Below are 284,706 nucleotides of genomic sequence, written 5' to 3' on the forward strand. Positions count from 1 at the left end.
CTTCAAGAAGAAAAAAAGTAACATTTGTAACATTTTGCAATGCATGTCATGAGATCGTCGTGAAAATTCAATAGGTGTGCAGGAAGGACATTTATAATCCCTTTCAGACGGGTGGTGGTATCTCTCCACCTACTCAGATGACCCAGATTACCTAGGAGTGTGTTGGCGGTGAAACAGGACCTGCCCAGAGCCTCCAGGTTTCCGTCTTTCCTCTCTTCTTCATAAACCGGCCCGTCGTTCCACATCAGTTCAAAGCCACCCACCCTCTTCTCCTTGCCCGTCAGCCTATTGAGACAGACCACAGCCAATTAGAACACAGGTGAGCTGTGGCCCAATTCCCTTTAACCCTGTAAAGCCCTCGGTTGCAAAATTACAGCATCGGTTTTAGCTATTTAAAAAAAAGTCTGTAAATGTTTTTTGTGAAATTTTTAAGCACATTTACATAGTCAATGGGTCCTGTCGTTCAGCCTCAGAATGCTATTGGATAGTAAATGTGTTTATAGGTCCCACCCTCTGGCCTCTGAAGTTGCTAATGTCTATTATTTGGGCTTCACAGGAGGCAACGGGTCATATGTGACGGGATTACAATAATCTGATTACAAAACACTTGGTGATTGATTGATTGATTGATTGATTGATTGATTGATTGATTGATTGATTGATTGATTGAACACTTTAATTAACAGATTGCAGAATGGGTACAGTACAGTGCAGCTCAATACACACAATTGTTAAGGGGATGCAGACCAGAGAAAGACTTTCGTCTTGTTTACATCAGGGTCCCCCATTTTCAATTCATAATGAATCCACTCATTACTGTCACCAACACAGTTCTAAAATGACATACTTGGGGAGAAAAAAATCAAGACTACTTTTTGAACGACTCAAAAGCACACAAGGAGATCAAAATTAATACACAATAAATTTAAATTAAAAAATCACAATGAAAAACACGAACACTCCATGGCAAGCAGGTGTCCAATTCGTTCTTTAAAATGATCAATTTCAATGAGGGAATCTATAGCTTTAAATATTTTTGTAATATGTTCCAGGATAATGGAGCAGCATAGCTGAAAGCATGTTTCCCAAATGCAGTTCCCACAGTGATATTAAACGGTAAATGGTGCATTTATATAATGCTTTTATCCAAAGCGCTTTACAATTTGTTCCTCACATTTTACCCATTCACTCCCACATTCACCCACCGACGGCAGAGGCAACCATGCAAGGTGCCAACCTGCTCATCAGGGGCAGTTAGGGGTCTTGCTCAAGGACACTTCGACACGCTGCCCAGGAGGAGCGGGAATCGAACCGGGAACCTCCGGATTACCAGACGGCTGCTCTACTTTCCGAGGCACTGTTGCCCCGATATGAGATATAATTAGTCTGCCAATTGGAATAAATCTTTCCTTCAACTGCAGGATTATATGGATTTGGGGTTCAAAGTGATCCTAAAGTAACTAACGGTTGTCAGTACATTACCAACTTTGATTATTCCATTGGAATTGATAGCAATCCTTTCTGAACTACAACCTATTTTAGAATGTATAACAGTTACATGTTATTCCTGTGGTCTAAGACAATAAAAGAATATCAGGAAAAGAACAAGTCTCCTAAATCCAAAGCTTAGAGTGCTAAAACTATAATTAATAAATTCCGGTATACCTTCTGGAACTGCTCCATAGACAGTGAATTGGAAAAGATGGTCAAGACCCCAGGGCAATGTTCTGACTGAGTATACACGTACGTTTTCTCTTTCAGAACGGAGAACACTACCATAGAGTCAAGCTCTTTGTCAATGGAGCAGCCCCAGACCTTATATCACACGTTTGGAGTCTTATCCTCTGGTTCCTGGCTTTGGGAGAGAGTGGCCATGGACATGACCTGTTGGAATTCTTCATTCGGGTTGTGTTCCCCTTTAAACCTCGTGTTGCTTCTCACCTGCCCTCCATGTCCACAACGTGCAGGGTGTCCTCCAGCAGACGACACTTCAGCTCAGAGTCCTCTTGACTACTGGCTGTGAGTGATGGAGAGTGGTTCACCTCAATTAGCCACCTACGGAGACATACAGTACAAAGGACATGAATGATGAAATTTACCTAATATTTACCTGGCCTTTTATCCGACATGAGGACGTTCAGGGGTGCAACAATTCAAACAACCAACAATTCGATTTGATTCCAGATTTAGGGAAAGAATGGTAAATTTTTAGCCAGGTTCAGTTCATTAAATTAAATGAACATTACCAAGTGCAATAGCTAGAAATAATATTGTCACAGGACTGATTCAGTTAGCTGTAATCAAATATATGTGATTCAAGTTAAAGTATTAGTTCACAGCATTATGTTGATTGATAATTAAGTGAACATTCATTATGATTATTTCTTATTCTCAATTTGACAGATTCATTTTATAATTAACAAGTTGGATTGCCACATTCATTATTCATGATGCATGAAGCCTTATTATTCTACAGCCCTAAAACCACTCCACGAGTAATGGCTGTCTGTTGAGTAAATACACTGTGCTGTAACACTGAAGTGAATGAACCTGCATGCCCACTGAATCCGCAAGGACATATTCTGACGCTGACAATTAATAATACAGTTGTTCTTATTCATGGCTTGATCATTGCATGCCCACTATATTTTCCAATACGCTGTGCTGATTTATGTAGCAATTGAAAGTCAACAGTGTATACTAGAGCCAGACACAGGCCGATTCACCACTGTGTGCACCTCTCAGGAATGCAACGCCATAAGAGGGTGTGGACATACACTAGAGGTTGTGTGGGTGTGTGTGTGTGTGTGTGTGTTAAAGGGGCAATTCACCAAAAAAACATTGCCAATTTATTTAGCACGTAATCTCACACACCCGAAAACAGTTTTGCACACATTCATTTAGTTTGATAGTTATTGAGAGTAAATTAATTTGAATAATTCCCACCAGTGATGTCATCAAGGACATTGAATCCTTGTGTCGTGTTAAGCTTGTTAAAATCATAAGGTAGCGGCCACTATCTATAAGACACAGTATTGCAAATCTTTCATCTTACATCATTTCATGGAGCTGTAATTAACACAACACAAGGATTCAACATTCCAGATGAATATGGAACTATTTTACTCTCAATAACTGTCAAACAAAATACATGTGTGCAGAACTCTTTCGAGTTTTTGGATGTGTGTGAGATAAAATAAATAATTACATCAATAATGCAAAATAAATCAGCATTGTTTTTTGGTGAAGTGCCCCTTTAAGAAAGCCCATAGCATCATCAATGACATGTCTCAGCAGCACACAGGTCTTCCTCCTGTCATCAGGCAGGAGGTATCGTAGTAGAAAGACCACACGTTTCAAGGACAGTTTTTCCCCCCAGGCCATTAGCTAGTTATACATGTCAAACAAATAATCATTAATTCCTTGCTTACTTACTAGCACTTTATTTATTCTATGGTCATCGTTTGTTGTATGCGCCTTATAGTGCTGTGACAAACTGTCAAAAAGGGCTTTAGTTTTTGAGATACCCCTACCGGAGGTGAATATCTTTATGCATGTAGGAAATATATACCTATGTACACATACTTAAAATAAGCGGAAATGTAAAAAAATGAATATCTATGCAGAATGTTCTCATTTACTTTGTACCTCTGCCATGGATTGTCATAGAAACACAGACGAGGGCTTTTCGGAAAGGTGTGGTTGTGCTGAATCCAGCAATACCACATGTGTAAATATAGCATGCATGGTCAGGGAGTTACATCAGTAAATGTATGAGGTGTCCTAAATTAAAGAAAATGAAACATTGACATAATGAAGTCTTCAGTCCAAAGCCCATTATCAGTGGTGAGAAGCATGTTGACAAATTCAATGTTACTGCTATGTCCAGACCAGCAGAGGGCAGTAGAGCCTGCACTGCTTACAGTTTATTACAGTTGTGGTGTGGTCAACAATTGGCTACTGTTAGGCTACCAGTTGGATCCTGCTGTAGCTAGCTGCATCATTTTCTTCATGGATACTTCATAACTTGACAGGTAAATCATTGCAAATATTATGTGATGTGAAAATGCTGAGACTAACTTTCCTAATCTAAGTAGCTAAATAGCCTAGCTTAACTAGAAAGTAGTTAAGTAGTAGTAGTTAAGTTGAGTAGGCTATGATTAGCACAATTCTTACGGCTAATAATACCATAACGTTAGGTTACATGTGTAATTCAACTTTTTATTACATGTGTGTGAAAATACTAATTCTGAAATGTATATTTTTCCTTTTTACTAGTCTCTTGAAACAATGGAGAATGTCTTACAGACATTGGATCCAAATCTGTGTATCATCTGTGGGAAACATTTGGAAAAAGGCAAGAAAAAATATCCCTACATCCAAAGGCTCACAGTAGAAGGCCTTCAACGCATAGGCCTACTTACTGTTGCTCAGCAGAGATGATGATGTTCATAAAACCCTGGCTCCATATACAGATGACATACTTTCCTCCAAAATAAATTTATCATATCATGTATCATGTAGAGCAAAATACTCCAGTAAGACCAACATCAGTGAGCATCAAGTTGTAAATGTTGAGAGTGAGAGCCTACCTGCACCAGTGTCATCAAGAAGACTGAGTAGGGTTGATACAACATCATTTAACATACGAAGAGATTGTTTCATTTGTGGGAAGGCCAGTACTAGACCAGAACCTCTGACAGCCATTATAACTGGTACAGGCAAGAGTACCAGAGACAAGGTCCTTCATGCAGCATCTGAAAGGCTTGATGAAGATGTACATCTTCGGCTACTTTCATACCCAGATCTCTTTGCGTATGATGACAAATATCATAGAAGCTGCCTTGCACACTACATATCTGAACGAAATATAGCAGCTGCCAGGCGAAGACAAGAATAAAAAAAGCAGACCAATATCTATGACAAAGCCTTTATTAAGCTCACTGAAGACATTGATAAAACAGTATTGTCTGAAGATATGAAAGTGATGACTCTAATCTCTTTGACTGATAGTTATGATGACATACTGAAGACCCTTTCTGAGGAAGAAGATGAGACCACGGTCCAACACAAGAAATATAGATCCTGGAAACTGAAGGAAAGGTTTATACAGCATTACAAGGATAGGCTGGTATTTGTCGCACGTGCCGGAAAGTCAGATCTGGTGTGCTCTGAGAGTATGCTCGTTGGTTATGCAATGAGGGAAGCTGCCCAACTCACAGAAAAGACAGAAGACTGTGAGACAACACTTCCACAGACAAGTCAGAGTCTCTCTGAAACCCAAATATTACACAGGGCTGCAGACATATTGAGGAAAAGCATGGAGCAGGTTGAACATGACTGTAAATCATATGTCAGCAGTGATCGGCTATCGTGTCTCCAATGCAGCAAGTATGTACCCAACATCCTGTATGACTTTGTGAACTGGTGTGTTGATTCACACACCCACAGACATTACCAAACATGTGATGAGGAACCAGCTTTGAAGGACAATCTGTGTGTGATTGCAATCTGCCATGATCTCATTGCACAGTGCTGTCACATCAAGACGCCAATCACACGGGGACTTGCCATTTTGATTCATCATGAGTTTGGTAGTAAGACACTCATCGATGAGCTCAGTGCAATGGGGCACTGTGTTTCCTATACAGAGGTTAGGCACTTCCTCACATCTGTGGCAGCAGACCAGATATCAAGGACAGAGAGTGGTGTCTACATCCCAACTGGCCTCACTGGAGTCTCTGAACACGGAATTGTTGATGCAGCCATCGACAACTTTGATCAAAATGAGGACACTCTGGATGGGAAGCATACAACCCATGCTATGGCTTCTGTTGTGTACCGAAGAGGCCATGTCTCCACAGCAGATAAATGCCTGGCACGGGTCCCAGAGAGGTCTCTCACCACCTTAAACACATTTGACTTGAATGGAGATAAACTTCACAGGTACATTTTGTGTATTTCTTTTTTTATCTGAAATCTGTTTATGGTATGTATTTTCTCAGTCACATGAAATACAAACAATTTATGGGGGGGGGGTCAGTATTCTGATTTGATATTTAATGCATATGATCACAAGCTTATCTTCTCATTTCAATTTTGATTACAGATACATCAAATCTCCAAAGCGGCCAGAACCACCTGAACTTCCCAAACTTGAGATACTGCACACAAACACAGCAGTCTATAAAGCAGCTGAAGATAGAGATCTGGTATGGAAGCTGGCCCGAAACATAAGTGAGAATCAGCAGCATGTCCCTGCATGGTCTGCATTCAATGCCTTCACGTCAGACAGTAGCCAGTGTACTCTACATGCCCTTCATAAGAGAATCACCCACAGAATTGTCCACCATCTACACATCTATGATATGACTTGTACAGCTTGCTGCAGAACTGGGACAACACCATATTCTTGTGACTGCAGACCTAGCTATTTATAGTAAAGCGCAACAGATCTTGTGGAGAAAACCACCACCCTTACAAGGAAAGATCACAATGAGACTGGGAGGTATGCATATTATGATGGTTTACCTTGCAAGCATCAGAAAGCTCTATGGTGATGGCGGACTCTTTGACATACTAACTGAGTCAGATGTGTATGCAGAGGGAACAGCTCGACAATTTCTTCAAGGGAAACAGTTGGCAAGAGGAGTAAGGAGCTAGCCTCTGAGGCCCTGTTCCGGCTCTTCTGGAAAGCCATGCAATCATGGCTTGAAAAGCAAGGCCAATGTGCAATGACTGGAGCACAAGAGCAACTCCTACGACAAGTACAGCATGCATTTCATGATAATGACAAGGCCACTGCTCAACAGCTCATCGGTGAGGTGGAAACTGAACTTCCTGAGATCCAGAACAGTATCCAGATGTTCACAAATGAGGGAGTTAAGCAATCAGCAACCTTTGGATACTGGTTAACGTTCCTAAAGGGTGCTGATCTGTTGCTAAGGATGCTTCGTTCCGAGCGTGAAGCTGACTTTCAACTTCACCTGAATTGCATGTGAGAAGTTATGCCTTGGTTCAGAGCTGCTGGAAGGACCAATTATGCCAAGTACATGCCCGTCTATGTTGCCGAAATGAAAGCCCTTGCACATGAACAACCAGAAGCATACACATTCATGCAACAAGGTGGATTTGTTGTTCACCGGTCGGAGGATCGAAACTTCAACTGTGTTGCTACTGATCAGGCACTGGAGCAAACCATCAACGAGAAGACAAGAGTAAGGGTGGAGTTGTTGGCTTCACATTACGAAAGGGAGCTCTCACAAGATGGTTGATGACAAGACATGTGACCACAGCATATGTGGATGCCATGAAAGAGCTTTGTGACACTGATGCAAAGTGCCCGAAAGCACACGAGGAGCATGGAGCATCTAGGATGGACAGAGATGAGAGACATACAGAAGATAATGGAAGCAGTCGAGCAGAAGCAGAACCCGTTTGATCTCGATAGCATTCCTGAGGAACTGATCAACATTGCAAGTGGTCAGGTTGCATCTGAGAAAGTTGCAAAAGAGCTCTCAAGCTTCCTCCAAGACGGTGCAGAGCAGAATGCCATCTTTATTGAACAACGCCTGGAAAAATCCAAAATAACTAAGAGCTTCTGGGAGCCAGAGAAAAGAAAACAGTGTGCAACCTTCAAAGACATGAAAACATCAGTTGGAGTCAGTGTACTCAGAAAGGTTCACATGGACTCAGATGTGCTCTTTCGAAGGTTACTTGCTGTCTCCAAGCAAAGAGGTGTCCATGGAGACTGTGATGTCTCATGAACTCGCTGCTGTCCCCCCCTCTTTGTTTTTGTGATGATGGAAGCATGAGGAAGACAACAAAAGCTGACCTTGCTAAGAAACTGAAGTCTGTAGTTGAAGAGATACAGCAGCTGCCTAATGTTGCAGAACCATCAGCATACATCATAGATGGCATGGCTCTTCTACAGAGTCTCCATGACTCAGGCTTTCAGACATACAATGATCTGGGTGAGTGTCTGGAAAAGGATCGCAACAATAATGGGAAAGGAAGGCATCAACTGCGTTGTTATAGTGTTTGACAGATATGACCATCAACACTCAATCAAAGACCTTGAAAGGCAAAGAAGAGGCACCATCCAAACCAGCAGACGAACACATATTATCACAGGACAATCAAGTGTTCCTAACTACAGGAAATACCTGAGGATCAGTGGGAACAAGGCTGCTCTATGTAGCTTTGTCAGCAACTACATAACCAATACAGGGCCACAGAGAATCTCTTCAGAGAACAGTCATCTTGGCAGGTGGTTTTGAAAATGGTGAGGAGGTTAAGACGGTTAGCAAGTCAGGCGTTGACAGCTTGACAGATCTTTATAGTGACCAGGAGGAGGCTGACACAAGATTGGTGTTACATGTAATACACCTTGCACAGTCACATTCTCGTCTCATTGTCAAATGTGATGATACAGATGTACTGGTTTTGCTTGTGTACTATTCAAGCAAATGGATGTTTGGATCCTCAACAGTGTTCATGCACTCTGGTCATGGCCCAAAGGAAAGATTTGTCCCAGTCTGTTCCATCACTCAGAAGCTTGGAGCAGCACTTTGCCACGCCCTCACAGGTTGCGATACCACAAGCAGCTTGTACAGAATTGGGAAGACCACTGCCTTCACAAGACTGAAGACCCATCTGAGTGAGTTAAAAGAAATTGCCAATTTTGGACTGTCTGAAAGCCTAGAGGAGGCTTTTCCTGTGGCAAGAAAGTATGCCCTCCTCCAGTATGGCAAAAAGAAAATTGAGAATGGACGTCCTTGCACCAACCTGGATGAGCTGAGGTACACACTAGCATCTACCACAGATTCATCAGCTGCAAATCTACCCCCAACAGAAGATGCCTTCCAGCAACATGTGTTGAGAGCCTTATACCAAACAGCAGTGTGGCGTCATAGCCATCTGGCCAAGCCTCTTCTCTGGAACCCAGTTGGTAGAGGGTGGAGGCTCAGAGAAGATGAGTCCATTGAACCTGTGATGTTCCAGAAAGCACCGGCACCTAAGGAAGTTTGAGACATCACCCACCTGTACTGTAAAGATGGAAACTGCAATGATGCCAGCAAATGCCAATGTCTTTCAGTGGGCTTGACTTGCACTGAGTTTTGCTCTTGCTCTTTCCTTGCCCAAATATGATCCATTTTGTCACTGATGATAATGTGGATGAGTGACAGTGATGTGTTGCTGTAGATTGAAATAAAGGTGTTCTATTTAAATTTCAACCTGATTTAATTGGATCTTTGTTTCCATATGAAGTATCATAAAATGTATCATATGAAATGTATAATTTATTAAATGTATTATAAATATATTAACATAGACCAGAACATTACCTCAGGTGACTTTACTTTGCAGTAACATTGAATTTGTCAACATGCTTCTCACCACTGATAATGGGCTTTGGACTGAAGACTTCATTATGTCAATGTTTAATTTTTCTTTAATTTAGGACACCTCATACATTTACTGATGTAACTCCCTGACCATGCATGCTATATTTACTGGATTTGCTGGATTCAGCACAACCACACCTTTCCGAAAAGCCCTCATCTGTGTTTCTATGACAATCCATGGCAGAGGTACTACAAAGTAAATGAGAACATTCTGCATAGATATTCATTTTTTACATTTCCGCTTATTTTAAGTATGTGTACCAGTGGAGGCTGCTGACAAAATTTTTAGGTGAAGCACAAATTATTATATTATATTATATTATATATTAAATTATATTTTTTAAACATCCCCAACGCTGCAACACCCCCATTCCTCCCAGGTGTCAGGCTGCTCATTCGCTTCCATTAATTTTGGGGACCATGTTTAAATATCATACTTCTGAAGTATAAACGAACTATACTGCTGTGACGATTTCAATAAAACAGACCATTCTGAGTCAATGGTATGCAAAACTGTACATTGGAATATCTAACATGTATTTAAATTACCACCTTCTTCTGCACGAGGCCACAGATGGGTTTTATGTAACACAAGGACAATGAATGAATGAATGAATGAATGAATGAATGAATGAATGAATGAATGAATGAATGAAAACTTTATTTAACAGATTGCAGAATGGGTACAATACAGTATGGCTCAATACACACAATTGTTAAGGGGATGCAGACCAGAGAAAGACTTTCGGCTTGTTTACATCAGGGTCCCCCATTTTCAATTCATCATAACATGACATACAGATAGACAGTACTGCTACATCTATATATGACATACAGAGATATAGACAGTACTGCTACATCCAGACATTTATGACATACCAGATCTACAAATATACATTACTGTTTAAGAGTACAACGCCTGTCATATAGACCTATAGCGTTGGAAACGTTAGGTTATGGCTATAACCAAGTTCTGTTAGTTAGGGGCGACGCTTGGCATCACCTTACTGCACTATCTCGCATATGTGCACGCGCACTGAATAAAGACCACAATGTACCTTTAATCCCAATATTCGTCTGACCACACCCCTCATCAGCTTACCTTCATAAGCAGGTGTGTGGTCACCTGCTCTCCTCCTTCCCAAGCTTTCACCACAAGGTGAGGTCAAGGGCTGCAGCGGCCGTCTGATGCCAAGCGTCGCCCCTAACTAACAGAACTTGGTTATAGCCATAACCTAACGTTCTGTTTCGTTAAGGGGCTCAGCTTGGCATCACCTTACTGCACAAGGGGAGGCCAAGCGGAGCCGCTGGCTGACAAATACACCCCGCTGACAGCCCCCCAAATCCATCAGAACAGGGAGGGCCGAGCCCCCCCGACCCCCCCTAATGGAGGGTATCCCCCCTATTAGGGGCTTCACGGGAAGGCGACGGACCCGACCGTGCGAAGAGGCACTCAAGCAACTCAACGCACAGGGTGAGCAGACCGTGGCTTGACCCCACGACTACACACACGCACAACCCGCATGCCACCCGGGAACGAACGGAGGAACAACCTCGTTACTGCCCCCAGAATCACGGGGTCAAGGGCAAACCCAACCCCGTGGCAAGGCCGTAGCAGCGGAGCACGAAGGAAGACCCAGACCCACCAAAAGGACTGGACTCCCTAGAATGGGGGCCCGGAGAAGTCCATGATGCCAGCATCAAGACCCTACCAGGTGGGCACGTAGTGCCCCGCCCCCCACATCGCCAGCGTATTCGGACAAAGGCCCCTCAGTTACTGCACCTGGTATTCCCAGGCGGAATCCCATCCAAGTACTAACCAGGCCAGAACCTGCTTAGCTTCCGAGATCGGACGAGATCGGGCGTGTTCAGGTTGGTATGGCCGTAAGCCGAGCGGGCCCTGTCCCCCCAATAGTACACCGCCTGGCACACTGACCCTGCAGAACAGGCAGTCAGCATGGCCGTAAGCACACAAAAAAGGTTAACCAACGGAAGCAGGCAGCGCACCGGGGAAAAACCAGGCAACAGGCTATTAACCCTAGCCTGGAGACTGCGGACGAGACAGGCGCCAGAGGGGACAGCTGAACACAGCCGCACCGGCGGAAGGAGCGTAAGCTGGCGGTGTTGCATGACCAAGCCTCCATTTAAAAACCCCCACCCAGAGGGGTCGAGGCAGAGAAGGCTGACACGATTGGCAGACGTCATGAACGTGCAGGGGCACCCTCAACCGGTGAACCCGGGAGTTGACACTGCTCCAACACACCAGGGAATCAACCACCTCGGTGTTACCCAATGCGGTGGTTGTTCCTATAACCCCTCAAGAAAAAACTCCAAAACACACCTGCGGGTATACACCGGCTATACCGCAGTACAAGTGTTTCAGTTTTCAAAAAAGGTTAACCCAGGCCTACGGGTCGACGAAACATTACTTCGGACCAGGCCTGGCGGTACGGGAAGCACAGGGTCACCAGAGGAGGTCAAAAAACCACCCCCACAGGCCCCTCATCGCCATGCGTGAGAGAGGAGCGAAAAAGAATGGAGAACCAGCCCCTAAGCACACCGTACTTGGTATTCCCAGGCGGTCTCCCAACCAAGTACTAACCAGGACCAACCTGTGTAGCGGCCGAGATCCGACGAGATCGAGCGTGTACAGAATGGCATGGCTGTAAGCCATTACGACAGTGCTGAGTAAAAACGTACCCAACCAGGGTCTCCATAGCGCTTAACCCTGTGACACCCAGACCGACCTGGCATTTTTCCCCCTGAAAAAAGCCCAAGTCCCTCAGGGTACCAGAACAGCAGATCTGCATCCCCGGCGGACAACGGGTTCAACTGATCTGGACCAGCGTGACCAGAACCAGTCCCGTGCCCTAACCACGCCGACATGCCTACTCCAGGAGAAGGGCAGATATGCGTGTTGATCTTAACATGAAAAGAAGGCGCCACCCAGACGTTCGGGCGAACCGCGCCTGGTGGCCCACCCCAAGGGCGTGAGACCCCTCTACATATGTTCAGATCCATTCCGTCATCATCCCCCAGACATGAACGAGAATCCGTCGAAAAACCAACCCAGGTCATGGGATCTGGTCGTCGGAAGAGGAAAAACCCCCATCTCAGTTGCTTTATAAAAACGCTGTTTCAACCACAAGCAACCAAGGCGTGCCAGTCAATCGCCTGTTTACAGCGAGCTAGCACTATACGTGCGTCGGGACACACCCCCATCAATGAACAGGCTATTTAGACCTGTCATTGAATCCCCAAGGCGCCCAGGGGAACGACAAGAGGGGTGTGACACTCCCTAACTCCAACACTTCTGGAATAGAAAAGAAGGAAGCATCAACAGTATGTATCCCAGTCTACACAGCCGGGGTAAAAAATGTTCACATTTTTACATCCCACCACCCTCCCATAGGAAGGAGACGGGGATCCCCAGAGAGACTTCCCACGCGAGCTGTACAGATTGAAAAGAATATATTGCACCTTGAGCCATGTAAAAAATTGGTTTTAGGGCTCTCCGGGGAAGAGGCACTGAACCCATACACACTCAATAAACGAATTGAATCGAATACATATACAATAGAATAGGACCCTTCTAGAGGGTCCACTCACTTTGACAATCTGAGGAGGAAGGCTCTGTACTCTGATGGAGGCTCCCTCACATGGAAGAAGGAGTCCGAACTCACAGAAGGCCCGAATAGGCGCTTGGTGAGGAGGAGCCCTGACCACCCCCCTGAAACAGATCCATCACATGGACCTGAACAGCACACGGAAGTCCTACCAACAGAGACGCGCACGGTGACGTACTCTATGGCGGGGGAATTCCTGCGGTGCACACGCCCAATATACCAGGCCGTGGGACCAGGAATATGACACAGTCATAGTCAGCTCTATGAAGCGTTTGACAGCTCCACACAGCGCATGAGCTAATCTGATTTTTACTAAGGAAAAACACAGAATAGAGAAGGCTCTAAGAGCCCCGGTCCAACATACACATGTGCTTCTGTGGCCAGTCCAACCCAGTTGTAGGTCACATGACACACACAACCCATCATCACCTACAAAAAATGGCAAAAAACACTCAACAGAGGAACGCCGTTTTTTCACAATGAGAGAATACATCATTCTCGATTAGTATCGGCCACAGGCCTTGCTAAGCACACATGACAGCGACCAAACCATTTTCTCTTTTAGGAAAATAAAGTTTCTCCAGCAGATTTAGCACAACCTCAGCAATCAAGCTAAGAGTTACATCGCATCCCTACCACACAAAAGACACAATTAGTGCACAACATGTCTGATAGGAGGATGAAAAAGTCCCCAGGGAACCGGGGGGAAACACAATCCTCCTATTTTACCCTCAATACGGCCAGTTAAAACAGGAAAACCTGTTAATATGTGAACACACTGTTCATTGTCATCACAGTCTGAGAAAGAACATTCTTTTACTCACTTGTCACCAAGCATAGCTTCATAGGTTAGTTACCTTAGTTGTGAGTACACAGTACATATAAACACCATGATGTTTCTCACACAACAACCAGATCATTACATCCCGATTTGCACGGAGAAGCTAACTGCCAGTGACAAAAACAGCTCACACATAACCCGCAACGTATCCTAAATGCATTGCAGCAACACACGTTTTGGGAAAAACATCGTTATTCACAATACATTTAGAAAAGTAAAACCAGAAGACGTGTTATAAGGTCTGGTCAAACCCGTTCCTACCCGGAACGCAGATCAGCGAAGCGCAGTCACAGACACCGTAGGAACACAGCCGCTCCTGTGTTGTCCGAACTGGGCAGCGTCACCGCTCCAACCCGCACTACAGTCCTCTGTTGATGCAACCTTGCCGTCCTGGCTCAGGGCAGGGTCGACGAAACATCCCCTGTCAAGGATGACGTCGTAGTCAAGAGTGTAAAACATGTTAAAATCAAAGCACGTTCAACAGAATAGCATCAAGCTAACGGCCGCTCCAACCGTTCGGGTGCTACTGCTTCTGCTCGCGAGACGCCGAGCTAACGACGCACGCGATCAGAAGCGAGCTCACGGCGGTGCGCAAGAAGCTAAGCTACCCCGCGCCAGGCCATGGCCTATAGCAGCAAGCCAACGTTACCTAGCGATCACGACATGCTAGCCCCGCAGCTAACAGCTGACTGGCTAACAGTAGGCCCAACCTGAGCGATCCCAGCAGGCTAACGCAGCAGTTAACAGCTGACTGGCTAACCGTAAGCTAAGCAGCTATCAACTGAACCTGTAACAATGACATAACACTCACCCAGACAGGCCGCCGTTCTGAACCTCTCCTCACTTTTTAAGAGAAAAGAGAAAACAAGATGTCAACACCGCTTCACAACGGTGATTTTACCAACACCCGACGGAATCAGCACAATACCAACTGGCCTGTGTAGCTGACTTTGAACATGAATCTGCCGCTATCGCACATTCATGCACATATCCCCTCGTGAAGGAATACTCTCATTTGGATATGAAAGATGGGGCCTTAACACGGTGACAGAGAGAATCCACTCGTCCAAAACACACAGGGATCACCAGTGTTAATGGTCGCGGCCCACTAGTTAAACTATAATGGTCTTCAGACCAAGGCCTTCTGTCGCCTAGGTGGCTGAACAAAGGACCCTAGCCTGGAGCCGGTTTCCATAAACATTGTCAAGTAGCCCCCATAGCACTAACAGACAAGTGGAGCCTGCCAGCAAAACACTACTCACCCAACCTGGAACGCACCGCTTCTCACAACAGCGGCATGTCCGACAGTTCAGCTGTGGCCTGACAGGTTTCACCCCAACAAACACAGCAAGGAACTGCAGTTGAGAAGCATGCAGCGGCGTGCTCCCAATACGAAAACCGGTGGAGGATTTTTAGAATGATCAACATCTTCCAGACACTCCAGTACGAAGACAATATCGCCGTATTTTCTCGAAAATAGTGAGAGAGAAAATAAAGATATGATGTCAACGTATCCTTGTTTCCCAAAGCTGTTCCTAATCTAACTTCTTCCATCATGGTGTCAAGTGTGGGGATCTACCGAGGCACTTATTCCTTGTGGTGAAAGCGAGAAGGAGGAGAGCAGGTGACCACACACCTGCTTATGAAGGTAAGCTGATGAGGGGTGTGGTCAGACGAATATTGGGATTAAAGGTACATTGTGGTCTTTATTCAGTGCGCGTGCACATATGCGAGATAGTGCAGTAAGGTGATGCCAAGCTGAGCCCCTTAACGAAACAGAACTCTGATTAAGGAGAGGAGAGGAGAGGGAGAGGAGAGGGAGAGGAGAGGAGGAGGAGGAGGAGAGAGGAGAGGAGGAGGAGGAGGAGAGAGGAGAGGGAGAGGAGAGGAGGAGAGGAGGGGGAGAGGAGTAGGAGGAGAGGAGGGGAGAGGAGGAGGAGGAGGGGAGGAGAGAGAGGAAGAGGAGGAGGAGGGAGGGAGGGCCACGGCGGACCAAAATAAATCGCTCGTTACCCACAGAAAGGCAGAACGCATACCAACGCACGCAGTAAAATACAGCCAATTAAATCATAATCAACACAGACCCGCGCCACACAGCTACTAAATATTAAAAAAAAATTCACTCACCATTGACGACGTTACTTCTTAGGAGGAAATATAGTGTCCCTGTCGCTCCTTGTAAATGAAATCCATCCTTCGCTCTTTTCTGATGAAACGTTCAATGACCTCCTCTGCAGTTGCAAATCCAGCAATGCAACAAACAGCAGTCTTTTGTGATCTAATCGATTCTTCATTTGCGTGAGGATGCTGTCGAAATCCACTAAACATTGTTCTGTTGATGCGTGACACACGTTCCATCTTCGGGACTCCGACTCCGACAGGTGGTCACTCAGACAGTCACCCAAGCGATTGCCAAAGCAGTGCATTCACCAAAGCTGTGGGCTCACCTATCCCATCTTCCTCTTCTTCTTCTTCTTCTTCTTCTTCTTCTTCTTCTGGGTGAACGTTTCGATGACTTAGCTATTAGCTCACGTTAGCTACAACAAGTTAGCTTACACAGTCCAAGCCGGCAATCACGTCAATTACACTACTAAAAATATATATATATCATCAAACGATGCACAATAAGTTCATGAACAATAACAAAACACTCCACCCTGGGCCTGGTAGCTGCGGTGGTAGCCCTTTAGCTACGTTAGCTCCAACAAGTTAGCTTCTTAAACTGAGATAAAAATTATTTTGTAAACAAAGCTGCTGCAGAGCCGCAGGCCACAGAAGAGAAACCATTCTCTGATTGGATCTCAAGGCTGCCAATCATTCAACCTCCGTCCAGCTGCAGAGCAGCAGAGTTGCCACATTCTCTGATTGGATGTCAAGGCTGTCAATCATTCAATCCCCCATTCAATGTAGGCTGGTAAAGCTATGCCTCCTAAAGTGTGAATCGGAAATACAGAAATACCGGCTACAGGCTTTCCGTTTCCGGGCACCCCCAGTTCTGTTTATAGTCCCCAGCGAAACAAAACAAGCAGACGCTCGTAAATCTCGAAAACAAGACAATGGAGTTATCAGCGGACATGATTTTCAACACAACTGCTAGAGTCTTCACTGTATGCTTGTATGCCGTGACAAATAAACGAGTGTCTAAATGGACAGTCTCCTAAATCTCCCAGCCTTTTGTACATGTAGTATCGTGAGGCGGCAATAACGAGCTTGTTTCTGGGGGGAGTGCATTTTCATGAGCACCTTGTCGTGAATTGGTCCGTTCGGAGGCAGCTTTCAGGGGCGGGACATTCTACCCGATTCACACTTTCGGCCGTAGTGCTTTACCAGGCTTTATCTCTCGAGATAAAGCTGGGAACGAGGTTACATTCAATGGCAAGAGTTGAAATGCACGGACCGTGCTTAGATGACGTTAATAGCCTATTTTGATTGGCTATTATTTATTATTTATTTAAACCTGGGTCAACCTGTGCAGCCATCTGCACGAATATTCACTGCAGTCATTACTGCAGTGCAGGCCTGATCAGAGCTGTCAATTTTGGCCATTTTTGAAGAAAAAACAATTCACTGGCATTTTTTTACAGGGGAAAACATTTCTAATAAAAAAAAATAATAATTAAAACAAATATATATATATATATGTAAATTAATAATAATTATGAATTATGAGTGAATTTGTGTTTCACATGTTGTCATAGAGAAACCTCCACTGATGTGTACATAGGTATATATTTCCTACATGCATAAAGATATTCACATCCAGGGTTTTCTATTAGGTTAAGCAACTGTCTGACTGCTAGCATGTCAAGTTTGAAAGCTCTTGGCGCTTGTATTATTAATCTACATGAGTTTATATGTCTCAACTCCCATACGGCCAGGCTATATTTTTGTTCTTTTTTCCTTTGAGGGTGTATAACAATATCTATCAATTTACCTATTTTTGCGGTAAAATATTTTTATACAAGAATCCATTTCACATATGGGAGACGTTAGAGATGAGGAAAAACAATGTTGTGTTTTGTTCTACCTCCGGTAGGGGTATCTCAACATTTTGGGGGCATTGTCACTAGGCTATTATACACTATGACTAATATGATGCTGCGCAGGGGCGTAACTATGGGGGGAGACACATAGGACATGTCCCCTGCATGTTTTCAGAATGCAGTTATTGTCCCCTGCACGATAATAAACGGTGACGCGACGTGATAGGACCACACGGAAAACGGCTGCTTGTCCATCTCTGAGCCATTGTTTGTTACTGTACAGTATGTGTTTGATGTGTTGGTGGAAGGAAGGCTTGTGAATATTAATTTCAACATTGGAAACATGTTTATAATATACGACAACTAGAGTAGACATGCTATATCCCCGAAACGACCCAAATCCGCAATCCATCTTTTGACACCCAAATCCGGTCAAAAGGTTTGGCCTATCAATTGCCTATATATATAAAAAAAATAATGGTAGGAGGAGGAGACAAACGGTGGTCCTATAGTTTTGCATCTCACAGTCACAACACATTTCAAATCATCATGAATGATTAGTTTTTAGTAGTTAATGTTTTTCAGTTTTATGAGAATAGCGCCACCATGACAGATGACTCAGAACTTTGCAGGCCTCCTTGCTATTAGAAGGCGAATACATGTGTCAAGCTTGGTGGAAATCGGACAGTGCGTTCACAAGTAACAAATCACTTCCCCAAATCCCCTTTACCATGCGTCTTTCAGAAGTTTGATTGGATCCGTCATGTGGTTTGGCCTGTCAATTATCCAAATTACACATTTAAAGATGTTAGTCCCCAGATTCCACACAGCATGTTTGATGAGAATCAGGTGAATGGGCTAGGGCAGGCCTGGACTGGCCATCTGGCATACCGGGCATTTGCCCGGTGGGCCGACGCATATTTGGGCCGTTATGATTTGATAAAAAAAAGTATTTAAAAGAAGAAAAAAAAGAAAATCTTTAATTTTTTTTAACTTTTTTTTATTTTTTTTTATTTGGTCAACGACCGGCCCACTACTAGGCTGGGACAGCGGCCCATTGGTACTGACTGACACTGGGCTGGCCCAATCACATATCTTACTAAGCACCCCCCCGCCAGTCGTGCAGGTACATGACTCAGAGGGGGGCTGGTACATGACTGAGAGGGGGGCTGGTACATGACTGAGAGGGGGCTGGTACATGACTGAGAGGAGGCTGGTACATGACTGAGAGGGGGCTGGTACATGGCTGAGAGGGGGCTGGTATACAGGACTGAGAGGGGGGCTGGTATACATGACTGAGAGGGAGCTGGCTGGTACATGACTGAGAGGGGGCTGGCTGGTACATGACTGAGAGGGGGCTGGCTGGTACATGACTGAGAGGGGGCTGGCTGGTACATGACTGAGAGGGGGCTGGTACATGATTGAGAGGGGGCTGGTACCATGTATTGGTACTGACTAACACTGGGCTGGCCCAATCACATCTCTTACTAAGCACCCCCCCGCCAGTCATGTTGACTGAGAGGGGGGCTGGTACATGACTGAGATGGGGCTGTGGTACATGACTGAGAGGGGGCTGTGGTACATGACTGAGAGGGGGCTGTGGTATATGACTGAGATGGGGCTGTGGTACATGACTGAGAGGGGGCTGTGGTACATGACTGAGATGGGGCTGTGGTACATGACTGAGAGGGGGCTGTGGTACATGACTGAGAGGGGGCTGAGGTACATGACTGAGAGGGGGCTGAGGTACATGACTGAGATGGGGCTGTGGTACATGACTGAGAGGGGGCTGGTACATGACTGAGAGGGGTGCTGGTACATGACTGAGAGGGGGCTGGTATACATGACTGAGAGGGGGCTGGTAGATGACTGAGAGGGGGCTGGTATACAGGACTGAGAGGGGGCTGGTACATGACTCAGGGGGCTGGTACATGACTGAAAGGGGACTGGTATACAGGACTGAGAGGGGGCTGGTACATGACTGAGAGGGGGCTGGCTGGTACATGACTGAGAGGGGGCTGGCTGGTACATGACTGAGAGGGGGCTGGTACCATGTATTGTGCATCATTGTAGGTCAAACCATTAAAAAGTTAATTTCCACAGCAGCCATTTTGGATTTTGGTCACTCACAAATTTCCCCCGCCTTTTTTTAAAATACACCCTGGCTAAATTTGTTTATTAACCCTCCTAGATGACAAATCCATTGAGAAACGAAGTGCCACAGATGACCCAACTACTAGGTCCATTTCGTATCATCATAATATTATTTAAAAAATCATTAGGATAAGGGTTCCCTTGATAAAGATGCATGAAAAGGCTGTATAATATATAACACCTGTAGCTCAACTGCAAAAACTGCTTTTTTTATTTGATTTGTATTTGGAAATTAAAAACACATCATAAAAACAAATTATCTTGACCAATTTGTATTCCCGAGGATATCACCTAAAAGCATTAATTAAAACACTTATTTCCAATGTGGTCCTCGATGGAAGCACATATAGCCTACTCAACTGCTAATTTTTGCTCAACTGCAAAAATGTATGCCTAATTATGTATTAGCCTACAGGGAAAAACACATTCACAACAGGCAGCAAAGTTTATCTTCAGCCAAGTATGGTAATAAGGTAACTATTAGGATATATATGGTATGGATTACTTACTCTTATAACTTATTACTATCTGTGGTAGCTCTAGTCTCCACCTACAGTACACAAATTGTTTTTGTGCTGTCCATTGATCATGCACCTTCACATGGTAGGCACATTAACTGTAGTGTAGGTCAAACTCCCCAAACAAACAAGCACACCATTGATTTAATTGCCATATAAATCACATACAAAGATCTAACTATTACTCCTCTCTGAACATGAATATAAAACAAGAAGGTGATCTATTAACTGTGTAAACCTTATGCAATATTCATCATTGATATTTGAATACTTGAAATCTGTATGAACTGAGTAGTTAGTATCAAATGAAATAAGATGGAACAGCTCCATGCATTCATTGAATAAACAACTATTTGCTCATTACCAGTATGGTATTGTTTAAATTGTAGTTTTTTGCACATCTTTATCAGGGAATTCCAACAATTCTGGACCTGAATGTGCCAGTTAATTGTAATCATCTCTCTCTCCTTATGTCTAGTCAAGCCAGGTTGTGGAGGAGAGACAGGGATGAACAGGCTATAGACTACTTTGCCCATCCTGAGCCTGCTATGATGCAGATGTTTTTACATCACCACCCAAAACAATATTCAGCCAAGAGTGAGTGAGTACACTGGTCCATGGCACTTACTACTCAGCTTTGTAGTGGTTTGGGGGAATAGTACAGTAGGTACGCATATTTAAGGGGACCGCAAGGATGGTGTACTGCTGATGGAGACTCAGTGTTCAGGGTAACAGAGCATGTTCACATACGACTAGTACGACTATGTACGACTATGCTTGCACCTCATGGTACCAAAGCACCTCAAAGGCGCTAAAAACAAAATTACAAACATCTCAAAACAAACTGGTCAGACTACTGCTTGACCTTACTCCTAGAACCCACCTCACCCCTGCCCACTTCGACAACCTAGGATGGCTTAGAGTAGACGACAGAGTACAACAACTTGCAATGGGCCTGGTCTACAAGATACACTACACGACCAAGGTACCCATGTACATGTCAAAATACTTCCCAAAGGTCAGTGAATACCACGATCACAACACCAGAGGGAGCTCCACAAATCATGTTAAACCCAGATTCGGCTCAAATAAGGGACTAAACACGTTTCGCAATTATGCCACATCAATGTGGAACGCCCTACCCAAAGCTGTAAAGGAATGTGGATCACTACCCACTTTCAAAACCTCTCTCAAGGGACACCTACGGGAGACTGCAATTCAACACTGGCCCCTGTAAATATCCTAACCCAACCCCCTCCAATGTACAGTCATTTACCTAGTATGGTTTTGTCAATAGTTCAATGTACAATTGTGTTTGTTTGTACAGTGTCTCCTCCCCCCCCCCCCCTCAATGTACAGTGTTACTTGTTTATACAGTGTGCCCCCCGCCCCCCCCCCCCCAACCACCTCCAATGTAAATTACCCAGTATGGTTGTCAATATCCCAATGTACCCAACCCCCCCCACCCAACCTCCTCCAATGTACAGTTTCTACGTCAAATGTATATACTCCCTTTTCTTGACTCCTTCTGTATCACAAACAGTACTGTATTTGCAAATCTGGTATGTCATAAATGTATAGATGTAGCAGTACTGACTATCTGTATGTCATGTATGTCATATATGTCTATATGAATTGAAAATGGGGGACCCTGATGGAAACAAGACAAACGTCTTTCTCAGGTCTGCATCCCCTTAACAATTGTATGTATTGAGCCGTACTGTATTGTACCCATTCTGCAATCTGTTAAATAAAGTTTTCATTCATTCATTCATTCACACATAAAAAAAGTGAATATCAGGAAGGCAGCAGGACCGGACGGCATCCCCGGCCGCGTCCTAAAAGTCTGTGCCGACCAACTGGCCCCGGTATTCACTGACATCTTTAACCTGTCCTTAGAACAGGCTGTCATCCCCACCTGTCTAAAGAAGTCCACCATCATCCCTGTACCCAAAAAATCTACGCCCGCTTGCCTCAACGACTACCGCCCTGTAGCTCTCACCTCCATAGCCATGAAGTGCTTTGAGAAGCTAGTGAAGGGCTACATCTGTTCCTCCCTCCCCATCAACCTGGACCCCCTGCAATTTGCATACCGCCCTAACAGGTCCACGGAGGACGCCATAGCCCATGTGCTGCACACAGCAGCATCACACCTGGACAAGAGGCAGGGGAACTATGTGAGAATGCTGTTCATCGACTACAGCTCAGCATTCAATACCATAGTCCCCTCCAAACTCATAGCCAAGCTCAGGGACCTGGGCTTGAACTATGACCTCTGCCAGTGGGTCTTGGACTTCCTGACGGGCAGACCCCAGGTGGTAAGAGCAGGCAACTGCACCTCCTCCTCCATCACGCTCAACATAGGGGCCCCCCAGGGCTGTGTTCTGAGCCCCCTCCTCTACTCCCTGTACACACATGACTGCGTGGCACAGCGGAACAACAACACAATCATCAAATTTGCTGATGACACAGTAGTGGTGGGCCTGATCTCTGCCAACGACGAGAGGGCCTACCTGGAAGAGGTAGAGAATCTGTCACAGTGGTGTCAGGAGAACTGCCTCTCCCTGAACGTCAGCAAAACAAAAGAGATGATTGTGGACTTCAGGAGGTCGGGGGTCAAGGACTACAGCCCCCTCAGCATCGACGGGGCACCGGTTGAGAGAGTGAACAGTTTCAAGTACCTCGGAGCCCACATATCCGAGGACTTGACATGGACCACACACATTGACAGTGTTGTGAAGAAGGCACGACAACGCCTCTACTTCCTCAGGCGCCTAAGGAAGTCAGTCAGAAGATCCTTAAGAACTTCTACTCATGTACAATAGAGAGCATCCTGACTGGCAACATCACCTCCTGGTTTGGGAATAGCACTGCACAAGACCGTAGCAGACTACAAAGAGTGACACGTTCAGCCGAACGCACAATTGGAGGGGGGCTTCCCACCCTCCAGAACATTTACAACAAGCGGTGCAGGGGTAAGGCTAAGAGAATCATCAAGGACTCCAGCCACCCGAACAACTGCCTCTTTGAACTGCTGCGGTCAGGCAAGCGATACCGGAGTCTTAAGGCGAGCACAGAAAGACTCAGAAGAAGCTTCTATCCCCAGGCCATCAGGCTGCTCAATGAACAATAAACACTATGCAACAACCATCAAATGCACACAGCACACACACCCACACGCACACACTCACTTAAACAAACAACACACTTTTACTTCTATTTTACATGCTATACTATTTTATTTCATACTATCTTGTCTAGCACAGTCTCTGGAGCGTAACAGTAAGAAACATTTTGTATAAAAGTATTCTGTACTTCTGTATGACAACTATTAAAGAAACTTGAAACTTGGTGGGTGGTGTCCGACCGATTATGGTGGGCCGGTCTGGGCCAAAAATGCCAGGGCCGATTTTTGGTCCCAGTCCAGCCCTGGGCTAGGGGGAGTAGGGATAAAAGTGTTCATGAAAAAATTAAGTTTATAAAATACGACAGAACGTTCATAAAATACCCCAAATGTTCATAAAATACCACAGAGAATGCCCTTGAAATCAGAATAGAAGAAATTATGTGGTCAGTCTCTCCACCTATTGTATATACTGTAGAAGAGTATCCTAATTTTCCAAAATATTATATTTCAATGTTCATATATATTTATATATTAGTGCTGTCAGGCGATTAAAAAAAATAATCTAATTAATTACAGGATTTGTAATTAATTAATCTAATTAATCGCATTTTAATCGCATAACCATTTTATGGCTGATATTCTATATTCTATAATCATATTTCAAATTGCATGTGTCCGGATGGCAGAATTCAGTACTGTATCTACAAAACCTTCTGTTTAATCATCTTCCATCTATTAATTTGCTTAGATTTTTCAGGTCTGGTCAATTTGAGCATGGTGTTATTCACAGTCAAAGATTAGCCTACAATTTACTCAAAATAAAATTTTCATTCAATCACCACGCATTTCCATTCACACCTGGGAGCTGCCCAGTACAACCACAGTTGACACCATTGGCCACTGAGCAACTCCACTGGAGCAGTTGATTCAAGCCATGTCACATAGTTCAAGTTTGAAATTATTCTTTCTGTTTTGCTCCTGAGAGTGTGCTAGATACTGTACTGTACTGGTAATATTATTTATTTGTGTTAACTTCTGAATAAAACAACTTATTAAACACAAGTACATCTTATTGAACATTATTTTGATATTTCATTACCAATTATTATAGCAAAACAGCTTTTTCAAACAGTCTGTAATGCATTTTGGAAACGGGAGATGGGCTCATGGTGTAATGGGCCACCTGGCCTGAGAAACATAAGGAGGAAAGAAAAAGTAAGGACTTACTTCTGGTCATTATTTGGGTAGAACACACATATTTTGAATGCCTTCGGCAGGTTTTATTTTTAATTTTTTTTTAGCCATTTTAATCTAGATTAATCTAGATTAAATCCAGGATTGCAGATAGATTAATCTAGATAAAAAAAAATGATCTATGCCGACCTCTAATATATATATACAGGGCCTCCGCTAGGGGGGGGCCTCAAAAAAATTTATTTTATTTGTTTTACTTTTTTTTAATAAAAATAAAAATAAATAGAATGTTAACAATAGTAGTAGTTTAGTAGTAGTAGTTTATTTTTTTTCAGTCATCATCACACACAGTACAATATACATCATCATTTATCAATATTTGATTTATTTACAGTATATTTCACATTAGACATGTTTGTAGAATAGTGTTCCGGGCTCTGCGGGTCTGAAGATATACTATTGGTTTCATTCAATGACCCATTTACTTTTGTGCAAAGCATTGTGGGAGGACTAACACTAGGGGGAGCTGGTTGGCGTCAGTGTGGTAGTCGGTAGAGAGATGTGAAGAAGACCGGTATTATCCACGAGGGGAGGGGGTACAGGTACAGGGTCTATTTGGCGCTATCCACGGGAGCGAGTGGATGTCTTGGCCAAGAGCATCCTACTTTTGAAAACCAAATGTGCAGCATCGGAGCAGAAGAAATAACGCTGCGTGCCGTAAGCTTATCAATACCAAGTATAGTGATTAGGTTATGCCAAGACGAAGAGGACGTTCGGCAGATGGACTGAAGATGAAAGTTGTTGCGTGTTAGAACGTTCAGTCAGGCTAGCCATGTCGGCTAGTAGCTTAGCTAAAGGCAGGGACAGCTAACTAGCGTTAGCTAATGCTAGCTAACTAGCTAGTTAGCTACTTTATCGAGTGCTAACGTGTGGCAGATAAACTAGGAACAGACTCCCAAGTTCATCCCAACGGGGGGGACAATATCATGGGACTGGTGAACTTTGTCATCTCCACGGTCGTCTCCTTCCTCTTGGACCTGATTCTGCGTTAGGGTGAGTTTTTAATGCAATCTATTCTGTTCCCGCCGTGGATCTCTGTCTCTCTCTCTCTCTCTCTCTCTCTCTCTCTCTCTCTCTGTCTCTCTCTCTCTCTCGCGCTCTCTCTCTTGCTCTCTCTCTTGCTCTCTCTCTCGCTCTCTCGCTCTCTCTCTCTTGCTCTCTCTCTCTCGCTCTCTCGCGCTCTCTCTCTCTCTCTCTCTCGCTCTCTCTCTCTCTCTCTCGGTGTGTTGCATCGTGCAGTTTGTGACGTGTGTACTAAGCTTATAGAGTTCGATTCAAATAAGGCAAAACTGCAAATCTGCATGTCGTGCTTGAAAAATTAACCTGGCTTTAAGCTTGTTTATCAGGTTCCAGGGGTGTTTTATGCATTTTCCCTGTTACTGCCAGGTGTATGACTGTACAGGTGCATTGCCACTAAGCCTCGGGCAGCGCTATTATTTAAGAATACGTTGACTGTATGCCCAGCCTCGGGCAGCGCTATTATTTATTATATTACATTTTTTTATTTTTATTTGTTTAACCTTTAGGGGGGGACCTCGCGTTTAAATCTCGCACAGGGCCTCGCATTTCTCCCAGACGGCACTGTATATATATATATATATATTAGGGTTGTCAGTTTATCGCGTTAATTAGATTAATTAATTACACAGCAAATTATCGCGTTATGAAAATTAACTCAAAATATATATATATTTTTTTTATTTATATAAATTTTTTTTTTTTTAAATCTCATTCATTCCAAAACAACGTAGAATACACATTTACAGATTTTTTTTTTAATATGGTTTATTTGCATGTTCTTGGTATCTGATTCTAGGGACATCTATAGATCTCAGGGAATGTATTCCCAGTGTCAGAAATACTGTGGGCTAGATCTACAAAGAATGGATTGCACGGTGCAAGTTGCACCCTTAGTTACAATTCATTATGAATTGAAAATGGGGGACCCTGATGTAAACAAGACGAAAGTCTTTCTCTGGTCTGCATCCCCTTAACAATTGTGTGTATTGAGCCATACTGTATTGTACCCATTCTGCAATCTGTTAATACATTTTCATTCAATCAATCAATCAAGTGATTGAATGAACATTTAATTTTGAGTCAATTGTAGGCTAATCTTTGACTGTGAATAACACCATGCTCAAATTGACCAGACCTGAAAAATCTAAGCAAATTAATAGATGGAAGATGATTAAACAGAAGGTTTTGTAGATACAGTACTGAATTCTGCCATCCGGACACATGCAATTTGAAATATGATTATAGAATATCAGGCATAAAATGGTTATGCGATTAAAATGTGATTAATTAGATTAATTAATTACAAATCCTGTAATTAATTAGATACAAAATTTGAATCGCCTGACATAATACATAATACATTAGAAACAAGAAGGTGAAGGTTAGCAAACCCGGAGAGCAAGATAATTTCCTGCCTCACTGGTGTGAGTCAGTGTGTGTGTATATTGTGTGTACTGGTATGAGGTCTTACGGCTTGAGGTTGTGGTCCAGCAGAATGTCATATCCGTACAGTTCAAAGCAGTGCTTGTCCTGGATGATGATCTTTTGAACACTCTGCAGGCTGCGGACGAAGATATTGTCGATGTCCTTAAACAGGGTGTCTACTGTCTCGTCACCGTGTTTGGCCGTCAGGTACCTCCGCAGGTTTTGCATCTGCCACTTACACCCCTATTGAGAGATGGACAGTGGGATGACAGAGGGGAAGAGGGTATAGGTTAGGGTTGTGTGATACCTTACTACTTGGTGTAAAAAAGACTGTATAATCAATATTGATTTAGAAACTATTCTGTGAACTAGGGCTGGAAAATGTATCAAAATTGCAATATGGCCTAGTAGTGTAATATCTCAATCGCAGGAGGCTGCAATGTCTGGAAAATGGTGAAATACCATTCTAATGAAGTATTGTAATGCTGAGCCGCCCTGTAGAGATGCTCTGGCCCACAAATCATTCAGATTGTTCACTATCTAGGTTATTCTACAGACAAAGGAAACATCTTTGTTTAGAACAGGCCCCCCACAGATATATCAACGAAAATGAAAATAAGGATGCAATAAATACCACACCCTCTAATATTGTGATCTGTGAATCACATCACAATTGCAACTAGTGATGCACGATATATCGGCCGCCGATATAATATCGGCCGATATGGTAAATCTTTTACACATCGGTATCGGTCCGATATCAAGATAGGGCCGATATGAAAAAAAATATATATATATATATATATATTTCTTTTATTTTTGTATTTAATTTTTTTTATCTTTTTTTTTCATGTTTTGGTCTTAAATATAAGTCATTTCTATTTTTCTTTTTCTTTTTTGTAAATGTTTTTATTTTCACTTTTTCAAAACATACATAGAACAAGACATCACAATACAATAGATTTACGGTAATAATAATAGAGACACTAACAACGATAACACTAACAATAATAACAACAGAAATGATAGTAAAAATAATAAAGACATAATATAAACTATAAAAGTACATTATCAGACATGACAAAAGACAAACAACAAAGACATGGCTCAAATATTCACATGTTGTACACTGTATATACAGCAGAAGTGGCGGTTAGGGAGTCAACTCCTGGTCCACGATAGCACCCAGTGTACTGATAAACTGTGTGTGGAGTGTACGTTTATTTTGTATATGTGTTTTATATGTGCGTTAGTATGGATGTGTTTTATGTGTGCATGTTTTATATGTGTGAGTGCACGTGTTTCGTGTGTGTGTGTGTGTGCGAACAGGCATGTACTTCTAAGTACATTATGATACCCTCTGCAACGACCCAAAGCATCTACACACAAGACATTAGTGATCTCTAGGGAGGCTAAGAGTAATGGGGAAAATCTGGCGAGTACAGTGGTGGATAGCGCAGGTCCAATATGAGATAGATATGGGTCCCATATTTCATAAAAAGTGTCCAACTTGGAGTGCAGCATACACGTGATGTATTCATAAGGAATACAGTCCATAATAATGTTGTGCCATGACCTTTTTGATGGGACCTCGTCCTTGATCCAGAACAACAGATTGTTTTTCCTAGCAGCAAATGTCAACAAATTGAAGTCTCTTATGTTTGAAATTGGCAATATGAATATCTGGGAAGCCTAGTAAGAGGCAGAGGGGATCCAGTTCGATGGGGGTCTGGAATATATCAGATAATTCCTCTACGATGTCGAACCAATAGCTCTGGAGCTTTACACGGGACCAAAAGCAGTGGACGTGGTTTCCAATCTCTATCTTGCATTTAAAGCAGAGTGGGGATGCATTGGGATCCATTTTACTCTTAAGGGCAGGGGTAATATGAATGCGGTGTAAGATTCTAACTTGGATAGACTTGGTGCGGTTGCAAACAGATTTTTTTTGCGTAGGTCCATGCATCCTGCCAGTCCTCGTCCGTGATCTCTATGTCCAAGTCTTTTTCCCAGGACTGTTTAGTGACAAGGGAAGATAAAGATGAATTAAGGTTTAGAGTACTATAGAAGATATATTTGTTTTTTAGGAATCTGCAAGGAGAGGGCTTTCTCCACCTGCGAGGTGGAACTGTTAATTAACAGTGAGGTGTCCTTGGTGATACATTTCTGGTCCGAATTAAGTAGGGCTATATTAGGGCCTATAGGAGGTGTACTTTTCAGGGCATTTACCCTTTTTAAGGAGAAGGCAAATATTAGCCTCCCGTAGGGACTGGGGTAATATCCCAACCTCAGAGGAATGATTAAGCATTGCCAGCAGGGGATCCAAGAGAATATCCTTATAGAATTTGCATCCGAAACCATCTGGGCCCCGAGCCTTACCAGATGGCATACCCTTAAGGGCGCACAGCTTCTTCCTTCGTAATTGGGGCATTAAGAAGCAAGTTCTGATCTTTCGATACCTTAGGGAGGTGCAAGTCAGCGAAAAAAGCGTGCATGTCAGAGAGAGCACGATCGGGTCGTTCAGTCCTATAGAGTTGGGCAAAGAAAGAGGCAAACTCTTTATTAATAGTTTTGGTGTCAAAGGACCTGACCCCGTTTGAGTCCGAGATTGAGGCTATTACTTGGGTGTCAGCCCTCTTTTTTGCCAAGTTAGCTAGGCACCTGCCAGGCTTGTCACCATGTTCGTACATTCTCTGTCTGGCAAATTTAAGAGAGTATTCGGCGTCCTGGATCAGAAGAGTGTTTAACGCAGTTCTGGTGGCCATAAGCTCTATAAGCACAGCCGGGGCTGGGTTTGAAACATGTTGATTCTCAAGGTCGGCTAGTTTGGATTCAAGACGTTTGCATTGTTCATTTTTCTTGCGTTTCTTGGATGATACGTAAGACATAATCAGTCCGCGAGAAAAGACGTTGGATGTTTCCCAGAGCAGAGACGGGTTATCCGTAGAATGTGAGTTAATTAAGTAGAACATTTTAAATTCCGATTCGAAATAGGAGACAAACCTATCATCCTTGAGGAGGTATGGGTTAAGACACCAACGTCTCGAGAGCGCCCTCTCCTCTGACAAGGAGTAGACCAGATATATAGGGGCGTGATCCGATAAAACAATACTTCCGATTGTGCAGGACGATACTAGAAAGAGCTTAGAGGAAGGGATGAAGAAATAGTCTATTCTACTGTTGCTCTTATGTGGGCCGCTAAAAAAGGTGAACTTCAGTTCGGATGGGCAAAGGGTTCTCCAGACATCTGAGAATCCGATGTCTGTACATAGGGAGAGCATCTTTGCTTGCCTAGAGGGGGAGCCAAACTGGGTGGGAGTTTGTCAAGAGACGGTATAAGGTGACAGTTAAAGTCTCCGCCCACAAAAGCATTCTCAGAGGCCAGGCCATTAAATTCAGTAAATACTTTGGATAGAAAGTCAGGGGAGTAGCCTGGGGGACAGTATACATTCATAAATGTAATTTCTTTACCCTTAAGAACCCCTTTGATAATCACATAGCGACCTTGGCTATCTAAAGAGGAAGTTATGAGTCTAAAGGGGAGATTTTTATTGATCAGTATGGCCACTCCCCTACTAAATGTAGAATAGTTTGTGGCGAAGACCTGTCCCACCCAACTCTTTTGGAGTTTAGCGGTGCCGTTGGGTCCCATATGGGTTTCTTGTAATAAAGCAATAGAAACATTCTCCTTCTTTAAAAAGGTCAGAATCGCCTTCCTTTTCGCTAGTTTCTGAAGACCTCGAACATTCCAGGAGCAGAGCTTAAAGCTCTCAGAGTTAGCCGTAGCCATATAATATTAGGGGGTGTGTAGACAGGGCAGACCTAAAAAGGCCTGTGGGCACACCAAATTCACCTATTTTAACCACTAAGCATATGTACCTAGAGCCATACATAAAACACATATTTTCAGTAGCAGACATGTGTCCTGAGCCATACATAAAACATACATAAAAAACATATAAAGGTGCGGGACCGGTGGGCCTTTTCCCAACAACACAGGGACCATAGGGCCTAAAACCCTCAAACCTACCATAAGTAGATTACTCTATCAGTGGCTGCTTGCCACACTCCCAAACATAAACAAAAAAAAGAAAAAGCCTCAAAACGTAGAGTAAATGGAAAAGTTCACATTAAACCTTATAAAAACATGGCTAGATTTAAACAAGAAACCTAGAACAGGAACCATAGCAAGAGAAAAAAAGGGGGAGGGGGGGGTAAATAACCTGTGTACTGCCTGATAAACGTGTGCAGTACGTCCACCAGGCCGGAAGAGGGCGATACTCTGCTGACAGGTCCGTTGTTTCCTATGGTTCACACAGAGTATAGCTTGCTGCCTTGTCATAGCGCAATTAGGCTGCCGTGTCAGGAGGGCGCTGTGCAAAAGTTCGTCTGACATTTTAGGAGCCTAGCAGGTCAACAGCAGATGATGACGCCTCTGGCCGCAAACGCGACCATTTGCCATGTGTGTGGCTAGCAGAACGTAGCTGGAAGAGCGTGGCTGATGGATCCATGAGACCCCAGTCCGAAAAAATATGTACATGTAACCGGCCTCGTATTGCTCTGCGTTGTGTTTCAAATTCCGATTCGACGGAACTGTGGATAGACCGCGGTACCTCCGTTACACTCACCCCCCTAAACTCACTCCACCCAGGGCATCCGGGTCACGGCACCACTGTAACCGGTCTCGTATTGCTCTGCGTTGTGTTTCAAATTCCGATTCGACCCCTGTTAAGGGATTGCCCTGAGTGGGAGTTGAACCCCGGTCTCCCGCACCGGGGCCGACATCACAAACCGCTGCGCCAAGGATATCCCCCCTAAGCGCTCAGTTTGGATGCCTCTGGGGAGTGAGTTTACTTGCAGTACCGCTTAACATCCACAGCCACCGAACTACTTGTACCACGTGACTGTGGATAGGCCGCGGTACCTCCGTTACATACACACAACAAAAGTCGTGACGAGGCGTAAGTGACACGCATAGAAGTCCTAGGTAATTTAAACAAAGCTGGCGCTTAGCTCCCCGGCATATAGTGGATGTAAAAAACTAAAAATAAAGTGGCATTATGTAATAGTTATACAAAACAGACCAGGCCAACCTTAAGTCAGACGCAGAGAAAAAAAAAGCATCCAGGCGACACCCAACGTCACACAGTCAACCATATTTATAAGAACGAAAAAATATAGTGATATGACGCTCGGCGCGTTAGCCATAGCGAGGTGCTAACGGCCCAAAATCAAGCTACTACCGCATTTGGTACTGGTGAGGCCGGTGTCGAGGCCTCTCTACGCCGGGTCTTCAAGAAGTCCACGGCGTTCTCAGGCGATGAAAGATGTTTTCTCGCCCCGTCCTCGGTTGTGATGATAAGTCTCACAGGGAATTGAAGATACGTCTTGAGTCCCAGCTTGTAGAGGGGGGCCATGACGTCTTTGTAGCGGGAAACGCTGCTCCACGACTTCGGGACAGTAGTCTTCAAAGATTAGGACTGGTTTCCCTCTGTATTCCAGCGTTCCCCTCCTCTTCCGTGCCTCCTAGATAATCCTCTCTTTTATTCGATAGTGGTGCAGGCGAGAAATAACCGCTCTAGGCCTGGAGCCGGGTGCTGGTTCGGCAGTAAGGGCCCTGTGACACCGGTCCAGCTCGGGTGGCGTAGGGAGGACCTCCTTCCCCAGAATTTCAACCAGTACCTCCGCAAAAAAGTCGCTGGGCCGGTTGCTATGAACGGACTCATCCAGTCCTAATATGCGAATATTAGACCGGCGACTCCGGGACTCGACGTTGGTTAGCTTAGCCTTTAGCTTTTCATTGCTCTCTTCTAGCGCCGTACACCTGGCCTCTAGCTCGTCCAGCCTGCCAGTCCAAGTATTCAAGCCGTCTTCCACGGAGGTCAGTCAGACGCTCGGCATGGTCGTTAACCGACGTCCAGAGGCTGTCGAGTTTGGTTTCGAGCGAGGCAGCGGACGCTCTGATTTCGTTGGTTAACACATTCCCTGCCATTGGTTATACCCATCAATATACCTAGTCTGCCACCACTGTAAGCCTATGGAGATGTTCACCTTCTTTGCAGGGCTATAACTTTTTTAATTGTATTGCTAAATTGACATTACTATGGCCCATTCAACATCGGTTATCTATCGTTCAGGATGTAGGAACTTTATACTTTTTCATTCATACAAAAATACCTTCTAGAATATAAGTATGTTTTTATCGTTTTCTGCAGTAATTCCTAGAACGTGAGTTATAGGCCTAAACGTATATATAGATTATCGATTGCCCATGTCCATCCCATCGCCGTTGTGTCCTTGGGCAAGACACTTAACCTACTTGCCTCGTATGAATGTGTATGCATGTGAATGAATGTTGGTGGTGGTCGGAGGGGCCGTAGGCGATGATTATTCGCCACGCTTCCGTGAGTCTGCCTCAGGGCAGCTCTGGCTGCAATTGTAGCTTACCACCACCGGTATGACTGTGTATGAACAAATAATGGACTCTGTGAAGCGCTCTGGGTGCCATGAAGAGCGCTATATAAATCCAAGCCATTATTATTATTATATTAAAAAATGCAACTGTATATGATCGTATACGTTATGCTTCATCATGCATGGAGGAAAGGGGGGGGGGGGGTCGTTTATAATTCCCCGATCTGTGAGGGATGTGTATGTGTGTGTGTGGGTCATGAGCTGATAACAGGAACTCTTAAAGTTATCCGTGACACGGACAACCACTAGACTGCTTACGCAGATATTTTAGGAGAGGGGAAAAATTAAACAACAGAAAACAACCTTTACAGGTGGAAATCTAAAAGTGAGTAATTAAGAAAATAAATCAAGTCCCAAAAAACAGGACTACTCTCAATAAAGAGGTATAGTATAAAAGTAAATAAGCCACAAGGATACCTCCTAATAAAGGAGTTTATATTTGAAAAAGTAAAACAATAAACCTCCACTAAGGGAGTTTATGTGTAGAATCACGTGAGTAGCCTAAAATAAGAATGACTACCATAAAGCTCAATTCAAGTTCAAGTTCTTTAATAGTTGTCATACAGAAGTACAGAATACTTTCATACAAAATGCTTCTTACTGTTACGCTCCAGAGACTGTGCTAGACAAGATAGTATCAAATAACATAATATAGCATGTAATTTAGAAGAAGAAAAATGAGGTCACAGTGTTCGGTATAGACATATGTACAATGTTCTGAGTTACCATATAATATACAATACTATGCAGTGTACTAATGTACAGTACTATCTAGTGCAAAGCAGAAATGGGATGAGGTACAATTTTAGGTACAATTTACAGTAAGGTGTACGAGTTGTAGTGCAATCCTTCATCAATAAATATAAAGTGTGGGGAGTGGGTGCTACAGTGTGTTTGTTTAAAGTGGGTGTGTGCTATAAAGTGTGTGGAGTGGGTGCTACAGTGTGTTTGTTTAAAGTGAGTGTGTGCGTGTGGATGTGTGTGCTATGTGCGTTTGGTGGTTGTTGTTGTGTAGTGTTCATTCATTGTTCGTTTAGCAGCCTGATGGCCTGGGGATAGAAGCTTCTTCTGAGTCTTTCTGTGCTCGCCTTGAGACTCCGGTATCGCTTGCCTGACCGCAGCAGTTCAAAGAGGCAGTTGTTCGGGTGACTGGAGTCTTTAATGATTCTCTTAGCCTTGCCCTTGCAACGCTTGTTGTAAATGTTCTGGAGGGTGGGGAGCCCCCCTCCAATTGTGCGTTCGGCTGAACGTGTCACTCTTTGTAGTCTGCTTCGGTCTTGTGCAGTGCTATTCCCAAACCAGGAGGTGATGTTGCCGGTCAAGATGCTCTCTATTGTACATGAGTAGAAGTTCTTAAGGATCTTCTGACTGACTTGGAACTTCCTTAGGCGCCTGAGGAAGTAGAGGCGTTGTCGTGCCTTCTTCACAACACTGTCAATGTGTGTGGTCCATGTCAAGTCCTCGGATATGTAGGCTCCGAGGTACTTAAAGCTGTTGACTCTCTCAACCGGTGCCCCGTCGATGCTGAGGGGGCTGTAGTCCTTGACCCCCGACCTCCTGAAGTCCACAATCATCTCCTTTGTTTTGCTGACGTTCAGGGAGAGGCTGTTTTCCTGGCACCATCCCGCCAGGACCTTGACCTCTTCCAGGTAGGCCCTCTCGTCGTTGGCAGAGATCAGGCCCACCACCACTGTGTCGTCAGCAAATTTGATGATTGTATTGCTACTCCGCTGAGCCACACAGTCGTGTGTGTACAGGGAGTAGAGGAGGGGACTCAGAACACAGCCCTGGGGGGCCCCTATGTTGAGGGTGATGGATGAGGAGGTGCAGTTGCCTGCTCTCACCACCTGGGGTCTGCCAGTCAGGAAGTCCAAGACCCACTGGCAGAGGTCATAGCCCAAGCCCAGGTCCCTGAGCTTGGCTATGAGTATGGAGGGGACTATGGTATTGAATGCCGAGCTGTAGTCGATGAATAGCATTCTCACATAGTTCCCCTGCCTCTTGTCCAGGTGTGATGCTGCTGTGTGCAGCACATGGGCTATGGCGTCCTCCGTGGACCTGTTGGGGCGGTATGCAAATTGCAGGGGGTCCATGTTGATGGGGAGGGAGGAGCAGATGTAGCCCTTTACTAGCTTCTCAAAGCACTTCATGGCTATGGAGGTGAGAGCTACAGGGCGGTAGTCGTTGAGGCAAGCAGGCTTGGATTTTTTGGGTACAGGGATAATAGTGGACTTCTTCAGGCAGGTGGGGATGACAGCCTGTTCTAAGGACAGGTTAAATATGTCAGTGAATACTGGGGCCAGTTGGTCGGCACAGACTTTTAGGACGCGGCCGGGGATGCCGTCCGGACCTGCTGCCTTCCTGATATTCACTTTTTTAAAGGTCCGCCTCACCTCATGCTCTGTTACCCTGAACACTGCGCCTCCATCAGCAGCCGACCCCCCCCCCCCCATTGCCGTGGCTTGTGAGCTGGTGTTGTTATTACCAGCATCAAACCTCGCATAGAAGGTATTGAGGTCATTTGCTAAGGAGATGTCACTGTTCAGTTTGAGGGAGGCGCCTTTGTAGTCTGTCATCGTTTTGAGCCCCTGCCACATAGCTCTAGAGTCAGCTTGTTCAAACTGGAGTTCAATTTTATCCCTGTAGCGCCGTTTGGCCTCTGACACTGTCCTCCTTACGTTGTATCGCGCCACCTTGTGGTCATTCATGTTGCCTGCCACTAGGCCGTCGTTGTATGCTTTGGTGCGCTCTCTCAGAGCTTCACGGACGGATTTGTCTACCCAGGGTTTTTGATTTGGGTAAACTCTCATTTTGGTAGTGGGGATTGTTTTCTCCACCCTAGTACAAACATAGTCCAGCACTGTCTCCGTGTAGACATTAATGTTATCTGTGTCGCGGAACACATTCCAGTCTGTGCAGTGAAACACAGACCGGAGCGTCTCCTCTGACGTCAAATCCCATTTCTGCACCTCTCGCGAGACTACAGGAGTACTTTTAATTCTCTGTTTGTACTTTGGTGAAAGAAAGATTGACGCGTGATCTGATTTACCAAAGCCACTATCAGAATGAGCCTTGTAGCCACCTTTAAATTGCGTGTAACAGTGATCTAGGATGTTACCGCCTCTGGTGTTGCAAGTCACATGCCGATAGAAGTCAGGTAATACCTTTTTCAGATTGGCGCTGTTGAAATCGCCCAGCACCAAAATGGCGGCGTTAACGTTCGTCGCTTGTATTCTATTTACCTCGTCGTGGAGTCTGGTGAGCGCGGCGTTGTTGCTGGCTTGCGGTGGAATATACACTCCGATCAGGATGATCGCCGTTAACTCCCTCGGGAGGAAGAAAGGACGACACTTGATGGTTATATATTCCAGGTCTGGGGAGCAGTGGTTGGATAATTCCTTCACGTTAGTTGGATCGCTCCAATTTTTGTTAAACATGAAGGCAATACCTCCTCCACGTTGTTTACCGGACTCTGATGTCCGATCCTTGCGATGGATAAAGAAGTGATCGGCTGGTTGAATTGCGTGGTCTGGAACCTCCGGCGTGAGCCACGTTTCAGTGAAGCAGAGAACGTTGCAGTCCCTAACGTCTCTTTGGTATTGAATCCTTGCTCGGATGTCATCCAGTTTATTGTCAATTGATTGTACATTGGCTAGCAATATACTGGGTAGTGGTGTCCTGTGCCGCCTGGTTCTCAGCCTGTTACGGACTCCAGCTCTCTTTCCTCGCCGTCTGGGTCCTCTGTTCCTGGGATCAAGGAACAAAGGATCTGGTCCTAATCTCCGGAGAATTTCTTCAGGCCATTGTTGCGGTTCGGAAAGCTGGTCCAGTGAGTAATCCAGTTGGTAAGTTTCCCGTAATCCAATGTCTATGAGTGACTGACGGTCATACACATTAAATGCACCAACAGTTGGTACAAACAAAACTCTAAAAACTATAAATATTAACAAAAGTAAGCACAGTCTCGACGGAGCGCACAGACAGGCAGCCGTTCGTTGCGGCGCCATCTCAGAATCAGAGATCAGACTACACTTCAATATAATGAGCGTGACCAAAAGGACAACCAACACTAGGAAATGAAAAAGCAGTTGACACTGCGATCTCCAAACTTAAATAGACTCCACATGGCCATAGGCACAGCTGGACTGCATCAGGTGCAATCAAGCCCACACACCTGCCGACCCATGAGGCAATTAATCACAGGGAACAGGGATTGACAGCTATCCCTCACAGAGAGGTGAAATAAAGCAAAAATAGACAGCTGTCCCTCACAGAAAGGTGAAATAAGGCAAAAACCATGACAGGACCCCCCCTCTAGGGGACGGCTCCAGATGGACCCTCTGAGACACGTCTCCGAAACTCCCGAACAAGCTCAGGGTCCAAGATGTCCCTGGCCGGAACCCACGTGCACTCCTCTGGCCCATAACCCTGCCAGTCCACCAGGTACTGTATACCCCTAACAACCCGCCTACTGGACAGGATACGCCGTACAGTATACACAGGTTGGCCATCAACGAATCGAGGGGGAGGTGGAGGTCTCTCTGCAGGAACCAACCTGCTCCTCCGAACCGGCTTAAGGCGGGATACGTGAAACGTAGGGTGTACCCTCATCGACGAGGGTAACCGAAGATGCATCGTGACTGGGTTTATCTTGCGAACAATAGTGAAAGGGCCCACAAAACGGGGAGCGAGTTTGCGCGACTCCACCCGTAACGGAAGGTTGCGTGTGGAAAGCCACACCTGTTGGCCCACACGGTAGGAAGGTGCAGGGCGACATGAAATAAGGCAAAAACCATGACACGATCATCAGTAACGGCTTTATGTAGTATGGGTGATATATTGATCAGATGGTTTGCAGTGAAATTAATAAACAATTGGGCTGAAAATAACGTTAGTGTCCTCTTACCGTGCGTCAAAGAGACTGGCGGTGAAATATCCCAAGTATAGGACGTCGATCGCCTAGGTCCATTTCCGGTTTGTATGTCGCAATAAACGCCGAAATCATATCGATTATTACATTTATAAAGCGATCCATTATGTACATTGTGTCTGTCGGGAGCCTTGCGACAATATCTGACGGCCGGATGAATTTAATTGACGCACATCGGCCACTTCCTGTTGTTCCGAGTGTAACTCGCCCAACCATTCACCAGGCGGCAGTATTGAGCCGTCGTTGTATTGAGCCGTAGGGTCCAGGTGCAGCGTCGGAGGTGTATATATCAATTATGAATGCCATGGCGAATAAATTAAATATTGATCTCAATAACGCTGTACAGCGAGATCTGGCGGTCAAAGCATGGCGGGCAATAACGCTTTAAAGCGTGGATGGCGGTGGATGTGTTAAGGACTGCCTGAGCTCTTCAATTAGCCCAGCAATGGCGGTTATATCAGCGGGAGCGTCGTCCTTCTTGGATTCATTTCTCAGTTGTCTCGTCGCCATTATGGTTTTTGCAGCCAAAATAAATAGGTAGAAACATAAAGGGGGTATATACAAAAAGGTTTAACCGAGTTGAAAATATAAAAAGAGGCTTTTAGGACTAAATATAAAAATACGGGAGTCACATCGTGGCAATGAGCGACTACTCCATCCTCGACCCGGAACCGGAACCAAATATCAGTCATTTCTGAAAATAAGTTACAAAAGTTAAAAAAAATAAAAATGCGTTTTGGAAAATAGGTCTTTATTTGATTATCATAAAAAAGTGTTTTCTATACAGAGATATCGACATCGGTAAATATCGGTATCGGCCAGAACAGCAATATTAATATCGGTTATCGGTATCGGCCACAATTTTCACATCGGTGCATCACTAATTGCAACATCTCTCACCTTTAGGCCGGCCTCCACACGGCCGCAGAGCCAGCTCACCCCCAATAGATGATATTTCTAATCTGTCAACTGTTCTATATTGCCCAAAAAACTGTCTAAATCCCATATTTTTCTGGAACTTTACATATAGAAGGAAAGTTGTTGAAATTTTTTGTTCTTGTTGATTGAAAGATTACTCAAAAGATTTGCTGTGACATATGAAGAATAATAACAATAATCATACACATATTTTATATCATTGGAAATCCCTAGTTGTTATCTTCAATATGGTACCATGTATATGAGGTACTTTGACATACACACTAACTAATAATCCATCACAAACCCATGACGTTCAAGTTCAGGAAGGTTCAGATTTGGGACACAGGCAAAAGAGGGTTACCTCATACTTGAAGTTGAAAGTAGCTTGTGTTAATCAAGTAATTTTCTGTATGTGCTGTATTTCTGTCTTGTAGTAATTCTTGTGATAATGTGACTCTAGGTCTGGTAGGGCATCATAGGTAAAATGACCTAAAATGACCTGAAAAAACACTGATAGAAAACGATAGGTTATGTAGATAACCTAGTTATATTAGTATAGGCTAAGCTCCCGCTCTGAGCCTTACGAGATACTCTATATCGCCTGTGATACCTAATGTATCTCCCACGAACAAAAACACATGCACCCCACCTGTATGGGGCCCCGCCCCTTATGGTGGTACCACCCATATAATCATGACTCTGGTCATGACACACCCTTCCTCGCCAAAAACCCGTCCCAGGAAAAGATCCCTCAAGAGGGAACTCAGGGCGCGCAGAGCGGGAGCTTAGCCTATACTAATATAACTAGGTTATCTACATGTTATATTTCGTATGGCATCGCTCCCGCTCTGAGCCTTACGAGATAATGGGGAAGAGCGGGTGCGAGACCCGACAGATGTACCCCCTGAGGACCCGTAAGCCCACATCAAGGGGTGCGGGGAGCCCTGTCACCCCATCCTTCCTAACGAAGGGGGGGCGCAGTCAACTCCACCTGAATGCGAACAAGAGGGAGCCAGAACCCCTTGAACACACCGTACAGGCGGAACCACGTGTGACTCAACACACTGCGGCCCATACCCATACACTCCCGCTACCCGACCAAAGGACGGGAAGCAGGAAAGGCCACAGACCCCAGAACCGCCTGGGAGACAGAACCCCCGGTCATGTCCATGAGGTAAAACCTTACAAAGGGGCCCGGTGAGGACCATGAAGCTGCAGCACAGATGTCCTCCACCGAGGCCCCACCCAGGAGAGCGGCAGAGGCAGCCACCCCACGAGTGGAGTGCGCCCTGACGCCCCCAGGGGGATCCTGCCCAGCCAACGTGTAGCAGAGGGCAATACCCTCGCACAACCAATGGGACAGGCGCTGCTTCGACAGTGCCTTACCAGCACGAGCCCCACCGTAACAGACAAAAAGCTGATCGGTAACCCTGAAGTCCTGAGTACGGCTGAGGTAAAACCCCAAAGCACGGACTGGACATGACAGGTGAAGGCCCGCATCTAACTCACTAGTGTGAGGAGGAGGACGAAAAGCCTGAACCACAATATCCCGGGAGCGGAAGGAACTCCGGATATTCTTAGGCACGAAAGCAGGATTAGGTCGCAGAGTGGCACCGCAATCGGTCCGAAAAGACAGGCACTCTGGACGTACCGAGAGAGCACAGAGCTCACCCACGCGTTTAGCGGAAGTGACAGCCAGTAGGAACGCGGTCTTGAAAGACAGCCGTCCCAACGGCGCCTGCTCGAGCGGCTCAAACGGGGCCAAGGACAACCGACCGAGGACCAATTGAAGATCCCAAGTCGGAGCCAAGGAGCGTTGCACCGGCTTAACGCGTCGAGCGCCAAGCAGGAAACGCTTCACAAGAGGGTGGCTGAACAAGACATTCCCCTCAAATCCCTCATGATAGGAGGATATAGCTGCTGCATATACCCTCACTGTCGAAGCCGACAGACTATCAAGGAGAGACTGGAGATAACCCAGAGCAGCATCCAGGGGGCAGGAGACTGGGTCCCAGCCCCCCCCCCTTACACCATTCTTGGAACGCACGCCACCTGCCCGCGTAAACCGCGACAGTGGAGGGAGCATGCGCACACCGGATGGTATCAACCACTGCGGGATCCATCCTCTCCAGACTCACCCTCCCACCAGCCACACCACCAGGCGTTGACCCAACACCGGAGGCTGGACAAGCACTCCGTTGTGCTGCGAGAGGGCCGTCGCTGACCACGGAATGACCCAAGGAGGAGCGACCAGAAGCTGGATTAAGACCGGGAACCACACTGACGTGCCCCGGTCCGGCGCGACCAGGATCACCGTCCTGCGCTCCCTCCGTATCCGCTCCAACAGCTGACTCAACAGCTGTACAGGAGGGAAGGCGTACAGAAGACCGGGCGGCCACGGAAAGGTCGAGAAGGCATCCACCCCCAAGGGGGGATGATCCGCTCGACTGAGCGAGAACCACAAGGGGCACTTGTGAGAACGTCGGCACGCAAACAGATCTACCGAGGCCTCCCCGAACCGATCCCAGATCTGTCTGACTATGTCGGGGCGGAGTTCCCACTCGTCGTGACGAGGACCGCCCCGAGACATTATATCCGCCGCCACATTTTCCGTACCAGGAACGTGGAGCGCCCGCAGACTGCGCAGCCTGCGGGATGCCCATAGCAACAGTTCGCGCGCCACCCGGAGCAGGCGGGCGGAACGAGTCCCACCCTGCCTGTTGATATACGCCGCCGCCGTCACATTGTCCGTCCTGATCAAAACATGCTGGCCTACCACCAGGTGGCCGAGCCGTTTGAGGACCAGGAGGACCGCCTTCAACTCCAACACATTGATATGCAGGACAGCTGGGTCGGCATGACCCGTCCAGCTGCCCCCCACTGCGTGGGTCCGAAACGCCCCTCCCCAACCTGTGAGAGAGGCGTCGGTGAAAACCGTGACGTGGGAGCCTCTGCTGCCCATGGGGACCCCAGCGGAGAGGATACCCAGCCTCCCCCAGTGGGCGAGATCCCCCCATATCGACAAAGGAACCGTCAACCGTCTCCCTTTGCCCCACACCGGATCTATTCTCAAAGAGAGAAACCACCTCTGTATCCGCCTCATAAAGAGGAGGCCAAGAGGAACCACCGTGTGGGCCGCCGACATAAGGCCCAGCAGACGCATCACCTGCAGCGCCGTAACCGTCCCTCCCAGACGGAAACCCCCGAGCGCGTGACGGAGATCCCCCCGACGCTGCTCCGAGAGGGTCGCAAGCATGGGCTTCGACCTCAATGTCAAGCCCAAGTACTCCACCTGTTGACTGGGAAGAGGGGTACTCTTCTTCCAATTCACAGCAAAACCCAGGCTGGTGAGGAATTCCACCACCAGTCGAGTATGAGACCTGGCAACCTCCTCTGAACGGCTGAGGAGCAGAATGTCGTCGAGATAGAACAAAACTCGTATCCCCCGACGACGTAAAGGCCCCAGAGCAGCCGCCACGCACTTGGTGAATGTGCGGGGAGCCAGAGAATAACCGAACGGCATTCTGTGGTACTCGTACGCTACGCCCTGAAACAGGAACCGTAGGAACTTCCTGTGAGGAGGGAAAATGGGTATGTGAAAATACGCATCCTTCAGGTCTATGGAGGTGAACCAGTCCCCCCTCCTGACAGCAAGCAGAAGGAGTCGGACGGTCAACATCCTGAATGGTCTCACTACAATCAACCGATTGAACATGGACAGATTCAGTATAGGTCTGACCCCCCCAGTTTTCTTGGGCACCAGAAAATAACGGGAGTAGACGCCTGACATTGCGTCCTCTCTCGGGACCACAACGACGGCCTGCTTCGCCAACAGAGATTGAATCTCGTCGGCCAGGGCTGTCACCGCGCCCGACCCTAACAATAGGGTCGGCACCAAACCTGAGAACGGAGGATGGGGCCGCGCAAACTGCAAAACCAGCCCCGCCTCTAACGTTCTCCTCATCCACCGATTCAAGGGACATTCCCGTCGCCATATGTGAATATAATCCCACAGCGCCCCCGCCGTCAACTGACGCTGGGCCGCAAGGAACAGCAGATAATTGGCCCGGTCCCCCCCGTCGTGCAAAGCACCCAAGGGGGGACCCCGACAGAAAGGGCCGGTTTGATACGGGAGGAGCGGTCATCAAACTTGTGGACACACACTCACCCCCTGAACACCCCTCCAGCACACGCTGAGGAGCCGTTCCGCAGCCAGACACGCAAGGCCTGAGGACCCCATGGGCTCCTACACGCCGAAGCCCTGCAGTGATATTGCTACCACTCAAATCACGCCAGCCTCTCCTTTGCAGACCACTGCCGGTTTGACGGGAGTGGGAGGCAACAGCGCGATACCCCGCCTGGCGAGGGCGAAGCCGGGGTAACCCCTGCTGAGCATTCAACAGAAGAGGCACGAGTCCCCCTGCTGACCACTGAAGCTAGTGGCAGCTGCAACACCAGGTTCCACCCACCCACAACCTGCGGTGTAGGAACCACGCGACGACGGAACATTCTCACGGACAGACCCAGGCTCAGCCATCAACTGGGTGTCAGCCCCTGTCTCCATGAGAAGTGAAGAATGGGGCCGCATACGCTTCAAAGAAGGTTCGCGGCCCGCAGCCAAAGGAGAACGCTCAAAGCCCCGCTTCTGGGGATACCAGAGAGAGGACCGAACGGGGAGCGGGCTGCTCGCGGCAAAATGACGACGGGGTGGTTTACCAACCCCGAAATCACCAAAAATGGCCGATCCCTCGGCCGCCAAGACTGTCGGCCTTGCGAAACCCTGTCGATTCTCCAACCAGGGCACCACTGGCGGGGGAAACATGGCCGCCTGTCGAGGATCTCGCCACAGTCGTTGACGAGACCGTGCTCCCACCCCTGGCTGCACAGCGTGAGGCGGTGTAGGACCCGAATCAAAAACCGCCTGCGCCTCCACAGAACGCCCAAAAAGACTATCTGTGGAAAAAGGAGTCGTGAGGAGAGAAAACCTATCCTCTTCCCCAAGAGGAGACTGCTCCAACCAAAGATGCCTAACAACCAAAGTCGATAGCATCCGAATCCTCCCCGCAGTTATAGCTTGCGACTGAGTCAAGATCTCTATAACACCACAAACATGAATCACGTTCATAGTGTCGGTTGGACTCAAAGACCTACAACCCGACGCCATCTTGGATAGGAAAGTAGCCAGCTGAGCCACAACACTGGCCGCCGCTAAATGCCATCCTGCAGCAGTATACCACTCATTCGTCCATACTGCCACCCTCCGAGCCGACATGCTATCAAGCAACGGCCGGGCGGAACGTCGTTCATCCCCGCCTGGGCACAACAAAGAAGCTACCTGGCTACTTAGCCAAGGTACCCCCGGGCTGCACCCCGTCGTCAGCCCCTTCACCCGCAAAAAAGGTAAATAGAGCTCAGCGATCGCCAAGACATCGCCCACTACAGTGGAACGATCGCCAAGCCGCCCCGGCCCTGGTGCCGAAACATACTCCACAGCACGACCAACACCGACATCGACGCCTACTGACACAGACCTCACCTTTGTACAAGCCGACCCGATAGCCAAACCTTGCACGCTGCCCCTCGGTCCGTCGCCGTCAGCCGAGGAACCACCAGCATAGGTCTGCGTCGTCGAAACAAGCTCCGGAGAATCCAGGGAAACACAATCCTCCGGTAAGCCCTCAACATTATTAATCTTCCTTAATCTTTTCATTCCGCTAGCTCGCATGGTGCATAGCATCCAGTACGCTGGGACGAAAATAGAGGAAGGGTGTGTCATGACCAGAGTCATGATTATATGGGTGGTACCACCATAAGGGGCGGGGCCCCATACAGGTGGGGTGCATGTGTTTTTGTTCGTGGGAGATACATTAGGTATCACAGGCGATATAGAGTATCTCGTAAGGCTCAGAGCGGGAGCGATGCCATACGAAATATAACTGGTATAAATCTACCTATGACATAATGTCTGAGGGTCTTTGAGGTACACACATTGATAGCCCGTATGGATTCAGAACTAACAGATCCACATCAATGGCTCTCATGCAGGTAGCAGAAGAGTTAACAAATTCAAATCGATAATAAACAGTATGCAGTTGGAGTTTTTATTGATCTGAAAAAAGCTTTCGATACCATTGATCATGACATCTTACTCAGGAAACTTGAAAAGTATGGAATTAGAGGGGTAGGGCTCAGTTGGATAACAAGTTACATAGAAAATAGGAAACAATGTGTGTAGAACGGGGAGACCAGATCATCCTGCAAAGTGATAACATGTGGGGTACCGCAAGGATCCATTTTAGGCCCGAGATTATTCATATTGTATATCAATGATATCATTGCTGTTTCTGATAAACTTAAATTTGTCATTTTTGCAGATGATACTAAAATTTTTTATTCAGGTGCAGACCTTCAACAGTGGCTAACAAATATTACAGGTGAACTGGGGAAGCTGACATGTTGGCTTGATACTAACAAACTCTCCTTAAATATAAGCAAGTCTAAATTTATTTTGTTTGGTAATAAAAAAATACATCCGGATACTCGAGTAGAGATATGCATAGACAATGTTCATCTTGAAAGAGTAAATTAATATACTTTTTTGGGTGTCGTGATAGACCAAAACCTCAGCTGGAAAACTCATATTAACTATGTAAAGAAAAAAACAGCGCGTAGCTTAGGCATCTTAACTGACACAGACATACTTTTAAGTGTGGTTCGAGCTCTAGGCTGTTTGAAATTGAGTGCTCTTCTTAAATTAAATTATCTTTAAACAAAATGTGTAAGTTGCTTGGCAGTTTTAAAACTAAAAACTATCTCTGCTGTTTTAAGGTCAACTAAATCAATGAACTTTAATGCCCCTAGTTAAAAAAAACAGTGTGTTTGTAGGATGGAGATAACTAACATTGTTCACAACCCTTATTGCCTTTTTCTGTAAGATAATAATAGGATTCAGATTAGTTTTGTATGTGTTTCCCCAAGTTTCTATACAGTAAGTTAGATAATAAAAGAGTACAATAAATTGTGTATAATGATCTCAAATTTAATATGTGTCTGATTTTTCTTAAAGGAGTGAAACTCTGGAACAATCTATCGGATGAAATAAAAAACAGCAGGAGTATTTTTAAGTTTAAAAATATGTTTAAAAACAGGGTTCTAGAATCCTATAGTCAAATTTAACCTACATGTAGAATCTGTTTTTTCTACCATGAAGTATTGATTTTCCTATGTTGGCTTATGTTCTTTTCGGGAACGTTTTTAGTTGATTGTTGATCTTTTTGTTTGTTTGTTTGTTTTATCTTGCAAACTTAAACTTTTTTTGTTCTTTTCGGGATCGTTTTTTGTTGATTGTTGATTTTTTGTTTGTTCGTTTTATTTTTGCAAACTTTAACTTATTTGAATTTGTTTTTGAATTAGGGGTAGGTTGCTCTATAAGCCTTTTGTGCTTCAAACCTATCCTTTTCGCGTGTTTATTTGTAAACATTTCGGAAAAAAAATTGTTTTATTGTTTATTATTTGTAAACATTCTAAATATAATAGTTCATTCATTCATTCACACCTTTTCAGGATCGTAGTCTGGTGCTGTCTTTTGAACAGCCACATTGGTGAGGTGCACGTCTGAATAGAGGCATTAAGGATATAAAATATCCAGAATGTGATCAAGCATCTAAAATCTAAATCCTACCATACAACAAAAATCTTCTCACATGCGGGTCCCTGAAGAAAACAAATCTTTCCAGATGGAGTCCAAAGAATTGGGAACTCCTAATCTACAGTACCATACAGGTATCATCACCTTCTTAAAATAATGGCCTAATAATGTAATTTCTTCATGATGCTGGCCACCTCTGGTAAAATTGCCTACACCCTTAATTGAAAAGATCATGCTGTTCCAACCCAGTTGTGACATGTTTAATACATATCATGTATAGGGAGGTGTAGTGGTTACATCATTGCTGTTTTTCGTGTTCCACACTATGTCCAATGCAATGTATTTCCCCATTGCCCATTTCTAAATTGTCTTGTTTAAAACAAATAAAGCATTAACATTGGCATGGTGTACCTTTCTGTGTTTATTCATCCACAATCTATCAACATGAAAATATTCGCAATTAATCATAAAAAAGAAATCGCCAACTTTTATTTCAACCAAAAATGTTTAAACAACTCGTTTTGTGCAAAAATGGAAAGCTTTTCAATTTCCATGTGGCTGAATTGTTACAATAGCCGATAATCCATTTTCCCAATGATAAAACCCTATACGGGTGGAACAACCATGCAGTGACGTCAGACAACACCTCCCTATTGTATATTTGGTTCAGTTTATTGTTATTCTCAAACCTTGAAAAAAGGTGTAATATATGTAAAATAATTTGAGTGAATGCCTTTTTCCACAACATGTACCGTATCTGTGATCTGATTACTGTGTCATTATAATGTAATTATAATGTAATTACAATTATGATTGTACAATTACAATTATGTAATTACTGTTATTACATGTGATCCGCTACTATCCCAACCCTGTGTGAGAAGGATACACTGGTCATCGATACTGTCGAGGGAGAAGCGCGTGCTGGAGAAGCGGGCGAAGCCGTCTCGATACAGCCAGGCCCTCAGAGGACTATACTGAAGGATCACACACACACACACACACACACACACACACACACACACACACACACACACACACACACACACACACACACACACACACACACACACACACACACACACACACACACACACACACACACACACACACACACACACACACACACACACACACAGACACACGCACACACACGCACACACACGCACACACACGCACACACACACACACACACACACACACACACACACACACAGTTATGATTAGTCACAAGGGGTGTCACAAGAGTACAAGTCATCATCATGGAAATGACACAGATGACATACTCACTGATGTCACCAGCACGTACACTCTCAGATCAAACTTTTTACCTGTGGGGAGGAGAAAACACTCAATTAAAGTTCTGTTAGCGGAGCAGCCGACTCAATTAAACATGTATTTCCTCCATAGAGGCAGGTGAGCCTTCCACAGGTAGGCCACATGAGAGAAGGCCGTGGCAGGGTCTATTCCCCGGGCAACAGGGCAACATGCGGTTCCAGAGGCAGGAGTACATGGTAAATGGTAAAATGGCTGCATTTTTATAGCGCTTTTATCCAAAGTGCTTTACAATTTATGCCTCACATTCACCCATTCACTCACACATTCACACACGCAACCATGCAAGGTGCCAACCTGCTCAACTGGAGCAGTTAGGGGTTAAGTATCTTGTTCAAGGACACATCGACAAGCTGTCCGGGGAGGAGCGAGAATCGAACAGGGAACCTTCCGATTACCAGACGACCGATCTACCTCCAGAGCTTACTGTCGGTCGTGGTCTTCAAAAACCATGAGACTTGTACTTCTCCAAAAGGGATAATCAGCTCACAGTATAATCAGATGTGTCTCTTCATATGTTTCACTGAGGAAATGGTTCCAAATCGTACATCGTATCAAATGTTATGAGTTTCACAGGCCAGTAACGCATGTAACTAGGTAACTTAGCACAAGGCCTATGAAACTCAGAACTTTTGATGCAATGTACAGTTTGATGCAACCATTCCCTCAGTAGAACATATGAAGACACATCTGATTATACTGTGAGACTCTCATTTTGGAAAAGGTTTTTGAAAGCTAAAAAACTTGGATAGGAGCCTGGTGATAGGATAAGTCTCTCTAAACTAAAGCGATCAGTGAGGTTATGGCCTGTACTAGTAGTCAACATCATGCCAGACAATGTTTAAATAGGGCCCGGGTTAAGAAAAATAAATAAAGTGAAGCCGCCCCTTTAACCACCCACCACACCATCTCAGCCTGCTTAATACAGTACATCTCTGAGGAGAACAGTTTGCTGTACCACCAATGAGGTAGGGGTTCTCTATGTAGCGCTGGGCAACATAGCTCTCCACTTCTCGTCTTTCTGCCTCGTCTTTCTGCTCCTCTGCACGGCTGTCCTGCGGAGACAGATATCGTGCAGCACGTGTGAATGTATCGGCTTTTGATCTTCCAAACGTCATAAACAGAGATCAGATCGGAGTAAAACTTTTCAGACGCACTTTCCAGCAAACAATCCAGTTGAGTCATAGATACAAATCAAACGCTCATGTTTATTGTGATCCCATCGAATTCCAAGCATTAGGATTCACAATTCCAAACAAATAACGAATGAACAAATCTACAAAACAAACTTTTACTGCGAGTAGGGATGTCCGATATTATCGGCCTACCGATATTATCGGCCGATATCGGCATTAAAATGTGATATCGGAAAATATCGGTATCGGTTTTCAAATTTTTTACATTCTATAACCTTTATTTACCCAGGCAAGCAAGTAAGAACAAATTCTGATTTTATTTATTGTCAAAAGTATGCATAATGTTGTGTTAATTCCACAACAAGAGATATGTAATGTTAATTACCTGAAATTATTAAATTTTTGGGGGGGGGGGAAACCCTGCATATATCGGTATCGGTTGATATCGGTATCGGAAATTAAGAGTTGGACAATATCGGTATATCGGTATCGGTAAAAAAGCCAATATCGAGCATCCCTAACTGCGAGTATTAAGTGTGTGGTTGAAAACTGTATGATCACCCCGTCTTTCCAAATCTAAACCGTCCTTGTTCCCGGTAGACACCCATTTTAACACCTGATAATGATAATCAATCAGCGAACCATTAGGCCTACCATTACCATACCATATCAACAGAGCGTCCTGTTTTTATTCATTCCAACTCCAGTGACTTGTCTGGGCTGACTGTCACAGAACATGAGGTGCGCAAGGTCCTGTCCAGTACTAAGGCTAGGAAAGCCACTGGCCCGGACGCGTCTATTCGAAACCCAAACGGTTCGTGCTTCCGCGTTCGCGTTTTCCGCTTTGATTGGCCACTGACCTACGCTAGTTTTGCCGACGCCGTATGAGCGTAGAAATAATGCGTGGAGAGCGAGCGGAGAGCGAGCTTCGCACACACGCACTTTGAAATGGGTATCACAGTAGTACGGCCTACTGTAGAACATGACATTATTAGCATGACATCTGATTTATTAATGCCAATACTAGGGACAAACGCAATTGGCACAAGTGTAAATCATGGATTAGTCACTCAGTTTTAACATCCGCCGACTTAGCTCACCTCGTTCGTCTGCTGGCTGTCGAGCCTATGGTCACACGTTAAAATCACTCTTGGTTAAAGTTTTTTTTTTTTTTTGCGTTTAATTAATTTATCCACTCTGGTTGGATGGTGTGTATGTATGTATTGTGCTGTATAATGACAATACATTCGAAGGTGTCTGACGCGCCACTGTCATGTCCATATAGGCAGCATAGCGATTTCAAAATGAGATTCGATTAAAATGTATTGTCATTATACAGCACAATACATACATATACATACTTTATTTATTGCATTCTGGTGTTTTTGCACTTTGTGATGGATTAAATTGACAGCTATTATAGAGCTCAATGCCACTGAAGGCCACACCAAAGCACACATTATGACAACAACCTTGTCTTTAAACATGACACTACCATCATCAATGTTAGGGTAACCAGGTCAAAATTCAGTCGCAGGACAGCAGAACTGCTTTTGCGGGACAATGCGGGACACGTAGGAGGGGGGGGGGAAATATATGATTTATTATTTAATTTATTATTTAAATGCCTTGATTTCATATTCGACGGTAGGCTATATATAGCACATTTTGTTATTAATCTGCTGTAAATTGTCAGTATGGAATGTTTATCTTATGTTTTTTTTTTTTTTTTTTATCTTTCTTCCCCTCCTTTTTCCCGATTTTTCTCCCATCCCACCCTTCCTGGTTGTTGCGTATTTTCCCCTACTGTTGGTCCGGGAGACCGGAGACTGTCACATGCTTTCCTCCGACGCATGTGCAGCCTGGGGCAGGCCAACCTGGCCGCGCAGGTTCTCACCGGGGAGAGTGTAGCGTGTGGGAGGCCACATTATCTCTCCTCAGTTCCAACCCTCGCTGAGCAAGCGCCCCGACCGAACTGTAGGGGTCGCTGTCCACAACGCCCAGGACCCACCCTTCAGCTTTCCCACCCCCTGATACAGCCAATTGTATCAGTGTGAGGCCAGCCAAGCTGATAGCAACGCCGGGAGCTGGATTCGAACAGGCGAATCCTAGTGTCTCCCGGTGTTGGTGACGAACGTAATCTCCGTGCATCTTATGTTATTTTAACAACATGAATGAAATATAATATCCAGTAGGCTTAAAAACGCATTTTATGCAAGAGAAAATGATGTAAACAGCTGGGGCCGAGTTTCGCTATTACCAGTAAGGATATGCTACTTTCAGGATACATTGTTGCATTTTTGTTGCTTTTATTAAAACAAGCTTGTAAATTAACTGTGTTCTGACCTGATTCAGTGCTGTTGCTTAAACTTGTATTTCCTGTTGGAACGGGCAGCATCTAGCAGGGCCTTCTCTTTTAGCACATGGGTGTAAAACTCCTGGCATGTGCAGCTGTAGTTCACCTTCACTTGTATTTCGCTTTTGATTAGCTCAGCGCTGCAGCGGTTCTTTTGATCGGTCCAGGCACCCACCATCAATGAAAACAGTCTCTCGACAAAAGCGTTGGTGACCGGGATGCTTAACACATTCAGCAGCAATCACGAGTATACTCTTTATTGGCCGCCAAGAGTTGAGCGCCAATAACGAGTAAACTCGTTTTTAGATCCTTTGATATTTTTCCTCTGATCCCCGTTCTAAATCATCATCCGGATCATTCTAGCCGTCCATGGCTCGTTTCTCTACGTTGGAATTGCAATGCCAATCGAATATCACCAGGTAGCAGTATTGCCTACCTTTGAACTGGAATGGCTTGGCGTTGATACACGTTTTCCTTCCACATTTCTTAAGGCCTCCTCCTGCTTGAACAGAGATTCACATTGATCGCCTCAAAATTCTGTTGCCGAGGCACATTTCCCATCGAAACGTGTATAGACATATACACTGGAATTATTCTTTTTGGAATACCTTCTGGCTAAGGTAAGGTTTCAAGTTTCAAGTTTCTTTAATAGTTGTCATACAGAAGTACAGAATACTTTTATACAAAATGCTTCTTACTGTTACGCTCCAGAGACTGTGCAAGACAAGATAAGTATGAAATAAAATAACATAGTATAGCATGTAAATTAGAAGTAAAAAAAATGAGGTCACAGTGTTCAGTATAGACATATGTACAATGTTCGATGCAGAGTAGACGTAACTGAGTTACCATATAATATACAATACTGTGTAGTGTACTAATATACAATACTATATAGTGCAAGGCAGAAATAGGATGAGGTGCAATTTAGGTACAATTTACAGTAGGTGTAAATAGGTATATTCTATGTCTATTTTACAGATTAAAACAACCCCCCCCCCCCCCCCCCCCCCTTGATGATTTTGTGAAGGTACATGTGTACATGGTATATACCTTTGATTTGGGAGTATTTGGGGGATCAACCAGGACGGTTTGGGCTTATTGCACATAACGCGTTTTATCTTGCGATCTATGGAAGAAAGGCTGGATTATCTTGGAAATGCGCGATGTTTAGCGTGTAATAAACCACAAACTACAGTGTGTAGAAACAAACTCTTTTTTCTATGTTGGACTACAAGTAGTGTCTGTCAAATGAGCCACACCATTGTCTCCACAGCTATAGTACAGAACACACACACAGCTCTGCAAACAGTGTGAAACACTGCATAAATGGCCATTTTAAGCTGGCCTTGAAGCGGCAGAGATGGCGCTGAAAGTGTTAATGCGAAGGATACCAAAGTAGTCATGTTTGGCGTAATTGCATGCTTGAGCAGCGCTGTCCACTTTGTTGTGAAAGGATCTCTCGCTGTGACTTCTCTCACCCGTGGCAACAGAACACAGAACCCATCGTAAAAAAAAAGAAAATCCATGTCCAGTTTGCTGCTCATGTTAAGAGCTTCAGCTGCTTCGCGAAGTTCTTGGAAGCTGAATTCTCTCGAGAGCCAAGCATGAAATTATGTTTTTTTTTTACATCTACTTTTTCTCCCCATTTTTCTATTTTTCTCCCATCCCAATTTCGTATTATCCAATTCTACCCTCCCCTGTCTCAAACATTGTTAGACCATGCACCTCCCACTGGTCGGCTGCAATGTGGACCAAGCCTTGCATCACGTGTACCCTCCGGTACTCGAGGAGGCAGCCGTCGCATCTTTTCACCTGCACAGCACGATCTCTCAGTGGCGGGGACGAACACGTGGGAGGCTCACGCTGCCCCCGATACTTCCTGATTCTGCTGTACAGGCGCACCAACAGACCTGTAGGAGTCGCTGTCCACAACGTCCGATCCCCACCCACCGGCTTTCCCACCCCCTAATACTGCCAATTGTATTAGTATGAACGACCAGCCAAGCCGGAAGCAACGCCGAGAGCTGGGCTCGAACCCAGCATCTCCTGCATTAGTGGCGAGCGCCTTGCCCACTGCGCCACTTAGCCGCCAAGCATGAAATTATGTTGACAGTCTGGTCTCCTCCATAGACTGGGGCTGAGGCATGCAGAGGGGAATCCCTCGCGTCACGGCACGTGCATATGCCCATATATGGAGAGGCTCAAAATGTCCGTTAGTGTCATCGGAATCAGACGGATAAAGCAATGGTTTTACCCTGATTATTTGATTATTGCCACTTCCACTAAATGCGGGACATTCTTCTGTTGATGCGGGATGCGGGACAAACGTTTCATTTTCGGGACTGTCTGATGGGTGGTCGGTCACCCAAGCGATTCAACACAACAGCATTGCCAAAGCACTCACTCACCAAAGCTGTGGGCTTTCTTGAAGAGGAAGGTCGCACAGCGGGTCTTCCTCTGGGCGAACCTTTTGATGACTTTGGGAAAAGATATTTAGAAAGACAGGACAGGAGCTTGCTAAGCTAGGAGCTTGCAAAGCAAGTAGCTAGCTACAACAACTAGCGTTAGCCTACAGTCTGCAACACAAGGCCCCGGTCAACTACACTAGCTAGATAAAAAAAATATATATATATATATAACAATGCACAATAAAGTTGAACAATAAAGATCTTAACAGATGAATTAATTATTATATTATAATTATTATATTAGGCTAATCTCTTTTTCTTTTCTCGCCTTCTCTCTCTTTCACCGCACTTTGAATACCAAAGGAATGATGAAGAATCGAGAACAATCTAGCATGCCAAGCATGGGATAGGACATGGTGTTCTCTGAATGGTTATCAATGGTGTCAATCATTCAAGCCTGATTCAAATGAATAGGTGAAACAGTAGGCGTGCATTAAAACAGTTACTGTCCAATCAACGACATATAAGGTACTATTTTGCTTGCAATGTAAGTAATTGCAAGCGAAATGTGTGTCACCTGAAAGGGGAGCTGTTTTTCCTGTTTTACCTGTTGTCTTATAGAAGCCTCCTCTGTTACAGATCTATTGCTCTAACCTCAGTTTTAATGAAATGTTTAGAGCGGCTAGTGCTGAATTATAGAAAAGGTCAGATTCCTACCTGGCTTGATCCCTGGCAGGTTGACTACAAGAAAAATAGATAATTTACATATAGTCATTTGATGCTGATGCTTTTATCCAAAGCGACTTACAAGTTCTGTATGACAAGTCATCAGGAAGGGCACAACTCTATCAGCTGAGTAACAATGTTCATCAAAGTGTTGAGTGCTACAGTGTAGGTTAGTATATTAGGACAAGTGCATGACAGTAAGGTTAGTTAGATTTATTTTTTTCAGTATATGATGCTATTTCCTTAGCTCTTAATTCTGTGTATGAACACTTACTTAGATAAGAGAAACTCCTATGTTAGAATGCTTTTGATCGATTATAGCTCTGCTTTTAATATGCTTATTCCATCTAGTCTGATCCACAAACTTCAGTGGCTGGGTCTATGTGACACTGTCTGTGAATGGATTCTTAGCTTTTTAATTTTGAGACCTCAAAGAGTCAGGATTGAAAACAATATGTCTGATGAAATTGTTTTAAGTACTGGTTCGCCACAAGGCTGTATTCTTAGCCCTTTACTGTTCTCTGTCTGCCTCATGACTGTATTGCTTCCTATGATAACAATCTGATAGTAAAGTATGAATAGAATAGAAAAGATCTTTATTTGTCATTGTTGGTACAACGGAAATTTGTTAGGAACATCACCACTGGCATACAGACATAAAATATAGCAATGTGCAAAATAATAATGTCAATAATAATAGTAATAAAGTAAAGTATCAATGTCCCAATGTCCTCAATAATAATAACATACCATCATTGTCCCAAGTGCATTTAGTGCTAGTGCAAATAAATAAATATAAATATTTCAGTGATTGTCCAGTGAGTTAATGGAAGGAGGGGGGGGGGGGGCGTTGACTTGCAATGGATGAAATAGTGTATAGTGCAGCAATGCAAGTCCGGTTCACAGTTATTGTTGTAATGTGGAAGTGGGAGTTATGTCACCGGGGGTTGGGGACGGGGGGTGCGGGGGGGGCAAGTTGATGTTGATAGTTGAGCAGCCTGACAGCCCGTGGATAGAGGCTGTTGGTCAGTCTGCTAGTTCCGGACTGGATGGATCTATACCTTCGACCAGAGGGCAGCAGTTGAAAAAGATGGTGTGCTGGGTGGTACTGGTCTTGTAAGATGTTATTTACACGACGTAGGCAGCGGGAGGTAAAGACTGTGGAGATATCTGGGAGGCTAGCTCCAGTGATCCTCCTTGCAGCCTTGACCACTCTGTGGAGGGCCTCCTTCTCTGCCCTGGTGCAGCTAGAAAACCACACCAGTAGTCCGTACGTGAGTACACTCTCTACTGCGCAGTGGTAGAAGTTGGCCATCAGTATGCTGATGATACTACTGTCATTGGGCGTATAAACTCAAATGACGAGTCACTTTACAGATCAGAGGTGCAGAACCTAGTTAGGTGGAGTGAGACCAATAACCTTACCCTGAATGCTTCCAAAACGAAGGAGCTAGTGTGGTATATTCTCAGTCTCAAACTGAGAGAAAGAAACCTGCAGTTAAAACCAAGAACGGCAAACGACACATGCCGTTCCTTATCAAACCCCAAAATTAGCCAGATGGACAAAGCCACTAAGATAACAAGCGTAACACGCCGGCTGCCAGTGCCAAGACGAATGTGGAGAGATCTAATTCTGTATTTTAATCTGTATTTAACCTTTATCTATTCGGTGAAGACCAGCTATTCTAATAAAATAATTTACATTATCTATCTGTCCCACTTTGTCCCACCAAAATCTGACTGTTGTCCCCCCCCCCCTCATCCATTAACTCAACTAAACTGTCACTGTACTATTTATTTGCACTAGCACTATTGCACTTGGGACATTGATATTATATTATTGATATTATTATTTTGTACATGCTATATTCAGTATGTTTGTATTCCAGTGGTGATGCTCTAAACTCAATTTCGATGTACCAACGATGACAATAAAGATTCTATTCTTTTGCACTCCTCTATACATTACGAAGTAAACGAAATACAATACAAAATGAACGGAATACTAAAGAAAATAGATCTTATGAGTTATGAACCGTATCTAACTTGTTCGAGAAATATAAAGCCGCTGAGAGATCAATACAGTTCTGAGATGATCAATACAGTAAACATTTATTTCTGATATAGGTGCTGATCAGCAGTAATGCAATGTCATGATTATTATTATTCTGAAGTTATTATTATTATTATTATTATTATTATTATTATTATTATTATTATTATTATTATTATTATTATTATTATTATTATTATTATTATTATTATTATTATTATTATTATTAAATAAAAAAGTCATTAATAATTAATTAACAAGAACTCCTCTCCTTCACTATAATCTAATTATGAAATCAGATATAGGCCAGGGCTTTACAACTTAAAGGGGAACTATTTTACTATTTCTTTCACTATTTGGGCACTTTTACACAATTCCTGTGAGTCTATGGAACACCTCTGTAATATATATATTTTTTTTATTCATTGTTTTGTATTTCTAATCAAGTCCTCAAAAACAGCATTTTTCTACCTCAAGATCTCAAGCTGTTTTGAGCCTGGGCTCCTAAACCACTGCGGAGCGTCGTGTTCGCCTGAACATTAACATGCAGCGGTGTCTCTCTGACATCACATATAGGCACATTTTCAAACGACTCAGTTCAGTGAGGGTGAATATTGTGAGAGGAGAATTGGAAGAATGCGCCAATATGAGAATTTTGAGACATAGATCATATTAATATAAGTTCACATAGCTAGGAAACAATGCTAAACACTCAAAAAGGCCATTTATAAGATAGTTCCCCTTTAATAAAGAGATTGAATATATATTAAATGGGATAGAAACTAAATTAAATGTATATACAATGAAAGAATATAGTGCTCTAATTATATTGTGCTATATTTAATTCTGTTTATATCCCATTTAATTGTATTCAATCTCTTTATTAAGTTGTAAAGCCCTGGCCTATATTGATTTCATAGTTGATTATAGTGAAGCAGAGTTCTTATTAATGAATTATAAAAAAAAAAAAAAAAAAAAAAAAAAAAACTTCAGAATAATAATAATCATGACATTGCATTACTGCTGATCAGCACCTATATCAGAAATAAATGTTTACTGTATTGATCATCTCAGAACCAAGCATTTGGAATGTCAGTGCTGTAGCCTTATTTCTAAATCACGCGTTGTGAAGGCTATTGGCACGCGGCTTTATATTTCTCGAACAAGTTAGATACTGTTCATAACTCATGAGATCTATTTTCTTTAGTATTCCGTTCATTTTGTATTGTATTTCGTTTACTTCGTAATGTATAGAGGAGTGCAAAAGAATAGAATTCAAATGATAGATCCTGCACTGCACTGTCTTTGTCCTGTGTCTTGTTATGTGAAAAGAAAATGTATGGGGAAATGCATACACTGTATCGCTGTGACAATTACCAATGGTTACACATTATGGCTTAATAAAGGAATCTGAATCTGAATAGAACCTGTATTTTGGTCGCATATCTTCATTGCATATATTTGTAATGTCCTATTCCAATTACATGTGTATAATTGTACTATATTCTATTTTGCTATATTTAATTTCGTTTATATCCCATTTAATTGTTAAAAAGGGGAACAGATGAAAATAACAGACACAACTTTCAAACTTAAAACAGGTTAGATCTATTTTCTGGTGTTCCACGAAATGTCAATGAACGAAATCCATCCATAGATTCTGGCTGTGGGGGTGCCATCGCGCCATATAGCGATATATGTCCGCATATGTGGCTTTATATTTGTAGAACAAATTAGATTCTGTTTATATACGAGTATAACGCCATGGCCCACAACGTTATATAACGATGTTTAAATAATGAGTACGATTGCATCAGGGAACGCTGCATGTGCTTGATTTGATATTGTCCTTCGAGATATTCGATAATATCTTTCACGGTCATGCCTGTCTGCATAATTACTGCTGCCATGATCACCTGTTTAGAGGCTCATTTACATAGAAATGGGACATGTTCCGCCCATATTACCTCATTTAAATATACGCCAATTGCACGGACGCAATGCCGACGTTACGCATGAGCAACCTCGTTTCACTCGTTTGAGAGCGAGATGCACTGGGCGTTGCTTCGGAAAAAGCCGTGCAAAACCTTTGTGGATTCCGCCCACAGTATTGCTCTGTACCTGTATTCCAATGTGGATTTCGTCCATACATTGCAAATAAAATCTCTCTCCGATAGGGGGAGCAATCATTCCAAATGACCAGAATAAATTATTTCTTCTTCATGATAAATATATACACAATTTAGAATATAGAATAAGTTTTAATCTAAATATCAAACACATGATGGTCAAAAAGAAAACATTTTACATAATAAGGAATATGGCTCCAACAGTAAGTGTGGGTGTCATCTTTTGATTATAGCCTAGAGAGTAACGTTTGTTAAACAAGCCGCTGGAATATTAATAGCTATACAGCAGACCATTTCACAGCTATATGCTGCAGAAGTGCTAGACATAGGATAGTTGTGGCTCTCATAGGCTCGACGGCTGGTCTCATCTAGAGCCATATGAAATCCGTTTTATTATTTTCCAAATTCCATTTTATTTTTTCCCAAATTCAATTTTTTCCGTTTTAATATTTCAGAATTCTGTATTTTGCCTTTTATGCTCATTTTACCATCAGAAATAGTGTCTAATAAGTGGGAATGAATAAATGTCCACAATTGAATAAGATATAACAGTCCATTTAATGTTTTTAAGTGCTGCAACTCAGAAATACAGTTCAATTTTACACAATATTTTTCAATTGATATTGTGACAAAATAAAAATACATATTTCAAGTGTAAACAATAGATACAGCTAGCTACTACTGACATTATCACAATGACAATGTCAGTAACCTAGCTATATCTATTATATTGTGATGAAATATAGTAATGCATAATTTACGCACCTTTAGTTTAGTTTATTTCGTTTATAAAGGACAGTGTATAATGGCAATCGTTTGCATTAAACAAATGGATGGGTGCACTAGATTTAGCAAGAAGCTATCATTTCCATCTATAGTCCTATGTACTGTAACGTTTCATAGCTATTTAAGTTTATTTAGATTATAAAGGGCAGTGTATATCGTTTGCATTAAACAAATGGATGGGTGCACCAGATTTTGCTAGAACTTCTAGAAGCTATCATTTCCATAGATAGTCCTATAACGTTACATAGCTATTTAAGTGTATTTCGTTTATAAAGGGCAGTGTATAATGACAATCGTTTGCATTAAACAAATGGATGGGTGCACTAGATTTAGCTAGAAGCTAAACGTCCTAACGTTATAGCTATTTAATCACAATAGTGTCGCAAGTGTTTTTGCGGGTCCAGTCCACGGAACGTTGACAGAATTAGCAAAACACCTTATCACTGGAGGCATAAAAGTTATTAGGATACTGTTCTGCTCTGAATTGAGGGCTTATTGTGGAATTGTTTAGCTTCTTGACGATGTTAACACTGAAGCAGCCAGACGCTTGAGCACCGCGGCTGTGTTGTGTGTAACACGCTGTAGAGTCCCCGCCTCCCCGGTCGCGTGTGCACCAAACGTTCCACCCAAAAACGAAATTTCAGTCCAGATTAGGCCAAATTCTGCAATATTCCACGTTTTGCAGTTGATTCCATTTTTATTGGTTAATTCCGCGATTCCGTCCGCGATTCCGTGAACGCGGATTTCATATGGCTCTAGTCTCATCATAGGAGAGTGTGTGTGTTTGTGTGCGTGAGAGAGAAGATGTTTTTCATTGCTCCTTCCATTCATAGGATCAAGGAAAATATTAGTTTACTGCATTTCAGGGTCTTTCTGAAACGCAACACCGTTGCACCTTTTTCCAGTCGTCGATGTCTTTCAGTTTCCTGAAGAGGAAAATCCCCTTCCCTTGAGAACTTGCCACCTAAACAAACACAAGGAGTTCATCATTAACAGCGTTTGTGGAAGCCTCTTTCATTCTCGTTATTTAATGCATTGGTGGTACTACTAGACCACTAATGTAATCAGGAAGAGGGACCTCTTTGAATCTTAGGTTTATTAGAGACCAAAACATATTGTGATGCCATAAATGTGCTTATACACCAAGCAATGCATTTCATACCAGCCCTCTCAACCGAAAGGCAGTGTTAATTTAGTCAACGAAAATTATGACTAAATATGGTTGTCAACAAAGCTTTTTCCCCTGATGACAACGAGACAAGACGTCACATTAATGTAGATCATGTAACACTAAAGTGACTAAATAATTAATGCAATGTCGTTGACTACAAACGACTAGGGCTGACCTTCGAATATTTTTTTGGCATTCGAAGCTTCGGGGCCGAGATTTTTAAATTCTAATAAAATGTTTTCGAAAAAAATATATTATATATATTTTATATATATTTTTTCTTATATTGATGGACTTGTACAGCACTTTGGTCAACTTTGTTGTTTTTAAATGTGCTCTATAAATAAAGTGGATTGGAATAATTAATTAAATTAATAATGAGTCGGGAGCTGCGCTGCCTGGGCGGCTGCTCTCCGTTACACAGCCAACAACATTACATTACATACTTATGTTGCAACCTTCGTCTATAAAGCAAACTATATAAATATTTATATGTAGTTAATAGAGACAAAGGCAGAATTAGACTAACAAACGGCATTGCTTGTTGTAGTTAACAAAGAGAGGCAGAGTTGATTTTGCAGGTAAAAAATAAATAAATACAAAAATAGATTTTTTTATTTTTTTTTATATATTTGAATTTTATTTTACCATTCAAATCCCATGCCATCGAACGAAGCTTTGAAGCTTCGAAGTATTTAAGACAGCCCTACAAACGACAACACAAAATGTAGTTTACAAAATAAAATCTTGCCAGAATCTCTCTTAATTTTAAGCCGAGACAAAATTATTACAACTTTTAGAATAATTCATGTTATTATTAGTGCAGCATTTCTGTTTCCGTTTCATTTCCTCACTCGCGTTATTTGTTCTTAGCCAGTATTCTAGATAGCAGTAACGAAGGTTATTCTATAACCCTAGTTATATGAGTATAGCGAGCGCTCTACTCTATTGGAACTATCCCTTTAATCATTCTATCAATGAAAAAACGTTCTCCACATGTACACAAACCCACTCACCTCTGCCTGGCCACACCCACATCTGCTCCTATATAAGCGGGGTCGTGGCCACACAATCAGCTCCTTCCCAAGTCTTTCACCACCAAAAGTGAAGACCGTGGGGTCCTCAGTGAGTCAGAGTAGAGCGCTCGCTATACTCATATAACTAGGGTTATAGAATAACCTTCGTTATAAATCGTATAGCTTTACGCTCTGCTCTATTGGAACACAGAAGCTGAGCAGAGCGAAACGCTTGACAGATGTACCCGCTGAGGCCCCCTACAACCATCAGAATACCGGGGAGGATCCGAGCCCCCGGCCCCCCCCTAGCGGACAACCCGAGGACTAGGACCCCTTGAAAAAGGGGCCTGGTGAGGCCAACGAGGCTGCGGCATCGAGACCCCACCAGACGTTCACTGGTGTCACCACCCCCCACATCGCCAGCGTATCGGACAGGGCCTAAATCAAGTGAAGGCCCTTCCCCCCTTGGCACGCCGCTCTGAAGCGCTCTTTTTCAAAGAGGCTACCCCCCCACACAATACTGTGGGGCCAGCCGGCGTGCTGGGGAGACAACCCTCCAAGGAGGTTGATCCCTCAATCCAGGCAACAGGTCCCAAGAGCAGAACTCAACCTGTGCCCGGAGCACTGCGGACTAGACAGGCGCCTAAGGGGTCTACTGTAAAAACAGTACCCCGCGGAAGGGGTGTTCGGTATGCTGTGCACCATGTCACAATCTCCACGAAACCCGACCCCACCAATTTATTAATCCAGCGGGGTCGAGGTTCAGAGAAGAGGCAGACACAATTGACAGACGTCATGAAAGATGCAGGGGCATACTCTCGGGCAGACGGGGTCAGGCCCGGCCTCAACCCGAGAGTCAACTCTGCTACCAACACACCGGGGAACCAACCACCCCCCTATGTTTAGTTTAACAGGAGGCGGTTGCTCCCTTAACCCACTAAGAAACCAGAGAAACATAACTGCGTGTATACACAGGCTATACAAGCAGTTCAAGCGTTTCAGGTTTCAAAAGGGTTAACCCAGGTGGGCGGCTAGGTGGTGCAGTGGGCAAGGCGCTCACCACCAATGCAGGAGACGCTGGGTTCGAGCCCAGCTCTCCGCATTGCATTCAGCTTTGCTGGTCGTTCATACTAATACATTTGGCAGTATTAGGGGGTGGGAAGCTGATGGGTGGGGATCGGACGTTGTGGACAGCGACTCCTACAGGTCGGTTGGTGCGCCTGCGAAGTAGAATCAGGAAGCGACGGGGGCGGCGTCCCTCCAAAGCGCAGACCCCCGACGCTGAAAGATCGCGCTGTGCAGGTGAAAAGATGCGACGGCTGCTCAGTGCTACCTCGAGTACCGGAGGGGACTCGTGCAATGTATGGCTTCGTCCACATTACAGCCTGCTTGTGGGAGGCATGGCCAAACAGCGTTCGAGACAGGGGAGGGTAGAATTGGACGATACGAAATTGGGATGGGAGAAAAATTTAAAATGGGAGAAAAAGTAGATTAAAAAAAAAAAGGGTTAACCCAGGCCAACAGGTTATCGAGGACGAGGCCCGACCTGGGCCTGGCGGACCGCGACCTACACAGGGATGCATAGAGGAGTTGACAGGCAACCTTCCCGACAGCCCCCTCCCATCCCCGGCTTAGCAGGGAGGGAGGGGTGAAACAAATGGAGAAGGACAGAATCCTTTAACATAGTGCAAGGTACAACACACAGTAAGGACCAAGCACGTCACTGTTAAAGCCCAACCTCCAGGTTAAACCCTACTGATCAATTATGGGTAGTTTACATCATTGGTATATAATTTCATTATTTATTTTTTTCCATTTGACACCGGAAATGCTACTCTGAAAGAGTTAAAAAGGTCCACGCACGAATAACATGCACGCGCGAATCAAAAAAGCTTATCAAACGCCGACGTCACTACAGGTGCATATTAATGAGCCGAATCTAAAAGCTTATCAGACGCTAGCACGGCCGTGACGTCACTTCAGGAAATGCCTTGCCCGTCCGGGTCATAGTACTAGATCATAGGTGTCAAACTCACGGCCCGCGGGCCAAATGCGTTCCGCCACGTCATTTGATGTGGTCCCCCAAGAGCTCTGGTAAAAAAAAAAAAAGAAAAAAAAAATGTTTTACATTAATCTTGGGTTAAAAAATAGCGGTGTTAAAATAATTGTGGGTTAATGCGTTAATAAAGCTTTGACAGCCTTAGTTATTACACATTCTTACACATACATGTGTGTTGAACATCTGAGGTATTGATGAAGTAACAAAGGAAAAAAGCCAAAAGCACTTACTCCTCAGACATTCTTTGACAATTTTACAGCCCAAAATACAAAAAAGATCCAGGCGGAATAGGTAACAAAGGGTTGAAGAAATATCGTCTGAACTGTCAGATGCAAGCTGGCTGTGTGACATAACCGAGTATCTCGCTCAATTGAATAAGAAGCTGTAGGGACGCAAACAAGTCCCACCCAAAACTTGACCAATATAGTTGTGAACTGAGACAACCCTTATTTTGTTATTTTTGAGTACAGTTACAGTTGTGTGTTCATGCAGACACATAATAGCAATTTCATTACGAATTGAAAATGGGGGACCCTGATGTAAACAAGTCGAAAGTCTTTCTCTGGTCTGCATCCCCTTAACAATTGTGTGTATTGAGCTGTACTGTACTGTACCCATTCGGCAATCTGTTAATTAATCTTCCATTAGTTGGATGTATGGCCTCGGCAAGGTTGTGTGCAGCCATTTGTTTTTGTAACATCTGCTACATCTGTCCCACATGTTCTTTGCAGCTCACAGGTGTTAGTTCTGCCCCTCTTGACTGTGACCAAAAGGTTTTGAACAAACTTAATGTCATAGCTTGTATTTGATGATATTCTTCTTTGTTATTTACTTGAATGGTTTGATCATTGATTGATGGAGTAATATGGGGTTCTGATAAACTAAAATTATTTGTTAAAATAACATAAGCTAACATATATTTTTACATCTATGCAAATGCTTATGCAATATGTATAACTTGAATAAGTAATACATACAGAAACAACATGTTTAACAATATGTAAATGAGTAGCTACATTTATTTTACATTACATTAACATGTATACCAGGGGCGGAGCTAGGGGGTGGCTACCTGGGCTCAAGCCCCGGATGTATTCTGAAAAGCCCTGAATCTAGTTAAAAAAAATTAAAAAAAATAAAAAAAAAATTCATTATTTTATTCTATTTGACTAACTATTTTATTGCACTGCACTATTTTACTTTGTATCAGTGAATCATAGACGCCTGGCCATAAGAGCATTCGGAGCATCTCTGCTCTCCCACTATTGAACTTGGGGGAGCAAAGGTATGATCTTGCTCCACCACTTTTTGATTATATGAAAAATATGATATATCCCCCCCCAATATATAAATCTAACCATAACTATGTTATGGTTAACTGAGTTTTATAGTGAAAAGAGCAGCTTTATTGGTCAAGATTGAAGGCTCTATATTGCAGGAAATTGCACGTACAGGTTCATTAAATTAAAAAAAAATCTGTCGTGGAGGGGGTTGTGCCGGACCCCCTCCAAACCACCCATTGCCTGCCCAAAAAAACAAAAAAAAAAAAAAAAAGGAAGGGGGGCCCATCTGGGCTAAGCCCCGGATCTCCTACAATCCTAAATCCGCCCCTGATGTATACGGTCTTTGGCCCTTTGAGGGCAACCATAATGCTGATGTGGCCCTCTGTGAAAATGAGTTTGACACCCCTGTACTAGATCATACGGCTCTGGATCAATGGTGGCCCACTCGGTGCATCACAGTTAGCCTATATAGCTCCGCCGTCCCTGCTACAGTCGGGACCACTACACTGACGTTAGCCTATGGTTCTCTCCTCTTTGTGTGCCCCCGTCCTCGCGGGTGTCCTGCGGAGGAGCTTGTGGACGCGACAACAGCGGCGGCCGTTGTTAGCTCATAGCTATCGTGTACCACTAGCCTTTACGGGCTTGAGCACCCTACAGGCTGCCACCATTGTCGCCGTTGTCGCGTCCATGGGCCCCCCGGCAGGGTACCCGTGGGGACGGGGTGTACAGAGAGGAGAGAACCATTTTGGGTCGGCCGTTCATGCCGGCCAGCGAGCCGGATGTCGGGATATGTTGTTAGCACAATAGCTACCAAGCTAAGCTATGTTAGCTACTAACGTTATAAACACAATATGTGTACAACGACACAATGATTTACATTATTACAAATATGGTAACGTGGTTGTGGCTTTAGAGATGGGTGGCTATAATCACGGAGCAATAGTGTTAGGTGAAACAGATACATTTTCATTCGGCTAGTAGTAGCAAGCATATATCTATGGTAGCAAGGCTCTCTGCCTGCAGTGCCTGCCACTAGCTGTGTGTGACTCTCAGCGCCCCCTGGTGAGCCCCCTGGTGCCCTGCACCTGTTGTGACGAGATCATTTCGATTACACACGCACGTTATGAACCATTGATTCAAATATCCACGTGCGTGGTGATTGTGTTGGGCAGACAAAATGTTTGATAAAAACGCTAAAACTGGGTCAATTTCAATACTTTTTTTTCCCTTCTTCATGAAACTCACCGTTGGCCTAGTCCACATTGTTTATTGAACAAAAATACAACGTGAATGTTGGCCTTTAAGGGCAACTCGTGGTGGCACGTTGCCACAAGTGCAATAAAACATTTGCAAGTATGGGTCGCAATACAAGCAATTTGTTAAAACATCTGTTGTCAAAACATAACATTAGTCTGCAGAAATGTGCCGTTTTCGACTGCTTTGCTCGCAGTGTTCCATCTCCATACACGTCCACTGCAGGTAAGCCAAGATAATACGGAGTTAGCTAGGCTAATAACGAATTATTACGAATAGGCTAATAAATAAAATATAATTGCTTAGCTACAAATATATTTGAAAGAAGACAACTTTTTATAGATCGCCATTCGTCAGGCTGACCATGTCCCAGCCCACTCCTCCTCCCTCTACACCACCGGTCCCAGCCAAGCCAAGTCCCTTCACCCTAGCAGCTAGGAAGGGTGACAGAGGATAGGGTGAACAGGGCTGTGACCCAGTTTGTTGTCAAAGGCCTGCACCCCTTCTGGAGTCCAAGGGCTTTAGGTAGTGTAACAACTAATCATTCAGTGTATATCGTTTTTTTTATCTTACATTTGTTGTTTATTATAAAAAGTCTATAATTCAGACACATTTAAAACATTGTTGCTGCTGTTGCTGAAGAAATAATATTTATTTATTATATTTATTTATAGTTTATTTATAAAGTTATATAAAAGAACATTGCTGCTGCTGTTGCTGAAGAAATTATATTTATTTATAAAGTTATAAATAATAAAGCAAATCCTAACTGTAACTGAGGGGTACAATTCCCTGACTGTATTGATAAGTATGGTATCATTAAACCACTACCGCTTTATGTACTTTAACTACTGGCCACACAGTACATGATATAGATATGATGAACACTTTCCCACCATGAAACCAAGTCCACACAAATGTATAAGTCGAATATTTAATATATAGCAAAGGGTATATACAACGTTCACTTAATGACATTTATGATTTGAATGCACTTGTAAGGCAAATGAGTATTCGTAGGCAAATCAACATTGAATGTCCAATCTCTGGTTACGCAGGAAGCAAGTATACAACCTGGTTCTTTAGGGAACTATAGCGATGGTACTTAATGATTATAGCTGGATATACTAAAGGGGGGTCCTGCTGGTTGTAAGTCAGTAGGGGGGGGGGGTTAGGAGAGCCGCCGGCGATATCCCATCTGGCCAACGATTTCTTGGGAGAATTCAGAGTGCTGAACACGGTGCCCACAGAACCTTGGTCCACAGATGAATACAGTTGGGCCCTCTTGTAGCTGCCGGTCCACAACGGAGAGACGTGAGGCGACCTCACTCGGGGTAGAGCGCCGTCTCACCTGGACTCCTCTCGGGGGGTAGTTCCAACACTCACCAGTGTTGGCTGTTATCCATGGCATAAATCAAAGCACCCAAAGCAAGTAGATAATCCAAGCCGTGTAGGGCTCGCCGTCGTCCGGGTAAGGTAATCCAATGTGCAGGTCCGCTCGTCCTAGCCCAGAACTCCTCGGATGAAAGCACCACACGTGGTCTGCCCAGCCTGGTTAAGACTCTAGATAACGCGAGGAAACGATGGGGGTACTACTCACTGTATAACTCTAACCGAACGGTGCACCATACATAATAGACTATTATTAACTTAATAGAAATACGTCCCACTCGACGGTATAGTGCCAAACTATGACAATTCAACTATTAATCCACACGATGTCTCAATGCCATTCTGAGGCCAAGTTGACCATACTGCACCACACGTGTATCGTGGGTGAGGCTTAACGTCTTGCCACTAGGTTGGAGGGTAAAGAACTAAGGGCTAAGGGACTAAAAGAAAGTTCTACTTTACTTGCGCCATATATATATGCGCTGTGAACAAATAGTACCATTCGTATTTCGCCAGACGTATTCCTACGCGGAACCGGGCTAGTAACGACATGTTTGTCGGCACGATTGAACTTGAACCAAGGGGCTTGGCTGCTGGCGCCAAGTTCTTGTCCAATGAGAGAATGAAACTATTATGGGCTGTTAGTAGACTAAAGGGATATTCAGTGTATATGTACAAGGAATATACAAGGGATATCAAACGATATACGAATACTATTAAATATATATCCATAAATAAATATATATATTCGGTTTAATCTGATCCTTCACAACAGCCGCCCCCTAATTAGTCCCACCTAATTAGCTAAGCAGAGACAGATTAACCGCACTGTCTACCACTCAAGGTCCGCTGTAAGGGTCAGTCAACTCACAAAGTCGTGGGGTCATGGTCGTCATCGATAGTGTCTGGGAGTCTGGGCAGTTCTATTAGCCTCGCCACGGGTCGTGTGTAAGTTCGCCCTTGGACGAGCACCTCAGCTGCTCGGACCTTGCCATCGGCACCGGTGATCACTTTGCTTACGCGGCCAGCCGGCCACATAGCTCTGGGTAGTGACTGGTCGATAATCATGACGACTGTTCCTTCTGTCAAATTGTCTCTCTCTTTTACCCACTTCTGGCGGGTCTGTAGAGACGGTAGGTAGTGGAGTAGAAAGCTGTTCCAAAACTTGTCAGCTAGTACTTGACTGTACCTCCACATTCTTCGGCCGTTCGCTTCTTCAGGCCTGTACATTGTCTGGGGTAGCGCGGGGTCCAGCCGCCCCATCAAGAGTGTGTTGGGGGTGACTGGGTCGACATCTGCTATATCACTGGAGACGTAGCCGAGGGGCTTGGAGTTCAATACTCCCTCGATCTCCGTGAGGACTGTCATTAGGACTTCTTCCGCCACAGTCTGGGCCCCAAGCACGGCGTACAGGGCTGTCTTTATAGAACGTACTTCTCGTTCCCAGGTTCCACCGAAGTGGGGTGCGTTCGGGGGATTAAACTGGAAGTCAATCTGGGATGGAGCGAGGTGGGTCTTAAGTTCTGGGCCCATAGCTTGGAAGCTCTCTCTCAGCTCTCTTTCTCCGCCTTTGAAGTTTGTCCCGTGATCAGACAACAATGTAGACGGTTTTCCTTTCCGTGATGTGAATCTTCGGAAGGCCATAAGGAATGAGTCTGTGCTCATGGTTGGAAGGAGTTCGATATGTATCGCTCTGGTGGTCATGCATTTGAATACAATACCCCACCGCTTCTCGGTTCCTCTTCCTTTCTTTATATACAACGGGCCAAAACAGTCCATGCCTGTGGAGTGGAATGGCTTGTCGCCGAGTCGGAGGCGACAGGGAGGTAGGTCAGCCATCCGGGGTATGCTGGGCTGCGCGCGCCACTTTCGGCAGTCTAGACAGGTTCGCTGGAAGCGTCGCACTGCTTCTCTCCCTTGAAGTATCCAATAGCGACGTCTGATCTCCGCGAAGACTCTCTCTGCTCCTGCGTGGTGCACATCCTCGTCGTATTTCTTTATGATCAGCTCTGTGACCTTGTGTCAGCTGTTCAAGACTATCGGGTACTTAACGTCATCCGGTAGATCGGGGGCTCTCCGCAGACGACCACCCACTCTGATGAGATTATGGGCGTCGCTCTCGGGTGCCAGGTGGAGCAATCTGCTGTCTGATGGGACGGGCTTTCCTCCCTGTAGACAGTCTAGCTCGTCGGGGAACGAGTCTCTCTGGGCTCGTTGTAGTAGAAGAAGTTCTGCTTCTTCGTAGTCAGCTGCTGAAATGTCGGCAGTGGGCTGAATCTCTGGGTGGTGCCACAGGAATGTCTTTAGCTGCGCACTCTGTAGGGTAATGCAATCATCTATGTTGGGGTCTGTGGAGGCGACTGTGCTCAGTCCACAGAACATAGGTTTCTTGTTCTCAGCCTCCTCTTTACTCGCTTCCCGTGGGGTGGGCGTAGGCCACTCTTCTTCCGGGAGCTTGAGGAACTCTGGTCCGTCACTGTAGATGTTGCGACGGGTGAGGTCATCTAGGGACATTCCCCGGGTGATGACGTCAGCTGGGTTGTGTTTGGTGTCCACATACCGCCAGCTCGCTGCTTCTGTTAACTCTTGAATCTCTGTGACTCTGACTCCCACGAAGACCTTGTATCTGCATGAATCAGACTTGATCCATGTGAGTACTGTCGTGGAGTCTGACCACAAGATTGTTCTGTGCACCGGAATGGTGAGTTCACGTTGGATTAACGTGGCTAGATGCGCTCCTGCTAGGGCTGCGCAGAGCTCTAGACGCGGGATAGATTGTTGCTTTCGTGGGGCTATTCTTGAGCGAGCCAGGATGAAAGCGGTGTGTATCTCTCCTCCCTTCTCTTGGGCACGCAAGTAGGCCACTGATCCATAGGCTACTTCGGAGGCGTCGCTGAAGACGTGTAGATCCATCTTGCATGTCTCTGGCCTCACTGTGGGTGGGAAGTAGCTGCGGCGTATATTGACACCTGGGAGTGAGCGGAGTTCCGTCTCCCACTCTCTCCATGTGGAGGCAAGGGGTGCGGGTATTGGGTCGTCCCAGCCCTGGTCCTTGTCCCATAGTGCTCGTACAATCATCTTTGCCCTGGTGGTGTAAGGTAGAATACATCCCAACGGGTCATATTGTCTGGCGAGTGTTCTGTACACACTCTGTCTGGTGGTCGGTATCGCCGTCGACCTTCCCTGCTCCGTGGTCAGGGGTTTGTGTCTATAGTGGAGCGAGTCTGTTTTGAAGCGCCAGACTAGTCCTAGTGTCATTTCTTGGGCTTCTCCTGGGATGGTCGCCATCCAGGTCTCGCTGCTGGCAGCCTTGTCCGCGGGGGAGAGGCTGCGCAATACGTGCGGGTCGCTGCTGGCCCACTGCCTGAGATCAAAGCCGCCTTTGATCAGGGAGGCGCGTAGCTTGAGTAGGAGAGCCTCGGCTTCTTCTTGAGTCGAAACGCTTTGTAAACAGTTGTCCACGTAGAAACTGTTCTTCACACTGTGTCGGACCTCTTCATCTGCTGCTGGGTCCTCTGCGACGTGTAATACTGGGGGGTCGCTGCTGGCCTGCTGCCGGAGATCAAAGCCGTCTTTGATCAGAGAGGCGCGGAGCAGCGCACGGCGTCGCCAGTCAATCTTCTTTACGTGTCCCGCTGTGATTAGCTTCTCAATCTCAGCGCGGTACACACTCTCTTGAGCGGGGTCTTTGGCTAGGCGCCGCTCTGTGTTCAATAGATACCGCTCCGTAGCTTCTTTCTTTGCGTGAAAGGTGGGCATTCCCTCTCGCCTCAGGAGTGGAGTTGCGTATCTCATCACTCCGCTGACTGTGACTCTCTTTGTCCCTTGCTCAAGGAGGTTTATGGCGTAAATGTCTTCTTTAGAACGAATGTCTTTCCTTTCGTTCTTAAAGGGCATTGTCTCTAGTGTCCATAGCCTCTCGACATGCTGCAGGAGAGTGGTGTCTTCTTCTGTCACTCTGGAGTGGAGGCAGCTAGTGGCTGCTGTTCGGTTGAGAGATTTAGCGAGGGGGCCTTGTAGTGTCCATCCTAGGCGGGTCTCGACTGCTGCAGGACAGCCTCTGGGTCCTGTATGGACCCGGTCTATCGGGACTATGAGGTCTGTATGGTCGGAGCCTATCAGCAGGGTCGGGGTGGCGCCGTCTATGAGCGGGATAGGTAGTTGACGCAGGTGCACATATTTATCCATCAGTTTGGCGATGGGGTAGGTGTACTGTGATAGTCCTATTTCTTGGCTGGTGAAAGCATTTGTAATCCTATACCGTCGCTCTGGCTGCCCGCTTGCTGCGATAGTGAAGGAGACATTCTCGCCTTTTATCGTCTTTAAATCTCTTCTTATTGTCCGAATCGTCATTTGGTTCTCGCTCCCCCGCAGTCCCAGCTGGGCCGCAGCGGACGCAAGCAGAAGGATCTTCTCTGACCCGTCATCAAGGACGGCGTAAGTGTCCATGACTTTATCTTGGTAGCTCAATGTTACACGGACTACCTTTAAGAGCACTTGGGCGCCGCTGCTGCTGGCGGGGTCAATGTACATGACACTTGCCTTGGTGCTGCTCGATGGTGCAGGTGCAGGCTTTCTTCTGTTACTGTCGTGTAGGACATCTAGGTGGGCTCCGTCACACCGACTGCACCTCTTCTTTAGGCGGCACTCGGCTGCCATGTGACTGCGCGCACATCGGTAACAGCGCCTGTTGGACCTTATCCATTGACTCACTTCTTCTGCATTCATCTTTGTGAACAGGTCACATTGTGACAGCCAGTGTTCCTTCTCGCAGTACGGGCACACCATCTTCCACTTCTCTTTCCTCGAGGGGGTACTGTGGTTCTTACTGCTCGGTACTGATTCTGATTGGTGCATGACAGTCACCGATCTTCTTCCATCGTTTATTCTCCTGGGTCCCTCTCTGGAGCTTGGTGTGCTCCGCACGAACGTATCCAGTCGTAAGCTGCTGACTTCTCTCGCCAGGAAGTCGGCTAGATCGAGGAGGGATGGTTCGGGACCGTTAGGATCACGGTGGTCTCTCTGCCGCCTGAAGCGCTCTTGTCTGGCGGGTGGCAGCTTCTCTAAAATCCTCTCGACGTTAGAGTTGGCGTATAGCTCGTGCATACCCTTTTCTCGTTGCGCTCCCAGCATCCCTACCAGGGACTGCACTTTTATAGACAGGTCGTCTAATGAGCGATTGTCTGTTGCTGGGGGTAGGCGGTCAATATGCCTTATCTCTTGGATTACGTAATCCCATATACGTCCATATCTCTGGTCCAGCGCTGCTAGAGCCGCGGTGTATGGGGTCGTAGAGGTGGCATAGGCTAGCGCTATATTGTGCGCTCGGGGTACTTTCAGGTGCTTCAGTAATATTGCATACTTGTGGCGTTCATCAGCGACATCCACCATCATTGTCTCTAAGCACATCCGGAGCTCCGTGTACTGTGCTCGATTCTCATAGGTGAAGTCTGGAAACGTCGGTGTGCCAATGTATGACGCCGTGGATGGCTGATACATCGGCGAGCGTTGGGGGAGAGGCCTCCTAGGCGAGTCTCCTCTTGCGCCTCTCTGTGGGCTGGTACCGGCAGGGTACCATGGCCCGCTGGTCCAGGTGCTATTCCTCGGGGCTGGTCGTGCGTCGTGCTCACCCGTGAATAGAGTCGGGGGTCTGTAGCGCAGCGCCGCGGGGGTATAGCCTGGGCTGTACTGGACCTCCTGGTCCGGTGGAGTACTGTGCTGTCGTCGGGCTTGGTTCTCCTCCTCTCCCTCTTCTTCTTCTATCAGGTCCTCTAGATCCTGTAGTCGTTTATTTAGCTTCTCCGCAGTGTATGCCGCTCCTTCCTTGTAGCTGGGTCTCGCTTGGACCGGTCGGGGAAGGGGGTCTGCGGGGGGTATAGGCTTGGTCTGTTGGTCAAGTTCAGGGTCGCTTGCTCGGTTAGGGGATGCTGCCCTTGACTGTTGTCTCGACGAGTTCCTTGAACCCCTGGCGGAGGGAGAGGGTGTTGCCTTGGTGATCAGCTGCTCCATTAGCTGCGCTTGTAACTTGTCGCGCTCGGCTTGTAGTCTGTCGCGCTCGCCCTGTAGTCTGTCGCGCTCGGTTTCGCGCTGGATGAGAGCGAGGTCGCGCTCTGTTTCGCGCTGGATGAGAGCGAGGTCGCGCCCTGTCTCTCTTTGGGCACCGGCAGCGGCACGCTGGGTGTCTGCTCGGTCTCTTGCCATATTCTCTTCCGTCTGAAGGCGTCTCATCTCCAGGCGTATGCGCTCTTCTTCGCTCCGTTGCTGTGTCTGGAGTCGATCGCGCTCACCCTGAAGTCGATCGCGTTCACCCTGGAGTCGATCGCGCTCGGCAGAGGCTGTCAGGCTGACGAGGAACGCCTGTGATAGCATCCTCTCCGCTTCGCTGGGGGAAGACGGTTGTAGAGGTGAGCCGCTCCTGGCGGTACTCGTTGGGGAGTCCTGGAGCTCTATTTCCTCGGCGCTCTCCTCCTCTTCTTCCGTGCAGAGTTCTCTCTCTGTAGGGTTGTCTTCCTCCCGGGGCTGGTCGGGGACTACTTCTTCGGTATTGGCGGGGGGTAAAGGCATGTCAGCTCCCTCCTGGTCCCCACCGTGAGCTTGGTCAGTTACATTAGAACCCACTAGGGCCTCTGTGGTCGGGGTAACCTGGTCGTTAAGGTCAGACATAATTTTACTTTCTACTTTTACCGCGTTTACCGTTTGTCGAAGGCTAGGTAGTTGACTGACAGCGTAATCCTCTAAGTACTGAGGTGTCTGTCGTCTGCGCCGCGGGCGTTCTACGTTAGGAGGACCGTTTCGTGGAGTGTTCATCATAGGCCATTTCAATATTAATAACACTATATTAATATTACACTAGTTACCATCCGGCTCGAAGGACCAATTGTAACTGAGGGGTACAATTCCCTGACTGTATTGATAAGTATGGTATCATTAAACCACTACCGCTTTATGTACTTTAACTACTGGCCACACAGTACATGATATAGATATGATGAACACTTTCCCACCATGAAACCAAGTCCACACAAATGTATAAATTGAATATTTAATATATAGCAAAGGGTATATACAACGTTCACTTAATGACATTTATGATTTGAATGCACTTGTAAGGCAAATGAGTATTCGTAGGCAAATCAACATTGAATGTCCAATCTCTGGTTACGCAGGAAGCAAGTATACAACCTAGTTCTTTAGGGAACTATAGCGATGGTACTTAAATGATTATAGCTGGATACACTAAAGGGGGTCCCGCTGGTTGTAAGTCAGTAGGGGGGGGGGGGTTAGGAGAGCCGCTGGCGATATCCCATCTGGCCAACGATTTCTTGGGAGAATTCAGAGTGCTGAACACGGTGCCCACAGAACCTTGGTCCACAGATGAATACAGTTGGGCCCTCTTGTAGACGGTAGCTGCCGGTCCACAACGAAGAGACGTGAGGCGACCTCACTCGGGGTAGAGCGCCGTCTCACCTGGACTCCTCTCGGGGGTTAGTTCCAACACTCACCAGTGTTGGCTGTTATCCATGGCATAATCAAAGCACCCAAAGCAAGTAGATAATCCAAGCCGTGTAGGGCTCGCCGTCGTCCGGGTAAGGTAATCCAATGTGCAGGTCCACTCGTCCTGGCCCAGAACTCCTCGGATGAAAGCACCACACGTGGTCTGCCCAGCCTGGTTAAGACTCTAGATAACGCGAGGAAACGATGGGGGTACTGCTCACTTTATAACTCTAACCGAACGATGCACCATACATAATAGACTATTATTAACTTAATAGAAATACGTCCCACTCGACGGTATAGTGCCAAACTATGACAATTCAACTATTAATCCACACGATGTCTCAATGCCATTCTGAGGCCAAGTTGACCATACTGCACCACACGTGTATCGTGGGTGAGGCTTAACGTCTTGCCACTAGGTTGGAGGGTAAAGAACTAAGGGCTAAGGGACTAAAAGAAAGTTCTACTTTACTTGCGCCATATATATATGCGCTGTGAACAAATAGTACCATTCGTATTTCGCCAGACGTATTCCTACGCGGAACCGGGGCTAGTAACGACATGTTCGTCGGCACGATTGAACTTGAACCAAGGGGCTTGGCTGCTGGCGCCAAGTTCTTGTCCAATGAGAGAATGAAACTATTATGGGCTGTTAGTAGACTAAAGGGATATTCAGTGTATATGTACAAGGAATATACAAGGGATATCAAACGATATACGAATACTATTAAATATATATCCATAAATAAATATATATATTCGGTTTAATCTGATCCTTCACAACAATTTGTAATCCTATACCGTCGCTCTGGCTGCCCGCTTGCTGCGATAGTGAAGGAGACATTCTCGCCTTTTATTGTCTTTAAATCTCTTCTTATTGTCCGAATCGTCATTTGGTTCTCGCTCCCCCGCAGTCCCAGCTGGGCCGCAGCGGACGCGAGCAGAAGGGTCTTCTCTGACCCATCATCAAGGACGGCGTAAGTGTCCATGACTTTATCTTGGTAGCTCAATGTTACACGGACTACCTTTAAGAGCACTTGGGCGCCGCTGCTGCTGGCGGGGTCAATGTACATGACACTTGCCTTTGTGCTGCTCGATGGTGCAGGTGCAGGCTTTCTTCTGTTACTGTCGTGTAGGACGTCTAGGTGGGCTCCGTCACACCGACTGCACCTCTTCTTTAGGCGGCACTCGGCTGCCATGTGACTGCGCGCACATCGGTAACAGCGCCTGTTGGACTTTATCCATTGACTCACTTCTTCTGCATTCATCTTTGTGAACAGGTCACATTGTGACAGCCAGTGTTCCTTCTCGCAGTACGGGCACACCATCTTCCACTTCTCTTTTCTCGAGGGGGTACTGTGGTTCTTACTGCTCGGTACTGATTCTGATTGGTGCATGACAGTCACCAATCTTCTTCCATCGTTTATTCTCCTGGGTCCCTCTCTGGAGCTTGGTGTGCTCCGCACGAACGTATCCAGTCGTAGGCTGCTGACTTCTCTCGCCAGGAAGTCGGCTAGATCGAGGAGGGATGGTTCGGGACCGTTAGGATCACGGTGGTCTCTCTGCCGCCTGAAGCGCTCTTGTGTGGCGGGTGGCAGCTTCTCTAAAATCCTCTCGACGTTAGAGTTGGCGTATAGCTCGTGCATACCCTTTTCTCGTTGCGCTCCCAGCATCCCTACCAGGGACTGCACTTTTATAGACAGGTCGTCTAATGAGCGATTGTCTGTTGCTGGGGGTAGGCGGTCAATATGCCTTATCTCTTGGATTACGTAATCCCATATACGTCCATATCTCTGGTCCAGCGCTGCTAGAGCCGCGGTGTATGGGGTCGTAGAGGTGGCATAGGCTAGCGCTATATTGTGCGCTCGGGGTACTTTCAGGTGCTTCAGTAATATTGCATACTTGTGGCATTCATCAGCGACATCCACCATCATTGTCTCTAAGCACATCCGGAGCTCCGTGTACTGTGCTCGATTCTCATAGGTGAAGTCTGGAAACGTCGGTGTGCCAATGTATGACGCCGTGGATGGCTGATACATCGGCGAGCGTTGGGGGAGAGGCCTCCTAGGCGAGTCTCCTCTTGCGCCTCTCTGTGGGCTGGTACCGGCAGGGTACCATGGCCCGCTGGTCCAGGTGCTATTCCTCGGGGCTGGTCGTGCGTCATGCTCACCCGTGAATAGAGTCGGGGGTCTGTAGCGCAGCGCCGCGGGGGTATAGCCTGGGCTGTACTGGACCTCCTGGTCCGGTGGAGTACTGTGCTGTCGTCGGGCTTGGTTCTCCTCCTCTCCCTCTTCTTCTTCTATCAGGTCCTCTAGATCCTGTAGTCGTTTATTTAGCTTCTCCGCAGTGTATGCCGCTCCTTCCTTGTAGCTGGGTCTCGCTTGGACCGGTCGGGGAAGGGGGTCTGCGGGGGGTATAGGCTTGGTCTGTTGGTCAAGTTCAGGGTCGCTTGCTCGGTTAGGGGATGCTGCCCTTGACTGTTGTCTCGACGAGTTCCTTGAACCCCTGGCGGAGGGAGAGGGTGTTGCCTTGGTGATCAGCTGCTCCATTAGCTGCGCTTGTAGTCTGTCGCGCTCGCCCTGTAGTCTGTCGCGCTCGGTTTCGCGCTGGATGAGAGCGAGGTCGCGCTCTGCCTCTCTTTGGGCACCGTCAGCGGCGCGCTGGGTGTCTGCTCGGTCTCTTGCCATATTCTCTTCCGTCTGAAGGCGTCTCATCTCCAGGCGTATGCGCTCTTCTTCGCTCCGTTGCTGCGTCTGGAGTCGATCGCGTTCACCCTGAAGTCGATCGCGTTCACCCTGGAGTCGATCGCGTTCGGTAGAGGCTGTCAGGCTGACGAGGAACGCCTGTGATAGCATCCTCTCCGCTTCGCTGGGGGAAGACGGTTGTAGAGGTGAGCCGCTCCTGGCTGTACTCGTTGGGGAGTCCTGGAGCTCTATCTCCTCGGCGCTCTCCTCATCTTGTTCCGTGCAGAGTTCTCTCTCTGTAGGGTTGTCTTCCTCCCGGGGCTGGTCGGGGACTACTTCTTCGGTATTGGCGGGGGGTAAAGGCATGTCAGCTCCCTCCTGGTCCCCACCGTGAGCTTGGTCAGTTACATTAGAACCCACTAGGGCCTCTGTGGTCGGGGTAACCTGGTCGTTAAGGTCAGACATAATTTTACTTTCTACTTTTACCGCGTTTACCATTTGTCGAAGGCTAGGTAGTTGACTGACAGCGTAATCCTCTAAGTACTGAGGTGTCTGTCGTCTGCGCCGCGGGCGTTCTACGTTAGGAGGACCGTTTCGTGGAGTGTTCATCATAGGCCATTTCAATATTAATAACACTATATTAATATTACACTAGTTACCATCCGGCTCGAAGGACCAATTGTAACTGAGGGGTACAATTCCCTGACTGTATTGATAAGTATGGTATCATTAAACCACTACCGCTTTATGTACTTTAACTACTGGCCACACAGTACATGATATAGATATGATGAACACTTTCCCACCATGAAACCAAGTCCACACAAATGTATAAGTCGAATATTTAATATATAGCAAAGGGTATATACAACGTTCACTTAATGACATTTATGATTTGAATGCACTTGTAAGGCAAATGAGTATTCGTAGGCAAATCAACATTGAATGTCCAATCTCTGGTTACGCAGGAAGCAAGTATACAACCTGGTTCTTTAGGGAACTATAGCGATGGTACTTAATGATTATAGCTGGATATACTAAAGGGGGGTCCTGCTGGTTGTAAGTCAGTAGGGGGGGGGGGTTAGGAGAGCCGCCGGCGATATCCCATCTGGCCAACGATTTCTTGGGAGAATTCAGAGTGCTGAACACGGTGCCCACAGAACCTTGGTCCACAGATGAATACAGTTGGGCCCTCTTGTAGACGGTAGCTGCCGGTCCACAACGAAGAGACGTGAGGCGACCTCACTCGGGGTAGAGCGCCGTCTCACCTGGACTCCTCTCGGGGGGTAGTTCCAACACTCACCAGTGTTGGCTGTTATCCATGGCATAAATCAAAGCACCCAAAGCAAGTAGATAATCCAAGCCGTGTAGGGCTTGCCGTCGTCCGGGTAAGGTAATCCAATGTGCAGGTCCACTCGTCCTAGCCCAGAACTCCTCGGATGAAAGCACCACACGTGGTCTGCCCAGCCTGGTTAAGACTCTAGATAACGCGAGGAAACGATGGGGGTACTACTCACTGTATAACTCTAACCGAACGGTGCACCATACATAATAGACTATTATTAACTTAATAGAAATACGTCCCACTCGACGGTATAGTGCCAAACTATGACAATTCAACTATTAATCCACACGATGTCTCAATGCCATTCTGAGGCCAAGTTGACCATACTGCACCACACGTGTATCGTGGGTGAGGCTTAACGTCTTGCCACTAGGTTGGAGGGTAAAGAACTAAGGGCTAAGGGACTAAAAGAAAGTTCTACTTTACTTGCGCCATATATATATGCGCTGTGAACAAATAGTACCATTCGTATTTCGCCAGACGTATTCCTACGCGGAACCGGGCTAGTAACGACATGTTCGTCGGCACGATTGAACTTGAACCAAGGGGCTTGGCTGCTGGCGCCAAGTTCTTGTCCAATGAGAGAATGAAACTATTATGGGCTGTTAGTAGACTAAAGGGATATTCAGTGTATATGTACAAGGAATATACAAGGGATATCAAACGATATACAAATACTATTAAATATATATCCATAAATAAATATATATATTCGGTTTAATCTGATCCTTCACAACACTAACGATACCCATCCCTAGGCAGAACACACATATTTTGAATGCCTTCGGCAGACTTCAAATAAGCCATTTTAATCTAGATTAATCTAGATTAACTCCAGGATTGCAGATAGATTAATCTAGATTAAAGAAAATTATCTATGCCCACCTCTAGTAATAATTGGACCAAGTGACCAACGGCCAAATACACACTTTTAATAGAGCAGAGCAGAAGACAAACAGTCTTTGAATGCATCGTATCATCCAACTTTGACAATGACAGCGGTCTGCAGCACAGACCCTGAAACTCACGGATATGTCTCATGGCCAATAGGAAAACGCGCCCAGTGACGTCTTCCATGGCCGGGGAAAACCTGTGACCCACCCATCCTAATATGGAGTGGAACCCAGGGAACCCAGGGAACCCCCCCCCCCCCCCCTCCCTGTGACGTGCTGACTCTCTCAGCCCGACAGGGAGACTGACAGGTAGGATGACCAACCTCCTGGCCAATCAGTGTCGTAAAGGATACAACAATATCCGAAAAGTGGGGGGGGGGTTTATTAGTCCACCCCTCATGACCCCTCACCCCCGATACGATGCAATAACAAAGCAGAGCCATGACACCAGTTGTAGCGCGCTACATGAAAGCGCATATACTTGTTAGGGTAATAGCTTCACATTCTGCACGCCAGCCACAGATGATAACTTCATTTGTGCAAAAAACTGGCTTTATACACGGCTCAGGCTTATGTGCGAAAACTTGCCACCCGAAATGTATATCTTTACCCTTAAGTAAAGAAATAATAACAGACCAAAGAGAGGGACCTCGGTTCAAGAGCTACTGTATATATGCACAACTTCTGTAGGCTAACACCCAACCCAGTTGTGGACTCAATGCCACGTTTACTTAACGTAAAACATGAACACACGCGGTGGCGGCCGGCCGATAGGGGCGCTAGAGCGCCGCCCTCCCTGGTTAAAAGAAGAAGAAGAATTTCTTTCTACACCTGTCCCCACCCCCCCTCGTCGGGCCTCTGTTCCCAGGTCCAGCCCCCCTCCCCGGGTCTCGGTGCCCACCCCCACCCCCCCTCGTCGGGCCTCTGTTCCCAGGTCCTGCCCCCCTCCCCGGGTCTCGGCGCCCGCCCCCACCCCCGTCGGGCCTCTGCTCCCAGCTCCGGCTTCCCTCTCCAGCTCCCTGTTTCTTTCCCCGCCTCCCCTCTCCGGGCCTCTGTTCCCGTCCCCACCCCCCCTCTTCGGGCATCTGCGCCCGTTTAACCCCCCTGGCTGCTCTGCCCCTCCTGGGTTTTTTCCTCTGCCTTCCGGCCCCAGTTCTCCGGGTCCTCGCCCTGGGTTTTTTCCGGGGTCCCGGCCTCCTGCGTCACCCGTGGGCGGACGATATTTTCGGGGGTCTGGAAGCCCCCCGTTCGGGGGGAGGTACTGTCACACGCCCAGGTCAGGCCAGACTTGGGAGGGTCAGCACCACAGACATGAGGTGAACAATGGTCTCCTACCACCCTCTGGTGGTCACCCGCAGACGGTGCGGCCCAGCACATTGGACATGCTGACGAATGTTCTAACATTAATTAATAGTGTGATTAATGTGGTGTCCTGGTGTGTGCTGTCGTTGACTTTCCCTTCCCTTGTGTGATGTGGTTCACTGTTTTGGTTTTGTGTTATTAGTTGCTTTAGTGTTTAGTTGTGTTGTTTCTATGTTTTAGACTGGGCTGCCAGGTGTTGTCTATGATAATTAGTAGGAGTATTTAAGTGTGTGTCTCCCTCTCCTCGTCGTGGCGACATACCTTCTGTTTCCCCCCGTTCCTGTCCACGTCATGTTGCGCTGTTATCATCCTTGTAAGTAGTTTAGTCTTTTGTTTTGTTGTTGCTTTATTTTCCGTGTTTTACAATTCAGTTATCTTTCTCTAGCGCCAGCTCGGCTGAGCCGTTTATGTTTTCTTTTGTATGTACAGTCGTGTTCAAGTAAAGTCTGTTTACACGTTATCCTGCCATCTCCGCCTCCTCCGTTCCCTCTCTGCAAACTGTGTTCTAACCAACCCCATCGTAACAGAATGTCGCCACCATTAACGAACGCAGCAGAAAGGGCAATCGGTACCATAAGGATCGTCCAGAGCTTGATGGCCCGTGACATGCAGCATTACTCACCGGCCAAGTGGGTGTTCCTGCTCCAGATGATCGACCAGGTCGCCACGGAGAATCCGACACTGGAGCCAGCGATGCGGGAGATGGCCGAACGTGTTGCTGCCCTCATGGAAGAGTATAAGCCGGAGGCTAAGGTAGCTAGCCTGCCGACTAGTCTCAGGGTCACGGTCAGCCTAGAGTCCCCCACCGCCATTGAGGCTGTTCAGATGTCCATCGCTGATCAGACGTCCACAGCTAACACAGATCCGCCCGTTAGCTCCGTTCCTATAGCTAACCGGCCATCCGCAGTTGAGCAGGTGAGCCTGGTACCTGAGACGGACCAGATGTCCCCAGCTAGCACAGTCCCCACTGCTAACTTAGGCTCCAGGTTCACGGTGAGCCTAGTACCTGAGACGGACCAAATGTCCCTAGCTAGCATTGTCCCTGCAGCTAGTCAGGTTTCTTCAGCTAGCAGGCCTAGGAGGGCTATCATGACAGGAGCTGCTAGGCTTTCCCCGACAGCTAGCTTAGCCTCTGCAGCTAACCAGGCATCTATAGCTAACCCAGACCCTACTGTTAGCTTAGCCTCAGCAGCTAGCCAGGCCCTCCCAGCTAGCATTGTTCCTGCAGCTAGCCAGGCCTCCCCAGCTAGCACAGTTCCCACAGTGAGTCCAGGCCCCACAGTTAGCCTAGCCCCCAAGGCTAGTATGGCTAACAAGGCCTCTACAGCTGGTCCAGCTTCCACGCCCAGTCCAGCCTTTACACTGGGTCCAGACTCCTCATCCCCGGATCCTACACCACGCCTCGCCGCCGAGACCGGTCCGGTCTCCGCGCCCTGCCCGGCCTCTACACCTGGTCCGGCTGCTGTGCCGGCTCCCGGCTCCTCGACTGATCCTGGCTCCCCGTCTGGTCCAGCTCTGCGCCGTGATCGGCGTCCTGGTCCTCGCCATGGTCTTCGCCGTGGTCTTCGCCGTGGTCTGCGTGGGATCCTGCTCCGGGGGTCGTCGCCGCCGCACCTCCGTTCCGGCTCTCCTGAACCGGTCCCTAGTCCGGCGGTGAACAATGGTCTCCTACCACCCTCTGGTGGTCACCTGCAGACGGTGCGGCCCAGCACATTGTACATGCTGACGAATGTTCTAACATTCATTTATAGTGTGATTAATGTGGTGTCCTGGTGGCCTGTACGTTAATGCCAAGCAAGCAGTGCAAAAATGCTTCCGCATTCGTCACCGCACGCTAGTGCGGTAAAGCGCCCTTCTTTTCAGACAAATGCTACCGTGCGTGCACCGGCGGCGGCGTGCTCGCTCAGGTGCGTGCGTGCGCCGGCGTGCTCGCGCGAGGTGCCCGCGCATGCGCATGAGATCCGACACGAGCGGAGCTCAATATATATAAGTCACCGCCCCTTACTCAGTATCTAGCAATAGCTCAATTGGCAAGGACACATGGCTGTGGATCCTATGGCTTGTTTGCTGGCGAGTTCGAATCCCATCGAAAATATTTTTTAACGTGATTTTTTTTTAACGTGTATTCTTTCGCCGGTTAAGGTTAGGCATGGTTAAGGTTAAGGTTAAGGTTAGGCATTGTTTCGGAGTTGGTTAAGGTTAGAACGGTTAAGTTTAGGCGCTGTTAAGGAGCTGGTTAAGGTTAGAGTTTGTCAAAGAGAATGGCAATATAATTTCTATGGTTAAGGTTAGGCATGGTTAAGGTTAAGGTTAAGGTTAGGCATTGTTTCGGAGTTGGTTAAGGTTAGAACGGTTAAGTTTAGGCGTTGTTAAGGAGCTGGTTAAGGTTAGAGTTTGTCAAAGAGAATGGCAATAGACAGCCTATTTCCGCGCGACCTGGGCGCTGGGCGGCGGAAAATGAAAGGCGCATTACTGCATGCCACTACGGTAAATTTTTGCACTGCTTGCTTGGCATAAAGCTACACGCGTCCTGGTGTGTGCTGTCGTTGACTTTCCCTTCCCTTGTGTGATGTGGTTCACTGTTTTGGTTTTGTGTTATTAGTTGCTTTAGTGTTTAGTTGTGTTGTTTGTTCCTATGTTTTAGACTGGGCTGCCAGGTGTTGTCTATGATAATTAGTAGGAGTATTTAAGTGTGTGTCTCCCTCTCCTCGTCGTGGCGACATACCTCCTGTTTCCCCCCCGTTCCTGTCCACGTCATGTTGCGCTGTTATCATCCTTGTAAGTAGTTTAGTCTTTTGTTTTGTTGTTGCTTTATTTTCCATGTTTTACAATTCAGTTATCTTTCTCTAGCGCCAGCTCGGCTGAGCCGTTTAAGTTTTCTTTTGTATGTACAGTCGTGTTCAAGTCTGTTTACACGTTATCCTGCCATCTCTGCCTCCTCCGTTCCCTCTCTGCAAACTGTGTTCTAACCAACCCCATCGTAACAGCATGGTGCGCCAGATGAAGCACATACTTACCTGTAGAGTAAAAGCTTTACATCATGCACGCCAGCCACAGCCGATAAACTCGTTTGTGTAAAAAAACGGGTTTCATCCACGGCTCTGGCTTATGTGTGAAAACTTGCCACCCGTTATTTTTATCATTACCCTTAAGTAAAGAAAAAACAACAAGCCAAGAGAGGGACTCAAGCCCTTGGTCATATGCCACAACGCTGTAGGTTAACACCCAGCCAGTTGTGGACTCAAGCCACGTTTCCTAAACGTTACATGAACACACACACAACTTCTCATCATACAATAAAAAGCAGTTTTTAAGTAGAGAGAAAGACATAAGCGTAGGCCAAATGCTAGAACTTACAACCTTGCTAAGCTATACAAATAGCAACCAACACAATTTTCAAAGAAAACTGTACAACACTCCAAGCAAGAAAAAGCAACCACAGCATTTGTAGCTGCGAGTTCACATAGCACACGTCGTATCTCCCAAATGCAGTGAAGTAACACATGTTTTGTTAAACAAAGACATCGTTATTAACCAAAACATTCGGGAGGGGGCGGAAGGAAGAGTGGGGCATAGTATAATGTCCTACGGACTCCTACCTGAACCCCCGTACGCAGGACGAAATGGCTGCAACAATAGGTTGGTCTTGGTCTACCACGTTGATGAGGCCTCTCGCTGGCGGGGCCAGAAGCGGCGACGGCTGGAGCCTTGCTCCGGCGCAACGCCCCCATCCTGCGGCCGGTTATGGTGCAGGCCCAATGACATCTTCTGCCAGAGATGACGCCATAGTCAGAGTGCTCAGGGTCCGCTACTCCCTCACGGCTAGCGCCAATGGTTTTAGCACAAGCTAACAGCTAACTCCAGGCTGACTGATAGCATCAAGCTAACGTTTCTAGCCTAACGTAGTAGCCAGCTAACGACTTAGCCTAACAGCTAACTGGTTAACAGTTAGCTTTTACCGGCTATCGGTAGCCACCAGCTAACACAGTAGCAAGCTAAAGCGACTACTACTGAAGCTGTGTAACGTGAGGAATAGCGATACAGGCCAAACACTTCAGACAGCCGCTGTCTCTCCCTTTCTTTTTATCCAAAAGAAAAAGGGAAAGGCAACACACGTCCCTCTCACAGAACGGTGTTTACCAGACACAGCGGCATCGGCAGTAAGCCCCGTTGTACGCAGGCTGCAGCCGTCCTGAGCTCGGAGATATTCTCATAATGAAACACCAAGCTCGCATCCTCCGTGCCGGGTGTTTTCGTCTTGAAAAGCGGGGCCAGCTTTTCAGAGACCCGGGGACTTGAACCGCAGACTCGGAATCACGGCCCCAGGAAAACAAGCTACGACCTCTCTGAGGAGCACTGTTTTATCGTGGGGCATCAAACTAGACCCCCCTCCATGCCGCTATGGAGAGGCAACAAAGGGATTCTAGCCTGGAGCCGACCTTACGCAAGCTGTGCAGCTGCCCCCTCACAACTGCACACCTGAGGCCCGCGTCACAAAACACCACCCGCCCAGAGAGACCGCCAGCTCTCACACAGCCGACCGCCTCTTGAGGCATAGTATCCAGCTGCAGAGCCAGAGACAATGCCGGCGGGGATTGCCCAGCGGCGCGCGCCCCAATGCGAAGCGCCGGTGGAGGCCAGAATGATCATCATCTTCTAGACTCCGGTGGTGAAGACATTATCGCTTTATTTTCTCGAAGATTTGCGAGAGAGAAAAAACAAAGATACAATGTCAACACAGCTCCTTTACCAACTAACTACTTTTAGCACTAAACTAAAGTGGTGATATACATGAACTTCACAGTGGTGAAAGTAGGGAAGGAGCTGATTGTGTGGCCACGACCCCGCTTATATAGGAGCAGATGTGGGTGTGGCCAGGCAGAGGTGAGTGGGTGTGTGTACATGTGGAGAAAGTTTTTTCATTGATAGAATGATTAAAGGGATAGTTCCAATAGAGCAGAGCGTAAAGCTATACGATTTATAACTGCACACAGCATGGGTTTAATAATAGAACAATGGCGGGGCAACAGGTTCTCGTGGTCTTGTACATGCAGTGGGCTTGGACTTGGCAGAATGTATTGTTGAAAGTGAAAGACGAGGAGGAGACTAGTTTGAAACTAACTGCTATGTTACTGTTAGCATTAGCAACTAGCTAGCTGTCAAATCATCTCTAATTCATTCTCGCATTCCCTTTACTTCTTACGCTGGACATTAATGCAGGAAACAATCCCACCACTGCCACCAATGTAACCGAGGAATAGTCCGCCTATACTTTCAAACTATAGTAAAATAAAATCACGGGAGAATTGATATCTGATCATCAACATAACGGTTGTCTTCCTCTTTCCACTCCACAACACAACAACAGACATCATACAATAAAAACGCAGTTTTTAAGTAGAGAGACCTGCAACTCCACCTAATAAAGTCAGTTAAATACATTAAATAGCTTACACAAGTCTAACCAGCTAGCACTAATATTAGCTTGTTTTTGTTTAGAAAAAGCTCACACCAATTTATGAGGCTGTAACTGAGTGGCGAGACTAAAAAGACTAAATCGAGACTAAACAAAAAAGGCTAAGCCTAAAATGCTCAGACCTGTAGTTGACTAAAACTTGACTAAACGAAAAATAGATAAAGGTGACTAAATGATGAAAACGAAAAAGAACATTTGACACATGACTAAGACTAAAACTAAAATTAAAAACAGTCTGCTCTCTCTCACCGGTTTCATGATCCATGTGCTGCCGGGGATTCTCTTAAACTCCTCCACGAAGAGGCGATACTCGCTGGGCAGTTCAAATGTCCGCGGGAAGAAGTCACATTTGGCGGCTTCCTTGTGACCAGATTCCCTTTCGAGGGTCTTGCGGTACCTCTTCAGGTTCCTCACCATGAAATTCTTACGGGTCAGCTACCATTATGGACAGGAGAGAAAGATTGCATTAGCTGCATTTGAATGATATAGTAACCCACATCATACTCTATATAAGTACATATTTGAGGTGCTTGTACTATATTCAGGTATTTCCAGGGGGGCGTATATATTTTTACTCCACTACATTTCAAAGCAAAAGATCTACTGTACATTTATCTGATACCTGCAGTTAGTAGTTACTTTGAAGACAAATATTTTGCATACAAAACATGCAATAGCTTTATGACAATGCTGCAGAATCTAAGTTCAAGCCTGACAACAAGAGGAAATAATCAGAGCTTGCATGACTGGACCACTGACCCCTTTAACCTCAAAGTCAATGCGTCAATCACTGACCACTCTCAACCACTGCATATAAGAGCCTTACACAGAAAGTGTACTTTTATTTTAGATACGCACAGGATGTGGATGTTGCCATTTTCAAGTTACAGTACTATTTCTCACTTGATGTTAGTTTGACCATCTGTTCACAGAATGTGAAATTAATCTGGCAGCATGGCAGCACATAACCAAGAGTAATAATTACAGTCAAGATCGTGGCTGGCGCTAATTACTGCATCTGCCCACTTGAGCGTTGTAGTCGGACGGACATTGGCTTCCCAAATCACTTCACCTGCCCAAATTTCATTTCAAACCTTTATTTATACTCGTGAAAGCACTGAGGTTTCCCTCATTTACAGTGATGACGAGTTAAAAATGGAGTGGCCCTGTCTGCACCAATAGAATATAAAGAATCTATGATCTAATAATGAAATATAGAATTGTATTCATAAACCATCCTCTCTGCCATTTTCACTGTCATGAAACATCACAACTCCATAGTGAAGGATGTCGGTGTTTTTCAATGTATGTAAGGTATATATTGGGGGAGATGACAGCATCTAACGGTGCCAGGTCAGAGGTGGATGTGCAGGGTGGTGGGGGCGGTGAGAGAGAATCACTGTATTTAGCAGCAGACTGAGATAGAGCTCAGGGCATGCTGCATTCCTCAGCACATAAACAACTAATAAGAAACAGTGGCAGGAGGTTTGGGTCAGAGCGATGGGGAGGTTTGACATTAATGAAACAGACGTTTTAATGTGTGTTAAAGGTTAAAAGTAGTTGCCATGACAGCGCGTCGCATGACAACCAGAAGAGGGGCGGGCCTGTCGTTGCTATGGCGAGAATATAGAAAAGTGAGTTTCTTCCGGGTGTAAGTCAGACTGAGAAACAATCCCACAGAAGAGAACCATCAGAGACTTGGAAGCGATTCCCCCTCCCCCTCCCCTCGCGGGGAAAAGGAGGGGAGGACTGACGTGGCACGACCACGACCACGATAATGAACTTTAGTGTTCCATCAGAGACTTTCGCAGGGACAACACAATCTGATAACATCTGATCTGAGGCTTTTGTTTATGTAATAAACCACGTTTTTCAAGAAAGGGACTACGCGGCCTAGTGTAAAATTCTTATGCTTGCGGATTGCATTAAAGGGGGTTGACAAAGATTGTACAGCCAGTTTGAGACGTCGGAGAGATAAAACACAACGCAGGGTCAACGGATAAAGAGACACTACACGACGACAACGATGCAGAGCTGATAACACAAGCCAAACCGACGAATAGGTGATACTGGCTGAACCATCAGAATCCAACAGTTGGTGCGCGTTTGCCGGATATTTGCAAAAGATAATAACAACGGAAAAAGACTTTTCAATAATGGGGCGACAGTGAACAACAGCCATCGTGTGGAAGAATCATGAAGCAAGGCCGGCCAGCCCTGGGAGAGAGTTGAGTCGAGCGGTCATAAGGCGCGAACCAGCGCTGGAGGAGAAAGATGTGAGTTCACTTGCACCTACGGTTGTTTGATCTTTAAGCCAAATAAAGAACAATATGTACATCCGTAAACATAATTAACACACACCTAGGCCAGCTGTAATGTGTTTTGAATACACAGAGGAAAAGCCAGAGGGGGGAAGTGTGTTTTGGGAGAGCGGCAGAGGTTTTATCTAGCTCAGAGAAAAGGAAAACAAAACAGCCACTGATAGAAGTGTTTTGGGACAGGCAGAGATGCAGAGTGTTGTTTTGAAAACCGAGAGGTTTATCTACAGAGAATGAAAACGAACGGGGCCGGTGCAGAATCGTATAGGAGATGAGAAGAGAGGCAAAGGGGCGACATCGTATTTAGTTGATTACTGTTCAAACACAGAAAGCGGGAAGCGGGACTGTGAGGTGAAGGGAGCAGTGAACAACGTTACGGGTGTGGTCGGTAGCAAGAAAGCTTTAAAGGGACAGTGCAAGGGGAAAAAATTTCCATTTTGTGTCTCCACGGTAATAGAGAGCCAGTGCGCTGAAGGTCAGCAGTTAGGCACAGAGACAAGATGGCCGCAAAGAGCCACGAGGAGGCTAACAGATAAGAACCAAGGAGAGACACGTCAGCTAAAGTACTCTAGACTGAGTTGGCCGCCATCTAGGGGTGGGAGTGGGAATGTCTCTGCATCCTTTAGTGGCGGAGGGGGGGTAGTGCAGGGAAGTTAACAGGAAATGATGACAGAGTAATTCCATAGGTCTCTACTACCATCTAGTGGCGGAGTGGGGGAGTGACTCCAGATTACTGGACCAAGTACAAAGGGTACTATTATTATAGTAATACTAGTGATTCCAGTTAGAAGAGTTTAATTTAATTAAAGAGTTTAATTTTATTTAAATTACCAACTGCTTGTGGGTATACACAGTGGTGTATGTTAGAACTTTGTAAAGGAACTCAAAGTGTTTAGAGCGACGCACAGCTCCAGGGCGAGGGAACTGCTCTGTGTTTAGGATAGAGCGACGCACAGCTCCAGGGCGACGGAACTGCTCTGTGTTTAGGATAGAGCGACGCACAGCTCCAGGGCGACGGAACTGCTCTGTGTTTAGGATAGAGCGACGCACAGCTCCAGGGCAACAGAACTGCTCTGTGTTTAGGGTAGAGCAACGGACAGCTCTGTTGTTGTTTAGAGCGATGAACTGCTCTGTTGTATGTTAGAGCGATGCTCTGTTGTATGTTATTAATATGATAATATTGATAGACAAGTTAATTAAATAGTTTAATTATACAATGGATTAAATAAAAACTTCACAGAGAGATGAGGTGCAGTTAATTAACAGGGTTAAGGTGGAAAATAACGAGGGAGTTTAATTTCCAGTTGCGCCTTCTCACACCTGATAGATAGGCAAGAGTTTTCAGACGACACAGTCACCAGAAAGAACTGGCGCGGGGTGGGGGTCAAGCTGGGACGAAGATAGAGTTGGGAAGTGGGTATCGGTAAGCTGCTGGTGTCACGATGGAAGACGACAAACAGGGAACCGCCCTGTAGGACAGAGATGGGTGTTGAGAAGGTGGTAGACTAATAGATAACGATAGCGCCATGGGCTGTATGACACTCACAATGTCAACACAGTCTGAAAGGGCGTGGCCATGGCAGTGGCTTGCAGAGAAAATATATATAGAGAACTGGAGAGGACAGTGGAATGAGCTGCAAGTCCAAAGCCATGGTATAATAGAAAACACAAGGGAAAGTCGAGTGTACAGAAGACTGCTGGTGTTGTTTTTCTGCTTTCAGAGTCTGGAGAGGACCGACAGCGAGCGAGGAGACCACCGACAGAGGTGGAGACGGCCGACAGGGCGGAGTCCAGCGGGCCCAGGGGAGAACAAGGCAGACATCGGAGGGGACTTTCCTGCGGAGCGGCTGTATCGAGGCGCGTTGAAACCTAGAGCGTGGCCGGGTTTATTGTTGAAACCTGAACAAAAACAGGGACTTCCTTCCAGAGACAAGAGACAGCATGAAGATGACAGCGTGAAGTCCTGTGTGTTTATTGATTATAATTTACAGAAGTAAGAGATGATTTATATATGGGTATATAAGATAGAGATATATAAGGTATATATATAGGGGGGGGGAATTTATGACAATTTCCTGTAGTATGTTTAATATAGTCCTCTCGGGACAGATAAACCATTCCTCTAGCAGGATCAAGGGAGGGGAAAGGTGGGTTTATCTCGGGACCACAAAGAAAAGAGGGTTTCCTATCTGATGAGAATAATTCCCAAAGGGGGAAAATGGACATTGCACGAGGGAGGGTGTTACGATTAGGTAGTAGGGGAGCGATGAGAACTCAGGTTGCGGACCGGAATGGAGGAGGCAGACGGCAGGATAACGTGTAAACAGACTTTACTTGATGACGACGGTACGTTACAAAAGGAAACATAAACGGCTCAGCCGAGCTGGCGCTAGAGACAGAGAACTGAATTGTAAACACGGAAAATAAAACAACAACAAAACAAAATACTAATCTACTTACAAACGCTCAATACAAACAGCAAGGCATGGGAGAAAACAGGAGACACGACGAGCAGGGTAACACCGAGGACTTGGAGGAAATGACACCACAAGGAAATGAGGACAGACAGACACCTAAATACCCAAACTAATTAACAATGAAGAACACTTGGCCAAACACAGAATCACAAACAGCGAAAGGACTGTGTTTCATTAGGGTTAGGGTTCATTCAGGACATTCATTGAGAAATCTACTGGATGGAGAATTTTGAATTTGACCAGAGTACCTTTTTCTAAGGGTATTTCAATTTTTACTTAAGTAGATAATTTGTGTACTTGACTGCCACTGTTGACGACCACTATGAATGTCCAATTGAGTGGTCACTTTGTATACATGCAGTGACATTCTCCAGGGTATAGGTGTACAACATGCATGAATGAGTAGCCTACCACCTGTTCCTCCTACCTCATAGGAGTTGTGAAAATGGCATATCCGCACATGTTCCTCCATGTAGGAATGATCGAAGTTCTTTCTCAGCCAGCCCACATCGCACCAGTTAAAGTCCCACTCTGCATCACTTACAAACAAGAAGAAGAAGAAGCAATGCGTGAATGGCTTGGGAGCGTATTGCTAAATTACCATTACAATTACAGATGTAAACATTTGGTGTATGACATACTTAATTCACCAAACACACAAGGAACTTATAACTATCTCCCACCCCCCTCAGACAACACACTCACTCTTTCACTTCATACCAGCCAGGTCTTTGGCGGAGAACGTCCTGGAGAGTTTTAGTTTGTGGAAAGCTGCATTTGTAACGCACACACATTTTTCCTTCCCTGGAGAAACATTTAATGACACCACATTTGTTATTTTTCTCCTGATGGCTTAACACTACCTGCCTACCTGTTATATTATATTATAATATATGAATTGTTGTTTAATAAACAGACTCACCGCTCCCCTCTCTTCTGTTGGCCATATCGACCCTTGTATCCAACTGTCTGCAAAAGAGGCAAAGACAATCTGTAATGGTCTGAACAGACAACTACAAGTCTACTGATGAGTGATCAGTTGCACAACCTTTGGCCTGGTGGTGGCCTCACCTCATGAATGTGCACAGCAGGTTTTATGAGTAGGGTGTATCTGCAGAACGGGGGCCACAGCTTGTTGGAGCGGGGCTTGAGGGGCCTACAGCTTGTTGGAGCGGGGTTTGAGGGGCCTACAGCTTGTTGGAGCGGGACTTGAGGGGCCTACAGCTTACCAAGCACTAGTGCGGATGTACCGAATTTGGGTTGCGAGAATTTAAGCAGACACTAGTTTGTATGAGTCTTTCTAGCTCTGGTTTATGTAACATTACTTGAAGCATTCATTCGGTTGAAGAACCAAATATGGCTTTCAGTGAAAAGGTAAGTACCTTAACACTTGCGCGGCCACTGGAATGAGTCTAATTAATCTCAAGAGGACCGGGGAATGTAAACAGACGTGGGGCTGTTTGTAGAGCTAAATCTCTACTTTATAGTATTGCTATCTGTCCATTCTCATTGTGAATTGAGACCATAAACCGTCCCTTCAAAATGGCTTAAAGAAAAAAATATTCATCAATACGTTCTCATTTTATAGCGCCGTGAATATAAGCTTTATACCGGATTTGGTCTAGTATATTTCCTGGAAGCCGAGATAATGGGCTAATAGCTAATAACGTTAAATCCAATGGCATTTCGGTTATAGATACGCTCCAGTTAAAACTCAAACTGCATATGATCGGCACGATCCTCACGCATGTATGCATGAAAGGGGGGGGGGGGGGGCGGGGGACGTCGTTTCTGATTATTGATTAGCAATAACCGTGTTAGCCTCATTAGCCTCATAGGCTGAACGCCTGGATGGCTATCAAAACAAGGCCCGATCGGGATGTACTTTACGTGAAAAAGATCTTACCGTGGTCCAGTGGGATCCCCCAGAGCATTTCCCCGTTATCGATCGCCATCTGGTAGATCGATATGTCCATTGGCTGATGATAAATGCCCTTATTGCATGGTGAAAAACGTAATCTAAGCTACAGGCTGCAGATCCAGAATCCTGCTAACTGAAATCTCCATTGAAAGTGAAAAAAAAAGAGTCCACCGTTCGGCCACAGGGAACACTGCATTATCGCGATAGCGCCCCTAAGAGGATCTGGCCGGTATTGCACTTTGTCGAATTCAAAGAATAGGGTACATCTGCAGTGCCGCTCGGCGACCTTGAATAGGTTATTAAAATGGAATAAAAGCATTAACAACTTGCCACGGATTTATCCATGCTTCTGTCCACAACGGGTGGAATCGAAACACGGATAAATACGTTGTTAGTCCCCATTGTGTTAAGGGGCACCTTCGCTATTTTGGACATTAGGGCCTATTTTCGGTCTGTCATTTGCTTTAGTGTTGAGCTAACATTTAGCTAACTTTAGCTAGCTTGTTAGCATGCTGCACTAGCTAGCTAACGCACGTTAGCTAATATTCCCTGTAAACACCCAACCCACCCAACTATGTGAATGTGAATTTGCCATCATTTTGGCCGCCAAGTTTTGAGGAAGACTACTTATAAATTTTTAACTAATGTTAAAGCTATGTTAAACACGAACCATTTTCACAAGGTGTTCAACTTCACGTTCTCTATTAATTATGTCCACCGCAATACACATTGTCAACGTCGTTGTAAATAACACATTGGAATTGGTTGCTTATTCAATCATAAAAGCCACCTTGAAAATATGTGTAATGCTAAAACGAATCCCGGTGCAGAGTGCACACAACTGCGTTTTATAAGCTTCAGCAACATTCCTCTATTTTTATTGCATTTATTTATTGCTTTTTTCATGATCAGACATTGTTATATTGACGAGGCTTATATAACATCCATTTATTGACTCGTTTGTATATCTGCATCCACGCATGCCACTTACGTATCTGTCACGTTACAACTCGCGTGTCGCCTTGCTGGTGCCACATCACAATAACTACGACAATCAAATAGGTTCAAACTCGAACCTAATACATCACATCCTTCTCTTTAACATATTCTCAAACAGAACTTAGTATTCTACCTTTGTTTAGCTTGAACTCTTGTTAACACGTCCTATTTCCCAAAACAAAGTTAACAAACATTTCCCAACTTAATTGTTTACTCAGAGCATCCACCTGCTGTAAATTAAATAAGAATGTTATTCACAGACAACTTTCACTTTAGAGGATTGTCGTATATTCTTAATGAATATCTAGGTCATTTGCAGTGCATACAGGCTGTTAACTGGAAGGAGGAAAAGGAGAGTGATATAAACATGGTCCTCACCTGACTTAGTCAGATGAGAAATAAACATGTAGTCCAGACAAAAGGAACTATATTTCAACCAAACTTATTTATTTGCCGAGCGGCCAAGAGTGGATAATGTTACATACAGGAATTATTCATCATAGACATGCTTGTACAAAAGGATTGATGAGGTTATATAATCAAATAGCCCTGACACGGTGGCTTATTCTCACATCAAGACAGTTTTGCACATAAATAGTATTCATGTTATGTATGAAATAGACCAATAGTACTCTTTGCCATCCACATGGTTAAACCTAGTTTTAAGATAGACATCTTACTCTAAGTTATCACAAACAGTGATTATTCCATATACAGTTTACTCACGTAGGGCAAAGTAGTGGAGAGGTGGAGGCGCAGCCATCAGACCCCCTGGGGATGGTCGTGGCGGGTCTGAGCTGGCCTGCTCGCTCGCTCACCAAATACATTGTTTTATACCCTGACTTCCCCCCTGCTTCCTTTGGTTCCATACATGGCGTTTCTCCTTAGATGACCTTGTGGGGAGGCTGGTCCGCCCCCCCCTGACTTCCTTGTTGGTGTCTCCTTGTGTGTCTTGTCTCACAGAGGCATATCCGCTTTTAGCCTCTTGTGCTGTTTTTCAACCGTCACACCCTAGACGGTGTTTGGTTCATGGGGGTTGAAATGGCTCTTGTAAATACAATTGGGTAAACAATCTTATCATGAGAAAGGTTTTGCTGCCTGAAAGTTCCTCAGGAATGTCACACAATACTGACGCTGTGCATCTTCCTTGTTTTATTACTCTGAGAGTCCCTGTAATGCTACAGTTCACTATTAAAGCATTATTTTGAATTAACTAGTATAACAGATATTTCCAGTTTCAGGGTTGATCTAACAGTCTGTTCAAGTCAAGTATACCATAATTGTATACTTGTAGTGTTAAAGAAATACAAACAAGACAGAGTATTTCTCCCCCTATAGCGGAACGATAATAGGTTCAGCCAGACCTCTCTCTGGCGCGCCGCTGGCACAGCGCTGACGTAGTGTGGCGAGAGGTATGGTTACGCGGCGAGACTGCCTGGCAGAGGTAAAAAAGTTGCCACCAAATACAAATTAGAGTGCTGTGACCCCCATGTTTGTTTAAATTTCTGACCAAAAAGCACACGAAAACGCAGAGAAAAAAGATAAATCTACCCGACATGCACATAGATGTGGCATAAGAACCCAATATATGCTGTAGCCGGTGTTCTGCAAAATTCTACTCTTCCTCGAATTCTGCTGCCAGCGCTCCTGCGCTTGACCCACAATCGTTCACTCTACAATATTCTGCCACCTTGCTGACGAACATCATGTTGAGTCTTGTTGATATATCTTAAACAATATCTTAAACATGTTTTTCATTGCACCTTTTGAACTGTATAAGCATGTAAATATTTGCATGCAATTGGCTTTGCAGCTGAATGTATTTGTAGATGATAACATGTCGGTACACCTGTTGGAGTTCGGAGTGAACTATAGGGTGACGTCACCCAGCTGTCAAAAGATATAGGCGATTCGCGCTACGGCAGCAGTTTTCGAGGAGGTAGTAGAATTCGGCAGAACACCGGTCAGTGATAAGAACCCCGATGTTCGACCTGAGGGTCTCATTTGCTTACCTTGCTCTTTGACATATCGGTTCGGGATGGTGGGCTGGCCTCTGGGATGCTGCAAAAAAAAAAAAAGCTCAGAGCGTTTTCCTGGGTCTCGCAACCATAGATCGCAACTGCCGCGGGTCGATGTTGATTAGTCGGTCGAAAATAGTTACCTTGATGAGCGCGCAAGAATAGCATGCATGTTGCATGCATATTACGAGTAGGGTATATCTGCAGTGCCGCAACCCCATAGATTTATGCTATTGTCTATTACGGTGAATTATTACGGCCTCACCTAAACGAACATAGTCTGGCAGCTGCTGCAGGAAAAGTTCTTTAAATGGAAAACATGGCCCATGGTCACCCAGCAGAGCTAACATGTGGTCCATCAGTTCAGAGGGCTTTGAGTCACCCAGTCCAGGTAGAGAGAAGCTGGCGAGCACGGTCAGATTCAGACAGACCGAAAGCCTCTTTAAGGTGTGTTTTTATAGTCACATATTTGTCATGTGTAGGTGGGTTTTCCAGCAAACTCACCACTCTCGCTGCCGTTGAGTTCGTAAGGGCTGCTACCACATAGTAGTACTTGGTGGCATCCGCGGTAATATCCCTGAGAGCGAATTGGGCTTCGGCTTGCGCAAACCAAGCATTGGCACTCTGCTCCCAAAACTCGGGCAGCCTGAGTGAAACTGCGTTCAAAGTTCTGCGATCTGCGTGCTGTTGTTCAGTTGACATGTTCGATATAATCTCCGAAATACGTCCGGAATGCAGTAATGATAGCATAGACGGAGTCGTGTTCCGATGCAAAAACACTAGTTTATTACGCACTCTACTGTCGCACAAACAACACTTCCATTCATCTTTCACTCATCTCTCTTTAACTACGTCATCCCCCGCTAAGGGTCATGGGAGATGTAGTAAACACCACAAAAGGCTAGAATGCCGTGAATTATGTCCCAGTAGCCACTACACGCAAATCATTAATCATACATCAAAATAGCCTAATTTTATTATTATAGACGATGATGACGATACAGAAAATTACAGAAAAATTTGAAATGCATGGCAAAAATAGCATTTATTGTCAGTATTTTAGAGACCCCCCAAAAATTCACAAATCATGTTTTCAGGGGAGCTGATGTCTGATCTAGGGGAGCCAATGGCTCACCGAGCTGCCCCATGGTTCACACCCTGATCACAGTAGAGTTTCCTGCTGTGACGCGGCTGGTTTCATGCGAGTGAAAGGAAATGAGAACAATGAGCGCTGGAAAACAAAGTCACGGTACCGGCATATAGGCAAGTTATACATTCAGAATCAGACAACGCGAAAAATTCAGCCAGCCATGAAGCCCATTCATTTTTATTTTGAGCAAAAGAGAGACGAGGAGAAAGAGGAATCCGGCGAGGCAGCTAATGTTACTGAGGCGGATAACGTTAGCAGAGTTAGCACACACACATACACGTACACTGTGGGCCAGCCAGTGACTTTGGTGGTGTGTGCTATTGCACAGATGTGTGTCCCGTTTGCACACGCACATACACACACACGCACATAGTAAGCCATCACTGGGAACGCTCTGAGGAAAAGGGGGCTGAGAATATCTGTGTCTATCTGTGTGTGTGTCTCGCTCTCTCTCCCACTCCCTCTCTACATCTCTCTCTCCTGAACCTATTTCATTCAAAAGGAAGACATTGATGGACAGTAGCTATACGTATAAATTATAGCTCAGTTGACATTACACACACTTCTGCAGTCCCTCCCACCGTCCCTCTCTCTCTCTCTCTCTCTCTCTCTCTCTCTCTCTCTCTCTCCCTCTCGCTCGTTCTCTGCCTGTGAAAACCTGTTTGAGGAAGTGTCGGGTTACACTGCACTACAACCATATGAGGGGCGTTACTGCAGATCAATGCTATGTCGACGTCACAGAAACCGTCAAATCAGAACAGTTTAGTTGAGTGAGGGAGGATCTCGTGAACTCGAGACTAGACTGATGAGTCAATATGGTAATTAGAGACACAGACCCATTGATACTAACCTGTATTACTATAAAACCATGCTAAACACAGAAAAAAGGCATTTATAATGCATGTCCCCTTTAAATCAACTTTCCAGCCCCCTGTCAACTGTCAAATGATGTCAACTGTCAACCTGAATTAACATTCAGTATTCAATATGGTCTGATATTAACATTCAGTATTCAAGTAGAACAGCTAGCTAGCCGTTGTGGACACTCACCTTTCCACAGCAAAACGGTCGGCAAGGCACCTTGGTTGAGAAATGTAGGCTTCAATGTATGTTGTTTAGTCTATCTGTTCAGTACTTACTGTTCAGTACTGTTTCAAGATGCACAATGAGATCTTCTGAGATAATTGTTGAATAGATACACAAATGTTCTATTATGACATCATACTGTGACATCACAAATGTTCTAGAATGTTTGATTATGACATCATACTGTGACGTCACAAATGTTCTAGAACGTTCTATTACGACATCATACTGTGACATCACAAATGTTCTAGAATGTGCTATTATGACATCATACTGTGACATCACAAATGTTCTAGAATGTCTATTACACTCAAAAAACTGGGATTGGGGTTAATTAATATTTATTAAATAATTATTAGTAACTTATACATAATAAAAAAGACTATGTGCCGTATGCAATCAAATTGGGCTGAATTCAACGGATTTGAACAATTTATGAATTGCATTTTACACAATTTTAGTTGAATAAAATTAGCTGTGATACATTGAGTCGAATTTAATTATATTTTATCAGCAATGTCAGAGATGCAGAAAATTGATAGATTAGGAGGTAGGAGGTCTTTGGTTTTAATCACCTGGCACTTTCGCCCAACTAATGGGACTTTATTTTGACACCACGTGGATGATGCGGCCAATCACATGCAAGGATCATGCTATTGCCATTATATCCAAAGACAGCGAGTGTGGTGCATGCAGGGGCCAGGTGGTACACGCACACGGACCCAGGTGAGTAATAATTACATTGAGTACATTTAATCTGTTGCCTGTTCTTAAGTTAATGCAGTACCACTATGTTTTTATTCATGTAACATGCTGCTAAAAGTAGCCTATTAAGTTTTACATTTCAGGAGAAAATGTTTTTCCGACTGTTGTAGGAGAGTGCATGCAATTCCGACTCCCCCTTCACTATCTTGGTTTGCTAATGCACTATAGCTAGCAAGCGAGCTACCACGCGTCTACATCATGGCTCGCATGCTTGCTATAGCTAGCCTATACTAGCCAACCAGTTCTTGCTAAAAAGACGCTCTGACATATCATCATATAACTCGAGAACCGAGGCACGGAATTGGTAGAGTGAGGTTGCATTAGAACGGCAAAAAAAGTATCTTTCGAACAGTATTTATATGTTGGGTGAAAAATGCAACCCGAGCCTCTAGACGCGCGCAAAGTGCCGCGACTTGTGTGTGTGTTCAGCGCACAGGCCCGACACGGTACCCCACCTGTTAAGATTAAAACAAGCAAGCCACCACGTGGCAACAGCCAGGCACCTGCTGTCGGCTCGCATGCTAGCTAGCTAGCCTATATTAGCCAACCAGTTCTTGCTAACTAGCTATCGTGCTAGCTAAGCTGTAACGTTATCAGCCACAACACGGTGTAATTTCCCTATTTTCTTTTTGTGAACATGCAAATATTTCTTGTAGAAGTGGCACAATCTTCCATTTACTTGGGTATGTAAATTAATTACTTTTTTCCTTATCTTAGGCTTGGACTATGAGGTGGAACTGTAAGATCTGCAAATCATTGTCTACTACAAGGAGGAATCTACTGAAGTATTACAGACTACAACACGCAACATTCGGTAGTGCACAACCCCAGCCATGTCTACATGACGGTTGTCCTTGCACATTCAAAACACAGGGTGCCCTTCGCACACATTTATCCAGATACCATGCAGCAGGAGAAAGTTCAAGGCCAGGAATTATTACTTTTACATTTACATTTACATTTAGTCATTTAGCTGACGCTTTTATCCAAAGCGACTTACAAGTTCTGTGCGACAAGACAGCAAGAAGGGTATAACTCTATCAGCTGAGTAACAATGTTCATCAAAGTGTTGCGTGTTACAGTGTAGGTTAGTTTATTAGGACAAGTGCATGACATTAAGGTTAGTCGGGGTTAGATTTTTTTTTTTCTTTTTTTTTATCATTTCAGATAATGGTTGAAGAAGTGAGTCTTTAGTCGACGGCGAAAGATTGGACGGGATTCGGCTGTCCTAACTGGGATGGGTAGTTCATTCCACCATTGTGGGGCAAGGACTGAGAATAGGCGGCTTCTCTTTGATGACCCTCCGGGAGCTTGGATAGGAGTAGATCTGAGGCGGCCAGAAGATGCAGAGCGTAGGGGTCTTGAGGGTGTGTAGTTAGAGACCATTGACCGGAGGTAGGCGGGAGCGGTTCCCTTTGCCGCACGGTATGCTAGGTCGAGGGCCTTGAAGCGGATACGTGCAGCAATGGGGAGCCAGTGCAGGTCCCTAAGAAGTGGGGTGACATGGGCCGACTTCGGTAGGTTTGAGATCAGGCGGGCCGCTGCATTTTGAATGAGTTGAAGAGGCTTGGTGGCAGTGGCCGGGAGGCCAGCTAGCAGTGCGTTGCAGTAGTCGAGGCGGGAGATGACTGTTGATTGGACGAGGAGTTGGGTGGCTTCTTTTGTCAGGAAGGGGCGTATCCTTCTGACGTTGCTCAGGAGGAATCTGCAGGTTCTGGTTGTCGCTGCGATGTGAGCAGAGAAGTTCAACTGGTCGTCGAGGACAACACCAAGGTTCTTGGCGGTCGGCGACGCGGTCACAGCTGCATTCTCGACTGTGATGGAGAGGTCGGTCAGGGGGGAGGATTTGGCCGGCAAAACCTGTTTTGCTTAGGTTCAGTTTGAGGTGGTTGGTCGTCATCCAGGCGGAGATGTCGGACAGACAGGCCGAGATCCGCTCAGAGACGTGGATATCTGAGGGAGGGAAGGAGAGGAAGAGTTGAGTATCATCGGCATAACAATGATATGAGAAGCCATGAGACGTGATAATGTTACCCAGTGATTTAGTGTAGAGGGAGAAGAGAATGGGTCCTAGGACCGAGCCGGAGGGGGCGGGTGGCCGACAGAGTCCCTCTCCATGACACTTGGTAGGAGCGGTCATTGAGGTATGATGTCAGCCATGTCAGCGCAGATCCAGCCACTCCCATTCCTGCGAGGGCCGCAAGGAGGATCTGATGGTTGACTGTGTCGAAGGCTGCAGATAGATCTAGGAGAATCAGGACAGAGGAGAGGCCTTTCGCTTTTGCTAAGTGAAGTGCCTCTGTGACCGCAATGAGGGCCGTTTCTGTGGAGTGGCCAGTCCGGAAGCCAGACTGATTGGGGTCTAGGAGGTCATTCTGTAAGAGATAAGCAGTAAGTTGGTTGGATACAGCACGTTCAAGTGTTTTAGAAAGGAAGGAGAGAAGAGAGACAGGGCGATAGTTGGCTATGATGGTGGGGTTCAGGGTTGGTTTTTTTATGAGGGGCGTGACTCTGGCTTGTTTTAGGGAGGTGGGGACCACCCCCGAGTTGAGTGAGGAGTTGATGGTTGCAGTTAGGAATGGGAGGATGTCCGGTGCTATGGTCTGGAGGAGTGGGGAGGGTAGCTGGTCCAGCTGGCATGTAGTCGGACGGTTCGACGTTACCAGTGTCAGGGTCTCGGCTTTAAGTGTTTAGTTTGCAGTCGCCATTGTCCTACAGTCAGGGCCGCCTCAGGGGGTGTGCCAGCAGTGCGGTCGCACAGGGCCTCGCGGGAAGGGGGGCCTCACACAATTTTTTTTTTTTTTTTTTTTTCGAGGCCCCCCTTCCCGCGAGGCCCTTTTTCATCACAGACCTAAAATCTAGTTTTTCTTATATGCTTATATATTTCACATTAGACACGTTTGTAGAATGTGTGTGACTTGTTCCTGGCTCTGCGGCTCTGCAGCAGACATACTCACTATTGGAGCTCTGGGGCTCTGCAGCAGACATACTATTGGTTTCAACGAAGGGAGGGGTTACATCATGTGTACGCCGGCGTGCGTCAGCTGCGTTTGACTATTTCGCGCGTGCAGCTTTGGAGGTTATGCTTAGTTATGCCAGCCAAGACGAAGAGGACGGTCATTCGGCAGATGGACTGAAGATGAAAGTTGTTGCATGTTAGACAGTTCAGTCAGGCTAGCCATGTCGGCTTAGCTAAAGGCAGGGACAGCTAGTCAGCTTTAGCTACGTTATAATATCGAGTGCTAACGTGTGGTTCAGTCGGGATAGCCATGATGATGTCGGCTAGTAGCTAGCTTAGCTAAAGGCTAACTAGCGTTAGCTAACCTAGAGAGAGCGCGTGCAGCATTGTTATGCCAAGATGAAGAGGACGGTCATTCGGCAGATGAACTTCGTCAACTCCACGCGGTTGTCTCCATCCTCTTGGACGTTTGGTGAGTTTTTAATGCACTCTATTCTATTCCCGCCGTGGATATATCTCTCTCTCTCTCTCTCTCGGGAGCCAAACGGGCCGGCTAGCTGTTGTAGCTAATGTTATATTGAGCCAAAGCGGGCCGGCTAGCTAACGTAGCTAACGTTATATTGAGACAAACGGGCCGGCTAGCTGTTGTAGTAGCTAACGGTGTGTGGCCTGGTGTCAGTACCTGGCTACTCTATTTGCAGTTAGCCTATTTAGCTGATGTCGGCCATTGGCTCCTTGCTACTTTGTTTTCTCTGGTATAGACCCTCTTCTCTTTGGATTTAAGTGTTGATCTTTGTCCTTTTGGATCTATGTATATTCATGTTGCCTTTGTGAAGTTATCTTTTCCTTCTGTTTTGTTCTTCCATTAAAAGTTGAATATCCTTTAGGGGCTCATCTTTGCTTATCTCTCTCATACATGATCTCTCTCTAACACACACACACAGGGGCGTAGCTGGGGGGGGGGGGTAGCTTAGGATGATTCCAAGGGCCCAGCACTGGGGGGGGGGGGGGCCCAAAAAAATATATATATAATTTTTTTACTAGACATCACTCAGGTGTATTATTGATGCTCTCATTGATACTATGTTTGTTTCTGAAGTGTGTGTGTGTGTGTGTGTGTGTGTGTGGGTGTGTGTGTGTGTGTGTGTGTGTGTGTGTGTGTGTGTGTATGTGTGAGATATATAGAGAGAGAGGGGGGGCTTTGGTAGACTATTGCATTGGTCCATTCATTGAAGATGAACGCAATGCGACATCCTTTACTAGGCTCACCCACCAACAGTGCAGGTGCTGAACTGCTGATCCGAATGTATAGGTAAAAACCATATTATGCGTTTTCATCAATAAAAAAATGGGCAAAAAAAATTACGCGCGCTCGCATTCACTGGGGGCCTACAAATACATTCTTTCATGGGGCCCAGAATCTGGAGCTACACCCCTGCACACACACACAGACATGCTCTCTCTCTCTAACACACAAACACACATGCTCGCTCTCTCTCTCTTTCTTTCTAACACACACAGACATGCTCTATATCTCTCTCTAACACACAAAATGACATGCTCTCTCTCTCTATATTTCTCTCTCTTTCTAACACACATATACATGCTCTCTCTCTAACACACACACACAAACAGACATGCTCTCTCTCTATCTCTCTCTTTCTAACACACACAGACATGCTCTATCTATCTCTCTCTCTTCAATTCAAATGGGCTTTATTTCACATTCTTGTATTTCTCCCAGTAGGTATGGGAGTTTTGAGTTATTGTCCATGTTTTCAAAGTCTCTTTGGGTGTTTGCAATTTGTGGGAAGTATGTCTTGGTATAGTGGGCAGGTTGTTAAGAAGTGGAGCTCGGTTTCCACCTCATCTTGTGTGCAGTGGGTCTGTCTTCGCTTGGGAGCCAGGTCAGCCTATGGCGGCCTTTCTCGATGGCTAGGCTGTGCTCGCTGAGTCTGTACCTAGTCAAGGATCTTCTTAGTATTGGGTCAGTCACAGTGCTCAGGTATTCTGCCACTGTGTACTCTCTGTTTAGAGCCAAATAGCATTTCAATTTGCTCTGGTTTTGGGTTGTTTCTTTCCAATGTGTCTCTCTCTCTCTCTCTCTGGCCTTGCTCTGGTGGAGGGTCAGGGGCATTGCCGGGTCTGTGCAGCGATAACACTGTATATTGACTGTAGAACGGGAGCTCTCTCTCGCTCGCTCTCTCTCTTGCTATATGTTGACTGTATCATGCCCAGCCTCGGGCAGCGCTATTATTTAAGAATATGTTGACTGTATAAAAAAATATATATATATATATTTTTCACCTTTTAGGAGGGGGGGGGGGGGGCTCGCGTTTAAATCTTGCACAGGGCCTCGCATTTCTCCCAGGCGGCCCTGCCTACAGTAAAGGACTACTTTCAGCATATTGGAAGGCATCTGAAGAGCCACGAAACTGTCTTTTGTGTATTTAAAGGTTGTGACTTTTGCACAAATATATACAATACATTTCTCAAAAACAGAAGCCATATAGGCTATTCTTTGAGTGATTTTAATCAAGACGTGTTTGCGAGTCACCATAATCAGACTGTTGACTATTCTGATTTAGGCCTACCAGAGGCCAGTGATGGTGAGGAGGATGGATTTTGTGTTTTTATTTATTTCATGGTTATACAGTTTTTAGAAATGTACCATTTGAGGCTTCAATGCTATGTTCCTTTTTGTCTTTCAGCTCCAGGATCAGTTTCAAAGAATCACAATGGTGCACCTTGAATCACAGTTCATGTCCAAGCTGGATGAATATACACCCAAGCTGTTGGCCCTAATCCAGTCCAAGGGTGGCGCCGTGGGGATGAGGTTGAAGGCTATCCTACTTGAGGTATTCTTCAATGACTTTTCTGTTTGCTAATATTTTCAGGGATGTTGTGGTCAAACTGCTGGAATATCATTTCTTATATGAATATACAGCAGGTATTGTTCGCTTGTCATTCTCTCTACAACAAAGAGTATGAAATAGTTGCAGACCTTTTAAATACACAGTTGGCGGCTGGTTAATGTGGGGCACCTGGTTGGAAAATAGTTTTCAAATTGTATTTGGTTAATTTCTGTTTATTTTGAGATGGACTCTTATTTGACCAGCTTATTGAGAACTCCACTGGTTTGGATTCATAACAAATTGCAAAGTTTTGGTGCTCGGAGTTCTAATAATAATTACTGGACCATGGAAGGTAATTACACACAACACACGTGTGTGCGTGAGGCGACAAAAAAAAACTCATTTCATAATTATGTACTCTGATAATATGTGAATGTCCCAGAGTTTGGTGACTAGTATGGGGGGTTATGGTGTTAAAAGCTGAACTAGTCAATGAACAGTAAGGAAGTAGGTAATGGCGTCCATAGGCCCACAGTTGATGCAGTTGCTCACATCCTCCACACTGCAATATACTGAAGAATATTGCCATTCGGGGCTTGGTGATGTACCTTGGGGAATCTACAGATCAGCTCTTAAAGGAGTATGATGTAAGTTGAAGCACATGTTAAAAGAGAGAAAAGGGTTGGGGGCAACTTTTAAGCCTGAGGATGTTTTGCCACGCCTCTTGTCTACAGTCAGCTCGGCCACCACTGGAGGTCGCTGGTTCTCCCGTTCCCAACAAACCTATTGACCTTTCAGCTGTTCCTCCAATTTATCATGATTTAGAGGCTGTTTTTAGTAAACAACAGGCTCTCTCCTTGCCACCTCATCGCCAGTATGACTGTGCTATTGATCTGCTCCCGGGAGCTATGCTCCCCGCTAGTCGCCTGTTTATCCTCTCACGCCCGCCATGGAGAGGGAGTCCATGGAGAAATAGGTCCACGAGTCCCTGGCCTCAGGCATTATTACCCCCTCCTCCTCTCCTGTCGGCGCTCCCTTCGCCCCTGTATTGATTACCGGGGTCTCAACAACATCACGATCAAAAACAAGTACCCCCTGCCATTGATTAACTCTGCTTTTGAACCCCTGCAAGGTGCCTCCCTTTTCACGAAGCTGGACCTCAGAAATGCCTATCACCTTGTCCGTGTCCGGGAGGGGGACGAGTGGAAGACGGCCTTTAAGACCCCGCTCGGTCACTTCACCTCCGCGCCCCATCCTCGTCCAGCCGGACACGTCCCACCAGTTCGTGGTGGAGGTGGACGTCTCAAGTACCGGAGTAGGGGCGGTCCTCCCCCAACGCTCCGCTCTCGACCAGAGACTGCACCCCTGCGCCTTCTTCTCTCGCCGCCTGACCCCATGAGGTCAACTACGATATTGGAAACCTGGAGCTCCTGGCGGTCAAGCTGGCCCTGGAGGAATGGAGGCACTGGCTGGAGGGATCCCCTTCCTGGTCTGGACGGACCACAAGAACCTCGCCTACGTCCAGACGGCCAAGCGCCTGAACTCCCGCCAGGCCTGCTGGGCGCTGTTCTTCGCCCGGTTCAATTTGACCCTGACCTACAGGCCAGGCTCCAAGAACATGCATGCACGCACGCACGCACGCACGCACGCACGCACGCACGCACGCGTCCTTTTGTGTCCTCTGATGCACTTTGGTCAGTGCATGTACAATGTTTTGCTTTACGAATAAATGAATGTAAAACACAGCAGCTTAATTGTATTTATTCATTTAGTCCCCCCCCCCCCCCAAGTATGGACAGCATTTCAGCTACATATCCATAATGAAAGTTTCATTATAATGAAAGTGTTCGTACTGTATAGATCAGTGATTTGAGCTCTCCTTGTTCTACACAGCTTTGCCATGTAATGGTTTTTTTTTACGTCAAATGTATATACTCTTTTCTGGACTCTTTTTGTATCACAAACAGTACTGTATTTTCAAATCTGGTATGTCATAAATGTATAGATGTAGCAGACAGTACTGTCTATCTGTATGTCATGATGTATGTCATATATGTCCTGATGAATTGAAAATGGGGGACCCTGATGTAAACAAGACGAAAGTCTTTCTCTGGTCTGCATCCCCTTAACAATTGTGTGTGAATGAATGAATGAATGAATGAATGAATGAATGAAAACTTTATTTAACAGATTGCAGAATGGGTACAATACAGTACGGCTCAATACACACAATTGTTAAGGGGATGCAGACCAGAGAAAGACGTTTGTCTTGTTTCCATCAGGGTCCCCCTCTTGTTTCCATCAGGGTGTATTGAGCTGTACTGTATTGTACCCATTCTGTAATCTGTTAATAAAGTTTTCAATCAATCAATCAAAGCTGGGAACGAGGTTAAGAGCGACGGGGAAGGGGTGGGGCATATTGATTTAGGGTTACATGATAGGCTCGCCGAAGGTAAAGCCGGCGAGTGTTGACTGGCTGCAGCGTCGGCGTGGGCGTGGCCGCTCCCTCAGGCAGGTATGTTACTGGCTGCAGCGTCGGCGTGGGTGTGGCCGCTCCCTCAGGCAGGTATGTTATGGTAAATCCGAGAGGCGGTGCGTCAACCGTAAACACAGTGGGCGAAGATGGCGTCTTCGGGAAAGAAGAGTACGAGCAGCAGTAGACATGAAAAAGCCGGTGTGAATAATGGAAGACGTTCGTCAAAACAAAACAAAGAGGGGCCAGTGGGTGAGTTACCGGCATTGGTTACATGATGATTTCGGTCTCAGGCCGTCTTCTTTAGCAGCGACAACAACACGCCTCGGCTCTGTTGTCCCCGGCTTGTCCACCCTGAGTGAGCTGTCAGCCGGTTAGCTAGCTAGGTATATAGTCCTAACGTTGGCAGTGAAAGAGAAGGCATTAATGAGTCGAAATGTACACCCTGGTGTGTTCCAAGGCCTCGTAGAAAGAACTTTATTGAAACAACTTGTTGTTGTTGTTTCTCTCATTTGTCCCACTGCCCTATATAATATAATGAGATCTGTCCCGACTGTTCCCCTGGCAGCTCCACACAAAGGATAGGCCCACTTTGATGTAGCCAATGCTGTAGTTGATTGATTGATTGAAAAGTTTATTAACAGATTGCAGAATGGGTACAGTACAGTACATCTCAATACATACAATTGTTAAGGGCATGCAGACCAGAGAAAGACTTTCGTCTTGTTTCCACCAGGGTCCCCCATTTTCAATTCATCATAACATATATGACATACATGACATACAGATAGACAGTACTGCTACATCTATACATTTATGACATATCAGATTTGCAAATACAGTACTGTTTGTGATACAAAAGTGTCCAGAAAAGGAGTGTATATACATTTGGCGTAGAGACTGTACATTGGAGGAGGTTGGTGGGGTGGGGTTGGGTGGGTTGGGTGAGGGCTGTACATTGGAGGTGGGGGGGGGGGGGGGTTGGGTAGGGGACACATGCACATTTTACACTGTACATTGGAATGTTGACAAAGCCTTACTTGGTCATTTACTGTACAACTAGGTTAGGACATTTGTAGGGGCCAGTTTCGAATTGCAGTCTCACGTAGGTGTTTTTTGAGTGTTTTTGAAGGTGGGTAGTGATTCACATTCCTTTACAGCTTTAGGCAGGGCGTTCCACATTGATGTGGCATAATTGCGAAACGTGTTTAGTCCCTTGTTTGAGCCGAATCTGGGTTTTACATGATTTGTGGAGCTCCCTCTGGTGTTGTGATCGTGGTATTCACTGACCTTTGGGAAGTATTTTGACATGTACATGGGTACCTTGGTCGCGTAGTGTATCTTGTAGACCAGGCCCATTGCAAGTTGCTGTACTCTGTCGTCTACTCTAAGCCATCCTAGGTTGTCAAAGTGGGCAGGGGTGAGGTGGGTTCTAGGAGTCAGGTCAAGTAGTAGTCTGACTAGCTTGTTTTGAGATGTTTGTAATTTGTTTTTTAGTGCCTTTGAGGTGCTTTGGTACCATGAGGTGCAAGCATAGTCGTAGTACCCTTGAATGAGTGCTCCTGCTAGAGTCTTCAGGGTATTCTTGTTTACCAGAGAGGAGATCCGGTACAAGAATCGCGTTCGTTGGTTGACTTTTTTTTATTACATTGGATGCCATTTTGTCACAGGAAAGATTAGCCTCTAGGATGGAACCCAGGTAGGTAATTTCATCTTTCCTTGTGACAATATTGTCACCCACTGTAACCCACTGTAGTTGTAGTAACATATTGTTGTAACACCCTGTAGTATATTATTATAACTGTTGTTATCTTGGTATCTGGCTGTAACAACTTTGATTCTCCCAGCCGGCTCTGTGTCCCTTGTCTTGGTCGCTGACACGGAGGACACAACCTTCCACCCGAACAGGTACTGAGGAGTGAGTTAGTTAGTCAGTTAGTTAGTTCACGAACCTGGTAGATATGTAGCTCAGGGCTTGTGCCCTTTTTCTATCCTTAAACAGATTTGAAGCCATGAGAGGCGGGGGGGGGGGGGGGGGGGGGGCTGGTGGCAACTGGCAGCATGGGATGAGATGACCTAGCTCATCATGAGACCGCCCTACCCAGCAGGGGGTAGGGGTGATGCAGGGAGGGTGGAGGTAGGAGGAGGACGGAGACAACTGTGGAGGGCAGCCCTGCCCACGGTGCTGCTGCAGCCATGTCATACGTGTGTGCTGCATCATATACGTTAGCAGTACTACTAGTGGCATTGGCCAAAGTGCCGTTCATCCCGGTCTCCTTGGCATGACGGGCACACTGGCACGGCGGAAAGGACCGTGCTTTAGAGGGTGCACTCTGCGGGCCCCATGAATATGCCATTGTGAGCTAGACAGACTCCCTACTATTAGCTCCATCCCCTTTAATTAGTCTGCTGCTCCACTCTCTTAACAACTGGGAACAATATACAGCCAGAAAGACTTCCAACAACTGCTTTTTTTTTTTTTTTTTTTTTTTTTTTATAAACAATCCCCCACATTTCCCATAGCCCTACTTATAAGCTACACCTTTTGGCCATACAACAACAACGTGGTTAAGCTGCAATAGCATCTTCAACTGCCTCTTGTGAATGGTTTGTTTTTAAACTCTGCCCTGGCCTATTATATCAAGACTGGAATACTTTGTGTTTGATTAGTTCTCAACCTGGTGATTGGGGGGGGGGGGGGCACAAGATTATTTTGGGGGGGTTGCAAAAGATAAAATACATCATGTTTATAATCTTTGGTACAGATCCTTGTTTTGGTGTAAATAATAATATTTGAACTTTTTTTTCGTATGAAATATGGATCACAATGAAGACATGATGCTCGGATCAACGCAAGATTGATAGCATATAGCCCTTACCTTGACTAGGATGTACTGCAAAAAGAATATTCCAATTATCTGATCGCCATTCCAAGTATTTTTTTTTGTATTTTATTTTTTTATTATTTTTTAAACAAACACATAAACAAACATGACAACACACGATAAGATATACAAGCATTAGTTGACAGTGTACATCCAATGAAATCACATTTTAGTTAATTGTCTTATATAGGATATACCCTTAATACCTGTTATCTAAAAACCTACACACATATGCTCCAGCTCGTACCCCCCCCCTTCCGGACCCCCCATTGGATAATCCATCCATTTTCCCTCGCTCCTAACCTGACATTACCATTATATGCTAGCTTTTATTTTCTCCACCACTTCTAACCACAATGTCATTTTGGATTCATTGAGACCCAAAATTCTTGCTGTAGATATTTCTTGATAGATCACATCGAGATATGTAATAATCCAGACCTTTCGGCAAATTTTTTCCGGTTGGAACCATCGTGATACCATTCCAAGTATTGATGTTGATCGTGATGCCAAGATAATCCACCAAAGCACATGAACCGGCGGTGCTCGAGTCTCCCCGATCCATGTGTTATAAACGTTACGTCTTTTAACTGGCACTCGTAAATATGACTACATCTCACAGATTTTATCCTCACTCCACTGGCTCCCTGTGCACTTAGGATTCATTTAAAAATTATTTTATTTGCTTTTAACACATTGACGGCCACAGGGATTAGACGGGCCCACTCTATAAAGCCAGTTTATCATAACATGGTTTAACTATGTGTGAGGGTGTTTGTAGAGCTAAATCTATATTTTAAATTATTGCTATGTGTGCATTCTCATTGTCAATTGACACTATAAACCTTCCCTTCAATATGCCTTAAAGAAATACTTTTTTCATCAATACGTTCCCATTTTATAGCGTGATGAATATGAGCGTTATATGGGATTGGTCTGGTATAAAGGCTAGTTACAAGGCGCTAAGCTAATAACGTTAAATCGATTGCCGTTTTCGGCCATACACAAGCTAGAGATAAAAATCGAAATGCATATGATCGGTATCATGTTCCACCATGAATGCATGAAAGGGGGGGGGGGGAACGTTGTTTCTGATTATTGATTACCAATAACGGCATTCGTTATTGTAGCCTCATTCACTGATCGGCTGGTTGGCTATGATAACAAGGCCTGATCAGCATGAAATCTACTTGAAATTGTTCTTACCTGTGGCCGGTTGGATCCCAAAAAGGATTTCCCAGTTATTGATCGCCATCTGGTAGATCGATATGTCCATTGGCTGATGCTATATTCCTTTACTGCAGTGCATACTGAATTCCACGTCGCAAAAAGTATTCCGGGCTACAGGCATAGCTTTAGGCTAACAAAAAAGTCCACCCATGATAAAAAAAAATAAAAATAAACACCGGTCTGTAACAGGGAACACTGCATTATCGAGACAGCGCCACTACCAGGATCTGGCCGGTAATGCACTGTTCCGAATCTCAAGAGTAGGGTATATCTGCAGTGCCGCTCCGTGACATTGAGTAGGTTATTAAAATGCAATAAAAGCTAAAACAAGTTTACCACGTGGTTGGCCCTTTGGATGCCACGTCCGAGATTTCTCGGGTTTACCCCCCGTGGGTTGAATGCCCATCATGAGAATACTCGGGTCTAAAAAAAAAAAATTATTCGCGATCTGAAATCATATTGCATCAAGCGAGCCTACCGTTGGAGATCCAGTCACCAGGCGCTCGGATGTGAAAAAAGCGCCCCTATCGTCTCCCAGATGGTAAATCACCCTTTTGGTTTGGACTCAATGAAAGTGAATGGGAGAAAGGATTTCTGACTCCACATTTTACTTCTCACTGATGCAGCCGGGGTCTACCAGAGTTCATTCTGGAGCCTTGGTGCCGCGGCGAATATGTGTTTTACTGTATACACGATGGATCAATCAAATGAATGATTTTTTTGAATGGCGATCGGAAATTGGAATAAACCATTTGGATACCATCTGATCTCAGGTAAGGAATCTATGTTATCAGTCTTAGGATAATCAGACTCGTTTTCACGGATATATAAGCGTTTCCCCTATATGTGATATGGCTGTTTTGACTGTAAAAGCCATCAGGAAATAAGGGCAGCGATTATCAGCGCGCGGCACGAGCGTGCGTGCGCACACATATACTATCGATTATCTAGCGTTTATTTGAAAACTATTCATAAATAGGCCGACAAATGACAACGTTCTAGAATATTCCAGTAAAAGACGATTATCATAGAATGTGTTGTTTTTTCCGTGAAAACGAGTGATTTTCAAAATGCTATCAAACTGAAATGAAGCGATAAAAAAACAATCTGCTTCGACAATGTTGACTGGAAAATGAGTCTTTGATAAGCGACGGGCAGATTAGACACATAGCCATAATTTAATACATAGATTAGGCGATATTAACGTTAACATTGGAGTGGATTTGGGCATTCAAGGGGGTAAAAAGGAAAACACGGCTGGCTCTCAAAGTGTTAAGCATGGTGCCGAATCACGTATATATATATATACGTGGTTGGCCATGAATGTGTTAAAGCTCTTCATGACCTTGCCCCACCCTACCTCCCTGAGCTGTTGTAGTTCTATACACCTTCTCGCTCTCTCAGGTCAGCTGACCAGCTGCTCCTAGTAGTGCCTACAACTAGGCATAAGTTCAGGGGGGACCGTGCCTTCTCCGTTGTCGCCTCCAAAATGTGGAACGAGCTGCCGCTGCAGATTAGGCAGGCCTCATCACTGCCCCATTTCAAAGGCCTCCTTAACACTTTGAGTGCCAGCAGGGGACGCACAATTTAGCGCTTGAGTGCCAGCGCTTAAGTCAATGAGAGGGCGAGCACATTTGCGAACGCATAAACTATATCTTAAATTATGGCTATGTGGCTAATACGCCCGTCACTTATCAATGACTTGCTTGCAGTCAACATGTACGAAACGGATTATTTTTTCATCGGTACATTTCTGTTTTATACCATTTTGAAAAACGCTCGTTTTTGGAAATGTCCAGAAAAAGAGATTCTGCAGGAATCGCCCTTTAGTGGAATACACAACACGTCATTTTTCGGCCTATTTATGAATCGTTTTTCAAATAAACGCTAGATTATCGATAGTATATGTGTACTTATGCACGCTAGAGAAGCGGGCTGAAAAATCGATCTATTTCCTGATCAGCCGGGAACAAAATAACCAAACGCCAATGGCGTGTAGATTTCCTCCTTGGCTGGTAAATTACAGAGGCTACTAAGCCACTCTGGCGTAAAGAAATTGGGAGGCATATGAGCATATTAGAGTATTCTATCAAGGCTATACAGTGCAAGCATTTCACTCGCATTTGCCACAAAAAAAATTGATTTGTGCGAACTGGAAAAAACATTTAAGAGCACAGTGTGCGAGTAATCGTCTTGCGTAGTGGGCGTGTCAACGCGCAATTGTAATTTCATAATAGTCACGGAGCAGTGTGGACCAGCTCTGTAACAACTCATCTCGAGTCTGCTTCTATGTGCAATAAAAACTCTGCGAGCAGCGGTTCCAATTGTCTAACATGCTTTGCATCCTCACCAGTCCTGTATACCCACGCCGCGCTAAAAACATTAACTACTGTAATGTTATCTGCTAACTGAGAACTCCAACTAAGCTAACCTGCTAACGCTAACTACTGCTAACGCTAATCACTGGGAAGTGGGAACGCTCAAAGGCATAGTGAGGGAAGGAGGGGCTGAGAATCTCTTTCTCTCTCTCTGTGTGTGTGTGTGTGTGTGTCTCTCTCTCCCCCTCTCCCTCTCTCTACATCTCCTGAACCTATTTCATTCAAAAGGAAGATATTGATTAGGGATGCCCCGATCGATCGGCCACCGATCGTTATCGGCCGATAATCAGTATAAATATGCGATCGGTGAATTCCGATAATGAGTCATATTCGCCGATCGCGGAAACCGATCAAGCGGAGATCTCACTCGCTGTCTGTCTCAGACACACAGGACCTGCAAACTGCCGCTCCTCCTCCTCTTCCCTTGCCCCGCCCGCACCCGTGTAAAGTTTGTAAACACAGAGGACTCCTCTGCTCGAGTCTATAGTGCATTCGACCGTCGGCTAACGTTAGCTACCTAGCTATCGTTACTGTTTAAACAAAATTACCCAGTCAACTATTCACTTTTAGTAGGTATTGTCTAACGGTATGTAGCCGGCTAGCTACTGATAGCTCCTGATATCAACAAATGCTCCAGCAAGTCTAGTAGTGCATGTTGATACCTCCGTTAGCTCACGTTAGCTCACGTTAGTTCACTGTTCAAAACGAAATGTCCCATTGAACTAAATAGTTCCCTGAGGCGTTGTCTTAACGTTATATAGCCGGCTAGCAGTAGCTACAGATAGCTCCTGATATCAATGTCTTATAACACTGATTCGATGCGTATTCGAGCTGAGGGCATGTTGTTGAATGTGATCAATAGGGTCCAGCTGCAGCTCCGGAGAATTCTGGCCGTAGCTGGAGGCTACTCGAGTATAGGGTCCAGCTGCAGCTCCGTAGAATCCTGGCCGTAGCTGGAGGCTACTCGAGTACACACAGACAGTGGAGCTGTTTGCAGATAGCGAGCATTATGACTTGTTGCGTGGTGGCGATGTCTCGCAGATAATACAAGTACAAGTCTAATTATATAATATATATATTTTATAAAAAAAAATTAAATGAATTTTATATAAAATAATTTAAAAAAAAATTTAATCAAAAACTATCGGTATCGGCCGATATGGCTCACGGCGATCGGTGATCGGTATCGGTGGCAAAAAACGTGATCGGGCATCCCTAATATTGATGGACAGTAGCTATAGTATAACTATTATTCAATAGCGTTTAAATTATAATTCATTAAATAATTGTATAAAGATTTTTCCAAAGCAGCTTGACAATCAATATCCTTTGCGTCTAGTAGGCATGGGCCAATGTGTGATTTTGGTGGTATGTGCTATTTGCACAGATGTTTGTCCCTTAGTATGCACACACACACAGTATAATATGCATGTAATAAATAGTTTGTTTATAAACTGTTACTTGAAACATGTTCACTGTGCTCCTAAATTTGTTTGTGTGCTCCTAATATTTTATTTTATTTAGGAGCACATGTGCTCCCTGGGAAAAGGGTTAGCGTAGAGCCCTGTATAATAGTAATAATAATTACACATGGCGATATACTAAAAAGCTATTTCTAATTTCTGGCTGGTAAAAAATCTGCCTGGCTGGTCGTTTTTTTAATCTACCTGCTGCCACCTTGGCTGGTAAGCCAAAAAGTAAATTGTTCCCTGCTGATCAGCACACACACACACACACACACATACACATGTAGGGGACACGTTGAAATATATGTGAAAAAAACTCTGATTACCCCAAGACTGGAAAAATAGATTCCTTACCTCAGATCAGATGTTCTCCAAAAAGATTATTCCAATTCCTGATCGCCATTCCAAATATCGATCGCGTTTATTGATTCAACGCTGGGTACTCGAAACAATAATCCACGCTGTTCTTAGGGACCACAATGAGTCAGATCGGCTCGGGTTACATGCCTGAGAAGTAAAATGTGGATTCCAGATTTTTCTTTTCTCATCCATTTTCATTGAGTCCATTCCAATGCGTGCATTACCATCCGGGAGACGATAGGGGGCAGTATTTTCCCTGTTCGAGGCCAGATACAGTCCCAATGGTAACGTGGGGCTAGATTGATGAAAAATGTATGGAAAGCGCTAATAAAAGAAATAACGATTAAATAACGAGATTTCTCGTCATTGGCACTCAACGCATGGCATGAACTAATGAGATTTCTCGTGGCTGGCACTCAAAGTGTTAAGACCCACCTTTTCTCTCTGGCTTTCGACACCATGTAGCGTGTTGATTTTATGATCTTATTGTTTTACTGTGTTATTGTTGTATCGTTTTGTTACTGTGTCTTTTGCTTTTAAATATTTTTTAAGTACTCTGATCTATTTTAATTTTTATTGCTGCCTATGTTTACCCTTTTTTTCTCTCTCTTTTTGGTACTCTTGTTTTTTTAATAAATTTTTAGTGCTGCTTATAGTTTTTTTTAATATGCTCCCTCTGTACAGCACTTTGTGCCCCTGTGGCTGTTAAAGAGCTTTATAAATAAAGTTGGATTGGATTGCATTACTCATGCCCGAGAAGGAAAACCCGGACCGGACGCATGAATGCCTTCTACAACGCTGTTCCAGTTCTGCGTTGCCGTTTTGCGCTCTGATTGGCAGAGCGCGCGCATGCGCATGAGCCGCGACGCGGCCCTCAGCCAGGCAGCAATACTACGCTCCAGTTAACCTAATTTATACAAATGGGAGTATTGATTTCGCCGTAACGAATCATTAAAAAAATATACCGTTAACTGGAATATGTTGTTCCTTTACACATATTGTTGGATTATGTAATTGGTTTGTCATGACAAACCAATAAAAATCGCGCAATTTGGGCTGGTCCACGACCCTCCGTGCTCTGATCGCCAGCGGGGAGAATATGCTGCCGCGAGCGGCATCGCTGAGCTCTGGTGTCTGCTGGACGGGCGTATTATGGGGCTTATGCCGCGAACCAGTAACACAACATGTCAGTCATACAACAGTGAACACATAGTTACTGTAAGTACGACTGACAGATGCATGTTGTGTTACTGCTTCGCGGCATAAGCCCCATAATACGCCCGTCTCTGGCTTCGTCCAGCGGACACCAGAGCTCAGCGATGCCGCTGGCTAGTCGCGTCCTCCTGCCACTATTGAGCTGCCGCTCTGTGCTCAGTGATGCAGTGAGGCACAGTGATGCATTATATAGTCTGATGGCTGTTGGAATGAAGGACTTCCTGTGCCGTTCAGTGCTACATTTGGGTAGTGTGAGCCTAGCACTGAACATGCTCCTCCTGTCAGCCAAGTCTGTGTATAGTGGGTGGGTGGGTGGGGTTTTCCCTGATGGCCTGGAGCTTAGCGAGGCTCCTCCTCTCCGCCACCCTCGCTAGAGAGTCCAGCTCAACCCCAACCACGCTGCTGGCCTTCCTGACCAGCTTATCCAGCCTGGTTGTGTCCACTGCTCTCAGTCCGCTGCCCCAGCAGGTCACAGCGTACAAGAAGGCGCCCGCCACCACCGACTCATGGAACATCCTCAACATCCTTGTACAGACATTGAAGGATCTCAGCCTTCTGAGGAAGTAGAGTCGGCTCTGGCCCTTCTTGTATAGTGCTTCTGCATGTTTTGACCCGTTCAGTTTGTTGTCGATGTGCACACCGAGGTATTTGTACACCTCAACCATGTCCACATCAACTCTCCTGATGGAAACGGGGGTCACGGGTGCACTCCTCCTCCTCCCCAGCTCCACAACCAGTTCCTTGGTCTTCGCCACATTTAGCTGCAGGTGGTTTTTGTCGCACCATGTGACAAAGTCCACTACCAGTTCCCGGTATTCCCTCTCGTCACCGTCCTTTATACATCCCACTATCACAGAGTCATCAGAAAACTTCTGAAGGTGGCAGGACTCTGACCGATAGTGGAAGTCGTTGGTGTAGACAGTGAAGAGGAAGGGAGAGAGGACTGTCCCCTGCAGGGCCCCGGTGTTGCTGACCAGTCTGTCTGACACACAGCTCCGTAGGCGCACGCACTGTGGTCTTCCCGTCAGATAGTCCACAACCCAGGACACCAGGGGGGCCTCTACTTGCATCGCCTCCAACTTCTCACCCAGCAGCCCAGGCCTTATGGTATCAAAAGCACTGGAGAAGTCAAAGAACATGATTCTCACAGTGCTCCCCGGCTTGTCTAGGTGAGTGTAGGCTCGGTTCAGCAGGTAGATGACAGCATCCTCTACCCCCAGTCGGGGCTAGTAGGCGAACTGGAGTGGGTCTAGGTGGGGTTTGGTCACCGGGCGGAGTTGCTCCAGGACTAACCTCTCCATGGTCTTCATTATGTGAGAGGTTAGAGCCACCGGCCTGTAGTCCTTGGACGTGCTGGGACGCGGGCACTTGGGGACAGGGACCACACAGGAGGTTTTCCACAGTGTTGGGACTCTCTGCAGCCTCAGGCTCATATTGAATATGAACTGGAGCACATCACACAGCTGAGAGGCACAGGTTTTGAGTACCTTTGGGCTCACCCCATCAGGACCCGCAGCCTTGCCTGCGTGTAACTTGCTCAGCTGTGTACTCACCTGGTCTGCAGAGAGCCATACTGTGGGGGTTTCAGGTGTTGGGGGGGGGGGGGGGGGGGGGAGCGGGTAGGTGCTCTTTGAGGGCGGGGGGGGGGGAGCGGGTAGGTGCTCTTTGAGGGCGGTTTTGAAGGTGGGTAGGGATTCACATTATTTTACGGCTGTGGGTAGAGCGTTCCACATTGTTGTGGCATAATTGCGAAACGTGTTCACCATTCCGTCTACGTTTGACCATGCTGGGTTCAAAGTTCACCATTCTGTCTTTGATTGTCCATTTTGGGGGTCAAAGTTCACCGTTATGTCTACGATTTACCATTTTGGGGGTCAAAGTTCTGTCTAAGTTTGACCATGCTGGACCGTCAAAGTTCACCGTTATGTCTACGATTTACCATTTTGGGGGTCAAAGTTCTGTCTAAGTTTGACCATGCTGGACCGTCAAAGTTCACCATTCTGTCTATGATTGACCATTTTGGGGGTCAAAGTTCACCGTTCTGTCTACGATTGACCATGGTGGTTCACAAAGTGTATTCCGCTGTTTTTAAGTGTCGGGCATCAATAATATTGAGAACCACTGGATACAAGTTTTCTAGGCCAGTCCACTGATCAATGAGGTCAATACCACACCATCTTATGTTTCATTTGATTTGTGGGCTAACATAAGGATTTGTCGGCTAACTAACATAATGACCACGGTAACGGGAAGCCTTGTTTGTCCTCCATTGGTGGGTGGGGCTGCTCATTGTTGCTAGTTTCCTGTTGTTCAGTCAGTGGGGTCTGAATGTGAAGAGTCTGGCTGAAACCCAATCTCCAGACTTGGGGACTCAAGAATTTTGTAGCATGTACTTGTTAAGTCTGGTAGGACACAGGGATGTTCTGTGGCAAAATTGGCGAGTCAATGAAGGTTTTCTTCTGCTGACTTTTTGCAGACCTATGCCGACTTGCAGCAAATCTTCAAAATCAAAAATCGAATAAAAAAATGTTTGCAGTCTTTATCCGTTTTGACAATGTTGACTGCAAACAAGTCATTGATAAACGACGGGCAGATTAGACACATAGCCATAATTTAAGACAGAGATTATGCGTTCACAACGCTATCATTGAAGTGGGTGGTGGCATTTAACGGGGGTAAGGCGCACCGCATGGCTGGTAATCAAAGTGTTAACACTTTGAGTGCCAATGACGAGTTTCCTCGTTATTTAATCGTTATTTCTTTTATTAGCGATATCCATTCATTTTTCATCCATCCAGCCTGACGTTATCATTGTGAATGTGTCTGAGCTCGAAAAGGGCAAATACCGCCGCCTATCGTCTCCCGGATGGTAATGCACATCATTGGATTGGATTGGGTGGCGATGTGCATCAGAAAAAAAGTCCGGTCTGGGGTTTTCTCATCTCTGGCAAGTAGTATCGTGTTACCAGATTGACGGAGGACCCTCAGAGCAGCGTCTGTTATGTGTTTCGGACTATAATGTTCACCCCGATATAACCCAGACACGATAATATTGAAATATCTCAACCATAATATTCATTATGTTTTTTTTCTTTTTTCTCTCTTTCTCCGATTTTTCTGTTTTCTCCCCGTCCCAATTTAGTCGTTGTGCCAATTCCCCCCCTCCCCTACCTGGTTGTTGTGCGCATGTTCTCCTACTGGTCGGTACAAGGGAACCCTGAAGTATCCGCACGTTTCTTCCGACACGTGCGGCGACAGCCAGTGGCTCTCTTCTCACCTGGCAGCGAGGGCTCTCATTGGTGAAGTGTAACACGTGGGAGGTCACGCTGCCTTCCTCAAGTCCTGCCTCCGCTGAGCAAGCGCCCAGACCTGACCTGTCCACAACACCCAGGACCCACCCACGGCTTCCCTCCCCCTAACCCAGCCAAACGAGTTAGTATAGCGATCAGCCCAAGCCAAGGCAATGCTGACTCCGGGAGTCGAGACCGCAGCCTCTTGCATTGGTGACGAGCGCAATCTCCGCTACGCCACCTGACCGCCCTGTATTCATTATGTTTTATGAACCTGTTTTTTTTTTTATAGGATATATTTTGTATGCATTTTGCAGAACGATGTAATCATTATGTCTTTCATTTATTTATATTCAGTCGACACTTGACAGTGCTGTTCCAAATGTTCTTCTCACTCAGAATCCTTGCACCCTCTGGTCTCTCACACAAAAGAGTTCAGTCGCACAACCTTCATCGCGTATGAGATACCTGATGATGGTCAGATGACCAAAATGTAGTAAGCCTCTTCAATAAAGCTGACTCGTTCAACGTAATACGGATACCTACACCCTCTGCGAACTTCAAAATAGCTTTATGTCAAGTCCAGGGGAGGAAACTAACTTTTTGGCTTACCAGCCAACTGGCGAGTATCTGATTTTTTTTACCAGCCAAACAGATTTTTTACCAGACAAAAAAAATCGCTAATTGTGATAATTACTTCTTTGTACGTCTTCGTCTAAATTGATTTTCAATCATAGCAAATTAATCACACTGTCTCTACTCTTCAAAATATTACATCATTAAATCACATATTAACATGAAAGAGGGAACTATACTGGACTGGGTTGGGCTGAACTGGGCAGTGAAAGATGCTGGGTTGGGCTGGTCTAGGTTATACTGAATGATGAATTGAAAATGGGGGACCCTGATGTAAACAAGACGAAAGTCTTTCTCTGGTCTGCATCCCCTTAACAATTGTGTGTATTGAGCTGTACTGTATTGTACCCAATCTGCAATCTGTTAAATAAAGTTTTCATTCATTCATTCATCACAGCTCAACTACTAGGAATGTGTGTCTGACTCTTAAGTGCAGGAAATATTCATCAGAAAGGGGGGACATGATGGAGGGAATGGAAAGAGCAGGTTTGACAGGAGCAGGGTTGAAGGGCATATTGGAGTGTGGAGGAAGTGGACAAGGCATTAAGCAAACAGGACTGAAATGGGGGACCCTGATGTAAACAAGACGAAAGTCCTTCTCTGGTCTGCATCCCCTTAACAATTGTGTGTATTGAGCTGTACTGTATTGTACCCAATCTGCAATCTGTTAATAAAGTTTTCAATCAATCAATCAATACTGGGTTGGGCTGGTTTAGGTTGAACTGAGTTGGGCAGTGAAAGAACCAAGCATTTCACTGTAATGTAATAGCTAAATAAAACAACTTGAACTTGACTTGTTACATTTGCACTCTGGTTGTATGCCAAATGTATTCTGGTTGTACTGTACTTGTGCTGTAAGATGACAATACATTGGAATCTCATGTCAACGCTAGGGGTTCAGCAGGTGTATTCTGAATGCCAAGTATGACAACATCACCGTTGTGAAGGGCATATGGGCGAGTGGTGATATGGCATATGGGGGGAAACCCGGTAATAATAAAATGTCACTCGGCTGCATTTAAGCAACGCCGCTCAGTATAGTCGTCCACTATGTTGAATGCGCGTTATGGTAGCTTGTTACATGCTAGGTAGCTAGCCGGCTAATGCTGGTTGACTTGTCATTCTCATCCGACTCGAAGGAGACGTGTCGCGTGCTGTTGTTCGCCCCCATGTCAGACCGCACTGATATCCGAAAGCGACGACTCTACATGCAATTATTTTCATCCACTGATGTGTTTTTGTAAGTTTGTCTACGTTGTCAAGCCGGCTGCCGGTGGCAGGAGTTTGTAGGTCTGCGCGCAGTGGTCTGTCCACTTCCCCTAGATGGGCGGCATCTTCTAGAAAATGAGTGTTCATTGGAGGAGCTTAGAGCGCATCTGTACAACGATGATGTTCATTGGTTATGGTCTGATTATTATGTGGCGCAAATGGGAGGAATCAAGGGGGGAGTCAGAGTTCGGTTTGTGCCAGTGAGCGAATCAGCAGATTGCAGAATGATTTTTTTGTTTTGTTTTGTAATTACTAGTACTCGCCAGACTGGCGAGTGCTCTTCATGAATTACTCGCCAAACGTAAAAAATACTCGCAATTGGCGAGTAAAGTGGCCTAATTTCCTCCCCTGGTCAAGTCCATTAGGGCTCAGTTTACCTTTGTCCATTCTGGGACAAAGGTCATGTACAGTACCTCCAGCCTAACCCGTATAACCCGCCACATAGACCCCCCTGATTCATCCAGCCTGTACACCGCACACAGTCTATTTTTAAAGCATGTAGTGATGCACGATATATCGGCCGCCGATATAATATCGGCCGATATGGCCGTTTTTTTACACATCGGTATCGGTCCGATATCAAGATAGGACCGATATTAAAAAATATATATATATATATATTTTTTTTTTATCTTTTTTTTTCTTTTTACATGTTTTGGCCTTAAATAGTTTCAAAATATCAGTCATTTCTGAAAATAAGTTACAAAAATAAAAAGATTATGCGTTTTGGAAAATAGCTCTTTATTTGATTATCATAAAGTGTTTTCTATACAGAGATATCGACATCGGTAAATATCGGTATCGGCCAGAACAGCAATATTGTTATCGGTATCGGCCACAATTTTCACATCGGTGCATCACTAAAAGCATGCATACATATAGACATGACATGTACCAGTAGGGCTGTACCGAATAGTTCGAAGCTTCGTTCATAATGTTGACCATTTGAATTCTAAATCTACATTCGAATTTTTTATTTAAATTTTTTTTCTTTTTCTTAATATATATATATATATATATATATATATATATATATATATATATATATTTTGTATGCGTCTATTCATTCTGTTTAAACCAATGGGGTTTTTCTTCACAGCTGCAGATAAAGATTAGGCTACACTAATATTATAGTATTATAGTATATGACTCATCATAAAGTTTTAAATAAAACATTTATCATAAATGATGTAGCCTATCTGCATCCGCTTGGCATTCGGTGCTCAATCATTAAAATGTAAGATTTTAAGCACTCGCATATTGTCCAGTCCTCCCATTGATTAAAGCGCTGGCCTACAAGCCCTAATTTGGTCATATCCGGCCGGCTTTGAATGTGTTAAGGAAAGTTGATTTAATAAAAAAAAAAAAACGACATTTAATCACTTTATTCAAATTGAGGATTTAGTTTGAGGATTATGTCATAAAATATGACGACAGACATTCGAAACTTCGTTCGAATACTTCAATAGAAGCTTTGAATGTTAAAAAATGCCATTCGGTACAGCCCCATGTACCAGCTTGTACACCACACACAGTCTGCTATTTTTAAAGCATGCATATAGACGTGACATGTACCAGCTTGTACACCTGACCACACACAGTTTGCTATTTTTAAAGCATGCATATAAGTGACATGTACACTGTACAGGCTATGTGAGCGGAGTAGAAAATGGCACCCACATGATCTTTTACCAATTTGAATCCCATTGGTGTAATTTAGGCCTATTCTACTGCCAAGCAGTAGAATGACAATGGCTCTCTGTGAGGTGTTTCCAAACGTGATTTTAGCTACATCTCATAAAATGACACAACCTTTAGCTGTTAGATACAGGATTGATACAGTGTGTCTCCCCCGGTTTCACTGTAGAATATGTGTGTTTCATGCTTAAAGCAACATGCCAACATTATGGGAAACATGCTTACCGTGTTCTCCAGTCAGAGTCAGACAAGAACATGGATACCAATTTACTGAACACGCACGGAAGGGAGATTGGTATCCATCTTGTCTGACTCTGGAGACAATTTCCCATAATGTGGGTTCCAGTTTTAACAAGAATTATGAGGACTTGGACAAACTGGAATGACGTCACAGTGATTTTATTAACACTTTCAAATGCCAACGACGAGAGATCTCGTTTTTTTTTATTAGCGATTTGAATTGATGAAATCTAGTCTCACGTTAGTGCTGCAAACTCTCTCTGAGCTCCATTGGGAAAATACCACCCCCTATCGTCTCTCCCTGTGGTACTGCACCCCTTTGGAATGGATTGAATAAAACGCATGGTAAAAAAAAAAATCCTGCTTCATTTTACTTCTCGGGTAAGTCACCTGAGAGGATCGGATTCATTGTGGACCATCAGAACAGTGTGGAATACATATTTCCAGTACTCAGCGTTGGATCAATAAACGCGATCTATATTTGGAATGGCGATCAGGAATTGGAATAATCTTTTTGGAGAACATCTGATCTGAGGTAAGGAATCTATTTGACCAGTCTTAGGATAATCGGACCCTTTTTCACAGATATCAACATGTGCCATATGTGTGTGTGTGTGTGTGCTGTGCTGATCAGGAAATGAGAGAATAGATTTTTCAGCTCGCTTCTATAGCGTGCATACATACACATTATACGATCGATAATCTAGCGTTTATTTGAAAACGATTCATAAATAGGCTGAAAAATGACAGTTTTTTGTGTATTCCAGAATATTCCAGTAAAGGGCGATTATCACAGAATCTTTATATTTTCCTGAAACAAAAAAAAAATAGCGTTTTTCAAAATGGTATAAAACGAAAATTAACCGATTTAAAAAAATAATAATAATAAAAATCCGTTTCGACAATGTTGACTGCAAACAAGTCATTCAAGTCAAGTCAAGAGTTTTAATTGTCACGGCATACAGGTATACAATGAAACAAGATAAGCGACGGCCAGATTAGACACATAGCCATAATTTAAGACATAGTTTATGCGTTTGCAAATATGAGAGCTCTATCATTGAAGTGGGTGGTGGCATTCAAGGGGGGTAAGGCGCACCGCATGGCTGGCAATGAAAGTGTTAATGGATTGTTCAGCCCTACAGTCTAATCTCATGCCTGACTTTAAACCTTTGCACTTCACAGATAGTTTGGGGACATTGTACCCTGAAAGTGTGAAATTATGAATTCTAGCTGTGGCCTTGCACTTTTCCCTGTCTTTGATAAGAAAAAGACAAGGAAATGTCTATGGAATACTACTGTCAGTGGCCTACTTGCATTTTAATCCCATTAAGGCCTGATCCAGTCCAGTTGGCATTGTTACTATACCCCTTCTCTTGTCGATCACCTCATTTAAAGTTTATTTTCCAAAATGAAGGCATTCTTAGACCTAGGTCTATCTCTTTGTCAGTGGTACATCAAAGTGCAACGGTTTTAAAGATCCCCTCCAGACCTATTTTTAACCCTTAACAAATGTTCTATATTGAATAACAATTTATATAAATATTTAACATTCTCCAATAAACTACTGAAAACTGCTTTACATCTCTACACCTTTCAAAATGGCTTAAAGAAAAAAAAATGCATCAATAGGTTCTCATTTTATAGCGCCGTGAATATAAGCATTATAGCGGATTTGGTCTAGTATATTTTCTGGAAGGCTAGTTATAGAGCTAATAGCTGCTAACGTTATATCCAATGGCATTTCCGTTTTACAGATGCTACAGAAATAACTCGAACTGCATATGATCCGGACGATCCCAAAGCATGTATGCATGAAGGGGGGGGGGCGGGGGACGTCGTTTATTATTATTGATTACCAATAACCGTGTTCGTCTAAGTAGCCACATACGCTGGTCGGCTGGTTGAGTATCATAGCAAGCTCTGATCTGGCTGTAATTTACGTGAAAAAGATCTTACCATGAGCCGGTGGGATCCCCCTGAGCATTTCCCCGTTATCGATCGCCATCTGGTAGATCGATATGTCCATTGGCTGATGATAAATCCCCTTATTGCATGGTGAAATCTGCGATTCGAAAACGTAATCCAAGCTACAGGCTGCAGATCCAGAATCGTGCTACTCAAATCTCTGTTGAAAGAAAACAAAGAGACTGATCCGTTCGCCCACATGGCACATTGCAGTAGCGCGATAGCGCCCCTAAGAGGATCTGGCCGGTATTGTACATTGTCGAATTCATAGAGTAGGGAAAATCTGCAGTGCCGCTCGGCGACCTTGAACAGGTTATTAAAATGGAATAAAAGCAATAACAACTTCCCACGGATATATCCGTGCCTCTGTCCACAACGCATGGACTCGAAAGCCGGATATATCTGTGCCTGGACGCCAATGTGTTGTGATGTGTTGTGACCCAGTACATTGTAGCTCACTCTTCATACAGTTTGGAAAGTGCATGGTGGTCATGTTTCATAATAGCCAAACATTTGCGTTTCTCAACGCTGAGCTCAGCTGCTTAAGCATCCATAAGTACATGTTCAAAGGTTCTTGCATGCCTAAGAGGCAGTGCTCCATTTAAATAATGTTGGCTTATTATTCCCTGTCTGGCTGTTGAGTAATAAAAAGAGTCGGAAAGAGAAACCCAGTTGTGTTCATGAGATTTTAGTATTTTAGTTTACATTATATTAGTTTACTGCCATATCTATCATCTCACTGCCACTTTACTGCCATTATTGTATTCTACTGCCATTATTTATTAGTTATACTTACTATGTACCACTGCTGCTAAAAAAGATTTGCACGCAGTTCTCTTTTACCTCCTATATTTATGACAATCACACATTCATTTTATAGCCACTGTTTATACTGTATATATAGTCCGTATAGTCTATGTACATCGTGTCCCATTATGTTACTTATGTGTATAGTGTCCTATTACTTTATGTTTATATTAGATATTTCTTTTATATACACCATGGGAAGGGGGAAGCGCAATTTAATTTCTCTGTTATGTCTTGACATTATGAGAAGCGACAAAGCTCACTTTGACTTTGATCCCAGTGACCTGTTCCACACGATATAATATATATACCTAGGTAAATGGAATATTGCTCCACTTCTACAAGGGCTATTTGCATATTATTGGTATCTAGGTACATCTATGGACCTCGAGGAATGTATTCAGTGTCAGAAATATTGTGTCTATTACTAGGCTTGCTTAAATTGTGATGAAACAAAGGAGAATATGAATTATGATTTTTCTTTGCATCTTTGACAGTGAATAACACCATGATAATAATGACCAAACTTAAAAAACTGCCACTGATCTCGTTCAGTACCCTCTTGAGATCATGTGTACAAAAAAACCGAAGGAAATTAATAAAGGGAAGATGATTAAACCGAAGGTTCTGTAGATGCAGTACTGAATTCTCCCATCTGGACCAATGCAATTTGAAATATTATTATAGAATATAGAATATGATGCGTATACATTATCTTATTATAGCCAATTTGCACATTTATATATATATACATATATTATCTTTCAAATGCCCGAGTTCAATTTGGATTTAGTATCACCAGGCGTGCATAAGAACAGATAATGAAATCTACTGTAATCTAGTGTACTTTTAAATTTTCCCCACAGTGCAACCGTTTTGAAACTAATTTCAGATCTAATTGTTCCTACATGCTAACAATAGGGAGGAGAAACTAACTGCATTTCAATATTTGTCAAAAACTTTACCTTTTGTGGCTTATTATCGCGAATCATAACAGTTATTGATATGATTCATTCAGAACGCTGAACTTTGAACCCCCACAGTATCTGACAGGAAGTGTAGTTAGGAAAAATTCCAACGCTGGTCGACAGCTATGCATGTCCTCTACAAAATGGCAGCAAAAAGACTACAATTCCCATGGTTAAAAATTTCCGTTTCCGTCTTGGAATAGACTTCATAAAATCGAAAACGTACAACTATCTAATGGCACTTTTAACCTATTGCTAAACTAACGTATTGATGATAATATACATTCTACATGCTTTTGTTTGACAAAAAAATCGCAACTTATATGCAATATAAAAAAATTGATTTATGACCAGATGTCATTTTTTGGGTCAGTACCGACCCCGTGGGGTGGAACAGGTTAACTATCTATGTTGATGAAGGTACTGTAGACTATTCTGCTACCGGTCATCTATTTCAATGTTTTGTTAGGCTACTTTTCTATGAAATGGAACATCTTGGGACTCTGCAAGGAATCTTTTAGGGGGGAAGACGCACAGAGTTCCCTGGGACTGGGTTAAGGGTTTGTTTTTGTCTTCCTCTTGAGTGGGTGAAGAGTCAGGCCCTCATGTCACAGCAACCGTTTCACAAAAACAAGAAAAAAGACAGGAGCAGAGGGGAGAGAGGAGCAGTGCTGTCGATAGATTACATTTTTTTTTACTAATTAATCTCACAATTTTCTGTAATTAATCTAGATAAAAAATAGCATTTTTCTACTTGAGACCGAAGCTTGTAAAGATATTTACTTGAGTAAAATCATGGAATTAATGTAAAATCAAAAAAAAAAGCATATTTAGATGCAAAGACTATTTTAATAGCTTTCTTTGAATACAGTTTCTCTCCTGTGAAATACAAATGTTCAACAAAACCATCAACATTGACTCAGCTAGACCTCTTTCTTATATCCGAGGCGCTATTAAACCGAAATAAAAACAACCCAGGCCTATGTTAAAGTGCAGATTGGCTTAGAGGACGATAATGTCTTGTATGAACTACCAGTAATATAAATCATATTAACAACAAAAATGTGTTCCATCTTCATGTCAGATGATTTTCAAAAAGGTGCATGAGTCGATGCAAAAATAAGCAAATATACTGCTGAGAACATTGAAGATTTTTCACTCCATAGATTAATCTAGATTAATTTATTTTAATGCTTTAAATAATTTAAATTAATCTCAAGTTAAAGCATTAACTTTGACAGCCCTAATATATATATATATAAAAACAGTTGATGAGGACTAGATATGACAGGCCTGACAGAAACCAACACGGACAGGGGGAAGAGTCACCATGTGAAAAACAACGACGGCCAGGGAGAGATAGAGAGAGAGAGAGGGGACCCAATCACAATACCTCATCTCTGTTGTCCTCCACCCCTCTCTTATTCCCTCCCCCTCTCTGATTCTCCTTCTCTTTTACTCCCTGCTATCATCCGCTGTTGTGGAAGTGAGGAGACAGACAAGGACAGAGCCATAAACTCGGACGCCGGTAAAAGCTCTATTTTTACTCTTATTGCTAGTCTGTGTATATGTATATGCATGTTATGCTATGCAACACCATCCGCGCGCACACCCACACGCACAACACGGCCCCCGACGGGAGTCATTAATAGGCTTGCTATGCTGCTTAGTGCTAGTTGTTGAGCATGATTTATTGATTTCCACTGTCATCCATCTTTAATGTGTAGAGAGCGGGGGGAACGTCATGGCTGGCATGGGGTTAGCTGCCACTTGACACATTGTAGTCTCTATAGAGGAAGGTAACAGAAGCACATTGCCTGATAACAATACAGTTGGTCTGATAGTTTTGCCAACTGTGAACACACTCTCCAAACAGGTGATCTACCTTCAGGCACCGAACAGGCTGGTAGCAGAGCCTGTCTTTGACTTCTGTAGATGGTAAACTTGACCTGTAACTTACCGTGTCATTTATTGTGAGATCTTCACACAGTTTCTGAGGTTTAGAAACGGCCATTGGCCTCGGCCCAATGCGAAGGGGAAGTCTTTATTGTGGTATATGAATTTTATGCGTATCGTTAGGATTTTATATCGATACTACTACTCTTATCGATACTGCTTAACGGTTCGGTACTTTATCGATACTCTTATCGGTTCTTTTTTATTTTATTTTATTTAATAAAAAATTATTAAGAACAGAATCGCTTTATTATTCTTTTATATAACTATATTACTGCACATGGCTACTTTTTTTATCAATTAATACAAGCGGTCGGATAAATTAACTATTTTGGGACTTTCTATTTTATTTAGAAAGTTCTTAAATCAGAATGTCCCACCCAATACCCAGCTGTTAAAAACGGTTCAATACTCCATGTTATTAGTAGAGGCTGTGACACTCTGTCATCCTTCCTCTAGCTGCTAGGGTGAAGGGACTTTGGGCTTGCTGGGACCGGTGGTGGTAGAGGGAGGAGGGGTGGGCTGGGACATGGTGGCTGCAGCCTCAGCTTGAAGATCTTTCATCTTTCTAATATATTTGTAGCTAAACAATTAGCTAAGCAATTATATTTTATTTATTAGCCTATTGTAGTGACTACATTAATAATGGTTCGTGTTCTCCTCTTACTGTGTTGTGTAGTAGGAGGGTACTGATCTGGCACCGCGGCCAGAGGGGACAGTTATTGCGGTTGCACTTGCTGTTGTGATCTTTACTGTTCTGGTGATATACATGTGCTCTTGTTCTGTATTGACTGAAGTTGTCTTGTGTATTAAACAAGCATTACCTTGCCTACGATTATTCCTTTTTCCTCCGGCACTACACTATTCATAATAATTCGTTATTAGCCTAGCTAACTCCGTATCTTGGCTTACCTGCAGTGGACGTGGATGCAGATGGAACACTGCGAGCAAAGCAGTCAAAAACGGCGCATTTCTGCAGACTAATGTTATGTTTTGACAACGGATGTTTTGACAAATTGCTTGTATTGCCACCCTTACTGGCAAATGTTTTATTGCACTTGTGGCAACGTGCAGTCGACTTTCGCAAAGTGTACCCAGACTTTCGAGCGCTTTGCTCTCTCCGCCATGACGAGCGCAGAGCTTCAGCAGCACGGAGCCACTGACTGGCACCTCCCTTAAGTACCCGTGTGTGTGTGTGTGTGTGAGTGTGAGCGGCTCGCGACGAGTGTGTGTGATAATGGCTCGCTGCGGCTCGCTTCTCGTGCAGAGACAGAGAGAGGAGAGAACGTTTAAATTCCTCGAAAAAAAAACTCATAGTAATAATAATTTCTAGACGTATTGATAGCAGTACCGATAACGTCGGCGCTTATAAATACTCAGTTTTTTTCTAATTTAGTACCGGTTCCCGTTTAGAGCCGGGGTCCGGGGGGCATCCCTATGCCTGACTGTAATCATTTGCATTAATGTTTGCATCTTCAGAACGTGATGCGCTCCTTCGAGTTGGTTAGGAAAGTCATGCGTGTCTTTTAGAGCAGCTCGCTGAACTAGGTGTTCATGAAGTTCCCACGTAGGTTATTATATCTTTTAGAGCAGCTCGCTGAACTAGGGGTTCATGAAGTTCCCACGTAGGTTATTATATCTTTTAGAGCAGCTCGCTGAACTAGGGGTTCATGAAGTTCCCACGTAGGTTATTATATCTTTTAGAGCAGCTCACTGAACTAGGTGTTCATGAAGTTCCCACGTAGGTTATTATATCTTTTAGAGCAGCTCGCTGAACTAGGGGTTCATGAAGTTCCCACGTAGGTTATTATATCTTTTAGAGCAGCTCGCTGAACTAGGGGTTCATGAAGTTCCCACGTAGGTTATTATATCTTTTAGAGCAGCTTGCTGAACTAGGGGTTCATGAAGTTCCCACGTAGGTTATTATATCTTTTAGAGCAGCTCGCTGAACTAGGGGTTCATGAAGTTCCCACGTAGGTTATTATATCTTTTAGAGCAGCTCGCTGAACTAGAGGTTCATGAAGTTCCCACGTAGGTTATTATATCTTTTAGAGCAGCTCGCTGAACTAGGGGTTCATGAAGTTCCCACGTAGGTTATTATATCTTTTAGAGCAGCGTGCTGAACTAGGGGTTCATGAAGTTCCCACGTAGGTTATTATAACTTTTAGAGCAGCTCGCTGAACTAGGGGTTCATGAAGTTCCCACGTAGGTTATTATATCTTTTAGAGCAGCTCGCTGAACTAGGGGTTCATGAAGTTCCCACGTAGGTTATTATAACTTTTAGAGCAGCTCGCTGAACTAGGGGTTCATGAAGTTCCCACGTAGGTTATTATATCTTTTAGAGCAGCTGGCTGAACTAGGGGTTCATGAAGTTCCCACGTAGGTTATTATATCTTTTAGAGCAGCTCGCTGAACTAGGGGTTCATGAAGTTCCCACGTAGGTTATTATATCTTTTAGAGCAGCTGGCTGAACTAGGGGTTCATGAAGTTCCCACATAGGTTATTATATCTTTTAGAGCAGCTTGCTAAACTAGGGGTTCATGAAGTTCCCACGTAGGTTATTATATCTTTTAGAGCAGCTCACTGAACTAGGGGTTCATGAAGTTCCCACGTAGGTTATTATATCTTTTAGAGCAGCTTGCTGAACTAGGGGTTCATGAAGTTCCCACGTAGGTTATTATATCTTTTAGAGCAGCTCGCTGAACTAGGGGTTCATGAAGTTCCCACGTAGGTTATTATAACTTTTAGAGCAGCTGGCTGAACTAGGGGTTCATGAAGTTCCCACGTAGGTTATTATATCTTTTAGAGCAGCTTGCTGAACTAGGGGTTCATGAAGTTCCCACGTAGGTTATTATAACTTTTAGAGCAGCTTGCTGAACTAGGGGTTCATGAAGTTCCCACGTAGGTTATTATATCTTTTAGAGCAGCTCGCTGAACTAGGTGTTCATGAAGTTCCCACGTAGGTTATTATAACTTTTAGAGCAGCTGGCTGAACTAGGGGTTCATGAAGTTCCCACGTAGGTTATTATATCTTTTAGAGCAGCTCGCTGAACTAGGGGTTCATGAAGTTCCCACGTAGGTTATTATAACTTTTAGAGCAGCTCGCTGAACTAGGGGTACGTACGGTATATATAGAGGTTCCTACACAGCGACGAGAGCAAGGTGTGATAAACATGAAGCGATATCTTTTCCTTGACGTGAAATGGGGAATAGTAATCAAACCATCGGGGACCTGCATGACTCTTCTGCCTCGATTCATTATTCAATATCTAGAAGTTTTACCCGGAGGGATGATTTACAATAAAGTGCTATTAAAAAAAACAGAAGAGTAGGCTACAGTACTTACATTCTTGGCGCTAGAAACTCCCAAAACACTAGCGTTAGCATAAAAAAAGAAGCTAGGCTCGCTGTAGTTTATACATGGCTTGATACAACCTTGTCCCGAGGTTCCACAAGTTTGCCTTCTAGTGACCAAAATGTGAAGTATTTCCAAACAGGTTGGGCTGGGTTGAAAAAAAAAATCGTGTGTGTGTGTGTGTGTGTGTGTGTGTGTGTGTGTGTGTGTGTGTGTGTGTGTGTGTGTGTGTGTGTGTGTGTGTGTGTGTGTGTGTGTGTGTGTGTGTGTGTGTGTGTGTGTGTGTGTGTGTGTGTGTGTGTGTGTGTGTGTGTGTGTGTGTGTGTGTGTGTGTGTGTGTGTGTGTGTGTGTGTGTGTGTGTGTGTGTGTGTGTGTGTGTGTGTGTGTGTGTGTGTGTGTGTGTGTGTGTGTGTGTGTGTGTGTGTGTGTGTGTGTGTGTGTGTGTGTGTGTGTGTGTGTGTGTGTGTGTGTGTGTGTGTGTGTGTGCACCTGCCTGCCATAGGCCTTCTATTTTGACTCTGTAACCACCATATTAATTTTCTTATCATCATCCTTCATTTTCCTGTGTGTACACATGTCACGATGAGTGTTGCCAGGAGAAAAGTTATGTTGGCTGTTCCTCAACGATCATTCCATATTTTGCAAACCACTCTTGCTCTTTCTTTCTTTCTTTCTCTCTCTCTCTCTCTCTCTCTCTCTCTCTCTCTCTCTCTCTCTCTCTCTCTCTCTCTCTCCTTTCTTTCCCTCTCTCTCTCTCTCTCTCTCCTTTCTCTCTCTCCTTTCTCTCTCTCTCTCTCTCTCTCTCTCTCTCTCTCTCAAAGGAAGAGTGTGTAATGCTGTCGAACAGCGACCTCTATAGGCAATTTATTCTGACACTGTGGCAATAGTAAAACTATACTGACTAAACACAACATGACAAACTACAATAAAATTATATGTAATTTTCTTCAGCATGAGACAAATTATATATTATATTAGGTGGCTTTAGAAGTGATTCAGAGCTTGCTCTACTTCAGCTGGACATGTGAGCACACTCCTGGTCATTTCTCTGAAGTTGCCTACCCCACCTTTATCACTACAGGAGGCCTGTTTTGTCCAACGAAAATATATATATATATATGTTTAACCTTTTTCAGCAATGCCCTGCGTCACACTCACTGCCCGGTATCAGTGTTGTAGTACTCGAGTTCGAGTCCTGGACTGATTTTCAGGACTTGGACTTGAGCACTGATGACTCAGACTCGGACTTGGACTTGGACTTGGACTTGAGTATTGCATTCGGACTCTGAAGGTGCAGACGAGGACTCTGACTTGTTAATTGATAAATCGTTTTTTAATTAAAAATAAATGTATATATAGGCCCTAATCATTTGGCATAATATATTGATGGCTAGTGCATTTGTTTGGCTATTGTGTCACAAAGTAAATAACTCCCTTTTGAAATGGTGACCGCTGTGTCATTTATGTTTACGGTAGACCTTTTTTTTTATTTGTATGTCGGCTCTTTGACTGCCAGAGTGGAGTGGACTCAACCTCGATGACTCAGACTCAGACTCGGACTAGGGTAATGGGGACTCGACTCGGACTCGACTCGGGCTCTTCTTTGGTGGCTCAGACTTGGACTCTGACTCGAACACTGGGGACTCGAGACTCGACTCGTACTCGAGAACACTGCCCGCCCGGTACAACCAACAGTTTGACACCGTTAGCCACTGAGCAGCTCCACTGGAGCAGATAGGGGTCAAGTGCCTTGCTCAAGGGCACTTCAGCTGTTGGTATTGAGGGACGGTGTTAACATGAGTGTTAGTCATCATGTATCTCATTAAACCCACCCCTAACCATAACCTCATCATGCATCTCATATAAACCCACCCCTAACCATAACCTCATCATGTATCTCATATAAACCTAACCATAACCTCATCATGTATCTCATATAAACCCACCCCTAACCATAACCTCATCATGTATCTCATATAAACCCACCCCTAACCATAACCTCATCATGTATCTCATATAAACCCACCCCTAACCATAACCTCATCATGTATCTCATATAAACCCACCCCTAACCATAACCTCATCATGCATCTCATATAAACCCACCCCTAACCACAACCTCATCATGTATCTCATATAAACCCACCCCTAACCATAACCTCATCATGTATCTCATATAAACCCACCCCTAACCATAACCTCATCATGTATCTCATATAAACCCACCCCTAACCATAACCTCATCATGTATCTCATATAAACCCACCCCTAACCATAACCTCATCATGTATCTCATATAAACCCACCCCTAACCATAACCTCATCATGCATCTCATATAAACCCACCCCTAACCATAACCTCATCATGCATCTCATATAAACCCACCCCTAACCATAACCTCATCATGTATCTCATATAAACCCACCCCTAACCATAACCTCATCATGTATCTCATATAAACCCACCCCTAACCATAACCTCATCATGTATCTCATATAAACCCACCCCTAACCATAACCTCATCATGTATCTCATATAAACCCACCCCTAACCATAACCTCATCATGTATCTCATTAAACCCACCCCTAACCATAACCTCATCATGTATCTCGTATAAACCCACCCCTAACCCTAACCTGATTGAACCTCATGCCCCACCTTAACTGCTCATTGGACGTGGTGTATACGATGAGTCAGATGGTGGTGAAAGAGGTCTTGTTTGGTTGTGATGTTGCTGTTGTTCTAATTCAGGGCAAAGGGGAGGGAGGGCGCGACATGACCGTGAAACAATATCAGTGACTTGTCAGCCGGTCCTGAATGATGTAACGAGTGGCAGTGGGTTGGATCATGTTGCATACAATACATAAATTTCTGAACACGAGCCAAAGGCTTGAAGAGGCCAGACATTGTGAAGTGTACTAACTAGAAAGCAGTAGTTGGGTCTACTCCAAGACTTCTGAGGAAATGCATGTCATGGTTTGATTTTACTCTAAAGGTTCAACTGTCTGCGACCAACGGGGAGAGTGTAGAAGAAGCCCTATGGAGCAGGAGGTGGCCTAGCCTCCAACAGGGAGAGTGTAGAAGAAGCCCCATCGAGCAGGAGGTGGCCTAGCCTCCAACAGGGAGCGTGTAGAAGAAGCCCCATCGAGCAGGAGGTGGCCTAGCCTCCAACAGGGAGAGTGTAGAAGAAGCCCTATGGAGCAGGAGGTGGCCTAGCCTCCAACAGGGAGAGTGTAGAAGAAGCCCCGTCGAGCAGGAGGTGGCCTAGCCTCCAACAGGGAGAGTGTAGAAGAAGCCCCATCGAGCAGGAGGTGGCCTAGCCTCCAACAGGGAGAGTGTAGAAGAAGCCCCATCGAGCAGGAGGTGGCCTAGCCTCCAACAGGGAGAGTGTAGAAGAAGCCCCATCGAGCAGGAGGTGGCCTAGCCTCCAACAGGGAGAGTGTAGAAGAAGCCCCATCGAGCAGGAGGTGGCCTAGCCTCCAACAGGGAGAGTGTAGAAGAAGCCCCATCGAGCAGGAGGTGGCCTAGCCTCCAACAGGGAGAGTGTAGAAGAAGCCCCATCGAGCAGGAGGTGGCCTAGCCTCCAGCGAGCGCATGAGCTTTCTTTAAAAGACGGACTCGAGACAAAGGGATGAGGAGTCATCTGCATGATGGATGTCCATCTTGTTTGTGATCGTTGCACATTTTTTATTTGAATGAAAAGCAAAAACCTAAAAGTCCAATTCTGCCTTTGACTCTCGATAGCAATAGCATAATAATTACAATAATATAACCTAATGATATCATGTGATTACAGACGTCATTAATTATTAATAACTGCACATTTGAAGGAAGTAGCCTACATTATGAGCAATTCCATTTTTATAGACTTATATTCATTTAATTGGAATATTGCACATCTTGTAGCCAATTTCAATAAATTGCCTTTGTCTCTCAATAGCATCATAATTACAATAATACCCCCCCACCCCTTCATGAACCCATGTACAGGTACGGTATGCATACATCAGACTGGTACATCCATGTACTAAGCATTATCACAGACACTGATAAGGAATAATCTAAACATATTATTCAAGGAGGCGGAAAACAGAGTCTTTGATTGAGGGCGGGGTACAGCAACGCAGCCCTTAGCCTGGATCTCTATAGAATGATGAGCTAGCTAGTATTTATTCAGGGCAGTAGATTGACATACAGATATGAGTCCTAGATATGGTGCATTGTATGAAGTGTATGAGAGATATGAATTAAAAGAAAAGAGTAAGAGATATGGGGTAAGGATGTGGATAGACATAGCACTATGTGAAAGGGTAAATGTGAGCTTGAAGGTGGGTGTGAGAGTGACGGATCACACATTTTATGCTTCTATCCCCAGGCCATCACGATGCTCAATGATACTATGTAACAACAACTCATCATCTACACTCACTGCACACACATCCACATGTACACACTCACTTTAAAGGGGAACTATCTTATAAATGGCCTTTTTCAGTGTTTAGCATTGTTTCCTAGCTATGTGGACTTATATTAATATGATCTATGTCTCTAATTCTCATATTGGCGCATTCTTCCAATTCTCCTCTCACAATATTCACCCTCACTGAACTGAGTCATCTGAAAATGTGCTGATCTGTGATGTCAGAGAGACACTGCTGCATGTTGAGACTCACACACTCCACACAGTTACCATTGTGGTTGGAGCCCAGGCTCAAAACGGCTTAAGATCTTGAGGTAGAAAAATGCTGTTTTTGAGGACTTGATTAGAAATACAAAACAATGAATTAAAAAAATAAAAAAATTACAGAGGTGTTCCATAAACTCACAGGAATTGTGTAAAAGTGCCCAAATAGTGAAAGAAATAGTAAAATAGTTCCCCTTTAAACAAACACTCACCTTACCACTCACTTTAGACACTTTAACACACTTTATATTTATCTATTATTAAAGAGATTTGCACTACATTCATACCTCATTTGCACCCCACCCTAAGTCGTGTACCTCATCTCATTTCTGCATTGTACCTCACTGTTACTCATTTTACTCTGTATTGTATATAATTTATATTGACTGAACATTCCTTTACTTATTTTTTACTTACTTAATTACTTTTTATAACTTTTTTTATTGTACGTAGCACACTCTCAGGGGTTCATACAGAAACAAGCATTTCATCATAAAGTATTCTGTATTTTGTCGTGACAAATAATAAACAAACTTGAACTTGAAACTTCTATAGATCTCTACTGTATTTTTGCTTTACATTTTTTAAACGTTAGCTTCATTGGTGCGTCAACGAGTTACTTTCCAACACTGGCCGCTACTGATGTGGATAATATGATCCATTGAGAGTTGCACAGTGCTACTGATGTGGATAATATGATCCATTGAGAGTTGCACAGTGCTACTGATGTGGATAATATGATCCATTGAGAGTTGCACAGTGCTAACTGTGAACAGCTGAGTGTGATCTTTCTTCAGCCGTGTCCCCGCAGCTCCCGGATGGTATTTCCCCATTCAGTGGCAGGATATTCCCCAACCTGGACATGTAATATTACACAATCCCAACACTAAAGAGGTCATCCACTATTCCTGGGACTTGACCGTTTTCCGGCACGGCTCAGGCCTATGTCTATTCTATTTTGTAGGGATGTCCGATATTATCGGCCGATATTGGCATTCAAAATGTAATATCGGAAATTATCGGTATCGGTTTTCCAAAAAGAAAAAAATACCCAGCCAAGTAAGAACAAATTCTAATTTTATTTATTGTGAAAAGTATGCATAATGTGGGGGGGGGGGGAAACCCTGCATATATCGGTTGATATCAGTATCGGAAATTAAGAGTTGGACAATATCGGATTGTATCGGATATCGGTAAAAAAGCCAATATCGAACATCCCTACTATTTTGTCCTAAAGTTGTAGATTGTGAACAAATGTCGCCTACGGCCCCCTTTACTCCCCACAAGTCGCTCTCCCAAAAAGAGACCCCCCCCCCCCCCCCCCCCGGTTGTCGTACTCCTTGTCCTGTGTCTCCCAGCGTTGCCAGTTACCCTATACAGTAAGTACAAGCCAGGCCCCACGTCTCAGCATGGTGGAAACAGTGGTCTCAGGTGACCCAGTTAGTGGAATCTAATCCACCCATTGGAAACCAAGATGGAGACAGAACTGAACGCTGGCTTGTTATGTCGCATGGCACGGATGGGAGTGCAGTTGGCAGGTGAACACATGTAGCATGACCGATTGTGATTAGGGATGCACGATCCGACTTTTTCAGTCCCGATCCGACCCATTGTTCAAACCCCCCCCCCCCCCCAAAGTTTAAAAAAAAAAGAGAAAAATATATACACGTTTAAAAAGAACTTGGATTTTTTTTCCTTTTATTCATATATATATATATATTTTTTTTTTTTAAGAATTGGAAAGGATCACAAGTGTTTTTTTTCTTCATATTTTAAAGTTTTTATTTTTCACAAGCAAGACGATACATACATGACAAGACAAACTAAGACAAAAATAATAATAATAATAATAATAACGAGGGGGGTGGGGGGTTGCAGAGTGTTACAAAGGTTCAATCGGTACACAAACATATTCCAGATAGTGATCTAATAAAGTTCAGGGGACCTTGAAGGCCATCGGGCCGATCACTCTCTTGAAGAGAGAGAGCAGCCTGTTCCATTGATGACAAGTCCATGAAGTCGTTTAGTATTATTGATTACCAATACAGTGTCCGTGTAACTAGCCACATTCACTGATCGACTGCTTGCGTCTCACAGCAAGGTCTGATCCGGCTGTAATTTAGGTGAAAAAGGTCTTACCGTGAGCCTGTGGGATACCCCTGGGCATTTCCCCGTTATCGATCGGCATCTGGTAGATCGATATGTCCATTGGTTGATGATAAATCCCATTATTCCATGGTGAATTCTGCGATTCGAAACGTGATCCACAGTGCATTGTGTTGGTTCAGGATCCGGGTACTATGAAACTGAAACTGAATGAGAAAAAAAAAAGTTTTCCATTCGCCAACAAGGCATACTGCAGTGGAGTGATGGCGCCCCTAAGAGGATCTGGCCGGTATTGCATGTTCTCGATTCCACAGACAAGGGTAGATCTGCAGAGCCGGTCGGGGATCTTGACCCTGTTATTAATATGGAATAAAACAATAACAACTTGCCACGGCTATATATGTGTCTCTGGTCCACAATGCATGGCACCGAAACCCGTATATATACGTGGCCGGTCCCCATTGTGTTAAAATAATCCGTTTGCATGCTAGAAAAGCCAGTGCTACAATATTATTTACAATCTTTGCTTGAGCAGTGTCCATTTTTACACCCAATATACACGTTATAGGGCAAGGATTAATGTCAATTTGGAGAGTAACTGACAGGTCCTCAGCAATGTCCAACCAAAATGTCCTAACAAGCGGGCAGTGCCACAGCAAGTGCATGAGCGTACCCTCTACTCCACACCCATGCCAGCACAATTTGGGTAGGGTGTGATTCATTTTATTCAGTGTACAGGGTGTTATATAGGCCCTGTGTAGTATCTTTAATTGTATAATTTTATATCGAACACATTTTGATATTTTAGTACTATTCCTAAGTGCTGCTTCCCATTGTGTTTCAGATATGGGTATACCCATGTCTCGCTCCCATTGGACTTTAGTTTGGGTATTGGTATCAGGGGTGGTTGAACATGATAGTTTATACATTGCAGAGACAATGCCTTTCCTGCCTGTAATTCCCCTTAATGTCTCTTCCATGACTCTGTTTGTTCCTATAGCTATGCCTTTAGACAACAATGATTTAATAACTGATTGTATTTGTAAATAAGATACAAATTCTGTGTCTTTCAGCCCAAACTGTGTTTTAAGTTCACTTGCCCCACCTGTGTTATATTATGTTGTTGCCATACATTATTTTTAAGGGTTTTACCTCCTGCAGAGAGCAACAGGTTTTTCCATAATGGACATGATGGTAAGGAATATCCACTAAAGGTCAGGCGTTTATGTAAGATTTTCACTATTTCACATGGAAATTCTAAAAGCGGATTGTCCAGTCTGGGAGTGATTTTTGGGTTATACCACAACATTGAAAGAGATAGATCTTTGTTATGTTCTTCTATAATTTGTTCTTCAAGCCATTCCCAGCTGCCAATCTGTCTCACACTATTGTAAGCCCACTGCAAGGGGTATCTTGAGTTGTATGCTATCTATGTAATACTGGTGGATATCTGGTAGTCCTATTCCTCCACTACTTCTTGGTTTTATAAGTATTTTTTATGGCTGATTCTAGGTTTTCTGTTGTTCCATAGGAAGCCAGAAAATAATTGGTTTATTTCTTTGAACCAACTAGGAGGGAACTTTAGCGGTATAGAGGACATCAAAAAAGCTAGCCTTGGTAACAAATACATTTTTATAATATCAGATCTGCCCCATAGGGATAAAGGCAAGACTGTCCATCTTTTGATGTCCTCCTATATATTCTTTAAAAGGTCCGATGTATTTACCTCAACCATTTTTTCAATGGGAGATCGGATTTTAATTCCCAGGTATTTAATTCCTTTTGGCTTCCAATTGAAAGGAGCAGAACCCAGATGTGATTGAAAAGTTAGGTTAAGTGGAATAGCTTCACGTTTACTATAATTCACTTTATAGCCTGAAAATGTACCAAATGTATCTAAGCTATAGCACTTGAGAGATGGAATGGCTAGGATTTGTTAGTGTTAATAATATGTCATCAGCAAACAGGCTGGCCTTATACTCACAACTACCAATACGAATACCACTGATTTCCTTATGAGCAAGTATAGCACACACAGTGGTTTGAGGGAAAGAATAAAAATTTGCAGTGAAACCGGACATCCTTGGCGGGTAGATCCATAGAGATGGAATGGATCAGACCTTATACCATTTGTTCTGACTGATGTAACCGGTTCATGGTAAAGTGCCTTTATCCAGTTCATGAGAACCGGTCCAAATCCGTATTTAGGAAGTACATAAAACAGATATTATTTTTAATAACAAGGGCCTCTGTAGTTATGTCGAAATATGCATAAAGTTTAACCTCACCGAGTCCACATGGCTTTTTTACATACAGTTACGACTTTGTATGAGATCTCACGGTGTTCCATTACACATACCAATTGAACACCACAGATACCACAAATTTTTCTATGAAAGAGATACATTGGGAGGTTTTGTATCAGGTTTTTATTATCAATTACTAACGTCCTCGTACGAAACCCTTCAACTAGACAATGTCTGGAGGAGGGATATACCAGACCTGGAAAATGACTTTGATTGGCAAGGAGCCTGGGCAAATGTCCGACTTACATCAAGGAACCCGGATCATCAACAAATCAATCTGAACTATATTCACAGGACATACTTGACTCCTATAAGGCTGTGCAAAATGGGGCTTATACAAGACTCCAAATGCTCCCAATGTACAAATGGGGACGAAGGAACATTTATGCACATGTATTGGGACTGCCCACCAGTTAAGGCATTCTGGAAAGATGTGTCCCAACAATTATCAATACTCGTATTTTGGAATATACCTGTACACCCCGCGGTATTGCTATTGAATGATGTTTTTGAGTTTGCAGTGAACCCACAACTAAAAAGATTGGTTTTATCGGGTATCACAGTAGCTAAAAAACTGATTGCATCACGTTGGTTTCAACCGGAAAAAAATTGCCGGAAAGTGTGGTTTCTTACATATCTCGATGTGATATATCAAGAAATATCAACAGCAAGAATTCTGGGGCTCAATGAATCCAAAATGTTAATGTGGTTAGAAGTGGTGGAGAGAATAAAAGCTAGCCTATAATGGTGATGTCTGGTTAGGAGGGAGGGATAATGGAGGTACTATCCAAGAGGGGGTCCGGGAGGGGGGGGTTTGAGCTGGAGCATATGTGTGTAGGGTTTTAGAAAATAGGTATTAGGGGTATATTATATACTAACATTTATATAATTGTAACTTCGCTGGATATACACGGTATACGGTTAAAATGTTATTATTGACTATTTTTGTTTTATCCTGTTTCTGTACTTGCATATATTTTAACTACCTTTACTGAAAGTTTCATTATACAGTGTGTGTTGAGTACTGACTTTTAATAAGTTTTGTTTTGCAATAATAAAAAATAATAAAAAAAAAAAAAAAAAAACAGATATTTCCACTCCACTCGATCAAAGGCTTTCTCAGCATCCAGCCATATTGCCATCGCTGGAGGCTGGGAGGCCCCCGCCCTCGACATAACATGCATTAGCCTCCTCATGTTATTTTTTTTTTTTTTTTAATTTTTTTTTATTATTGCAAAACAAAACTTATTAAAAGTCAGTACTCAACACACACTGTATAATGAAACTTTCAGTAAAGGTAGTTAAAATATATGCAAGTACAGAAACAGGATAAAACAAAAATAGTCAATAATAACATTTTAACCGTATACCGTGTATATCCAGCGAAGTTACAATTATATAAATGTTAGTATATAATATACCCCTAATACCTATTTTCTAAAACCCTACACACATGCTCCAGCTCAAACCCCCCCCTCCCGGACCCCCTCTTGGATAGTACCTCCATTATCCCTCCCTCCTAACCAGACATCACCATTATAGGCTAGCTTTTATTCTCTCCACCACTTCTAACCACATTAACATTTTGGATTCATTGAGCCCCAGAATTCTTGCTGTTGATATTTCTTGATATATCACATCGAGATATGTAAGAAACCACACTTTCCGGCACATTTTTTCCGGTTGAAACCAACGTGATGCAATCCGTTTTTTAGCTACTGTGATACCCGATAAAACCAATCTTTTTAGTTGTGGGTTCACTGCAAACTCAAAAACATCATTCAATAGCAATACCGCGGGGTGTACAGGTATATTCCAAAATACGAGTATTGATAATTGTTGGGACACATCTTTCCAGAATGCCTTAACTGGTGGGCAGTCCCAATACATGTGCATAAATGTTCCTTCGTCCCCATTTGTACATTGGGAGCATTTTGGAGTCTTGTATAAGCCCCATTTTGCACAGCCTTATAGGAGTCAAGTATGTCCTGTGAATATAGTTCAGATTGATTTGTTGATGATCCGGGTTCCTTGATGTAAGTCGGACATTTGCCCAGGCTCCTTGCCAATCAAAGTCATTTTCCAGGTCTGGTATATCCCTCCTCCAGACATTGTCTAGTTGAAGGGTTTCGTACGAGGACGTTAGTAATTGATAATAAAAACCTGATACAAAACCTCCCAATGTATCTCTTTCATAGAAAAATTTGTGGTATCTGTGGTGTTCAATTGGTATGTGTAATGGAACACCGTGAGATCTCATACAAAGTCGTAACTGTATGTAAAAAAGCCATGTGGACTCGGTGAGGTTAAACTTTATGCATATTTCGACATAACTACAGAGGCCTTTGTTATTAAAAATATCCCCTAATGAGTGTATGCCTCTTTCTTCCCATACAGGGAATCTTATAGGTCGTTTTCCCATTAAGAGAGCATTGTTATTGAATATGGGAGTGTGATTATGCCATACTTGATGGTTAGGAAATGTCCTTTGTGTTTCCCGCCATGTCCTGATTGCATGGGTTATTATTGGGCCAAATTCTCGCTCACAATGCTTGATTGAAAGTTTAGTGTATGCTATGTCTTTCAATCTCTGTGGGGCTACTATGTTTTCTTCTAATTTTCTCCAAGATACCAAAGCCTCGGGGTCAAACCATATCTTCTTCAATGGTCTTAATGTGAAGGCATTAAAATATTGCAAAAAATCTGGGACTGCCATGCCACCGTCTGCTTTACTTCTCTGTGCGGTGGATCTTTTTATGCGAGGTGGTTTGTTATTCCAAATAAATTTGTATGTGGAGGTTTGTAATCTTTTCCAGTAGCCCTCTGGAGGAGGTAACGGAAGCATTGAGCTGAAGAAATTGATTCTTGGTAATACATCCATCTTAACTATTGATACCCTTGCCTGTACTGAGTTTTTAAGTTTTGCCCACCTGTCCAGGTCGTCCTTGATTTTGTTCTGTATTTTTGTGTAATTGTGCTTCACCGTTTGTCTTATGGTGGGAAATATTTCCACACCCAAGCATCTGAAATGTTTGACCATGGGTATCGCACCTGGGAGGGTTGTCTCTTTTTTTGCACTGGTGTTAAGAGGAAGAAAAGCCGACTTAGGCCAATTTATTTTAAATCCCGATAAATCACCAAAGTTCTCTATCAACTTGAGTATAAGCGGCAATGTGTTGTTGGGGTTTTGCATGAACAATATTACGTCGTCCGCATATAAACTAATTTTATGATGTGTGCCCTTGATTACTATTGGTTCTATGTGTTGGGATTGTCTTATAAATTGTGCTAAAGGTTCTAATGATAGATCGAATAGTCCGGGACTAAGAGGGCAACCTTGTCTGGCTGAGCGCGATACCGGAAAGATATCGGAGATGAATGTGCCTGTTGTAATCCTGGCCGATGGGTCCTTGTATAGTACTTTAATCATATCAATGACACCTTTTCCTAACCCCATCCTTTCCAATACTGCCCATAGAAACGACCATTCCAACCTGTCAAATGCTTTCATAGCATCCAGGGATAGTATCGCCTTAGGTGTGATGTCCTCTTTGTCTGTATCTAGTACGTGCAGTATTCGCCTTATGTTATCATTGATCAGGCGACCTTTTATGAAGCCTGTTTGGTCCGTATGAACTAAAGACGTCATATGCTTTTGCAATCTGATGGCTAATATCTTAGAGTACAGTTTGACATCGGTTCCGAGGAGGCTTAAAGGACGGTAACTACCGCATTCAGTGGGGTCTTTGTCTTTTTTGTGAAGAACTGAAATGAGTGCGGTATTTTGGTGTTCAATGAAGCTTCCCTCTTTGACTGAGTATAAGATCATATTTAGTAATAAGGGTCCAAATATGTCCCAGCAAGAAATGTACATTTCTGATGGGATACCGTCAATTCCCGGAGCTTTGCCGTTTTTCATTCCGGATATGGCCTTCTTGAGTTCTTCTAATGTGATCGGTACTTCTAACTGTTTAGCGTCTTCATCCGTAAGTTTAGGGAGAGTAATTTGATTAAGATATGTGTCTAATTTGTCTTGATCAAAGGTCGTTTCTGAGTTATATAAATCGGAGTAGAATTCTTTGAATGTATCGTTTATTATTTTGGGTTCTGTTACTAGAGCTTGTTGTTTCCTAATGGCAGTTATATCTGCAAATTTTGCATTAATTCTTAGTCGCATGGCTAATAGGTGACTAGGTTTAGAACCTTGGAAGTACTGCTGTTGTCTAGTGCTGCGTATTTGCAATTCCGATTTTTGTCTGTACATTGCTTTGATCTCTGTCTTTAGAATGTTAACTTGGTTATCTAGTCTAGTAGAGTTGTTGTATTTTAAAGAATTAAAAAGCGTTGAGTAAAGCGTTTCCATTTCAGACAGTTTTGTGTTTTGATTTTTGCGCAATATGGAGGTAAATCTATCCGAGAAATCCTTGATCATATTCTTTACCGACATCCATAATATTCTGGGATCTTGCACCGAGTTAGCATTATCTTGTAGGAATACTGTGAGAGCTTCTTTAATTTGTGTAATGAATTCCTTGTTGTTAAGCAGCATCGAATTAAAACGCCATCTTGGGGCCCGGGTAGATAGTGTACCAAATGTTGCTTTCAGGATTAAGTAGCAGTGATCTGATAGCGCATTGGGTGTCATTTCCACTTCGTATTTATCAAATATTCTCGGGGATGCAAAGACGTAATCAATTCTGGATAGTGTGTTGTGTCTCGCCGAACGACAGGAGTACTTGCGGGTCATGGGGTTAAGTGAACGCCATAAATCAGTTACTCCTGTTGATTTCGACCAATCTTTTAATGCTTTAGATGAATTCTTTTGTTCGCTGGAGAAGGAAAGGTAAGTTTTGTCCATCCTTGGGTTCCAAATGGCATTAAAATCCGCACCTATTATATATGAGTACTCGGGATGGTTTAACATTTCTCCTGTTAGTGAAGTGAAGAAACCCACTTCGTACAAATTCGGGGCATATACCGCTGCCAATGCAATTTTCCTGTTATTGTGTATAATCCTAGCTATAGTTATGCGCCCCTCAGCATCCGACCATACCCCTTTCAATTCGATATTTAATTTGCGTCTGACGACTATGGCTACCCCTCTAGTTCTCGTAGCAAAAGAAGAGTGACCAATATTATGGTATATGTTATCCGCTAACGTATTTATGTCTCCCTCTAAAATGTGCGTTTCGCTTAATAGAGCCACGTCCACATGTTCTTTTTTCATCAGTGTAAGCACGCTTTTGCGCTTGTGTTGTTTGTTTATCCCACCGGTGTTCCATACCATTATATTCAAACTAGCCATAGTCTATGCATGTTTTCGTGTAGTTTTTGGTAATGTTTCTGGAGTATGAAGCTACAATAGATGCACATCCAATTAATGAGGTCCCGTTGAGAGCTGAGCTTAAAAACATATATATATACAAATAAAAATCCCCTATTTTCCCCTCTCCCAGAAAGTCGAACATGCCTGTGTTCCAAGAACACATCCTCCGCGATTGACTTTCTCCCATGGTCCACCGGATTGCCCAACCTGAGCATTGTAATCCTAATTTTCCTATGCTCATTGCCATAGGATCTAACATTTCCATTCTATTGCAATAGAATGTCGCTTTTGGTCTTGCGCCTTCCCTTACTGTAATGAAGTATTGTGATAAATAACCTAAAGATAAAAATAAAAAATAAAATAAAAAGAGAATAAACCTTTATCGACATATTCCTTTGAACCCTCCACCAACGTGTGGGGGGGAAAAAAAAGGAAAAGATTGTAGATCAATATTGACACCTTAATGTGAAGAACATTGGAAAAGAATAATGTAAGTTAAAATATATTTAAAAAATATATAGTAATATTGACACCTTAATGTGAAGAACATTGGAAAAGAACAATGTAAGTTAAATTATATTTAAAAAATATAGAGTAATGAGAAGAAAAAATTAAATAAAATAAAAATCAATGGAAAGATATAGATAAGGAATAAGAGATAAATAATTATCAACGTGGAGAAGCCACTAGAACCGATTTAACTGATTAGATAAGATAGAAAAGCAGCGCCTTTTAGCGCTTCAATGTGCTTTTAATGGAGTGATTACTTAAATTGTTAGAATAACCTTGCTGTGCTCATACGTTTATGTGTGGATAATTTTAAAGTATTATTAAGGGCTGATTGCACTTCGTTTAATTTATTATCTGCTATGTGTATGCACACCGAATGTTATTGTTAGAGTTGTATGCTTCGTTGTCATGGTGCCTTATATTCTAGAAGGTTGTAGAATATACTAGTGCCTAGACTATTTTACATTCCAGAATGATCTAAGAGACCCAGGGCATTTGAGCGATAAACCCAGAATATTCCAGATAGATCTTTTTGCATTGATATTTATTTGTCCCCTCAGAGACTGAAATTATAATGTATTATGAAACGTATTATACACAGTACACTTTGTTATAGACGACTTGCATATCGTTTGCTACTTTGATGAACACAACAATGTCATTCCAACACTGGTGGAATGACCTCATTGATGAACACAATAAAGTCATTCCAACACTGGTATATATTTAGAGAGAGGCTTAACTGATTCCGGCATTTTCGTCATGCTTTGGGTTATTTTCTGCATTTTGATTCAGGAAATCCTCAGCTTCAAAGGGTGTAAATGGACCTGACCTGCGGCCGTTATTGCCCAAGTATGATAACAGCGCCGGATATGCTAGCCTTGGCTTGTAGCCGGCTATGTACAGCTTTTGCATCACATCTTTGTATGGTTGACGTCGGATGATGGCCTCTCTGCTCAAATCTTCGTAGATAAATATTGGTTTATCACCATACTTCAGCTTCCCACGTTGGTTGCGAGCATATTTGATGATTTCATCCCTTGTTGTAGTTTTCCGCAGAGTGACAATGATGACTCTCGGCCCGTTGATATTTTGCCCCTGGGAACCAATTCTGTAAACTTGTTCCACTTCTGGCACTTTGTTTGGATCGGAGTTTTCCAAAATCGTTGATAACTCTTTTGGAAAGTTGATGTCATCGCAGTTCACTGATTCATCAAGCCCCACAATGCGGATGTTATTCCGCCTGTGGTAACGATGGGTTTCTAGTTGCCTCTCCATCACTTCGTTTTTAAGCAATTTTATTTCCCTCCGGTATTCATCTTTCACTTTTTCCATCTCTTCTCCCAACTCTGTCATGCTACCTTCGTTCGCCTTGACTGCTTTTGTGTTTTCTGTCACCGAAATCTCCACTGTCGTGATTCGCTTTGACTGTGCATCGATCGCTTTCTTGACTTCTTCTAATTTCTCATCGATGCGATCGAATTTAGCCTCGATGCGATCGAATTTAGCATCGACGTTTGCCTCGAGCGCCTTGATGTGTGTAATCTGCAGGTTAGACTGTTCTACCATCTGTTCTTTCATCAGGTTAGACTGTTCTACCATCTGTTCTTTCATCAGGTTAGACTGTTCTACCATCAGTGTGTTGAAATCGGGTGGATTTCTGCTTTCTTCAGTTGGCGGCATATGGTAGATAGATGCAGTGACGTTGGAATCCATAAATCTGGCTGCTCTCCCTTTCACGGAGCTTGAATCTGTACCTTCTTTTATGTTGGTCTCTATTGACTCTCTTTCGGGGACCGTAATCGATGATCCCGGTAAGTTGTCCTCTTCCTTCTCCTCCACGGAGCTTGTCGCCGTCGGCTCAGAACCAGCGACGGTTAGGACGCGTCTTTCTCGTTTTTTTACGTCCTGCGCCGTTGAAGTTGCCGTAGTTATTTTCTCTGCCTTCTTTCCACCTTTAACCATATTGTCTTTTGATATGGTTAGTAGAGGGTCTTAACAATACATACGATGTGGTCTATTCTCTTTCTTTACTGTCCAAATAATGTTTTTAAACGAAATTAGCGTTAGTGGGAGCGGAGCAATTGCAAAATGCGTGTGCTACATGTTGTAGCTTAACCGGAAGTCTCCTCCTCATGTTATTTGAAGCTACACGACCCTGTACAAAGCCAGCCTGATCAATATGAATCAATGAGGCTATAACATTTTCCAATCGCCCTGCAAGGACCTTCGCAAACAACTTATAATCATTATTTAAAATACTCAAAGGTCTGACATTTTTTTCACATTTGCAAGTGATCCTTGCCAGGTTTTGGAATCACTGAAATAGTAGCTTGCCGCATGGTTAGCGGCATGGATTGCATCATTAAACAGCAATATTAGAAGTGGTGTAAGAGTGACTTGGAAACACTTAAGAAATTCACTTGTATAGCCATCATCACCCAGCGTTTTACCGGTTGAGAGGGATTTGATAGCTGATTTAATTTCATTTTCCAGGATAGGTGCATCCAATGATTCCCTTTCTTCTTCAGAGGGTTGGGAGATTTATATCTCTGAAAATGTTTTTCCATTTCCTCTTCACTCGTACAACATTCTGATTTATACAGTGTGCTATAAAATTTAGTGAATGCTTGATTGATTTGAAGTTGATCACAAATCAAAGAGCCATCTTCATCATATATGCTAGAGATTGATTGACGATTTTCTTGCTGCTTCAGTCTGAGAGCAAGCATTTTACCAGCCTTATCGCCAGATTCATAATATTTTCGACGCAACTGAAAGGGGGCAAATGCATTTTCCTCATGTAGAAATTTTGCTTGTAATTCTGTTTTTTGTTTTTGTTTTTTGTATTTTATTTTTGTATTCTTTTTAAAACATAACATAAAATTAGACACACAAGCATTAACAGTAAACATCCAATGTAAATCACCATTTGAATCAATATAAATGTAGTTTACGAGATATATACCTAGATTGCTATCTAATACACTACATACATATGACCCCCACTTGGATAATCCATCCATTTTCATTCGCTTCTAACCAGGCATTACAATTCATATGCTAGCTTTTATTCTCTCCACCACTTCTAACCAGATTGCAATGTTGGTTTCACTGACACCTAAAATTCTTGCTGTATATATCTCTAGATAAATCACATCGAGATGGGTAATAACCCATACCTTCCGGCACATTTTATCCGGTTGAATCCATTGTGATGCTATCAACTTTTTAGCAGCTGTGAGACCGGATAAAACTAGTCTCTTTAGCTGTATAGGGGCTGCTAACTGAGAAACATCATTCAACAGCAATACAGAGGGATGTACAGGTATGTTCAGAAATAAGAATTCTGATAATTGCTGGGTCACTTCTTCCCAGAATATTTTAACCGGTGGGCAATCCCAATACATGTGCATAAATGTACCCTCATCCCCATTTGAACATAAGGAACATAGAGAATCTTGTTTAAGTCCCATTCTGTTCAATCTGATAGGAGTCAGGTATGTCCTATGAATATAATTAAGATTAATTTGTTGATGGTCCGGGTTGCGTGACGCAATTCGAACGTTTGCCCAGACTTCTTGCCAATCAAAATCTATTTCCAAGTCTGGTATATCCCTCCTCCAGACTGAGTCTAGGGGAAGGATTCCATACGAAGACGTTAGTAAGTGATGATAAAAATCGGATACGAAGCCTCTCGATGTCTCTCTTTCATAGAAGAATTTGTGATATCTGTGGTGCTCAATTGGTATCCTTAATGGGACTCCATACCAGACTTGTAATTCTGTTTTTATAACCAACACTGCGTTTTTCAGTTCTAAATTGTCAGGGTCCAACATATGACTAGATTCCAAGTACTTAAGTTCAGTAATCGGACCATGTTTCCTTGCCATTTTTTCCTTTTTCTTAGCTGTTGAGTAGCTTATAATCCAGCCCCTACAGGTTGCCTTATAAGCCTCCCATACAGTCTGCACTGACTGGACTGATGTAAGATTAATACTAATGTACTCCTGTGTTTTCTCCTCAATCATAGACACAAAAACTTGATCTTTCAATAAGGAGTTATTAAATCTCCATTGTTTGGTTTTATTGTTAATTACAGCAGCAGTAAAAAGGACTGACAGGGCCGCATGGTCTGATAAAAGTATGTTATGAATTTTGCAATCAATTACATTACCCACCAAGGATTGTGAGAAGAGAAAATAGTCAATCCTGGAATATGAATTATGAGCGTGGGAGTAAAAAGTATATTCACGTGTGTCAGGGTTGACAACACGCCAAATATCGGTTAATGCAAGTGAGTTTTGCATTTCTTTAAGTGCACTTGACAATGCTCCGTCTAGTGGGAGGGGGCGCCCAGACCTATCAATCGAGGCATTGCTAACTAAATTTAGGTCCCCACCCATCAGAATGGGATAATCTGCTAATTCTGCCAGCACCAGATTCAGCTTTGACAAAAAAGTATTCTGTCCCGTATTAGGGGTATATACATTTACTAAAGTACATTTTTCATTTTGTAAAAGACCTGACAATTATATCTACCATCTTTATCAACTATTTGTCTTGAAAGTTTAAATGATATTGTCTTTGAAATCAGGATGCTTACCCCTCTCGAGCAGTGTTTTTCAACTGGTGGGTCGCGACCCAAAAGTGGGTCGCGGGGCCGTGTGTGTAAGAAAAAAAAATTCTTTGTGAAAGTGGCTTCTCGGCTCTGGTCCAGCTGAAGACAAAGCCGATACACAGATTGGACATTGAGCACATCCTCAGAGTTGCTTTGTCTACACCACGACTTTGAGACTCTTGTCAGGAGCAAACAACATTCCCAGTCGGTTATCCCATTAGTTCCCTGGGATGTATTTCATTGTGTTTTTAGCCCTTTTGTTGCAACCCCAGTTATCCCATTAGTTCCCCCAAACTTACTGTAGGTCTGTTATGTTAAGCTAAGAAGTCTGCTAAGAAGCATAATTATTTATTATTATTTTATTTCATTGGGTGTTTAGCCCTAGTTGCACTTTTGTTGCAACCCCAGTTATCTCATTAGTTCCCCACATGAGTGTGCAATTCCTCTGACACCATACCTCTCCATTTTCTTTAGAAGCAATCCATGGTCAATGGTGTCGAACGCTTTTATTTAAATCAGTGAACACCCCCACAGTATATTCCCTGTTGTCTATTGCAGTTGAGATCTCTTCCACCAGTTCCATCACTGCCATCGAGGTGGACCTGTTAGCTCTAAACCCATACTGGTGGCTGGCTACTCATTACATTTTCTACATGGTCTCCTTTCTCATTGGGATCTGATTTCTGTACCTTATTGAGCCCCTATACCTTGTGTTGTGAACTTGAAGGGTATGTATTGGTCCACACAGTGGACGGTATCAGCAGTGTCTTGCCTTACAATGCATGTTGTTTACTAACCCACTTTATGTGTCTCTTTTGTAGTGCTGGGGTGCTTTGGTGAATTGTGTTATAATTCACACCAGGTCATTGTATATCAATAATAATTTGGCAACTTCTGTCAAAACGCAACACAACACAAAATGCTATAGACACACGCCAGCACAGCATGAGTTCATCAGACACTGTAAACGTACATATCCTTCACAAGGCTTGATGATCAGCTACACTTTCCACTGGCTCCCCAGGCCCAGTAACTTTAAACCATTAAAGCTTGGGATGCGCCGATATGAAGATTTTGGCCAATACCATAACCGATATTAATTTATTTATTTTGTTATCTACTTTTTTTTCTCCTTTTTTCTGTGATTTTTCTCCCCATCCCAATTTACCTCTTGTGCCAATTCTCCCTCCCCTGTCCTGGTTGTTGCTCGCATATGCCCCCCACTGGCCGGTTGTAGGGAGGATAGAAGCCTTGCATCACATGTCCCCTCCGATACATGTGGAGGCAGCCTGTCACATCTTTTCACCTGCCAGCGCGGAGGAGTAACGTGTAGGAGGCTCACACTGCCCCCACCATTTTCCTGACTTTTGCTGGGCAGGCGCCCCAACCGACCTGTAAGAGTCGCTGTTCACAACGACCAGACTACCACCCTTCCACTTCCCACCCGCTAACTCTGCCAATTGAGTTAGTATGACGGCCGGCCCAAGCCGGAGGCAACGCCGACAGCCGGATTCGAACCCGGTGTCTCTTGCGTTGGTGACGAGCGCAATGTCCTCTGCGCCACCCAGCGGCCTCGATATTCACATTTCTGTTATGGATGATAACTGATATTACTGATGTTGATATCATCTGTATGAATAAAACTAATTCCTATGATAATACAATTTTGTACTGAAACAATACCCACAATCATGTGCATCACAGAAAAAGAAAAACACATACACACAACAGCAGATTCAAGATATTTATTTGTCATATGCACAGACGGTTACACCATACAATGGAAATTGTACTTTGCTAGCCCCGATTATTAAAATATTGAGAGAGTTTCATGCTAAAATAAAGAATCTTAAAAAGGGAATGAGTGACAGAGTAACTTATTGCACATTCAGTCCACAGTGTAGTGACGGCAGTGTAGCAGCTAGACGGAGATAATCAGTTGTTCACATCGGTCAAAATCACTCGTCGGCTGATACCAATATGGTCACAGATATATTGTGCATCCCTGATTTAAAGCCACTGGCCCTGAATATATTGTGCATCCCTGATTTAAAGCCACTGGCCCTGAATATATTGTGCATCCCTGATTTAAAGCCACTGGCCCTGAATATATTGTGCATCCCTGATTTAAAGCCACTGGCCCTGAATATATTGTGCATCCCTGATTTAAAGCCACTGGCCCTGAATATATTGTGCATCCCTGATTTAAAGCCACTGGCCCTGAAATGCAGGCCTTATTTCACAGGGGTCTAATGGTACAACAAGCCCACTGTGCTCCTGGGCCACAGTTCTCAAAATTAGAAATATAATTTTGTAATCATTTGCCAATTATGAATGTATTCATTACTGTGCCCTTACATGCTTTGTTAACGAGCTATTGGAGATGGAGAAATGATGTCCACCTAATATCCAATACACAATTAACTTCACTGTGGTTTGTCACGTAATATGGTTGGTGTACGACTGTACGTGCACCGCTAGGTTGAGAGTGATGCAGTGTTGTTGCTGTGCAGGGTGCTACTGTAAGCAAAGCGTCACATGCATGTCTGCTCAGATCTCCGTGGATTTCCGCTGCTTAGGCTGGATTTACATCATTTAATTTTGCCTGTTGCCTAACATGTTTCAGCCAATGAGCTCCTATGAGCCTGTGTGCGTGACTGCGTGTGGGGGATTAGTTATTAGAAGTAAGAGAAGATTAAGTAGGATGTATCCGTATCTACGTGTTGATTACAACCACAGGCATGGCGCTGAATAGATGGCAGCCGACTCTGCTTATATTGCTCATTATAGCCTACTTGCTGAATGGGTTTTTTTTGCAATTGAGAACATTTTTAAAACCAATTTGTTGTAAAGAGATACACACCCTGTCATTTTTATTGTATTTTATTTGAATCAAAAGCCTAATTACACTATAATAATAACACAAGGGAGCGAGTTAATTAGGCTATAATGAGATTTTAGTTCATTATAAAGGTAATTTGTTTTGGGTAAAACATCCCTGTTGTGATTGCAGGCAGGTTGTACAGTAGCTCTAAAACAACTAAACTTATTTTGATTTCAGGCAGGTTGTACAGTAGCTCTAAAACAACTAAACTTATTTGGATATATTTTGTAACAATTACTCCGTACAATGTTCTACTATTTTTAGTAATTTCCCTCTAGCATCTGCAGATTGTTGAATGGAAGCATAATGAATAACGTCCTCTCTTCTGCCTCTGCCTCTCTCTCGTCTGTGTGTCTTTAGTGATGGATACCAAGGCGGTGTTCGCCGCCCTGTACAGCGTGTGTGAGGAGAACGCCACGTTCTTCTCAGGAGGAGCCAAGGGGCCTCAGGGGGAGGCGGCACGGCGGCTGGTGGAGTCCATGACGCTGATCCAGGAGCACGGCCACAGCCTGGAGCCCGTCATCATCGGCTTTGCCGCCATCTATCACCACTTTGACTTCGACCCGCACATACCCGCCAACGGCTACCGCTCTCTGGTTAAGGTATGGCTTCTTTTTGGTATTGCCATGAAATACAATGTCTATTGTTTCTTTACCTCTCTGTGAACGTCTAGGAAAAAACGTGTCGCAATCTGGTGACAGAATGGCCGAGCTATGGACATACAAAAGTAACTGTACAGGCGGGCTGGGTGACGCAGCGGACATTACGCTCGTCACCAACGCAAGAGACACCGAGTTCGAATCCGGCTGTCGGCGTTGCCTCCGGCTTGGGCCGGCCGTCATACTAACTCAATTGGCAGAGTTAGCGGGTGGGAAGTTGAAGGGTGGTAATCTGGACGTTGTAAACAGCGACTCCTACAGGTCGGTTAGGGCGCCTGCACAGCAGAGACAGGAAAATGGCGGGGGCAGTGTGAGCCTCCCACACGTTACAACTCGCCAAATGAGAGTCCGCGCTGGCAGGTGAAAATATGCGACTGGCTGCCTGTATCGGAGGGGACATGTGACAGGCTTCTATCCTCCCTACAACCGGCCAGTGGGGGGCACATGCAAGCAACGTTCAAGACAGGGGAGGGGAGAATTGGCACGGCTAAATTGGGCTGGGGGAAAAATAGAAAAAAGGAGAAAAAGTAAAAAAAAAAAAGAGTAACTGTACTTACAGGCGATTTCATTCACGGTCTTTGCTGCCCTGTAATGGGCGCCTGGTGGTATTAAATCCAGATTTAATTCTGTGCCATTGGAAAGAGGAGATTTGGCAGATCCATAGATCTATGACTTGAACCTAATAAGGTCATTTACAGTCCTGATATTCTATATTCATATTTCAAATTGCATGTGGATGGCAAAATTCTGTACTGTATCTACAAAACCCCTGTAAATCATCTGCCCTTTATTAATTTGCTTAGGTCTTTACTAGTACACTTGATATGAAGAAGGTGCTGAATTAGCTCACTGGCAATTTTTCACGTCTGGTCAATGTTAGCATGGTGCTATTAACTGTCAACGAAAAAAAAAGGATATTCTCCTTTTGGGTCATTACAATTTACTCGAGCATAGTAACAAGACACAATATCTCTGACACTGGGAATACATTCCCTGAGGTTCATAAATGTCCCTAGATACCAATAACATGCAAATGGACCTTGTAGAAGTGGAGCAATCTTCCATTTACTTGGGTAGGTACTTTTAAGCAAATTTTCTGAAAACAAAAGAGTGCATTCATTGACGACATAAAAAAAATACAATAACATGGGTGTTGAATGATAAATATACAGTCGGGTCCATAAATATCGACACAATTTTCATCATTTGGGCTCTGTACACCGCCACAATGGATTTGAAATGAAACAACCAAGATGTCCTTTAAGTGCAGACTTTCAACTTTAATTTGAGGGTATGTACATCCAAATCAGGTGAACGGTGTAGGAATTACAACAATTTCTACATGCGGAACAAAGATTTTACAATTGGCTACGCCGCTGTTCCATGGCTAGGTGTGTGTTATTCCCCCATTATTTCATTTACAAGGAGCAGATAAAAGGTCTAGAGTTAATTTCAAGTGTAGTATTTGCATTTGGAATCTGTTGCTGCCAACTGTCAATACGAGGTCCAAAGAGCTGTCACTATCAGTGAGGCAAGCCATAACTTGGCTGAAAAATCAAAACAAACCCATCCGAGAGATAGCAAAAACATTAGGTGTGGCCAAATCAACTGTTTGGTACATTCTTAACACTTTGACTGCCGGAAAACGCTTAAAAGCGTAATTCCCGGCCATGCTCAAGTTGCCGGAGGACGCTTTACAGCGTCCTTATATCAATATTTCAAAAATCTGCGATCGGATTCATATTTCCCCTCCGCTGGCCTGAGATCCACCAGGAGGACCCACTGAGCTCTCTGGCGGTTCAGGAGCGCCATCTGGTGGCCGATCGGCGCAATCGCCAAACAGGAAGTGCTATGGAGGTTGTGCTGGTCGGCCGTATTACTTCCGGGCACTCTGTTTGGCTACCGGGACTCGATCTCGACACAATACATAGCGATCGATTGCCAATAACTCGATAAACAACATGATTTGGACATATATACTATTATACAAGCTGGAAATGGACCCGATATTTCTACATACCATAATTGGTAAATGACTGTTCCACGCTCATCGCCCAACGGCGCGAGGAGGATACGGTAAGATTCAGCGTTATTTTTGATCGTATTCCATATAAACTGTTATGATGAACATATCACCCACACTAGATGAATGATATAACGCTGCCCACGGAATTATAAACGATCCCCGCCCATCCGGTCATCATCAGATCATACGTAGATCATTCTAGAAGTACGTCCAATTTAAATTTTTTATATCGCCCCGATTGCCATCAAACTGTATTTCATCATCAATATAATGCATTTGGGGCTATATATCACGTTCTGGAGAAAGCTGCAGAAAGAGATGAAAACATACTTATACATTAGACCATACTTTACTATGAATATGTGAATGAAAAAGTTGAACGTTGCTACACAATGAACAATACATATAGGACTTTGAATGGGCCCTAATAATGGCAATGTAGCAATAGAATTTAAAAAGTTATAGCCCTGCAAAGAAGGGGAATTTCTCCATAGACAAATAGCGCTGGCAATCCACAGTCATTTTCCGGATTTCTGGCCGGCACCCATAGTGTTAAAAAGAAAAGAACACACTGGTGAGTTGAGTTCAGCAATACCAAAAAGACGTGGAAGACCATGGAAAACAATGACAGATGAATTATTTCCATGGTGAAGAAAAACCCCTTCACAACAGTTGGCCAGATCATGCCATGGTAGTGTGGTAGTATGGAATGGGCATGTAAGTAGTAGGATGAATTCTGAAGTGTTTCAGGCAATATTATCTGCTCATATTCACCCAAATGCTTCAGAACCCATTGTTAGGCTGCAATCCTCAAGCCACTAATGGTTCCAGCCACTAACAGTATTCACACCATGACAGAAAATGAGGTGTTTTCGCTCTCGGCTGAGCTTTGTGAGACGGTGGTTCTTCTTTTCCTCATCTGTCCCCATCCTTCCATCCCCAGCCAGCCCCTCTGTCCCAGCAGCTCCTTACACATCCTGGCCAGCTCCCTCCGGAACTTCACCCCCACAAACCCATAGAGCAGAGGGTTAAGGGCGCAGTGTGACAGCCCCACGCTCTCGGTCACCAGAATCCCAATGTCCACTGTGCGCCCAAACTGGCAACTCCCACTAACCACACCAAGCTTCTGCAGACTGTCAGCCAGCTGGAAGCTGTTGTAAGGTGCCCAGCAGAGAACAAAAACGGACACCAGGGAGATGATAAGGCGGAGGGACTTGCGTTTTTGGCGCCGTGTGGCATTGCACAGCGACTTGAAGATCCGGATGTAGCAGTAGAGCATGACCAGTAGTGGGAGCCCAAAGCCCAGGATCATGTTGACCAGCTGCAGCCCCACCTGCCACTGGGTGGTGAACCAGATCTGGCATATTAGCTGTCCCCGCTGTCCCTGGGGATCCAAATCCACCACCTCCTTAAAGGTGATTTCCACCCCACTTAGCCCAATGCACACTGTCCAGATAAGAGCACAGGCGACGTGGGCGTGACAGGAGTTGCGCTTCCAGCCAGAGCTGACCGCATGGACGATGGCCAAGTAGCGATCGAAGCTGATGCAGGCCAGGAAGAGGATACTGCTGAAGCGGTTCAGGGAGAAGAGGGCACCGGAGATCTTGCAGGCGGCCAGGCCGAACACCCATTTGTGAGCCCACTGTACGGCAAACAGCGGCAGGGTAAAGGCCAGCAGGAGGTCAGAGATGGCCAGGTGGAGGAGGAAGGTGTCGGTCAGGGAGAAGGTGCAGCCCCCGCCACTGTTGGAGTTACGGTAGCGACGGACCACGCACAACACCAGAACATTGCCAAACACGGCCAGTACAAACACCAGGCTGTACACCACAGGGGTGTAGCTCTGTGTGAAGCTATAGATGTCATCTTGGTGGCAGGGGGAGGCCTTGGTCTTGCCCACGATAGACGTATCGTTATAGTCTTCATATTCTTCATCTATATCAATCTGTCGAGGAAAAGGGGGGAAGGAAAAAAGAGCTGTGATTTATTTTAAATACATCTTTTTGTGGAGTTGTGGACGTCGGTAGGAACAGCACGTGTTGTGACTGTCTAGACAGAGGATAGGGTTAAGCTAAATGTACCTTTTTACATTTGCGAGTCCAAAGAGCAAATAACTTTTTTTTACAGCATTTTCTATTTAAATGCACTTTTAAGAGATTACGATTATTGTGTGTGACGTGGACCGAGAACATAAAAAAAACACTAAGCAGATAGATTAGATAGACGTTATCTAAGTTGTCATGGATAACCAGCTCAATTGCTCTCATTTAGTCTTGAGAAAGTCCCCCTTGTCGATGTATATTTGCACTGCATCTATTACCGTTGGGGTCACAGAAAAACACCCGAGTCACTCACCCAGTAATCCTGAAATCCTGTGGTCGACGGGATCGAATCCATGATGACAAAGTGGCCGATGGGACACCTGAGACCTTCAACGACTCAGGAGGAAACTCTGCTCACACACCCACACAGGCTGGTCACATTTGAGAAGAAATGAGAAGTTGTAATTTCAGGAACTGAATCATATTTTAGACATCGAAATAGGCTACAGCTATAGTAGGCATGGGTGACTAAAGGAAATTGTGACATATACCATAACAAAGTGGACATCCACAACTGTGTGACTGAAAATAAATATATTTATAACCCACCTTCTGGATTATGAACCAGTGTTATATTATACATTCCACTCCAGTACACAGTAAGGGGCCCAAGTCTTGACTAAACACACTCTTCAAGAAACAGTCCCTATCACAGTCCCTGACAGGGAACACCAACAGAAGAAGAAGTGAAAGTGCCTGGCCGGCTGCAAGTGTCTACTGTATTGCTTACGGTTGTTAATGGTTTACCATGTTGCTCTGTGTGCGGGGGGTGGGGGGGGGGGGGGTGGGGGGGGTGGGGGGGGGGTGGAAGACAAAAAACACAAGACAAAAAGAGAGCAACACGGCATGCGCCACAATAATAGTTTTATAGCCCATGTCCATCCCATTGCCATTGTGTCCTTGGGCAAGACACTTAACCTACTTGCCTCGTATGAATGTGTATGCATGTGAATGAATGTTGGTGGTGGTCGGAGGGGCCGTAGGCGATGATTATTCGCCACGCTTCCGTGAGTCTGCCTCAATTGCTGCAATTGTAGCTTACCACCACCGGTATGACTGTGTATGAACGAATAATGGACTCTGTGAAGCGCTCTGGGTCAGTGAAGAGCGCTATATAAATCCAATCCATTATTATTATTATCTTATTTTATTTAGGAAGCACCATAATTCAAATTTAAACCCGATTTAATCGCCCAGCCCTACTGTGACTTTATGTATATGCACAGCCCTCTCTGCACACTCCAGACTCCCATGTAAAAAATTACACTACAACCAGAAGATTGATAAACTGGTACGTTCTTATTTACAAAGCCGTCATTGGTAAACTGCCCTCTTATGCAGGGCTGTACGCTAAGCTTTTTCACTAGGGGCACAGTTGCCCCTAAATGAGGAATTTAGGGGCACAGAATATTTTTTCGGGGCAAATCTTTAAATAACAATTTTACCATTATAGTGCAAAAAAATATGTTCCTCCTGCCTCATTACTGTGGTCCTTTTATTTAACATTTAAGTGCTTTTGTTTTCAGGTTTGTATATTTTATAATGAACCAACTGAGAAAGTGTGTAAATCACTAATAGAACAAAAACAACAAACTGTGTGTGTGCGCGCTTGTAGTGCTCCTTGAATGAGATCATCACAACACACACACCATTGCATTAATCAGGAGGACAAGAAACTCTGCATACCTTTGTTTCACAATGAAAAGTGCTTTATAAATAAAATGAATTATTATTATTATTGTAAATAACCCCATGAAAGGTTTATTATTTTTATGGGTAATTACCCGCTTCATATTTGTGATGTTACTGGTTTCAGGGTGTGCCTAAAGTGATCAATGTGTTGGGCCGTTTATAGAGATCTATGCCAATTAACACATTCCCGCCCGACAACGTATATATCCGTGTTTCGAATCCATGCTTAAAGGACCAACCACGGATATCTCCGTGGCAAGGTTGTTTTGGCTTTTATTCTATTTTAATAACCTATTCAAGGTCGCCGAGCTGCACTGCAGATTTACCCTACTCTTTGAATTCGAAAAAGTGCATTACCGGCCAGATCCTCTTAGGGGCGCTGTATCGATAATGCAGTGTTCCCTGTGGCAGAAGTTGTCTCTTTTTTCTAGATTTCCAATGTAGTTTTCTACTCACCTGAAGGGATCCCTATAGCCTGTTGCACGGAATACGTTTTGGATCGCGGATTTCACTATGCAGTAAGGCAATAGATAATCAGCCAATGGACATATCGATCTACCAGATGGCGATCGATAACTGGGAAATGGTCTGGGGGATCCAACCGGCTCATGGTAAGATCTTTTTCACGTAAATTACATGCTGATCAGGGCTTGTTATGATACTCAACCAGCTGACCAGCGTATGTGGCTACTGAGACGAACACTGTTATTGGTAATCAATAATCAGAAACGACGTCCCCCCCCGTCCCCCCTTTCATGCATTCATGCAAGCGGCACGGTGGTGTAGTGGTTAACACTGTCGCCTCACAGCAAGAAGGTCCAGGGTTCGATTCCCACTTGGGGACCAGGTTTCCATGATGCCAGTTACCCAGGTGGGGTATCTCCCAGGCCTTTCTGTGTGGAGTTTGCATCTTCTCCCCGTGCTCGCAAGGGTTTCCCCCCCCGATAAGATAAACCCAATGGAAAAACATGCACAACAATAGACCGCTAACGCTGTGGCGTCCTTGACGAAGACGGACAGGAGCACTTGGATTGGTCCCCTGGCGCGGCTCACGTTGACTCCTGTCTGCTCCCGGCTGCCCTTGGGGGGGAAGGACGACGGGATGGGTTAATCGCAGATACGAATTGCATGCATGCATCGCATGTGTGCCGATTGATGACCTCGGAGCAGGTCCTAAATTATAAATTATTATATTATATGCTTGAGGATCGTACCGATCATATGCAGTTTGAGTTTTAACTGTAGCATCTGTATAACGGAAATGCCATTGGATATAACGTTAGTAGCTATTAGCCCTTTATCCAGCCTTCCAGGAAATATACTAGACCAAATCCCGTATAACGCTTATATTCAAGACGCTATAAAATGAGAACGTATTGATGAGAAAATTATTTCTTTAAGCCATTTTGAAGGGACGGTTTATGGTCTCAATTGACAATGAGAATGGACAGATAGCAATAGTATAAAGTATAGATTTAGCTCTACAAACAGCCCCACGGACTGTGCAAGTCTGTTTACATATGCTGCCCCTCTACAGTGATTTTAGACGCATCCAAATGGCCGCCAATGTGTTAATGTTTTCTGTATATCCGGGACTTTTTTTAATAAGAATTCAGAGGCCTTCTACGGCATTTGTATATGTGACCTTTATTTTGAAAACCGTGTTGCGACGCAACCTTGTTTAAGTTTGGGGAACCGTGACAATTATTAGTATTATCTTATTTGCATATTGTCTCATTATTAGATAGATAGATAGGTTGATACTTTATTGATCCCCGGAGGGAAATATAAGTAGACAGTATTTAAGTATTGAAAAACGTCCTAATAGTGGGCTACTCACCTAATGCATGGCTGAACGTTAGAAGTGTGTCCCCGTCAATCATCACTGCCAGATCCGACTTAATTTAATCGGCTATGGTCTCTTATCATCTCTCCACATCGGACGTGGTTGTCATAAGATGGACTGATATCCGCTCCGTTCTTCTTGCAGAGCAAAATTAGCGGCTTAAACTTATTGAAAGGAAGTTCTTCTTTGGCGATGCAATAGCCCACATTCAGTTTCGATTCGATTGTTCGCTAGGAATTATGGGATTTGGTGTTGGATGTATGGACTCTACGCAGACGGGACATGGTATTTAATCGCACGATAGACTACAACTACCAAGTAGAATAGCGTGACCCAGATTCCCTTCACAGTACACGCAAATCTTTTTTTCTCCCACGGGGGCTACGCAGTAAATTCATTCATCGCCGACAAGATTTTTTCATAGCACCGCGACATTATGTTGCACTGTACAGCCCTGGTTGTAGGCTAATGTTTTACTATTTATTTTATCCAATTTGTATGGATTCATTTAGGAGTGAAATGCGAATGAAGGGTTGAAATCACTACTCGCAAGGTTGCCCCCAAATATTATTTACCACTCGCACAGGCCAAATTAACCCTTTTCTCGCCAATGACGTGTTACGACGTCATTCTCCGCCATGCGTAATCTGCCAATGACGTCGTACAGCGTCTTTGAGATCAATATTTCAAATTTCTGTCATGGCAATCATATTTCACCCACGGAGACTTGACTGGTGTCAATCGGTATCAAACTACATTTGATGATCTAATATATGTATTTATGGCTATAACTCATGTTCTATGGAATGCTGCAGAAAACGATAAAAACATATTTATACTTTAGACCGTATTTTAGTATGAATGTGTGAATGAAAAAGTAGAACGTTGCTACATCCTAAACGATGGATACTTGATGTTGAATGGGCCATAGTAATGTCAATTTAGCAATACAATTTAAAAAGTTATAGCCCTGCAAAGAAGGGGAACATCTCCATAGACTTACAGTACTGGCAGAGAAGGGATTAAGATGAGAATAATCTCCGGCAGATAAAGGGTTAAGGGGCAATTTGCGACAACCTCGGCGCAGTGTACAGCCCTGTTACGTGACCACTCTCCAAATCACCACCAATGCTTATAGCTTAAAATCACAGTCCTGCTTTCATCTTAGAAGTCCCCAGAGTCGGAACTGTTTTTAGAAGGGCGACTGGGTGGCATAGCGGAGATTGCGCTCGTCACCAATGCAAGAGGCTGCGGTCTCGACTCCCGGAGTCAGCATTGCCTGCGGCTTGGGCCAGTCATACTATCTCAATTGGCAGAGGTAGCGGGTGGAAAGTCGATGGGTGGGGATTGGACGTTGTGGACAGCGACTCCTACAGGTCGGTTGGGTGACGCCTGTACAGCAGAGTCAGGAAGTATCGGGGGCAGCGTGAGCCTCCCACGCGTTACTCCTCGCCTCTGAGAGACCGCGCTGTCTGGTGAAAAGATGCAACAGGCTGCCTCCTCGTGTACCGGAGGGGACACGTGATGCAAGGCTTCTATCCTCACTACAGCCGACCAGTGGGAGGCATAGTCTAGCAACGTTCAAGACAGGGGAGGGGAGAATTGAAGGGGAGAATTGGCGACACGAAATTGGGATGGGAGAAAAAAAGTCCCCAGAGTCTGAACTGTTTTTAGAAGTCCCCAGAGTCTGAACTGTTTTTAGAAGTCCCCAGAGTCTGAACTGTTTTTAGAAGTCCCCAGAGTCTGAACTGTTTTTAGAAGTCCCCAGAGTCTGAACTGTTTTTAGAAGTCCCCAGAGTCTGAACTGTTTTGGGTGAAAAGTGTTTGATTACTTTGCACTCTGGTCCTAGAACAATCTTCAGTCAAAGCTCCAGCTTGATTTGTTCCGTTAAATCAGTTCAAACTCTTGTTTCTGATTTATTACCTTTTTTTAATGTAAACTGCACATCTTACTGCTTTGTATCGCTATTGTATTCATCAATATTGTATGTTTCACGCATTCATTGTGTAACCTCTGCTGCCATTTAGAATTTGGGACTTTGCATAAAACACAAACGAGTCTAATAAACAAAGATTACTGCAAAGAGATATTGCTAAATATAGTCTTAGTTTGATTGTTACTGTTACAAAGGATCAGATTAAACCGAATATATATATTTATTTATTGATATATATTGCATAGTATTTGTATATCGTTTGATATCCCCTGTATATTCCTTGTACATATACACGGAATATCCCTTTAGCCCAGACCATAATAGTTCATTCTCCTATTGGACAGCGGTCCACCGGCGCCAGGGACCGGCCTCCGGAGTCAGGTTCAAAGTCACCGTCAAGATGTGTCTGGACATGCCCGGCCTTGCCCAGGGATACGCGACAGAAATGAGATTGGAACTAGTTTGTTCACCGTGCGTATAAATACGGCGCAGGTGAATATAGAAGCCCCTTACCCTCTTAGCCCTTCTTAGCCTTAGTATGTTACCAATAAGTTGAAGCCTCACCCACGATACAACGTGCGGTGAAGTATGGCCTGTTTGGCCCCAGAATAGAGCATTGAGACCGCGTGCAAATTAATAACTGAATTGTCAGAGTTTGGCGCTATACCGTCGAGTGCGACATATTTCTATTAAGTCATTAATAGTCTATTTGTGTATAGTGTATCGTGCGGTTAAAGTTCTACAGTGACCAGCATCTCCAACGCTTCCTCGTATTAGCTAGAGTTCTTATCCAGGCTGGGCTGACCACATGGCGCTTTCACCCGAGGAGACCTAGACGAGAACCGTATGGACATGTACACTGGATTAATCTACCCGACGACTACATAGCCCTTTGCGGCTGGAATATATTTGCTTTGGTCCTGTGATTTATGGAGCGGATAATTGCAGACGCCTGCACGTGTTGGATTTACCCCGCGAGGAGTCAAGTCGAGTCGGCGCCTCAGAGAGCCTGAGGCCGACTAGCTTTCTTCACTGTGGAGCTACAGTCTACAAGAGAACCAAGCTGTATTCGTCTGTGGATCAAGAGGCTATTGCACCGGCTTCTGTACCTGAAGTCTCCTTAGTCATCGTTGACCAGACGTCCTACTACCGACAGATCTTCTACCCCCCCGCTGGCTTACAACCAGGGGGAACCCCTTCCAGTATCTCCCGCTATATTACTAGTGTACCATAGATATAATTCCCTAAGATTCAGGTTGTATAATTACCTCCTGCGTAACCAGAGAATGGACATTCATTATTGATTTGCCTACGCATATTCCTTTGCCTTACAAGTGCATTCAAAGAATAATGTAAAGTATCCTATGTTCAAGTTCAAGTTCAAGTTCTTTAATAGTTGTCATACAGAAGTACAGAATACTTTCATACAAAATGCTTCTTACTGTTACGCTCCAGAGACTGTGCTAGACAAGATAGTATCAAATAACATAATAACATAATATAGCATGAATTTAGAAGAAGAAAATGAGGTCACAGTGTTCGGTATAGACATATGTACAATGTTCTGAGTTACCATATAATATACAATACACAATACTATGCAGTGTACTAATGTACAGTACTATCTAGTGCAAAGCAGAAATGGGATGAGGTACAATTTTAGGTACAATTTACAGTAAGGTGTACGAGTTGTAGTGCAATCCTTCATCCATAAATATAAAGTGTGGGGAGTGGGTGCTACAGTGTGTTTGTTTAAAGTGGGTGTGTGCTATAAAGTGTGTGGAGTGGGTGCTACAGTGTGTTTGTTTAAAGTGAGTGTGTGCGTGTGGATGTGTGTGCTATGTGCGTTTGGTGGTTGTTGTTGTGTAGTGTTCATTCATTGTTCGTTTAGCAGCCTGATGGCCTGGGGATAGAAGCTACTTCTGAGTCTTTCTGTGCTCGCCTTGAGACTCCGGTATCGCTTGCCTGACCGCAGCAGTTCTTATCTATGTTTTAAATTATGTGTCTTAACACATCTGGCGCCAATAACGTTGTACAACGTGTTTCAAGGTCATACTAATTCTGCCATTCCACGGCGTATGACGTTATTGAGATCACATTACATTTTTTCGCCATGGTATTCATTATTCCCTCACCCAGCCTTGGCTGATACAGTGGGAGCCTGCACAACTCTGCAACGCTTCAATACTGCCGCCTGGTGGTGATCGGAAATGGAAATGGATCTCTGGTGATCTCCGTGCACCGGGGAAATGCGTCCGGCACTCGCATATTGTTGTGGGACTCTAGACACATATCCGTACATATGGATCGCTGCCATAACTCAATAATCGATATGATTTGGGCGTTTATTATTATTATACAAACCGGAAATGGATCGAGTCGATCCACGTCAAATAAGTGATCTTTTTCCTCCAGTCTCATCGGCGAATGGTAAGAGGACGCTGACGTCATTTTCAGCGTGATTGTTTATTATTATTAATGCAAACTGCTCTGATCAATATATCACCCATACTACATAAAGCATTTACTGACGATCACGGAATTATAAACAACCCCCCCCCCCGTTCATCCGCGTATGATCAGTCATAACGTTTAGGATCATGTACAGTTGAAATTTTTAATATAGCGTGTATCGGCAACAAGCAGCAGTTGATGATCTATATATGCGTTTATGTCTATAACTCACGTTCTAGGAATTACTGCAGAAAACGATAAAAACATATTTATATTCTAGACGGTATTTTCGTATGACTCTATGAATGAAAAAGTATAACGTTCCTACATCCTGAACGATAGATAATCGATGTTGAATGGGCCATAGTAATGTCAATTTAGCAATACAATTAAAAAAGTTATAGCCCTGCAAAGAAGGTGAACATCTCCATAGGCTTAGAGTGGTGGCAGAGAGTGGTATGAGACGGGCAAACTCCGTGGCAGTTAATGTGTTAATCTGCCCGTCGCTTATCAATGACTCGTTTTCCAGTCAACATTGTCGAAGCGGATTGTTTTTTTATCGGTTCATTTTCGTTTTATAGCATTTTGAAAAGCCCTCGTTTTCAAGGAAAATATAAAGATTCCATGATAAAAGACGTTTACTAGAATATTCTAGAATACACAAACTGTAATTTCAGCCTATTTATGAATCGTTTTCAAATAAACGCTAGATTATCGTTTATGTGTACGTATGCACGCTAGAGAAGCGATCTGAGAAATCGATTCTCTTAGTTCCTCATCAGCGATCGCGCACACACACACACACATAGGGCAAACGCTGAGATCTCAAGCGAATACAACTCTGATTATCCCAAGACTGGTAAAATAGATTCCTTACCTCAGATCAGATGTTCTCCAAAAAGATCATTCCAATTCCTGATCGCCATTCCAAATATCGATCACGCTTATATTCCAGGCTGATTCCCGTCCCACGATGACTTCTATGTTGAGCAGACAGCTTGCCAGCTCAAGGAGCCAGCTGGCTCCGCCTCTACATATCGACTGATCTAAGCGACTGACCTGCAGTTACACAGGGATAGACGATAGGGGGCGCTTTTTTCCATTCTGAGCTGCTGGAGGAGCTGCTGTTGATGAAATATGAAATCAGATCGCTAATAAACAAATAAAATGATATTTGTCGTCGTGGGCACTCAGTGGGGGGCCTAATAAAACGAGATATGTCGTCCGTGGCACTGAAAGTGTTAAGGGAGGCTTTTTCATTCTATAGATTTAACAACACTAGGTTTCCTGGTTCAAGTGAAATGTGCATGTTCATGAATTTCTCAACATACTGCATTATATTGTATGAGTGAAAACAGAAAAGGTCTAATAAAGAGATAAAATGCACCAACTGTGATCATAATTTTGAATGTACACAGTATAACGCTAATATCTTCAGCGTTCAGCCTTGTTTTAAAAAGAAAATGCTAAAAGGCGAGACTCACCAGCTTTGGTAGAGAAGGAGAGGTTCCAACTGAAGAGGTTCAGATATGGAACTTCACCACAGAATGCACACCACATACACAGGCGCACACACAACAATACACACACAGACACACACACACACACACACACACACACACACACACATATATTTGATATTTAGCTTTTATATTTTATATGTATATATATATATATATATTATTTTTTATTTTATAAATATATATAGCGTTAATCTTGTATTAAAAAAATAGTGGCATTAAAATAATTGTGCCTTAACTTTGACAGCCACTATTTTTATATTTACATTTACTGTTTGCCTAATGGAGCCCCCCCAGCGAAAGCCTTTCACTCGGTTGTACTTGTATATTGTATACATCTTGAATCCATAGGCTAGCAATGTCACATCTGAGCTGTAGATATTGTAATTAATTTGAACCTGGTTTAGGGTAAGGGGTGTAGCCTATAGATATAGGAAATAGGATACAAACCCAGATTAGGGTAGTGTGTGTGGGTGCAGGAGGAAATAGTTAAAATGTAATGTAAATGTAAAGGGGCAGTTTCCTCATTTTACTTTTCCGTCAAGGCCAACTGAAGAATCCATTGTGATCGCCGGCCCGGAAAACGCGTGGATTATGTATTTACAGTACCCAACACTGTAATCAATAAGCGTGATCGATATTTGGGATGGCGATCAGGAATTGGAATAATCTTTTTGGATAACATCTGATCTGAGGTAAGGAATTTATTTTACCAGTCTTAGGATAATCAGAGCTATTTTCACCTATATATCAGCGTTTGCCCTATGCGTGTGTGGCTGTGATCGCTGATGAGGAAATGAGAGATCGATTTTTCAGATCGCCTCTATAGCGTGCATAAGTACACATATACTATCGATAATCTAGCGTTTATTTGAAAACTATTCATAAATAGGCTGAAAAATTACAACGTGTTTGTGTATGCCAGAATATTCCAGTAAATGCTTTTTATCACGGAATCTTTACATTTTCCTTGAAAACGAGGGCTTTTCAAAATGCTATAAAACGGAAATCGACAATGTTGACTGCAAACAAGTCATTGATAAACGACGGGCAGATTAGACACATAGCCATAATTTAAGACAGAGATTATGCTTTCACAACGCTATCATTGAAGTGGGTGGTGGCATTTAACCATGCTTTACCATGTTAATGGCCGGCACTGAAAGTGTTAATAGCAACACACAAGTTAATAGCAAAACAGCACGTGTTAATAGCAACACACTGTGTTAATAGCAACACACCACAAGTTAATAGCAAAACAGCATGAGTTAATAGCAACACACCACAAGTTAATAGCAACACACCACGGGTTAACCGCCTGTAGTGTGGTAGTGAAAGGGTTAACATTATGTAGTGTGGTAGTGAAAGGGTTAACCTTCTGTAGTGTGGTAGTGAAAGGGTTAACCTTCTGTAGTGTGAAAGGGTTAACCTTATGTAGTATGGTAGTGAAAGGGTTAACTTTCTGTAGTGGTAGTGAAAGGGTTAAATGCTTTTCTCATCCCAAACCAGTTGAACAAACCACTTATTTTCCTCTGCTGAGGTAGGTTTACTGTGGTAAGACTCTCTGTTTAGGCTTACTTACCATTTCCTCAATCCAGAGTAAAAAAAGGGAACTTTTGAGTTTCGCATTTTCCTCTATTGTGCAACTCCAGAGCTTCCACTATTCTTTTTTGAACAAGGTTTTTTATTTGAAAGTTTTGTTTTTAAGGCGGTCGGTCCCACATGGGCCAAAAGAAAAGACAAATAAAATAAGGCCCTCCCTCCCTCCCCCCACCCCTATACCAGACAAAATCATTCTACAATATCTTAGATAGTTTATTAATCATTGTTTTTCCTTTTTAGCTTTTAAATCACCCGACAGCAGTCACATACCTCTTGCATTCTGCAGATAGAGAAGAAGAAAAGTAAGAACATAATAGAAAAAAAAAATAATAACAAGCTGAGAGACCAGGAAGGCCAGTCAGATCGCCTCTGTCACATTATCCACTTCCATACCCTCAAAGAAAGTTAGGAAAGGATCCCAAATATTGTGGAATTTTTCGGTACAACCTCTGATAGTATGATACATGACCTCTCTCATCCAGTGGCCGCTATTCTAAGTGGTTTGAGAAGTTCAAGTTTCAAGTTTCTTTATTAGTTGTAATGGCCAAGTCAATCACCTGACTTGAATCCAATTGAGCATGCATTTCACTTGCTGAAGACAAAACTGAAGGGAAAATACCCCAAGAACAAGCAAGAACTGACAACAGTAGAGGCCTGGCAAAGGGATGAATCCCAGCGTCTGGTGATGTCTATGGGTTCCAGACATCAGGCTGTAATTTACTGCAAAGGATTTGCTGCAACCAAGTATTAAAAGTGACAATTTTATTTATGATTCTTAGTTTGTCCAAACTAACAATCTGGTCTCTTAACTCATTGAACGCCAAAAACGACTATTGTTTTTCAAAGCCAAAAACGAGGGTACTCATTTTTATATTTTTTTATTATTATTATTCTAAACAGTCCGCCGGACCTTCTTGTGTGAGCTCTGTGGGAATTGGAATTGAAATGACGATCGAATCCCGATAGGCGGCACTATCGTCTACCTTTTGAACTGGGCTAGTTTACTGTGGGGAAGGGGGTTGCTCACTCACTGCTGGCTCACTCACTGCTGGCTACCACTAGCCTGCAGACTGTCTATGCAATGGCGAGCGAACTATTGGAGATTATTATGAAGAGGACAAAACGATCACACTTATGGATGATAAGGTGTGTTTTTTTTATTTTCATTTTTGAAACAACATAGACAATACACTTCAACATACAAAACTATAAAGACATATCAAAAATAAAAAACAAATGGACAAAAATGAGAAAAGAAAAAAGGGTGACATGGGTCCTTCGGTCCATTCTATATTTACATTTTTTATTTTTTTTTAAACTTACATTTTTATTAAACATTTATAGACATACAACACAACATATACAATAACATCAACAACACTATTAAACATACATAAACAATAAAGAAAAAATGTAATACTCAAAAACAAAATAAAAAAAACTGACTTGAGCAGAAATTCCACAAACATAAATAATAAAATGGAAAAACATAAAACAGTTGTCATACCCTAAACAAAAATTAAAATAAAAAAGCTAACTAAAGCAGCATTTTGTGACATGGGTTCAGAGACCCTCCTTGAACCTCTTTCCTCCTTTACCCTTCTCCCTCTTGTGTTGCATTTGATTCTTCCTCTGTGATGTCGTTTTCGTTCCCCTTGTAATCCTCCCACTTTCCCCATCTTTCTCCAAATTTCTCTTCCTGTAACCTCAGCATGTGTGTTATCCTCTCCATATCCTGTATCTCCCCTACTATTCCTACCCATTGTGCTATTGTCGGTGGGTCTTCTTTGTACCACAGTCTCGTTATTGCTTTTCTGGCCGCTATCAACATTATCTTTATTAAATATTTGTCCCCCCCTTGTATTCCCTCTATATTTACATTGTTTATTTACATTTCCATTTATTTTCTTGTTTCCTTTTCATTCTTCTGTCACCTTCATCGGGACATATTTTTATTTCCCAATAACTATCCTACATCGGAGTAGGAATGGGTACTATTAGGCATTATTATTTTCTTATATATTTGTGTACAAGAGTCACTTTATTGTCCCATCAGCTGGGAAATTTGTCTTGGGCTTACACCCACACTGCAGCCACAAACGCATACATACAGACATGATGCAACTGACTCCAAACAAAGAAAATAAACAATATAAAAGATACAAAAAAGTACCTGCACAGCAGGATGTCTGGCAACATCACATATATATAGTATGACCAAATATCGATTATTCGATAATTGACGGCCATTTATCTGGCACCATTTAAAAGTTTAACTGAAAATGGAATAAAGGAATTTGTAAACCTGTTTGGTCTAGAGCGTGGAACTCTAACCTCCTCCCATAGGGCAGTAGCTCATACTCGGCATGTAAAACATGGGAGGGGTCCAAGACTATTCTATTGGCTTGCCTTAGAGTAGCCTGATAAAAAATAGACTGCAGGGATGAGTGACCTTTCACCCCTACGATCTTCCATGCAGTCGGACCAGTTTGGACTTTAGTTGTACAGACAGGTTACCAAACCAAGCTCTAATACCGTATCTGTTGAGACTCTCTGATACAGAATGGTCAAAAAGTTACATAATTTTTTTTATCTACACCATGAACTCTAAGGCGGCTTGAAGTCGGCATGGCTTTTATTGGGATGTCAGGGCATCTATCTATGCAAAACATGAACCGTCACGCACATGAACTGGCACGCACATGAACTGGCACGCACATGAACTCACATACTATTTAAGGAACAATTGGTCCTTGGACCCCTTCTCTTCTCCCTCTACACTAAATCTCTCGGTAACATTATCACGTCTCATGCCTTCTCGTATCATTGCTATGCCGATGATACTCGACTCTTCCTCTCCTTCCCTCCCTCAGATATCCACGTCTCTGAGCGGATCTCGGCCTGTCTGTCCGATATCTCCGCCTGGATGACGTCCAACCACCTCAAACTGAACACTGTTGGATTCTGATCAATCAGCCCGTATCACGTCTTCGTCTGTTTGGCTTGTGTTATCATCTCTCCATCCACTGACCCTGCGTTGTGTTTATTTCTTGGACGTCTTCACATACTGGCTGATACAATCTTTGTCATCCCCCTTTAATGCAATCCGCAAGCATAAGAATTCACCACCTTCGTGGGCGGCTACGTGGCGTAGTGGGCAAGGCGCCCACTCGCCCCTCTTCTGGTTACTATGTGCCGCTGCCATGACAACTGCTCTAACCTTTAAACACACATTTTAAACGTCTGTTTCATTAATGTCAAACTCTCTCCCTTGCTCCTGTGCCTGCTGCTGTTCTTATCAGCTGTTGATGTTCTGATGGAATGCAAACATTCTGCTCGCTGCTAACACTGCCTGCCTCTAAACCGCTTCTTCTACCATTCAAACCGTCACCATACACAGCTACCTCTCTGACCTAGCACCATTAGATGCTGTCATCTCCCCCCCAATCTATACATCACATACATTTCTCTCACTAAGCAAAACATAATTGCTTCACCTGCCGGCCAAATCCTCCCCCCTGACCGACCTTTCCATCACAGTCGCGATTTCTACTGTGACCGTGTTCCCGACCGCCAAGAACCTTGGTGTTGTCCTTGACGACCAGTTGAACTTCTCCGCTCACATCGCAGCGACAACCAGAACCTGCAGATTCCTCCTGAGCAACGTCAGAAGGATCCGCCCCTTCCTGACTAAAGAAGCCACCCAACTCCTCGTCCAATCAACAGTCATCTCCCGCCTCGACTACTGCAACGCACTGCTCGCTGGCCAGCCACTGCCACCAAGCCTCTTCAACTCATTCAGAACGCAGCGGCCCGCCTGATCTCAAACCTACCGAAGTCGTCCCATGTCACCCCACTTCTTAGGGACCTGCACTGGCTCCCCATTGCTGCACGTATCCGCTTCAAGGCCCGCGACCTAGCATACCGTGCGGTGAAGGGAACGGCTCCCGTCTACCTCCGGGTCAATGGTCTCTAAACTACACACCCTCAAGACCCCTACGCTCTGCATCTTCTGGCCGCCTCAGACCTACTCCTATCCGAGCTCCGGGAGGGTCATCAAGGAGAAGCCGCCTATTCTCAATCCTTGCCCCACAATGGTGGAACAAACTTCCCACCACAGTTAGGACAGCCGAAACCCGTCCAATCATTCGCAGTCGACTAAAGAGGCACTTCTTCAACCATTATCTGAAATAATTTTAAAAAAATAACGAAAAAAACCTAACCCTAACTAACCTTACTGTCATGGCATGCACTTGTCCTAATAAACTAACCTACACTTATCCACTTTCTCCCCATTTTCTATTTTTCTCCCATCCCAATTTCGTATTTCCAATTCTTCCCTCCCCTGTCTTGAACGTTGCTAGACTATGCCTCCCACTGGTCGGCTGTAGTGAGGATAGAAGCCTTGCATCACGTGTCCCCTCCGGTACACGAGGAGGCAGCCTGTCGCATCTTTTCACCACAGCAGCTCGAACTCTCAGTGGCGAGGAGTAACGCGTGGGAGGCTCACGCTGCCCCCGATACTTCCTGTTTCCGCCGCACCGGCGTCACCCAACCGACCTGTAGGAGGCGCTGTCCACAACGTCCAATCCCCACCCACCGGCTTTCCCACCCTCTAACACTGCCAATTGTGTTAGTATGACGGCCGGCCAAGCCGGTAGCAACGCCGAGAGCTGGGCTCGATACCAGCATCTCCTGCGTTAGTGGCGAGCACCTTACCCACTGCGCCACTCAGCCACCTAAAGACTCACTTCTTCAATCATTATCTGAAATTAATTTCTCTTTTTATAAAAAATTAAGAAAATATCTAACCCTAACTAACCTTACTGTCATGGCATGCACTTGTCCTAATATACTAACCAACACTATAGCACTCAACACTCTGATGAACATTGTTACTCAGCTGATAGAGTTGTACCCTTCCTGCTGTCTTGTTGTACAAAACTTGTAAGTCGCTTTGGATAAAAGCGTCCGCTAAATGACAAAATGTAATGTAAATGTAAATCTGGTACACCTAAATCTAAATCATGTTTCATGAATCCCATGTTGTTTTTTCATAGGTGCTTTTTACAAGGATCAAAAGTAAGAAGAATTTAAGCAAAGCTTTGTGAATGAGGCCCATTGTTTTGACACACCAAAGTATTTGATTACTTTCTGGGATCCTATCGATTCACTGCGACTGATGCCATCCAAGCAGATCCTTTGTGTTGACTTGATAACAGGAAGAGTTTTTTTTAGAATGTGTTCAAATTTGCTATGGCCATTCATGGCCCCTAGAGGATGAACCATTATTACTTTTGGTGACCCCATGACCTTTTTTCAAGTGCCATCATTAGGCTAAACTTTCACTGGACAACAATTCTGACTTTAGAATCTATGAAGATTTTCCACCATTTTTAAATGTTAAAAAAATCTATTTTCCTGTCTCTCCCGTTGTCATCAGAAAATAAATTCTAAAGTGATTTAAGTTGGTTAGCATTATGTTTATGCGCTAACTGCACGTTTAACATTGAGCCAATGGACAGATGTGTCTTTTACCAATTATGTTGTTATTTGGTCCATTATGTTTTTAATGGATATTTGGATAATCGTTGAGACTAGCTGAACATGTGAGAGACATCGACCCACATACCCACATTGATATTCTCTGCTGCATTGTGAGAACCCCCCCCCCCCACCACCACCATCCTTCTCTCTCTCTCTCTCTCTCTCTCTCTCTCTCTCTCTCTCTCTCTCTCTCTCTCTCTCCCTCTCTCTCGCTCTCATCTCAAGGTCAGCCCATTTGTTTTCCTGATTGATTTTGTGTCGTGAATCGGGGCAGATCATTTTTCCTTGGGATCCAGACTATCTCCCTCCACTGTACCTACTGTACTCTGTTATTGATGAAACATCACAGGCCTCCTCTGGGCTGTCGCCCAGCACTATTGAATCTAGCGACAGGCTTCTTGATAGATAGACTACTACTATCTACTACTAGCGGGTGAATGGCTCTCCTTTTCCCCTGCTTGGTCTTCTCTACTTTTTAACTTACTCAGGTAGTCTGGTGGTTAATGTATAAAGTGGCAAGGTTGTTAACGTGCCTGAACCTCCGCCAAGCCTGGACACCTGCCCAAACGCCACACCCCAGATACCACCCCAGACACCACCCCCTGTATACCACCCCTCACTGCCCCAGACACCAACCCCGGATACCACCCCGGACACCACCCCCTGTATACCACCCCTCACTGCCCCAGACACCAACCCCGGATACCACCCCGGACACCAACCCCGGATACCACCCCGGACACCAACCCCGGATACCACCCCGGACACCAACCCCGGATACCACCCCGGACACCACCCCAGATACCACCCCGGACACCACCCCCGGATACCACCCCGGACACCACCCGAGATACCACCCCGGACATCCTCCCGGGCACCAAATTTAAATTTCATGTATATATTTCATTAGATAAATGTAAAGTGAAATTAAATGTAGTGCAGTGACTTGTATGATTTCTCTAGCAGTGACCTGTATGATTTATCTAGCACTGACCTGTATGATTTATCTAGCAGTGACTTGTATGATTCTCTAGCAGTGACTTGTATGATTTATCTAGCAGTGACCTGTATGATTTATCTAGCAGTGACCTGTATGATTTATCTAGCAGTGACTTGTATGATTCTCTAGCAGTGACTTGTATGATTTCTCTAGCAGTGACTTGTATGATTTATCTAGCAGTGACCTGTATGATTTATCTAGCAGTGACTTGTATGATTCCTCTAGCAGTGACCTGTATGATTTCTCTAGCAGTGACTTGTATGATTTATCTAGCAGTGACCTGTATGATTTATCTAGCAGTGACTTGTATGATTTATCTAGCAGTGACTTGTATGATTCCTCTAGCAGTGACCTGTATGATTTATCTAGCAGTGACTTGTATGATTTATCTAGCAGTGACTTGTATGATTTATCTAGCAGTGACTTGTATGATTTATCTAGCAGTGACTTGTATGATTTATCTAGCAGTAACCTGTATGATTTATCTAGCAGTGACTTGTATGATTTATCTAGCAGTGACTTGTATGATTTATCTAGCAGTGACTTGTATGATTTATCTAGCAGTGACTTGTATGATTTATCTAGCAGTGACTTGTATGATTTATCTAGCGGTGACCTGTATGATTTATCTAGCAGTGACCTGTATGATTTATCTAGCAGTGACTTGTATGATTTATCTAGCAGTGACTTGTATGATGTATCTAGCAGTGACCTGTATGATTTATCTAGCAGTGACCTGTATGATTTATCTAGCAGTGACCTGTATGATTTATCTAGCAGTGACCTGTATGATTTATCTAGCAGTGACCTGTATGATTTATCTAGCAGTGACTTGTATGATTTCTCTAGCAGTGACTTGTATGATTTATCTAGCAGTGACTTGTATGATTTCTCTAGCAGTGACTTGTATGATTTATCTAGCAGTGACTTGTATGATTTATCTAGCAGTGACCTGTATGATTTATCTAGCAGTGACTTGTATGATTTATCTAGCAGTGACCTGTATGATTTATCTAGCAGTGACCTGTATGATTTATCTAGCAGTGACCTGTATGATTTATCTAGCAGTGACCTGTATGATTTATCTAGCAGTGACCTGTATGATTTATCTAGCAGTGACCTGTATGATTTATCTAGCAGTGACTTGTATGATTTATCTAGCAGTGACTTGTATGATTTATCTAGCAGTGACTTGTATGATTTATCTAGCAGTGACTTGTATGATTTATCTAGCAGTGACCTGTATGATTCCTCTAGCAGTGACTTGTATGATTTATCTAGCAGTGACTTGTATGATTTATCTAGCAGTGACTTGTATGATTTATCTAGCAGTGACTTGTATGATTTCTCTAGCAGTGACTTGTATGATTTATCTAGCAGTGACTTGTATGATTCCTCTAGCAGTGACCTGTATGATTTATCTAGCAGTGACTTGTATGATTTATCTAGCAGTGACTTGTATGATTTATCTAGCAGTGACCTGTATGATTTATCTAGCAGTGACCTGTATGATTTATCTAGCAGTGACCTGTATGATTTATCTAGCAGTGACTTGTATGATTTATCTAGCAGTGACTTGTATGATTCCTCTAGCAGTGACTTGTATAGTTGTAGGATTTCTCTAGCATTTTTCAATTACTGATGATGACTGATTCAGTCCCGTCACATTTGTGTACATTTGTATAACTCATTTAAAAATTATCTAAATTATAGAATATGATTTAGCCCCAATATAAGACTCCAAACATATGTTGCTTTTCCTGATGAAGTGAGTTGTCTCATATTCATGATGTCCCCAGCGTGGCTGAGACTGTAGGAAAGCTGGCGTTGGTAGACAGAGTTGGGGCAACAACACAGAATGTTATGGGTTGGATTTGAAGAAGATGATCTGATGATGTATGTAATGAGGTTACTTCCTTAACCCTTTCACTGCCACACGACATCCGCGGAGCTAATGATGCTAATGATGGAGCATCGCCATCGGTTGTGTGATAGTAAAGGGCTAACCTTCTGTATTGTCACAGTGAAAGGGTTAACCGGCTGTCGTGTGTAGGGATGGGCATTTTTAAAGAAAAATCCAGATCGATTGATCGCATGCTATACTCGATTGATCGTGTATTACTCGAAAAGGGGGAAAAAAACTAGAAAGAAATATATATATTAGTATTATTATTTATTTATTTTTTACTTATTTTTGTTCATTCACGTACCGGTATATATGTTTAAGGAAACCAACAAACGGTTATAATCTTACACATACATGTGAAAAGATTAGGGCTGTCCCCGACTAAGGATTTGGATGGTCGACTAGGATTGGCCAAAATGTGCCGTTAGTCGACTATTGGTTGACATAAAAAAAAAAAAAAAAAAAAAACGTATAATATTTTTAATTTTTTTCTTTTTTTTTTTTCATTTGGGCTGTAGGGGGTGCTTAATGTGTGAAGGAGTCGACTGAAGGCAAGATCCTCTGTGAAAGCATGCAATTGGTCCACTGATGGATACATCTTGATATTTGTCTAGTCTAGTGTGTTCATTAGATGGGTGAAATCCTCTTTCAGTGCCTCTGTGCCTGTTTTCATAGGCAGTTAGCCTCTGGTATGCGTGCCATTAGCGTTAGCCACGCTTCTAGGCCTCTTTTCTTTTGGAAAGAATGGTAAAAAAATATATATATATTAACACTTTGGTTGCCTTGGGTTAAAAGGACGGTTTGGTTCGTATCACGATTTTGGGGTCACGGTTTTCAGTTCGATATACGTTAATTTTTATTAAAAAAAAATTTAACACTCAAATCTAAACATGCTTCTCATTTATTAAAAATAAAATAAAAGGTTTACAGTGTTTACAGCCTTAAATAATGTTTGGCACACAAAGACCGAACTGACTGAAAAATATAGGCTACATTTGTCAAAGTATTAACTTAGTGCAAACAAACAATATGCTCAGCCAGCATTAGACTGTCCTTTCTTTAATTAATATAAACACACAAAAACAATGTCAACCATGTTTAAATTCCCTGATTGTCAGTTCTTAATGGAAAGATTCGTTTTCTGCTTGAAATTATTATGTTTCTGTCTACATTTATTTAGACTAACATTATTTAAATATTGAGTGCAACTGTGGTGGATTACGTAATTCGGTGAGTTGGAACTATCTATGGGTTGGCGCCGGGTCCCCACTGACATTTTAGCGTGTGGCACCTTCAGCTCCGGTCACGTTAGGAGGAGTTCATAACATCAACAAGCAGCGCGAAAGCGGCAATAGTCCCGGTTGGAGTTAGTAAAACACAGTTGTATGTTAGCCTTCTTGGATGTTGAATAAACGCCTATCATTGTCTTTAAACACCCAGCCTCTCAGACTCCCATTTCCTCCTCTGCTACAGTAGCTAGTAGCTACGGTGACATTTCATTGACTGTACAGTATTAGCTTGCGGGCTGCGTGGGGCTACCATAGTTAAAACGTGCGTTGTGTTTACAAACTGCTATCGCTATGGCAAGATGTGTGTAGGCCTATGTAATGTTAATGGCTATGTTTTTAAAGTCGTAATGAAGATTGATTTATATTGTGCATGCCATTTTTACACAAACTGACTAGCACCTGGCTGCAGTGCTGCTGCTGCCTGCAGCCAGTGCAGAACACCGGCTCCGCCAAATTAATTCTTTTATTTGCGCGTCATCTGAACCGTACGATACACAGACGCTCCATTACCGGATAAATATATATATATATATATAATTAGTAAACTGTCGGGGGCATTAAGTGCCCCCCTTAACTGATTTTCGAGGGCATTTTGTCCATTTTCAAGGGCATTATGCCCCAAGCCCCCGTTAATTTCGAACCCTGGGTTGCCGGCTCTATTTGTCTATGGAGAAGTACCCCTTCTTTGCATGGCTATAACTTTTTAAATTCTATTGCTACATTGCCATTATTAGGGCCCATTCAAAGTCCTATATGTATTGTTCATTGTGTAGCAACGTTAAACTTTTTCATTCACATATTCACAGTAAAGTATGGTCTAATGTATAAGTATGTTTTCATCTCTTTCTGCAGCTTTCTCCAGAACGTGATCTATAGCCCCAAATGCATTATATTGATGATGCAATACAGTTTTATGGCAATCAGCGCGATATAAAAAATTCCAACTAGACGTACTTCTAGAAGTTACTACACGTCATCTGATGTTGACCGGATGGGCGAGGGGGCGTTTATAATTCCGTGGGCAGCATTATACCAATCATCTAATGTGGGTCAAATGTTGATAATAGCAGTTAGTATCGAAGACGGTAACGTTACACGCTGAAACTCACCCCAGTACAGCGTCCTCCGGCAACTTGAGCATGGCCAGCAATGACGTCTAAACACGTTTCATGGCAGTCAAAGTGTTAATACTTTTTTTTATTTTTTTATTATTATATTCGACTAAGAGGTTGGCCAGTCGACTACAGCCCCTTTCGACCGATTAGTCGACTAATCGATTAATAGGGGTCAGCCCTAGAAAAGATATATAAAAAAAATTAAATAATTTTTTTTTATTCATAACAATTTCTAATTTTTTTTTTTTTTTTTTTTTTGTCTCATAGCTACGAGTAATGGATTAATCGATTACTCACGCCCCCCATCCCTAGTCATGTGGCAGTGAAAGGGCTAACTGCTCTCCCCCTCCGCTCCCTCCCAGGTGGTGCGCTGCTGCCTGCTCTGCATCGTCCAGAAGGCGCGCTACATCGCCTCCAGCCGACGCAGCATCTTCTTCCGCGCGGCGCACAACGCCGGGGAGATGGACGCCTACTGCAGCGCCCTGTGTCAGCTGCGCGCGCTGCTCTACCTGGCCCAGCGGCTGCTGCACGACAACAGCCAGGGCGACCTCTTCTTCCAGGAGGAGAGCGGACTCAGCCAGAGCTTCCTCCGCGAGTACGCCTCCATGCACAAGGGCTGCTTCTACGGCCGCTGCCTGGGCTTTCAGGTGGGAGGACGGGGAGCACGTGTCCTCCAGGCACTGTTGCCTCTGTGGGTTAGAAGTAGGGATGCTCGATATTGGCTTTTTTACCGATACCAATATTCCGATATTGTCCAACTCTTAATTTCCGATACCGATACCGATATATGCAGGGTTTCCCCCCAAAAAACTGAATAATTTCAGATAACTAATAATTTCACTGTATGCATTCAAAAGGCTTTCTAAATGTAAGCATTATCTGTGCAAAATATGATCATTAAAAAAGTAAAAATTAACATTACATATGTCTTGTTGAATTAAACCAACATGCATACTTTTGACAATAAATAAAATAAGAATTGGTTCTTACTTGCTCCCTGGGTAAATAAAGGTTAAATAAATGTAAAAAAAATTGTTATTGATTTTTATTTTTAATTTTTTTTATCGATACCGATATTTTCCGATATCACATTTTACTGCCGATATCGGCCGATAATAACGGTCGGCCGATAATATCGGACATCCCTAGTTAGAAGGGTGAGGGAGGCAGGGAGGGAGTGAGGGAGGACTATTGAAGGGTTTCCACTGCTACTGTATTTCCTCTCTTCCCTGTTGAAGGGTAACTACCGCTGAAGGGCTCTTGAGCAAGGCACTGTGCCAGTGGAGCTGTTTAGTGGATGTCAGTATAAGACTGTGGTTGTACTCTGTAGCTCCCGTGTGTGTTAGGGCTGGGCAATTAATCTAAAGAAAATCGCGAACTCGATTCATAGACCTATGCAATCTCATTAGTTGTGAAAAAAATTATAAGAAAAAGAATTCAACATTTTTATTTTTAGCATTTTAAATGATTTTATTGAAGAAATAAGAATCGTGGGAGAATCGTGATCTCAATTCTTAGAGAGAAAAATCGTGATTCACATTTTAGCAAGAATCGCCCAGCCCTAGTGTGTGTGTGTGTGTGTGTGTGTAACCTTCCCTCACCCTGCAACTACTACTTTTTGAATTGAATTGAATAAATTATTTTATTTCGAATGTTTACAAATAAATAAACAAACAAATAATTTTTCGAAAATGTTCACAAATAAACAAACGTAAATGATAGGGTTGAAGCCGAAGGCTTATAGAGCAACCTACCCCTAATTAAAAAAACAAATTCAAAAAAGTTTTCAAAATATAACAAACAAACAAAAAAATATCAACAATCGACAAAAAACGTTCCTGAAAAGCAACTACTAAGCAAGGAGTTGTGCTGTAATTAAGAATCTGTTCTTATGCTGATTTCGGATGGGACTAGTATGACTTGGGGACCACAGGAATAGAGATGTATCCCAATCTAATTACCAGACACTGATTACCAGCTTAAGGTGACGGTTTAAAAAGAAAAAAAAGACTGAAGGGAAAATAGTGAAATCTCCTTTTTAGTATCGGCTGTATGAATTAACATATCTCAAGGCCCGCCCTCTTTTCTTGATCCTCCAATCACAACAGTTGTGATTGGCGGATCAAGAAAAGAGAGCGGGTTTGAGATGGGTCAATTCCTCACATCTTGACTCTTCTTCATCATCTGACCTCTCTCTCTCTTTTGATTTGTCGTCGTCTTCAGTTCACCCCGGCCATCCGGCCTTTTCTCCAGTCCATCGCCATCGGCCTGGTGGCCTTCGGCGAGAACTACAAACGCCACCAGTCGGGAATAGGTCAGCGTCTTGTCTTCTTCTCTGCAGGGACCACAACACACACACACACACACACACACACACACCATCTCAGTGGTTCAGTTCATTCTGATTCATAGATCATAGCCCGTCTGCTACGAGGACCCCGTTGCCCTGGACTCTACCTTTTTTTATGTCGTGTATTCGGATTCATCCTCTGGAATCTCTGGTCTAGCTGGTGTGTGTGTGTGTTTCGAACACACACACACACACACACACACTGAAAAAACTGAAATATTCATAGGGCAAACACACACACACACATACGGAGTAAACTAACTGAAACCATCCAACTCTGTCTTGTGCTCTCTGCTGCCCCAAAGTGGAGGCGGGAGGTATTGCACCATATGGTGAGTGTGCTACCCTGGGCCGTAGTCCTTTGTCGTAGATTAAGAGGTGGGGTGTTGTACCACCCTGTCCCTATCAGCCCTTTTTAGTTCCACATACTGCACTGTATCCTGCATTCGCAATCCTGCCTCTGCACCGAGTGTATCGGTGTTGAGGGTTGTGTCCATATTGTACCCTTTCCCTCGCTAATTTCTTTGGCATCTCACATAGTCCATTATCAGAGATGTCAAGGAACATTAGCAGAGGGGAAAACGAACAGTGTGTGAAAGCAGCCTCTTTGTCACCGGCGACTAGGTCTGTCTGCAGAGTTCTGTCTGCACCGAGCGACTAGGTCTGTCTGCAGAGTTCTGTCTGCACCGAGCGACTAGGTCTGTCTGCAGAGTTCTGTCTGCACCGAGCGACTAGGTCTGTCTGCAGAGTTCTGTCTGCACCGAGCGACTAGGTCTGTCTGCAGAGTTCTGTCTGCACCGAGCTATCAAACGGCTTTTGTTTCAACACAGCCACATAATGCCATTTCATCGAACCAGTTAGTCTGGTCTTAAGGGCAATCCAATAACATTTTAGAGCTGTGAATGAAGAAAAGCCTGATTAACTTCACAACCTCTCCGTCTCTCTCTCTCTCTCTCTCTCTCTCTCACCCACACCTCTAAAGGCTACATGTTTTTACTGTCCTCAAGACCATCTGTCTCCTTCTATCCTCTCTCCCTATCTTGCCGTCTTAGTGAGTTGATGTCCTCGAGGTGTCATTTCTGATGTACTAGCATCCAGTCACTCACTCCAGCTCACTCTCCTCTCCTTCTTCTCATCTTTCCTGCTTTTTGTTGTCTCCATGACTCCTCCCCTCTTGACCCTTATTGAAACCTCACCTGCTCGTATAATTTATGTCCTCTCCCCCACCCTGCGCCCCCCTCCCCCCACCCTGCGCCCCCCTCCCCAGGCGTGGCCGCCAGCTCCTTCTTTACCTCTGGGAAGTATGCCATCGATCCAGAGCTGAGGGGGGCGGAGTTTGAACGCATCACACAGAACCTGGATGTCCACTTCTGGAAGGCCTTCTGGAACATCACAGAGACGGAGGTCCTGTCGGTGAGTGGACACACACACACACACACAATGGGCCCGGGTATTCATTTTTAAAATGGTACCTGGAATATTGTACTTTTCTCCAGTAAGCACCTTCCCATCATTATGCATCTTTAGCCTGCAGGCGGGTAGTAATGATGGAGAATAATGCAATTTATTCAGTGGACTTCATGATTTATTCATCGTCCACTCCTCTCCTCTCTCTCTCCGTCTCTCTTTCTCCCCCTTTATTCAGAGTCTGGCCAGCATAACGTCTACCCAGGTCAAGGTGAACCGTGCCCTCTCTGTGCCCCCCATGGCCTTTGACCTCCCCCTGGCGGCCAACCCCAAAGCCTCTGTGACCATCTCGCCCCCGTGTGCGCACATCGGCCCTGCCCCCGTCCAGATGAGGCTCATCTCCTACGAGCTGCGAGAAGGACAGGTACTGTACTTAAGACGAATCCTAGCCCAGTCCCCCTTCCAAGATGAACGGGTACGGTTGTACTCCAGTAAACCCCCTTGGGAGGGAATCTTAACACTTTGATCGCCGGGGTTAAATTCATAATTTACCATCCCTCGCCAGCCCTATTTAACATGGAGAAGTTCCCCTTCTTTGCAGGGCTATAACTTTTTAAATTGTATTGCTCAATTGACATTACTATGGCCCATTCAATGTCTTATATCTATTGTTCAGGGTGTAGCAACGTTATACTTTTTCATTCACATATTCATACTAAAATACGGTCTAAAGTATAAGTATGTTTTTATCGTTTTCTGCAGCTTTCTCCAGAACTTGATTTATAGCCCTAAATGCATTATATTGATGATCAAATACAGTTTGGTAGGAATCTGTGCGAGATAAAAAATTTCAACTGGACGTGGTTCTAGGAGTTACTACGTATGATCTGATGTTGACCGGATGGGCGGGGGGTCGTTTATAATTCCGTGGGCAACGTTATATCATTCATCTAGTGTGGGTGATATGATCATCAGAGCAGTTAGTATCGAAGACATTAACAAATAACGCTGAAACTCACCGTAGCTTCCTCTCGCCGTTGGGAGATGAGCGTGGAACAGAATTTTTTCTATTATGGGATGTCGAAATATCCGATCCATTTCCAGGTTGTATAATAGTATATACGTCCAAATCATGTTGTTTATCGAGTTATTGGTAACGGATCACTATCCGTTGTGATCAGCTCGAGTCCTGGGACTATTAGCGAGTGATCGGACCGAATTGAAATGAGCACCAGCTTCCACTTCCTGTTTCTCCCCTGGGCGATCCGCCGATCGGCCACCAGATGGCGCTCTTGAACCGTTGTAGAGTTGAGAGGGACTCAACAGTACATCTCATGTCTCCGGGGGAGAAATATGATTTCGATCACAGATTTTTGAAATATTGATATCAAAGACGCTGTCCAGCGTCTTCGGCAGAATGAGCATGGCGGGCAAAGACGTGTTTCAGCGTCAACGGCGATTAAAGTGTTAATTAAACGTCGTCTCACAGCTAACAACACGGTGGCCAGAAACCAGAAATACACAAAAACAAGTTCCAGTAGAATATGATTTTAAGAAAAGGCACACTAAAAGCAGAAACATATTTGGCTTATGCACAACTGTGATGATAAATGTAAAGATCAAGAGTAAACTATTACGTAGTTTTATGTCTTTTGAAATAACTGTCTGCATGCTTCTGGGTTTTGTTTGTTTTGGTGCAATAAGTCAACTAGTCGGCTCAGAGGGAATGTCGCGGTTCCTTTTTCAATATGTGCTTTCATCTCGTTTCCAGGTCTGTAAAATACTCTAGTTAGTCTGGTTGGAAGCCAGTAACGTATTGTGCTTTTCTTAACCCTCTTCTCAAAGAGTTTGTTGGCATATTCTTTTTAGTAAGCACTGCAAACGGCACTCTCAAAAGTAAGCACTGCAAACAGAACTAAACGCACGTTATAGTGGGATTGGATGCCAGTCTGGCATGGTTTGAATTTCCAAGCTGAACTCTGTATTCAGTAAGTAACTGAACCTTTTATTTAAAGAGCACATTTTAAATAAGAAAGAACGGAGCCGAGTGAAGGTTAGCGTTAGGTTTTCAGAATCATCCAATGTGATTAGTCTTAATTTGTCCTGTATTTCTCATACCAGTGCCTTGTTTTAGCCCCTGTTTGAGCTCTTCTGGCCCAGTTTGCTAAGTTTTAGGGTATTTTCGTAAAACTTCACATTGTGCCTGTATAGATTCTGTCATTAAGGCCAAAATGTTCCCTAATTAATGGCAGGCCCTGGCTCTCCTCCTCTCTCTGTCTCTCTCTGTCTCAGTCTCTGGTCTGACAGAGACATCTCTGATATGCTCCAGCATATCTATACATACCATATCTATATCTAGAGTGTTTCCCTTTCTCCTAGGGCAAATGACAACCTTTCCTCGTCCTCTAGATTTAATCCCCTTCAGTCTCTCTCTCTGTTGGTCTCCTCTCCTTTCTCTTTGCATCTCTTTCTCTTTCTCCCTCCCTCCCAGTACAGTAGCAAAACACAAGCCTAGCATCAACAGAAACCCCTCTCCTTTTGCCCTCCCTACCACCTTTCTTTTAACACTTTCAGCGCCAGCCGTTTTATCCATCCTTGTAGTCAATGGGCCACGCTTTAAAAGATAGGGATTTTCACTATGCGTCATGTTTGCAGGACTATATCTATATTATAGCTATGTAGACAATACTATGGATCATTTGACAGAAACTATCTCTCATCAAACATGTAAAAAAGAGTAATTTTTTTCATGTTTACGTTTGTGTGTTATCCCGTGGTGAATATTATATAGTTTCAGAGTGATCCTGGCTAATTCCTGGAAGCTGACTTATGGAGCGCTATGTGAATTTTGCTAAAGTCGTTCGCGTTTATCGCCTGGACACGCTACTGTTTCCAAATCAAAGGTATATAATAGGTATTATGTTTCATCATAGGGCAGCTACGTGGCGCAGTGGGCAAGGCGCTCGCAACGAATGCTGGAGACTGGGCTCTAACAGGATGCTTCCTGTTCGAGCCCCGCTCTCCACATTGCTTTCAGTTTAGCTGGTCGTCCACAGTAATACACATTGGCCGTATTACGGGGAGGGAAACTGAAGGGTGGGGATCGGGCGTTGTGGACAGCGACTCCTACAGGTCGGTTGGTGCGCCTGCGCAGTAGAATCAAGAAGCGAAGGGGCGAGGCCCCTCCAAAGCCCAGACCCCCGACGCTGAAAGATCGAGCCGCGCAGGTGAAAAGATGCGACGGCTGTTACCTCGAGTATCGGAGGGGACTTGTGCTATGTATGACTTAGTCCACATTGCAGCCGGCTTGTGGGAGGCAAGAAACAACGTTCGAAGACAGGGGAGGGTTGAATTGGACGATATGAAAATTGGGATGGGAGAAAAATAGAAAATGGGAGAAAAAGTGGATAAAAAAAAAGGTATTGTGTTTCATCATGAATGCATCAAAGGGGGGGGGGGGGGTTGTTTTTTGATGCTCTGATCGCCAGCAACGGCATTTGTTTTGAATACTATATACGTTGATCGGCTGGATTGATGTGAAATCATTCTATGATCGAGGTGGAATTGGCGTCGGATAGTCCTTACCTTTGATCTGGGAAATTTCAATTGTCTGATCGCGATTTCCAGTATTGATGTCCATCGGGTCTCTGACATGAAGTGGCACAAGATATGCCTCAAGTGTGCTGAACGCGTTTCAAAGTGCTCTGATGAAGCAATTCACTTGGCTTGGTCTAAATTCTCCACCCGGACGACATTAGATGTGACACACAGTCTGGAACAGGGTTTCAAAGGGAAACCCGTCCAATCTTTCGCCGTCGACTAAAGACGCACTTCTTCAATCATTATCTGAAATTAAAAAATATATATAAAAAAAAAACTCTAACCCTAACTAACCTTACTGTCATGCACTTGTCCTAATATACTAACCTACACTATAGCACTCAACACTTTGATGAACATTGTTACTCACTAGAGTTGTACCCTTCCTGCTGTCTTGTTGTACAAAACTTGTAAGTCGCTTTGGATAAAAGCGTCAGCTAAATGACTAAATCTAAATGTAGGTGATACTGCCACCTAGCAGGATCTGGCCGGTATTGCACTCTCAGGGTCGCAGTGTGGCTTTCAACGGTAACATAGAGGTCTGTGAGACTGTATAGAATAAGAAAATCGAATAAAAGAAAAAACTATAAACGATCGAAAACCCAACTATACTCGGATTTTGCCACTCAGCGGTTGGCGAGATAACCCGACTATAGTCGTGGTTGGCCATGAATGAGTTAATGAATGAGAATCACTGTTTGTTTATGGAGGGCAGGATGCAATCCCTCTCTCAAATGGAGTCCTGCTTTTGAATACTAGCAATCATATTGGTTAGTAATGAAAACGATGCTTTTGTTTGTAACGTGTACAGAATCTGCATTCAGTCAGAGCCGAGGAAATTGTCTCGTTTATCACTATTTGATGTTTTTGGCCCACGCCACATCACGATCGTATGTCTTTTGGTCTCTCTGGTCTTGTCTAACTCCCTCTTAACTGTTTTTTATTTTATTTTTGTATTTTTCTACCATCCCTCTCTCCCCCCACTCTCTCTCTCTCTCTCTCTCTCTCTCTCTCTCTCTCTCTCTCTCTCTCTCTCTCTCTCCCCTCAGGACAGTGAGGCGCTGTTGTCTCTCTGCCGCACAGAGGGAGGCCCTATCTCCTCTCTGTCTCTGGGGATGAAGCCCAAGCGCAGCCCCCCCTCCCCCTGGCTCCTTGTGCACTTCCACGGGGGAGGCTTCGTGGCCCAGACCTCCAAGTCCCACGAGGTAAACATGGCACTTCTCTGTCGGACTTGGGTTCAGTTCTTCTTACAAATCCTTTTCATCACTTGGAAGAAGTCTACAAACAAACACAGCAACGCACAGTGAAAATCCCTGTACTTTACAGCACTGGCCAACTAAGTACAAAGATGGGGAAACGGCGTGGCAGTCAAAGTGTTAATACAAATAAAATTAAATATATCTTCCTAGACATGGAAGCTATAATCAACATGGCTCAAGACAAATGGTTTCGTTCGAGAAGGAAAGAAAGAAGCTAAGCTTATCTGGTCCTGCCCCTTCCTTACAATATCATATTAATATGTAATAAGTTATTTATCAATATCAAAAAATAATATATTTATCCACTACAGCAAAAGATAAATAAATAATTACAAAAATACTAGTTCACGTTATTTTCAAGATCCTCTAACTTATACTTTATATATCTGCATTTACTGTAAACATTTCAATAGTATTACTTGTTTTTATTGCTACATCAACAGATCTGATTATTATCATTTTGGTTCTTGAAGTGGTGTTTTTACCACCATGTTTGGACTTTGAAGTCGATGGGCCCTCCCTCCCGCTGCCGCCGTGTGTCGGCCAACGTGACCGCAGTGTGAATGAGAGGAATTGGTTTCATTTCTGCGAGACGGCACCAACAAAATCCTGCAAATAATATTGATCGAAAGTCGAGATGTTAAGTCAACTCGGGTCATTCTTCTTTACACTATCTAAAAGGTAAATGGAATGCATTAATATAGCGCTTTACAACTTATGCCTCACATTCACTCATACATTCACACACCCGACGGTGGAGGCAACCATGCAAGGTGCCAACCTGCTCATCAGGAGCAGTTGGGGATTAGATGTCTTGCTCAGGGACACTTCGACACGCTGCCGGGAGGAGCTGGAATTGAACCCGGAACCTTCTGATTAGTATCATGTTCAGTGCTAGGCTCACACTACCCAAATGCAGCACTGAACGGCACAGGAAGTCCTTCATTCCAACAGCCATCAGACTATACAATGCATCACTGTGCCTCACTGCATCACTGAGCACAGAGCGGCAGCTCAATCGTGACTAGCGGCCTCCAGGCTCCACAACAGGGGGCAGCGACGGCTGCCAGACATTGACCTTGGATTAATAGGAACCCAAGGAGGACAATACACTACCTGAAGCATACTGCACCTTATGTGACACTGTGAATACTGTGAATATATATTTCATTTAGTTAGATAGTTGATTTTTTTATTTTTGATTTGAAGTCTTTATTTCGAACATGCAATGAATACAACAAACAATAACAAAAAAGAAAAACAACTCAATCTGCATGTTCGAAAAGGAGTAGGAAGAAGTATACACTTATTTAATCCTACCCCTTTTCCACTACTCAAATGAGTGTACTATTTTAAACATAAAAAAGAAAAGAAAAGAAAAGAAAAAAAAAATATATATATATATATATGCAAAACAAAAAACAAAAACTATATATGTATAAAATAAAATAAAATAGAAACAAAATAAAAATGTAAACACCTGTGAATATCAAGTCCCTTCTTCATCCCTGTACCTTGTGAACATAATTTCCTTATACATCAGTTTGAATTGTCTCATGTTTGGACATTGCTTTAACACCACATTAAGACTGTTCCACAGTTTCACTCCACATATTGAGATGCAGTGTTTTCTCATGTTAGTGCGTACGTTTAGCACCTTTAAATTGTGTTCTCCCCTCAGATTATAACCCCCCTCCCTATCAAAGAACAATTCTTGAATGTTTCTTGGAAGTGCATGACTTTTTGCTTTATACATTAATTGTGCCGTTTTAAATTCCACAAGATCATTTAACTTCAATGTCTTTGACTCCAGAAACAATATGTTAGTGTGATCACGATAACCTGCAATGTGAACTATCCTTATGGCCCTTTTTTGGAGTATAAAAAGTGGTTGTAGTGTAGACTTATAATTGTTTCCCCAGACTTCAGCACAGTAATTTAAATATGGTAAAACTAGTGAACAGTAGAGAATGTAGAGTGATTTTCTATCCAGGAAGTGCTTTACTTTACTCATGACTGAAATGCTTCGTGAGAGTTTAGATTGGACATGTTTTATGTGAGGTTTCCAACAGATTTTATGGTCTATTATTACACCTAGGAATTTATTTTCATAAACTCTTTCAATAATCACATCATTTATTTTAACTTGTACCTGAGTATCCAATCTACAGTTTCCAAACAACATAATTTTAGTTTTGCTCAAGTTCAATGATAATTTGTTTCTATCAAACCATTCCTTCAATTTCTTCATTTCAGATGTGATGACCTCTAAAAGCTGCTGGACATTCTCACCAGAAAAAAAAAGATTAGTGTCATCCGCAAATAAAATACATTTAAATATATTGGATACTTTACATATCTCGTTAATGTACAAGATGAACAGTTTTGGACCCAACACTGACCCCTGGGGGACACCACAAGCAATGTCCAAACATTCAGATTTATAATCTCTCATTGTCACAAATTGTTGTCTTTTATTTAGATAGCTTCTTACCCAGTCCAATACTACCCCCCTGATCCCATATCTCTCCAATTTCCTGATTAATATATCATGATTAATAGTATCAAATGCTTTTTTTTAGGTCAATGAATACTCCAGCTACATGTTTTTTTTGATCTGTGGAATTTGTGATAGTGGAGTGTGTAATAGTTAAATTATATTGACCAAATTGTTTACACTACTATTGTTTTTACTACCTGTACCCCCCCCCTTCCCCCATGCTCAGTATATTTTTACTGTATTTGTTTCTGTATATTTTTATTTCATTTTTATTCTATTTTACTCTACTCTTATCCTAGGCAACTTGATTGATTTGTGTTATTATTCTAATTTGTGACCTGTCCTGTCTAAATGTTTAAATGTTGAGCGATTTGCAGTGTCAAATTTCCCACGGGATAATAAAAGTATTTCTATTCTATTCATTACCAGACGACCGCTCTACTTCCGGAGCCACTGTCGACGACCCCCTATATAATCATCCTCCCTAAAGTTTGAAGTTGTTTTTGTCAATTCAGAAAGACGGTCGAGGTGGAACAGATGCTTTTTAAGATGCAGGAACTCCAGGTCTGACTCGCTCAGCATATGTAGTGATGCACCGATGTGAAATTTGTGGCCGATACCGATAACCGATATTAATATTGCTGTTCTGGCCGATACCGGTATTTACCGATGTCGATATCTCTGTATAGAAAACCCTTTTTTATGATAATCAAATAAAGAGCTATTTTCCAAAACGCATACTTTTTTTTACTTTTGTAACTTATTTTCAGAAATTACTGATATTTTGAAACTATTTAAGGCCAAAACATGTAAAAAAAAAAAAATAAAAAAAATTAATTAAGCCCTATCTTGATATCGGACCGATACCGGTGTGTAAAAAAACGGCCACATCGGCCGATATTATATCGGCGGCCGATATATCGTGCGTCACTAAGCATATGGGATCTGCATCTGAGCCACGTCTCTCCAGTCTCACTCTCCTTCACGGGCCTCAAACCCGCGAGCATCATCAGACAATTCTCCTGGGCTGCCAGCCCGCAGCCCCTCCCCCTAACCCCTCTCACCACCTCAATCCGTCAACTCTTGACTCATGTTTTCTCAAGCTAATTGAAATTGAACCGGGGCTAATTAAAGCATTGAAGCGCAGACACTTGTCGTCGGTGGCGGAGAGGAGGGGTTACCAGCCAGAGTTTCTCACTCAAGTCAATAGTCTGGCCCTTAATGAGCTGCTAAGCTAATTACTGTGTAATTAATCCTACAAAGTTGACGGACAACACTCTGCCCTCTGTGCCTTGGTCTGTCCCTCCTAGAGCCGCCGCCAGCAGGCTGGAGGCAAGACTGGCCTTTTGTCCACCAGAGTCCTGCTCTTTTTTCTTTTCTTTTTTTAATCCATTGATTCCCGTCACCCATTTCATCCTCATCCTTCTATGTCGGTAGTCGTTAAAGAGGAATACGTCCACTAACCTGAACAGGTGGTTGATTTAAAGATTCAACGGCCTGCTTTTACCTCTTGACCAGCCAAACTAAAACTTTAGAAGAATACACAAAAAAATGTAAACTCTGTGATGGTTTGTAACTCATCAGTAGTTACTTAGTAGACAACAGGGATGGTTTGTAACTCATCAGTAGTTACTTAGTAGACAACAGTGATGGTTTGTAACTCGTCAGTAGTTACTTAGTAGACAACAGTGATGGTTTGTAACTCATCAGTAGTTACTTAGTAGACAACAGTGATGGTTTGTAACTCGTTAGTAGTTACTTAGTAGACAACAGTGATGGTTTGTAACTCGTCAGTAGTTACTTAGTAGACAACGGTGATGGTTTGTAACTCGTCAGTAGTTACTTAGTAGACAACGGTGATGGTTTGTAACTCGTCAGTAGTTACTTAGTAGACAACAGTGATGGTTTGTAACTCGTCAGTAGACAACAGTGATGGTTTGTAACTTATCAGTAGTTAGTAGACAACAGTGATGGTTTGTAACTCATCAGTAGTTAGTAGACAACAGTGATGGTTTGTAACTCATTAGTAGTTAGTAGACAACAGTGATGGTTTGTAACGTATCAGTAGTTGGTAGACAACAGTGCCTCCAGCTACAGTCATGCTTTTACTCTGCATTTGCCTGGTATTAATGTCCCCACCTTGAATGGGAGTAGGTGGTCCACCCTCCTTGTTGTTGTCATTTCTGAGTTGAAAGTCAGATGGAACCACGAGGGAGACGAGGTGAAAGACAGTAAGTAGGAGCCGGAGCCGGGATTGATTCTGGGGAAAATTCCAGGGGGGGTTGGGGGGGCCTCCATACGGGAATGATTTAATCTCCACCACCTCTCTCTCCGGGCTCCACGTGGTTTATTTGTTTATTTGTTTATTAGCAAAGGATCCCCATTAGCTGACGCCGAGACGTCAACTAGTCTTCCTGGGGTCCGAGACAACATTAAAACATTACAACATATACATTGCAATTAAAACATAATACAATTAAAACATAGCAAGACATACCAAATAAGGAAACACAACATAGCAAGACGTACCAACCGAGGAACCACAACAACATTAACACACAAACATATTGATTGATTGATTGATTGATTGAAAACTTTATTAACAGATTGCAGAATGGGTACAGTACAGTACAGCTCAATACATACAATTGTTAAGGGGATGCAGACCAGAGAAAGACTTTCGTCTTGTTTACATCAGGGTCCCCCATTTTCAATTCATCGTATGCTAAATATGTACATCAACGGTAACATATTGCATATCTCAGCATTGTCAATATTGGCTACATGTAAGATTTTAATTTATTTTTGAAGCATGCTACACCTCTTATGTCACATATGTCACTTGGAAGATAATTCCATGCCCTGATAGCCCTATATAAAACTGTTCTTTGCATACTGTTAGTGTTTTTATGGGGTAGAATAATCTGCCCTCTACTTGCCCCTCTGGTAAAATGCATGTGCACATTTGAGGCGTAAATTATTTTATCCGTGATATATTTAGGACTGTGGGTTGTGATCACTTTATGAAAACAAATTAAAAGGTTGGCAGAAAGTCTTTTCTCAACACTCCTCCAACTAAGACGTTCATGCATTTGAACAACACTAGTCCTATATGAACAACCAAGAACGAGTCTTGCTGCCTTATTTTGTACCACTTGTAACCTATTTAGCGACTGCTTTGAAGCAGAAGCCCACACTACAGAACAGTAATCCAAGTGGCACAAAACCAAAGCACAAACAATCTGATTAAACAGTGCAAATGGAAGGAATGGTGCACATTTCCTGGCAGTAGCAATAGCTCTACCCATTTTAAAAACCGTTTTGTTTATGTGATCAGACCATGATAAAGTACTATCAAGCCAAAGGCCTAGAAGCTTAGTTTTTTCAACCTGATGTATAGGTTGACCTGCAATTTGTAGAACCAATGTAGGTTTACGTGCCAATCTTTGATTGGTCCCAAAAAGCATACAAACAGTTTTTGATATGTTAAGCACCAGCTTATTTGTTTTTATCCAGTCATATAAAATGTCCAATTCACCAGCCAAAACCTGATTGAGCTCAGAGTTTGTAGCTGCAGCATAATAAAGGGTTGAATCATCAGCATATAAAGTCAGACTAGCCTGATGAATAGAAAAAGGCATATCATTAGTAAAAATAGAAAATAAGAGGGGCCCCAGGCAACTCCCCTGTGGGACACCGCATTCTAACCCTCTACTGCCTGACAAAGCACCATTAAAATAGACCCTCTGAGACCTCGAGGACAAATAACTCCTAAAAAATAAAATTGCTGAGTTATTAAAACCATAGCAAATGAGTTTTTGTATTAAAAGATTGTGATCAATCACATCAAATGCGGCACTGAAGTCTAACATAATAGCACCCACCAGCATTGAACTATCGATAGCTGAAAGCCAACTATCAGACATTTGTGTCAAAGCAGTACTGGTCGAATGACCTGCCCTGTATGCATGTTGGTGTACAGTTGTTATGTCATTAGCTGAAAAGTAGGCCTGGACTTGCTCAGACACAATTTTTTCCAGTAATTTACTGAGAACGGGTAAAATGCTAATAGGCCTACTGTTGGGACCTCCAAAAGGTAATTTAGCATCTTTAGGAGGTGGAATGATCTTTCCCTCCTTCCATAACAAAGGACACATGCCACTGATTAAACACCTATTAAAAATGTGACAGATTGGTGCAGAGATATGAGACACAGCTATTCTCAACAATTTGCTATCCAGGTGGTCATTACCAGTGGATTTAGAGACTGGTAGAGAGCGCAATAGCCTATCCACAGTCACAATATCCACCTGTTGGAATTCAAAGACACAGTTTTTATCCTTCATAATGTGTTCTTTTATCAACACATCAGAGTTGTTATTGACAGTATTATCCATTCCCTGCCTAAGCTTGGACACCTTGTTTACAAAATAGTCATTAAAATAATCAGCAATGTGAAGAGGCTTAGTCAGATAAATACCACCTTCTGATTCCACAAACGAAGCCAGGGCAGATTTTTTACCCATGATTTCATTCAGTACATTCCAGAGTTTTTTACTGTCCCTACTGCTTTCTGAGATTTTCTGCTTATAATAGGTTCTCTTACTTAATCTGTTAATTTTAGTAACCTGGTTTCTTAATTTACAGTAATGATTTCTATCTTCAATTAGACCTGATAAAAACGAAATCTTTTTGGCCTCATCTCTTTGCAACATTAAGTCCTTTAAAGAGTTATCAATCCAAGGAGCACATTTCGCTTTGACAGTGAACTTTTTTAAAGGGGCATGTTTGTTCACAATTGTCATTAAATAATCCATAAATATATTTAGAGCTACCTCAGCATCATCTACAGACCTCACATCCTTCCACTGAACTGAACCAAGATCATCAAGAAAAGCCTCCTCACTAAATTTCTTATAGGATCTTGTAAGTACAATTTTAGCCCTGCCCGTTGGTAGTTTGGTTCTCCTGGAAACAGCAATAATATTATGATCACTGAAGCCAACTGGGATAGACACAGGTATGGAACACATTTCAGGATTATTAGTATAGATATGGTCTATACATTTGGAAGTGGTGATTCCATGACAATTAACAGATATCCTTGTAGGTAGAGACATAATTTGAAATAATCCACAGGTGTTTGTAATGGATTTAAGCTTGGTACTCAGATAACAATTATCTGAGAGCCAATCAACATTTATATCTCCCAATAAATACAATTCACAGTCTTCTTCAGTAACCCTATCCAACATATCACACAATCTATTGAAGTAACGGCTATCCGAGCTAGGGGGCCTATAACAGCAACCAACCAATATGGGCTTTAGGTGTGGCAGCTGTACCTGCAACCAGATGGCTTCAATATCACTGATGTCAATGTCATTTCGTAGTTTTACCGGAAATAGATCACATATATAATCCCACTCCTCCCCCAAATCGGTGGTCATTTTCACCGCGCGTGTCAGGCTGCACTTATAGCCATTGTAAGATGAGGTGGCGTGAAATCATGCAGGACGGTGGGCTCCCTTGATCTGCCCGTCATGTAGCAACCCGGGCACGATGAGAGGTAGAGAGAGCGGTCTGAGACGAGGGGGGGGGGAAACGGGGCTGTCATGTCAAATTAACGGAGAATGGTACACACCGCTGGGGAGAAGGATTACTCCAGGCCCTAATGGAAAACTTGTCCGACCGCCCATCTACCTCCTTCCTCTGGGCACTCGTCCTCTTCTCATTGTCCTCCCCTCCCCTCATCGTCCTCCCCTCACCTCGTCGTCCTCACCTCGTCGTCCTCCCCTCCCCTCCCCTCCACCACTGCTCCTCTTTTAAATTGTCCTACTATCTAGGCTCTATTTCCTTCCTTTTCACTTTGTCTTCTACCTCCCCATGTCTTCTTCTAGAACAGTCCACGTCCTCCATCTACTCTCATCTCACCACAGCACCTACCCAATCAATCCTGCCACCCCACACCCCCACCACGCACACACACACGCATGCACGCACACACACGTTGCTATTACTATACTTGTGAGAACATTGCGTTTTCCTAAGCGCTAGATGTTTAACCTCAAACTTTAACCTCATGCTTAATTCTAACCCCAATAACACTAAAGTATGTTTGTTTCTTGTGTGAGGACCAGCCAAAATGTCCTCACAATTGGTAATCTTGGGGAAAGCTTGACTGTTAACACTTTCAGTGCCACGCTTAGTCCCCATCTCTACCGCTAGATGGCCAGCTTAAAATAGTTGTTTCCGCTGTGTTTCACTGTTTGCAGAGCTGTGTGTGTGTGTTCTGTATTATAGCTGTGGAGACAATGGTGTGGCTCATTTGACGGACACTACTTGTAGTGCAACATGGAATTTTTTTTGTTTCTACACACTGTAGTTTGTAGTTTATTACACGCTAAACATCGCGCATTTCCAAGATAATCCAGTCTTTTTCATAGATTGCGAGATAAAACGTGTTAGATGCAATAAGCCCGATCGTTCTGGTTGATCCCCCAAATACTCCCAAATCAAAGATAATATATAACATGTACACATGTACCTTCACAAAATCATCAAGGGGGGGGGTCGTTTTAACTCAAAACTGTGATCGTATTTGCCGAGCATGTTTTATGGCCGGTGAAACACAGAACTGTGATCGTTAGAAAAACGTTTCAGGTTCGGTAAAATAGACATAGAATATATCTTACCTTCGCCAGAAGGTATTCCAAAAAGAATAATTCCAAGTGATCGCATCGCCATCGCGATTACCAGTGTATATGTCTATACACGTTTCGATGGTAAAATACACTTAGGCAACGGAATTTCGAGGCAATCAATGTGAATCTCTGTTCAAGCAGGAGGAGCCCCTACCAAAAAGAAAAAAAAGGAAGACTTGTATCCACGCCAATTCCAGTTCAGACACAGACGATACTGCCACCTGGTTATATTCGATCGGCATTGCAATTCCAACTTATACAAACGACCCAGGGGCGGCTAGAATGACCCGGATGAAAATATCAAACGATCTAAAAACGCAATATTACGTGTTTGGCGCTCAACCGCTGGCGAGCAAACGCGTGATTGGCGCAGAAAGTGTTAAGAGTTGGTCCCCACAAGATAAGGTACACACACACACACACACACACACACACACACACACACACACACACACACACACACACACACACACACACACACACACACACACACACTTCCTGACAAGACAAGGCAGACAGCGAAGTGCAATAGAATGGTTCGCTGGGGGCAGAGGCCCTATACCTCTTTCCTTCCCTCTACCCTCATTTTTCCTTCCCTATACGTCTCGTCCTTCCCCTCATGTCCCCCTGGCCTGGGGGGATACTTGGTCATCAGAGGCAGACGGAAGTCCCTGGTGCTTTTCCTTTCAGAGCTGGATTGCCAGCCACTGACTTATGCACTCGGCAACACACACTCGCACACATATCCAGGAGTGTGTGTGTGTGTGCAGTGGATGTGCCAGCCGGCTGAGTCAGATTAAGTACGGTGCCAGTGTGAAGATGAGTGTGACTATAACTTCCATTATTACATGGCGTTTTAACATTCGCCGAAATGCTTGATTGTGGTTGGTCAATAGCCCCCGACAGCGGTGAATTATTTTTCGATAACCACCGGTGATTATTGTTTTTCGCAGCTGGAGTAATCAAGCGGCTTAGCCCCACTGACGCACACTGTTTCAGTGCAATTAGACACACCTGCCGGGCTGCCGGCGATAATAATAATCACTTTATTTGGGCTGACAGAGCCACAGAACAACTGCGTTATCTCGTCTTGTCGATTTTGTAAAATGAATTAGGTATATTGTTAGTAAGTTAGCCATGTAATAAGCGGGATAATGTATAGCTATACTCGGGTCTATCATTGTCGCAAAATAATTGACCTTCACTGACGTTTAAAACACCTCGGCGCTGCGCCTCGGTATTTTAAACTCTGTCGGTCAATTATTTTGCGACAATGACCTCGTAGCTATACATTATCCCTTACTTAACCCCTGCTCCAAGTGGTACTTCAGCCTCTTACTGATAGGTGTGTGTTTGTGTCATTCTGTTTGTGTCATTCCTCTGAATAGGGTATGTGTGTTCTGCATGAGTTTCCTGAATCATGTAATATTAAGAAGCCTTGGGACTCTCTCTCCCTCTCTATCTCTCCCTCCCTCCCTCCCTCCCTCCCTCCCTCCCTCCCTCCCTCCCTCCCTCCCTCCCTCCCTCCCTCCCTCCCTCCCTCCCTCCCTCCCTCCCTCCCTCTCTCCTCCCTCCCTCCCTCCCTCCCCCAGGCTATCTCTCATGTGTCAGTCCTCATCTTCAGCTCTCACTATGCAGGCAGATGATCTGACTGACAGACCTGGCCATCAGGACTGACGCATGTTGACACATGTACTGTCGACAATGGCCACTGGTTTTGTGTGTACACATACACATACACACGCACATTTAGAATATTTATTTATTATATATATTAAGATAAATTTTTTAGCGTTTATCGCTTTTTACTACTGGGCAGTCCAGTAGAGAGAGAGAGAGAGAGGAGGAACGGGAGACAGAGTGGGGGGAAGACATTCGGCAAATAACGACTGGTCCGGGAATCGAACCCGGGTCGGCCGTGCCGCGAATCGGCGCGTTATGCTGGGGCGCCCCTATAAAGACAATGTTTAAAGGACACAAATATTATCAGTGCACTATGTACATTGTGGGTTATTCTGATACATTCGTGCCCAAATTGACAATGGCAACCAAAGTTACACACACACACACACACACACACGCATGCATACCTATCAAAGTGTCTTTGCTCATTTGCATTTGCTCACCGACTCCATCATTCGAACAATGCTTGAGTTACTCACCTCGTCTCATCAGCAGCCACCACCTCTGATCTGTAGTGACAGACGGGTGTTGTACATGGTTTAACAGAGCTGGTGTTATACATGGTTTAACAGAGCTGGTGTTGTACATGGTTTAACAGAGCTGGTGTTATACATGGTTTAACAGAGCTGGTGTTATACATGGTTTAACAGAGCTGGTGTTGTATATGGTTTAACAGAGCTGGTGTTGTACATGGTTTAACAGAGCTGGTGTTGTATATGGTTTAACAGAGCTGGTGTTGTACATGGTTTAACAGAGCTGGTGTTGTACATGGTTTAACAGAGCTGGTGTTGTACATGGTTTAACAGAGCTGGTGTTATACATGGTTTAACAGAGCTGGTGTTATACATGGTTTAACAGAGCTGGTGTTATACATGGTTTAACAGAGCTGGTGTTGTACATGGTTTAACAGAGCTGGTGTTATACATGGTTTAACAGAGCTGGTATTATACATGGTTTAACAGAGCTGGTGTTGTATATGGTTTAACAGAGCTGGTGTTGTACATGGTTTAACAGAGCTGGTGTTGTACATGGTTTAACAGAGCTGGTGTTGTACATGGTTTAACAGAGCTGGTGTTATACATGGTTTAACAGAGCTGGTGTTATACATGGTTTAACAGAGCTGGTGTTGTACATGGTTTAACAGAGCTGGTATTATACATGGTTTAACAGAGCTGGTGTTATACATGGTTTAACAGAGCTGGTGTTATACATGGTTTAACAGAGCTGGTGTTGTACATGGTTTAACAGAGCTGGTGTTATACATGGTTTAACAGAGCTGGTGTTATACATGGTTTAACAGAGCTGGTGTTATACATGGTTTAACAGAGCTGGTGTTATACATGGTTTAACAGAGCTGGTGTTGTACATGGTTTAACAGAGCTGGTGTTATACATGGTTTAACAGAGCTGGTGTTATACATGGTTTAACAGAGCTGGTATTGTACATGGTTTAACAGAGCTGGTGTTATACATGGTTTAACAGAGCTGGTGTTATACATGGTTTAACAGAGCTGGTGTTATACATGGTTTAACAGAGCTGGTGTTATACATGGTTTAACAGAGCTGGTGTTATACATGGTTTAACAGAGCTGGTGTTATATATGGTTTAACAGAGCTGGTGTTATACATGGTTTAACAGAGCTGGTGTTATACATGGTTTAACAGAGCTGGTGTTATACATGGTTTAACAGAGCTGGTGTTATACATGGTTTAACAGAGCTGGTATTATACATGGTTTAACAGAGCTGGTGTTGTACATGGTTTAACAGAGCTGGTGTTATACATGGTTTAACAGAGCTGGTGTTATACATGGTTTAACAGAGCTGGTGTTGTATATGGTTTAACAGAGCTGGTGTTATACATGGTTTAACAGAGCTGGTGTTATACATGGTTTAACAGAGCTGGTGTTATACATGGTTTAACAGAGCTGGTGTTATACATGGTTTAACAGAGCTGGTGTTATACATGGTTTAACAGAGCTGGTTGTATATGGTTTAACAGAGCTGGTGTTGTATATGGTTTAACAGAGCTGGTATTATACATGGTTTAACAGAGCTGGTGTTATACATGGTTTAACAGAGCTGGTGTTGTACATGGTTTAACAGAGCTGGTGTTGTACATGGTTTAACAGAGCTGGTGTTATACATGGTTTAACAGAGCTGGTATTATACATGGTTTAACAGAGCTGGTGTTGTACGTGGTTTAACAGAGCTGGTGTTATACATGGTTTAACAGAGCTGGTGTTATACATGGTTTAACAGAGCTGGTGTTATACATGGTTTAACAGAGCTGGTGTTATACATGGTTTAACAGAGCTGGTGTTGTACATGGTTTAACAGAGCTGGTGTTATACATGGTTTAACAGAGCTGGTGTTATACATGGTTTAACAGAGCTGGTGTTATACATGGTTTAACAGAGCTGGTGTTATACATGGTTTAACAGAGCTGGTGTTATACATGGTTTAACAGAGCTGGTATTATACATGGTTTAACAGAGCTGGTGTTATACATGGTTTAACAGAGCTGGTGTTGTACATGGTTTAACAGAGCTGGTATTATACATGGTTTAACAGAGCTGGTGTTGTACATGGTTTAACAGAGCTGGTATTATACATGGTTTAACAGAGCTGGTGTTGTACATGGTTTAACAGCTGGTGTTATACATGGTTTAACAGAGCTGGTGTTATACATGGTTTAACAGAGCTGGTGTTATACATGGTTTAACAGAGCTGGTGTTATACATGGTTTAACAGAGCTGGTGTTATACATGGTTTAACAGAGCTGGTGTTGTATATGGTTTAACAGAGCTGGTGTTATACATGGTTTAACAGAGCTGGTGTTATACATGGTTTAACAGAGCTGGTGTTATACATGGTTTAACAGAGCTGGTGTTGTACATGGTTTAACAGAGCTGGTGTTATACATGGTTTAACAGAGCTGGTGTTATACATGGTTTAACAGAGCTGGTGTTGTACATGGTTTAACAGAGCTGGTGTTGTACATGGTTTAACAGAGCTGGTGTTATACATGGTTTAACAGAGCTGGTGTTATACATGGTTTAACAGAGCTGGTGTTATACATGGTTTAACAGAGCTGGTGTTGTACATGGTTTAACAGAGCTGGTGTTGTACATGGTTTAACAGAGCTGGTATTATACATGGTTTAACAGAGCTGGTGTTATACATGGTTTAACAGAGCTGGTGTTATACATGGTTTAACAGAGCTGGTATTATACATGGTTTAACAGAGCTGGTATTATACATGGTTTAACAGAGCTGGTGTTATACATGGTTTAACAGAGCTGGTATTATACATGGTTTAACAGAGCTGGTGTTATACATGGTTTAACAGAGCTGGTGTTGTACATGGTTTAACAGAGCTGGTGTTATACATGGTTTAACAGAGCTGGTGTTGTACATGGTTTAACAGAGCTGGTATTATACATGGTTTAACAGAGCTGGTGTTATACATGGTTTAACAGAGCTGGTGTTATACATGGTTTAACAGAGCTGGTGTTATACATGGTTTAACAGAGCTGGTGTTATACATGGTTTAACAGAGCTGGTGTTATACATGGTTTAACAGAGCTGGTGTTATACATGGTTTAACAGAGCTGGTGTTGTACATGGTTTAACAGAGCTGGTGTTATACATGGTTTAACAGAGCTGGTGTTATACATGGTTTAACAGAGCTGGTGTTGTACATGGTTTAACAGAGCTGGTGTTGTACATGGTTTAACAGAGCTGGTGTTATACATGGTTTAACAGAGCTGGTGTTATACATGGTTTAACAGAGCTGGTGTTATACATGGTTTAACAGAGCTGGTGTTGTACATGGTTTAACAGAGCTGGTGTTGTATATGGTTTAACAGAGCTGGTGTTGTATATGGTTTAACAGAGCTAGTGTTATACATGGTTTAACAGAGCTGGTGTTATACATGGTTTAACAGAGCTGGTGTTATACATGGTTTAACAGAGCTGGTGTTATACATGGTTTAACAGAGCTGGTGTTATACATGGTTTAACAGAGCTGGTGTTATACATGGTTTAACAGAGCTGGTGTTGTACATGGTTTAACAGAGCTGGTGTTATACATGGTTTAACAGAGCTGGTGTTATACATGGTTTAACAGAGCTGGTGTTGTACATGGTTTAACAGAGCTGGTGTTGTACATGGTTTAACAGAGCTGGTGTTATACATGGTTTAACAGAGCTGGTGTTATACATGGTTTAACAGAGCTGGTGTTATACATGGTTTAACAGAGCTGGTGTTGTACATGGTTTAACAGAGCTGGTGTTGTACATGGTTTAACAGCTGGTATTATACATGGTTTAACAGAGCTGGTGTTATACATGGTTTAACAGAGCTGGTGTTATACATGGTTTAACAGAGCTGGTATTATACATGGTTTAACAGAGCTGGTATTATACATGGTTTAACAGAGCTGGTGTTATACATGGTTTAACAGAGCTGGTGTTATACATGGTTTAACAGAGCTGGTGTTATACATGGTTTAACAGAGCTGGTGTTGTACATGGTTTAACAGAGCTGGTGTTATACATGGTTTAACAGAGCTGGTGTTGTACATGGTTTAACAGAGCTGGTGTTATACATGGTTTAACAGAGCTGGTGTTATACATGGTTTAACAGAGCTGGTGTTATACATGGTTTAACAGAGCTGGTGTTATACATGGTTTAACAGAGCTGGTGTTATACATGGTTTAACAGAGCTGGTGTTATACATGGTTTAACAGAGCTGGTGTTGTACATGGTTTAACAGAGCTGGTGTTATACATGGTTTAACAGAGCTGGTGTTATACATGGTTTAACAGAGCTGGTGTTGTACATGGTTTAACAGAGCTGGTGTTGTACATGGTTTAACAGAGCTGGTGTTATACATGGTTTAACAGAGCTGGTGTTATACATGGTTTAACAGAGCTGGTGTTATACATGGTTTAACAGAGCTGGTGTTGTACATGGTTTAACAGAGCTGGTGTTGTATATGGTTTAACAGAGCTGGTGTTGTATATGGTTTAACAGAGCTGGTGTTATACATGGTTTAACAGAGCTGGTGTTATACATGGTTTAACAGAGCTGGTGTTATACATGGTTTAACAGAGCTGGTGTTATACATGGTTTAACAGAGCTGGTGTTGTACATGGTTTAACAGAGCTGGTGTTATACATGGTTTAACAGAGCTGGTGTTATACATGGTTTAACAGAGCTGGTATTGTACATGGTTTAACAGAGCTGGTGTTATACATGGTTTAACAGAGCTGGTGTTATACATGGTTTAACAGAGCTGGTGTTATACATGGTTTAACAGAGCTGGTGTTATACATGGTTTAACAGAGCTGGTGTTATACATGGTTTAACAGAGCTGGTATTATACATGGTTTAACAGAGCTGGTGTTATACATGGTTTAACAGAGCTGGTGTTGTACATGGTTTAACAGAGCTGGTGTTATACATGGTTTAACAGAGCTGGTGTTATACATGGTTTAACAGCTGGTGTTGTACATGGTTTAACAGAGCTGGTGTTATACATGGTTTAACAGAGCTGGTGTTGTACATGGTTTAACAGAGCTGGTGTTGTACATGGTTTAACAGAGCTGGTGTTATACATGGTTTAACAGAGCTGGTGTTATACATGGTTTAACAGAGCTGGTGTTATACATGGTTTAACAGAGCTGGTGTTGTACATGGTTTAACAGAGCTGGTGTTGTACATGGTTTAACAGAGCTGGTGTTATACATGGTTTAACAGAGCTGGTGTTATACATGGTTTAACAGAGCTGGTATTATACATGGTTTAACAGAGCTGGTGTTATACATGGTTTAACAGAGCTGGTGTTGTACATGGTTTAACAGAGCTGGTGGTGTACATGGTTTAACAGAGCTGGTGTTATACATGGTTTAACAGAGCTGGTGTTGTACATGGTTTAACGTTAGGTTATGACTATAACCAAGTTCTGTTAGTTAGGGCGATGCTTGGCTTCGCCTTCTGCACTATCTCGCGTACGTGCACGCGTACTGAATAAACCACAAATGTACCTCTAATACCAGTATTAGTCTGACCACACCCCTCATCAGCTTACCTTCATAAGCAGGTGTGTGGTCACCTGCTCTCCTCCTTCCCAAGCTTTCACCACAAGGTGAGGTCAAGGGCTGCAGCGGCCGTCCGAAGCCAAGCATCGCCCTAACTAACAGAACTTGGTTATAGTCATAACCTAACGTTCTGTATCGTTAGGGCTCAGCTTGGCTTCGCCTTCTGCACAAGGGAGGCCAAGCGGAGCCACTTGGCTGACAAATACACCCCGCTGACAGCCCCCCAAAACCATCAGAACAGGGAGGGCCGAGCCCCCCCGACCCCCCCTAATGGAGGGTAGCCCCCCTATTAGGGACGTCACGGGAGGGCGACGGACCCGACCGTGCGAAGAGGCACTCAAGCAACTCAACGCACAGGGTGAGCAGACCGTGGCTTGACCCACGACTACACACACGCACAACCCGCATGCCACCCGGGAACGAACGGAGGAACAACCTCGTTACTGCCCCCAGAATCACGGGGTCAAGGGCAAACCCAACCCCGTGGCAAGGCCGTAGCAGCGGAGCACGAAGGAAGACCCAGACCCACCAAAAGGACTGGACTCCCTGGAATGGGGGCCCGGAGAAGTCCATGATGCCAGCATCAAGACCCCACCAGGTGGGCACGTAGTGCCCCGCCCCCCACATCGCCAGCGTATTCGGACAAAGGCCCCCAGTTACTGCACCTGGTATTCCCAGGCGGAACCAACCAGGCCAGTAAGCCGAGCGGGCCCCGTCCCCCCAATAGTACACCGCCTGGCACACTGACCCTGCAGAAAAGGCAGTCAGCATGGCCGTAAGCACACAAAAAAGGTTAACCAACGGAAGCAGGCAGCGCACCGGGGAAAAACCAGGCAACAGGCTGTTAACCCTAGCCTGGAGACTGCGGACGAGACAGGCGCCAGAGGGGACAGCTGAACACAGCCGCCCCGGCGGAAGGAGCGTAAGCTGGCGGTGTTGCATGACCAAGCCTCCATTTAACAACCCCCACCCAGAGGGGTCGAGGCAGAGAAGGCTGACACGATTGGCAGACGTCATGAACGTGCAGGGGCACCCTCAATCGGTGAACCCGGGAGTTGACACTGCTCCAACACACCAGGGAACCAACCACCTCGGTGTTACCCAATGCGGTGGTTGTTCCTATAACCCCTCAAGAAAAAACTCCAAAACACACCTGCGGGTATACACCGGCTATACCGCAGTACAAGTGTTTCAGTTTCCAAAAAGGGTTAACCCAGGCCTACGGGTCGCAAACATCACTTCGGACCGGGCCTGGCGGTACGGGAAGCACAGGGTCACCAGAGGAGGTCAAAAAACCACCCCCACAGGCCCCTCTTCGCCATGCGTGAGAGAGGAGCGAAAAACAATGGAGAACCAGCCCCTAAGCACACCGTACCTGGTATTCCCCGGCGGTCTCCCAACCAAGTACTAACCAGGACCAACCTGTGTAGCGGCCGAGATCCGACGAGATCGAGCGCGTACAGAATGGCATGGCTGTAAGCCATGACGACAGTGCTGAGTAAAAACATACCCAACCAGGGTCTCCATAGCGCTTAACCCTGTGACACCCAGACCGACCTGGCATTTTTCCCCCTGAAAAAAGCCCAAGTCCCTCAGGGTACCAGAACAGCAGATCTGCATCCCCGGCGGACAACGGGTTCAACTGATCTGGACCAGCGTGACCAGAACCAGTCCCGTGCCCTAACCACGCCGACATGCCCCAGGAAAAGGGCAGATATGCGTGTTGATCTTAACATGAAAAGAAGGCGCCACCCAGACGTCGGGACGAACCGCGCCTGGTGGCCCACCCCAAGGGCGTGAGACCCCACTACATATGTTCAGATCCATCCCGTCATCATCCCCCAGACATGAACGAGGATCCGTCGACAACCCACCCAGGTCATGGGATGTGGTCGCCGGAAGAGGAAAAACCCCCATCTCAGTTGCTTTATAAAAACGCTGTTTCAACCACAAGCAACTAAGGCGTGCCAGTCAATCGCCTGTTTACAGCGAGCTAGCACTATACGTGCGTCGGGACACACCCCCATCAATGAACAGGCTATTTAGACCTGCCATTGAATCCCCAAGGCGCCCAGGGGAACGACAAGAGGGGTGTGACACTCCCTAACTCCAACACTTCTGGAATAGAAAGAAGGAAGCATCAACAGTATGTATCCCAGTCTACACAGCCGGGGTAAAAAATGTTCACATTTTTACATCCCACCACCCTCCCATAGGAAAGAGACGGGGATCCCCAGAGAGACTTCCCACGCGAGCTGTACAGATTGAAAAGAATATATTGCACCTTGAGCCATGTAAAAAACTGGTTTTAGGGCCTCCGGGGAAGAGGCACCGAACCCAAACACACTCAATAAACGAATTGAATCGAATATACATACAATAGAAAAGGACCCTTCTAGAGGGTCCACTCACTTTGACAATCTGAGGAGGAAGGCTCTGTACTCTGATGGAGGCTTCCTCACATGGATCACATGGAAGAAGGAGTCCGAACTCACAGAAGGCCTGAGTAGGCGCTTGGTGAGGAGGAGCCCTGACCACCCCCCCTGAAAACAGATCCATCACATGGACCTGAACAGCACACGGAAGTCCTACCAACAGAGACGCGCACGGTGACGTACTCTATGGCGGGGGAATTCCTGCGGTGCACACGCCCAATATACCAGGCCGTGGGACCAGGAACTCCCTCCCCCCCCCCCCCCCCCCCCCCCCGTAACGTGCCGAACCGCCACGTGACGGGAACCTTGAAGGACAGGGGGTGTACCCCTGACCGACAGAACAATGGGGAGAGGAAAGGTTACCAGTTCACCCCTTTACGACCCCACACCCATGATACGACGTAACGACAAAAAGAGAATATGACACAGTCATAGTCAGCTCTATGAAGCGTTTCACAGCTCCACACAGCGCACGAGCTAACCTGCTATCTGATTTTTACTAAGGAAAAACACAGAATAGAGAGGGCTCTAAGAACCCCGGTCCAACATACACATGTGCTTCTGTGGCCAGTACAACCCAGTTGTAGGTCACATGACACACACAACCCATCATCATCACAATGAGAGAATACATCATTCTTGATTAGTATCGACCACAGGCCTTGCTAAGCACACGACAGCAACCAAACCAATTTCCCTTTAGGAAATAAGTTTCTCCAGCAGATTTAGCACAACCTCAGCAATCAAGCTGAGAGTTACATCGTATCCCTACCACACAAAAAGACACAATTAATGCACAACATGTCTGATAGGAGGTGATAAAGTCCCCAGGGAACCGGGGGGGGAAAAACACAATCCTCCTATTTCACCCTCAATACGGCCAGTTAAAACAGGAAAACCTGTTAATGTGTGAACTCACTGTCCATTGTCATTACAGTCTGAGAAAGAACATTCTTTTACTCACTCGTCACCAAGCATAGCTTCATAGGTTAGTTGCCTTAGTAGTGAGTACACGGTACACATAAACACCATGATGTTTCTCACACAACAACCAGATCAATACATCACGACCTGCACGGAGAAGCTACTGCCAGTGACAAAAACAGCTCACACACAACCCGCAACGTATCTCAAATGCATTGCAACAACACACGTTTTGGGAAAAAACACCGTCATTCACAATACATTTAGCAAGGTAAAACCAGAAGACGTGTTATGAGGGTCTGGCCAACCCCGTACCTGCCCGGAACGCAGATCAGCGAAGTGCAGTCACAAGCGTCCCGTGTTGTTCGATCCGGGCAGCGTCGCCGCTCCACCAGTCGCTACAGTCCTCTTTGTTGACGCAATCCCCGTCTAGGCTCGGGCAGGGTTGACGAACATCCCCTGTCAAGGATGACGTCGTGGTCAAAAGTGTAAAACATGTTAAAAATCAAAGCACGTTCAACAGAATAGCATCAAGCTAACGGCTGCTCCAGCCGTTCGGGTGCTATCGCTTCCGCTCGCGAGACGCCGATCTACGACGCACGCGATCAGGAGCGAGCTCCCGGCGGCGCGCGAGAAGCCAAGCCACCCCGCGCCAGGCCACCGACCGGCTAACCGTAAGCTATGAACATGTAAACAATGACATAACACTCACCCAGACAGGCCGCCGTTCTGAACCCTCCTCACTTTTTAAGAGAAAAAGGAAAAACAAGACGTCAACACCGCTTCACAACGGTGACAATAACACGTCCGGCGGAATCAGCACAGTACCAACTGGCCTGTATAGCTGACTTTGAACATGAATCTGCCGCTATCGCACATTACATGCACATATCCCCTCGTGAAGGAATACTCTCATTTGGATATGAAAGATGGGGTCTTAACACGGTGACAGAGAGAATCCACTCGTCCAGAACACACAGGGATCACCAGTGTCAATGGTCGCGGCCCACTAGTTAAAACTATAATGGTCGCCAGACCAAGGCCTTCTGTCGCCTAGACGGCTAAACAAAGGACCCTAGCCTGGGGCCGGTTTCCATAAACTTCGTCTAGTAGCCCCCATAGCACTAACAGACAAGTGGAGCCCGCCAGCAAACACTACTCACCCAACCTGGAACGCACCGCTCCTCACAACAGCGGCATGTCCGACAGTTCAGCTGTGGCCTGACAGGTTTCACCCCAACAAACACAGCAAGGAACTGCAGTTGAGAAGCATGCAGCGGCGTGCTCCCAATACGAAAACCGGTGGAGGGTTTGTAGAATGATCATCATCTTCTAGACACTCCAGTACGAAGACAATATCGCCGTATTTTCTCGAAAATAGTGAGAGAGAAAATAAAGATATGATGTCAACGTATCCTTGTTTCCCAAGCTGTTCCTAATCCAATTTCTTCCATCATGGTGTCAAGTGTGGGGATCTACCGAGGCACTTCTTCCTTGTGGTGAAAGCGAGAAGGAGGAGAGCAGGTGACCACACACCTGCTTATGAAGGTAAGCTGATGAGGGGTGTGGTCAGACTAATACTGGTATTAGAGGTACATTTGTGGTTTATTCAGTACGCGTGCACGTACGCGAGATAGTGCAGAAGGCGAAGCCAAGCTGAGCCCTAACGATACAGAACAGAGCTGGTGTTGTACATGGTTTAACAGAGCTGGTGTTGTACATGGTTTAACAGAGCTGGTGTTATACATGGTTTAACAGAGCTGGTGTTATACATGGTTTAACAGAGCTGGTGTCGTACATGGTTTAACAGAGCTGGTGTTATACATGGTTTAACAGAGCTGGTGTTATACATGGTTTAACAGCTGGTGTTATACATGGTTTAACAGAGCTGGTGTTGTACATGGTTTAACAGAGCTGGTGTTGTACATGGTTTAACAGAGCTGGTGTTATACATGGTTTAACAGAGCTGGTGTTATACATGGTTTAACAGAGCTGGTGTCGTACATGGTTTAACAGAGCTGGTGTTATACATGGTTTAACAGAGCTGGTGTTATACATGGTTTAACAGAGCTGGTGTTATACATGGTTTAACAGAGCTGGTGTTATACGTGGTTTAACAGAGCTGGTGTTATACATGGTTTAACAGAGCTGGTGTTATACATGGTTTAACAGAGCTGGTGTTATACGTGGTTTAACAGAGCTGGTGTTATACGTGGTTTAACAGAGCTGGTATTATACATGGTTTAACAGAGCTGGTGTTATACGTGGTTTAACAGAGCTGGTGTTATACATGGTTTAACAGAGCTGGTGTTATACATGGTTTAACAGAGCTGGTGTTATACATGGTTTAACAGAGCTGGTGTTATACATGGTTTAACAGAGCTGGTGTTGTACATGGTTTAACAGAGCTGGTGTTATACATGGTTTAACAGAGCTGGTGTTATACATGGTTTAACAGAGCTGGTGTTATACATGGTTTAACAGAGCTGGTGTTATACATGGTTTAACAGAGCTGGTGTTATACATGGTTTAACAGAGCTGGTGTTATACATGGTTTAACAGAGCTGGTGTTATACATGGTTTAACAGAGCTGGTGTTATACATGGTTTAACAGAGCTGGTGTTATACATGGTTTAACAGAGCTGGTGTTATACATGGTTTAACAGAGCTGGTGTTATACATGGTTTAACAGAGCTGGTGTTATACGTGGTTTAACAGAGCTGGTGTTATACGTGGTTTAACAGAGCTGATGTTATACATGGTTTAACAGAGCTGGTGTTATACATGGTTTAACAGAGCTGGTGTTGTACATGGTTTAACAGAGCTGGTGTTATACATGGTTTAACAGAGCTGGTGTTGTACATGGTTTAACAGAGCTGGTGTTATACGTGGTTTAACAGAGCTGGTGTTATACGTGGTTTAACAGAGCTGGTGTTATACGTGGTTTAACAGAGCTGGTGTTATACGTGGTTTAACAGAGCTGGTGTTGTACATGGTTTAACAGAGCTGGTGTTGTACATGGTTTAACAGAGCTGGTATTATACGTGGTTTAACAGAGCTGGTGTTGTACATGGTTTAACAGAGCTGGTGTTATACATGGTTTAACAGAGCTGGTGTTATACATGGTTTAACAGAGCTGGTGTTATACATGGTTTAACAGAGCTGGTGTTATACATGGTTTAACAGAGCTGGTGTTATACATGGTTTAACAGAGCTGGTGTTATACGTGGTTTAACAGAGCTGGTGTTGTACATGGTTTAACAGAGCTGGTGTTGTACATGGTTTAACAGAGCTGGTGTTGTACATTGTTTAACAGAGCTGGTGTTATACATGGTTTAACAGAGCTGGTGTTATACGTGGTTTAACAGAGCTGGTGTTATACATGGTTTAACAGAGCTGGTGTTATACGTGGTTTAACAGAGCACTGCAGACTCTAGGAGCTGGTGGTTTTTCACATTGAATCACTGGCGGCTGAGGTGATGCACGCACGCACGCACGCACACACACACACACACACACACACACACACACACACACACACACGCTCAGTGTTGTGTATGGAGGGCCTTGGGGGGGGTGTAGCTGTCACCACCGGCCCCCGTCACCACTAGTCAAAAAGGCAATGAAGGGAGGAGAGGAGGAATGAAGGGAGCGAAAGGGAAGAAGGCTTTTGAAGAGTGAACCAACCGTCAGACCGGATTTAGATATACCTGTCAGCCTGTTTTTTATTTATTTTTTACTTCTCTTACTTTTCAAGGGCGCGGAGAGAAAGTACTTGGTAGTAGAGACTGTTCTCACCGTAGGTGAGCATTGTTGCAAGAATAGGAAGTACATGACCTATTTAACTGGCGCTGCTGTGATGGCTGCCTTTCTGATCGCTCCGACGAGACTGTGCTTTATTTTGTTAATTTTTATAGTATTAGGAGTTTTATTTGCACCAACTGTTGGTGCATTATATGTGTATGACCGTCAGTCAATCATTGACATTGGATTAAGAAAAACTTACCGTTTGGATTGCTCTCTGGATCGGATCGCTGAACAGCAGAAATGGCCCACCGAGATCCTTTGTTATGCCGGCCACGGACAACAACAAAAGCCGCCGCGAAGACGAGGAAAGAGAGCCGGGGTCCGGAACAGACTGAGGTCCAAACGACACAGAACCACATTGCCCAGCATATTGTTGGCCAATGTGCAATCGATAGGAAACAAATTGGACGACATCAGAGCAAGGATCCAATTCCAGAGGGACATTCGGGATTGTAACGTCCTCTGTTTCACAGAAACTTGGCTGAGTCCAGATGTCCCGAATCATGCAATAGAACCGGCAGACCACTTCTTCGTTCTACGGAAAGACCGGACGGCATTAGAGTCACTAAAGAAGAAAGGAGGCGGCATTGCCTTCATGATAAACACGGAGTGGTGCGATTTAGGCAACACAAAAGAAATGTCTAACCACTGCTCCCCAGACCTGGAGTTTATCACGATAAAATGTCGACCCTTCTTCCTCCCAAGAGAGTTAACGTCCATCATCCTCATCGGAGTGTACATTCCACCACACGCGAACACTGAGGTCGCACTTTCAAAACTTCACGACGAGGTAAACAAACTCCAGGCAGCTAACGTTGACGCGGCCATTTTGGTCTTGGGGGATTTCAACAGCGCGCGTCTTAAAAAGGTGCTGCCGAATTTCTATCAGCATGTGACCTGTCCCACCAGAGGCGAGAACATATTAGACCATGTATACTCGCAATTTAAGAATGGGTACAAGTCACAGGCTCTTAGTCCATTCGGTAAAAGCGATCACGCCGCAATTTTTCTTTTGCCTAAGTACAAACAGTGTCTCAAGCGAACGCCGGTGGTCTCGCGAGAGGTTAAGCGTTGGACCGTGACGTCAGTAGAGTCACTCCAAGCAGTGCTGGGAAGCACAGAATGGAGTGTACTCCGTGATAACACAGCCAATATTAACGAATACACCGAAACGGTGATTGACTATGTCTGTACTCAGGTAGAAGTAATAATCCCCACCACCAAAATTAATATCTACCCAAATCAAAAGCCCTGGGTAGACAAATCCGTCCGTGAGGCTCTGAAAGTGCGCACATCAGCATACAACACCGGGCTGGTGACAGGCAACATGGAAGAACACAAGATGGCAAGATACAACGTCAGGAGAGCAGTAATAGAGGCAAAACGGCGTTACAGGGATAAAGTTGAACTTCAGTTTGAACAGGCTGACTCTAGAGGCATGTGGCAGGGCCTCAGAACAATGACAGACTACAAAGGAACCCCCCTCAAACTGAACAGTGACATCTCCTTAGCAAATGATCTCAACTCCTTCTATGCGAGGTTTGAGGCTGTGAATAACAACACCAGCCTACAAACCACGGCAATGGGGGGGGGGGGGGTCTGCTGATGGAGACTCAGTGTTCAGGGTAACAGAGCATGAGGTGAGACGGATCTTTAAAAAAGTGGATATCAGGAAGGCAGCAGGACCGGACGGCATCCCCGGCCGCGTCCTAAAAGTCTGTGCCGACCAACTGGCCCCGGTTTTCACTGACATCTTCAACCTGTCCTTGGAACAGGCCGTCATCCCCACCTGTCTGAAGAAGTCCACCATCATCCCTGTACCCAAAAAATCTACGCCCGCTTGCCTCAACGACTACCGCCCTGTAGCCCTCACCTCCATAGCCATGAAGTGCTTTGAGAAGCTAGTGAAGGGCTACATCTGTTCCTCCCTCCCCATCAACCTGGACCCTCTGCAATTTGCATATCGCCCCAACAGGTCCACGGAGGACGCCATAGCCCATGTGCTGCACACAGCAGCATCACATCTGGACAAGAGGAAGGGGAACTATGTGAGAATGCTGTTCATCGACTACAGCTCAGCATTCAATACCATAGTCCCCTCCAAACTCATAGCCAAGCTCAGGGACCTGGGCTTGAACTATGACCTGTGCCAGTGGGTCCTGGACTTCCTGACGGGCAGACCCCAGGTGGTAAGAGCCGGCAACTGCACCTCCTCATCCATCACGCTCAACATAGGGGCCCCCCAGGGCTGTGTTCTGAGCCCCCTCCTCTACTCCCTGTACACACATGACTGCGTAGCACAGCGGAACAACAACACCATCATCAAATTTGCTGATGACACAGTAGTGGTGGGCCTGATCTCTGCCAACGACGAAAGGGCCTACCTGGAAGAGGTAGAGAACCTGTCACAGTGGTGTCAGGAGAACTGCCTCTCCCTGAACGTCAGCAAAACAAAAGAGATGATTGTGGACTTCAGGAGGTCGGGGGTCAAGGACTACAGCCCCCTCAGCATCGACGGGGCACCAGTTGAGAGAGTGAACAGTTTCAAGTACCTCGGAGCCCACATATCCGAGGACTTGTCATGGACCACACACATTGACAGTGTTGTGAAGAAGGCACGACAACGCCTCTACTTCCTCAGGCGCCTAAGGAAGTTCCAAGTCAGCCAGAAGATCCTTAGGAACTTCTACTCATGTACAATAGAGAGCATCCTGACCGGCAACATCACCTCCTGGTTTGGGAATAGCACTGCACAAGACCGTAGCAGACTACAAAGAGTGACACGTTCAGCCGAACGCACAATTAGAGGGGGGCTTCCCACCCTCCAGAACATTTACAACAAGCGGTGCAAGGGGAAGGCTAAGAGAATTATTAAGGACTCGAGCCACCCGAACAACTGCCTCTTTGAACTGCTGCCGTCAGGCAAGCGATACCGGAGTCTTATGGCGAGCACAGAAAGACTCAGAAGGAGCTTCTATCCCCAGGCCATCAGGCTGCTAAACGAACAATAATCGCTAAACGAACAATAATCACTATGCAACAACCATCAAATGCACACAGCACACACACCCACACGCACACACACACTCACTCAAACAAACAACACACTGCAGCACCCACTCTCCACACTTAGATCACACAAACACACTTACACTTTATATTTATTGATAAAGGATTTGCACTACAACTCGTACACCTACTGTGAATTGTACCTAAACTGCACCTCGTCCATTTATGCCTTGCACTATATAGTATTGTATATTAGTACACTGCACAGTATTGTATATTGTATGGTAACTACGTCTACGAACATTGTACATATGTCTAAACTGAACACTGTGACCTCTTTTTTTTCTTCTAATTTTTACTATGTCTTTATTTCATACTTATCTTGTCATGCACAGTCTCTGGAGCGCAACAGTAAGAAGCATTTTGTACAAAAGTATTCTGTACTTCTGTATGACAACTATTAAAGAAACTTGAAACTTGAAATGACCTGACCTTTTTTACTGAGTCGCTTCAACTAAAAAAGGAAGCAGAAAAACTAAAGTCACTATGCAGAGAATGAAATCGTCTTGTCGACTTTTCCCCACAAATCTGAACACGGTGTTCTTCGGCTTTTTGTCTGATCCTCTGCCTCACCAGCGCACCGGGACGGCGGTGTGCCATTTCTTATTACCATACCCCGGGAAATGGTTTGAGGCGGTTTATGAAGGCAGACCTCATTTTCTGCTTTGTCTAGAGTAGACGGAAAGCACACAGGACAGATGGTGTAAAGCAGGGGTAGGCAACCCTAGGCACGCGTATTATGTATGTCCAGCTAAATTGAAATAATAAACAAATAAAGGGTCTCAATTAAATATGTGGTAGTAAAAAAACCTGTGGGAGGATTTCAACAAGATAAATGCGACAACAGTGCAAAATATTTCACTATAATATTTCAAAGCAAAAAATAAAATAAAAAAATTATAAGCATTAAAAAAATTTAAAATAATTATTATAACTTTTTTTTTTTTTTTTGCTTTGAAATATTATAGTGAAATATTTTGCACTGTTGTCTCATTTATCTTGTTGAAATCCTCCCACAGGTTCTTTTTACTACCACATATTTAATTGAGACCCTTTATTTGTTTATTATTTCAATTTAGCTGGAAATACATTGCTACATCATTCAGTAACATTTGCAGAGCCTTATAACAAAAACATTAGTACGGTCACCATTGTGACCAGTGGGATTAATCAACACATTTTATTATTTATTTGTCTATTTCATTGAACATTGCATATGTTAAAAGCCATTTTTTTACTCAAAATGTGAGTATTACCAAGTCAATCTTAAAACAATGACAATAAACATAGTTTTAGTAGGTTGAAATAATGTGGTTGTGTACTTATTTTTCTGTTAACTTATTATGGATTGAAAACTGAAAACCTTAATGCACAGTAACTGAACTCAATATTTTTAAGTTCTGGTAACTTATTATTATAATTTTTTTTACAGTGTAGTCTTGCGATCAATCAAAACTTATTTACACGATATACCTCACATTCACCCTCCATTCACATCCCGGTGTTCTCCTGGTGTTCTCCATTAGGCCTGTAGGTGGAGCTATGACAGCCCACGTACAGTACACACACCGATGGTGTGTGATGTGTCCAAAAATGAATGGGCAAATGTGAGTGAAATGGTCTCTCCATGGAGAAGGGTACGGGTCTCTCTCTGCCTTAGCCGTGAAAGAGACTGGGCCAATGCTTCTCTTCCTTTGAGGGGAGGTGCCGAAATCTCCGGCACGGGGAACAAGCGACATATTCTGTCGCTTTCCAGTTTAGTTTAAGCATAGCCTCTTTTCTCCATTTTTTGTAGCAGCGTGAGCTGCTGTCGTCCTCGTGGGAACAGGGTGCGATAAAAAGCTTGGAGCTGCAGGTCTCGAAAGCTACCTGGGTAGCTTTGAATCAAAAAGTCAAGTTAGACCGCGCTCACAAAGTCTGACACTGGGTGCTGAAATCCCGTAGAATTAAGTAATTAAGAAAGCAGGAAGCCGGACCAGCACTCTCAGATTCAATATTTCAAGCTGTTTGTTTGCATTGCACCCCCCCCCCCCCCCCCCCCCCCCCCAACTCAGATTTAGGGTTGATACAGCCATCATAATAATATTGTTAATAATAACTATAACAATAATGATGTAATAATGTATAAATTATCATTAAAAATACCTGATTATGAGAACAAAAAATTACGATGCATGGAATATTGTTGGGCACACTAGTTACAACTATATTTCAAACAGGCACTCCATGTCAAACAGGTTGCTGACCCCTGGTGTAAAGGAACACAATATTAATGTCCAATATGTTTTGTCCTTTTCCTCGCCGTCATACAGCGGTCTGTGCTGCTGTTCGGTTTGTAACGATACATATGCTGTAGAATTTTAAATCAAATGATCTTACTGTTCTATATAATATACACACATACGTACATATACAATATATATATATATAAGTATATATATAATATGGAGGCAATTTATACTTTAATGGACAGCACAGTATAGAGAGAGAGGGAGAGAGAGAGAGAGAACATGGTTGAGGGGAGATGACATGCAACATGGGTCCCAGGCTAGATTCAAACCCAGGTCGTTGTTATCACATGGCATGGTTCGGTATGGTGTGCTTAACCAGCACGCCCTCTCTTATTCTGTGGTATTGGCATTTTAATTCTGGTTTGTATTGGAAAACATTAATGGCGTTTTAAGAACATTTCAATTGAAAGCTCTCTCTCTCTCTCTCTCTCTCTCTCTCTCTCTCTCTCTCTCTCTCTCTCTCTCTCTCTCTCTCTCTCTCTCTCTCTCTCTCTCTCTCTCTCTCTCTCTCTCTCTCCCCCCCCCCCCTTCTACCTACCTCTCCACCCACCCCTCCATCATCCTGCAGCCCTACCTGAAGAGCTGGTCCCAGGACCTGGGCAGCCCCATCCTCTCTGTGGACTACTCCCTGGCCCCTGAGGCCCCCTTCCCCCGGGCGCTGGAGGAGTGCTTCTACGCCTACTGCTGGGCCCTCAAGAACCCCCACCTGCTGGGTACCTACTGCTGCCTCACACAGGGGCGTTCCCCCCACTGTATAGATTCTGTTCATTGAGATGAAGGAAGTCGGGTAACAGGGTTTAAAGTAGGGATGTCCGATATTATCGGCCGATATCGGCAGTAAAATGTGATATCGGAAAATATCGGTAAAAAAATCATTTTTTTTTTTTTTTTTTTTTATAAATAAACATTTATTTAACCTTTATTTACCCAGGCAAGCAAGTAGGAACCAATTCTTATTTTATTTATTGTCAAAAGTATGCATGTTGGTTTAATTCAATAACAAGAGATATGTAATGTTAATTTTTACTTTTTTAATGATCATATTTTGCACAGATAATGCTTACATTTAGAAAGACTTTTGAATGCATCCAGTGAAATTATTAATTACCTGAAATTATTCAGTTTTTTGGGGGGGAAACCCTGCATATATCAGTATCGGTTGATATCGGTATCGGAAATTAAGAGTTGGACAATATCGGAATATCGGTATCGGTAAAAAAGCCAATATCGAGCATCCCTAGTTTAAAGCCACAATCCGGGATTTCCTTTACTTGTGCGTGACCATACATACATAGACGTACGTTCTTGAAGACTTTGGTTTGTAGATGGAGAATAGGATATTAGTCCAGTGTGTAAACCTGTGTATTGATCTGCCTGTTTGGCTCTGTTGACAAGAACTACAAGTCAACTAGAATGAAAGCATGTTTTTAATTTGAGTGGTTGGGCTATCCATTTATTTTACATTCGGGTCACTTATTAGGCCTTTTTTTAAAGTAGGGAATATACTTTAAAGTAGGGAAGATAAGATATTCCTTTATTGATCCCCTTGGGGAAATTCAGGTGTCATAGCAGTATCGGGGGGGGTTGGGGGGGTACAGTTAATGGTAATAGTAGAAGACATAAATATAGGCAATCAAATGATAGTACAGATAAAAATAAGCAGTGTAAACAATATATTTAACTCTGAATATAAGCACATGAGCAAGTATGCAGAGGTGCAGAGGAGGGTCTGTATACAGTCAGTTATATTATGTTACAATAAATATGGTTAATAACACTTAGAATCTGAATATATACTATGAGTAAATAAAGTATACAGTATACACGGGTGCAGTATACATAAGGTACCCTAACTGGCATGATATACGTTATACGGTAAGTTATACGTTGTAGTCTGTGCAGTTTAGGTGTCAAGAGTCACACACTTAGTGATCAGACATTCCTAGTAATAGCCATACGTAAAAGTGAAAACGGCCCTATACAAAAAAATTACAGGACTGTTTTAATCGGTTATAATTAATACACTTGAATCAAAGTAGTGGTTTTAATGCATCGATTATATTTTATGTCCCCCGGCAGACTGTGCTTGTGACACAGACTCATAATTTAATTTAGAGCACCAGGAGATGATTTGTTGATACTGGAGTGACTCACCCACCATTATTCCATGTTGATGACGGTACATAATGGCTGAAGAAGGCCGTGTCTCCCTAACTAACTTCATCATCACCTCCCCCATCTCCTCTCCCTCTCCCTCTCCCTCTCTCCCTCTCCCTCTCCCTCTCCCTCTCCCTCTCCCTCTCCCTCTCCCTCTCCCTCTCCCTCTCCCTCTCTCTCTCTCTCTCTCTCTCCCCCTCCCCCTCTCCCTCTCGCTCTCTCTCTCTCTCTCTCTCTCTCTCTCTCTCTCTCTCTCTCCCCCCCCCCCCCCCAGGATGGACCGGAGAGAGGGTGTGCCTGGCTGGCGACAGCGCGGGCGGCAACCTGAGCGTGTCCACGTCGATGCGTGCCGCTGCTCACGGCGTGCGCATGCCAGACGGCATCGTGGCGGCCTACCCGGCCATCCTGCTCACCGCCTACGCCTCGCCCTCCCGCCTGCTCACACTCATGGACCCCCTCCTGCCGCTCAGCGTGCTCACCAGGTGTCTCGGAGCCTATGCAGGTAGGTGTGTGTGTGTGTGTGTGAAGTTAGAACAGTGGCCCCATTCACTTCACATTGGTTGTGTAGGGGCGGGCGATATGGCCTAAAATCTATATCACTGTATATTTAGAAATATGGACGGTAACGGTATATATCATGGTATGTTTGTTTTTCTTATAATAATAATAATAATAATAATAATAATAATACAGAAAATAGATTGTGGTTTTCAAAAGGGTTCAGAATGTTGGACCCCTAGCCCTATTTCCTACTTACCAATGATGTTGTTGATCAGTGTAGTCCCTTCTCATCACAATCCATGCTGTTCTTCATACTGGACACCTGCTGTTCTGTAAGTCAATGGGGCCACTGTCCATTCTATACAAGTGAAATAATCTGCTGAAACCTACTCTACAGTGCACCGAAAGCAAAGCAGTTTGCTTTTTTAACACTTTAATCGCCGGAAACGCCGAAACTCGTCATTGCCCGCCATGCTCATTCTGCCGAAGACGCCGTAACACGTCTTTGATATCAATATTTCAAAAATCTGTGATCGAAATCATATTTCTCCTCTGGGGACCTGAGATATACTGCTGAGCTCCACTCAACTCTCTAACGGTTCAAGAGCGCCATCTGGTGGCCGATCGGCAGATCGCCCAACAGGAAGTCATGTGGATGACGTGGTGCTCATCCATATTCGGTCCGGGCACTCGCTATCGTTAGCGGGACTCCAGCTCGACACACTGGACAGCGATCAGTTGCCAATAACTCGACAAACAACATGATTTGGACGTATAAACTATTATACAACCTGGAGATGGATCGGGTATTTCGACATCCCATAATAGAAAAAATTCTATTCCACGCTCATCCCCCAACGGCGCGAGGAAGCTACGGTGAGTTTCAGCGTTATTTTCTAATGTCTGCTATACTAACTGCTCTGATGATCATATGACCCATACTAGATGAATGATATAACGTTGCCCACGGAATTATAAACGACCCCCCGCCCATCCGGTCAACATCAGATCATGCGTAGTAACTTCTAGAAGTACCTCCAGTTGACATTTTTTATCTGGCACCGATCGCTACCAAACTGTATTTGATCATCAATATAATGCATTTGGGGCTATAAATCAAGTTCTGGAGAAAGCTGCATAAAACGATAAAAACACTTATACTTTAGACCGTATTTTAGTATGAATATGTGAATGAAAAAGTATAACGTTGCTACACCCTGAACAATAGATATAGGACATTGAATGGGCCATAGTAATGTCAATTTAGCAATACAATTAAAAAAGTTATAGCCCTGCAAAGAAGGGGAACTTCTCCATAGACAAATAGAGCTGGCTAGGGATGGTAAATTATGAATTTAACCATGGCGATCAATGTGTTAAGTGCTTCTTACACTATATTGCTGTATATTTATAAATATGGCCGGTAACGGTATATATCATGGTATGTTTGTTTTTCTTATAATAATAATACAGAAAATGCTTTAGGAGAAGTACGACTCTGCGACGGTAACAATTTATTCTGCACACACACACATGAGAGAGGGAGAATGGCTTATGACTTAATGATTTTAGAATATTTCAGCTAATGAAGTGATATTTATTATCATCAACACTCCAGTTCGTTTTTATAGAGTAACATTTGGCTACTTAAAATCATTGAACGTAGAGAGACCGAGACAGAGGGAGCCAGAGGAAGAGAGAGAAGGGTATCGGCCTCAGCAGCCCCTCCCATTCCTCAGCTCGCTAATGTGAAACTAACTTTACTACTTTGCTCCACTATGAGCAGCTCCAGGATTAGTTTAACTGTTTTGGGACCAGCTTAGTTGACGTTAGCAGCTAACGTTAGTTTGGGTCATTGAACATGGAATTTGTAATGTTCTTCCACCACTTGCTTTTTTTGTCACACTGGAAATGACTCGGCTAGCGATGTCTGTGTTGTGGTTTTTCATTTAGTACCACCTGTGTCTGCATTAGGGATGCACCGAAATTTCGGCCACCGAAAGTTTTCGGCCGAAAATGACCAAAAATTACCTTTTCGGCTTTCGGCCGAAAGAGTTTTTTCACCGAAAATATATCACAGAAACAGAAACAACCTCTGTAACCTAACGCGTGTTGTTGTGATGATGTCATCAAAACGTGGCTTCAGTCATTACATGCGCGCTGTTTCTATGTAAACTCAGCGCGCAACGCGTCCAATAAATGCGTCTTTAACACTATGATCGCCGTGAATGAGTTTTCACGTCATTCCGAGCCATGCTCATTCTGCCGAAGACGCCGTAACTCGTCTTTGATGTCAATATTTCAAAAATCTGTCATCGAAATCATATTTCCTTTCCGGAGCCCTGAGACACACTGCTGATCTCCTCTCAACTCTCTAGCGGTTCAAGAGCGCCATCTGGTGGCCGATCGGCAGATCGCCAACCGGATATTAACCTTTGAACCGGTAGTGCTCATCCATATGTGGTCCGGCCACTCGCTATCGTTAGAGAGACTCCGTCTTGATACAGTGAACATCGATCGGTGCAAATAACTCGAAAAAACAACATGATTTGGACGTATATACTATTATACAACCTGGAAATGGATCGGGCATTTCTACATCCCATAATAGAAAAAATTCTGTTCCACGCTCATCTGCCAGCGGCGCGAGGAAGCCACGGTAAGATTCAGCGTTATATTCTAGCGTGTTCTTTACTAACTGCTCTGATGAACATACTGTATGACCCACTCTGGATGAATCATCTAACGCTGCCCACGGAATTATAAACGATCCCCCGCCCATCCGGTCATCATCAGATGATACGTAGAAACTTCTAGAAGCACGTCCATTTGAAATTTTTTATCTCGCACAGATTCCTACCAAACTGTATTTGATCATCAATATAATGCATTTAGGGCTATAAATCACGTTCTGAAGAAAGCTGCAGAAAACGATAAAAACATACTTATACTTTAGACCATATTTTAGTATGAATATGTGAATGAAAAAGTGTAATGTTGCTACACCCTGAACAATACATATAGGACATTGAATGGGCCATAATAATGGCAATTTAGCAATAGAATTTAAAAAGTTATAGCCCTGCAAAGAAGGGGAACTTCTCCATAGACAAATAGAGCTGGCGAGGGATGGTAAATTATGAATTTAACCCATGGCGATTAAAGTGTTAACATGCTTTATATCCTTATTTACTATATGCCCGTCATGGTTAACTTAAGAGGGGGGGATTGTGTTTCTCACATTGATGCTGTCGGTCGTTGATAATATAATCTGAAGAGCATTATTATTATTATCATTCTCGAGAATACACGTCGCGCGTCTACTGTGCCAAAGTCAAGAGAGCTCATTCATCTGCGGACTAGAAAGGTGCGCTCAGTAGAGCACAGATGTCCGCCACTTGACTTGGAATTAATGTACTGTATGCATTCAGAAGTGCTGAATAAATGTTTTATGGACCCATAATAGTTATTATTTATTATTTAAGTTAAGTTTTGCCATAATCATATATTTTTCCATAATCGGGTAGCTGAACAACATTGGTAAAAAAAAAATCTATTCTATGAATAATTTTCGGCCTTTCGGCATTCGGTTTTCGGCCAACTGTTTCCTATTTTCGGTATCGGTTTTGGCCAAGAATTTCCCATTCGGTGCATCCCTAGTCTGCATGCATCTGGCAACAACTCTTGCTTGACATTGCTCGCAGATAATAGTTTTAATAAACTCAAACCACGTCCAGATGATGGACAAAGCACCTTTATTTTGAACAAATTATTCTTGTGTGCAGCCAGATGGAGAGGAAACTGGTATCTATCTTGTCTCTCTCTGGAGAAGATGGTAATTAAGCTAATTTCCCAAAATGTTGGTGTGTTCTTTTAAAACGTGTGTCATAGGATGTTTGATAATGTCATGGAAATCAGTGTTTGTTGAGAGACCATGAATGTCGACCGTCCACATGTGAAACCAAGCTAGTTTTCCTGGCATCGCATTGGCACTATTCTGTTGACTGCCATGATATAGGAGGAAAGGCCCTTTCTCTCTCTCTCCATTGCAAGTTCAGTGGTATAGATGTTTCACTCTCTCTCCGTAAGGAGGGAGTGATGGACGTATAGGAAATCAATTGACCTATCTAAAACCCTGCCCTCTTTTCTTGATCCTCCAATCACAACTGTTGCTTCCCTCTGACAAACAAAGGGAAGCAACAGTTGTGATTGGACCACCAAGACACGTTGTCATGTAGTTCACCGATCCTGCGTTCTACTTTCCCTTCATACACTGTCCTCTTTTTCCTCTTCCCCCTCCACTCACTCACTCACTCACTCCACTCACTCACTCACTCACTCACTCACTCACTCCACTCACTCACTCACTCACTCACTCACTCACTCACTCACTCACCCCCCCCCCCCCCCTCCCCTCCCAGGCAGCGAGCCCCAGGAGGAGAAGCAGGTGGGCAGAGTGAGCGCTCTGGGCTCGGTGAGGCGAGACACGGCCCTGCTGCTGCGAGACATCCGGCAGGGAGCCTCCAACTGGATCCACTCTCTGCTGGACTCCAACAAGGCCTCCGCCAACACAGACTCCGCCTCCCCCTCCGCCAACACAGACTCCGCCTCCCCCTCCGCCAACACAGACTCTGCCAACACAGACTCCGCCTCCGCCAACACAGACTCCGCCTCCCCCTCCGCCAACACAGACTCCGCCTCCCCCTCCGCCAACACAGACTCCGCCAACACAGACTCCGCCAACAGAGACTCCGCCTCCACCAACACAGACTCCGCCTCCCCCTCCGCCAACACAGACTCTCCTTCCGCCAACACAGACTCCGCCAACAGAGACTCCGCCTCCCCCTCCACCAACACAGACTCCGCCTCCCCCTCCGCCAACAGACACTCCGCCTCCACCTCCGCCAACACAGACTCCGCCTCCCCCTCCGCCAACACAGACTCCGCCTCCCCCTCCGCCAACACAGACTCACCACCCGCAGTGGCAACATTGGAACTAGGAGCCACTGGTATGCGAGCTCTGTGTTTGGGTGGGTGGGTTCGTGGGGGGGGGTATATTGTATTAGTGTCTGTTACTAAGGGGCAGGGGGTGGATTTCAGAAGGCTTTTTTTTTTTTAGGGGGTATTTGTTCAAAGTTTCATGGTGGGAGACTCAGTCCAGGTTAGTGTGTGTTCCAGAGTGTTCCTTATGGCAACGTGTGTTTTATTAGCCGAGAACACTAATTGCCACACAAAGTTCATTTACCCCCATATGGCAGCTCATTGAAACGGATCCCCTTTATTCACCGTCTAAACCGCCCAATTATCCCGGCGTGCCGCCTTGTTGCGTAACCACCCCTGTAGCTCCGCCATCCATATCAATTCACCTCCTCGACTCTGGAGCGGCGCTGTGACACTAATTGTTAATTGTGGCCACTGTAGTGCTCTTGACTGGTCCACACCCACCCTGCTACCCCTGCCGCTGCAGGCCCAGATTAATGACGGTGTCGTTGGTGGATGTACATTATTAAAAGACCGTTCATTATTAAAGAGCGAGAGCTTTCTCTTTTGAGGGGAGACCAGCCGTGATGTCTCCTAGAGCTGTGTTGTGACGGCTGGGGGGGGGGGTTCCTGGACGGTGTCACCATGACAACGCATTTTGAAATGTCCCGCCCCCTTTTCCTCTCCCCCCTCCGCTTCCTGTTACATTTTTGCAATTGCATTTTAGGCTTTTAGCTGATGCTTTTGTACCCGGAGTGACTTGTAACAATAAGGGCAAACGCTAGAATGAGTGAACTCTGTCTGTGTATATCACCATAGTTCCTTTTAGCCTGATGATGAACAATAAATATATTCTCTCTTTGTCCTCCGGCCGTCAGTGGGGCTGAAGTGAACTTTAAGTGGCCGTTTCATCCTTCATTCCCTATTCAGTGCATGTGGTAACTTTTACTCTTTAATGACCCGTCTGTTTGTCTGTCTCAAATGTGCTTTTCTATCTCTATCTCTCTCTCTGCTCTCTTCTCCCTTTTTCTCTCTCACTCCTCTTCTCTCTTTCTCCTATCCTCTTCTCTCTCTCCTCTCTCTTTATCTCTCTCTACTCTCTCTCCTCTCTATCTCTCCTCTTCTCTCTCTTTCTCTCTCCTCTCTCTCCCTCTCTCTCCCTCTCCCTCTCTTTCTCTCCCTCTCTCTCTCTTTCTCTCCCTCTCTCTCTCTCTCTCTCTCTCTCTCTCTCTCCTCTTCTCTCTCCTCCCCCTCTCTCTCTCTCTCTCTCTCTCTCTCTCTCTCTCTCTCTCTCGCTCTCTCTCTCGCTCTCTCTCTCGCTCTCTCGCTCTCTCTCTCTCAGTCAGGAAGAGTGTATCGGAGGCGTGTATCACCTCTCCCCACTCTGACCCTCCCGTGGCCCTGCAGTCCACACACTTCTCCACCAAGAGGCGGTCTCTCAAGAGCAAGACGTGTCTGGACCTGGGGGCCCACCACCGGCACACCCCGTCCCCGCTGCTGCCCGAGTGCACTGTACGTCACGCCGTGGCATAACCGCGTCACTGGAATTATGATCCTATCGCCTCACATGGTCTTTTTATTAGACGTGAAGCATCTCTATGACCGGCAGGGTCGCCTGCATACTTTCCCCAAGGTGGTTGTCCTTCCACGTTCGGTTTGCGTGGCCTGATTGGCCACTGACGCTTCTCTCAGCGCCCAATCGTGTTAGCCCTACTATCGCCTAACTCGCTACCGCCGTGCACAATATACTAAAACTAACTATCGCCTAACTCGCTACTCGCTACCGCCTCGCTACCGCCGTGCACAATATACTATTTATATTGATGTGATGCCGATTGATATGAACAGCGCGTTACATTAATATAGAGAGATGAAAGCAATACGTTATTTATATTGATGTGATATCGATTGATATGAATAGCGCGTTACGTTAATATAGAGAGATGAAAACAATACGTTATAGATGTGATGTCGATTGATATGAATAGCGCGTTACGTTAATATAGAGAGATGAAAACAATACGAGTAAATGGGCTACGTTAATATAGAGCGATGAAAACAATACGAGGAAATGGGCTACGTTAATATAGAGCGATGAAAACAATACGAGAAAATGGGCTACGTTAATATAGAGAGATGAAAACAATACGAGGAAATGGGCTGTGGAACTGAAGGACTTGGGCTGTGGAACTGAAAGCTAGGAGTAACGCGATTGGGCGCTGAGAGAAGCGTCAGTGGCCAATCAGGCCGCGCAAACCGAACGCGGAAGCACAACCACCTTGGGGAAAGTATTCACGCGGCAGGGTCACTAACTCACTTAGTTGTTCGGTCACTCACTCATGCACAGTTAGCCGCTCTGCCCCCTAGTGTCAGTCCACAAGCATGTCATAGTCTCTATGAAAACACGATGGATACAATTTGTTCCAAGTTTGTCACAACACAGAAAAATTTGTTATTAACCACCCAGCCAAATTTGAATGATTGAAAAATAAGCAGTATTATCTCACTCTGAAAAGCTGGGGGCGCGTGCTGAAACATGTCTCTTTTTCTCTCTCTCACATGCTCTTCTCTCTCTCCTCTCTCCATATCTTTCTCTCTCTGTCTCGATTTACAAGCAATTCACCTCAGTGAAACAATGCTACATGTGGCTGATGACATTCCAGTGTGTTTTAATGTTCTAATCCCCACAATTCAGTGCTACATAATTCAGTCTGTTCACATGTTTTCAGCAATTCTATTCCAACATGTGTGTTTAGAAACAAATCTCTGGATTTCCTTTACACAGACTTTAACTATGAACAGCTGGCTAGCTACAGAAATATGTAATCAGGCCTTCTAGACCAGGTCAATCCATGTGACAATACTTCATCTATGACACAGTGAACTTGTTAGTGTTATTACGAGGGTGCATGTCTCTTGTACTACACCGATTGGTACCAAGAAATATTCATATCAATAAGGTTTGAATCTCGGATCATCAACATTACATAGAATAGGACCCCCACTAACCTACCTAGGATCCACCTATCTCCTCCTTTTTCACATTTGCATGAAAGGGAGTCTAGTTTGAGTCTGTTTTTAATAAGCTGCATCTGAACATTCACTAGGACTGAAGCCGGCTAGTAGGGATCTCATTCCTCTGGCAGTGTGAATGTTTGACCCTGACAAACACACTGGGGCTCATGGCACCCCCCCCCCCCCTGCACTCACCCTGCTCTAACCCTAACCCCTGAACATGCCTCATAAACGGATCTGGCTCAAGGACGCTGACTACCTAACCTTTTTGGTTCTGCAGGAAAGGCGAGGGGGACCATCCCTTTGTGTGTTTTCACACAGGCAGACCGGTTGAGTGGCTGGTCAGGAGAAAGATGGCTAGCTGGGATGACGTCAGGCTTGAAATGCTGGCGTTTCTTTCCCAGGTTGAACTGTCCAGCCAAGGTTTTTAGGAGTTCAGCCAAGGTTTTTGGAAGGAGATTTTTGTAGAAGGGCATAGTGTGGATATAAACTAGGGATGTCCGATATTATCGGCCGATATCGGCATTAAAATGTGATATCGGAAAATATCGGTATCGGTTTTCAAATTATTTTTTATTTTTATTTTTTTACATTTCTATAGAAATGATGTCCGATATTATCGGCCTACCGATATTATCGGCCGATATCGGCATTAAAATGTGATATCGGTTGATATCGGTATCGGAAATTAAGATTTGGACAATATCGGTATATCGGTATCGGTAAAAAAGCCAATATCGAGCATCCCTAATATAAACCAAGCGCATTTGTGTATAATAACCATCTCCATGCTTTATTTCCTTCACACCTGCCATCTTCTCTGTCAAATCAGAATCTTTATCAAAGACAACACCTGCATTTATTTTCTTTGCTTCCTCATCCAGCCAGAAGACGTGAGTTTCTTCCTCTCCAAGGAAGAGGATCCCTCCAGGTCCAGCGCCCTCTACTCTGTGGCCATACCGCCCCCTGGTGATGAGGAGGGGTCCGAGTACCCCCTGGGGTTTAGGCCGCTGCGCTCGCAGCAGCTGGCTGAGATGATAGTGCAGAGCTCGCCAGTGGTCAAGAACCCCTATTGCTCCCCGCTGCTGGCCCCCGACAGTATGCTGAGAGGACTGCCACCTATACACTTAGTGGTGAGAGAGAGAGGGAGGGAGGGAGTTGTGTGTGTGGCGGGAGGGGGCTGCCACCTATACACTTAGTGGTGAGGGAGGGAGTTGTGTGTGTGGCGGGAGGGGGCTGCCACCTATACACAGTGGTATGAGAGAGAGAGAGGGAGGGAGTTGTGTGTGTGGCGGGAGGGGGCTGCCACCTATACACAGTGGCATGAGAGAGAGAGAGGGAGTTGTGTGGGGGGGCTACCACCACCCATACACAGTGGTATGAGAGAGGAGTGGGTAGGGATGCCCCCCGAAACCCGGTTCTAAACGGGAACCGGTACTAAATTAGAAAAAAACTGAGTATTGATAAGCTCCGACGTTATCGGTACTGCTATCAGTAGTCTAGGAGCGGATTAGCTACGGAGCTAACAGGGTGTACCACTATGAATTGACAATTGTGTGTATTGAGCTGTACTGTATTGTACCCATTCTGCAATCTGTTAAATAAAGTTTTCATTAATTAATTCATTCACCATCCATCTGCGACGCAATGGAGCGATTAGCTACGGAGCTAACAGAGTGTACCATCCATCTGCGACGCAACGGTGGCAGCAACACTTGAAACGGAGTAACGTTAACGTTATGTCGAGTTCATACTACACTACACGTATGAACTCGACATAACGTTAACGTTACTCCGTTTCCATGAAGTGTTTAATTAGCAGCAATCTGTTGTTAAAAATATATCGTTAAACCGGAAATGGATTGATTGAAAAACGTTATTAACACATTGGCGACCGCTGGGACCGTCTAATTTAGTGGTTGAGGACCAGCTTTTGTAAACAGACCGGTGTCTTTTTGTACAGCTAAATTTATACTTTATAGTATTGCTATCTGTCCATTCTCATTTTCAATTGAGTTCATAAACCGTCCCTTCAAAATGGCTTAAAAAAAAATTCATCAATAGGTTGTCATTTTATAGCGCTGTGAATATAAGCATTATAGCGGATTTTGTCTCGTATATTTTCTGGAAGGCTAGTTATAGGGCTAATGGCTGCTAACGTTATATTCAACAGCATTTTCGTTTTACATATGCTAAAGAAATAACTCAAACTGCATATCATCGGGACTGTCCCAAAGCATGTATGCATCAAAGGGGGGGGCGGGGGACGTCGTTTATTATTATTGATTACCAATAACAGTGTTCGTGTAACTAGCCACATACGCTGCTCGGCTGGTTGCGTATCATAGCAAGCTCTGATCCGGCTGTAATTTATGTGAAAAAGATCTTACCATGAGCCGGTGAGATACCCCCGAGCATTTCCCCGTTATCGATCGGGATCTGGTAGATCGATATGTCCATTGGCTGATGATAAATCCCCTTATTCCATGGTGAAATCTGCGATTCGAAACTTAATCCACGGTACAAGATGCTGATTCAGAATCCGGGTACTAAAAATATCCATTGAAAGGGGGGGAAAAAAAGTCATCCGTTCGCCCACAGGGCATACTGCAGTGGAGCGATGACGCCCCTAAGAGGATCTGGCCGGTATTGCATCTTCTGGAATTCACAGACTAGGGAATATATGCAGTGCCGCTCCGTGACCTTGACCCGGTTATTAAAATGATATAAAAGCAATAACAACTTGCCACGGCTTTATACGTGATTCTGTCCTCAACGCATGGATTCGAAACCCGTATTAACTCGTGGTCGGGCAGCAAAGTGTTAACAGATTGCAGAATGGGTACAGTACAGTACGGCTCAATACACAACAACTGTTAAGAGGATGCAGACCAGAGAAATACTTTTGTCTTGTTTACATCGGGGTCCCCCATTTTCAATTCATCAGGACATTTATGACATACAAGACATACAGATATACAGAACTGTGAATAAAAATATATCATAAAAAATATATACATCCAAAGGGGAAGAAACTGTACATTGGGTGGGGGGGATTTGGACATTTACCGGGGCCAGTTTCTAATTGCAGCCTCCCGTAGGTGCTCTTTGAGAGCGGTTTTGAAGGTGGGTAGGGATTCACATTATTTTACGGCTGTGGGTAGGGCGTTCCACATTATTGTGGCATAATTGCGAAATGTGTGAATGAATGAATGAATGAAAACTTTATTTAACAGATTGCAGAATGGGTACAATACAGTACGGCTCAATACACACAATTGTTAAGGGGATGCAGACCAGAGAAAGACGTGTGTCTTGTTTACATCAGGGTCCCCCATTTTCAATTCATAGTGGAAACGCGAGGACAGACGCAGTCATGAAATCGTTGTAGTCATATTTTAGTCTTATTAACTAAAAGATTTTAACAAAATAAAAAGCAGCAGCACTATTGGATAACTGAGTCATGTTTGCTATGTATTTCTTTCTTTAGGGTAGTAGGACATTTGTTTCACAGTTTTAGCATGATGTTTTATAGATGGCTAGGTTAAACACAGGTTTTTGTTTTTAAGAGGGGGGGTTTGATTTGATTGAAGTTTATTTCAAATATGCAACAAACAAACATCAAGTACAGATATAGCCTTAAGCCGTTAAAAAAATAAATGTATAAAACATTTTTTAAATAATAATAATCTAAAAGAACTGATAATAGTATCCATAAAGTACCGAACCGTTAAGCAGTATCGATAAGAGTAGTAGTATCGATAAAATCCTAACGATACCCATCCCTAGGAGTGGGGGTGAGGGAGAGATGGAATGGGAGAAGAGAAGGTTAATGGAAGAAGAGAAGGTTAATGGGAGAAGAGGATGGGTTAATGGGAGAAGAGGATGGGTTAATGGAAGAAGAGGATGGGTTAATGGAAGAAGAGGATGGGTTAATGGGAGAAGAGAAGGGGTTAATGGGAGAAGAGAAGGGGTTAATGGGAGAAGAGGATGGGTTAATGGAAGAAGAGGATGGGTTAATGGAAGAAGAGGATGGGTTAATGGAAGAAGAGAAGGGGTTAATGGGAGAAGATGATGGGTTAATGGGAGAAGATGATGGGTTAATGGAAGAAGATAAGGGGTTAATGGAAGAAGAAATGGGGTTAATTGGAGAAGAGAACGGATTAATGGGGGAAGGATGGGTTAATGGAAGAAGAGAAGGGGTTAATGGAAGAAGAGAAAGGGTTAATGGGAGAAGAGAAGGGGTTAATGGGAGAGGGATGGGTTAATGGAAGAAGAGGATGGTAGTGGATGAGTTTGGGGAGTCATGGCTCTATTTGTATAGTGGTAACAAAGAGGAGAGGGAGAAGGAAGAGGAGAACTAGCCCTAGTATACAGTGAAAGGATAGAGGGAGGTATGGGGAAACTGAACAGGGGGGGGGGCATAAATGGTTGAGAACAGAGTTCCTGGAAAGCTGGTCAAGCATTTGGACACTTTCCAGGTCTTAACTCAATGGACGCCACAGCGATATGCGTGATGTGTTGTTAAAAGGCAGACGCTCTAAAATATAGGAATACGTGGCGGTGTTTGCAGGGCTATAACTATATTCTATATTATAGATATGGATACAATACTATGGCCCATTTGACATCGACTATCTATCGTTCAATATGTGTTAAAAAGGGGACATGCATTATAAATGGCTTTTTTCAGTGTCTAGCATTGTATTATAGTAATAGTAGTTAGTATCAATGTGTCTGTGTCTCTAAATACCATATTGGCGGATTGCTCTCATTCAGGTCCGACCATTTCCTGCTCGATTTAATCAGGTCGTTCTGATTTGACTCGCAACATGACGTCACGTTGCGAGGATGGAGCGGATGTGATCCGATTGGCTCTGTGGTTGGAGCCAATGCCCGCCCACAACCTAGGCAGCCCACACAGCGATAGCAGAGAGAGAGAGAGAGACACACACACACACACACACGCACAGAGAGAGAGAGAGATCTCACACGCAGCTCTCTCTCTCTAGTTTTAGAGTAATCCTGTCTAATCCCAGAAAACTACACTATGCAGCAATACGTGCAATTCGCTAAACACGTTGCCGCTTCTCGCCTGTACACGCTACTATTTCGAAATCACATCTATATTATCGGTATTATGTTTCATCATGAATGCATGAAAGGGTGGGGGAGGGTAGTTTTTTTATGCTTTGATCGTCACCAACGGCACACGTTGTGGAGTTAACTTCACTAGGATGTACCCTAAAAATAATATTCCAATTATCTGATCGCGAGTCCCAGTATTGGTGTCGATCGTGTCGCCAACATAATCCGCCACACATCATCCACCGGGAGCAATTCACGCTTCTCAATCCGACCGCTATAACCGCCCCCCTTGCCCGACCAATAGAAATCTGACCGGAGACTTTTGATCGATGCACAGGCCAAGATATAATGTTTCAAAGGGTGCTCGATACTGCCACATGGGTGGATGTGGCCGGTATTGCACTTTGGCATTCTCAGGATGATTCCCCATGTTAACCCCCGATGTCCCTGTGCCTGTAATGAATGGAAATATCGAATAAAATAAATAACGATGAAAACCCGACTATACTCGGGTCTGGCGCTGAACGGTCGGCGAGATAACCCGACTATCATCGGGTCCGGCGCTGATTGAGTTAAATGGTGTGGAAAAACACACACAAATTTATTGTGAAACTCCGGAAATTTCAATACCACACCAATTCTCCTGGGTCTCTGCACACCACTACGCATTGGTAATAATTGTATTAGCCTATAGTCAGAAGTGTGAAGTCAGCCATATCTGCCTATTGAAGTCTGTTAAATGGAATATGTGACCCCGACCAGTGCTTTAGCCCACATGTCTATATTTTCATTTTCCAGATTTTTCCAGATTGTGAAAGTACAGAATGTAAGCTTTCAAATGATGTGTCATACTTTGAAATCTGAGAATGTTATTATTGTGATGTGCTAATTTTAAATCTTGTAGCAGTCTTTTTTCCCCAGACTTAAGCAGAGAAAACAGCTCTTAAAGATTTGACACCTTTCGCCAGGATTCCGCTGGGCGTAAACAACAATAAAAAAAAAAACTGAAATGAAATTAAAAAATAAAATAAAAATACTTTTCCCTCTTGTCAGGAACTCAGGGCGCCGAGTTGTAGGCACGCACACTGGGCGGGGTCACATATGTGTAGGAACTCTGTGAGGGGGAAGAAGAATGAGTCGTTGAGAATGTAAACAGTGGGGGGGTCTTGGCATCCTACTTCTCTTGCTCTAATTAAGATTCTTGACATGACTTTAGAAAACCCTAATTTTCTTTGTACCTTGTCTCCTCCTCTCCCCTCCTCCCTTGTCTCCTCTCCCCTCCTCCCTCGCTCCTCCTCTCCCCTCCTCCCTCGCTCCTCCTCTCCCCTCCTCCCTCGCTCCTCTCCCCTCCTCCCTCGTCTCCTCCGCTCCCCTCCTCCCTCGCTCCTCCTCTCCCCTCCTCCCTTGTCTCCTCCTCTCCCCTCCTCCCTCGCTCCTCCTCTCCCCTCCTCCCTCGCTCCTCCTCTCCCCTCCTCCCTCGCTCCTCTCCCCTCCTCCCTCGTCTCCTCCGCTCCCCTCCTCCCTCGCTCCTCCTCTCCCCTCCTCCCTCGCTCCTCCTCTCCCCTCCTCCCTTGTCTCCTCCTCTCCCCTCCTCCCTCGCTCCTCCTCTCCCCTCCTCCCTCGTCTCCTCCGCTCCCCTCCTCCCTCGCTCCTCCTCTCCCCTCCTCCCTCGCTCCTCCTCTCCCCTCCTCCCTCGTCTCCTCCGCTCCCCTCCTCCCTCGCTCCTCCTCTCCCCTCCTCCCTCGTCTCCTCCGCTCCCCTCCTCCCTCGCTCCTCCTCTCCCCTCCTCCCTCGCTCCTCCTCTCCCCTCCTCCCTCGCTCCTCCTCTCCCCTCCTCCCTCGCTCCTCCTCTCCCCTCCTCCCTCGCTCCTCCTCTCCCCTCCTCCCTTGTCTCCTCCTCTCCCCTCCTCCCTCGCTCCTCCGCTCCCCTCCTCCCTCGCTCCTCCGCTCCCCTCCTCCCTCGCTCCTCCTCTCCCCTCCTCCCTCGTCTCCTCCGCTCCCCTCCTCCCTCGCTCCTCCTCTCCCCTCCTCCCTCGCTCCTCCTCTCCCCTCCTCCCTCGCTCCTCCTCTCCCCTCCTCCCTCGCTCCTCCTCTCCCCTCCTCCCTCGCTCCTCCTCTCCCCTCCTCCCTCGCTCCTCCTCTCCCCTCCTCCCTCGTCTCCTCCGCTCCCCTCCTCCCTCGCTCCTCCTCTCCCCTCCTCCCTCGCTCCTCCTCTCCCCTCCTCCCTTGCTCCTCCTCTCCCCTCCTCCCTCGCTCCTCCTCTCCCCTCCTCCCTCGTCTCCTCCGCTCCCCTCCTCCCTCGCTCCTCCTCTCCCCTCCTCCCTCGCTCCTCCTCTCCCCTCCTCCTCTCCCCTCCTCCCTCGTCTCCTCCCTCGTCTCCTCCCTCCCTCCTCTCCCCTCCTCTCCCCTCCTCCCTCGTTTCCTCCTCTCCCCTCCTCTCCCCTCCTCCTCTCCCCTCCTCGCTCCTCCTCCTCTCCCCTCCTCCCTCGCTCCTCCTCTCCCCTCCTCTCTCCCCTCCTCCTCTCCCCTCCTCCTCGCTCCTCCTCCTCTCCCCTCCTCCCTCCTCTCCCCTCCTCCTCCTCCTCTCCCCTCCTCCCTCGTCTCCTCCTCTCCTCCTCCTCTCCTCCTCCTCTCCCCTCGTCTCCTCCTCTCCCCTCCTCTCCCCTCCTCCCTCCCCTCCTCCTCTCCCCTCCCTCTCCCCTCCTCCCTCTCCCCTCCTCCCTCTCCCCTCCTCCTCTCCCCTCCTCCCTCTCCCCTCCTCCTCTCCCCTCCTCCTCTCCCCTCCTCCTCTCCCCTCCTCCTCTCCTCCTCCTCTCCTCCTCCTCTCCCCTCGTCTCCTCCTCTCCCCTCCTCTCCCCTCCTCCCTCCCCTCCTCCTCTCCCCTCCTCCCTCTCCCCTCCTCCTCTCCCCTCCTCCCTCTCCCCTCCTCCTCTCCCCTCCTCCTCTCCCCTCCTCCCTCGCTCCTCCTCTCCCCTCCTCCCTCCTCTCCCCTCCCTCTCCCCTCCTCCTCCTCCTCTCCCCTCCTCCCTCGTCTCCTCCTCTCCTCCTCCTCTCCTCCTCCTCTCCCCTCGTCTCCTCCTCTCCCCTCCCTCTCCCCTCCTCCCTCTCCCCTCCTCCCTCACCCCTCCTCCTCTCCCCTCCTCCCTCTCCCCTCCTCCTCTCCCCTCCTCCTCTCCCCTCCTCCTCTCCTCCTCTCCTCCTCCTCTCCCCTCGTCTCCTCCTCTCCCCTCCTCCTCTCCCCTCCTCCCTCCCCTCCCCTCCTCCTCTCCCCTCCTCCCTCCCCTCCTCCTCTCCCCTCCTCCCTCTCCCCTCCTCCTCTCCCCTCCTCCTCTCCCCTCCTCCTCTCCCCTCCTCTCCCCTCCTCCCTCGCTCCTCCTCTCCCCTCCTCCCTCTCCCCTCCCTCTCCCCTCCTCCCTCGCTCCTCCTCTCCCCTCCTCCATCCTCCTCCTCTCCCCTCCTCCCTCGCTCCTCCTCTCCCCTCCTCCCTCGTCTCCTCCCTCCCTCCTCTCCCCTCCTCCTCTCCCCTCCTCCCCTCGTCTCCTCCTCTCCCCTCCTCTCCCCTCCTCCCTCCCCTCCTCCTCTCCCCTCCTCCCTCTCCCCTCCTCCTCTCCCCTCCTCCCTCTCCCCTCCTCCTCTCCCCTCCTCCTCTCCCCTCCTCTCCCCTCCTCCCTCGCTCCTCCCTCTCCCCTCCTCCCTCGCTCCTCCCTCTCCCCTCCTCTCCCCTCCTCCCTCGCTCCTCCTCTCCCCTCCTCCCTCGCTCCTCCTCTCCCCTCCTCCCTCCTCCTCCTCTCCCCTCCTCCCTCTCCCCTCCTCCTCTCCCCTCCTCCCTCTCCCCTCCTCCTCTCCCCTCCTCCTCTCCCCTCATCCCTCGCTCCTCCTCTCCCCTCCTCCCTCGCTCCTCCCTCTCCCCTCCTCTCCCCTCCTCCCTCGCTCCTCTCCCCTCCTCCCTCGCTCCTCCTCTCCCCTCCTCCCTCCTCCTCCTCTCCCCTCCTCCCTCGCTCCTCCTCTCCTCTCCCCTCCTCTCCCCTCCTCCCTCCTCTCCCCTCGTCTCCCCCTCTCCCCTCCTCCCTCTCCCCTCCTCCCTCTCCCCTCCTCCTCTCCCCTCCTCCCTCGCTCCGCAGGCTTGCGTCTTGGACCCCATGCTGGACGACTCGGTGATGTTCGCCAAGCGCCTGCGGAGCGTGGGCCAGCCCGTCACCCTGTGCGTGGTGGACGACCTCCCCCACGGCTTCCTCAGCCTGTCGCAGCTCTCCAGGGAGACCCGGGAGGCCGCCAACGTCTGCGTGGAGCGAATCCGAGCCGTCTTCACCCAGAAGGAAACGCCCCCCCCGGAGCCGCGGAAACACCGCAAGCTGGAACGGACCGACAAGGGGGCTTCGGCCTCTCCTCCGGGGGAAGCCGCCCCCCCTCTCCGTGACGCCGCCGCCGTCGAGGTAGAGGAGCCGGCCGTCGGCAGAGGGGCTAAAGTGACGGATGGGGAGGGGCTTATCGTCGCGGGAGACCAGAATAACACCGACGTCGGCGGCATCGGGGCGTGAGAGGAGGTTCGGTAGAGAAGATGACTGCTGTTTGCCCAAAGAGGGGAGAGAGGGAGAGAGGGGGCGAATTGAAAAACAGATCTGGGCAAAGCAGAGCCTGATGGAAAAGCACAAAGGTAGTTGAGAGAAGACGGCAGGAGGGCGGGGGGGGGACGGAGGGAGCTGTGCGGGGGGGGGACGGAGGGAGGGAGCTGTGCGGGCGCCCAGAACATGACAGCAGGGGACCAGTGAAACAACACCTTCCTCTGCTTCCACGTTGAACCACCACCACACACACAACCGCCAGCCTCCATCCAGCAGACGACACAAACACCCCCCCCTCTAAACCCAGTCATATTTCAGGGCACAACGGTAATTTAGCAGCTGCTTTGACCCCCCCCCCCCCCCCCCCCACACACCAAACAGCTATGCCTTCGGGCAGCCTTGCTGTTGAGGCAGAGGCTCGGACATAAAGCAGCACAGAAGGTTCTCTGAGACGAGGCCTGAACGGGTGATTCATCTGAGCCAAGGCAGCCGTTTGTGTCCCTGCTCTGATAGCGGCAGGAACACTATACGTTTAGCCCCGAGCTGAAGGGTCACTTGTCCTTTAGGGAGCCACTCTAAATCAAGCTTAATAACCACGCATGGTTATTATGCCAGTTTGACGGTCACTTTGTGGATGGTAAGTTTGTTGGTGCCACCCCCCCAAATAGTCACTGAGCTAAAAGACGGATTCATAAGATTTGTTTGTACCTGAAAACATATAACATATTATTATTATGTTACGCCATAGTATTCCTTATGTTATATTTTAAGCACTGTTTACTTATACTGAGCTATAATCCAGATACATTTTTTCTTGTTCTCGTATGTATTCCTTTTGCTGCTTATTTCTTATTCCAGAATGCGTTTGTTGTTGTTAAACTGCTTATAGCCGTTGCTGCTTTTATATCCCCAGACTTCCTACTCGGACCGGTGTTCTGCTCTCTGTAAAGCACACACACTGGTCAGACTGGTGTTCTGCTCTCTGTAAAGCACACGTACCGGTCAGACTGGTGTTCTGCTCTCTGTAAAGCACACACACCGGTCAGACTGGTGTTCTGCTCTCTGTAAAGCACACACACCGGTCAGACTGGTGTTCTGCTCTCTGTAAAGCACACACACCGGTCAGACTGGTGTTCTGCTCTCTGTAAAGCACACACACCGGTCAGACTGGTGTTCTGCTCTCTGTAAAGCACACGTACCGGTCAGACTGGTGTTCTGCTCTCTGTAAAGCACACACACTGGTCAGACTGGTGTTCTGCTCTCTGTAAAGCACACGTACCGGTCAGACTGGTGTTCTGCTCTCTGTAAAGCACACACACCGGTCAGACTGGTGTTCTGCTCTCTGTAAAGCACACACACCGGTCAGACTGGTGTTCTGCTCTCTGTAAAGCACACACACCGGTCAGACTGGTGTTCTGCTCTCTGTAAAGCACACACACCGGTCAGACTGGTGTTCTGCTCTCTGTAAAGCACACACACCGGTCAGACTGGTGTTCTGCTCTCTGTAAAGCACACACACCGGTCAGACTGGTGTTCTGCTCTCTGTAAAGCACACACACCGGTCAGACTGGTGTTCTGCTCTCTGTAAAGCACACGTACCGGTCAGACTGGTGTTCTGCTCTCTGTAAAGCACACACACCGGTCAGACTGGTGTTCTGCTCTCTGTAAAGCACACGTACCGGTCAGACTGGTGTTCTGCTCTCTGTAAAGCACACGTACCGGTCAGACTGGTGTTCTGCTCTCTGTAAAGCACACGTACCGGTCAGACTGGTGTTCTGCTCTCTGTAAAGCACACACACCGGTCAGACTGGTGTTCTGCTCTCTGTAAAGCACACACACCGGTCAGACTGGTGTTCTGCTCTCTGTAAAGCACACACACTGGTCAGACAGGGTGGAAGGTCACACAGGGACACGGAGCCCTATTTGCTGCCTAGTGCGTTTTGTAGTTTTGACATCACTTCCAAAAGCTGCGTTTTCATTGGTTGCTACAATCAAAAATACTTGGCTGGTAATGCACTGTTAGTGTTTATGAACACAAGTAACATTACGCACTTGGGGGGGGGGGGGGGGGGGGGAGAGTCACTTTATGTACTTTTTTGGAAAGTTTAGTTAATTCATTAACAATCTTGTAAAGAAAAGTGGAATAGGAGAGGGGAGAGGCAGTTTAATGCACAGCCCTCTGATAATAATCCAAAAGAAAGTCTGACTTTGCTGCATTGTTGTCCTCTCTAGCAGGGCCTCCCCGCCATGCCAGGCATATCATTCACTCACACTACCCACAATGCAGTTCGTCAGAATGCCACATCTCTGGAGCCAGGCGACTTTCTGCCTGACAACCTTCCACTCAAACCCCAGAGGAGTCACTCACTAGCTACCAAATCCCTACACACACACACACACACACACACACTACCACAGTGCACAACCTGCTCACAGCAGGAGAATCAGGAGAAATGTGGCAGTAAGCGAATGCTCTCCCGAGTGATTCAGTTGATTCTACAGTAACACAAGCTGTAGTGTTTGCAACTATTGCAAATGCCATCCCCATGGACAGAGGCGATACTCTCTTAGCACACATCACAGGCTTGTGGGATGAGCTTGAGGCCCCAGGCCAAGAGAAGCATATTTGAGCTATTGAGTTTTAATTCAGTTAACTGCGCTTCAAAGTGGCCAGCGGTCCAAACGGAGCAGAATCCCACACCAGCGCATCAGAGGTTGACTTTGTCTTCAGTCATCTCGGCTCTCCCTGTCTGACTACCTGATGCCAACCGCGCTGGCGCTGTCCTGACCTCGTCTGGTCGCAGGCCCAGGTTGCCAGGTCTGCTGAGGAATGCTGTGTGATTTATCTGAAGCCAACAACCCCCCCCCCTTCACACACACCCATAGAAGCGCAGGGTTCCTAGCAGAAAAGTCATGCTACAGGATTAGACCATGCCGTTCTGTCGGATGCTAGTAGGGCTGAGCCCAAACGTTCGAATGTTCGAACCTTCGTTCGTTACGTTGGCATTCAAATTCTAAATCAACATTTGAATTTTTTTTTTTTATAAAAAAAAAATGTATTCATTCTGTTTAAACCAATGGGGTTTTTCTTCACAGTTGCAGATAAACTAGATTAGGCTACACTAATATTATAGTATTAAAAAAAAACTGATTAGTTATATTCATTAAAGAAAGTTGATTTAGTTGGGCTGAGGCTTCTCCCGGGGCTGGGCCTGGAAAGTTGATTTAATAAAAAAGAAAAGACTAATTTAATCAGATTAATCACTTTATTCAAATTGAGGATTTAGTTTGAGGATATGAAAAATATATATATAATAATTATTATTATTATTATTATTATAAAAAAACGTTTTAATTAAAAACAAAGGTTCGAATGTCCGTTCGAAAAACCCTGACAAAGTTCGAATCCCAAAAACAGGCTTCGGGGACGGCCTTAGATGCCAGTGCTTACTGCAATATTTGAGTCAGATGGTTGGAGAGAAGCAGGGCTGTGTAGAAGAGGAGAGGGGAGTAATGATACCCTCATCCTTTTTAGAGACACCGTTCTGTGTACAAGTTAGAACTCGTCACTGGCTGCTGGTTATGCTCACTCTGCACTTTTGCCGTAGTCTCGTCCGTTAGTTTGTTTCTGTCTGTTTGTCGATCTGTGCGAGTGTCTTTTGGACTTGGGTTTGCGTGCGTGTGTGTGTGTGTGCTACTCAAACGTTGTTTGCTAGGTGCCTGTGTTGTGCACATGAGAAACACGAGGTCCCATGTGCCTCAATACTATGTGTGGTGTATTTGATCATAAAAGGAGATAATATCTGTGCTTTACAGGAAAGACTGTTCATGCTTTATCCATTGGCTAGCCGATGCGGTGATCCAGCCAGTCACGTTGGCGGTGTGGTTGCAGGGGTACGACAGCAACCCCCCCCCCCCCCCCCCCCTCCCTATCGTCAGCTTCCCCTTATTGCACCTAACCTTTTATTTGTTTGCCCATGTTGTTTCAAATGTTTTATTTGGTTATTCAATCAGGTTTACAAATGCTGTTAATTAGTTTTCTCGGCATCATGCGTGATGATGTCTGGACTGTAGTGGGACCTGAGTTGACTCGAGGCGTTTCAAAGCCTTTCCTCTCGACGACATGACTGGTTTGAAATAGGGATGCACCGATACCACTTTCTCAGTCCCGATACCCATACCTGGCTTTGGGTATCGGCCGATACAGAGTACCGATCCCCATTGTTTAATTAATAAACTGTATGCCTCGCTGTGTGGAAGAGACTGGGATCATTCTTTTGTGCAAGGAAACATCAGGCTTGACTTAAAACATTACTTTCCTAACTTAGTGAAACAAAATGTAACAAATGAACACATAGATATAAATGTACTGAATTGTTATTTCTTAATTAATTAATTATTATATTATATTATTATAAAAGAAAATCAGATTTTTTTTTTTTTACCGATACCCGATCCAACTATTTTAGTCATATCGGGGCCGATATCCAATATCAATATCTGATCGGTGCATCCCTAGTTTGAAATGCATACCGTATAATAGGAGATGTGTAGCTCAACGATGAGAAAGTGGTTTGTTAACTCGGACTGCTAGCTAACTCACAGACTGACGTTACTACGGAGCTGCTTTGGGGAATTCTATCTGTCCCTCCTGCACTCCTGATTCAGTCAGAGACTCAACGTGGTTGAGATAACTGACTGTTGGTGACTGTTGCCCCGTTGTCTACTTTGATTCCTGGACAATGCAGTGGTTTTGGTGAGATTACCGTCGGTACGTCCCAGAGACTCTCGGTGCTCTTTGTTTATAGTTGGCTAACGTTATGCATGAAGAGTTAGGGCTGGGCGATATAACGATAACGATAAATATCGCGATATATTTTAATAATCGATATCGAATATCGGAAAAAATCGTTTTTTCTTTTTTTTTTTTTTTACCTGCAACAGGGCAGTTTTAGAACCAGAGACAGTGGACAGACTTGTCTTTCTTGCCTGCAACTTAAAGTAATGGCTTTGCTTGTCCAAATGACAATACTGACCAAATTGAGATTTATTTTTCTCTTGTCCATTTATTTTGTTTGCTTTATAATTTAAAATACAGTTTGAAACCGTCTGTACACAGTAGGCTATGTGTGCTAGCAGAGCTAGACTCCAGTCACGAGTCACGGTGCACATGTGCGGTGGTTTGTCCACCAAAAAAGCGCCAAAAGATCGAAAATAAACTAGCAGAGCCAGAACTGTTCAACTCCTCTGGAGCCACAGCCAGCAGAGAAGCCGGTTTACTTTAGCTTTTAAACCAGCTGCAGCCTGAGAACTGGAGTGTGAGGGGATGTAACACTAAAGATGGCGGCAACGACAAAGAATTGCTGCAAAATAAACATACATCTGTTGTTAAAAAAAAAAAAAAAATTATACTTATAACAATTCGATAATTATCGATATCGAGAAATATGATTTTTTTCCCATATCGCCCAGCCCTATGAAGAGTAGCTACACATGATGGCAGCAGCGTTTCCTTCAGTTGCTTCTCTTATCTTGTTCTCTCTGGTGTGATGAGCTGTGGTGTTTTGTAGCACATTGATGTGTTCACAAAGTCGGGGTTTAAATTAGGCCACTTAGCTTTCCCAAGTGGGGTAAAACGTGGCAGTGCAGTGACTGGAATTCATTGATGATGGCGACAGCGTTGTGTGTGATTAAAGTTTCAAGTTCAAGTTTCAAGTTTCTTTAATAGTTGTCATACAGAAGTACAGAATACTTTTGTACAAAATGCTTCTTACTGTTGCGCTCCAGAGACTGTGCATGACAAGATAAGTATGAAATAAAAACATAGTAAAAATTAGAAGAAAAAAAAGAGGTCACAGTGTTCAGTTTAGACATATGTACAATGTTCGTAGACGTAGTTACCATACAATATACAATACTGTGCAGTGTACTAATATACAATACTATATAGTGCAAGGCATAAATGGACAAGGTGCAGTTTAGGTACAATTCACAGTAGGTGTACGAGTTGTAGTGCAAATCCTTTATCAATAAATATAAAGTGTAAGTGTGTTTGTGTGATCTAAAGTGTGGAGAGTGGGTGCTGCAGTGTGTTGTTTGTTTGAGTGAGTGTGTGTGTGCGTGTGGGTGTGTGTGCTGTGTGCATTTGATGGTTGTTGCATAGTGATTATTGTTCGTTTAGCGATTATTGTTCGTTTAGCAGCCTGATGGCCTGGGGATAGAAGCTCCTTCTGAGTCTTTCTGTGCTCGCCATAAGACTCCGGTATCGCTTGCCTGACGGCAGCAGTTCAAAGAGGCAGTTGTTCGGGTGGCTCGAGTCCTTAATAATTCTCTTAGCCTTCCCCTTGCACCGCTTGTTGTAAATGTTCTGGAGGGTGGGAAGCCCCCCTCTAATTGTGCGTTCGGCTGAACGTGTCACTCTTTGTAGTCTGCTACGGTCTTGTGCAGTGCTATTCCCAAACCAGGAGGTGATGTTGCCGGTCAGGATGCTCTCTATTGTACATGAGTAGAAGTTCCTAAGGATCTTCTGACTGACTTGGAACTTCCTTAGGCGCCTGAGGAAGTAGAGGCGTTGTCGTGCCTTCTTCACAACACTGTCAATGTGTGTGGTCCATGTCAAGTCCTCGGATATGTGGGCTCCGAGGTACTTGAAACTGTTCACTCTCTCAACTGGTGCCCCGTCGATGCTGAGGGGGCTGTAGTCCTTGACCCCCGACCTCCTGAAGTCCACAATCATCTCTTTTGTTTTGCTGACGTTCAGGGAGAGGCAGTTCTCCTGACACCACTGTGACAGGTTCTCTACCTCTTCCAGGTAGGCCCTTTCGTCGTTGGCAGAGATCAGGCCCACCACTACTGTGTCATCAGCAAATTTGATGATGGTGTTGTTGTTCCGCTGTGCTACGCAGTCATGTGTGTACAGGGAGTAGAGGAGGGGGCTCAGAACACAGCCCTGGGGGGCCCCTATGTTGAGCGTGATGGATGAGGAGGTGCAGTTGCCGGCTCTTACCACCTGGGGTCTGCCCGTCAGGAAGTCCAGGACCCACTGGCACAGGTCATAGTTCAAGCCCAGGTCCCTGAGCTTGGCTATGAGTTTGGAGGGGACTATGGTATTGAATGCTGAGCTGTAGTCGATGAACAGCATTCTCACATAGTTCCCCTTCCTCTTGTCCAGATGTGATGCTGCTGTGTGCAGCACATGGGCTATGGCGTCCTCCGTGGACCTGTTGGGGCGATATGCAAATTGCAGAGGGTCCAGGTTGATGGGGAGGGAGGAACAGATGTAGCCCTTCACTAGCTTCTCAAAGCACTTCATGGCTATGGAGGTGAGGGCTACAGGGCGGTAGTCGTTGAGGCAAGCGGGCGTAGATTTTTTGGGTACAGGGATGATGGTGGACTTCTTCAGACAGGTGGGGATGACGGCCTGTTCCAAGGACAGGTTGAAGATGTCAGTGAATACCGGGGCCAGTTGGTCGGCACAGACTTTTAGGACGCGGCCGGGGATGCCGTCCGGTCCTGCTGCCTTCCTGATATCCACTTTTTTAAAGATCCGTCTCACCTCATGCTCTGTTACCCTGAACACTGAGTCTCCATCAGCAGACCCCCCCCCCCCCATTGCCGTGGTTTGTAGGCTGGTGTTGTTATTCACAGCCTCAAACCTCGCATAGAAGGAGTTGAGATCATTTGCTAAGGAGATGTCACTGTTCAGTTTGAGGGGGGTTCCTTTGTAGTCTGTCATTGTTCTGAGGCCCTGCCACATGCCTCTAGAGTCAGCCTGTTCAAACTGAAGTTCAACTTTATCCCTGTAACGCCGTTTTGCCTCTATTACTGCTCTCCTGACGTTGTATCTTGCCATCTTGTGTTCTTCCATGTTGCCTGTCACCAGCCCGGTGTTGTATGCTGATGTGCGCACTTTCAGAGCCTCACGGACGGATTTGTCTACCCAGGGCTTTTGGTTTGGGTAGATATTAATTTTGGTGGTGGGGATTATTACTTCTACCTGAGTACAGACATAGTCAATCACCGTTTCGGTGTATTCGTTAATATTGGCTGTGTTATCACGGAGTACACTCCATTCTGTGCTTCCCAGCACTGCTTGGAGTGACTCTACTGACGTCACGGTCCAACGTTTAACCTCTCGCGAGACCACCGGCGTTCGCTTGAGACACTGTTTGTACTTAGGCAAAAGAAAAATTGCAACGTGATCGCTTTTACCGAATGGACTAAGAGCCTGTGACTTGTACCCATTCTTAAATTGCGAGTATACATGGTCTAATATGTTCTCGCCTCTGGTGGGACAGGTCACATGCTGATAGAAATTCGGCAGCACCTTTTTAAGACGCGCGCTGTTGAAATCCCCCAAGACCAAAATGGCCGCGTCAACGTTAGCTGCCTGGAGTTTGTTTACCTCGTCGTGAAGTTTTGAAAGTGCGACCTCAGTGTTCGCGTGTGGTGGAATGTACACTCCGATGAGGATGATGGACGTTAACTCTCTTGGGAGGAAGAAGGGTCGACATTTTATCGTGATAAAGCCTTGGGTCTCATTCTTGGCTCAGTCTACTGCAGCATTCAGCACTGCCGTGTTGGACAGCGCTGGCCAGAATGAAGTGACTGAGTGATATAGTGTTTTATTTAATTTTTTATAGCACCCCCCCCCCCCCCCCCCCCCCAGAGTATAGTTCCAACGTGCCTGATTACAGCATCTTTGATTCTAGTAGAGGCTCCACTTGGTTAGTTACCTCAGCTCTGTACTTTGACCTGAACACTACATCAATGCTATATATATACACACACACACACACACACACACACACACACACACGCCACTCATGCACATGCACCTACAGGCCTCCTATAAAGCCCTTGGAGGAAGATGGGTCATTAGCGCTTCCTGGGCCTTATGGTTGGCTGTGAGGGAACCGAGACAAAAAAAAGTTCAATTGTGTCGGAGGAGCACACCTCTTCTCCAACCCCCATCGCTCTCGATGTCCATTCATGTGAACGGCTACCACAGGTGGGGGTGACGGTGCAGAGAGCCCATCTGGTGGTTGGGGCAGATAAGGTGTCCCACATCTCTTCTACTATTAATCAGTAAAGAGACGACACATTGTTGCATTGAGGTATTAGCCTACAGCGCTCCCTTTGCGTATGTGCTTCTGTCATCGCATGCTGCTTCATGGAGTTTTAGCTGCAGTGTTTTGAGTCATCTGTGTGTTTCATTAAGTGTGTGTTTTGTGTGTGTTCACGGACGTGCGTTTCTGATTTCTTATTGATAAATCATTTTTCTTTTTTTAAATCATCTTTGGTGGCGGTACAAAAGAGTTGTAGTAGTTAAGTGTGATATGAGTTAAGTGTATATGATGTTTTTGTTTTGCTCCATTAGCAGGCTGTACAGCGTACCTCTGTTGTTTTTCCTCACTGATAAGCTTTTTCTCACTAAAGTCTATTAGCCCCAGGCTTCAAACAAGTGCAATGTGGAAAAAAAGCCTATTGCAAACATATCACCTACAAACTTGAAAAAGTTTGGGGTTACACACCAGCATATCCACACCCTCCCCCTTTGGTCTGCTTTTTTATTAGACTGAGGTGGGGTAATGTCATTTAATGTTGTCTAATGTGTTTACATTACTTCAAGGTGAGACTTTGCATTCATGGTTGTAAGCCTCAGCACCTACTCTTTAAAGTGGGCTGTCGGTCGTAGCAGGTCCCACAAAATCTCATCACTTCTTCACGATTGTTTTCCTCGGATAGATCTGACCTTGGAACGCAACTCTGAAACGGTTCCCACATTGGAACACCTTGCTTGATGCACTGCGTTTTAGATCAAATGCACACGACGTTCAATTAACGTTTCAATCGGAAACCAGAGATTGCAGCCACTTTTGAGAGTCATCATATATTGGATGATATATACACTGTCCTTGCCATTGTAGTGTCATTCATTATGGACTAGTGTCGATGGAGATGTAGGTGTCATTGTGACGGCCGTTTGGCCTCCATGTTGAAACTTTAATGCACTGTAAAATGCAACTATTGAAGTAGGACCTTGAGTAGCCTTTTTAATAAATGTGTACGAGCCATAGACTTGAAGCAACGCCGTTTGAAGGTTACTTGGTTTTTATGTCGTTTTTATTTTAAAAACACCACAAGTGCAAACCTGTGAATAAAAAGCAAAAACAAAGAATGTATATAAAAGAAATATATGACATGTTTCCCTGTATATATTTTTACTTTGAAATGTGTTGCCCAGATTGATTTTGACCCCTGCAGTTGCAGGTTTGACCGAATGATGTGTCTGATTATGCAATGAATAGTGTGTTTCTTTCCCTGTTAATTTCTATCAAAATAAAATATATTCTACTATTACTTCTGTTGTGTCTAAGCCCATTATGCTTTAGTTTAAATGTTCCTTATTTTTCAGGACTAGAGGCTAAAATTCTATTCAGTTTACCAGGTATTACTTGAAGTGGAAATCCACTACAAAGCAACATTTTAACTCATTAACAGATTGAGGCATAATTGATTAATCCTCTCTGTGTTGTTGGTCAAAGCCATCTCTGCTCGGAAACATTGACCATGGAAGCTGCTCATCTGGTGGAGCTAGATGTCATAAGACTGCTTCCCAGACTCTCACTAGGTAATGGAGTAACCAGACGTGTTCATCCCCTCCTTTCCGTATGTGTCTGGTAGGAGTGGTAACCTTTGACAAGGTTTTTTTTGTTGTTGCTGTGAAGCCCTTTTGTAAAGCTGGATGCTAGAGCTAGAGCATGCACAGTAGTTTAGGGCTATTTATTTGGCCTTTATTAAAGGGGAATGCCACCCATTTTAAGAATCCACAATGTCCTTCCTGTGCCCCAGGACAGATTAGTTGGTATTTATGAACACGCACCACTCTATTAAGCTGGAATTCAGAGCTTAATAGAATGTGAATCCCATACCCACCTTCAAACTGGCCCCGGAAAGTTTCCAACCCCCCCCCCAATGTATAGTTTCCTCCCCCTCAAATGTATATATTCTCTTTTAGAAACTGTCTGTAAATAAACAGTACATTTGTATATCTTGTCAGTTGTATGTCATAAATGTCTGGATGTAACAGACGGTACTCTATATCTATGTCATGTATGTCATAAATGTTATGAATTGAAAATGGGGGACCCTGATGTAAACAAGACGAAAGTCTTTCTCTGGTCTGCATCCCCTTAACAATTGTGTGTATTGAGTTCAAGTTTCAAGTTTCTTTAATAGTTGTCATACAGCCGTACTGTATTGTACCCGTTCTGCAATCTGGTAATACAATTTTGTATCAATCAATCTGGGGCTGCTCCATAGACAATGAGGCTCTTGTTTGTGTGAGCTCTTACACCCAAATGAGGTTTGGATTCTGGTTGAGACCTGCCACCAATTCTATAATGGGGTGCAAGAGCTCACACAAACATTGTATGGTTAAAGTCAGACTGGAACAGTCACTTTTTTTGCAAATTTAGACCAAATTTCTAGTTTTAGAAGAGTGGTCTGTGTTCACAAATACTGACAACTGTCCTGGGGCACAGGAAGAACATAATGTGTCATTCTCCTTTAATTATATTCAATATCAATAATTTTTTATTTTAGAGGCTCCATGCGTGAAATACCAAGGGTATTTAACAGCCCGTGCGGAGACCTTTAGAGGGGCAGTTGCTAAAATTTGAAAAAGGGCACATGTATCAAAAATCAGCTGACAGACGGGCAAACGTGAGGCGAAATGCTCTGTTTGCGCAAGATTTCTATTGGCTAATGGGCCCATCATTCCAAGAGGGAGGGCGACGCGTCGCGCAACATAAACATGCACTTCAGACAGACAGGCATTCAAATATTTATTATTATTAATATTTTTTTAATTATGTTTTTGGTAGATTTTTATTGTTTTTACTACAGGGCAGTCCGGTAGAGAGAGAGAGAGAGAGAGAGGAACAACGGGAGACAGAGCGGAGGGAAGACATTCGGCAAAGGATGCCGGGTCCAGGAATCTAACCCGGGTCGGCCGCATCGAGACGCAGCGCGTTACATGGTTCGCCACTTGGGCGCCCCTCAAATATTTATTTTTATTTATAATATTATTAATTGTTTAAATTATTCTTGATGAGGACCATGGGCATTGCCCTTCAGAAAGAAACAAAAATACTTTTTTTAATTAATCTTTTTTAAGGGCACTTTGGCCATCAAGGGCACATGGGCAAGTGCTTGGGCACCCAAACACCCTTTGATTGATTGATTGATTGATTGAAAACTTTATTAACAGATTGCAGAATGGGTACAGTACAGTACAGCTCAATACATACAATTGTTAAGGGGATGCAGACCAGAGAAAGACTTTCGTCTTGTTTACATCAGGGTCCCCCATTTTCAATTCATCGTAACATATATGACATACATGACATACAGATAGACAGTACTGCTACATCTATACATTTATGACATACCAGATTTGCAAATACAGTACTGTTTGTGATACAAAAAGAGTCCAGAAAAAAAAGTATATACATTTGACGTAGAAACTGTACATTGGATTGGGTAGGTGGGGTGGGGGGCGGGAGGGGGGGGGGACTGTACATTGGAGGTGGTTGGGTGGGTGGGGGGGGGTGGAGGTTGGGTAGGAGTGGGGTGGGTGGGTGGGGGACACTGTACAACTGTACAAACAAAACTGTACATTGGAATATTGACAAGACCATACTTGGTAATTTACTGTACATTGGAGGGGGTTTTGTTCGGACATTTACAGGGGCCAGTTTCGAATTGCAGTCTCCCTTAGGTGTTTTTTGAGAGTGTTTTTGAAAGTGGGTAGTGATTCACATTCCTTTACAGCTTTGGGTAGGGCGTTCCACATTGATGTGGCATAATTGCGAAACGTGTTTAGTCCCTTGTTTGAGCCGAATCTGGGTTTAACATGATTTGTGGAGCTCCCTCTGGTGTTGTGATCGTGGTATTCACTGACCTTTGGGAAGTATTTTGACATGTACATGGGTACCTTAGTCGTATAGTGTATCTTGTAGACCAGGCCCATTGCAAGTTGCTGTACTCTGTCGTCTACTCTAAGCCATCCTAGGTTGTCAAAGTGGGCAGGGGTGAGGTGGGTTCTAGGAGTCAGGTCAAGCAGTAGTCTGACCAGTTTGTTTTGAGATGTTTGTAATTTTGTTTTTAGCGCCTTTGAGGTGCTTTGGTACCAGGAGGTATAAGCATAGTCGTAGTACCCTTGAATGAGTGCTCCTGCCAGAGTCTTCAGGGTATTCCTGTTTACCAGAGAGGAGATCCGGTACAAGAATCGAGTTTGTTGGTTGACTTTTTTTATTACATTGGATGCCATTTTGTCACAGGAGAGATTAGCCTCTAGGATGGAACCCAGGTAGGTAATATCTTCTTTCCTTGTGACAATATTGTCACCCACTGTAACTGAGAAGCCGTCGGTCTTGCTGAGTTTGTTATTTGAACCGAAGAGAATGGACTCTGTTTTGCCCATGTGTAATGATAGTTTGTTATCAGCGAGCCATATGCAGATTTTGCCTAGTTCTGAGCTGAGGGTTTTTTCAACCTGTAACTTGTTCTTGTCAGAGACCAGCAGGGCCTGGTATTTAATAATACCTTAATTGAATCGGACCCACATCGCGATGCAGTTGGAACTTCAGAAAAACCTTCTGGGGAAACCGCATTCATGTCTTCAATTGAATGAAAAGGAAAATAGATATGTCCGATGGGCTGTATCCTTATAGTGTTCCACTTTGGCACAGGTAGTTGCCCCAATTCAATCAAGATCAATTTACCTAAAATATCTAAGATATAGGAGGGCTGCTATAGGATGAGTCCCCCCGCTCTCTCCCGCGGTCAGCCGTGACCCGGACCCCGGGAGAGAGCGGAGGCACGTCAGTGAAGGGGTTGTAAAGATGTCATTTATTTTTATTTATTTAAATTTTTTTATTTTACATTTTCTTTTCTTCTTTTCAATTATTTGTATTTATGTACGAGCTATTCTAATGGAGGTACCAATAAATGTACGTACTATTTCTGTATGACAACAGTAAAAACAAACTGAAAGATGCTAAGAGAGAGAAAAGGGGAGGGGGGAGGGGCTATGTGGGTATACGTATAATCTTGTGGAGAAAAGGAATTAAGAATAACTGACTAAAATGAAAACCTGAAATGTGTACTGTAAAACCCAATAAAAATATTGTACAAAAAAAAAATTACCTAAAATAAAGAACATTTTCTCTAAGTGATATAGGCTGTGCATGTTGGTTTATTGTGAATGGTATGTGGTGGATCCCCTAATTGTGTGAACAATAGCCTAAAAAAGAGATCAGCAAGGCGTCATCTCCAAATTCTGACCTGTATTCTGAAACTGGGCCATATTGTTGGCCTACTATTAAAAACTGTGATACCATTGATTGATTGATTGATTGAAAACTTTATTAACGGATTGCAGAATGGGTACAGTACAGTACAGCTCAATACATACAATTGTTAAGGGGATGCAGACCAGAGAAAGACTTTTGTCTTGTTTACATCAGGGTCCCCCATTTTCAATTCATCATAACATATATGACATACAGATAGACAGTACTGCTACATCATCTATACATTTATGACATACCAGATTTGCAAATACAGTACTGTTTGTGATACAAAAAAGAGTCCAGAAAAGAGCGTATATACATTTGACGTAGAAACTGTACATTTGAGGAGGTTGGGTAGGTGGGGTGGGGGGGACTGTACATTGGAGGTGGTTGGGTGGGGGGGTTGGGTAGGAGGGGTGGGTGTACAACTGTACAAGCAAAACTGTACATTGGAATATTGACAAAACCATACTTGGTCATTTACTGTACATTGGAGGGGGTTGGGTTAGGACATTTACAGGGGCCAGTTTCGAATTGCAGTCTCCCGTAGGTGTTCTTTGAGAGTGTTTTTGAAAGTGGGTAGTGATTCACATTCCTTTACAGCTTTGGGTAGGGCGTTCCACATTGATGTGGCATAATTGCGAAACGTGTTTAGTCCCTTTGAGCCGAATCTGGGTTTAACATGATTTGTGGAGCTCCCTCTGGTGTTGTGATTGTGGTATTCACTGACCTTTGGGAAGTATTTTGACATGTACATGGGTACCTTGGTCGTGTAGTGTATCTTGTAGACCAGGCCCATTGCAAGTTGCTGTACTCTGTCGTCTACTCTAAGCCATCCTAGGTTGTCAAAGTGGGCAGGGGTGAGGTGGGTTCTAGGAGTAAGGCCAAGCAGTAGTCTGACCAGTTTGTTTTGAGATGTTTGTAATTTTGTTTTTAGCGCCTTTGAGGTGCTTTGGTACCATGAGGTGCAAGCATAGTCATAGTACCCTTGAATGAGTGCTCCTGTTAGAGTCTTCAGGGTATTCTTGTTTACCAGAGAGGATATTCGGTACAAGAATCGAGTTCGTTGGTTGACTTTTTTTTATTACATTGGATGCCATTTTGTTACAGGAAAGATTTGCCTCTAGGATGGAACCCAGGTAGGTAATTTCTTCTTTCCTTGTGACAATATTGTCACCCACTGTAACTGAGAAGCCGTCGGTCTTGCTGAGTTTGTTATTTGAACCGAAGAGAATGGACTCTGTTTTGCCCATGTATAGTTTGTTATCAGCGAGCCATATGCAGATTTTGCCTAGTTCCGAGCTGAGGGTTTTTTCAACCTGTAACTTGTTCTTGTCAGAGACCAGCAGGGCTGAGTCGTCCGCAAACAGGAACAAGTTGCAGTCACAAGCTGACGACATGTCATTTGCATAAATTAGGAACAAGGTATGTATGTCGCAATCTCTCTTAACTCTCTTTTCTGGACTCTTTTTGTAACAGTACTGTATTTGCAAATCTGGTATGTCATAAATGTATAGATGTAGCAGTACTGTCTATCTGTATGTTGTGTCATGTATCATGTATGCATGTCATATGTTATGATGAATTGAAAATGGGGGACCCTGATGTAAACGAGACAAAAGTCTCTCTGGTCTGCATCCCCTTAACAATTGTATGTATTGAGCTGTACTGTACTGTAACCATTCTGCAATCTGTTAATAAAGTTTTCAATCAATCAATCAAGCATGCACGCATGACAGTGTGAGTGAGGAGAGCGGTACGAGCCGGGCGCGTGTCCAAAGCGCGCACAGCCACACAGCCTACGCGCACAGAAGAGACGGGGTCGCGCGTCATCTCCACTTGCCGCGTATCGGTTCCATCCTCCTCCTGTCCGCTCCGCTCCCAGAGACCCGGAGAGAGAGACGCTGAAGGGGAGCCGGAGCCCAGAGAACAGACGAGGAGCGACAGAGAGACAGTGGAGCGGAAAGATGGAGGTTAGGTTTTATTGTGAGAGACTTCTGTGGCTGGCCGTGGTGTCCAGTGTCTTCTGTGTAGACACAGTTCTGGGGAAATACATCAAAGGCATCGTCGATACCAAAGAGGTAAACGTTTATTTCTTGTTCTCCTCAAATGTATTACTTGTTGTCATGGTGGCAGACTGCGTATTCGCATGCAGGTGGTTCATTGTGTTGGACCGTTATTACCCTGACCCCTGCGCTGCGCAGCTGCCTCGGATATTTAGCTCCATATTTATTTATCCTATATAATGCAACACATCCATGCACCTATATTAGTCCGTGCACGCCATCTGTATGTGCGTGTCAGAACCAGCGCATATTTTCCCTTCATAATTCGGTCTTTTGGCATTATTATTATAATGACCATTGTCGAGGCAGACTATACGACGACAAGGCTATTTCGCCTACGATAGTATCCCGCATTATACTCCTAACCTAGTGGGTTAGATTCCGTCACATGCTTTACTTTAGATAGCAAAGCAATTGTCCTTTTATTACAGTAAGCATGTATACCACACCTGTTACAGGTGTGTGTGCGTCAGATGCGTTGTCCGTCCCCGGTTAGATGTCTTCTGGTGCTGAAGCGTTAGTTGTTTTCTCTCCGTCTTATAACAGCCAAAGATTAGTAGTCGATACCGTTATTCGGTTTATTATAGGATCAGACATTCACAGTTGTTCTCATTTGCATACTCAATGCAGGCTCTGCTGTGCGTCACGCGTGTTGAGTTAAACCTGCCATATTATAGACATATGGGCCTTTTATTCTTGCACCATGGTATTCCACTGCTGTAGTTTGTATCTTTAACAGTTTATAGCCTTGATACAGTTTGAAATAGACCACAAATATACTTCACAATAAAGACAAATATAATACACCACCATTTGTTGGTACTAAAGGCTAAAGTAGTGTACCAAGCCATTATTAGCCTAAGTAATCTGAGTAAGCACTGCTTCTTGTTTCATTTGTTTGCTGAATCAGATAGCAATACTGTATAGTTTATTGGGTGTATGTAGCTATTTTAACCAAGCCTGAGTATGATCTGCTACAGTGGAGGAGCTCTTGCCCTTGTCGTACCCTCCATACATTCCTACGAGCAGTGGATCTCAACAGGTGTGCTCTGCCAGTCTGCCACCTGGGCGTGCTGTGTAATACAGGTATGCCTGATGATTAGGTTTAGCCTACTGAAGAAAACTAGAGATACCGTATGACTTGTATGCCTCCACCAACCAGTAGTAGCCAGTGGGGGAGGCAGGGCAAACATAGACCAATAAAAGCAGATCTCCATGCCGAGTCTTAATGATGCCACACAACAAGTCTATGACAAAAGGGTTCTTGTTGATAGTGGGGCTTAAGTGTAGGGGGCGGGGCAAACATAGGCCAATCAAATAGGATCTCCCGCTGAGTTCAACAGTCTCTATGACAAGTGGTTCACGATATATGTGTGGGGGCGGGGGAAACAAAGACCAATGTAGGCTGATGTCCCTGCTGAGTCCATGAGTCTGTACAAGCGGTTCACGAGAGACAAAAAGGGGGTGGTCTTAAAGCTCACGTGTCTTATAAATGGCCTTTTCCAGTGTTTAGCATTGTTTTATAGCAATGGGGGGTTAGTATCAATGGGTCTGTGTCTCTAATTACCATATTGGCGGATTGCTCTAATTCAGTTGAGACAATCTCCTCTCCCAGTGAATTAGGTCATTCTGATTTGACTGTTTTGCTGACGTGAATAAGGCACTGATCTGCATAACTAACTATATGGTTGTAGCGACAGCAGAGCGAGTGGAAATACCTGCACTTCCTCAAGCGGGTTTTGACAGAGAGAGGCAGAGAACGAGCGAGCGGGAGAGAGGGAGAGAGAGATATAGAGGGAGAGGAGCTTCTGTCGGGGAAACAAACACACACGCATTTTACACACAACCTGACCGCGCAGGGAAACAAACACACACGCATTTTACACACAACCTGACCGAGGGGAAACAAACACACACACATTTTACACACAACCTGACCACGCGGGGAAACAAACACACACATTTTACACACAACCTGACCGAGGGGAAACAAACACACACGCATTTTACACACAACCTGACAGCGCAGGAAACAAACACACATGCATTTTACACACAACGTGACCGGTGCCTCCCTGGTAGAGAGAGAGAGAGAGAGAGAAGGACCGCGCGCAGGAGTGTGTAAATGTGTGTGCGCGCGGGGCTGGTGTGGCGCTTCTCCCTGGGATATCACTGTCAAAATATCTTTGACTCCCACGCGCACGCCCATATTCCGATCCGTTCAATAATATTCACAGCGGTATATATTGCCATTTGAAACAAGTTACCAATGCATTGTCCTGTGGGATTATGCCCCCTGCAGTGTAATTAATTAGTATCCCCCTCAATCTTTCGACCTCTCTCTCTGTGCCAGTCGCAGACTGTGGGTGACTGTCACTCGCTTATGGGCGGAGCCAAGCACAAACAGCTTGGAATCTTGAAGTCGAAAAATGTTGCTTTTGAGTAATTGATAAAAAAATATAAAACAATGAATTTTTTTGAAAAAAACTTTACAGATGTGTTCCATAGACTCACAGGAATTGTGTAAAGTTGCCCAAATAGTGAAAGGAATAGCAATGCATGACAGTCTGGTGAATAGGCAAAATAAATATTTGAATAGATATCACTATGAAACTTTCCCAGTTTGTTACATAACAACTAATAAAAAATGTATTGCAAGTTTTCTGAGATTTGATGTTTATATATGCAAAATAGGCGTTACCTAATTAAATATGCGCTAATTTGCATCTATCACCAGGAACAGAATCACCAACATTGGATGATGCCAGATTCAAAAATGTTGTTTCATTATGTGACACAAAACACAATGAACTTTTTACAGAAGGGATTGTGGCTATGTCTTTTTAGCATCCCATAAATCAGGAAATACTGTCTACAGTCATATAAAAATTATTTCCGCCAGGTTTTTTGGTATAAATGTACTATAAATCAGGCTATGAGTATGAATGATATATTTTTAAAAAAAAATCTGTAAAAAGAAGCAGGGTATGAAGAAATGTGGAAAGTATGGTGTAGGTGCTAGGGAAATGGATATTTAATCTCTTACGTGTAAGAAAAATGCATAAAAACAAATTTTTGGGAAAACGCCCTCAAAGTTCTGTATTGTAATTGTGATTTATGGACACAATCAGACAAAGTTTGAAATAAGACATGTTAAGGAAGCAAAATAGATTTTTTTTTTTTTTTTTTAATCGGTCAAATTTGTTTCCCCCCTACCTCCTAGGCTGTCGTGCCTTAAGTGTAGGAGCAATGAAAGTAGTAGTCTGTACTGAGTTCATTGACACGTCGCATAAATCTAACAGTTCATAAGATATGAAAGGGGTCAGGGATTATGCATAGTTGCGGCCGCTTGAGCATGAGTCGCATGGTTAACCTAGATGAGTGAAAGTAGACGTCTGAGTGTTCCCTCCAGGCGTTCCTGAGATATTGTGTTCACAAGAGAATGGGACAGACGTGAGGTCACAGTGCCCTTGACCTTTCACCTTTGATCACTAAAATCATTTCAGTTCATCCTTGAGTTCAAGTGGGCATCTGTGCAAAATTAGATGACATTCCCTCAAGGCGGTCCTGAGATAGCACGTTCACGAGAATGGGACGGACCGATGGACAGATGGACATGTGTCATAACAGAGGCATAACATTTGTATCCGTTTTAACCTCTTCATGCGGGCAGAAAAGTGGCCATTTTAGTTTTCGTTTTTGAGGACTGCATACCTTTTTTGCAAACCAAAATACTATACTTTATACTTATAGCACATGCATTTAAGATTTGTTTATTAAGGACAATGCAAATTAATGAACATTAATTTACATGAGTGTATGCATAACATCACAGCATGATAGGGATGTAAATATGCCGGGAATAGCACAGGGCTAATTTCCACCCGTAGTCCCAACCATAAGCCTGGTCTCTTTTGAAAGATAACATTCTGAAGTTTATGAAACAATAAAGAAAGATCACTTTTAGTGCTAATGAAATAGAGTAACATAGGTCTGAACTTGAGTTGTAGAAAAACTTGTTACTCAAGTTTTTCTGTAGTAGTTAGTAGTCCAGAAGTAGTATTTCCCCAGAAATTCGTATCGCTTAAAAAAACTCCAGAGATCCATAGCCTGAAGTATTTTGTAGTACATGTCAGATTTCATAAAGATCCATTCAGAAATGAGTGATTAGGAGTGATTTTGGTAAACTGTGTACAAAAGAACAAAGACTTCAATTAATTCTGCGGTTGTTCTCTTCCTGTTTTCGCTCGTGAGTTTTTCACCTAGATCCCTGATTCGTACATCCCCAGGTGGGGTATCATTGGAAAGCCACACTCATTGGCTACAACCCTGTCCAATCATTTTCGAGATCGCCAAATGATTGACGGAACTAGAGCTCCATGAGTCACCTGAAAGGGCTATCGACAGGCAACAAATGGGGCTTTAATTCGATATATATATATTGTGTAACTGAGGGGTTACAAAACCCTGACTGTATTAAAGATTGTTTAGATTAAACCACTACTAAATATTATTATTACTTGCCAGACAGTACAGTTAAATATGGCAGACACTCAATATACGGCACAGGGACAAAGAGATAACGTTTACAGTATTTTATTAGCAATATCAAATATACAACTGAGAATTAGTACGTTGCTCTTTTATGGCGAATGATAGTAGAATGTCAGAGTATCAAAGTCAGTGGGAATGAATAATTCCTAGGTTAATAATACTCGACCGGAACGCTGCATGGAGTGAGATGGCGATACGGGGCAAACGAGGGGTATAGCTGGAGACTGGTGATTTCCCCCACGGAGTGGTAAGCTCCAGAGGAATTGAAGAATAGTCGGATACTCCTGCTGGTCACTGAAGAAAGGGGGTCTCATACGGATCCAGTCCTTGTAATCCAAGTGCTCGATAGCAGGGTAATAGCTCTTAATCCAATGCCCGACGGCAGTGATGATAGCTAGCTAGCTTCGTCCTCGAAGCTAGCCCGATGCAGATCTTCAGGTGTAGTTAAATCCAAACGCCAATGGTATTAACAATGCTCTTCTCCACGGTACTACGCTTACACAATTCACTATAATACACCAACAATGGTTCTACAATATCAAGGTCGTATCTAAGGAGCTACTAGCTATCCGTAACGATACACCGCAGGTAGGTTCCACTGCTCACATGTCCAATCGTTCTGCTGTTAGGTTCACCTCGTGTTCTGATACTAATTACGTTAAGTCCACACACACTTGCTAAGGTTCACACTAGTTACTGGGTTCACTTCGCACTTCACGTGTTTAGGTTTCACACTTCACTGCTGCTGCTTGCGCCTTTCACAATATATACTCAGAGTGATTTCTAGAGCGCAACCGAATCTCTTGTCCGGAATCAATGCGCTGGCCAAGGGCATGTCTCAACTTATCCGGACTCGTCTTTGAACTTGTCTGGGGGGCGCGACTGTTGGCGCCGTCAATGCCAAGGGCGTTGTCCAATGAGGAAAGCGAATAATGCTATGATTCAAACGGAGGCTTAAAGGTATATAGCTTATATATATAAATAATATACAAGTTATATAAAATAATAAACGTAGATTCTCAGTGTTAATCTGGCCCTTCAGAACATATTGTATTAAAAAATATGCACACCCGAGCCACTAGAAGTCGCCAAAGTGCCGGTGGGCAATTCGTCCTCAAAAGGGCCCACAGTGCCAGCGCATTATTTAGTGCTTGAATGCCCAGCATCCACTTCAATGTTAGCGTTAATAACGCCTAATCTATGTTTTAAATTATGGCTATGTGTCTAATCTGCCCATCGCTTATCAATGACTTGTTTTCCAGTCAACATTGTCGAAGCGGATTGTTTTTTTATCGGTTCATTTTCGTTTTATAGCATTTTGAAAAGCCCTCGTTTTCAAGGAAAATATAAAGATTCCATAATAAACGCCCTGTACTGGAATATTCTAGAATACACAAAAACGTTGAAATTTTTCGGCCTATTTATGAATCGTTTTCAAATAAACGCTAGATTATCGATAGTATATGTGTACGTATGCACGCTATATAGGCGATCTGAAAAATCGATTCTCTGATTTCCTCAAAGCCATCGCCACACACACACACACACACACACACACACACACACACACACACATAGGGCGAACGCTGAGAGCTCAGCGAATACAACTCTGATTATCCCAAGACTTGTAAAATAGATTCCTTACCTCAGATCAGATGTTCTCCAAAAAGATCATTCCAATTCCTGATCGCCATTCCAAAAATCGATCGCTTTTATTGATCCAACGCTGGGTGCTCGAAACACATATTCCACGCTGTTCTGAGGGACCAGAATGACTGCAATCGGCTCGGGTTACATGCCTGCCTGAGAAGTAAAATGTGGATTCCGAATTTTTCTTTTCTCATCCATTTTCATTGAGTCCATTCCAAAAGGGTGCATTACCATCTGGGAGACGATAGGGGGCGTTTTTTCACATCTGAGCTCCTGATGGGGCTGGTTTCCCAACGAGAGACTCGGTTGATGAAATATGAATTCAGATTGCTAATAAAAAAATAACACGCTAATTGTCGTGGTGGGCATTCAGGGGGCGGGCTGATAACACGTGTTATGTCGTGGTGGGCACTCAAAGTGTTAAGAGGCACTCATTTTAAGAATTATAATGTTCTTCCTGTCCCCAAGGACAGTTCAGTCAGTATTTAACAACATGCACCAACCACTCTCTTCTAAAGCTAGAAATCAGAGAGAGAACATTCTGATGGTGATAGATTCAAGATTCAAGAGTTTATTTATCACATACATACCAGGGCATACAGTGAAATGCGGCTGGCCATGCCCGCTACGATTGTGCAAGAATACAATAGTAATAATAGTAAATAGTAATAAAATAAGTAGAATAGACATGATAAAATAGACATGTTAATAAATCACTTAAAGGCACTGGGTCCTATGTACACTACTATACAATATACAGTTGTACCTCTATGTCCCTATGCTATACTTGCTGTTACTAACTATACTATACTACTATTCTATAACTATACTAACTAACTATGATATAATTTTGGATGTAAAATCTGAGCTCCATAGACAATTATTGGGGCTCTGACTTTATGAATCCATAAAAGGTTTGTGTGAGCTTTTACACCCAAATTAGTATTATATTCTAGCATTGCTAGAAGGTCACACAAACATTGTATGGCCCCATTCATTGTCTACGGAGCAGTGCATCCCAGTGACATCACCGATTGCAGGGTTCTCTCTCTGATTTCTAGCTTCAGGAGAGAGTGGTGCGTGTTCACAAATACTGACTGAACTGTCCTGGAGCGCAGGGAGAACACGTGTGGATTTTTACAACGGGTGGCATTCAGTGCCTTTGATTAACGTTGATTAATGTCCTTGGATGCCAGCATCCACTTCAATGATAGCGTTAAAAACGCATAATCTATGTTTTAAATTATGGCTATGTGTCTAATCTGCCCGTTGCTTATCAATGACTTGTTTGCAGTCAACATTGTCGAAACGGATTGTTTTTTAATCGGTTCATTTCCGTTTTATAGCATTTCGAAAAGCTATCGTTTTCTCGAGAATTTCCGGAAAATATAAAGATTCCGTCATAAACGGCATTTATTGGAATATTCTCGAATACACTAGACACGTTGTCATTTGTCGGCCTATTTATGAATCGTTTTCAAATAAATGCTAGATTATCGATAGTATATGTGTACTTATGCACGTTATAGAAGCGGGTTGAAAAATTGATTACCTCATTTCCTCAACATCACACACACACACACACACACATATACACATATGGGACAGGTTGATATCTCAGTGAAAACAGCTCTGATTATCCTAAACCTGGTAACATAGGACTCCTTACCTTACAACAGATGTTGTTAGGGTTTGTAACCGACCTCAAACGCAACGGCACAGAGAGAGTTGTTCAGAGTTAGCCAAAGCAAGGGCGTATTTATTTTCAGAGTTACAAGATGGAATGAAGTTGAGCAACCGAACAAACGGGGAATCTGGCATGTGAAGGTTGTTGCGGCTCTGCAGATACTCCCAGTAGGTGGTGGTGAGGAATTGGCTTGTGACGTCTGAAGCGGCTCTGCAGATCCTCCCAGCTTTCACTCCCGGTGGAAACGGAGAGAGAGAGAAATCTGAGTTAGCCCAGCGCACAACAGAAACAGAGAGGTGACTGATCCAGTATACATCCAAGTGACTTGATCTTCGGTGTACCACACACAGTTAGCAGAGTCCAGAGAAAAAACAATACAGTAATCCAAAGTGTAAATCCAAAAATAGGTGAGAACAGTACAAACAAAAACGGGATCTCTTCGGTGTTTCACAAACACACAAAAAACTGATGATCCAAAAGAACTGTTTCCAAAAACTCACCAGAGCGCAACGCGTAAAGCGGGCAGATAACGAGGCGCAGCTCAGAACGGGGAACCAGGTTCTCCACAGGGATTCTCCACGAAAGTCCTGGAGAGCAAAAGACAGCAAACAGCGACGGGGAAGGCAGGCAAATGCAGGAGTATTCAGAACGATCCAACATCGATAGTAGGGGGATCAGGGTATATAAAGCCACAGGGCGCTGATTACAAGCTGTGACAGCTGCGGGATGAAATTGATACTTGCTCCAGAAGCGTGTGGCGAGGAGAGAACCAATCAACACGGCACCTTACAGGAATGGAGCGTGTGGCGGGGAGCGGACCAAACCTCACAGATGTTCTCCAAAAAGATTATTCCAATTCCTGATCGCCATTCCAAATATCGATCTCGTTTATTGATTGATTATTGGCTGCTGTAAATATATATTCCAGGCTGCTTTCCGTCTCGCTATCACTTCCCTCTTCATCAGACGGCTCGCCAGCATAGTGGAGCCAGTAGCCCCCCCCCCCCCCCCCCCACCCATCGACCTGTGTAATCAAATGGGCTGCAGTTACACAGGAATAGACGATAGGGGGCGGTATTTTTCCATCGGAGCTCCTAGAGGGGCTGCTGTACCAACGGGAGACTCGGTTGATGAAATATGAATTCAGATCGCTAATAAAAAAATAAAGCGATAATTAGCGTCGTCGGCATCCAAAGTGTGTCGGTGTGCCCTTGAGCAAGGCACTGAAACCCCAGTGGCTCCAGTGGAGCAGCTCAGTGCCAACGACGCAGCGCTGGATGTAATGGGCATCATCAGAGTGTGAGCATGTGTTTGTGTAATCCTCCCTCCCAGAGGCCGCGGATAGAAATAAGGCTGCGGCTACATTGATCCGTTGTATCTTTCCATCTACGTCTGTTTTGAATTCATTTTCAATGGGGAGTACGCTGTGTCCGTCTCTGTCAGATTTATTATTATATTTTTTGAATTATGTTTTTGGTCGATTTTTATTGTTTTACTACCGGGCAGTCCGGTAGAGAGAGAGAGAGAGAGAGAGAGAGAGAGAGAGAGAGGAAGAACGGGAGACAGAGCAGGGGGAAGACATTCGGCAAAGGACGCCGGGTCCGGGAATCGAACCCGGGTCGGCCGCATCACAAGGTTTATATTCCATCATTGCTAGAAGGTCTGAACTTGAATTAAAACCTAATTTGGGTGTAAGAGCTCATACAAACACTGTATGGGCTCATAAAGGCAGAGCCCCATTCGTTCTATTATGATCAGCCCCAGATTTCATATTCAAGTTACATCACCAGTTGGCAGTTGGAGGGTTCTGTGTCTAGCTTTAGGAGAGAGTGGTGTGTGTTCACAGATACTGACTGCACTGTGCTGGGCCACAGGGAGAACATACTGACTGAACTGTGCTGGGACACAGGAAGAACATACTGACTGAACTGTGCTGGACACAGGAAGAACATACTGACTGAACTGTGCTGGGCCACAGGGAGAACATACTGACTGAACTGTGCTGGGCCACAGGGAGAACATACTGACTGAACTGTGCTGGGCCACAGGAAGAACATACTGACTGCACTGTGCTGGGCCACAGGGAGAACATACTGACTGAACTGTGCTGGGCCACAGGAAGAACATACTGACTGAACTGTGCTGGGCCACAGGGAGAACATACTGACTGAACTGTGCTGGGCCACAGGGAGAACATACTGACTGAACTGTGCTGGGGCACAGGAAGAACATACTGACTGCACTGTCCTGAGACACAGGAAGAACATACTGACTGCACTGTGCTGGGCCACAGGGAGAACATACTGACTGAACTGTGCTGGGCCACAGGGAGAACATACTGACTGAACTGTGCTGGGCCACAGGAAGAACTGACTGACTGAACTGTGCTGGGCCACAGGGAGAACATACTGACTGAACTGTCCTGGAGCACAGGAAGAACATACAAGAACTTTTAACCCTCGTGCCTCCTTAGCAACTATTTCCTGTATTTAGCCTGTGTGTGTGTGTGTGTGTGTGTGTGTGTGTGTGTGTGTGTGTGTGTGTGTGTGTGTGTGTGTGTGTGTGTGTGTGTGTGTGTGTGTGTGTGTGTGTGTGTGTGTGTGTGTGTGTGTGTGTGTGTGTGTGTGTGTGTGTGTGTGTGTGTGTGTGTGTGTGTGTGTGTGTGTGTGTGTGTGTGTGTGTGTGTGTGTGTGTGTGTGTGTGTGTGTGTGTGTGTGTGTGTGTGTGTGTGTGTGTGTGTGTGTGTGTGTGTGTACAACGGTGGCTGTGTTGATTATGTCATGAAATTGGGTCCGTTTGCTTATTTTCCATATATTTACAGAATTTGAGAAGATTATATTTTGAAAAATATTTTTTAAAAGTTACCAATATTAGAGGACAAAACTACCCCAGTGGTTTATTTCATGCCATTAGGGGGTTAAGGTTAGGGTCCCTAACCCTAACACAAACCGGAATATAAGGGGTTACAATTCGGAAATATTTGGAATCTTTGATATATATGTTGAGTTAGGTTCATAGTGGTATTCATAAAAAAGAATTGGAACGAAATATTATAAATTAAGTTTTTTATGACCTTGAACGTGATGCAATTACCTAACAAGGCAGACTGGTTCAAATAGGTTGACATTCCCATTTAATCCTTTGAACCAACAGATCTGTAAAATTGCATTTCCCGCATTACTGTCATTCTTCTGCAAATTAATGTAGTCATGCCTATGGGCCTCAGAAATAATATTAAAATTTTTTTTTTTTATAAAAGATCAAAGTGCATCGGTGAATATTGTTTTTTGTATTTTATTTTTTTATTATTTTTTAAACAAACACATAAACAAACATGACAACACACGATAAGATATACAAGCATTAATTGTCAGGGCACATCCAATGAGATCACATTTTAGTTAATTGTCTTATATAAGATATACCCCTAATACCTGTTATCTAAAAACCTACACACATATGCTCCAGCTCGAACCCCCCCCTCCCGGACCCCACCTTGAGAAGTACCTCCACTATCCCTCGCACCTAACCAGACACTACCCTTATAAGCTAGCTTTTATTCTCTCCACCACTTCTAACCACATTGACATTTTGGATTCATTGAGACCCAGAATTCTTGCTGTAGATATTTCTTGATAAATCACATCGAGATATGTAAGAAACCAAACTTTACGGCACATTTTTTCCGGTTGAAACCAGCGTGATGCGATCAGCTTTTCAGCTACTGTGATACCAGATAAAACCAATCTCTTTAGCTGTGGATTCACTGCAAACTCAAAAACATCATTCAATAGTAATACCGAGGGGTGTACAGGTATATTCCAAGATACGAGTTTTGATAATTGTTGGGTCACGTCTTTCCAGAATGCCTTGACTGGTGGGCAGTCCCAATACATGTGCATAAATGTCCCTTCGTCCCCATTTGTACATTGGGAGCATTTGGAGTCTTGTTTAAGCCCCATTCGGCACAGTCTTATAGGAGTCAAGTATGTCCTGTGGATATAGTTAAGATTGATTTGTTGATGATCCGGGTTCCTTGATGTAAGTCGGACATTTGCCCAGGCTCCTTGCCAATCAAAGTCATTTTCCAGGTCTGGTATATCCCTCCTCCAGACAGAGTCTAGTTGGAGGGTTTCATACGAGGACGTTAGTAATTGATGATAAAATTCTGAAACAAAACCTCTAGATGTCTCTCTTTCGTAGAAGAATTTGTGGTATCTGTGGTGTTCAATTGGTCTGTCTAATGGAACACCGTGAGACTTCAAACATAGCTGTAACTGTTTGTAAAAAAGCCATGTGGACTTGGTGAGATTAAATTTTTTGCGTATTTCTTTATCACTACAAAAACCCTGTTTGTTAAAAACATCCCCTAATGAGTAGGGATGCTCGATATTGGCTTTTTTACCGATACCGATATTCCAATATTGTCCAACTCTTAATTTCCGATACCGATATCAACCGATACCGATATATGCAGGGTTTCCCCCCCCCAAAAAACTGAATAATTTCAGGTAACTAATAATTTCACTGGATATATATATAACAAATATTGTTATTGTTTTTTTCTTTTTTTAAACCGATACCGATATTTTCCGATATCACATTTTACTGCCGATATCGGCCGATAATATTGGTCGGCCGATAATATCGGACATCCCTACTAATGAGTGTATGCCTTGCTCTTCCCAATATAGGGAATCTTATAGGTCGTTTTTCAATTAAGAGTGCATTGTTATTGAATAAGGGAGTATGATTGTGCCATTTATGTGGGTTAGGATTTTTTTTTTGTGATTCACGCCATATCCGGATCGCATGAGTAATTATGGGGCCAAATTTTCGTTCACAGTGCTTGATTGGTAGTTCAGTGTATGCTATGTCCTTCAGTCTATGTGGGGCTACTATGTTTTCTTCTAATTTTCTCCAGGATACTAATGCTTGGGGGTCAAACCATGTTGTCAATGGTCTTAATGTGTACGCCTTAAAATATTGGAAAAAATCTGGAAATGCCATGCCACCATCTGCTTTATTTCTCTGTGCGGTGGATCTTTTTATACGTGGTGGTTTGTTATTCCAAATAAATTTTTATGTGGAAGAGTGTAATCTTTTCCAGTAACCCTCTGGAGGGGGTAACGGTAGCATTGAACTGAAGAAGTTGATTCTAGGTAGTACATCCATCTTAACTGTGAGGTTCGCCTTTCCCTTGACCTTTAATTCCCTGTCTCCTCACCTCACTAGCCCCCACCCTCGCGTTCGTTTACTCTCGTTTGCTCTTCAGCAGCCACACCCTTGGACTACCTGTCATTATGTGTTTGATTGGTCTGGTGCCGAACACACACTTCTAGTTCGAGTATCAATTACCATCACGCACCTGATGTGTATTCTAATTAGCACCCCTGTGGGCTTTAAGTACCTCGCTCTTCCCCTCAGTCCTGGTCGGGTCGTTCCGTATCATATCTCTATCACCAAGACCCCTACGGGAGGTTCTCTGTCTGTAGGCTCCTACGGGAGTTTCTGTTTTCATCTCCGGCGTGAGATGCGCTCTAACCTTCGCCTCCTGTCGCCGTTTGCCTGGAGGGAGACACTGTACTGCGCTCTCTAAACCTCTACGGGAGGTATTCCAGTGTTCCACTCCAGACCTCCGAGCCAGACGCGCTCTTCACTCCAGACGCGCATCCAGACGCGCATCCAGACCTCCGAGCCAGATGCGCTCTCCGTACCGGCGCGTACTCCAAGCAGACGCGCACCACTCAGACCTCCGCGCCAGATGCGCTCTCCGTACCGGCGCGTACTCCAAGCAGACGCGCACCACTCAGACCTCCGCGCCAGATGCGCTCTCCGTACCGGCGCGTACTCCAAGCAGACGCGCACCACTCAGACCTCCGCGCCAGATGCGCTCTCCTCCAGACGTCTAGCCTGCGCGCGCCTACTCCATCCCTGTAAGCAGCTCTGACCCTCGCCCTGTTCCAAGGCCAGAACCCTGTTTTCTCTGTCCCTGTCCCCAGCCCGCCTCCGCGGGCCTCTGTCCCTGTTTCCCCTCTCTAGTCCTCCTAGTCCTCCCTGTCCCCAGCCCGCCTCCGCGGGCCTCTGTACCTGTTTTCCCCTCTCTAGTCCCCTAGTCCTCCCTGTCCAGTCCTTCTAGTCCTCCTAGTCCTCCCTGTCCAGTCCTTCTAGTCCTCCTAGTCCTCCCTGTCCAGTCCTTCTAGTCCTCCTAGTCCTCCCTGTCCCCAGCCCGCCTCCGCGGGCCTCTGTCCCTGTTTCCCCTCTCTAGTCCTCCTAGTCCTCCCTGTCCCCAGCCCGCCTCCGCGGGCCTCTGTCCCTGTTTCCCCTCTCTAGTTCCTCCTAGTCCTCCCTGTCCAGTCCTCCTAGTCCTCCCTGTTCCTGCCCTGTTCCCTTGCCCTGGCCCTGTCCGTTAGCCTTTCCCTTAGCCTTCCCCTTAGCCAGCTCGCCTCTTAAAGGCACTGTGCCTATTTTCCCAACTTCTTGTTTCCTGTGATTTGTGTTCTCCCTTAAAGGGACAGTGCCGTTTTCTGTTGTTTTCAATAAATGCCCAGTTCTTGGCTTACTCTCATACCTGTCTCGTGTTGTGCGATTGGGGTCGGTTACAAACCATAACATTAACTATTGATATCCGTGCTTGTACTGTGTTTTTAAGTTTTGCCCATCTATCAAGGTCGTCTTTGATTTTGTTTTGGATTTTTGTGTAATTGTGCTTCACCGTTTGTCTTATGGTGGGGAATATTTCCACTCCCAAGCATCTGAAATGTTTTACCATCGGTATCTCTCCTGGGAGGGTTATATCTTTTTTTGCAGGGGTGTTAAGTGGAAGGAAAGCCGACTTCGGCCAATTTATCTTAAATCCCGATAAATCACCAAAGTCCTCAATCAACTTGAGCAGATGAGGCAATGTGGTGTTGGGGTTTTGCATGAACAATATTACGTCGTCCGCATATAAACAAATTTTTTGTTGTGTGCCCTTGATTACGATTGGTTCTATGGATTGGGATTGTCTTATATATTGTTCTAAAGGCTCTAATGATAGATTGAATAGTCCGGGACTAAGAGGACAACCCTGTCTGGCAGAGCGTGATACCGGAAAGATTTTGGAGATGATTGTGCCTGTTGTAATCATGGCCGATGGGTCTTTGTATAATACTTTAATCATATCAATGAATCCTTTTCCTAACCCCATCCTTTCTAGTACTGCCCATAGATACGACCATTCCAGCCTGTCGAAGGCTTTCATAGCATCCAGGGACAGCATCGCCTTAGGTATGGTGTCATCCTTGTCGGCATCTAGTACGTGCAGTATTCGTCTCAGTGAATATTGTTATGATGTCAGAGAATCATATGCTTATTATTTTTCCAAGAAAAAGGGGCTAGCTTGTACCATCTGAGACCTCAGGGTGGTTACATCAGCCAGTTTGATCTTAAGATCTTAGTCGATCTTAGTTGATCTTAATCGATCTTGGTCAATCTCAGTTGTTCTTAGTCGATCTTAGTCATAAACACATCTCTGGAAAGAAATCGATTTTAAAAGCTCCTTCTGCATGATTGTATGTGGGAAACAATTGTACAGATGTGTCGATGAAATCATCTCATCAATAAGTTAAAAAGGTCCTATGACTAGTCAACTAAGAGTTTGTGGAGGACAGCCCCCCCCCCCCCCCCTGTCCTACATCTACCTTGAACTGATTTTCTAAACAATCCTCTCTGGACTGGAGTAACAGTGAAGGAGCACTAGTTGCATATAAAGGGAGTGCTAGTTTTACACAGCTGGGTACATCTCTATAAGGGCTGGACATGTTGAGCAAGATGCAAACATTGTTTGTGTGTGTGTACGTGTGTGCATGTGTGTGTGTGTGTATCAAATCAAAGAGAGAGAGAGAGAGAGAGAGGGAGAGGGAGAGGGAGAGGGAGAGGGAGAGGGAGAGGGAGAGAGAGAGAGAGAGGGAGAGAGAGAGAGAGAGAGGCTAAGACAGAGACAGAGCTTGAAGCTCAAACATGTGTGTTTATGTGTGTACAGTGGCGGGTGTACAGTGTGGGCGTTTGTTTATTTGCGCGTGTGCTTGTTTGTGTGTTTGTGTGTGATCATGGGCGTGTGAGTCGGTGTTTATTTATGTGTGTGCGTGTCGGCATATGAGTGTGTTTATGTGTTTACAGCATTGTGTAACCCTGACTAATGAATCATTGAGAAGCCCGGCCGGCCGTCTAGGGGTGACTTGACGACTAGCTGATTGGTAATTAATTGTTAATGAGGTTTAGCGAGCAAACAGTGATCTACAAAGACAGAGAATAAGACAGAAAGACACGGAGATGAAAGGAGAGAGAGAGAGAGAGAGAGAGAGAGAGAGAGAGAGCTGCTGAATCGCTGTAGTGACCGGATACTGCATCAAGCCACTTGATTAATGGGGTGTCTGCACACACACACACACACACACACAGGAGAGGTGGCTGAATGACTCTGCATCACAATGCAGTGGCCGTGGGGGAATAATAGGACTAAAAGGGGATTAGGGTCGACACCTCATCCACTGACTGTCTCTGTTCCCTTGAGATCTGCCTTGGTTTGGCTCTGCACACACACTTACCCTCACGCCCACACACATCACATACACATGCACACACACACACACACACACACACACGCACACACGCACACACACACGCACACACACACACACCGGGGGCGCGCCGGTACAAGCCCCATTTCATGGGTGCATGAGGAAGGATAATAACGATAATCTAGCGTTGATTTCAGGAAGGTTCGATAATCAGGCGAAAAATGACAACGTGATAATTAACTGGATTTCACTAAAGGGCTATTATCGCGTCTTTTCCTGGGATTACTCAGAAGCACCCAAACTATACTCATATTCAAATGGTATAAAACGGAAATGTACGGATGAAAAAACAATCTGTTTTTTGCATGTTGACCAGAAGCAACTCACTGACAATCGACGGTGTTATTAGACTCATAGCTATAATATAAGATATATTTTAAGCACTCGCAAGTTTGGCAGTCTCCCCGTTGACTTACAGTGTTGGCGTTCTACCCAGAAGGTAGACAGCGACCCATGGCGCTGAATGAGTTAATGGACATTTATTTATCAATTATGATTTTGGCTACCAACGATTATGAAAACAAGATAATTTTGTTAATAATAATAATGTTTGATAATTGACATTTTTTGTTTTTAATTTGTTTTATATTTGCAAGGAAATCCCTTGTTAAATGTTTTTTTATTTTTTTTATTTCAATAAATGCACAATGTTTCCAAGTCAATGAGTAATTGTGTTAAATAATCGTGATCTCAATATTAACCAAAATAATCATGATTATGATTATGATCAGCCATAGCAGCCCTAGTTAGGGAGCTACCGAAGTCAAAGGAAATGTCCTCTCAAGTACAGCAATGTCAATGTAGGGAGAACGGGGTTGGTTGTCACACGGGTAGGTTGTCACATTCATTATATTTCGCTACCAAAAGGCGCTGTCTCTCATATTTTGGTATGGAAATGTCCAGAATTGGGATCAGAGCTCACCTACATAGTCTTATTTGGAGTAAGACAGCTGAACTTGAGGTGAGAGGACTTTTAGTGTTTTTCACGTGAAATTGTAAATATTCAGCTCCTCAGTATTTTTCTTCTATGCTTTCACACAATTGGTTTATAATGAAACAATTGTTACCCTTAAAAAGTGTGAAGGGAAAGCTATAGTTTAGATTGTTGTTGGCTAACTAACTAGTTTTTAGATGGTTGTTAGCCTTGATACTAGCAAGACATTCCAGTTGGGGTTGGTTGTCACATGTGACAAGCACATGACTTTTTAATGAGCACAACATGGACCGTTTCTTCACCAACTTGGAGGAGGTGATGGATGAGCTGAGGACAGACCGAGCAGAGCCCAATGCACCCCAGCCCAGCCCACCTACCAAGCCTAGTACATCCCAGCCTAGACCACCTGCCAAGCCTAGTACATCCCAGCCTAGACCACCTGCCAAGCCTAGTACATCCCAGTGTACTCCACCCCAGCTGCATGGAAAAGGCAGCCAGCAAGAAGAATAAACAGAAAGGAAAGAGACAGGAGGAGTCTTCATCAGATGAAGATGATTATTTTTGTTTGGTTTGTATGGAAACATTCTCCAACAGCCGTTCAGGGGAGGTATGGGAGAAGTGTTGGATGTGCAACCAGTTGGCACACAAGCTCTGCTTAGTTGGAGTGCCCAGACCCTACATTTGCCATCACTGTAACTCAGATAGTGAATGAGTGTAGCCTAGTTGTGTTGGCTATTATTGTTAGGCCTATTTATTTTGTTCTTATTTTGTTATATAGGATAGCCTAAAGATGTGTTTCCTGTTTATGTTCATGTTAAGATGCATTATGTTATGTATTTGTCAACTTGTCAATGCAATTCAACTTTCAAATTTTGTTCTCCCTTCTTGCCTTCTTTTTAAGATGTTTCCCATTAAAACACATAGTGACTGACAACCAACCCCATAGTGTGTGACAACCATCCCTGCGAGTGTCTTTGATAGGTAACATCCTCTTTGTTACAATACGTTGGAAAATGAGAGGGATACGGGCTGTCTTAAATACTTCGAAGCTTTCGTTCGATGGGCAGGGGATTCGAATATGAAAATAAAATTCGATTATAAAAAAATATATATATATGATTTCTTTTTTGTTTTTTTGCAAAATCTCTCTTTGTTAATTACAACAAGCAATGCTGTTTGTTATTTAAGATGAGGTCGGACTCGGCACTGGCAGATTTGTGTTCATTGTGCTGCTTTTATAAAGCCTCAAATGACGGCTTACAATATTTCATGAAAGCAAAGTGTTTCGTTTGTCTAAGATTTAAAAAGGTTTAAACTTTACAGCACTGACAAAGTTGAACAAAGTGCTGTACAAGTCCCACAACATAAAAAAAAAAGTATTATTATTATTATTTTTCTTTTCTTTTCGAAGCTTCGAATTAAAATCGAATCTCGGCCCCGAAGCTTCGAATTCCAAAAAAAAAGGTCAGCCCTAGATACACATTTCAAGCCAACATCGTAAGCTTCAATTTAATGTAGGAATGACTATTGAAAAATGTTTTGATGAGCAATTCACACTAGAGAGACTGTGTGTGTATCTGTGTGTGTGTGTGTAATATTGCGTGTGCACTCGTGTGCGTCTACATGTGTGTGCGTACGTGTGTGGTGCATGTGTGTGTATTTGTTAGAGAACAGTAGAATGGGCTCACAGCAAATAGCCTGATTGGTAGCTCTGTGGTCTGAAACCTAGTTGTGTGTGTGTGTGTGTGTGTGTGTGTGTGTGTGCGTGTGTGTGTGTGTGCGTGTGTGTGTGTGTGTTTTTGAATGAATGGCTTGGCCTTTTGATGTTTCTATGGCAGCTGTAAACTAAGGCATGGGGTGGTTACTGTGACAATGATGAGGAATTGACATTGTGAGGTGTGTGTGTGGTGTGTGTGTGAGAGAGAGAGAGAGAGAGAGAGAGAGAGAGAGAGAGAGAGAGATTAAACATGGATGCTGTAGAGTCTGTGTGCGTGCATACTTTTGTGTGTGCATGCGTACGTGTGTCTGTGTGTGTGTGTGTGTGTGTGTGCGTGCATGCATGCATCTACGTGTAACAAGGTGATCTTTCACAGGCAACAGTCTCTGGTCAGTCAAGTGATACGCACCACCCCCCCCCCCCCCCCCCACCCCTCCCTCTCCCCTTACTCTATTGGAGACCGGCGCTTTGGGTCAGTGCTTCGCTCCACTGCCCCTGTTGTCATGGTAACAGCCTCAAAGCTTCACTTGCGGCACGGCAGAGAGAGGAGGAAGGGGGGGGGGGGGGGGGTGGGGGCTGGGCGGTCACTTCAATGAGTTTTGGACTTGGCTGTGTGAGTTATAAGCCAGAGGCTCCAGAGCTGAAGCGATCTGGCAGCGGCTGAGATATGGCTGCGGTGGTTTTGTTTGCGGTGATATATGGCAGCGTTGGGGCAACACGACAGCACTCTGGCTGCACTTTATTCCTCAGCGTACTCAGCTGGTGGAAAATTACTGCACTTATTTATGTAGAGAGGAGGCAGGGAAACGGTGATTACAAGATAATGGCACATGGAGGGCTGTTACGTTGGTTTGTTGGAAATCGACCGTCGTAAACAAACAGACTTAGGGGGAGAAGTCCTGGCGAGGTAGTCGTCATCAAGTCCTTTTGCTGGAATTGAGTGTTTGAAGCCATTAAGTGTGCAATAGCTTCTTATGTGTATTTTTATGATTCTGTGTTTAGTTTTTAACACCTTGTGGTATCAGCAACGTGTATTTTACTTTTGACAAGTGAAAATAGCAATGTCCCTTTTGCTTAACCTTACCGCGAGCCACAATCAATGATGGATCTTCTGTATTGACGTACAGTAGCAGCGGGTGAGAAGCACCAGAGGCCCCGTGATATGATATTATCACGATACTAGATATTGCAATTTATTACCTTTTTTCAGGAATACAAATTAGGGCTGTCTTAAATACTTCGAAGCTTCGTTCGATGGCACAAGCTTCGAACATTAAAAAAAAAATCAAAGTTAAAAAAGTTTTTTACTTCGATTTGTGTGTGTGTGTGTGCGTGTGTGTGTGTGTGTGTGTGTGTGTGTGTGAGAACTACCCATCCCAGTTAGGACAGCCGAATCCCGTCCAATATTTCGCCGTCGACTAAAGACTCACTTCTTCAACCATTATCTAAAATGAAAAAAAAAAAAAAAAAAAAACGTGACTAACCTTACTGTCATGCACTTTTCCTAATAAACTAACCTACACTGTAACACGCAACACTTTGATAAACATTGTTACTCAGCTGATAGAGTTGTACCCTTCTTGCTGTTTTGTCGTACAGAACTTGTAAGTCGCTTTGGATAAAAGCGTCAGCTAAATGACTAAATGTAAATGTGTGTGTGTGTGTGTGTGTGTGTGTGTGTGTGTGTGTGTGTGTGTGTGTGTGTGTGTGTGTGTGTGTGTGTGTGTGTGTGTGTGTGTGTGTGTGTGTGTGTGTGTGTGTGTGTGTGTGTGTGTGTGTGTGTGTGTGCGTGTGCGTGTGCGTGTGTGTGTGTGTGTGCGCGCGCGCGCGCGCATGGGGCCATTGGGTGGGGCCGGGGGACAAATACACTGGAGGAAAGTAACCCAGCTCAGCACTGCCCAAATTATATCATCACTATTGCCTGTTTGAAGGATATCATCCTCAAATACATATACACCTACATGCCTTGTAGAATTCCACACATAAGAAAGAAAGATACTGGGATGAATAAACAAAATAGGAAATAAAATTTAGATAAGGTGCTACTGAGATGTTTTGGTGAGTTCTTTGTTTTTTTGTGGAAGTTGCCCTTCTTAAAAATGCATGAACATTCACTGATAATTGGTCTGTAGTGGAGTCTACAAGGTCTATATTGCCGGACCATGTAGAATCCGGACCTTGTAGACTGACATAATTCTGTGCATAGTTTAGTCTACACAGGCCATATTCAAATAATCAAAATCTTACTTCATTCATCTTAAACATTCTTGATTTGGGGGATTGGTAGTTCCCATGAAATCTGGGCCCCGTTCCTCATACCTGGATAACTGAGTTAGCCGGATAACTTTCGGGTAATTCTGACTTAAGCCGGACTTTCCGATTCCCCGTACGTGGATTTTCCAAATCACCATGACAACAGATCCAAAAGTTTGAGCCTGGTCAAAAGCAGAGCCTGAACCATCGCCACGCCCCCGCAAAAAAGTGACAGCCCGTTTCCTGAAATTATTCCCACAGTCTACGATCTGCATTATACCATTCTGAATTACGTTTTTGTGCTCCATTCTTCCAGAGGGGGCTTTTGAAATGTAAAATAGACCCAAAATGCTGATACTAAATTCACTTTGTCCTAAATAATGCACGTTATATATACCGTGGCGCTCGCTCGGTGCGATGTACACATTATGACGTGGTTATTTTAATTGTAACTGGGATTAAGATGTCTGATGAGATGCGCTGTTTGACGGATTTGAGAAATTGAATGAGCCGTTGACGTCACATTAATGAATGAGGATAAAGAAATAAAACTTCATTCAAAATAAAGAATATTCTAAACACGGGTCTCTCGTTCATTAATGTATAAACAATGAATTTATCCCGTCTGGTCCAGTGGCGCAGCGGTAGTGCTCAAGCATGCCAACCCAGCGACCGGTGTTCAAAACACCGTGTTTCCAATATAATTTTTTTGAATATAATATTAATGATTATACGCCAAAGTAGCCTTGTTTTAAGTTAAAATATTATAAATCTACATGCATTGAGGATGTCATTCTTTATATACTGTAGCTCTCAACGTGCACCAAATTGAATTATTCCTATATTGCAAAAAGAAGGAAAAGACTAGGGTCTCGAACCCCGGTCGTCTGCGTGAAAGTCAAAAGACCAACCCGTTAGACCACATTGGAGATAAGTTAAAGATCGACTATACATCAATCAATGGGTAAGAGAGCTGTATCGTAATTCTGTATAACAGTTCAACTAATTATTTTCGCTAGCAAGATCTCATTTGATTATTCAATCCAGCAGGCAAGTTTAAAGAAATATAATCTGATTGATTGAGGTAATGAGGGACTTAGAATTAGCCTATAGATAACGCATTTAACTTGTCGGCGAGGCGATTGAGCCGTATTGCAATCTGTCAATAAAGTCTTAAATCAATTAATCAATCAATGCCGTTAGAGAATCAGGATCTCTGCCATCGATACGTGCTGGCTTTTCACCTAAAGCGGCCGCGCGCACTTAGCCTGAGTCTCAAGTCTGAATCGAGTTAACGAGACTGAATCCACCTTCGAGGAACAGGAAAATCCCGGCTTCGAACATCGGGTTAACTGAAGCTGGATAATGACATCTTGATCGACTTAGTTGAACCACGTACAAGAAACAGGGCCCTGAAGTTGTTCAAACGTTGTGTCTTTACTTATGTAATTAGTGATGTGTTGTTCAGTGCTGGGAACCACATCTCTCTCTCTGCCCCCACAGCCATATAGGATACATCCAGACCAGTATATAGACAAGACCTAGGGTTGGGCATCGTTTGGATTTGAACGATTCCGGTTCCGATTCCGATTCTCCATATCGATTCCTGTTCTAAACGATTCTCGATTCCGATTCTTTGAGGTGCAGGTCAAAACAGGTCACAGCTTATTTCGAAGGAGATTTTTTATTTATTTTTTTTTCAAAAAGAAAATCATACTATTCACATTTTCAGTTGACTTGATACAGTTTAATTTGGTTGCTGTACTGTAACTAGGGTATTAAAGTAAAAAAAAAAAAAAAAAAAAAAAAGTAAACAAAAAAAAGGTAAAAAAATAAAAAATAAAATCGAAATTTAGAATCGAAATTCAAATATGTTACTTCCGGTTCCAGAACCGGAAGTTAGGAACCGGTTCCTATTAGAACCGGTTTTCGGTGCCCAACCCTAACAAGACCTCTCTCTCTCTCTCTCTCTCTCTCTGTCTCTCTCTCTCTCTCTCTCTCTCTCTCTCTCTCTCTCTCTCTCTCTCTCTCTCTCTGTCTCTCTCTCTCTCTCTCTCTCTCTCTCTCTCTCTGTCTCTCTCTCTCTCTCTCTCTCTCTCTCTCTCTCTCTCTCTCTCTCTCTCTCTCTCTCCCAGTATCTGCCGCAGCAGCGTGTGATGTAAGCCCAGTGAAGTGTGCCACCATCAGCACTACTATCTGGTCACAGGCTGCCAAGCTCATGGCTGAATAATATTAAGACTGAATAACTTATTGTTTTCCCTTTCAAAACCACCGCTGGGGCTGTATTAAATACGGCTGCCCCCATTAATGTTGTCACTCAATACCCACCATGCAACATTAGCTAGTAGCGATCAGAAATTGCAGCTGACGCTAGCTACTGTTAATCAAATACCATACATCTTTGATTAACACCAACGAAGGGTTATGTATATAACCCAGTTCTATGAGTTATGGTGCGCTCAGCACCTGTCTGCATATATCTCGCTTCAGCGTATATACACTGAATAAAAACTTCAACCATGTACCTTTACATGTCAGCATTCGTCTGGCCACACCCCCATCCGCTTACCTACATAAGCAGGGGTGGGGCCACACACTCATCTCCTTCCCAACAAATTTCACCACAATGAAAAATCAAGGGCCGCAGCGGCGTCCAGGTGCTGAGCGCACCATAACTCATAGAACTGGGTTATATACATAACCCTTCGTTCTATGTCGTTATGGCTTTGCTCAGCACCTGTCTGCATAACAGGGGCTGAGCGGAGCCATCAGCCGACAAATGTACCCCGCTGAGGCCCCCCACAACCATCAGATCAGGGAGGACCGAGCCCCCCCGACCCCCCCTAATGGAGGGCACCCCCCCTATTGGAGGATCACGGGAGGGCGACGGACCCGACCGTGCGAAGAGGCACTCAAGCAACTCAACGCACAGGGTGAGCAGACCGTGGCTTGACCCCACGACTACACACACGCACAACCCGCATGCCACCCGGGAACGAACGGAGGGAACAACCTCGTTACTGCCCCCAGAATCACGGGGTCAGGAACAAACCCAACCCCGTGGCAAGGCCGTAGCAGCGGAGCGCGAAGGAAGACCCAGACCCACTGAAGGGACTGGATCCCCTGGAAAACGGGGGCCCGGAGAGGTCAATGACGTCAGGCATCAAGACCCCACCAGGCGGTCACTTAGTGACACCGCCCCCACATCGCCAGCGTATTCGGATAAGGCCCCTCCAAGAGCGGGCCCTTTCCCCCCAATAGCACACCGCCTGGCACACTGACCCTGCAGAACAGGCAGTCAGCATGGCCGTAAGCACACAAAAAAGGTTAACCAACGGAAGCAGGCAGCGCACCGGGGAAACCAGGCAGCAGGCTGTAACCTGAGCCTGGAGCACTGCGGACGAGACAGACGCCAAAGGAGTCAGCTGAAAACAGCCCCCCCGGCGGAAGGGGCGTATGCTGGCGTTGTTGATCACCATGACAAAGCTTCCTTTAAAAAAAAAAAAACACCCAGAGGTTGAGGCAGAGAAGGCTGACATGATTGGCAGACGTCATGAACGTGCAGGGGCACACTCAACCGGGTAACCCGGGAGTTGACACTGCTCCACACACCAGGGAATCAACCACCTTGTCGTTACCCTATGCGGTGGTTGTTCCTATAACCCCTCAAGAAAAAAACTCCAAAACACACCTGCGGGCATAACTGGCTATATCGCAGTAGGTTATTCCAGGCCTACGGGTCGACGAAACATTACTTCGGACCGGGCCCGGCGGCACGGGAAGCACAGGGTTGCCAGAGGGGGTCCAAGACCACCCCAACAGCCACCTCTTCGCCACGCGTGAGAGAGGAGCGAAAATAATGGAGAACCAGCCCCAAGCACACCGCACTTGGTATTCCCAGGCGGTCTCCCAACCAAGTACTAACCAGGACCGAACCTACGTAGCGGCCGAGATCTGACAAGATCGGGCGTGTACAGGTTGGCATGGCCGTAAGCCATTACGACAGTGCAGAGTACAATATGTACCCAACAAGGGTCTCCATAGCGCCTAACCCTGTGACACCCGGACCGACCTGGTATTTTTCCCCCCGAAAAAAGCACAAGTCCCTCGGGGTACCAGAACAGCAGATCTGCATCCCCGGCGGACAACGGGTTAACTGACCTGGACCAGCGTGACCAGACCAGTCCTGCGTCCTAATCACGCCGACATGCCCACTCCAGGAGAGTGGGTAGGTATGCGTGTCGATCTAAAACATGAAAAGAGGGCACCACCCAGACGGTCCCCATTTAGACCGTGCTCAGTGGCCCACCCCAAGGGCGTGAGACCCCTCTACATATGTTCAGATCTATTCCGTTAACATCCCCAGATATGAACGAGAATTCATCGAGACAACCTAGTAAACTGGCGCTCGGAAGAGACAAAACTCCATCCCAGTTGCCCTATAAAAACGCTGTTTCAACAAGCAACCAAGGCGCACGTAGCCCCTGTGTGATCCTGTAACAGAAACACACGAGCCAGCACTATGTATGCGTCGAGACCCAAACACATCAATGGATAGTCTAGCAAGACACCAAACATTGTTCCTCCAAGTCGCCTGGGAGAACGACACGGAGCCGTCGTGCTTCATGTTCCTTCCTCTTTTTATTTAAAAAAGAAAGAACACAGACTCACATGAATCCCTCGTGACGCAGGCTGAGGGTAAAAATTGTGTAAATTTTTACATCCCACCACCCTCCCATAGGGAGGAGACGGAAATCCCCAGAGAGACTTCCCACGTGAGCTGTATAGATTGAAAAGATATATTGCAACATGAGCATGTAAATTTTGTTTAGGCTCTCGAGGAGGAGGCACTGAACCATAC

General features: G+C 44.4%; 4 protein-coding genes across 5 annotated transcripts in view; 2 read left to right on the plus strand and 2 right to left on the minus strand.

The window, feature by feature from the left end:
• Positions 1 to 93,286, minus strand: part of LOC311222920 (putative tubulin polyglutamylase TTLL9) — a 94,109-nt gene extending 823 nt beyond the window's left edge. Inside the window, exons 1-14 of the mRNA XM_084307586.1 lie at positions 93,193 to 93,286; positions 92,915 to 93,026; positions 87,942 to 88,127; positions 61,156 to 61,224; positions 55,284 to 55,307; positions 54,567 to 54,635; positions 52,592 to 52,654; positions 49,622 to 49,718; positions 48,619 to 48,659; positions 48,218 to 48,305; positions 47,236 to 47,294; positions 27,402 to 27,598; positions 1,942 to 2,055; positions 152 to 285 (exon numbers count right to left, since the gene is read on the minus strand). Of these exons, the coding sequence (XP_084163712.1) occupies positions 152 to 285; positions 1,942 to 2,055; positions 27,402 to 27,598; positions 47,236 to 47,294; positions 48,218 to 48,305; positions 48,619 to 48,659; positions 49,622 to 49,718; positions 52,592 to 52,654; positions 54,567 to 54,635; positions 55,284 to 55,307; positions 61,156 to 61,224; positions 87,942 to 88,127; positions 92,915 to 93,026; positions 93,193 to 93,281 (1,342 nt within the window). The 5' untranslated portion in view covers positions 93,282 to 93,286. The remainder of the gene's footprint in view (positions 1 to 151; positions 286 to 1,941; positions 2,056 to 27,401; positions 27,599 to 47,235; positions 47,295 to 48,217; positions 48,306 to 48,618; positions 48,660 to 49,621; positions 49,719 to 52,591; positions 52,655 to 54,566; positions 54,636 to 55,283; positions 55,308 to 61,155; positions 61,225 to 87,941; positions 88,128 to 92,914; positions 93,027 to 93,192) is intronic.
• A 15,550-nt stretch (positions 93,287 to 108,836) lies between these two features.
• On the plus strand, positions 108,837 to 241,979 carry lipeb (lipase, hormone-sensitive b; the record flags this gene model as incomplete). Of its 2 annotated transcripts, XM_084307334.1 has the most annotated exons (14): positions 108,905 to 108,965; positions 130,611 to 130,651; positions 157,235 to 157,476; positions 183,929 to 184,213; positions 185,790 to 185,880; positions 187,184 to 187,329; positions 187,562 to 187,747; positions 191,973 to 192,128; positions 222,269 to 222,413; positions 224,132 to 224,359; positions 228,780 to 229,367; positions 230,681 to 230,850; positions 233,238 to 233,486; positions 241,563 to 241,979. In XM_084307334.1, the coding sequence occupies exons 3-14, from the start codon at positions 157,237 to 157,239 to the stop codon at positions 241,977 to 241,979; spliced, it is 2,901 nt and encodes a 966-aa protein (XP_084163460.1). In that variant the 5' UTR covers positions 108,905 to 108,965; positions 130,611 to 130,651; positions 157,235 to 157,236. The 2 variants fall into 2 exon arrangements, with proteins under 2 accessions (XP_084163459.1, XP_084163460.1); XM_084307333.1 differs by lacking the exon at positions 130,611 to 130,651 and having other exon boundaries at positions 108,837 to 108,965.
• cxcr3.2 (chemokine (C-X-C motif) receptor 3, tandem duplicate 2) lies at positions 158,819 to 162,031 on the minus strand. The gene is made up of 2 exons (XM_084307335.1): positions 161,912 to 162,031; positions 158,819 to 161,501 (listed from the first exon to the last, which is right to left on the minus strand). The coding sequence occupies exons 1-2, from the start codon at positions 161,951 to 161,953 to the stop codon at positions 160,404 to 160,406; spliced, it is 1,140 nt and encodes a 379-aa protein (XP_084163461.1). The 5' UTR covers positions 161,954 to 162,031; the 3' UTR covers positions 158,819 to 160,403.
• Positions 241,980 to 258,330: 16,351 nt separating the features above from the next.
• tmem145 (transmembrane protein 145) overlaps positions 258,331 to 284,706 on the plus strand; it is a gene marked incomplete at its 5' end in the record, with an annotated part of 144,936 nt that continues 118,560 nt past the window's right edge. Inside the window, one exon of the mRNA XM_084308291.1 lies at positions 258,331 to 258,444. Coding sequence (XP_084164417.1) covers positions 258,331 to 258,444 — 114 coding nt within the window. The remainder of the gene's footprint in view (positions 258,445 to 284,706) is intronic.

Source organism: Notolepis coatsorum, assembly GCF_963971535.1.
Source record: "Notolepis coatsorum genome assembly, chromosome: 2".
Classification (NCBI taxonomy): Eukaryota; Metazoa; Chordata; class Actinopteri; order Aulopiformes; family Paralepididae; genus Notolepis; species Notolepis coatsorum.

What these genes read in the sequence shown, in the direction of transcription:
- cxcr3.2 (XM_084307335.1), bottom strand. Translation starts at nt 161,953, where the DNA reads ATGGATTCGATCCCGTCGACCACAGGATTTCAGGATTACTGG. An exon ending in CAGGATTTCAGGATTACTGG is followed by an intron (nt 161,502 to 161,911) that starts GTGAGTGACTCG and finishes TTTCCTCGACAG; the next exon opens with ATTGATATAGATGAAGAATA.